This window comes from Panthera pardus, unplaced genomic scaffold (assembly GCF_024362965.1).
Source record: "Panthera pardus isolate Hobbes unplaced genomic scaffold, ASM2436296v1 HiC_scaffold_24, whole genome shotgun sequence".
NCBI lineage: Eukaryota > Metazoa > Chordata > Mammalia > Carnivora > Felidae > Panthera > Panthera pardus.
Window position 1 is genome coordinate 85,710,996 of NW_026526810.1, and position 288,358 is coordinate 85,999,353.

Consider the following 288,358-nt stretch of genomic DNA (forward strand, 5'->3'; position numbering starts at 1 on the left):
ACCATGTGCCCATTTCATTTCTTTGGTTCTGCTCTTTCCTGAACAATGCCTTAATCTTCACAGAAGAGTTCTGACAAGGCTATGAATTCAACTGACATTGTAATTTGGCAATCTGTGGGCTCAGACTTTGAGTGTATTTGGCTCTTTTAGGCCCATGGCTGCAAAGAATAAATTCTTTTGTTACTATCAGAGGAAGTCCTTGATTTTTGGTTCCTACTTTAAGCTAAGAATTTAGAAATCTGATCTTATCACTGTCTTTAAGCTGTCCAGTGTTAGTATAAATAACCACCCCACCCTTCACTTTCTGCCAAAAGTTTTGCCTTCCATGGGCATGTCATTCTAGATGGCTGCAGTTTTATGCCATATGTGTACTGTATGCGTTGAGAATCCCAAGCAGGCTCCACAAAGTCAGTGTGGAGCCCAATGTGGGGCTTGAATTCATGAACCGTGAGATCACGACCTGAACAGAAATGAAGGGTTGGATGCTTAATCAACTGAGCCACCCAGGAGCCCCTGTAGATGCCTAATTCAAACAGAAGAGAGTTCATAAAAAGCATCTGGTATTATAGTTTTTTATGAGGCTGGGTAGCTAGTAAGAATGTCCAAATTGCATTACAGAGCTGGTCTGGGGAAAACACTACTGCCAGTATTATAGAGGAGAGGTACCACATCACCCACCGATACCACACACTCCCACACTGAATCCTGGCCTTAAGAGTCATGTGTGCGGGGCGCCTGGGTGGCTCAGTCAGTTAAGCGGCCAACTTCAGCTCAGGTCATGATCTCACGGTCCGTGAGTTCGAGCCCCGCGTCGGGCTCTGGGCTGGCAGCTCAGAGCTTGGAGCCTGTTTCAGATTCTGTGTCTCCCTCTCTCTCTGACCCTCCCCTGCTCATGCTCTGTCTCTCTCTGTCTCAAAAATAAATAAACGTTAAAAAAAAAAAATTAAAAAAAAAAGTCATGTGTGCATATCTGTGTGTGTGTGTGTGTGCGCGCGCGCGCGCGCGCGCGCGCGCGCCTGCATGTATGTAGGGGGACTAGGAAAGTAAGTGTCTGGTAGTTTTGGCTCCTACAGTGGAATGTAGGCTCTCTGCTTCAGAGAGAGGTGATGTTCCAAACAGAGCGAGGATTTTGTATGCTAAAACAAAAAATGTCCACTGCATGAGTCACTGACATATGGAAGGTAATGTAATCAATTAGGAGAAAACACATTGCATTTAAATTTCACATTTATGTGAGGTTTCGTGTTAGTCTGGGTCTTCCAAAAAGCAGATGCCATAATGGCAAGAGATTTATCGGGGAAAAAAAACCAGTGGAGATTTTAAAGCAGGAGAGTGAGAGCAAGAGCACTGACTGGTTGGAAAGGTAAGAAGTAGAAAACTAGATAATGAATGTATGTATGTGATATGAATGAATGTACAGTGAATAAAGAATAAGTAGATAGATTTTTACAAAATGGCTATTGGAGGGGAATGCTATCTCAGAGCTAATCTTATTTACTGATGAAGAATTTGTAATAAGTTTAGGAAAGATTGGAAGAACCAGAAAAGGAGTGATGGCTTGGCACTCAGAAACACTGAATGACAGTGCTGGGGCAAATTCTGCCAGTCTTTCCAATATATTACTCCCTTAACTGTTCCTTCCCATAGTCAACATCTAAAGTTGCTGGTTAAAACCAGTAAAAAGTGTAGCTGCACTGAGAATCCAAAAGTTAGCTTGAATATTAAAAGTGCCAATGGAAAGGGAAAGGGAAAGTTGCAACACAGTTTTATGAAAGTGAAAGGTAGACATAAGAAGACTGATTTTTTAAAGTTTATTTTTGTATTTAAGTAATCTGTATCCCTAATGGGGGGCTTGAATTCAGCACCCGGAGACAGAGTCCCATGCTCCTCTGACTGAGACAGCCAGGTGCCACTGCTTTTCATATTTGGAAGCAAAGTTAGTATCAAGGGGATTTACGATTAACAGGGTTGTGCACAGGAAATGCCATCTTGCAAAGAAATATTTCTGGAATCAGATTCCAAAGGAGGAACTTGCAGTGCAATTATGGTACTGCTGAACCTTGAACAAGAGATTGCATGGTAGGTGGTGTGTGAACTCAGGAACCTTGTAACAGAAACAGGATAGAGGCCGGATTGGAAGAAAAATAAAAAAAAACCACCATTTTTTAAAGTGAGGATGGGAGTGTAATTCAAGAGGACTGCTAAGATTGTCAAGGCAAGAAGCCTTCATATTCGTCCAGAGGATAATCTTACACATCCTTTTAATGATCAGTTCCTCAAGCCCCTAACTTGTTTCCACCAGTTTCCTCTTTTTTTTTTTTTTTTCCTGTTTCCTCGTGAGGAGACCTGAGAGGACCCTGAATCCGTATCATCCTGAAGTATGGAGATTTAAGACTGAATTTCTGTTGATGTCTAGGGAGAGTGGTAAATTGTTGGGAAAAATCTTATACTTGTCCCAAAAGACAACATTTTTCTACAATATTTTTCTTTCCGGGGTGGGGCGGGGCGGTATCTGTGCTTAAGATCAAGAATTTAAAAGACCCTACACACCGTCTTCTAGCTTAGAAAGTCTCCACAGAGGGAAGAAAACAGCAGGAACAGCTGCCCGGTCTTCGGTGACGGCGGGGCGTACACCAGGCGGAGACCGGGCGGGGCCGGGGCCCTAGGATCCCGCTGAGGGCGAGGCCTGCGCGCAGCACAACCACGTGACTCCTTCGCCCCTTGGGACACCGACGCATGCGCGCCGCGCTCTCGACGAGGCGGCTTTGGTGTTGGTGGCGGCTGCCGCGGTGGCTGTGGGACGGAGACGGTGGAAGTGCCATCCTCGGCTCGGTTGGCCCAGACTGCGGCTCATGGCCTTGAGTGGCATCCGTCATCAGGTCAGCTGGGGCGGGCGTCTTGGAATTGGCCTGGGGGGTGGGGTTGGTGATTCGAGGGACTGGAAGGGGCCTGCCTTGTTTCAGGCCGCACTGGGGTTGCGGCCTCCCTCTCCCGCCGTGTTTGAGGCCAGGCTTGGCCTGGCCTCGGCTCCCAGCTGTCCATTCCTTTCTCCTTCCCACCTGTTGGGTGGAGCAGTGGAAGGTTTCTTTTCTTAGTTAGACCAAACGCTTCTCTGACGAGTGCTTACGGAGCGCGGGGAAATGTGGGCCTCCACCTTGATATAGGAAGCGTTTTGGGGGTGAGTCTGAAGCCCTTGCTTCCTCAAGAGATGCAAACCAGTGTGCCGGGACAACTGGGAATGGAAGGGACTCAGTAGTAGCCGCTAGAGAATTGGGAGAATTCAAATTCTGTTAATTAAAGCTTGTAGGCGCCTTGTAGGGGCGCGCGCTGCGTGTTCTGACTACACTAGTCACACTTTTAGGACCCTGAGTCACAGCACCTCAAATACCGGCCAGAGGTTTGGCGGCACAGGATAGAAGCAGGAAAAGCAGCCATTGAAGATCTTAATAGGATCTCTTAAAGAAATCTATTTAAAAATAATGTTTACCTTTTGTAGGCAGAGACCAACAGTGTGTTTTTCTCGCTTTGAAATTTAGTAAGTAGTACTGCTCTTTTTATCGATGATATTATAATACCATATTATTTTATGCCTATTTTTTAGTTTGGTGTTCATGTTGCCTTCTCTTTAAGGACTTCTTGTTATTTGGCAACTGATCCAATCTGTTCAGAAATACTTTAAACTTTTTTACAGCTGGAAAGGTTGAAGCTTACAGGGAAGCATGAAGCTCGTGTTGGAACTTAAGTGTTTTGTCTCTGGGAGCTTTAGTGGATTGAAAAAAAACAAACAACTGTCAGGTACCCCCCCCCCCCCCTTCCTCCCATTTATAACCTCATTCTAGAGTTGCAAAAGTTGGAACTTTCCACTGTTCAGCTTCTGGTAGGGATAAAGTGAACTAAAGGACTTCTACTAAAGAATACAGTTCTTAGACTCTGAACTCTGGAATAATTAGGTGTTGACCAAAGATGGCTAATTAGTAGGTGGTATGAGATATTTGAAATGAGAATTGAAAAGCAGAATTTTTTTTTTTTTTTTTAGTGTCAGAGTATTTGGTAATATTTTTACTTGCTTACCTATAGTTGAGTAAGAAAAAGAATTTTATAAATCAAATGATAAAAGTGTGTGTGTGTGTGCACACGCCCGTGTTTTAATGATAAAGAACAGGGATACCTGGCTGGCTCAGTCAGTAGAGCATGGGACTATTGATGTCAGGGTTACGAGTTCGAGCTCCATGTTGGGTGTGGAGATTACTTAAAAATAAAATCTTAAAAACTAAATAAATAGAACAGAACCTTCTGTGGTATGTTAGTAAGTAATTCCACATAGAACATAGGATTTTCTGTGTATGCGAAAAATAGTCAAAGGAGATAGGAAGTAGTAGTAGTTCCAGTCAAATGGTGATTTTTTTTTTTCAAAGACCTGAAGGTGACGCAGACATTTATGTAAATATGTGTATATAAAGTTGAGTTTTTGGAACATACTAAGTGTTTAATATGTGGAAACTTAAAAAAGGTCTATCTGTGAACATTCTGTTTAGCCTCTGAAAGTCGTTGCCAAAACCAGTGGTTAGTCTCTTTTCTTAACAGCATTTGTTTTCAAATTGGCTTATCTGTGTTTGAGGAACAGAGTATCTGATTGTAAAGCTTGTTGATTTGCAGTACGCAAACTACTGACTTTTTAGTCCTTAGATTTTTTTTGTGTGTTGCTCTGTTTATGAAAAGAATAATAAACAGTGTGATCTTGAGTGCCTATAGAGTTAAAAGAGAAGATATTAAATTAGACTTCCCATTCTTAGTTAAGTATGGGTTAAGTGATCCGCCAAAAAGACCTTTTAAATTTTAAGATGGCATGCTGAATTGTTAGTGAAATGTTTAATGTATGTTATAACTGAACTAAAAGTTCAATGTATGATAAAGAACTGTATTTATTTAATATACTACACTGTCAGTTTATAATTTATCATGTTTTCTTTCGTGCTTATGAACTTTAGGTCTATCTAATAAGATTTTATAAGAAAGTGCAATGCAGTAAAAAGGCATTGATTGGTTTGGTGAGTTGAGAAAAGGAGGAAAGTTTTGTTAGGCTCAGAAAACAGGGTGAGCCAAGGCTCAGACATGAAAAATATATTGGGCTTTGTAAATGGCAATGAGGAGGAATATTGTAGGATTCGTATGTTTGAAAAGTTATGTCACTCACTTTTTCAACAGACATTTAATGTGCTGTTACATACCAGACACTGTTTTAGGTTCTAGGAACTCAGTACTGAACAAAACCAAGATCTCTGTTCTGCTGAATTTAACATTACAGTAATATTAATTTATCCGTAGCCTTAGTGTAGCAGTGTTTTTCAATTTTTTGTGACTGAGACCTGTAATAATTTGTACATGTAATAGTGAATCCCAAAAAACAGTAGTTGCATTCTGTATGTGTTTCGACAATAGGCCCTCAATATGTGCCTGAACTCTGATACTTTGTTTTCAATTCTATATTTTTCTATTAAAAAACAAACGAGAAGCTGATTTACGAGAAGCTGATTTGAAAAGCTGATTTGAAGCGGTCTAAAGTTTGATAAACATTACTTAAGAGGGGAGATAAAATAGGAGCACCTGGCTAGCTCAGTCAGTAAAGCATGCAACTCTTGATCTCCGGGTTGTGAGTTTGAGCCCCATGTTGGGTGTAGTGATTGCTTAAATAAACAAACTTTGGGGTGCCTGGGTGGCTCAGTTGGTTAAGCATCCGACTTTAGCTTAGGTCATGACCTCACGGTTTGGTTCGTGAGTTCTAGCCCTGTGTCGGGCTTTGAGCTGATAGCTCAGAGACTGGAGCCTGCTGAGAGAGGGAGACACAGAATCTGAAGCAGGCTCCAGGCTCTGAGCTGTCAGCACAGATCCTGATGTGGGGCCCGAACTCACAAACTGCGAGATCATGACCTGAGCCGAAGTCAGACGCTTAACCAACTGAGCCACCCAGGCACCCCCAAAATTTTTCCTATTTTATTTTTCATTTGCAAAAAAGAACAAGCTGGTCTGAAGCAGTCTACAGTTTGAAAAATGTTGGTCTATTGAGGGAGATAACGATTACTTAAACTATAGCAATACTACTGTGAGTAAAAAGAAGGGGATGGTTAATTCTTATGTTAGGGTATACCAAATAAGTAAATTATTTACCATGTTATAGTGTAATACTATGAATAAAGGAAAAAAAAAATAGGGGCACCTGGGTGGCTCAGTAGGTTCAGGTCACGATCTTATGGTTTGTGAGTTCAAACCCCATATCAGGCTCTCTGCTGTCAGCCTGTCAGTGCAGAGACTACTTCAGATCCTCTGTCCCCCCCCCCCCCCCCCCCCCGCTTGCACTGTCTCAAATATAAATAAATATTAAAAAAAAAAGATTGAGGAAGGTAAAGGGAATCATGTGTGCTGGGGATGGGAGCAAGTTACAATTTTAAATAGGGTTGTCCAGGTAGGTCTTATTGAGAAAGTGACCTTTCAACAAAGGAGGAGATAAGGAAGTTATCCATATGAGTATCTGGGAGAAGATAATGCTGGTAGAGGAAACAGCCACCTAAAAGGCTCTAAGGCTGGAGAATGTGGTCTGTTTCAGAGAAAACAAGATGTCATTTTGACTGGGGCTGAGTGAGGCCAAGGGTAGGAGAAGATGAGATCAAAAGGACAGTGAGTCATGGCAAGGGCAGTGACTTTTACTCTGTGAAAGCAGTGGAGTGACATGGTCTTATTTATGTTTTAAAAAGAATACTATCTGCTGTATTGAGAATGGACTGGGGATTGGGAGCTGGTGGAATGCAGCAAAAGGGAAGAAGCGGGAGACCTGTAGAAGGTTATGGAAGACTGTCATAGTATTGTAGATGAGAGATGAGTGGTTTGAATGAAAATTATAAGAAGTGTGATGCTGAATATAAAAGATTCCGTAAAAAATTGGTTGGGTGTGAGGGAAAGAAGAGTCAAGCAAGGACGAGTCCCCGAGATTTTTGGCCTGAGCAACTGAAAGGAGGGATTTTCTGTCAGATGGAGAAGGAAATGGATAGAGCAGGTTTTGGGGGAGAGATCAGAAGTTCTTTTAAGGACATTTTATAATTTGAAATGACTGGATGGGAATTTGGGAGTTGGCACATAATTAGTATTTAAAACCATGTGAGATTGGGGAGTTAATGGATGTCGGAGTAGATGACCAAGGATTGAGTCCCGGGGCACTCTAAAAGATCACATAGAGGGGTGCCTGGGTGGCTCAGTCGGTCGAGTGTCCGACTTTGGCTAAGGTCATGATCTCGTGTTTCGTGACTGTGAGCCCCGCATTGAGCTGTGGGCAGACAGCTTGGAGCCTGGAGCCTGCTTCGGATTCTGTGTCTCCCTCTCTCTCTGCCCCTCCCCTGCTTGCACTCTGTCTCTCTCTCAAAAAAAAAAAAAAAATCACATAGAAGAGGAATACCCAATTTGCCTCAGGAGACTGTCACTCAGGTGAGAGAGTGATAGATAGTGAGGTAGGAAGAAGAGATGATGTGACTTGGAAGCCAAGTGAGAAAATATATCAGATGGGAGAGAACATTATCAGCCCAAGGAGAGTGTTGGTTGAGAAAAACAGCTGAGGACAACATCTTGGGAGCTACCAATTCTTTTTTTTTTTTTTTTTTTAATTTTTTTAAATGTTTATTTATTTTTGAGACAATGTGAGAGACAGTGCAAGCAGTGGAGGGGCGGACAGAGAGAGACACAGGATCCGAAGCAGGCTCCAGGCTCTGAGCTGTCAGCACAGAGCCCGATGTGGGGCTCGAACTCACGAACTGTGAGATCATGACCTGAGCCAATGTTGGATGCTTAACTGATGTTGGACGCTTAACCGACTGAGCACTCAGGCGCCCCGGGTGCTACCAATTCTGATAGACTGTGAGAAGAAAAAATTTCTTCCAAATGGTAAGGGAGCAATCCAAGAAGGTAGGAGGAAAGCTAGGTAAATGCGATATGTCAGAAAAGGCAAGGAAAGAGAACCTTTCAAGTAGAAAGTCATCATTACTGTTGGATGCTGTGAAGAGTGAATCAGAGAAAAACAAAACAAAAAAAAAACAAGAGTAGATCAGAAAGATGAATTAGGAAGCATTCAAATGGATTTATACACAAGAAGATTGTGACCTTGGCAAATTTCAGAGTGGTAAGGAAACCAAATTACCAAGTGAATGGAAGTTACAGAAGTAGAGATAACAAGCTTAGACAACTTAGTTGACTTTGTCCTTAGAATAAAATCCAAATTTTAACATAGCTTATGCTTGATTACCCTTTGCTTTTTTTTTTTTTTTTTTTTTTTTAGGTTTATTTAATTATTTTGAGAAGGAGAGGCAGAGAGAGAGGGAGAGAGAGAGAGAGAATATCCAAACAGTCACAGAGCCTGACATGGGGCTCGATCTCAGGAACCATGACATAATGACCTAAGCTGAAAGCAAGAGTCAGATGTCCCACAGACTGAAACACACCCAGGTGCCCCTACCCTTTGCTTGTTTTTAAGTTAAGCTACATTGTAGTATATATGTTATAAATTATTATATAAAAGAAGAAAAACATTTACACATGTTGAATGCTAGTGGAATAGATTTAGTACACTGAGAGAAACTGATGAAGAGTAAAGATAATTTAAGAAGCAACATTCTTGAGAAGATGGGTGGGAGAAATGATCAGATCATGAGTTGTTCAGGGTATGACCTTTGGTAGGAGCAGAGATACTTAATCAGTTATGACCAAGGCAAGGAGGAGGACCAGTAATGATGGATTTCAGCCATTATAGGAGTGCTATAAAACAAATACTTTGAGAGGGGAAAAGAGGCAAGATTATAAATGAGGTGAGGGGGTCGGGAGGTTGGTATCATAATATATTTCTTGGAGGTGTAAAGAATTTTAAGAAGGAAATGGAGGATTAATGGAGATCTAATAGGATAAAGACTGACCACTGGTTGTGGCAAATAGCTCACTATGAGAAATTAGTATTTTTATTGGAGTGATATGGGCTGGACTGCATAGTGTACTAACAGATGGTTAAATTATTTCTAACTATAGAAATGTCACTTATTTTTAGGTATCTCTTTTATTGACTTTGTTAGTCTAAAACTTACAGGATTTATCATTATTTCTTTAAGAGAAAATTCTACAAGTGTTAGTGTTAGGTTAAAATATGCTTAATTTTAAGGTTTATGCTATATGTTGGCATATTGAAATTTTAGAATATAATCCCAAAGAAATAGCTATTCAAAAATAAGTATTTACATGAGATTCACTGTGACATACTTAGTAAGTATTAGGAAGGACTCAAACCAGATTGAGGGATATTTAAGCAAATATGGACATAGGGTCCTTCTTGCTTAGCGGTCTTCTCTGAACATGCTAAATAAACACTTGTCTCAGAACGTGGCTCTTTCTGCTGCCTGGAATTTTCTTGCGTTGCATATCTGTATAATTGACTTTCCTACTACCTCATCTTCTCCTTTGTTTTGTTCTTAGTACTTAATGCCATGTACATACTGTAAACTTACTTTTTTTTTTTTTTTAAAGAGATGTCTGTATTATTCAACTAAGATGTCAGCTCCTTGTAAGGACTTTGTTTTGTTCAGTTAAATTTCCAGTACTAGAACAGTAGTATCTGACACACAGATGTTGCTTACTAAATTTTGAATGAATATTATTACACAGGGAAGTGATACTGGTTAGAAATTTTTTAAAAGTCCTAAATGGAGGGGATTCAGCATAATTTGTACACCTAATTTCAGTAAAATAAAAAAATAACATAAAAAAAGAAATAAAATTGTGTAAACCCTAAAGGACAAAGAACAGAAGAGCAAATCAGCATGAGAATTAACATCTTGGAAGAAACAGATGGACAGGATTTAACTGATGAGCTTAGGTTTTCATTTTTCTGCGTTTAGTTCTGTACTTGCACAAAGGGAAGTTAATAAAAAAAAGTAAGATGGATCCTCCCACAAAATTCCAGAGAGGCTCAGGAATTCCGGGTACCAAGCGCCTCTGAAGATGAGAGTGCTGAATGGAGCTAAAAATTCGAGGGTTGGTTGAAAGTCTGGAGTAGGTTAGACCATAGATTTTCCTTCTCCATGTAGTATAGACAGCAAAAAAACTGAATGCTAATTATTTGAAGAGGGTGGAACCAGAGAAGTGTTGACACAGGTGGTGGGAGGTGGGGCAAGGGTAAAGGGTCTTGATGCAAATGGGAAATGAATGAAAGCTTACATACTGAATGGTGACATCACTAGCCCTGTTTATTTTCTTTGCTCCCAGAATGCGTGTTGCCTTCTTATAGATTTTTAAGTTGAAACATTCTTCTTTGGGAAAACTTAACACAAGGGAAGTGATGTAAAGCACTGACATTTAGTGAGCTCCCCCTCAATAGAATGCCATCCTGTGTGGAGCCTCACCAGTTTCCAAACTTGTATCTAGCTTCTGATTTTTTGTGATGCCTCACACTCCTTCAACAGCAGTTTGAAGACCACTCCACTTGGGAGAACAAAGCAAATATTCAAAAGACACTCAGAAGAGATAGTGCTGAGAACAGAAGAAAATTTAAAAGTGACATAGAGAGAGAGAGCAGGAGATACTGCACTAGTGAAACAGGAATAGGAAACTACAAAATAGATTATTCAGAGAATTAAAAAATGGAATTAAAATAAAAATCTAGTAAAAGTGATCTGAGGAGAATGGGGATGGGGATGAGGTAAATGAAGGAAAAGGTAAGAAAAGTAGAGAATCAGTCCAGGAGGTCTAACACCTGAGTAATGTGAGTTCAAAAAAAAGATAAAAGATAAAACCAAGTGGAGAAAATATCACTGAAATGATACATGTGGAACATAAGAATTGAATGATGTAAATATCTAGATTAAAGTAGGCCTCCGAAATAAATGCCAGCAGAATAAGTAGAAAAGAGTCACCTTAAGGCACATATCATTCTGGAATTTCGGAACACCTGGGATGAAGAGAGATGTTAAACACTGCCTTGGAGAAAAAACCAGGTCTCATATAGAGGAATTTTCTCAATAGGAGTACACTATGCTAGGAAACAATGGAAAGATTCCTTCAAAACTCCTTTTTTTTAATGTTTATTTTTGAGGTGGGGGGAGGGAGGGAGGGAGAGAGAGAGAACGTGATCAGGAGAGGGGCAGAGAGAGACTGAGACACGGAATCCAAAGCAGGTTCCAGGCTCTGAGCTGTCAGCGCAGAACCTGATGCAAGGCTCAGACTCACAAACTGAGATCATGACCTGAGCCAAAGTCGGACGCTCAACCAACTGTGCCACCCAGACAGGCGCCCCCTTATCTATCTATCTATCTATCTATCTATCTATCTAATCTTTATGCCCAGCATGGGGCTCAAACTCACGACCCCAACATCAAGAGTTGCCTCTTCTGACTGAGCCAGCCAAGCACCCCCCTTCAAAACTCTTTAAGAAACAATTATTTTCATTCTAGAATTTTATATTTAGACAATCTATCATTCAATTGTGAGAATTTTAGAATTGAAAAGTCTTAATTTTTTTACACCACATACCCTTTTTGAGAAAGTTATAGAAATAATTCTCTAAAAGAGGGAATAAGTCAAGAAAGAAAAAGGCTGTTATAAATGAGAAATAAGTGAAAGGAATTCCTTGGATCAAAATGAACAGACAAAACCTAGACCAGACAAGCTATTCTAGATTGCTGCAGATTAGATAGTTTTGGAAAGGATGTCTCCTGAAGGGAAAATGGACTTGATACTATAAGTATCAGGTTTTTTGTTTTGTTTTGTTTTGTTTTGTTTTGTTTTTTAAGTAAACTGTGCCACACATGGGGCTCAATCAGACTCATGTCCCTGAGATCAAGAGTCGTATGCTCTACCAACTGAGCCAGCCAGGCATCCCAAATGTCATTTTTTTTTTTTTTTGAAGGACTTTTATAAGGCCTCTACAGGAGTTTGGAGTCATTTTTCAAAGACAGCCAAACTTGAAAATAATAAGGAAAGATTTAAAGAGGTAGAAGCAAGGAAATGTAATTATAGTATATAAGGTAGCTTGAAAAAAATGTTTACAGAGGCATGCTAATGTAAACCTGAATGTTGATTTAACTCCAAACTGATAGAAATTAGAGCATATGAGAGGGAAATTGTGAAGGTATGTTTGGTACAATAGTTAAACCCTAATCTTCTGTAAGATGGTAAAAAATGTCTAAAATTGAAAAATCAAGAAATAAGATAGATCTCCAGATAAACTCTATGTTGACTACTAGTTTTAATGAAGTCAAAGTCAACAGCTCTTTCCCTCCTAATACTTATGCAAAAAAATTTAAGTGCATTGTGAAGTTCTTTTTTCTTTTCTGTTATTTAAGAAAAATTTTTTGTATGTTTATTTTTGAAGGAGAGTCAGACAGAGAGTGAGCAGGGGAGGAGCAGAGAGAAAGGGAGACAATCCAAAGTGGGCTCCAGGCTTTGAGCTGTCAGCACAGAGTCCAACTCGGGGCTTGAAATTCACAAACCGTGAGATCATGACCTGAGCCGAAGTCGGAGGTTAGGAAGGAAGGTTAGGATGCTTAACCGGCTGAGCCACCCAGGTGCCCCTCCTTTGTTATTTTAAAGTATAACATCTTAGGTTTAGATAAAACTTTCTAAGGAACTTGTTTGCCGTGATACTTTTCATTTATGTGAATTTATAGACCTCCACATGCTTTTATCTCATCTGATCTTAACAGCCCTGTGCAAGTAGTATAAAGTGTTTTAGAAGTGAGGAAAGTAAGAATGACCTAGGATCACATGCTTATATTAAGGGAGAGAAGTAGGACTTACTCCCCCTACTCTGTTTATTCTGATATTTACCATTTTATATCTTCTTATGATGAAAGAAAGATCTGGAAATTCTAATTCCTACTAGTCTTTTGTACTTTGTATTTCCTAATTTAGTTATAATTAAACTGTTGTCTTACCTTTTATTTAAAATTGTGATAAAAACCACATAACATAAAATTTACCTTAACTATTCTTAAGTGTATAGTTCAGTAGTGTTAAATATATTCACATGGTTATAAGCAAATTACTAGAACTTTTCATCTTAATCTGAAACTACACTCATTAAACAACTCCCCTTTCTCCCTCACTCCATTCCCTGGTAACTGCATTCTACTTTCTGTTTCTATGAATTTGGTTTGTGACTGGCTTACTTCACTTAGCATAATGTCCTCAAGGTTCATCCATATAGAATATGAAAGGATTTCCTCCATTTTAAAGGCTGAATAATATTTCATTGTATCTACCACATATTATTTATCTGTCAATGGACATTTGGTTTGCTTCCTTCTTTTGGCTGTTGCATATAGTGCTGCTAATGAACATGGATGTGCATATAGCTCTTTGGGTCCCTGCTTTTAGTTGGATATATACCAAGTGGGATTCTTAGGTCATATATAGTAGTTTTGTTATTACTTTTCTCAGGAAACTCCATACTATTTTTTATAGCAGTTGCATCATTTTACAATTCCACTAACAGTGTATGAGGATTCCAGTTTCTCCTCATCTTTACCAACACTTGTTATTTTCTGTTTTTTTTTTTAAGTTTATTTATTTAGTTTGAGAGTGAGAGTGTGCAGGAGGGGCAGAGAGAGAGGGAGAGAGAGAGAGAGAATCCCACACCCCATGAGATCATGACCTGAGCCAAAATGAAGAGTTGGACACCTAACCGACTGAGCCACCCAGGCACCCCTCTGTTTTTTTGATAGTAGTTATCATAACAGATGTGAGGTAATACCTCATTGTGATTTTGTTTTGCATTTTTCTGATGATTTGTGATATTGAGCATCTTTTCTTATGCTTCCTGGCCATTTGCACATCATCTGTGGAGAAATGTCTATTGAAGTCCTTTGCCCTTTTTTTTTCTTAGAAAAATTTTTTTAATGTTTATTTTTGAGAGAGAGAGAGACAGACAGACAGACATACACACACCAAGGAGGGGAGGGGCAGAGAGAGAGAGAGGGAGATACAGACTCCGAAGCAGGCTCCAAGCTGTCAGCACAGAGCCTGATGTGGGGCTCGAACTCACGAACTGCGATCATGACCTGAGCTGTAGTCAGATGCTCAACCGACTGAGCCACCCAGGTGCCCTGTCCTTTGCCCATTTTTAAATCAAGTTATTTTTTTTTTTGCTGTTGTTACTGAGTTGTAGTTCTTTACATATCCTGGATATTAACCCCAATTGGATATAAGATTTGCAAATATTTCCTCCTATTTCTGTAGGTTGCCATTTCACTCTGTTGATTGTGTTCTTTGATCCACAAAAGTTGTAAAGTTTGCTGTAGCCTATTTGTCTGTTTTTACTTTTGTTCTCTTTGTTTTTGGTGTCATTTCCAAGAAATCATTGCCAAATTCAATGTAATGAAGATTCCCATACGTTTTATTTTAGAAGTTTTATATTTCTAGGTTTTACATTCAGGTTTTTAATCCATTTTGAGTTAATTTTTGTATATGGTATAAAGTAATGATCCAATTCCATTCTTTTGCATGTGAATATCCAGTTTTCCCAGCACCACATGTTAAAGATACTGCCCTTTCTTCATGGAGTGATCTTAGTAGCCTTGTTGAATAAAACCACCCTGTGACCCAGCAATTGCACCATGAGGTATTTATCCAAAAGATACAAAAATACAGATCCGAAGGGGCACATGAACCCCGATGTTTTTAGCAGCATTATCAACAACAGCCAAATTATGGAAAGAGCCCAAATGTCCATTGACTGATGAATGGTTAAAGAGTTGGTGTGTGTGTGTGTGTGTGTGTGTAAACATACATACATATGTACATGTGTATAATGGAATATTACTCAGCCGTCAAAAATAATGAAATCTTGCCATTTGCAACGACATGGATGGAGCTAGAGTATATTATGTTAAGCAAAATAAGTCAGAGAAAAACAAATACCATATGACTGCACTCATATGTAGAACTTAAGAAAGAAAACAGATGCACATAGGGTAAGTTGGGGGAGGGTGGAGAGAGGGAGGCAAACCATAAGAGACTCTTAAATACAGAGAACAAAGACAGGGTTGTGGGAGGGGTGGTGGGTGGGGGATGGGCTAAAATGGGTGATGGGTATTAAGTGCTGGATGAGCTGATGAGCGCTGGATGTTACAGGTAAGTGATGAATCACTGAATTCTCTTGAAGCCAATATACTATATGTTAACTAACTAGAATTTAAATAAAAACTTAAAAAGAAAATCATTTATATATGCAAAAGTTTCTTTCTGGGCTCTTTGTTCTATTGGTGCGTTTGTTTTTATGCTAAAACCATGCTGTTGTCTTCTTCCTTTTGTTATTTTTTACCCCTTTGCGGTTTTGCTAATTGGAAGTTATTGTTGTTAAGAATAAAGTGAGACCAGTTAATTGCCACATTATGAAGAATGTGTTGGAATAACTTACTGAAAAATAACTTTAGTGTATTCTTTTGGCTATGTGATTTTTGGAGTAATCAGAAAAAATGATCTCCCTAAGGGTAAGGATGATGTTCTTAATTCTTCTTACAACACTTTAATTGCAGGGTGTGGAGTAATTGATAATGTCTGAAGATGCAGGGGTGTGGTAAATTTGCTGATTCCAGAAGAAACCATTTTGTTCCACTTTTTTTTTTTTTTTTTTAAATTTTTTTTTTCAACGTTTTTTATTTATTTTTGGGACAGAGAGAGACAGAGCATGAACGGGGGAGGGGCAGAGAGAGGGAGACACAGAATCGGAAACAGGCTCCAGGCTCCGAGCCATCAGCCCAGAGCCTGACGCGGGGCTCGAACTCACGGACCGTGAGATCGTGACCTGGCTGAAGTCGGACGCTTAACCGACTGCGCCACCCAGGCGCCCCCATTTTGTTCCACTTAAGTGTGCTATTAGAGTAGGGCTGGTAGTAAATGACTCAATGTATCAGCCAACATTCTTTGTTTTTTTGAGTGGCTTTGAAATAAAAGGACACAAGTCAGTGACTGATTTACATATTAATCTTCAAATGTGTCTTTAAAGAAGGGGGGAAAAAGGAAAAAATAAATTGAGAACATCTTTGCCTTTTTCTAGGCTTTCAAATGGTTTAAGCCTGGCAGAGCTTAGGACATTAAGCGGTAACTTATTTTTTCTGGTAGTGTAATACTGTACTTTGAATTCTCCTATACTATATACTGGTGAGATTGCTGATTGTTTTATTTCTTCTCAGAATCCTCTGTAGACTTCATCTCTGTCTTTTCTTCTCAAATCCCTCTGGCTCTACCCTGCTTACCTGCTGCTTACCTTCCACTTTCCCCATAAAACCCTGTTCATTCTGGTCAGTTTCTCTTGTCTCTGAATCAGTCCTAAATTCTACCCGTTTGTCTGTCAAGAAAGATTATTCTATCAAGTCAAGTGGACTTTTCTTCTATTCTGGAGTAATTATTTTCCTATTATTCTAAAACTTACAGCTTTTCAAAGTTAAGACCACGTTCTGTATTTCATGAGGCTCTTCTAGATGGCTGTAATTTTCAGTTGATTTCTCTAAACTTTGTTTCATTTGAAATTCTCTCTGTTTTGCCTGGTTTTTTGATCTCTCTCCCACTGAATTGATAAGAACTTTATCTTATACTTAGGTATGCTCTACCAGCAATGTAATATAGTACTGGATATACATCAGGCATTAAAAACTTTTTGTTTCCATCTGAATTCCCCCCTCATCTTTTTTTATTTTTTTCTTCTCTCTACTCTTCCCATCCCTTCCCACTTCTTTTTTAACATTCCTTAGATTTAGCTGATTATAGTTAATTCTTCCAGTGGCATTCAGCCTCAAAAAGTCTCCTGATTTAATATGTTAAATTTCTTTTTTGGGAAAAAATTTGCTTCATACTGTATTTTTAAATAATGTTTTAAACATGTATTAAAGTTTGGATTTCATATCTGTTTGACAATTGACCTTCTATACACATAAGCTAGTAAGAAGGCAAACTCACAGAAAATGTTTTACAATGAAGATCATATTTCCTTAGTTTACAAAGAACTTATATAAGCCAATAAGAATAAAAATTAGTAATGCAATAGAAAATGTGAATATAGGTTGTGAAAAGGCATTTAAGAAAAAAAGAAAAAAATAGAAATTGGGCTTTTTCATAGTTAAATGCAAATCACAATGAGGTACTACTTTTTTTTTTTAATCAGATAAACAAAAATTAAGTTTTATGGTACTTACAGCTGACAAGGGGAAATGGAGAAATGGCCATTCTAATGCATTGTTAGTGGGACTTCATTTGTCTGCAAATAATAGAAAACCTGTCTATTGATAGTAGTTTAAACTAATAGGGACTTACTTTCTCATACTGTGTGAAGTTGACATTGTGTTATTAGTAGCTTGATGATGTTAGGGCTGGCATTTGAGATTTTTTTTAAATTAAAATATTTATTTTGAGAGAGAGAGCAGAGGAGGGGCAGAGAGAGAGGAAGGGAGAGAATCCACACTATCAGCACAGAGCCTGACGTGGGGCTCGATACTCTGAACCATGAGATCATAACCTGAGCCAAAAATCAAGAGCTGGACACCTAACTGACTGAGCCACCCCGGTACCCTTGGCATGTTTGAAAAAAAAAATGTTTATTTAAGTAATCTCTATACCCAATGTGGGGCTCAAACTAAGAGTTGCACGCTCTTCCTACTGAGCCAGCAGGTGCCCCAGGGCTGGCTCTCTTAATTTTCCTGGCCAACCCCTAATTGACTGCTTCACGGACATAGGTTGTTTTAGATACGATAATGTTCAAGGTGAGAAGAAATTGGTAGAACCTACACTATTTGTGACTGTTCCGTTTAATCAGAAAAGCAGAATCTTTCCCAGGGCTCTGTAGCAGATGTCTTTTTCAGTCTCATGATTCCTTCCTTATATGGGATTAGGTATATTGCTACTTTGACCAAGAACAGTGTTTTATTAGGAAGATGGTGAGAGGGGATATTGGATTAGGCAACTAACAGTGTCTTGCCACATGGCTAATGCAATTTTTCTAGAGGTGAAATGTCAGCATCTTCTCAGATTTAATATACACGTATTCTTTGATCCAGTGGTTCCATTGTTCAGAGTTTACCCATGAGTAAGTTTCTGTTCTTCTGAGTTACTTAGAGAACTTGGTAGAAGTACAACTTTCTGGGGCTGAGTCTGCATCTCAGAATCATTGGAGTTGGGACCAAGGAATCTGTATTTTAAAAAAATGGCCTACTAGGTGACTATTGCATGGAGCTGCATTTGAGAATTTCTGTATAGACTGTAAGGAAACTCAGTTGTTTTTTTTAAGGTTTCATTTTAAATGTTTATTTATTTTTGAGAGAGAGAGAGTGTGTATGTATGTGTGCACATGAACTCAGGAGGAGCAGACAGAGAGATAGAGGATCCTAAGTGGGCTCTGTGCTGACGGCAGAGAGCCCAGTGCGGGGCTTGAATTCCACAAACCCTGAGATCATGACCTGAGCCGAAGTTGTACCTTAACCGACTGACTGAGCTACCCAGGCACCCCCGGGAAACCCAGCTTTTTAAAGTAGACATTAAAAAAAAAGGCAGCCAGGCAGCCATTGGCATGCATAGCTAGCTTTTCTTAGAACAAAACAAAATGCCTCCTTTTTTCCTTTGCTTGAGCCAAATTATTGCAGATAAGCCAAAAGAAGTAATCATCAGCCCAGTTATATAGGGAGAACAGGTGTTAATATCAAATATTTTTACTGTGTTTCATTTTATTTGGTATAAATACCTGTGTGTCTCTGTGTTTTCATGTATATAGTATATACATAATGAACATCTTTCTATATCAATACAAATGTATGTATTTCCTTTTTAATTATTATTTTGTATAAATATGCCATTTACTAAAGCAATTCTGTTAGTACTTCCTTCTCTGGTTGCTGTTATACAGTGTTGTAATGAATGCTTTTGAACAAATAAATGTTTTTGTGTGATTATTTCTATAACATGAAATACACACAATTTCCATTTGGTACATTTTACTTGACTGTCCACCCAAGAGATATCTTTCTAATTGTTGCCAAGTTAATATCTCATTTTAATTTACATCCTTATTAGTAAAGATATGATGCTTTCATGTTTATTGGTCACTTTCATTTCTTTTTTTGAATTACTTAGAGTCTTAGTCATCTTTTTAATTATATTGTACTATATTAAGTAATTGTGTATTCTGAGCATATTTTAAGAGTAAATCAGTTTTATGGTCTGTTTAGTTTTGAGAATAATCCCTCACTTTAATAAATAAGACACATTTTATGATTTAATGATTCAGTTTCTATTTTAACTGTTAGTGAAAGGGATGAAGCCAGCTGTTAAAATCTATTGTGTTAATATTTTATAGGATAGGGGTGCCTGGGTCGCTCAGTTGGTTATGGGTCTGACTTTTGATACTGGCTCAGGTCATGAGATACCCCTGCGTCAGGCTCGGCGCAGAGTTTGGAGCCTGCTTTGGGATTCTCTCTGCGCCCCTTCCCAACTCGCTTGTGCATGTAAGCTCTCTCCTTCTCTTTCTCTCAAAATAAACATTAAAAAAATTTTATAGGATAAAAGAATAATCTCTTACTATTTTGTGCTCTTAATGAGATGATTAATTTATTATATTTCAAAAATGTTTATTTATGGGGGGGTAGAGCATGAGCACGGGAGGTACAGACAGATGGGGGAGAGAGAATCCCAAACAGGCTCCATTTCTCAGCATGGAACCCATGCAGGGCTGGATATCACAAAACATGAGATCATGACCTGAGCCGAAATCAAAAGTTGGATGCTTAACTGAGACACCCAGGCACCCCTGAGATGATTTAATTTAAAAGACTTTATGCAGTTGCTATCCAGATTGTCAAACTTTCATAAATGTATTTTTAATAACTTTATTCATTAAAAAAATCACTTTAATTTTTTTAAATCTTATTTTGTATCTTCTGTAATAAAATCAAACCTAAGGGTACCTGGGTAGCTCAGCTGGTTAAGCATCTGATTCTTGGTTTCAGCTCAAGTTATGATCTCATAGTTTGTGGGATTGAGCCTTGTGTCGGGCTTTGCTCTGACAGCATGAAGTCTGCTTGAGATTCTCTCTTTCTACCTCTCACTGTGCTCCTCCCCTGCTCTTATGCATGCTCGTGTGCGTGCTTTCTCTCTCTCAAAATAAATTAAAAAAGTTAAACCTAGTTGCTAGCAGTTTTAAATTTATAAGTATGTGTGTTTTCTTTCTCCTTTCTAAAACTTTATCCTCAGCTAAGTAATGAACCTCTCTCTGAAACATTTATATCCAAGACCAGAATATGTTTTGTTAATTTTATTTTTTTTTTAATTTTTTTTTTTAACGTTTATTTATTTTTGAGACAGAGAGAGACAGAGCATGAACAGGGGAGGGGCAGAGAGAGAGGGAGACACAGAATCAGAAGCAGGCTCCAGGCTCTGAGCCATCAGCCCAGAGCCCGACGCGGGGCTCGAACCCACGGACCGTGAGATCGTGACCTGAGCTGAAGTTGGACGCTTAACCGACTGAGCCACCCAGGCGCCCCTGTTAATTTTATTTTTATCCTACAGAACAAATATTAAAGATATTTTGGTTTCCCAGGATTAATAGCAAGATAAATTTAGACATTGGGTTTTTTATTTTTAGCTAGCTAGGAAACATTGAATTCTAGATATGATTATTTTGAGGGAGCAGGCATAACACTCAATTATTGAAGAATGAATTAAATCCATCTTTACTTCACTTTTACTCAAGCACTCAGCAATAAAATAGCAAATTTTGGGGAAATTTAGATGTTATAGAAATTCATTTATAATATAGAAACTAGCCTGGAGCCTGCTTCAGATCCTGTGTTTCCCTCTCTCTCTGCCCCTCACCTACTTGCATTCTCTCTCAAAAATAGATAAACATTAATTTTTTATTTAATTTTTTATTTTTTTATATGTACAGAAACTAATAGGGCACCTGGGTCACTCATTTAAGCGTCTGACTCTTTCTTTCAGCTCAGGTCATGATCTCACGGTTTCAAGCCCCACATTGGACTCTGCGCCGGCAGCTGGGAGCCTGCTTGAGATTCTCTCTTCCTCTCTCTTTCTGCCCTTCCTCCACTTGTGCTGGCTCTGTCTCTCTCAAAATAAATAAATAAACTTAAAAAAATTTAAATACAGAAACTAATAAACTTGCTAATAATAACTTACAGGAGAGATCAGAATGAAATTACTATATTGCTTTAGTAACTAAATTACTATTGCTTTGGTAACTGCGGCTTTTAAAAGGTGATTTCGATGATGACAAATAAACATTTAGAAGATGTTCCTCTTTGTGTTTCCACAGATCATTAACTGAAGACAAAATAAGCAACTATGCAAAATTCTCACATGGAAGAGTACAGAAATTCTACTAATGGCAGCACAGGCAACAGTTCAGAGGTAGTGGTAGAACAGTCTGCTGATTTCAGTACTGAGATTATGAATGTTACGGAAATGGAACAGTCCCCTGATGGATCTCCTAATGTGAATACATCTACAGAAGAAAATGAAATAACAAATGTTGTGGACCTTCCAGTGACAGAAACGGAAGCAAATTTCCCTCCTGAATATGAAAAATTCTGGAAAACTGTAGAAAACAATCCTCAGGATTTTACAGGCTGGGTATATTTGCTTCAGTATGTAGAACAGGAGGTTAGTAACTATTTAAATGGGACTAGAGGGACAGGTTAATCAAGTAATACCTGATGAGGCTTTATTGTTTTGTAATTAAAGTTGCATCTTTTATAATTTTCAGATTAAGTTGAATAACATTGGATATGTACATTTTGGCTTCAAAGGATAACTTTCATAGCATTTGTATGTTATGGAAAGACAATATTAATAGACTCAAAGTCTGACATTTGTAAAAATTGGTGTGTGTGTGCATGCATGCATGTGTAGAATCACTGAATTAAAAGGTTACCTTTGAATACCTTGCTATTCAACAGAATTATGTCCTTTTGTTTCAAAGGATTAAGATTGTATATGCAGGAAAAAGAGATGTTGTGTGTGTGGTTTTTAAACCTGTCATTTATTTTGAGATATTACATTTGGAAGAAAATATTTTCTGACAGAAACCTCCAAGGTTTTTAAACACCTTGTTTTATTTTCATCAGAATCACTTGATGGCTGCCAGGAAAGCGTTTGACAAATTTTTCATACACTATCCGTATTGCTATGGTTACTGGAAAAAGTATGCAGACCTTGAAAAGCGGCATGACAACATTAAACAATCAGATGAGGTGCGTACATTACTGAATAAAATTGTCTCCATTAGGTACTGTAAGCCAAATAATAACAGAACAAAGACTTTTTTTTTTGGCTGGCAGTACCTACGATTTATGGTCAAACAATTTTATAGGGTATTTTATTTGCATTTGTCACTCTTGTGGCATTTGTAGCTAATATTTTCTCTCTTTGTTGGCAGGTGCGTTAAACCTCTACAGTTTGTCAAGCTTTGCAGTGCAAGCCTCTGTATTACACTGCAGCTTAACAAGTAGGGCAGGGCTTTTCTCTCACTTACATTTATTTCTCATTTTCCAAACAATATAGTTGGTTTGCTAGTCACATTTGCTACGTCTTATTGCATTTTTGGTCAGACGCTGTCATTGATGCTCTAATGGGTCTGTGCCCTATGGTCTGTAACCCAAAGCCTGCCCACACAACCCGGTCAGAATGCAGGGACTGCTGCGCTTTGAAGATCAAGACTCTGCACGTGGGGATCAGAACATTGCCATGTTCTATCCAACCTCCACCCAAATGGTAATGGTAGATTATTTAAACAAAATTCCAGTAATTAGTATTTCTAAGGTTCACCGGATAACACAGTGTTGCCTCTCTGTTAAGAAATAATTAAATATTTGAAGTACAGTTTGTTGTTTTCTTCTTAGGTGTATCGGCGGGGGCTTCAGGCAATACCTCTTAGTGTTGACCTATGGATACATTATATAAACTTCTTAAAAGAAACATTGGACCCTGGTGATCCTGAGACAAACAGCACAATAAGAGGGTATGGGAAACATTGATATTCAAATGTATTCAAAGTAGGAATAAGTATTCTGATGTTGATAATAGAACTACTTATGAATGGTAAACTGAATGTTTAACATGTATTTCTTTTTCACTATTTAAAAAAATGATACATGTAATAAACTTAATGCATGAATATAAAAATTGCAAATAAAAATATCCTCCTTCATTTGACACCTCTGTTCCTTATGTCCCCATTCCCATTTCTTTTGTGGTTTATGAATTGTGTGTTCTTTAATACATACATAGATGTACATACATGTGTGCATTTTGTACATATATGATTTTTTAAAAAATATAACAGAATGCTTTGGAATCTCTCCCTACTGTATATTTTTAACCATTGCATAAGTATTTTGTAATGTCAAAGGTACTATCTTTTATTTGACCAAATCCTTATTCATAGGAAATAATCAGTGCTGTAGTAAACATGTCTGTACAAAGTCATTATTTATGTAGAGCATGCTAGAAATGGAATTTCTGTCAAAGAGAATCCAGGGCTAAGTTTTATCAAGTGTTATTTCAAAAGTGGTATCATTTTTAAATTCCCACAGTATACATGAGTAGTCTTATTTCCCAAAGCTGTCCATGCCACTTCCAGTGGTAGCTCGTTATTTTAGTTTGTGTATCTCTAGACTGTTCATCCTAGTTTGTTGTTTTTTTCATATACTCGTATAAGCCATTTACTCATTGCCTGTTCATATCATTTGCTCATTTTACTTTTGGATTGTCTTTTTCTTACTGATTATAGGCATTTTAAAATGTGTTTTCTTTTTTTATCAAAGTATGTGCATATAGTTTAAAAAGTCAGTGTTAAACTGCTTAAGTGTTAAACCCCTGTTGAACTATTTTAGCTGTTTTTTCTGACATTTTCCCACATGTTTATAATAGCAATTCTTTACTGCTCTTTTCTGTCTCTTCAGTTCTTAAGATTCTGTGATGGTAGAGGAGAACTTTAGCTAATGTATACTCTGTTTTCCCTTTACTTATTTTCCACAATGGATAGGTTTCAAAGCCTTCTATTTTTCTTGGAGTTAATTACCCTTTCTTACATCTCCCTCTTTTTTCCCATTTGCTTAGTTTTTCTTTGAACATTTAAAATTTCCCACTCCCTCCCAACAGCTAATTTCAGTAGTCAGTACTAATACAGACTTTCCACGATGTACGAATGCTTTGTTAAGTCATTTTTTGAAGCTAAAAAAGTGTATATATCTAGTGTTATTCTACTTAATCTGAAAACTGTTAAAGTTATACTCAGAAATATAGAAATTCCATTTTTTACCCTTCCTCTTGGCGGGGTATTCTTCTTGGAACCTTCTTTTCTGTAGTCTGGATTAGTCTCTGTTTCTATCTATCGTACAGCAGTTATTTTGGAATTTCCTTCTTCTCCTAATTCTAGCATATGTCTTTACTTCTTTCCTGGGTTTCAGGCTCTATTTTTGAGAGTTTATTAGATGCTACTTTTTCTTGATTGATGTGTGCCTTTAGAGGAGTGTAACTTCTTGATAAAGGATGCTTGGGATGAAAAAAAAATTAAGATTTTGTATGCCTGAAACACTTAGTTGATGGTCCAATGGGGTATAGAACTTTGAGTTGGAAGTAATTTTTCCTTAGGGCTTTGAAGGCATCTCTCCATTCTCATATTGCTTCTGGTGTTGTTATTCAGAAGTATGATAATGCTCTTCTGGATTCCCTTTATATGACTTGTTTTTCCTCATGGAAGCTTATAAAATGATTTATCTTTGATAAAAATGCAGTTTTGTTTGTTTTTTTGTTTAAAGAGTAGATCTTTGTTTATTTACTTATTTTGAGAGAGTGTGAGCAGGGGAGGGGCAGAGTGAGAGGAAGAGAGATAATCCCAAGCAGGCTCTGTGCTACTAACACAGACATGGGCTTGATCTCATGAGCTGTGAGGTCATAACCTGAGCTGAAGTCAAGAGTCAGATGCTTAACCAACTGAGCCACCCAGGCGCCCCCAAAATACAGTTTTCTAATGATATGCTTTGGCGTGGGTTTTCTTTTTCTAATTCATTGTGTTTTACTTAGTGGGTCTTTTCAATCTAGGGTGCTCATGTCTTTCTGTTCTGAGAAATGTTATTATTAGGGTACCTGGCTGGCTTAGTCCATAGAACATGCAGCTCTCGATCTTGGGGTTGTGAGTTTAAGCTACATGTTGGGTGTAGAGTGTACTTAATAAAATTAAAATAAAACAAAATAATTAGTATTGTATTTATTTTTGTGTTGCTAATTTCCTTTCTATGTTTTTCTCTGTTTTAGTTGTTGGACATTGGATCTTGTTTTAGTCATTTAATTTTCTTATCTTTTACTTTTTTTCATGTCGGATATTGTTTGACTTTTTGAGGTATTTCTGTGACCCTTGTATTGGATTTTTAATATCTGCCATCAGTTTTTTAACGTCCAAGAATCTTTCTTGTTCGTTGTTCCGTTTTTTTTTTTTTTTTAAGTTTATTTTTGTGAGACAGCATGTGTATGTGAGCAGAGGAGGTACAGAGAGAGAAGGAGAGAGAATCTCAAGCAGGCCCCATGCTGACAGTGTGGGGCTCAATCCCATGAGGCATGAGATCATGACCTGAACCAAAATCAAGAGTCGGTTGCTTAACTGACTGAGCCACCCACGTGTCCCTCATTGTTCCTGTTCTTATAGTCTCCTATTCTTGTTATGTGGGTTAATGTATTTTTATTATTTTTTAAAAGGTATTAAGAAATGTTGATGTTTTCCTCTACTCCCAGCACTGTTTCCTCTAAAGTGTTTCTGTTTACTTGTTTTTGTCTCTTGACTTGTCTGATATCTGGATTTGTGTTCATGTGAAAGTGTGATTTTAATAAATGGAATGTAAGCTCTGTGGGTCTTATTTGTGGGCTATTAGTTGGCCTGGCAGGCTCACAGTAGCGTGATCAAGTGGCCACTCAGGTTTTTGTTGGGGGAATCCCAGTGTTGGTATTCTTATATCATACTCCTGTGTCAGGTGGTTTCTCATTTAAGGATCATCTGATCGGCCTGGAGAATGTATACCTAGCTCCTGAAATCCCATAGCTGGGCAGAAAAGAAGAGGGTTTAAGGTTTCTTACCATTCATTAAACAAATCTTGTAACATCCTGTCTTTAGTTCATTACCTTCTTATCATACTTCCTCTCCCAACTCCCCAACTTTTCTTAGTGTCTGGTGTGTTAATTTCCTGAATCATTTTGGGATTCTGCAGGGGCAGTAACATGTGTTTTACTGTCTTAAAAAGGTTAGATATAAACATACACATGTGCATGTACACACATACACACTCAATCCTTTATTACCTATCTTAACATGTTCCCTCCAGTTTTAGCACATAACACATTCTTTAAAGTTTGTTTAGGATGTTTCTTTATCGTGTCTTTTTATCATTTTTTTCTTAATGTGGCTCAGTCTTTAATCTTTTGTTGGTGTCTGAGTTTTGTGCCTATCTTGTCAAGAATATATAAATCTGGTGTTTTCTTCTAATTTCTTAATAGTTTTTTGTTACCATTTATTCATCTAGCATTTAAATTTGTTATCTTTTTTAAGACACAAATTAACCTTTTATTTTGTCAGGCTTTTCTATGTTGGTTTAAAATAACTTCTTTATCATATACTATTAATTATACTAATCTTTCACATGTACATTGATCTATTTTGTTTTCTTGAAACTATTTTGTGATCCATTTTTATGTTACCTGGCTAGTGCCATACTTTTAATTACTATAGCTTCCTAATTTCTTTTGATGTCTTTCAGGAAAATGCCACTGCATTGCCCTTTTTGTATGTTAGCTCAGTGTTAGAATTTGTTTTACCTGACCCACTCAAAATTTGTTAGAGCTTTGATTGGGATTGTATTAAAGTTGTAGGTTAATCTAGGCAGGGTACTTTTATACTGTTAAAAACCCCTGTTGATTATAAGATACTTATTTTGAAAATGTGTATCTAAAAGTTTTATCCCATCGGGATGTCAAATCCAGTGATTAAAATTGCTTACAAAAATCTCTTTGAAATGAGTTAGGTAGTTTAAAAATACATGTGTTTTTTTTGTTTGTTTTTTAGTTATTTTTTAGTTAGCTGGAGATGTAGCAGGAGAGACTTTTGAAAGTTTTAAAATATATGTCTACTTCTCATTCCGTTACAAGGCAGCTGGGTCCCTTCTTGGAGTTATTTTTCCAGAAAATTATTCCTTAAATTGAGATAAAATTAGTTTCTGTCTTCTGCCCTAAATGTATCTATTCAACATTTCAAGTTTAACAAATATTTAAGTGTCTGCATTGACACTCTATATGTTTGCAGTGTGTATGTTTTGCATTATAATTCTGTATAAGATAAAATTCTATAAACATACATATATTCCCTTTTTGTTTCCTTACTCTTTTTTAATAATTAGTTATTGTATACTTTTGTTATTCCTTCTGCTTTTTGCTCCCTGCTTATATGAGAAGCAGTTGAATGTAATTTTGAATTTAGCATAATCTTCTGAAATTTAGAAATAATGTTTTAATTTTTAAAAATTTTTTGAAATTGAGGTATAATTGACATAATAGTTTTAGGCGTACAACTTAAGGATTTGATATCTGTATATATTGCAGGGTGTAGAAATAATATTTTTAAAGTGATTTTATCTTGGAAAGATAACTTAGAAGTAATTTAATTTTTCAGAACTTTCGAGCATGCTGTTTTAGCTGCAGGAACAGATTTCCGATCTGACAGACTATGGGAAATGTATATAAACTGGGAAAATGAACAGGGAAACCTGAGAGAAGTTACAGCTATATATGATCGCATTCTTGGTATTCCAACACAGCTTTACAGTCATCATTTTCAGAGGTGGGTGGAAAAGTCCGATCATTAAGATATATTATGATTAATCAGGTAATTCTTAATATTGAGGATTGTAATTCTCTTGAAATGTCATGTAAGATTCTTTCAGATACAAACAGGAATAAAGTTTCTTGCTTGATAATCACAATTTACACACTTTTGAATTTTGATATTTTTCCACATACCTTATGAAATGTTTAGGAATTTTAACCATATTTAAACAGAAGTTTCTCTATACCCCTTTTATAGATGAAGAATAATGGGACTCCTAAGATATTTCAGAGTGGTGAAGAATGAGAAAATAGAATCAAATTTTAATTATTTTTTGTGGTACTAAATTAACAGTGTACATGGCACATAAAGATGCTTATTTAGAACTTAATGATTTACTTAGGATGCCTTGGTTGGCTTAGTCAGTGGAGCATATGACTCAGTCTCAGGGTTTTAAGTTTGAGCCCCACTTTGGGTGTAGAGATTACTTAAGAAAAAAAAGTTAAAAAAAAACAACTTAATGATGTACTAAAGGTACATTTTTGTGATTCATATAATACCTTATGTTCAAAACTGTGAAAGATCTATTATTTATGTAGTAAATCTAGATCTGTTTATATCAAAATCAAAATCAAAAATAATTTCATTTAAATTTTCCACTATGAATTTGTCCTGACTGGTATCATTTCATTTTTATGAGTACTGTTAAAACAACTAATTCTGTGTGATACGATTTCCACATTCTGTTTTCTGATGTACTCAAAGTGTCCCACTGATATGGACTCAAAGTCTTTCTGAACAAGAAAGTATGTAAGTATTTACTATGTTGATAAATACTTGCTTTTTTAGCTACCATATTTTCTATAGTTATGTTACAATTTTTATAAGTAGTATTGTGTTAAAGGCTGTAAGTTAGGTACTTTTTGAAGGATTTTCTAAATTTTTCTTTACTGAAAAAGTAGAAGACTTAATGAAGCATCTGAAAAGTACTGTGGATCAATTTGCTAAAGACAGAAGTTATGCTGATCCAGTTTAGGAATAGGAATGATGTAGATCTGAATATACTGTCTTTGTTTTTTTATGGAGTATAGGAGATGCACAGGTTTCTAGGCAGAAACTTGCTAAAAGACATTATTAACACAAGACTTCCCATATGCAAATGCTTGGTGAATGTTTGAAAGAATGAATGAATACAAAGTTTTTAAAAATCCTTATGAGAACAAGAGGGTGCCTTTTCACATGCCAATTTTTCTAGGATCTATCGTATAGATACAAAGTCTGTGACAATAAGAACTTTATTGTTGGTAAGAAAGATAAATTAGGAAACACTTGTCATATACCATTTGCCATGTACGAGATGCTGTTCTGAATCCCATATAGTTAATTTAATCCTCACATGAAGCCAGTGAGGTATAGGTACTATTATTATCCCCATTTTATGGAAGTAGAGGCACAGATAGATTAAAATACTTGCATGATGTCACAGAGTTAGTTAGTTGGAAGCTGTTTGGAACGTAGACAGTGTGGCTCCAAAGTTCTTGGTATAGTTTCCTCCACATCTTTTTTTTTTGTTATTAAATGAATATCCCACTAGATTTTTAAAAATGTATAGATGCTTATAATAGACATTAGTGGATTGCATTACAAATATTGCTCTTTAATCTGCTCTTGTTCTTTTAATATTTTGACATTTTCCTTATCAGTGTATATAGCAAACTCACAAGTAGTGTTTGTGTAAGTAAATCTTATGACATGACTAACTGCTTTGAGAACTAGGGGAATGTTTTCTTTTGCCTAATACACTCCTCCTACTTAGTTGTTTATTTAGCACTAGCTATGTAAAAGATTATATACCATTTAAGTTGTAGAAATAAAGGCTCAAACAAGTTATGTGTGAATGGTGTTGGCCGTCAATCTTGCTGAAAGTGTAGAAGAGGAAGCGCATATTTTTTTAAAAAGTGTTCTAAGTCCTGTAATAGTTTTTCTGTCGTGTAGGTTTGTATACTGGATATACACTGATGACATCTCTAAGAAAGTATCTAATTTAAAATATTGTTAGCATGTGGACTTTGTTGATGTGATCTGACTTCTCAGACCCATGCCCTCGTAGTTCCTAAGCTCCAGAAATAATATCTAAATACTGATAATTTCCCAAAGGGCAGTATTTTTTACTTCTATGGCTGTGATACCTTTTCTGCTTCCCCATTTGTCTGGTTGCTCATATGACTCAAAACCAGATAGCTTAATGTTTTCTATATGAAACTTTCTCTAGTTTAGCAAAATAGAAAGTATTTCTGTCATTTGTGCCAGCACTCTGCCTATTTATTTACATTGTCTTAACGCTAATAACACCACTTTAAATTTATGTCTCTTGTATATAGTTCTTGCACATTGGTCAGTTTCTGAGACTTACTAATACTTTTTATCCTTAATACCTAGGAATAGGGCTCAGTATATTAGATACTCAGCCATTCTTTATTGAATAAATTAGTTTTCAGTAGAAAAAAGGCTGATGAAAAATTACTGCTTAGTATTCCTATTTTATCACCATTGAAAGAATTTCCTATATAACATAGCAGTTATTTTAAGTTTGTGCTCTGTAAGTAGTTAAAAGTTTTTTTATTTGTATCCTAACAATTTTAATATTATATGAATATTAAATCTGTTCATTTTCTTACTATACTTTTGAGTTCTTCATTAAAAAAATTTTTTAATAAGGAAGTCTGTATTTTTTGTCTCCCAGTGGTGAAACGGATCCAAGTTAAGCCTCTGTATCCATTGACTATGCAAAATTTAGATTAGTTTCCAATGTTATTTACATACATGAGTGACAGCCTTAAAATCCATAAAATTCAGGTGTCAGTAGCCTAAATCAGTTTTAAGAAACTTGGGAAAATATCCATAAGATTGGAACATAAGATTAAATATACAACTATGTGTAATAATTTGATTGGAGAGGTTGGTTTGGATCAGCATAAAGACTTTATCTAAGGAGATTGGATTTTAGCCTGAATGCAGGGTAAATGTACTGAAGTTATTTTGACATGGGCTGGGGGGGGGGGGGGGCGGAGAGATATGATCATGTTTACTATTTTGTTTTTCATGTTTACTTTTTAATATTTTTATAGCAATATTGGGGTTGAGATGGGAATAGTGAGACTAGAGTCTGGAAGAGCAGTTTATATTTATCCAGGTGAAAAATGAGGACATGAAGACATATTTAGAAGGTGAAATCAATAGGACCTGGTACCCAGTGGAAAGTAAATGATAAAAGCAAAATAGAAGAGATGTAGAAACTGAGTGGTTGGCAGTACCATTAATCAAAATTAGAAATGCCGAGGGTGTTGATTGTGGATGAAATGACACAATTAGTTCAAGATGTTGCATAAAATTTCCAAATTTAGATAGTGTAGCTATTTTAGGTCTTTAGCTTGGTGTTTTTTATTAAAATTTGCATATATATAAACTAGTGTGCATGGATAAAATGAAATGACTTTTTTTCCAAAACACTTTTTGCTTAAAATTAACCTATTTCTTTGTGCAGAGTTTTGGCAATTGGATAGAAAAGTATGGGCTTGAGTTATAGTTTTTAGAGTCACCATAGGATGCTTATTATTTCTGTATTAATAAGATTGGGCATGAATTAAATGAAAATAGATGAGAACAAAATGTCAGATGGAGTCCTTGGCAATCCTAACATTTAGGGACTGATAGGAAGGGACAACCCTCAGAGGAGATCAAGGATCAGTCAGAGACTTGGAAGAAAACCAAGAACGCAGTAACTCTGAGCCAAGGGCAAAGAAGGTTCTAAAAGGAAAGTGTGGTTAAAGGGCTTAAGTAGTGAAGACTTAAGTGATAGTGATAACGTTTAGGATAGAGGCTGTACTGTGAAACAAGTGTCCATTTAATTTTGCATGTAAAAGGCACTTGGTGGCTTTAATTAGGGCAGTTTCATTGAAGTTTTTGGCACAGACACAGATTCAGGAGTAACTGAGAAGTGGGAAGGAGCTACAAATGTTTGTTGATCATTTATAAATGATCATTTATAATTTAAATAGGGATTACTATTATTTCATTTTAAAGTAATTTTGCAGAAAGAAAGAAAGAAAACTTTGCAAAATAGCATTGTGCCATTTTACAGATGAGAAAGCCAAGACATAAGGGAAAACTTCCCATAAGTCAAATAACTAATAATGGACAGAACTAGGATTTGGATTTATGCCTCTCCATGCTTTTTCCATTCCATTGCCAAGGCATGAAGAAAATTAAGTTGTCTGTAGACCATTTAATCAAGTGGTAGCTTTCACCATAGACAAGGAAAGGGTTTGGTTTTAAATCAGAATTTTTTTGGAAGAGTAATGTGTAGTAGTAATTGAAAATGGGATCTAAAATTACGCTTCGTATATAGAGCATTTATTTTCATTGGCTTCTTTTAGATTTAAAGAACATGTACAGAATAACTTGCCTAGAGATCTGTTAACTGGTGAACAGTTTATTCAGCTGCGAAGGGAATTAGCTTCTGTAAATGGACATAGTGGTGATGATGGTCCTCCTGGTGATGATCTACCATCGGGAATTGAAGACATAACAGATCCAGCAAAGGTAACTAAACTTAGGGAAAAAATCCTTGAATGCATGAGAAACTAGACTTTATATCCCTTTACTTCATGTGTTGTATCACTTGTAGCTCATATAAAATTAATTTCTGATTGAGGCAGGTGGGAATTCTTTAGCTGTGGTGTAGTTTAAATACAGATTTAACGTGGAGAATCTATTTTACTATGAGACACCTGGAAATAGCTTAGAAGGGGCATTTTGCCTGTGTTGTGATCTACTAGCCCCTTTTAAATACACACATGAGAAAGTGGGTTTTTTAAAGGAGATTTTTAGCTAACTTTTAGTATTGTTAATTGTACTTTACACATAATTGATAACAGCTTAAAACTTATCACAATTATAAGATTAAAGTAGGTGTGAATAATACTTAAATGTAAGCAGTAATATTAAAAAATTTCATTATCTAACTTGTGTGATTTAAATTTTTTCTTTTTCTTCCCAAGCTAATTACAGAAATAGAAAACATGAGACATAGAATCATTGAAATTCATCAAGAAATGTTTAATTATAATGAGCATGAAGTTAGTAAAAGGTGGACATTTGAAGAAGGTGTAAGTGTTTTTGTTTTGTAATAGGCTTCAAAATATAAAGATAGGAATAATGTATTTTTCCGTTTTGAGTAATGTCTTTACTATTTTGTTTATTTAAGTAATAAGACATTTGTCCCACTTATCTCTACCATTATCAGTTTTCTGTTATTAATTTTAGAATCTTATAGAATGAATTCAGATTTACTTGATTTGCAAGATATGTCTACTCTGAACCATTTTATTATAGTTCTGTTTTTAGAATCAAATTTGAGTTCATACTTTACGTATTACAAAATACACCCATTTTAGATGTGTAGTAAAATGAAGGTTTTCCCCTCACAGATTCTAATTATTTTTGTTTTTGAAATAGCTTTATCGAGATATAATTCACTTACCATATAGTTTACCCATTTAAAGTATATAATTCAGTAGTTCTTAGTGTATTCACAGATACATGCAGCAATCACCATAGTGCATTTTGGAACATTTTCATCACCTCACAAATTCCTTACCCTTGGGGCGCCTGGGTCACTGAGTTGCTTAAGCATCCGACTTTTTTTTTTTTTTTTTTTTTAAGACGTTTATTTATTATTGAGGGAGAGAGAGACACACACAGAGCATGAGCAGGGGAGGGCAGAGAGAGGGGAAGACAGAATTCGAAGCAGGCTCCAGGCTTTGAGCTGTCAGCACAGAGCCCGACGCGGGGCTCGAACTCACAAACTGCGAGATCATGACCTGAGCTGAAGTTGGTCGCTCAACCAACTGAGCCATCCAGGTGCCCCAGCATCCAACTCTTGATTTTGGCTCAGGTCATGATCTCCTGGTTTGTGAGAGAGAGCACCACATCAGGCTCTGTGCTAACAGCATGGAGTCTGCTTGGGATTCTCTCTTCCTCTCTCTGCCCCTCTCCTGCTCGTGTGCACATGCACATTAAAAAAACAAAACAAACCTTGCTTTTTAGCTGTCACCCCTCTACTACCTCACCTGCCTGCTCTAGCCCTAAGGTACCGCTAATCTCCTTGATGTTTCTATAGATTTACCTATTCTGGCCTTTCATATGAGAGTGGAACCATACAGTATTTGGTTTTTTGTGACTGGCTAGTAAATTCAGTTTTGGCATGTATAATGTACATTATGGTATGGCACACTACAGCAATTAGGACATAGAACTAGTCTGTCATCCCAGAAAGTTCCCTTGGCCCCATTTCATTCAGTAACCTGTATCCCACTCCTAGCCCCAGTTACCTACTGATCTGCTTTCTGTTATATAGCATAATTGTTCAATTTTAAATTACTCAATAAAGAAATAAATTTGCTGAAAATAAAAAAAATTATGTAGTGCCATTAAAATGACTAAATAAATAAAGAATACATTCTGTTTCTTCAATTTTTAAAGCCTAAGAAATTTAAGGGGTTTTAGTTGTAAGTTTTTTTTATCATGAAATATGGTGATGAAAATTTTCTTGGTTCACCATCATTAATTATGTACATAGTTTAGATAGTTTGTATTGTTCCTATAGTCTAGTGTTTTCTTTCGTTGCAATGTCCTACTTTTTTTTTCCTGTTATACTTTTGTTACAGATTAAAAGACCTTATTTTCATGTGAAACCATTGGAGAAGGCACAACTAAAAAACTGGAAAGAATACTTAGAATTTGAAATAGAAAACGGGACTCATGAACGAGTTGTGGTTCTCTTTGAAAGATGTGTCATATCATGTGCCCTCTATGAGGAGTTTTGGATTAAGGTAAGAAAATTATATGCTCTGAAACTTGCACATATTATAAACATTGATCTAGTGACTAACCTTTTTTGTACTTCTGTTGAATGTTGTTCATATAACTATATCTGTTGCATTAGGAGATGGTCTGCTTGCAACCAGATTTGACTGCTGCATATGCCAACCTCGTTGCCTCTCTTCGTCCTTCCTTACAGAAACTAGTCTAGTGGTTCAATAAAGGTGCTGAATGGGTTTAAAAATAGAATTTTATCGTTCTGTCACATATTTAATGGCTTGTTCAACTGTAAATTATTCAGTATTTCCTCTGTTTCTGTACGTAGTATGCCAAGTACATGGAAAACCATAGCATTGAAGGAGTGAGGCATGTCTTCAGCAGAGCTTGCACTATTCATCTCCCAAAGAAACCCATGGTGCATATGCTTTGGGCAGCTTTTGAGGAACAGCAGGGTAAGAATGAGGAAATTCAGTTGATATTTTTGGGATTTTTAGTTAACTTCAAGATAAAGTTCTAGGAATTGAGTCTTGAGGGATGGTATAGAGCAGAGGTCAGTCTTGTTTTTTGTTTTTGCTTTTCTTCCTTCAGGGGGTAAACTTTTTTTCTATTAAAGGCCAGATAGTGAATATTTTAGGCTTTGAAGGCCATATGGTCTCTTTCCTGACAACCCTGCCATTGTAGCCCACCCAAAAGCATCTGTAGACCATAGATAAACAAATGAGCACGGTTATTTTCAATTAAAAAAAACAACCAGGCAAAGGGCTAGATTTAGCCTGTGGACTGTTATTTGCCAATACCTGGCATAAAGGATATTTCAGAAGTTTAAATCAAAGCATAAACATTTAATTAACATTTCTAGGTAATATTAATGAAGCCAGGAATATCTTGAGAACATTTGAAGAATGTGTTCTAGGATTGGCAATGGTTCGATTGAGAAGAGTAAGTTTAGAACGACGGCATGGAAATATGGAAGAAGCTGAACATTTGCTTCAGGATGCCATTAAGAATGCTAAATCAAATAATGAATCATCGTTTTATGCTATCAAACTAGCCCGACATCTTTTCAAAATACAAAAAAACCTTCCAAAATCAAGAAAGGTGCTTTTGGAAGCAATCGAAAGAGACAAAGTATGTATTTGTATTTTAGAATATCTTCCATAAAAAAAAAAAAATAAATGGTCGTTTTTGTTTTTTTTCTTTCCCATTTTGGCAACTATGATGAAAGATTTGGTCTGTATGTAATATATTTTATTACTAAATGAAGACAACAGTCCCTCTAAACTGATGTTGCCATCTTTAACAATTGTTTAAATTATTAGGTATTAAAAGGTTGAGAAAATTAAGATTATTGGGTTAAAAAGTGTTGCAGACATTGTGACACTTTGTATTTCCCTCACATTTAGAAATTTCACAACAAATTTACTGATAGTTTTAAGTAGAGGACCTGGGAGAGTACTTTATAAACAAAAACATGGCAGATGTCTACGTTTTAGCAACTGTAACAGTGAGATTCTTTTTTAAAGTATTTCGTTTTACATATCGGTTGGCAAAAGGCAGTGTATAGGAAATTTCTTACTTTTTAGATTTTAAGCTAATGACAGGTCTGTGGAACTGTGGAAACCATTTTTTAATGTTTTGTATTTGTCATGGTAGGTCAAGCCACAGTAAACCTAAGATAAGATACAGGGTCTTAACTTATTGGCATTTAATAATTTTAATAGTTGGGGAGATACCAGGATGATGTCATTACTTATCAGTATGCTAATTAGTTTTTTCACCTGTTATGTGTATGCTGAAAATATTTGAGTTACATTTTAATGACTTTCAATATTTTTCAAATTTAGACATAAAAATTAAGACATTTTAAATATCTGTGTTCTAATCAAAACATTTTAGAAATATTATTAATTGATACTGCTTTTTACACAGGAGAATACAAAGTTATACCTCAATTTACTTGAAATGGAATATAGTGGTGACCTCAAACAAAATGAAGAAAATATCCTAAATTGTTTTGACAAAGCTATACATGGTTCATTACCTATTAAAATGAGAATTACATTTTCTCAGAGAAAAGTGGAGTTTCTTGAAGATTTTGGTTCAGATGTTAATAAGTAAGATCTTAATTATATATTATTTGAATAATAAATGAGCATTAATAATTTTGTATGAGTTTAATGATTAGTAGAAGTTAACATATTTCTTTTTCCTCATATATATGGGGGTAAATTCAGTTTTGCAAATGTGTATGTGTAACAGGATATATGGTTTGTCTTTCCTTCAAATTGTTTTCAAAATTTTGGCATTGTAATGTAAACAATGAGAAGGCAAGAAACAGCAAATCCTTTGAAAAAGTAAATGAGTCAAGGCTTGAACCTTGAAACACAGAAACAGTATATACACCACAAAAGGTGGATGTGGTTAATCTAGAATAGGGATGCCATTTTATCTCTGATTGGAGGAAACAGTATGGTTGCACAGATGATGCCTAGTGGCCTCATTTCATGCATTGTAAAAAGCTGAAAGTTGAGGGTGGTGGAAGGGGGTGTACTCTAGGGGATTTGGGAAAAGGACAAGTTTGCAACTTATATTTACAAAATAGAAGAGAAGTATTGATTAGAGCATTGCTGCTGTTCCATTCTTAACTGATTGTAGTAGGGAACTATCACAGTTCTTATAAGGCATGTCCCTTCTCTAATTACCCTAATTTAGAGTGATTTCTATTGAAACAGCTGTTGATAAAATGAGGATTATTTGTCTCTGTTTGTGTATGTGTGTATACATTTTTGATGGTTGAGTAAAATTAAAAAAACATTTAACAGAAGTTAAATTTTAATACAGTTGTATATATGTGCTTTACATCATAGTAAATGTTTTCCATGAATTGTCTAATGTAAAATACCTAACAGTCTAATGAGGCTGTAGGTACTGTTCTTATTTTTTTGTTGCTACTGTTGTTCTTTTAATAGATGAAGAGAGGCTTAAAGAGATTAGGAAGTTTTTCCAAGGTCAGTTAGCTATTATTACATTGTGCAACTGGGATTAGAACTTGCTTCAAAGTCTATGCTGCTAACCACCTGTGCTGTATATTTAGTGTCTTCTGTTTGTTTTGCACTGAAGAAAGTGCACAAAAGAAATGGGATATGTAATTCTAGCTTCTAGTCTAGTTGGATGGTTTAATCAGAGGAAATAGGTAAGTATATGAGGTGGCACAGAACTGTTAAGAAGGCTGTGCTTTCTATGGATCAGAATGGATTTGTCATCCTTCACAGAGGAGATGGGGCTTCATTTGGGTACTATGGGATTCTGGTAAGGAAAGAATAAAATTGTGGAAGAAAGTTAAAGTTCATGTGAAAGTAACATCTGCTTGATGGGAGGATTTTTGAAGTAGAAGGTGTGATGTTGATTGTGCTGTGCTTGGTTCAGAGCACACGCAGTGCCATGATTGACAGTAGGAAGCTATTAAGAATTTTGACTGGGATTAAATGACATATTTGAAATTGGCAGTAATATGTGGACAGATCAGAGGCTTAACACAAAGATAACCGGTCCTTGCAAATAAAATTATAGAGGGTCTGGATATCAGGTCTAAGATTGTTGTAGTTGAAATTTAAAAAGGGTTTGACTGAAAAATAGATGAGCTTAGAAATTAGAAACTTAGGAATTTAGGTAGTATGTATTGGTAAGAACTGATTTTTTATTTCTTTTTAATTTTAGTTAGCCAACATACAGTGCAGTATTGGTTTCAGGAGTTGAATTCAGTGATTCATCACTTACATACAACACCCAGTGGCCACCACAAGTGCCCCCCTTAGTACTCATGAGTTGATGTTTAATTCAGCTAAATATATGCTTAAATCCTAGCAGTGTCACTTAACTATTTGTGTATTCCTCACTTTTCAGATTTTCTCATGTATAGATTGAGTCTCTTACCACCTAATCCATAGGTGGATTCCTTAAGCCTTAAGGAAATTAGTCCATTTAAAGTGCTTGGTGTTGAGGAACAACCAGAGCACTGGGATTAACAATTTCATAGCCTCTTGAACATTTTGGGGCCAGAGTTATTTGTTGTTATCATTGGATGTGTATATATGCAGATTGCTCAGGGATGTTGTATATGCATGTAAATTATCAAGGTCATTTCTACAGAAATGTTAACTATCTGTGTTAGTAGGGTTAATGATTACTTTAAAAAATAAGGCCATGTTTGTTTTTAAAAAAATATTTCAGAAAATGGTAAAAGGAAAACAGAATCTTTAGGATTTTTCTGTCAGTTTGGCTTCAAGTGACATTGTTTTTGAAGTTCTGAGTTCCAGGTGAGACTTAATACACGTATTATGTCGGAATTTTTTTATTAAAAAAAATCTTCATCAGTGATAAAAATTATATTGTACTTTTATATTAGTTCTAATTCAGTTTATCACATGGTCAAAGTTTAAATACACTTGATCCTAACTGGTGTCAAGTGTCTTTAATAAGCATGGTTAGATTTCAAAAATGTAGAAATTACAGAACGGTCAGGACTTATTTGCACTGGACAAAAACACATCCTCAAGGCCACTGTCTTAGTTGTAGAATAACTTCTTAGGCAGGCTCTCCCCGTGTGTTAGAAAGGATAATAAAAGGTAGCTCTTGACCAATATCCCATCAGCTCAGTCAACTGTAGTAGTGAGAACAGGCACTTTTCTAGTAGCTCAAAAATCCTGGGAGTTATTAAACATCTTGGTTTGGGTCAAATGTTCACTCTAAACCAATTATTGGTCAGGGGTATATAGTGCTGTGGTTGGCCAGTTCTGAATCCCTGAAGCCCCATTTGAATCACATGGACTGAGAAGGAAAGTGTAGAGCAGTGGTTTCCCAAGAGGAAATAAATTGGAAAAGGTGGCTGGGAGGAGGTTTGCTTGCACATTCGTTTAAAAAAAAAAAAAAAAAAAATTATGTTTATTGCAACATATTTTTGTTACCAAGTGAAAGTAAGTCCAAACTTTAAAACTTTAACAGTTTGGCTTTTGTATATTCCATAGGATGTTATTTTTCCTTCCCTCTCAGGCTTCTGAATGCTTATGATGAACATCAAACACTCCTAAAAGAACAGGATTCTTTAAAAAGGAAAGCAGAAAATGGGTATGTAACTTCTTGCTCAGAATGATTCATGATGCTTAAAAAAAAAGACATTTCATTGCTAAAATGCCTTTAAAGATAAATATTAAAAAAAAAAATTTAATGTTTATTGTTTAGGGGGCGGGTTGTGGGGGGGGGGAGCGTGCGTGAGTAGGGGAGGGGCAGAGAGAGAGGGAGGGAAACAGAATCTGAAGCAGGCTCCAGGCTCTGCTCTGTTAGCACAGAGCTGAACCCAGGGTTCATACACACAAACTGAACTGTAAATCATAACCTGAGTTGAAGTCGGACGCTCAGCGCCCCTAAAGATACATACTTTTAAATGTTGCCTTCAGGTTGTGGTAATTTAGATACTTTACATTCATGATTTGAAAAAAAACTGTACAAAACTTGAGTAGTTGAGAACTTTACTAAAACAAATGTACACAGGTACAAATGTAAACATGCATACATTTGTTTTAAAAGTACTTACCTGTGGGAATTTAAAGTTTTTTCCCTTGTATTTAGGTCAGAAGAACCAGAGGAAAAGAAAGCTCACACAGAAGACACAACTTCATCATCTACACAGATGATTGATGGTGATTTACAGGCAAATCAAGCGGCATATAATTATAGTGCCTGGTATCAAGTGAGTTCACCTAATTGAATTTTTTGCTTGTAGATGTTATTCAAAAATGAAAATAAAAATAATTTAATAATAATTTTTTATTTAATAATTAGGATAATTTATTTAATAATAAAATTAAAAATAAATTAGGATAGTCTTTTTTTTTTTATAACAACTACTTCTATTCCAGACTGTATAATAAATTGTCTTTTGTGGTTAAGTCTTGGAATTTTAGCACTGAACACATGCCTGGTTTCTTAAATGTATATGCTTTAATTATACTTTCATAAATGGAACCGAGCCAGTTTTAGCATGCTAACATGTGCTTTTTCCTTTCAGTACAATTATCAGAATCCGTGGAATTATGGACAGTATTACCCTCCCCCTCCAACCTGATGGGAAAATATATCAGATGGAATGTATTAAAAGTATGAAATTATTTTTTTTTAATGAGGGATGTAAACATAGCATAAGCTTGTTGTATTTGATAACTTGTCTTCCTGTTTTCTGTGTAACATGATTTGTTTAGTAATAGGGGAAAATGTCACTTAGTAGCTTACCACAGATACTATTTCCTACCATTTATAAAATTTACTTTTTATTGGAGAACTATTTTTTTGATTTTTTGCATTAAGTGGTCTAGAATTCTTTTGCAATGGATTTGCAACAGAAATCCTTTGTAGCCTTAAGGGGTAGGAAAAAAACTGACTGGAAATCATGTCAGTGTAGTTCAAGATACTGAAAATATATAAGGGCTGGTTATTAAGGATTTACCTCCTCTGTAAAAAAAAAAAATGGATTTTTAACCTTTAATGACAAGGTTTTGTCTGTTTCAATTATCCTTGTGAATTTGGATTTAATTGCAGAAAAGATACACTATTAAATACTATGTCTTGGGATAGAGATTATAAATGAAAAAATGGAGTGTTTGCATCCCTTTTAAAAAATGAAAATCATATCAAAAGTATGTTGTTTCAGGAGACTTTGTATTTAGAATATTCATGTAAAACTTGTGAGCAAGCTTTCATTTTGATCAAACTGATCATCTTCATTTTTGTAATAAAACTTAAGACTCCTTAACTAATTGTTATGAATTTATTTGGGGGCAGGTTCACCTAACAATATTAACTTTCTCATTATTAGTGGACCATTGGTTTTGAAGTATACTTTTCTTGAATTTAGCTAAAATCACACCATTTATAGCTTTTTGCTCCCTCTGTTTCTCTGCTTGTCTTCTCACTATACAGGAACATTTATTTAAAGAGGAGTGTGCCTCTGAAAAAGCTGTCTGGACAGTTTTACTATAACTCCCTGTTTTGATTAAATGTTAGTCCTGGTTAACCTAATCAGAACAATTATCTATTAACAACAAATCAATCAAGACACTGAATACATTTTATTGAGCCTTTCAGTTTACAACATGAGGTAAAAGGAAAGTCAGTTCTCTTTAACCAATATTTTACACAGCTGTAGTAAAATATTTCAAACTTTAGGGAATTATAATGGATTACATATATTAAAAGTTGCGGATCGGGTAAACAGTATCTGCATTCTTGAATTTTCCAGTTGACTCTTCCGTTACAATAGTAACCAGCTCTAATTAGTTACATAAGTTTCTTCAAGGCCATGTTTTATTGTTGCTGATGTCTTTACATCTGAAGCATTGCTATTTCAGTCAATATCCACTAATTCCACTTCAAAAATGAGTTTTGCATTTGGTGGAATTCTGTTGCAGAAGTCAAGGTAAACTTGATAAAAATTGCTTCTTCTTTCACTCCCAATATCCTCAGTCTAAAATTAGCATTATATCTAATGGATATTTGGTATTAACCTCAAAGAGAAGGGCTTTATGAATGACTAAGAGGCTAACACATACTAGCCTAGTGGTTCCCAAAGTATCTTTGTGAATGGTGATCATAATCTACTAGTATAGGCTGACAAGACAAGTTGAGTTTGGACTAGGATCTTCCTTACCTGGATGCCTCACCAGTACTCCCAAATTAGCCACCACCTAATGAAGATGGTTACTCAGTGCTTTAAAAAAAACGAAACAAAAACAAGGACGTGATTTCAATCTAGCTGGGTGTATAGGTTATGTTAAATCAAATTTCGTATGAGGTAGTGCCTTATATTTGCTGTGATTTTTAAGATGCCAAGTTCAGAAAAGTGTTATTTTTATCTGATTGGTTTTGAGATGCTTCACATGAGAGAGAGGCAGCTGTCGTTGGGCCATCTAATTTTGATAGGCTTAGAAGAGGGCTATATTCCTAAATAATTTTAACTGATACAAGTGGAGAGAACTTCCAAGTTTTTTAAAAGTTACTTTAATCCAACTAGTACAATGGGAATGGAACCAACAAAAGAAAAAACAACTTCTCAGTTATTGGATTGTTCTGATCATAATGGTCAGGAGCCATGTTTATTTTTTTGTTTATTTATTTATTTTTTTAATTTTCACAAACTGGGCCTATCAGAAAAGTACTGTCATTAGTAGTAATCACAGATGCTTACACTATGGTGGACCCATGGTCCCCTTAAATTTCACAACCAGTAATCCCTAACATATGTTCCATTTCTAAGCTTTGAGTACCCATTTAAATGCCTGAAATTATACTGCAGCATAAAATTACCATGAGCCATACTTATATCCTATAATTTGCTATAGTTGTTTGTACTGGACATCTTAACTCCTTTAAGTAAATCCTTCAAATAGTAACAACTGCCTTTCAAAGATGAAAACGTAAACCTCACAATTTAGCTCTTAAAAATCAAGAACTGATTTCAAGAGGACAAAAATGTAAATTCTATTCTAGCTCAGGTTTGGATACTTTGTACTACTAAGACATGTTAACTCCTGTCTCTATTGGAGGTGTCTACACAGAAGCATCTAAGTATTAGGAATACTGGTCTGGACATGATTCCTGATCTGGAAATTAACCTAGATAGTGTCTTTTATACCTTCAGGTGGTCTTCATGTTTTTGTTTGTTTTTACTCACAAAGGAGAAAAGGATACTTGGCATCAGGCTGTCCTTTCTTTCCATAAGCCCATTCTGGTTCAATCTCTAGTCGAGCCTTTTCTCCTTTACTCATGGTCAAGAGTGCTTCATCCCACTAAAGGCAAGAACATGAAATAAATACTAATGATAATTTGCAAAAACTACATGTAAACCTAGAAAACAGTATATACCAAAAAGCATTCCACTACTGAATTTCATTATATTCTAAGGTAATGTCCTTGGGTGAATCTTGGTCCTTTATTTCCTCATTGCAAAAAAAAAAAAAAAAAAAAAAAAAAAGATGTATTAATTTTAACTAAACTCTACCCCCAATATAGGGGTAGAGATCTTCATAACTCCAAGATAAAGAGTTGCATGCTTTACCAGCCAAGGCAGCCAGGCACCTTGGGTCTTAAAGTCAGTTACCAAAACCAGTTAAATCAACAGGATGCAAAGATATGACTAATATCATATACTCTGTTGAAATGTCAGTCACATAAAGCTTAAGGGATAGAGATCTGTTACATAATGGCAACTAAGAATATGGTTCACTAGAAGAAATACACAAGCAAATTAGTCACAGGAATAGAAAAATTGATCAGTTTGGTATACAGTTAGTATCAACTAGGTACAATCAGGTAGCAGTTAAGGTTATTTTCAACTAAACCTTTAGTTTGAAGATGTTTTATATGCTATTTTAGGCTCTGGATACGATTGAGTTGTATTTTAGGACTTATCACAGTACAAAGAATAACATTGAGGATTCTCATAAATGCATGTGAATAGGTATGTCAGTTACAACGTTTGATGTTGTGAATAAAGACCATTTAATAATAAATGGGCCCTAGAATGACAGCTTCAGTGAAGCTGATAATCAGTGCTACTATCCATTACCTCCTTTTGTACACTGCAGTGGTCACTGCAGCTCAAGCCTATCTTCCCCTTTTCTCAAAGTCTCCTGTTACCTCTCACAAGAAGGGGTGGGTAAAAAAGGCATCCTTAGGTTTGAAAGATTTTTTGGTGTTTGAACCTCGATTGTGCAAGGTGAAAAAACTCAGAACAAACTCTTTCTTCTATGAGTAATTCAGTGAAACAGGTATTTTACCTTTCTCTACCATGTATAAGTAGTACAACTATGTAACATTTTGCAAGAATCTTAAAAAAAAATTTTTTTTAATGTTTATTCATTTTTGAGAGCGCAAGCAGGGCAGGGGCAGAGAGAGGGAGACAGAATCCGAAGCAGGCTCCAGGCTCTCAGCTTTCAGGACAGAACCTGACGTGGGGTTCGAACTCACGAACCAAGAAATCATGACCTGAGCTGAAGCTGGATGCTTAACCAACTGAGCCACCCAGGCACCCCTACAAGAATCTTAAAGATAAATTTATTTATTTATTTAAAAAAAATTTTTTTTTAATGTTTATTTATTTTTGACAGAGATAGAATGCAAGTGGGTTAGGGGCAGAGAGAGAGGGAGACACAGAATCTGAAACAGGCTCCAGGCTCTGAGCTTTCAGCACAGAGCCTGACGCGGGGCTCGAACTCACGAGCTGTGAGATCATGACCTGAGCCGAAGTCGGACACTCAATGGACTGAGCCACCCAGGTGCCCCAAAGATAAATTTAGAAAGCCAAACTTTCTGACAAAGAATTACTTTAAGAAGAAAAACAATATTAAAAGGGGCAGGCATTTAATAACATGAGTCTCTACTATATATTATGTGCTGCAGTTAAGCTCATTTGTTTAGCAACCTTGAGGAAGGTTGTACTGTCCATAACTGAGACCCAGAAAAATTGTGCCAGATCAGTTAGCAATGATAGCACTTGATTTGTTAGACTCCAAAGATTTTTTTATCATAGCCCCAATCCTAATTCTTTATGGCACCATACCACAAGTAGCATGTGCCAGAACATCTGTTGATTCATTGCCATTTTTTACTTACTCCTCTGATAACTTTGCCTATTCCAACCTTAAAACTTAAAGGCTTGGCGTTTTTCTTCTTCTTTGAACCTGTAAAACAAATTTTCCTTATAATGCATGATGAAATTAAGTTTCATTGGAAAAACAGTTGACTTAAGTCTTTAAATTGATTTTAGAACTTACCATGCATTTGAAAAGAAAATAAAAATTCAGGAAACTCAAAATTCTATCTTTACATATAGTTATGGTCTAAAAGGTAGAAGGGAGGGACCTATATTTACACCACTAAAACAGCACACTATTCTCCCTTTTACATTGAAATATGAAAGCCTCACTTTGGGACATTAACCAAGTTTAGACTAAGCTTCCCTATATTTTGCTTCCCAATTACCAAGAGATACTTATTCACCCAGCCAATAGTGAATTGAAGACCTCTTCCAAGTAAATCACAGGTGCAAAGACTTCTGGAAAAATTGACAGCCAAGAGAAAGGTACAGCCAACTGCTCATGTACCACACAAATATTTTGCAATGCCTTATAGCTAAAAAGGTAAGATTACATTTAGACTTACTCGTTTGAATATTAGTATCAAAAACAGTCCCATCCTGTAGTGTTCCTGTATACCAGCAGTGAACAACATCTCCCTTTTTGGGAAAGTTGGTTTTATCTCCTTTTTTAAGAACAGATTTTACATATTTTGGTGGACCCTAAAAACAGAAATAACACACAGAGTTATTAACTCACATCCTTCTTTTTGAGAAGGATGACCAAGAGAATTCTAATACTACCAACTGAGACCCAAGTCTGGTCACAGAGTTTCAAAGATTTGGCAACAAACTATTTTCCTTCTGGTTCACCTCTGAGTTAAAAAAAACCCACCAACTCATTGCAAGTCTGTGATGACAATGTTAGTAAATAGCCTCTCTCTAATTTCAAATAACTTCCAGCCTCTCTGGAAACCAATGTTCTTTTGACAAAATTCTGTTAATTAACAAATCATAAAATAAATCCTGTTATTTTCCAAGGTCAGAAATATCATTACTATTTAATTCCTATAAAATCATAAGGCATTAAATAAAACGCTGTGACTTTTTTTAAAAGATTTGAGTTGTTACCAATAACGAACATTATTGAGTATTTTATTATATCCAATTAGAATGAAATACAGTAATGCTCTATTGGTTTCTGAACTTGAAAATAAATTCACACAATGAATAGAATTATCTATAGAAATTACCATAACATGGGGTACCTGGGTGGCTCAGTCAGTTGAGTGTCTGACTTCAACTCAGTTCATGAACTCACAGTTCATGAGTTTGAGCCCTGCCATCAGGCTCACTGCTGTCTACAAAGAGCCTGCTTAGGATCCTCTGTCCCCTCTCCCCCTTCCCCTACTCGTGCTCTCTCAAAAATTAATAAAACATTAAAAAAAAATTACCATAATAGGCATATTATGCTAGAATAAAACAGGATCATCTGGGTCTTCTTTAAAAGTTAAATAAAGGCTTAACCTAATCAGCAGTGATTCCAAACATGTGAGAAAAGCAAGTTTTTATTACTGATAAACTGAAATGTAAATGGATGGTAAGTATGGTCAGTAAAGGAGCAAGAATTATTTGTGCCGGGGCTTTGTTATTGCCTTATAATTACTAACGTCAAATACTGTAGTAATTATGTGAATGAACTAGAATAATGCAAAAAAAAACCATTAAATTGGTGATTATGGCTCAGACTTCATGGTGAAGGTGCCAGTCTGCTCATGGATGGCATCCATTTCTGTGTTTCACAAAGTGTCTTTTACAGACCACTCATTGCTTAGTATTGTTACCACTGTTAGAAAAAAAGGGGTCTACCATAATTGTTTCGGAAACACCATGTTAAACAAAGTTAAATATGCCTCTATTCTGCATGATTTCTCACAATTGTCATCAGCTAACATGCACTGTGAATCTTCAAGGAGACAGAAAGCACAGGTTTTGATGATGCTAGAAAACAACCTGGACCTTCTGAACCTATATAACACACTTTAAGAAATGCTGTTCTAGTTATTTGATCTGATTTTGCGTTTCACTGCCAAGAACCTGATTGGTTTATGGTGAGAGGTCAGATCAGTCCCAAGGCTATACCTGAGTTATATGCTTGAATGGACCTGGCTTTAAGAAAATTTCTTAGCTTTGCAGCAATTTCTTTAGTTCAGAATTTTGAGAGTAAACATTACGGTTTCAGTTAACTGGATAACATCATAGCCTCTAAACATGAAAGTATGTTACATAATTATTACTATTATCCTTTCAAGAAATATTTGAACATGTTCTATGTGTTAGAAATTGGAGATACATAGGGTGCTGACAGGGTCTTGACCCTCAGTCTAGAAGAGAATATAGTCATGTGTGTAATTACGTGGGTTATGAGACCTAAACAGGAAGCACAGGGTGCTAAGATGCGAAGTTTATAACAGAGAAGAGCATTTTCACAGCAGGGAACAGCATGAAAATAGTATAGTCTGCAAGGGAGTAATGAAGGAGACAATGGGATGAGATGAGGATGGAAAGATAGGTAGCATAAGTTAAGAAACTGTTTTGTTTTAAATCTTCAGGTCACTGAACAGCCAACTAAGAGTTTTAAAAACAGAAGTTATAGAATCAGATTTGTTTTTTTTGTTTTTTTTTTTAATTTGAGAGAGAGAGAGAGAGAGCGCAAGCAAGAAGCGCAGAGGGCGACAGAGGATCCCAAGCAGGCTCCTTGCATAGGGCTCAATCCCATGAACCTGGGATCATGACCTGAGCCAAAATCAAGAGTCCAACACTCTACCAACTGAGATACCCAGGCACCCCAACAGATCACTGTGACCTAGTAAGGAATGGATATGAAATCAAAGTGGAAGTGGGGAGACCTGTTAGGAAGAGGTTAGTATAGTAGTCTGGATCTACACTAGATATAGTTTTGAGATACATGTACTGCAAAATCAACAGAATTTGGTGATGATTAGATGCAGAGGAACTGTACAGGATGAATCTCAATTTTTAGCTGAAGTATTTTTAGCCATTTCTGACTGCTGAGCCTGAATTCCTGCACCATCTTGTATTTTCTCCCATCCAATATTCATTCCTACTTGAAAACTTTAACATTAAATACATAAAAGAAAATAAATATATTAACGAGGACTGATTTATTTAAAGTCCAGTAAGAGCTATTAGACACGGTTCTTTACATTAAAATAAATAAGGTAGAGACAAATAATATAGATACCATGTGCTACAGGAATTTATGCAGTTAAGTGTAAAGTCTGGGATGGTGAAAACTTCAGAGGAAGTGATGAGCCCATGACCTGGTTCTTAAAAGTGACATTGAATTGACAAATAGGGAGTTAAAGAGAAAGACACATTAAATAAGAAATAAAAGTATGAGAGTGGGAAAGGGCAGTTTAATAGGCAATGAGCAGACATTTGCGGTTAAAGAAGAACGTTTCTACCGAAGTAGTAAATATGGAGCTGGGCAGACACTGGAAAACTTTGAATGCCAATAATACTGTCCAACAGAAATACAATGAGGACCACAATTATGATTTTACGTTGTCTGGCTGCCACATAAAACCAACACACTCAAAATAATATGTCAGTATTTAATCAATATAAAAGATAGATTATAAATTCTTTTGTAAAAAAAAACCATACCAAGCTTCTGAAACAGAGTGCGTATTTTACACTGAAAGCACATTTTAATTTGGAGTTGCCATAAAGTGCTCAGTAGCCACATAAGGCTAGGGACTGCTGTATCGGAACAGCACAGTTCTAGACAGTACAGAATTACTAAAGACTTCTGAGCAGGGTATGGTTTGCAAAATACTATTTTACTTAAGTAAAACTTATGCATTTTACTAGAATAAATATTTTAGGGCTAAATGGAGGAAGAAAGAGAATGAAGGCAGATCAATGATTTTTCCAATACTTCAGGTCTGAGGACTTGGAATGCCTGAGAATCAAAAAGGAATGAAGATATGAAAAAAAGATTAAGAAAGATTTAAAAGGTTTGAAAAGATGTTTGAGAGCATTAGTCCTGAGGGAGACATGAGAAGGAAAACATTAAAGATTCAGGAATCTTTAATTCTAAGGTAGGAAGAAGAAAATGGTTACAACTATGTTAACATTTTGGTAAAATAGGAGTATAAAATGATACAATGGTGAAGGAGTATGAGGACTGAGAACTTGTGGGAGAAGGGTCCAGTAGTTTATGTGGGCAATGTGATGGGGAATGCAGCAAGAGATAATATAAAAGTTGCTGAGTAACAGTGAAATTAGAAATCATGCTTGGCTGATATGAAGCATGAATTTATGCCAAACCCAATAAACAGACTATGATTATTTTTCTTCACAGTGTTCACTCTGCAGCTCCAAAGCACACAGAAAGTAGACAGCAGGAATCAGCCGAGTATTAGCTATGGAATCCAGGTGCTAGAAAGACAGTCAGAGTACATAACTGGCTTCAGGCCTGCCAGTTAAATAAAATGAAGAGGTTTTTAAAAAAGGGATATGGTTTAGGATCCTCACAAGATCTCTTTGAGAGTGTCTCCAGCCCTTACAACCTTTTATTTGTAACTCTCTTTTCCTTAAGCTCTTAATGATATACTATCTGCTGCCTTATCCCTCCTTTATTCTAATTTTCTGGAAGGCAAACTATTTTGCTAATTGCTTTTGTAATCCTTTTAGTAATTATTATACCTTTATTTACTTTAGTAGCTGCTCAGTGTTTGCCCAGTACAATATTTGTCAAATCTTGGGGTGCCTGGGTGGCTCAGTCGGTTGGGCGTCCGACTTCGGCTCAGGTCATAATCTCGCAGTCCGTGAGTTTGAGCCCCGCATCGGGCTCCGTGCTCAGAGCCTGGAGCCTGTTTCAGATTCTGTGTCTCCCTCTCTCTCTGACCCTCCCCCGTTCATGCTCTGTCTCTCTCTGTCTCAAAAATAAATAAACGTAAAAAAAAAATTAAAAAAAAATATTTGTCAAATCATATTGGATGTGATAAACCTCAAAACTGCTTTAGTGTGAATACATATCCACAAATATTAATTTGTGCTTTTCAATCAACAGGAAAATACCACGTAAATTAACTAGCTTTAGTTGTATAAACTTCTGTAATTCTGTACCTGAACTTATACTCTGTCCACAAATATCCAAATGCTATACACCTTCATCATTAGGTCACACCTCTTTATAAGACCTGAGGAATATTATTATTACTATTGGATTATTACCACTGATACTAAGTGCTAGGAATGAGTGAGCTTAGTTAGCAAGGTATTATCAGAAGTGTTACGATTGTAATTATTCAGCTCTACTGTGGCTGTTCTCAGTACTGTCCTTGGCTCTACTGAGGCTCTCCATTTGCAGAAATGGTTTAATATGGCTCTTCAAACATTTGTACCAAAATGTAAAAATCTATGTTGGGAAAGATGAGACAGATGACTCCATACCCTGCAGCCAAGCCTGGACTATATCTATTGCCAAGGATAGCGTGTACATTAGAAAAAGCTAAAAATAGTCACAGTGAAGTATCTTTCACTCAGTCCAACTTGGCTATACAATCATGACCTTAAAATGGCTTTGGAAGCTCAGAAGTTCTGGTCAGACATAGAGGAAATATAAAATACAAAGCTAGAGGTTTTATAGGAAAGCCTTATACTGTAAAGTACTGGTTCTTAGGTGTTTTTTATGATTTAGTACACCTAAGGGAGAGAACACACTCCAAATCAGTGTTTGGTTCACTGAAAAGTGCCCATACTCCACCACTCCTTACTAGGAGAAATCAGTGCTGTAAGCAAATACTTTTATCAAATTCACATTAGAAATAAAATAATATTCTACACAAACCTCATCCAGAGTCTCTTCAGACTTGGTTTCTTTGGGTTTATCTTCATTAAGCTTCACATTTTTCACCTGCTCAGACACTTTACTTATACTTTCAGTACCCTTGAAACGCTGTAAGGAAAATGTTCACCATATTCAGGACAGGTTAAAAGCTAGAAGGGACATCTAGATTTTCAACATTTTAATTGAATGAACATCTGCGCCATGAATATAGGCTACATTATTCAAATGTAGATAAATGGAAACCGCCTAGGAAAAATCTTCATTTTAATCAACAAATATGACCCTGAAAGTATTTTACAAGATAAATTCTGAAATGAAATCTTTAGAAAAGGCAACTCAGACTCATATATGAATACCATTCACAAAACTCCTTAATAATGACTCTTTGCTTTGTCATTTCAGAATGAACAAATACTGGAGAATTTAAAATTTGTTTTTCTAAAGGCTCAGCCTCAGTCTGAGATTTTAAATTCATTGGCTTAATCTGGAAATAGAACTTACTTTGGATTTTAACTTTTCAGTGTGCTTATTTGTCTTAAACTATAGGGAATTATTTTTAAGAATTTGGTTCCTTTTAAAATATCAAAACATCCTCCCATACTACAGATGAGCTTTGCTAGATTTGACAGCTAGTCCACTTATGACTAGAGTTAAGAAAAACTGCAGGTGGAAAAACTTAAAAACATATTTTGGGAATAAGTTTAAACCTTCTTTTTGCAAATAAAATATTTAAAATAATATTTTGGTAATAAAATGTAACAATACTCACCTTACTTTCAAAAAGATGGTTATAGGCTGTAACCAAATGGTCCTTGTTAGCTGTCTTAGCCACATTTTTAATGTTTCCTAATAACTTATGTTCTGCAAGAAACTACAAAAAAAAAAAAAAAAAAAGCTGGTTAGAATAATCTCCCTCACGTAATAAGGGTCTAAATGTTAGAAAATTCCCTTTTATGTTAGCAATTATGCCTTCAATAGAACTACTAATGACAGAAGAAATGAAATAAACATATTTATATCCTACTTCATAACAAAAAGATTTATGGAAGATTAAAAATATTACTTATAAAAATTGACAAGAGTGGAACTGTAATATGTAGAAGATCACACTGTTGCATACTAACCCTTTTCCTTCCCATTATGGAACTCACAGAACATTTATACAGCAAGTACACTCTGGTGACTGGACAATGCTGCTACCGGTAGGCCATGGCCCTGGGAGCCTCAAACCATTGGGCATAGCTGTCTTGACAAATCTGTAACCCATTCTTAGCAGACCAGGAAGCATTATTAGCTAATGCTGGATATACGGTGGTTAAGTATATGGGCTGAGGAGTCAGATCATCTGGGTTAAAATCTTAGCTATCTGATCTTAGACAAGGGAGTAAGCTTTCCTAAAGACTCCGTTTCTGTATCAGAGTGGAAGATTAGTAACAGCATCTATGTCAGAAGGTTGTTCTAAGGACAAATGCAACAATCCACTTAATGCCTTTTATGTACAGCCTGTCACATGGTCAGAACTCAGTATTAGCTATTGGGACTAATAACATAATGTACTTAATAATTCAAAGTAATATAACTCCATTTATCTCAAATAAAAGACTAAATTGGCAGATGGACAACAAAATACTACTATTGAATATTGAGTCATCAAATTGTAACTTCAACTCAAAATCATGTCTTTGTTTTCCTTATTTTATTCTGCTTCCTTTTCTGCCTTCTGGCCCTTGAATCATCATTTTTGTTACTTTCTCAAAGTTCTTCTGGCATCTTCTTTTGATAAGGCAGCTTTTCTAATACTATCACTATTGTATTTTTTTCTCCTCTGCTTTTTCCTCTTCCCCTCTTAGAGAAATGTTCTAAATGATAAAGGTGGCTGGGGAAAGGTTATTTTGATTAAATGGAAGTAATAAGTTGTTTTAGCACTCTTGTGATTTCTTTAGCAAGATTCCAAAAAGAAATCCAAAATATAAACATCTCCTTGATATCTTATGATCAATAGAACAGTGATTGTCAAATATAGGTTTAAGTATGTGAATTAATACTGGAGAATATGCACTCAAAAGGTTAATGCATTAAAAAATACTCTGAAAATTCCAGTCTCTTGAAATTGTCCCATGTAGGCTAGTTTGAGGTTAGATTCCACATTGGGATGATTTGCTCTGTAACAATTTGATGAAGTACAGTACTGAGGCATTAAATGTTATCAAATGATATGCCTAGTTTATTCTGTTGTTCCAGTTGAAATATGAACTGACTTAAGAGAAAATAATTCCACTAGAATGGCATGGTCTTTCTTTTTATCCTGTATCCCCAAACACTAAGCGTAGTTCTTGCTATCGATGTATAAATATTTGCTGATGTCAGGATACTTATTATGGGTGTATGGAACCGGAAGCTAGAGAGTAACTATATCTCCTCCTCTTCAAGACACTTCAAAATGAAAATAAAGTACAATCCTCACAGAAGCCAAAAAAATTTTTTTAAATCCAAGTTTAGAACTTAAATTAAAAATTGTAGAGAAATCATACTGCTGCTTCTATTTCCCGTAAGTGGGGGGGATGCAGCGAGCACAAATTATACAGTGGTTCAGCAGTTTAAGAGAGGCATGGTCTTAATTTCCAAAGGGCAGAGTCTGACAAAAAAAACAACAACCCAAAAAGCAAAAAAACAAACACTTATGACCACAGTCAGTTAAGATGGAGACTATATTGAAAAATGCAGCGCGTACAGTATAAAGAATGCCAAATACATTTCTTAAGTTTGTTTATAACAATGGGAGACACTACCCTAAATGCGCATGTAACTCTCCTAAGTATAAAGGGTGAAAAGGTCATGTGAAGAGTCGAAATTTTAAAAAGTTAACCCGCAATCTACAGATTTTTAAAAATTACACGCACTAGCGTTCAGTATTTAGTAACTGATGAGAAAAGCAAATTGAACATACCGTTCCAACAAAAATATTCACAATCCTTCTCATTTCCCTAATGGCCTACTCCCCTGTAAGGGTCTCATCCAGGTCCCCAGTCCTCAGGCACTAGTCCCAACCCCCAGTATCTCCTGTTTGTTTTGTTTTCTTTTTTTCATGGTTTCCACCCTCACTCAACGCGCCCAAGGAGGTTCTAATTATGCAATTGCTGCCTGCCTGCCCCAAGAAATAAAGCCATTCCCTCCGCCCAAACGAGGCAGCCCGGGAAGGCGGGAGCATGGCTCCGCGGCGCACGCGAGGCCTCTCCGGCCTTCCAGGCCACAGGCCGCGGGAGGACGAGGGCGGGGGCACGGAGGAATACGGAATGTACGGGCATCTCCGGGGGGGTGAGGCGTCCCTCAGCAGCACCAGCCCGGCCGCCCCGCCGCCTCTGGTACCGAATCTGAACCGTGGTCCTGTAGAAACTTGATAATGTCCTTCTTGGGGAGCTGCTCGCTGCGCAGCTGCTCCACGGTCCAGGCCCGCTGTGGAACAGCCGCCGCCATCTTCCCCCGCTGCCTCTGCTTTACTGAGCCAGCCCGCCTTGCTTCAGCATCGCCCCGCCCCTGGGGCGTGGCGTGGTCTCCGCCTAGAGCTCGGGGAGGCGGGGTCACGGCGCTACCCGTCGGGATTGGGGCCGGTCCTTGAGTGACGTCAAGGCTGTGCTTTGAGGGCTTCTTTGTTGAGTCCGGGAATAAACCAGTTGATGGAGTCCTTGTGGCAGACAAAGCGGATGACCTAAAACTGTCATCTGCTCTTAATTGGAACCATTGTGAGGTGATCACAGTTGGTAGTGATTTTTATTTACTAGCCATTACTCCCATTTGTGTATTACCGACGGGCTTCTATGCCTTTAAGGCCTGTATATTACCTGGTTCAAGAAAACAACAGCAGTCAGAATCTAATTTCATTCTATCTAGTTTTAGCCTAAAAATTCACACCTAAATTGGCTTGTCCATCAGAACAACATATGCCCCACCATCTCCCTTTTAAAAGTCACACAAATTAAACTAAAATACAACTTTTCACTTTCCCTGCCCAAGAAATAAAAACACACGAGAAAGTTTGTCTAAAAGCAAGTTCAAGAAACTTGAGCAAATAAAACGATGTAAAGAAGCACGCTTGCTGATGAGGGTGACGTTATCAATGTTCAAAACAACCTCAGGTGAATGTACTTTTTCTCAATACACGAGGAAACAAATTTAGAGAGGTTACTCCAAGTTGCCAAGGTTTAGAGTGGAGAAGTCGGGAATCATATCCAAGTCTGACGTAGAAAGCTATTGCTAGAATAGAATAATGCCACACTGACGCTTACTGCTCTGTATCATTTATGAAGATGTAATGGTGGAGTATCAGGAAAACCTCTAACTTTTTTCTTTTGGATTTCCCGATAAATACAGTAGGACCAAGCCATTCACTCTTAACGATAAAACTATTAACATAACGGGTTGACTCTCCAAATACTGTGAAAAAGAGACATTTTTTTTCCTCAGTTTGGATAAAGAAATAAGACTAGATATTTAATTCTACCTAAATCCTTTTCACCTCATCTTCTGATTTAAAAACACAGCCAATAAGGAATGTTAGACGCTCAAAAACGTTAAATTCACAAAAATATGGGTATCTGTTGTTCCTAGTATCTCAAGGTTATTTATTTTTATCTTTTTAAGCAGTATCACTTGAGCGATGAGGCCCGGACACACACAGTCCTTGGGAACGGAACTTAGATTTAGAGTCTGTAAAGAAATTAACTACGGACCACATTTAGGCTAACTCCTTAACAATGCGCATGCGTCTCCGGGAGGCCGCGAGAGTTTCCGGGAAGCCAGCCAATTATATTTCCAACGCAAACTCAGTGGCGGTATTTTCAACTAGATGAACCGGCTGCAGTCCCGCCTTCACGTTCCACTGTTGTGTGCGAAGGTAACCGATGTGGAGCCGAATGGCGGTTGAGCTGCTGCAACTGCTAGTGTCCGAGAGAAGCGTTTGGTGGTTGTCGGCCTAATGAGCGGACGGCAAAAAACGCTTTTCCAGACGTGGGGCTCAAGTTTTTCTCGATCCGTAGGGGCTCCGGCTTGCAACTCTGGACCTGAGCGGCCTCAGAGCCCTGGCATCTCCAGGGCACGTTGTCCTCCAGCGGTAGAGGTTGCCGAGGTTCCGCCGGATTCGGACGATGATGTATTGTTGGTTGCAGTGTACGAGGCAGAGCGGCAGCTGAGTCTAGAGAATGGCGGTTTCTGCACCTCAGCGGGCGCCCTGTGGATTTACCCAACTAATTGCCCAGTGCGGGACTACCAGCTACACATTGCCCGGACCTCTCTGTTTTGCAACACGCTGGTGTGTCTGCCGACTGGATTGGGAAAGACCTTTATTGCCGCCGTGGTCATGTACAATTTCTACCGCTGGTTTCCTTCCGGCAAGGTGGTCTTCATGGCCCCCACGAAACCTTTGGTGACACAGCAGATAGAGGCTTGCTACCGAGTGATGGGTATCCCGCAGTCCCACATGGCCGAAATGACAGGTATTTTAGAAAGAATGGGCTAATTTGAAATTAAGAGCACGCATTCTGGTGGAAATGGAAGTAAAGGAATTCCTGACCCATGTGGAATAGTACCCAGATCTCAATATCCGTATTTTACATCTTCTCCCTTAAGGCATTATCTACTTATAGCAAGTCTGGCCCTAACGAAAAGGGCTGATTTATTCAATTTTCAGAGACTCCCCGTAGTTTGAGCATTTTGAAGCGATTGATTATGTGTGTATACCCCATTGGTAAGTGAACATGAGGTTTTCTGACTTTCTTCCCCAGAAAGATTTCCCAGTTGAAGAAGGTACTTCTCTGCAGCTATTATGCCATTTTGGTAGGAATTCTCTAAAGACAGGCTAGTTTTGTTGTTTTTAGCCAGCGTTGACATTTGGGTCACAGCAGAGTTTAAAACGTAACATTTCCGTGATTTGTTAAATTGTTCTTGTCTGAAGGCAGATTACCAAGCAGGGCTGCATTCTGAAATTAGGCCAGATTGTTTATAAATATTTTAAAGATAATAGCCTTGGTGTTTAGAATGTAGGATGTCACTTTTGTTTACAGGATCTACTCAAGCTTTAACCAGGAAGGAAATATGGCGCAGTAAGAGAGTCCTTTTTCTTACACCTCAAGTCATGGTAAATGATCTTTCTAGAGGAGCTTGTCCGGCTGCTGAAATAAAGTGTCTAGTTATTGATGAAGCTCATAAAGCTCTTGGAAACTATGCTTATTGCCAGGTAATATTTTATTTAAAAGTATTTTGTACTGTGAATATATTGTTAACGAGTATTTTGGTGACTACTTCTTGATGGAAGTTATTGATGTATTATCATTATGAAACAGCCTCTTATTTCCGAATAGATGATGATAGGAACTACTTCATTCAAATCAGTGTCTGTGCTGTCTTTTTTTTTTTTTTTAATCCTTGACAAGACCATTAGTGTCAGGTGTAGATGATGAAAGCCTAGTCCTGATTGAGGCAGTGATCCAAAATAAGGTTATGGGTGAGTTTTGGAAGTAAGATAATAATCCAAAGATTGGTAGTGTATATGCAGTATCATTCCTTGGCAGCTAGGTAAAAATCATACTTAACTGTCAAGAGTTGTTACCAAGAATGATTGACATAATGTATGGGACATACCTAACACAGAGCCTTCTGTTGAAGGCACATGAATATGAACTACAGAGGTGAAGAGGTGGGATATGGCTGGAGAGGTACTTGAAGTCCAGGTCATGGAGGCATTTGTATTTTATGCTTAGCAGTTTGAATGTTGTTTGTAGGACACTGGGGATGTAGGTAGTGGAGACTCATTGAAAAGTGTTTACTGGGGTGATACTTAAGATTTAAAAGAGATTAGAAGAGAGAAGACTAAAAGTAGAGTGTACGATGAGAGAGAGGAGCAATTTAGGATGACTTCCAATTGTCTGACTTGGAAGATTGTGCTTCTAGTCGAGATGGACAGTTCTGGAGACACAGAAGATTTGGGTACTGTGGAAAGATGAGTGCAGTTTAGATTGTTGAGTTTGAAGTGTCTGTGAGGAATCTAGCTATCAAGGCCCAGTGGGCAGTGGGAGACAACTTTCAATCTCAGTGGGGAGTTCTGAGCTGGAGATACAGATTTGGAAATTACCAGCATATAGGTGGTAGGTAGTTAAAACTATAAGCTGGTGATATCAGGGAGAAGGTATAGAGTAAGAATACAAGTGAAAATTGATTTTATTTAGTGCAAAGAGATGAATTTTACTGCCAGTTTGTGCATTTGTAGTTTCCTTGGGGACTTTACGTGTTATTGTATTATATCTCTTTGTTGTCTTCTGAAGAGAATAGTCCTCTTTCTTAGAGTTGATTTTAAGAAGGAAATGGATATATATATATATATATATACACACACACATATATATATATCTGTGTGTGTGTGTATATATATATACACACACATATATATGTGTGTGTATATGTATATGTATATATACATGTATATGTATATATATGTATATATATGGGTATATATATGTACATGTATATATGTATATGTATATATACATGTATATGTATATATATGTATATATATGGGTATATATATGTACATGTATATATACATGTATATGTGTATATATGTATATATGTATATATATGTGTATATACATGTATGTGTATATATATGTATATACATGTATATATATATGTATATATATACACACACACACACATATATATCTGTGTGTGTGTATATGTATATATTATTAATATCTTTCCAAGTTAATATCCAGTGTGTTAATGTTTCTGCTTGAGAGGGGCATTTAAAAATTTTAAGTCTGTGAATTTACTTTGTAGATTTACTAATACTCAGCAACTTTAACTCATTTATTTTATTTGCAAAAAATTTCTAGCATTGTTAATTTTTTTTAATTACAATATTGATGCTTTTATTGAGTACAAAGAGACATACACTGACTTCATTAATATCCAAATACCCCTTAGTGTTTACGCTGTATTGAATATTATAGAGTCCAACAGGCACACCAAGTCCATGAAGAATGTAGCTTCCTGGGTTACAAACACAGCATCATTTCCTCTTCTACAAAATGCTTGAGAATCCCGCTTTCATAAGAATAGTGTATTAGGGACATTTTGTCTTGCATCAGTTTTTAGAACAATTCTACATTAAGTATGATATTTTATCTTTGTATTCTCTATTATATTAAAAAAAAATAATGTTTTTTGAGATTAGTCCAAATTCAGTATCTCATTGAATTCATCCTTGACATAGGTTGAAATAAGAGCAGTTTTTAGATAATCTGATTTAACTGTTTCCTATATCTAAGGTGGAAATCTGGGGTACTGAGAGCTGTTCCTGCAGTTGAGTTTACTTAGGGGTCCTTTTGCCTATATAAGGACCACATGTATCTGGTGAAATATCCAATATTAATCATACCAGAAGGGGTGGGTTGAAATCATACTGCAAAGTCTAGAATGATGCTTTGGTGCCACTGAGAAAATGTGTTAGAATTTAAAAGGAGAGGTGGGTTTTTAAAGTCTTTTCCTAAAACATTTTGTTTTTTTCCATTTCAAATCTAAATTCATACTGGTATTTTTTTTCCATTTTTATGTTATGACTTATCTTAATCTGATAAGTGTGTATACGGATATAGCTGTAAAGCTAAACTGTGGCCCAGACCACAGAGAGTAGACTCTCCTTCTTTCATTTGCCCTTGAATTCTCATTATTTCGATTTGCATCTAATTAGGCCTTGACATTGTAGCTTTATGTATATAAGAATCCCTAAAGTGTTTTTGATTGGTGTAGAGTATGAACTTGAATTATTTGCTTTTCAGGTAATGTGACTAATGATAGTTCCATCCCTTAGCCCATCAATACTCTGAATAAGGAATAATGATAATAGAACATTGGAACAATATAATAGCTTGTTTAACACAATCACTGATATTTTTGTATTGGATAGATGAAATTAAAAAAAAATTTTTTTTTTTTAAGGTTGTGAGAGAACTAGTCAAATACACAGATCATTTTAGAATCTTGGCTCTTAGTGCCACACCAGGTAGTGATATAAAGGTAAGTAAAATGTCTTTCCATTTATTAACAGTTGAGAATATAAGAACTTTTGTATGGGGCCAGATCAGTTTGCCATTCTAGTATTTAGTTTGACATCAAGACTGCATTTCGTAAACATGCCTACCTTGGTTGGAGGAGTTTTTTTCTACATTAGTAGTTTTCAGATGTGAGTGTACATAAGAAACCTAAAGTAGTTTGTTAAAAGTACTAAATTCGTACATAGTATAAGTGGTTTTTAAATTGTTTATATTTTCAGGGTTCTTTTAAAGTTTTATTTTGAGGGGCACCTGGGTGCCTCAGTTGGTTAAACATCTGACTTTGGCTCAGGTCATGATCTCACATTTCGAGTTTGAGTCCCATGTTGGGCTTTGTGCTGACAGCTCAGAGCTGGTCACCTGCTTCAGATACTATGTTTCTCTCTTCCTCTGATCCTCTCCTGCTTGTGCTCTCTTTCTCAAAAATAAACGAACATTAAAAAAAAATTTTTTTTTAAATAAAGTCTGAGATAACTTAGATTTACAGGAAGTTTGCAAAAATTGTAATCTCTATCCTTTGCTCAGCTTCCCTTAATGTTAACATAGAACCATAATAAAATTGATAAAACCAGAAAATTAACATTGGTACGATACTAGTAACTACTCTGTAGACCTTGCTTGAATTTGTCACTTTACCCACCACTGTTCTTTTCAGTTCCAGGGTCTGTCTGGTCCAGGATCTCATATTGCATTTAGTTGTCATGTGTCAGTCCTTCCTATCTGTGGTAGCTCCTCAGTATTTTCTTGTCTTCCATGACCTTGATGCTTTTAAGAGTAAATGCCAGGGGCACCTGGGTGACTCAGTTGGTTAGGCATCTGACTCTTGATTTCTGACTTAGGTCATAATCTCATGGTTCATGGGATCAAACCCCTCGTAGGGCTCCATACTAAGCATTGAGTCTGTTTGGGATTCTCTCTCTCTCTCTGTCTCTCTCTTTCTTTCTTTCCCTTTCTCCCCCTCTTCCCCACTTGCATGCTCTCTCTAAAAAAAAAAAAAAAAAAGACCTAAACATTAAAAAAAAAAAAAAAGTAGCTGCCAGTTATTTTGTAGAATATTCCTCAGTTTGGGTGTGTCTGATGTTTTCTAATGAAAACATTGGAGTGAGGTTATGCCTTTTTGGCAAGAATACTTCAGAAGTGATACCGTACCTTTCTTAGGGCATGGTATCAGAGAATACATGATGTTGATTTGTGTTACGGCTATTGCTGTTAATTTTGACTTGGTTAAAGTGATGTCTTCCCAGTTTCTGCATTTTAGAATTACTGTTATCCTCTCTGTTTTCCAATGATGGTTCTTGCTTGCAATAGCAATTTCTGTGGTATTTTCCTAATCATTGTTTCCTTTCTCTCATTTCTTTTACATTTGTTAATGTGAATTCTTTTGTAGTGAAAAGCTATTTCTTCTCTCCAATTTATTCAATTCTTTGTATCAATATGGACTAATAGATATTTATTTTAGTGAAAAGCTATTTCTTCTCTCCAATTTATTCAATTCTTTGTATCAATATGGACTAATAGATGTTTATTTTTATCTATGGGCTGCATTCCAGTGTTATCATTATTAATTTTTTGTTCAGATTATTCCATCTTTGGCCATTGGGAGCTCTTTTAAGATGGCACCTATGTTCTTTTGGACATGCACTTTTTTTTTTCCTTGTGAACACTTTCCATCTTGCATCACAGGATATTTTATGCTCATTTAATATTTTTCATGTCCCAGCCATGGAATCATTTCTCCAGGGAGCTCTGGTTTCCTTTATTAAAGGAGGATAAAAGTGCAGATTTTGAACCCCATCTCATGACACTCTAATTTAGTAGCTCTGAATGGTCTACTGTATTGAGTTTTGAAGACTTTCTATGTTAAGTTTCAATCCTGTCAAGTTGTAAGACTTTTTTCTTCTGTTCATAGCCTTGATATTTTTTCAGAAATTTCTGTACTGTCTCTGATCTTACCCCAATCTCTTTAAACATGCTTGATGGTTTTTATTTATTTTTTATTATTTTTTAAGTTTATTTATTTATTTTGGGAAAGAAAAAGAGAACCGGTGGGGGCGGGGGGGTGGGCAGGGGGAAGGGCAGAGAGAGGGAAACAGAAGATCTGAAGCAGGCTCTCTGCTGACAGCAGAGAAGAGAACCTGATGCAGGGCTTGAACTCATGAACTGAGAAATCATGACCTGAGCTGAAGTTGGACTCTTAACTGACTGAGCCACCCAGGTGCCCCCATGCTTGATGGTTTTTGTCATCTTTCAAGTCTTTGCTGAAATGTTACACTTCATAAAGTTTCACTCTAAGCTATCAAAAGTTAGCTCTCCCTATGTTGTGATTTCCTCTTGTGTGTGTGTGTTTTTGTTCTTAATCATAATATGTCATTCTTTTACTTATTCATTTATTTGTTGTCTTTTTCCCCCGTGAAAATAGTAGCTATATGATTATAGAGATTATGTCTATCTTGGTCATAGCTGTATTATCAACCCAATGCCTGGCCTGTGGGAATCATTCAAATATTTATTGAATGATTAAAAATATTAATGTCTTGGGGCGCCTGGGTGGCTCAGTCGGTTGAGTGTCCGACTTTGGCTCAGGTCATGATCTTGCGGTCCAGGAGTTCGAGCCCCGCATTGGGCTCTGTGCTGACAGCTGAGAGCCTGGAGCCTGCTTCGGATTCTGTGTCTCCCTCTCTCTCTCTGCCCCTCCCCTGCTCATGCTCTGTCTCTCTCACTCTCAAAAATGAATAAATGTTAAAATATTAATGTCTTACTCAGTTTTATAAAATGGTCATAATTCTACTGCAGATTATGTGGACCCTCAGTAACTGTAGTGTACTATGTTATGTATTGTACCACATGTTGCGAATACAAAGATGATTAAGATATGATTCTTGTTCTAGAGTATTTTTTATTTGAAATTCTATTTATATAATTTGATAATATATAAATTTGTTAAATTGATTTTATATGATTTGTTAAATTGATATTATATAAATTTATATAATACATTTATATAAATATAATTTGAAATTATATTTAGTTTGGGGCACCTGGCTGGCTCAGTCAGTAATGCGTATGACTCATGATCTCAGGATTGTAAGCTCAAGGCCCACATTGGGGGTAGACCTTACTTAAAAACTAATATATACATGCAATTATATTTTGTTTGTTTTTTTGAAAACTTATGAGGCTTTTCTAGCTTTAAAAAAAAAAGCTCTTGGGACGCCCAGGTGGCTCAGTCAGTAAAGCATCTGACTTTGGCTCAGGTCATGATCTCATGGTTCATGAATTCGAGCTCCGCATCAAACTCTCTGCTATCAGCTTGGAGTCCACTTCAGATCTTCTGTCTCCCTCTGTATCTCTCCCCTCTCCCACTGTCTCTCTTGCTCTGTCTCAAGAATAAATAAACATTAAAATAAAAATAAAGCTCTTAATTTCTAGACACTTTCAGATTCTCCCCCCTGCCCCCCACCCCCACATTTGTTCATTTATTCTTTCTTTCAATTCTTTTTTAAAAAAAAATTATCATTGAGGTATAGTTGACATGTTATGTTAGTTTCAGGTGTCCCACATTAGTGACTTGACAATTCTATACATTACTCAGTGCTCACCACAATAATTAAAGTCACAATTTGTCACTGTATAACATTATTACAGTATTATTGACTATATTCCCTATGCTGTGCTTGTCATCTCTGTAACTTATTTTATGACTGGAAGTTTGTACTTCACTTATTTTGCCTATTCCTCCACCCACCTCTTCTCTGGCAACCACCAGTTCATTTTCTATATTTAAGAGTCTTGTTTGTTTGTTTTGATTTTTAGATTCCACATATAAGTGAAATAATATGGCATTTGTTTTTCTCTGACTTATTTCACTTAGTATATCCATGTCCATCTATGTTGTCACAAATGGCATGATTCCATCTATGTTGTCACAAATGGCATGATTTCATTTTTTATGGCTGCATAATCAGTGTGTATGTGTGTGAGTGTAACATACACACTATATATATATGTGTATATATATATCACATGTATGTGAGGTATCTCACATATTTATTGAGGTACAATTGGGTTGCTTTCATATCTTGGCTATTGTATTTTTTTTTTTTTTTTTAATTTTTTTCAACGTTTATTTATTTTTGGGACAGAGAGAGACAGAGCATGAATGGGGGAGGGACAGAGAGAGAGGGAGACACAGAATCGGAAACAGGCTCCAGGCTCTGAGCCATCAGCCCAGAGCCTGACGCGGGGCTCGAACTCACCGACCGTGAGATCGTGACCTGGCTGAAGTCGGACGCTTAACCGACTGCGCCACCCAGGCGCCCCTTGGCTATTGTAAATAATGCTGCAATAGGTCTTTCACCTCTTTGGTTACATTTATTTCTAGGTATTTTATTCTTTTGGGTGCGGTTGTAAATTGATTTTCTTCATTTCTCTCTCTACTTCTTTGTTACTAGTCTATAGAAATGCAACAGATTTCTGTATAATAATTTTGTATCCTGCAACTTTATTGAATTCATTTATTCTAAGTTTTTCGGTGGAGTCTTTAAGTTTCTTTGAACTTTAAAAAAAAAAATTTTATTTATTTTGAGATGGAGATAGAGAGTGTGCGTGCGTGAGCACTACCAGGGGAGGGGCAGGGAAAGGGGGAGAGAGAATCCTAGGCAGGCTCTGTGCTGTGCTAGGGCTCGATGTCACTAACTGTGAGATCATGACCTGAGCTGAAATCAAGATTCTCTTAACCGACTGAGGCACACAGGTGCCCCTTTCTTTCAACTTTGATCACACTGTCAGTATTTGAATTTATGTTTTTGCTCCAGTTCCCTGAAATTACAATTCAACTTTTGTATAAGCTTTCAGTGAAGAAAATTTAGAAGTACAGTATATCCAGAAATATATTCACATTATATATACTGGAAAATATTCTAATTTATCAATAATTAATTTAGTGTAGCATATACCCTATCTCCTCAATTTCTTAACAAGTCAATTTGTAAAGTGCTTCTAAGATATGTTTGTGTCATTTAACAGTAACAAGACTTCTCTGTTCTGCACACACACACACACACACACACACACACCATTGGACAAAAGTGTTTGCCAGAAAACAAGGAAATCTGGGTTGTAGTTCTGGCTCTAAAATTGACTATGTTACATAATGTTTTGGTGATTTATTTGCTAATCTAAAGCTTCTGTTTTGTCTGAGTCTTCATAAGATGTAGATGAAGGAATATATCACTCCCATTGAAAGGTGCAAAATATGTTTGAGGAACTTATTGGATGTTTACTAATATTCTTATTTTTTAGATGCTTGGCTGGAAAGGCTGCATGAAAGATGTTTCAAAGCCTTATCCTCCTATTGTACCACTATTATAGTTTAAAAAAGGTTTAATATGAATTTTACCACTATTTTATTTTTGTTGGTAGCCTAAACTAAAAATTTAACATGTAATATAATTATAATCATACTTGATTTTGTGTAGGCTGTTCAACAGGTTATTACTAACCTACGAATTGGGCAGATAGAACTTCGTTCTGAAGATTCTCCAGATATTTTGCCGTACTCTCATGAAAGACGAGTTGAAAAGCTAGTTGTTCCCCTTGGTGAAGAACTTGTAGCCATCCAAAAGGCATATATCCAGGTAAGACATATTTGTATCACAATTCAGGGTTTTGATGAATGAACTGATAATGTATTTTATTTTGTAGAATCTGGTGTGAGCATATTACATATTTATATCATTTTATATCATTAGTATTTGAAATATTCTTTGAAATTAATATTTTTGGAATGAGTACCCTGTTTTGTTAGTTACTATTAGTTAAAGAGGAAATATAAAATGATGGACCATTTCTACAAGCCAATAACAACCTTATTTTTTATTTTTTATTTATTAAAAAAAAAATTTTTTTTAATTGTTTATTTATTTTTGAGAGAGACAGAGACAATGTGAGTGGGTTAGGGGCAGAGAGAGAGGGAGACACAGAAGCAGAAGCAGGCTCCAGGCTCTGAGCTGTCAGCACAGCACCCGACGCAGGGCTCGAACTCACGAGCTGTGAGATCATGACCTGAGCCGAAGTCGGACGCTCAACTGACTGAGCCACCCAGGCGCCCCCAACCTTATTTTTTAAAATACACCTATTAAAACACACACACATGCGTATAAATAGCAGAGCATAGAAAACCTAAGTGTATAGCTCACTGAATTTTCATGTAGTGAACACACTTAGAATACATGTCCAGATGTAAACAGAAGCTTCTTTATTTTATTTATTTATTTTTTTTAACGTTTATTTATTTTTGAGACAGAGAGAGACAGAGCATGAACGGGGGAGGGTCAGAGAGAGGGAGACACAGAATCTGAAACAGGCTCCAGGCTCTGAGCTGTCAGCACAGAGCCCGACGCGGGGCTCGAACTCACGGACCGCGAGATCATGACCTGAGCCGAAGTCGGCCGCTTAACCGACTGAGCCACCCAGGCGCCCCCAGAAGCTTCTTTATAAGAAAATATATTTTCAGTATTTTCTTCCTGGGTCTCTTATACAGCAATGATTCTCAACTGGAGGCAGTTTTGCCCACCTGGTAACATTTGGCAGTCTTGACACAGTTTTGGTTGTCATAACTGGAAAGGGTACAGTTGCTAGTAGAACCCAATATGTAGAGACTAAGAATGCTGCTTAATTCATCTGTAATGAACAGGATAGACCTCCAACCACAAAGAATTATCTGGGCCAATTGTCAGTATTACAGTGATTGAGAAATTGCTTAGACAGTCATCACATCCAATGGGAAAAATTTGAGGTAACACATTCTTTTTCTATAGTTCATAATTAGTATCATGCTAAGAGAACATTTTGTTTTCATATCTTCATTGTTATGGATTAAAGATGCCTGCAGATTTTTCACACTCCTCCCATGGAGAGAGAAGATGCATTTTCTTTTCCCTCCAATCTAGACTGTCTCTGTGACTCACTTTCACCAGCAGAATGTGATAAACCCTAAGTAAGCCATGATGAAACTCAGCTAAGCCATGTTCAGGAGAAATGAGGAAACAGTAGATAGCTAGAATCGAAGGCATAGACATATGACCCCAGTCGAGGTATGTTAACCCTTAACCTCCAGCTATTTGAGGCTCTAGACATCAAAGAGCAGAGATTAGCTGTCCCTGCAGTGCCCTGACAGAATTTTTGACTTTTGACATTTTATTTTACAGTAGTTTTAGATTTTCAGGAAATATGCACAAATAGTATAGAGATTTCCATTGGGGAGATACTGTGAGACTACTTGAAAGTCCTATTTCTCAACATACTTTGGCCTATTTTATTTTATTTATATAATTTTTTTTTTTTATTTTTTAATATTTGCATCCAAATTAGTTAGCATATAGTGAAACAGTGATTTCAGGAGTAGATTCCTTAATGTCCCTTACCCATTTAGCCCATACCCCCTCCCACAACCCCTCTAGCAACCCTCACTTTGTTCTCCATATTTATGATTCTCTTCTGTTTTGTCCCCCTCTCTGTTTTTATATTATTTTTGTTTCCCTTCCCTTATGTTCATCTGTTATGTCTCTTAAAAATCCTCATATGAGTGAAGTCATATGATTTTTGTCTTTCTCTGACTGATTTCACTTAGCATAATACCCTCCAGTTCCATCCACGTAGTTGCAAATGGCAAGATTTCATTCTTTTTGATTGCCGAGTAATACTCCATTGTATATATATATACCACATCTTCTTTATCCATTCATCCATTGATGGGGCATTTGGGTTCTTTCCATACTTTGGCTGTTGTTGATAGTGCTGCTATAAACATGGGGGTGCATGTGTCCCTTTGAAACAGCACACTTGTATCCCGTGGATGAATGCCTAGTAGTGCATTTGCTAAGTCATAGGGTAGTTCTATTTTTAGGTTTTTGAGGAACCTCCATACTGTTTTCCAGAGTGGCTGCACCAGCTTGCATTGCCACCAACAATGCAAAAGAGATCCTCTTTCTCCGCATACTTGCCAGCATCTGTTGTTGCCTGAGTTGTTAATGTTAGCCATTCTGACAGGTGTAAGGTGGTATCTCATTGTGGTTTTGATTTGTATTTCCCTGATGATGAGTGATGTTGAGCATTTTTCATGTGTCGGTTGGCCATCTGGATGTCTTCCTTGGAGAAGTGTCTATTCATGTCTTTCGCCCATTTCTTCACTGGATTATTATTCTTCACTGGTTTTTTGGATGTTGAATTTGATAATTTCTTTATAGATTTTGGATACTAACCCTTTGTCTGATATGTCATTTGCAAATATCTTCTCCCATTCTTCCATTTGCCTTTTAGTTTTGCTGATTGTTTCCTTTGCTGTGCAAAAGCTTTTTATTTTGATGAGGTCCCAGTAGTTCATTTTTGCTTTTGTTTCCCTTGCCTCCGGAGATATGTTGAGTAAGAAGTTGCTGTGGCCAAGATCAAAGAGGTTTTTGCCTGTGCCCTCCAATTTTAGCATGCAATAATGGTTCTTGCCTGCTACAGTTATTTCTGTTTGCATAATTACGGTTTCTCCTTTTCCTCAATTCTTTCATATTGTCAACTTGAATTCTTATATAATGAAGACCTGTTTCTTCTTCATTTACTAATTCAGTTCTTTGTATCAATATAGACTAATAGGTATTTATTTTTCTCTGTGCACTACAATCTAATACTGTCATTATTAATTTTGTTGCTCATATTGCTTCAGCTTTGGCCATTTAGAGCTCCTTGTGGTTTTTGGGCTTGTGCCTTTTTGTTTTTTTTAATGCTTAACTTTCTGGCATCACAAGATGTTTCATTCTCATTAAGTTTTTCTTGTGTCCCAGCCATGGAATGGACCATTTCTCCAGGAAATTCTTGTTCCTTTTATGGGAGATTGGTATTTTCAAACCAAGATCTGTGTGTTAGGTGTGCTCATTGTTACTGTGGTGTCTGGACCTGAGCCCTTAGTGAATTCTTTTTTATTTTTTTTTAAGTTTTATTTATTTATTTGATGAGGGCCCGGGGGGGTGGGGGAGAGAATCCCAAGGAAGCTCCTCACCACCAGAATAGAGCCCGACATGGGGCTCTATCCCATGAACTGTGAGATCATGACCTGAGCCAAAATCAAGAGTTGGAAGCTTAACTGACCACTAACTTAGCATTACTGCTTGAATTCTTATCTGAAGAATTAGAATCATGAGTAAATGTTTTTTTAATTGAGTTTATTTAATTTTTAATTTATTTATTTTGAGAGAAAGCATGCATGTACATAAGCTGAGGAGAGACAGAGAGGGAGAGAGAGAATCCCAAGCAGGCTCCACACTGTCAGCACAGAGCTCAACACAAGGCTTGAACTCATGAAATGTGAGGTCATGACTTGAGCTGAAACCAAAAATCAGACGCTTAACCAACTGAGCCACTCATGTGCCCCAGTTGTTTTAATTTCTTATGTTTTGAAGTACTTTGTAATGCAGAAATAGATAACCAAAATATTCATTTATCATTTAACCTTTAATAAGTCTTTTTAAAGAAAAGTTCTATAGGATTATGGTTAATATTTTTAAATTGTAACAAATTTGAAGCATTACTAATTTAAGATACGGCAAAGAATTTCAAGTAATCATCTCTTTTTTTAAATTTTAACTTAAAAAAAAATATTTATTTATTTTTGAGGGTGGGGAAGATCAGAGAGAGAGACAGAAAACCAAGCAGGGTATTCGAACTAACAACTGTGAGATCATGACCTGAGCCAAAATTCAGAATCCAGCACTTAACTGACTAAGCCACTCAGGTGTCCCTCATCTCCTTTTTAATTAAAAAAAAAATTTATTTAAATATAGTTGTCATGAAATGTTGCAGTAGTTTCAGGTGTACAAAATAGTGATTTGTCAAGTTTATATGTTTTGCTATGCTCATCACAATTGTAACTACCATCTGTCACCATGCGATGTTACTATATCATTGACTATGGTTTCCTTTGCAATGCCTATTTATTTATTTATTTATTTATTTAATTTATTAATTTTTTTTTATTTAACTCTTTTTACATTTATTTATTTTTGATAGAGACAGAGCACAAGTGGGGGAGGGGCAGAGAGAGAAGGAGGCACACAATCTGAAGCAGGCTTCAGGCTCCGAGCTGTCAGCACAGAGTCCACCGTGGGGCTCAAACTCAGAAACTGCGAGATCATGACCTGAGCCGAAGTCGGATGCTTAACTGACTGAGCCACCCATGTGTCCCAATTTATTTTTTTAAAGTAAACTCTTCACCCAACATGTGGCTTGAACTCACTACCCCAAGATCAAGAGTTGCATGCTATACCAACTGAGCCAGCCAGGAGCTCCTGGAAGCTTTTTATTTTGATGTAATAATCACTTCCTTAATACTAATACATTTTCTCATGATTAAAATCATTGCATTTATAAGGATCTAAAAATTATAATTTTTATAAACACATATAGTAGGCATTTAATTTTAGTGATATTTTTAGAGTACTTCTGTAGGTATTATGATCAGCAAAACTGGAAGGGAGGAAAAATAAAACTCTACTAAATTGCCCTATTTTAGGAAATATGAATCAGGCAAAAGTTTAAACTTTTATACAACTGTATTGTTGTAGTAGGTCTTCATCGGGAAGTCTCTGTTTTCCTTCCCTCTGCCATCAAACTCATTCCTGCATCAGGACCTTTCGAATGCTGTTTCCTCTGGCTCTTTCCTCAAAACCTGTCAGCATTCACATGTCGGTTCCAATAGTACCTCTTCAGAGAGACTATCTTTGTTTACCTTTCCCTCAAAAACTATAGTATTACTGTGTTTTAGGTTCTTGTACATTTATCTCTTTGTTCACTCTTTGTTCTTTGCTTCCCTTCATCGGATATACGTTTTTATGAAAGTAGTGACTTCATTTGTCTCAGCTACAAATTCTCAGCCGTTAGGACAATGCTTGACATATACTAGGTGCTTAATAAATATTTCTTGAAAGAATGAATCAACAAATCACATTGAATGTACTCAAGGCATTTTGATTTAGTCAGCCAGACTGCAAATATTTACCTATATGCCAGACTTTGTTCTTCATATTGAGATGCATCAGTGAGAAATTAAAAGTCTTCCATTAATTGTGCTTAGATTATAGTGTGTGTGGGTTGGGGAGGAAAGGGACTTAAGAAATACACAGATAAACATGTATGTCTTGTTATTTAAAAAAATTTTTTTTAATGTTTATTTTTGAGAGAAGGAGAAAGCAAGAGAGGGGCAGAGAGAGAGGGAGACACAGAATCTGAAGCAGGCTCCAGGTTCTGAGCTGTCAGCACAGAGCCTGACATGGGGTTGAACTCACAGACTGTGACATCATGACCTGAGCTGAAGTCGGACACTCAACCGACTGAGCCACCTAGGCACCCCAACATATATGTTCTTAAATTATAGTTGGATCTAGTAATTGGTTATGCTGACTTTCATATGGATGTTTTCTGGGGATAAATGTTAAGTATTCTTAAGTTTTGTTATTTTGCTGTGTTTACTTCAAAACGTAAGACAAACTTCATTTAATATATGACTTCTATTTTAATGTGTGAGGAAATGATTATATTTGAGAAAAGACTTTATTTTTTTAATGTTTATTTCTGAGAGAGACAGAGCACATGAGCAGGGGAGGAGCAGAGAGAATGGGAGACACAGAATCCGAAGCAAGCTCCAAGCTGTCAGCACAGAGCCTGATGTGGGGCTCGAACCCACCCGTGAGCTCATGACCTGAGCTGAAGTCAAATGCTTAACTAACTGAGCCACCCAGGCGCCCCTTGAAAAAGGACTTTAAATTAAGCTTAAACTAAATTTCATTGAAATTTGCAGGTTTTGGAAGCATTTGCCAGTTCTTTGATTCAGAGGAATGTTTTGATGAGAAGGGATATCCCTAATCTAACAAAATACCAGTTAATTTTGGCAAGAGATCAGTTTAGGAAAAACCCATCTCCAAATATTGTGGTAGGTATTTTTAAATTAATTTTGAAGAGATTAAGTTTTAGTGCTATGATAAAATGTAAATAATGGTTGTTTTCTTGGTATATATTAGCTCATCAAGAATTCAGATATGATTTATGTATATGTAGTTCATAAAAGCATGAAAAAATCTAGCAAGAATGCACCTTAATGCTTTGAATTAAGTTAATTTTATCTTCTAACTTTTAATAAAGACTTGGTATTTTAGTTCATTTCTGTGTTGCAAAATCAAAGTGCTATGGGAGGGTAGATTCTAACTAACTTTTCACCTAGAGCATCATAGTAAGTTTCTTATTTCTAATCTTCTTAGGAAAAAATTAGATGGATAGGAACATACCCATCAAGCTAGGTCCAAAGTTAGAAGAGATGCTCACAAGTACAAAAAGGCACTGAGTCATTCTTTGAACTGAGAGGTAATGCATGTGCAAAAGAACAGAGGCATTGAATGATGGTATGAAGGAGTCAGTGAACTAGCCATTGTGGCTGAGGTAAAAGATCGAGGAAGTCAGATATGATAGTCTAGGTTGTGTGCACACAAGAATGGTTTTAAATATTACACCGAGAAATACTGATTTTTATCTCATAGTATCTGGGGGAACCACTAAGGGAAACTTTTCTGTAAAATTACATTATATTATACTAAACTTTAATAGGATGTGTTTAAATTTCTGCTAGGAGTTAAAGGTTCATTTAAATTTTAAGTACTAAATCTGAACCTGTTGAACTTGGATCTCACTAATGAGAGTTTATATTTTGTAGAGACAGGGTTTTACCCTTTCAGGTAATTGGGGTGCCATTTTAGGGCATTTATCACTATGCTGTGAACATTTAAAATGGCTATTGCTATTTATTGATCTTAAATGCTACTAGGAATGTAAGGTCCAGAATAATAGTTATCTTGAATAAAGGAAAATAATAAAAATCTATTTTCAGTGGTCTCTCTTACCTTATTACATAGTTACACCTGCTGTATGTTCTCATTAAAGGAATACATATTTCACTTTTCCTTGAGAGTAGTGGTTAAAAGCACAAGTACCCTGAGCCAGAGTTTGTGGATTCAAATACTGGCTCTACAGTTTCCTCATCTATAAAATGGGCATAACCATAGTACCTACCTCCCAGGTGTTGAGATTAAGTGAGTTTGTGTAAGTGATGTGCTTAAAACAGTGTCTGGTGCTAAGACAGTGTCACATGTTACTATGGTATGTATGTGTGGTGTGAAATGTTAGTGTTAAACTGTCTGATTAAATTCTGTTCTGGTGCCAGTAACATTTATGAGGACAGGCCAGTATGTGACTTATTTTCCATTATATCCCAAATATCTATCTCCATGCTTGATATGTTAAATAGTTTTGAAAGAACAAATGAATATACATACTGCTAATAATTTACCTATAATGAGAAACAGTATATGATACATATTTCTCTCCTTCACTTATTCTCTTTAAAGTGTAAGTTTCGTATTGAATTAAAAAAAATAAAGGCACAGATTTTATATGGAAAATACACTGGCCCCTTTCCAAAGCAAGGTCCTATGATATTCTATAGGTAGACCTTCAATAGAGCAGTAAATTCTACACAGAACATGTATCTTTATTTCTTCCTTTGGTTAAATTTGGTCTGTGCTTGTTTTTCTAGGGAATACAACAAGGCATTATCGAGGGAGAGTTTGCTATTTGTATTAGTTTATATCATGGTTATGAATTATTGCAGCAAATGGGAATGAGATCATTATATTTCTTTCTTTGTGGAATTATGGATGGAACTAAAGGTAAATTATATTAAATTATTTAAAGGAATAATGACATGTTATTATTTTGGTTAAAGATATATTGAACACTTGGGTTACTTAAAAATGCTTTATTTTAGGGGTGCCTGGGTAGCTCAGTTGGTTGAGCATCTGACTTTAGCTCAGGTCATGATCTCCCATCTCGTGAGTTCGAGCCCCACATCGGGCTCTGTGCTGACAGCCTGGAGCCTGCTTTGGATTCTGTGTCTCCCACTCTCTCTGCCCCTCTCCCACTCACACTCTGTCTCTCTCAAAAATAAAATTAAAAAAAATTTTTAAATGCTTTATTTATTTACTTAAAATGTTTATTTATTTATTTGAGAGAGAGGGAGTATGAGCAGGGGAGGGACAGAAGAGAGGAGAGAGAGAATCCCAAGCAGGCTTCATGCTCAGTGCAGAGCTCAATATGGGTCTCAATCTCACAAACTGTGAGCTCATGACCTGAGCTGAAGTCGGGAGTTGGATGCTTAACCCACTGAGCCACCTAGGTGCATCCAAAATGCTTTATTTTAAAAAGCAATAAAATAGGGGTGCCTGGCTGACTCAGTAGAATATGCAGCTCTTGATCTTGGGGTCAAGAATTCGAACCCTACTTTGGGCGTAGAGATTATTTAACAAAACAAAACAAACAAAAAGCAATGTAATAGTTATGTAACAAATGACTGTTTTTTTGTTTTTGATAAATTGGTAGTAAAAAGCAAGCCATTTAATACATATGTGACTGTGGAACTGAAAACAGTTGCTGGTTTTTATGTTTAAATTAGAAAAATTTGTATTCATTGCTAAAGTTTAATTTCTTTTAATTTTTATTTTATTATTTTTTAAAGCTGTATTTATTTATTTTCAGAGAGAGGGGCTGGGGAGAGGCAGAGAGAGAGGGAGAGAGAATCCTAAGCAGGCTCTGCACCTTCAGTGTCGAGCCCGATGTGGGGCTTGAACTCACGAACCATGAGATCATGACATGAGCCGAAATTAAGAGTTTGATGCTCAACTGACTGAGCCACCCAGGCGCCCCTAATTTCTTTTTAATGAATAATAAATTTGATTAACTTATTTGTTAATTTGGAAAATCTTTACTTAATTTCTGAAGGAATGACTCGGGCAAAAAATGAACTTAGCCGAAATGAAGACTTCATGAAACTCTATAATCATCTAGAGTGCATGTTTGCACATACACGTGGTACTTCAGCAAGTGGCTCTTCTATCCAAAAAGGTCTGGTTTTTCTTTTAAAACTTTATATTATTTCTTTATCAGATTAATTTTGAAATTAGACTTCATTGATCCAAATTATCTATAATCACTTTTATTTCTGTGGCAACGGATCTGTTAAATGCTTAAAGATTTTATTCTTTAAGTTAGGATAAGTATATATTCAAGGTTATAAACTTTAAATAGATGCTAGTAGTTGTTACTGTTAGTGAAAATTCTTTGAACTACCAAAAACTGATTTAAAGCTTAATTCAAAACCTATTTTTCCCATCTACTTTGCTTCTGATTTCATCTGGATTCTCTTTCAGAATGAAATTATAATAAAAATTCAAAGTTTATTTTATAGTAGGGCTTATGTGCTACCCAGATGCTACTTAGTATTTAAATGAACAGAAAAAAAGTAAGATTTAACAAATCTATTTTGAAAAGGATAATTAAAATACATTAATTGAATATAGAAAATATAGAATGATTTTTTGGTTTTTGTTTTACAGGAGATAAAGATAAAAATTTTGTCTATAGTCATCCAAAGTTAAAGAAATTAGAAGAAGTTGTAGTTGAACATTTCAAGTCATGGAATAGTAAGTCATGTTTAGTAGCTTCAAGGCAAGACAAAGTTACTGAAAGAGCTAAAACTCTGACTTTATGGGGAAGATGGGCTTTTAATTACCCTGGATAATAAATGTAAAAAAGAAGATTTCGAGAAGTTTTGGGAGGGTGGGACAAGGGACATGGTGGGAATGTTAAGAATAAGGTATTATATGAAAAAGAAAAGTCAATCTGGGGCAATAGAAGGCAAGCAGACAGTAAAACAATATATAATAGTGGGGAGAAGTAAGGCAGGTAAGGAAATAGTCGTGGAGGAGTGCTGTTTTATATAGAGTGTTAGAGAAAGCCTATCTCTAGGGTGATGTTTGAGTCATTACCTGACGGAAGTGAGGTAGTAAGCCTTGTGTATTTCTGGGGGATGATCATATCAGGCAGAGAGAATAGTAGATTCAAAGTCCCTGAATCAATAGGGTATTTGGTATGATTGAGGATCAGTAAACAAACCAATGTGCTGGAGTAGTGTAAGAGTGGTATAGGCCTGGTGCCTGGGTGGCTCAGTTGATTGAGCATCTGACTTCAGCTCAGGTCATGATCTCATGGTTGGTGAGTTCAAGCCCTGCATTTTGGTGTCAGCGCAGAGCTTGCTTTGGATCCTCTGTGCCCCCTCTCTCTCTGCCCCTCCCCTGTTCATGTTCTCTCTCTCTCTCTCTCTCAAAAATAAAGAAACATTAAGGAAAACAAAAGAGTGGTATAGGCAAAGATTGGAGAGGTAGCTTATAGGCCAAGTCAAGGCTTTGGTTTTTATTTTACAAATGTTTGTGCTTTGTGAAACTGTTAGAGGGACCTTTAGAGCAGGAGAGTGATGTGTTCTGACTTACATTTTATTTATGTATTTAATTTTTAAAGACATTCTTTTTTAATGTTTATTTTGAGAGAAAGCACACAAGTGTGAGAGGGGCAGAGAGAGAGGGACAGAGGTTTCATAGCAGGCTCCACGCTGACAGCAGGGAACCTGATGTCGGGCTTGAACTCACGAACACAAGATCATGACCTGAGCCGAAGTCTGATACTTATTTGACTGAGCCACCCAGGTGCCTCTAATTTTTTTTTTTTTTTTTTTTTTTAATATTTATGTATTAGAGTGAGAGACAGAGCATGAGTGCGGGATGGCAGAGAGAGGGAGACACAGAATCTAAAGCAGGCTTCAGGCTCTGAGCTGTCAGCACAGAGCCTGACACGGGGCTCGAACTCACGAACTGCAAGATCATGACCTGAGCTGAAGTCAGATGCTTAACCAGCTGAGCCACCCAGACACCCCTGACTTACATTTTTAAAAGATCACTGTGGTAGCTTTTGCAGAGTGTAAACATTAGCATCTTAGGAGACTATCGTCATGTTTAAGAAGATGCCAGATGATGGTGGCTGGTGCCAAGATGGTAGTAGTGGAGGTGCTGAGTGGTTATCGATTCTACATATACTTTGAATTTGGAGCCAACAGTATTTGCTGGTAGATTGGACATAGGATATAAGAAAAATAAAAGGAATCCTTTGTGTGTGTGTGTGTGTAATTGTATGAACAAAAAAAATTAGGAACAGCATACAGAAGAAAGAACATGCACTTTTAGATGGTTTTGAGATATGTAGGTAGAGATATGTAAGTACTGACTAAGTGAAACAGGATCTCAGAAGAATGATCTGGGCTATTTTTATAGAATATGTATATTCTCTACATGTATATGAATAAATTTTGGAGTCTTCAGCATAAAGGTAATATTTAAAGTTTCAGAAATGGTTATCATCACATTACCGGGAATACAGTTTAGAGACCAGAGAAGGCCTAGAATGTAGTCCTTTTAAAGTTGGGGGGGATGTCTGGCTGGCTCAGTTGGTGGATCATGTGACTCTTGATCTCAGGGTAGTGAGTTTGAGCCCCATGTTGGGTGTAGAGATTACTTAAAGATAAAATCCTAAAAAAAAAAAATCAGAGCAAAAAACCACCACAAAGGAGGTTAAGAAAGAAACTGAACAAGTGAATGGCAGAGAAGCTGAGGGAAGAGACTATTTCAGTGAGAAGTAGTGGACTGTGTTAGATGCTGCTGAGAGGTTGGTAAAATGAACTAAAAAGTGACCATTGGGGGCGCCTGGGTGGCTCAGTCAAACATCTGACTTTGGTTCAGGTCATGATCTCATGGCTTGTGGGTTCAAGCTCCACGTCGGGCTCTGTGCTGATAGCTCTGAGCCTGGTGCTTGCTTTGCATTCTGTGTCTCCCTCTCTCTCTGCCCCTCCCCCGCTCACACTCTGTCTCTCTCTTAAGATAAATAAAGGTAATAAATTTAAAAAAAGTGGCCATTGAATTTGGCAATATGTAAGTTATTGATGTCTTTTGTAGAGGGTCTTCAGTGGAATGAAGGTAGAACTTTGGCTGCATAGCCTGTTGAAGCTGATAGGGTTTGCATTGAGAGTAGCAGTTGGTCAGAAGTTGGTCAGATGTAGAGGCTTGATGCTATGGTAATTCAAAGAAGGTTTATCTAGAATAATTTTCTTTGCAACAGCTGTTGCTTTTTCCTTAGGTATTGTGAATTAACTTTATATATATTAAATCATTTAATTCTTAGAGTTTTTATGAAGACTAAATGAGTTAATATATAAAATGCTTAGTGTATGGCACACACATAAAGATTAACATAAATCCTAAGAAAGAAAAGGATTGTCAAAGTCCTAAGCAAGCTTAAAAGTAAATAACAAAAAAACCTCATACAACATTCAATTATTAACCAGTTACTTTGTGCAAGTCTATGTACTTTATATTCAATTCATTTTAGATATGAAGAAATTAAAGCTTAAAAAGATGAACTGTCACGGTTTCAGATAACCCAGAAAATTAAGTGGCCCACCCTCAAAGATCATGTAATTATTCTGTGTATTCTACTACCTCCCAAGCACAGAGATACTGGGATCAGCTTTGTGATTGACTATAGGGTATATTCTATAGTTAGACTTGGAGAATTAAAAAAAAATTTTTTTTTAACATTTATTTATTTTAGGGAGAGACCACAAACAGGGGAAAGGCAGAGAGAGAAAGAGGGACAGAGGATCCAAATTGGGCTCTGCACTGACAGCAGAGAGCCCGATGCAGGGCTTGAACTCACAAACTGTGAGATCCTAACCTGAGCCCAAGTCAGACATCTAACAGACTGAGCCCCCAGATGCCCCTAACCTTGGAGAATTTACAAGTATCTTAGATTCAGGGACAGAATGCTATGGCCCGGATTAAGGAAGTACCTTTAGTGAACAAAAAGAAAAGGAAATATTTATGAAATCAGTGGGAGCTCTAAAATTCTGTGATTCTGACTTAGAAAGTAAAGGCGAATAACAGGCATCATGCATGAATTGAAGTACTGGTTAAAAGGGATTCAGGTAATGTTTATTTGATTTGTTTAGGATTTTTATTTGATTTGTTTAGGATTATTATGACAGCCAATGATTTGTTTAGGATTATTATGATAGCCAATGAGAGGTAGGGAGCCAAGAACATTAAAATTACTAGAGAAGGTAGGAGGAAACCAGCAAAGGTTTAAGACATCTTAAATTACTTTTTTGAAAGAATTATCATTCATTAGTATATAGTTTCAGGGTTGTCTTTTGAAATACTTTTTGTATATTGCTTTTAAAAAAAATTGTAATGAGAGTGTTTTTTTGTTACGTAGCTCAAAATGCCTCTGAAAAGAAATGTGGTGAGACCAGAGTTATGATCTTCTCTTCATTTCGAGATAGTGTTCAAGAAATTGCGGAAATGCTTTTAAAGCATCAGCCAGTTATTAGAGTGATGACTTTCGTTGGCCATGCCTCAGGGAAAAGCATGAAAGGGTTTACCCAGAAGGAACAACTGGAGGTAATTACTTTTGGAGGTGATGAATATTAAAATAATATTGATTAGCTTGTATTTATGCCTCTTTTGTTTTAATTTGTTGGTTAGCTACTTTGTTTTTAAGTTTATTTATTTTAAGAGAGAGACGGAGAGGGAGTGCACGTGAATTGGGGAGAGAGAATCCCAAGCAGGCTCCACGCTGTCCGTGCAGAACCCAGTACAGAGCTCGATCCCATGAACTGTGAGATCATGACCTGAGCCGAAATCAAGAGTTGGGCACTCAACCGACTGAGCCACCCAGGCACCCCTCAATCAGCTACTTCTTAAAGATAATTTTATAGTTAACATGTAAATAAACAGAGGCATATTTTGAAAGATCAGAAAAGTGTTTTTTGTGATTTTGAGACTTTATTCAAGTAAGGTAATGTGTAGTGGTTAAGCAGAAAGGCTCTGAAATCATATTACCGAGGTTGGAATCCTGGCCCTACCACTTAGTTCCTCTACTTCTTGTGCCGCAGTTTTCCTTACCTGTAAACATAGTTGATAGAGTTGTCGCAAGCATTAAGTGAAATCATACTGTAGAGCCTTCAGTAAATGTTTACTATTTATTTATTTTAAGTCACTTTAGTTATATATTCTGAACAAATAATGAGCTTATTTCTTTTTTCTGTTATTTAAAAATCTTTTTTTTCCCTTAGATTTTATTTTTAAGAAATCCCTACACCCAAGTGTGGGGCTTAAACTCACAACCCTGAGATCAGGAGTCACACGTTGCACTGACTGAGCCAGCCAGGCACCCCAAAGATGCATTTTTTAAAAAATTTTTTCTTTTTTTTTATTAAAAAAAATTTTTTAATGTTTATTATTTTTGAGAGAGAGAGAGAGAGAGCGAGCAAGCAGAGAAGGGGCAGAGAGAGAGGAAGACACAGAATCGGAAGCAGGCTTCAGACTCTGAGCTGTCAGCACACAGCCTGACACGGGAATCGAACTCACAGACTGTGAGATTATGACCTGAGCTGAAGTCTGCCGCTTAACTGACTGAGCCACCTGGGAGCCCCAATTTTTATTTATTTAAGTGATTTCTACACCCAATATGGGGCTCAACTCACAACCCCCAGATCAAATGTCACATGCTCAACAGACTGAGCCAGTCAGGTGCCCTATTATTTAAAAATCTTAATTTAAAAATACAGTCAGATGAAACCATTTATGCTCTGAATAAGAGGTCATAAGTTTTCTAAGTGCTATGTATGTATTTTTGGGATGTTTTAGACTATTGATTTTTATAAATTGTATACAGGTTTCTGTAGATTAACTATAGGTCTTCATTTGAGTAGTCATTGACAATTAGGTGTGTCTTTAATGTCTAATTAATTTTGACAGATCTTTTCTTCAGTTTGTAAACATTAGTTACAAGAGGAATACTATTCTTTAAATACCTTTTATACCAGTCCTCACTGCATTCCGCAGAGTTTGTTTAAGCTGACTGGATCTGTGGGGACAGTCTAAGAGGTTTCCCTGAATCTGAAACAGAATAACTTTACCTTTCTCAAGTCTGATTATATGTATTTTTTTTTTTTTTAATTTTTTTTTTTTCAACGTTTTTTATTTATTTTTGGGACAGAGAGAGACAGAGCATGAACGGGGGAGGGGCAGAGAGAGAGGGAGACACAGAATCGGAAACAGGCTCCAGGCTCCGAGCCATCAGCCCAGAGCCTGACGCGGGGCTCGAACTCACAGACCGGGAGATCGTGACCTGGCTGAAGTCGGACGCTTAACCGACTGCGCCACCCAGGCGCCCCTGATTATATGTATTTTAAAAGATTCAGATATCTAGCAGGTTATTATTACTACTCTTACATTTATATATGAATGAAAAATGAAGTAGCTTTTTGTCTAAGGAGTTAAGCATTTTGAAATACTGATAGTACCAACCTAATCTCTGGCCAGTTTTATTATTACCTAAAATCATTATTTCCTGAGTTTGTCCGTTACCATAAGAAACCTTATTGATTTTATATTAGCTTTGTCCTTTCCTCACTTATGTCAGTAATATTTTTATATAGGCTAGAGTAGCAACCCTTTTTCTTATTCCTGCAATAATTGCTTTCCTGCAGTTGTATTCTAAAATAAGCTTTTGTGCAAATAGTTTTAAGTAAATTTTTTCATTTCTTTAAAAACAGGAGATAAAGTGAGAGAGGAAGTAGGAGACCAGATCCTTTAGGACTTTTTAGGTCATTTCCATTTTTTTTAAGTTAAAAAAATTTTTTTTAATGTTTTTATTTATTTTTGAGAGAGAGAGAGACAAAGAGTGAGAGGGGGTGGGGCACAGAGAGAGGGAGACATAGAACCCGAAGCAGGCTCCAGGTTCCAAGCTGTCAGCACAGAGCCTGATGTGGAGCCCAAACTCATGAACCGTGGGATCATGACCTGAGCTGAAGTCGGATGCTTAACCAACTGAGCCACCCAGGCACCCCAATTTTGTTTTAAGTTTTTATTTGAATTTCAGTTAATTAACATACAGTATAATATTAGTTTCAGATGTATGATACAGTGAGTCACACTTCCATACAACAAATGGAGCTCATCACATAAGTGTACTCCTTAATCCCCATCACTTATTTTAGCCATTTTCCTACCCACCTCCCCTCTGATAACCGTCAGTTTGTTCTGTTTCCAGGTTTGTCTCCCTCTCTCTTCTTTCTTTTCCTTTGCTCATTTGTTTTGTTTTTTAAATTCCATATGAGTGAAATCATATGTGATTTGTCTTTCTTTGACTGACTTATTTTACTTAGCATAATACTGTCTAGCTCCATCCATTTCACTGCAAATGGCAAGATTTCATTCTCTTTTATGGCTGAGTAATATTCCATTTTATACATATATACATACACACACACACACACACACTATATCTTCTTTATCCATTCATTAGTCGATAGATAGATACTTGGGCTGTTTCCATAATTTGACTACTTTAAATAATGCTGCAATAAACATAGGGATCATATATCCCTTGGAATTAGTATATTTGTCTTCTTTGGGTAAATACCTAGCAGTGCAATTGCTCGATCATATGGTAGTTCTATTTTTAACTTTTTGAGGAATCTCCATACAGTTTTCCAGAGTGGCTGCACCAGTTTGCATTCCCACCACCAGCATAAGAGGGTTCCCCTGTCTCCACATCCTTGTCAACACCTGCTGTCTCTTGTGTTGTTCAGTTCAGCCATTCTGACTAGTGTGAGGTGATCTCTCATTATAGTTTTGATTTGTATTTCCTTGATAGTGATGTTGAGCATCTTGTCATGTATCTGTTAGCCATCTGGATGTCTTCTTTGGAAGAATGTTAATTTATGTCCATTTTTAAATTGGATTCTTTCTCTGTTGGGTGTTGAGTTTTTTTTTAAAAATATTTTTTAATGTTTATTAATTTTTGAGAGAGAGAGAGAGAGAGAGAGAGAGAGAGAGAGAGGGAAGGGGAGGGGCAGAGAGAGAGGGAGACACAGAATCCAAAGCAGGCTCCAGGCTCTGAGCTGTCAGCACAGAGTCCCATGTGGGGCTCGAACCCACGAACTGTGAGATCATGACCTGAGCTGAAGTTGGATGCTTAACCGACTGAGCCACCCAGGCACCCTGGGTGTTGAGTTTTATAAATTCTTTAGATATTTTGGATACTAACCTTTTCTCGGCTATGTCATTTGCAAATGTCTTCTTCCATTCCATAGGTTGCCTTTTAGTTTTATTGATTGTTTCCCTCATTGTGCACAAGTTTTTTATTTTGATGTAGTCCCAGTAGTTTATCTTTGCTTTTGTTTCCCTTCCCTCAGGATAAGTTGCTACAGCTGATGTCAAGAGGTTACTACCTTTATTCTACTCTAGAATTTTGATGGTTTCAAGTCTCACATTTAGGTCTTCAATCCATTTTGAATTTATTTTTTTGTATGGTGTAAAAAAAGTGGTCCAGTTTCATTCTTCTGTACGTTGCTGTCAAGTTTTCCCAACACCATTAATTTGAAGAGACTGTCTTTTCCCATTGGATATTCTTTCTTGCTTTGTGGAAGATTAATTGACCATACAGTTGTGGATCCATTTTCAGATTTTCTATTCTGTTCTGTTGATCTATGTGTCTATTTTTGTGCCACTACCATATTATTTTGATCACTATAGCTTTGTAATGTAACTTGAAGTCCAGAATTTTGATGCCTCCAGCTTTACGTTTCTTTTTTAAGGTTGCTTTGGCTATTTGGGGTCTTTTGGAGTTCCATACAAATATTGGGATTGTTTGTTCTAGCTCTGTGAAAAATGCTGGTGGTATTTTGAAAGAGATTGATTAAATGTGTAAATTGCTTTGGGTAGTATAGACAGTTTAACAATATTTGTTCTGCCAATCCATGAGCATGGAATGTTTTTCCATTTCTTTGTATCATCAGTTTCTTTCATCAGTGTTTTATAATTTTCAGAGTACAGGTCTTTCACCTCTTTGTTTCGGTTTATCCCTATGTATCTTATGGTTTTTGCTGCAGTTGTAAATGGGATCGATTCCATAATTTCTCTTTGGGCTACTTCATTATTGGTGTATAGAAATGCAACAGATTTCTGTACATTGATTTTTTTTATTTAAAAAAAAATTTTTTTTTTTTAACATTTATTTATTTTTGAGACAGAGAGCATGAACAGGGGAGGGTCAGAGAAAGAGGGAGACACAGAATCTGAAACAGGCTTCAGGCTCTGAGCTGTCAGCACAGAGCCCGATGCGAGGCTCGAACCCATGGACCGTGAGATCATGACCTGAGCCGAAGTCGCATGCTCAACTGACTGAGCCACCCAGGGGCCCCTGTACATTGATTTTTGTATGCTGCAACTTTACTGAATTTATCAGTTGTAGCAGTTTTTGGTGGAGTCTTTGGGTTTTCTGCATACAGTATCATGTTATTTGCAAATAGTGAATGTTTGACTTCTTCCTTGCTGATTTGGATGCCTTTTATTTCTTTGTGTTGTCTGATTGGTATAGCTAGACTTCCAGTACTATGTTAAATAACACAGGTGAGAATAGATATCCTTCTCTTGTTTCTGAACATAGAGAAAAGCTCTTACTTTTTCCCCATTGAGGATGATACTAGCTGTGGGTTTTGCATCTATGGCCTTTATTATGTTGTGGTATATTCCCTGTAAACTTACCTTGTTGAGGGTTTTTATCATGAATGGATGTTGTACTTTTGCAAATGTCTTCTCTGCATCTATTGAAAAGATCATATGGTTCTTATCCTTTCTTTTATTACTGTGGTGCATTACATCGATTGATTTGCAAATGTTGAACCACCCTTGGAGCCTAGGAATAAATCCCACTTGATGATTCTTTTAATGTATTTTTTTATTTGGTTTGCTGGTATTTTGTTGAGAATTTTTGCATTCATGTTCATCAGGGATATTGGCCTATAGTTCTCTTTTTTAGTGCTGTCTTTTTCTGCTTTTGGTGTCAGGGTAATGCTGGCCTCATAGAATGAATTGGGAAGTTTTCCTTCCTTTTCTGGTTTTTTTTTTTTTTTTTGGGAATAGTTTGAGAAGAATAGGTTTTAACTCTCCTTTTTAAAAAAAATTTTTTTTAATGTTTTATTTATTTTTGAGAGAGAGAGAGGGAGGGAGGGAGAGGCAGAAAGAGAGGGAGACACAGAATCTGAAGCAGGCTCCTGGCTCTTAGCTGTCAGCAGAGAGAGCCTGATGCGGGGCTTGAACTCGTGAACTATGAGATCATGACCTGAACCGACGTTGGAAGCTTAACCACCTGAGCCACCCAGGCGCCCCGGTATTAACTCTTCTTTAAATGTTTGGTAGAATTTGCCTGTGAAGCCATCTGGCCCTGGAGTTTTGTGTCTTGGGAGATTTTTGAATACTGATTCAGTTTCTTTGCTGCATATCAGTCTGTTCAAGTTTTCTATTTCTTCCTGTTTCCATTTGGTGGTTAATATGTTCCTAGGAATTTATCCATTTCTTCCCGGTTGTCTTATAATTGTACTTTTGTGGTGTTCTTATTTCTCCTCTATGATTTGCGATTTTTTAAAATTTGGGCCCTCTTTTCTTTTTGATAAATCTGGCTAGAGTTTTATCAACTTTATTGATTTTTTTTTTTTTTCCAAAGAACCAGCTCCTGGTTTCATTGACCCATTCTATTGTTTTGTTTTTGTTTCTTTTTTTAGTTTCCATATCATTTATTTCTGCTCTAATATTTATTATTTCCTTCCTTCTCCTGACTTTAGGCTTCCTTTTTTTTTTTTTTTTTTTTTTCTTTTTCTAGTCACTTTCGGTATAAGGTTAGGTTGTTTGAGATTTTTCTTGCTTCCTGAAGTTGGACTGTATTGCTGTATACTTCCCTCTTATGGCCACTTTTGCTGCATCCTAAAGATTTTCGACTGTTTAATTTTCATTTGTTTTACTGTATTTTGTTTTTATTTCTTTGATTTCTTGGTTGACCCATTCATGTTTTTAGTAGGATGTTCTTTAACCTCTATGTATTTGTGGTCTTTCTAAATTTTTCATGTGGTTGACTTTTAGTTTCATAACATTGTGGTCAGATAAGATACATGGTATGCTCTCAATCTTTGTGAATTTCTTGGGGCCTGTTTTGTGATCTAATATGTGATCTTTTCTGGAGAATATTCCATGTGCACTTGAAAAGAATGGGTATTCTGATATAGGATGGAATGTTCTGAATATATTTGTTAAGTCCATCTGGTCCAGTGTGTCATTCAAAGCCACTGTTTGCTTATTTATTGTCAATTTAGATGCTCTGTGCAGTGGTGTAAGTGGAGTGTATCCATTTCAGTAACTTTGGCTTTTACTGTGAGGGAGATGGGAAAAGAAGAAGCCCTTTTAGAGAGTTTGAAATAGGCGAGGGTTACAGCCTGGTTTATATTTTAAAAGAATCACACTGGTTGCTATCTTCAGAATAAAGTATAGGGTACTAAGGGTAGAAACAGGAAACCCAATTGGAAGACTTATTATGATACCAAGCTAAAGATGATGGTAGCTTAGACTATAGTGGTAGCATGGAAGGTTGTGAGAACTGGTTGGATTCTGGATATATTTTAAGGTCAAGCTGATGGGATTTATTGACAAATTAAAGTGGAGTGTGAGATTGAGGAGGGTGAAGGGTGACTCCAATGATGATTCCAGGAATTTGGCTTGAGCAACTGAAAAGAGCTGCTATTAACGAAGATGGATAAGACTGTAGGAAGAGCAAGTTTTGGAGAGAAATATCAGTAACTTGGTTCTGGATGAGTTAACTTTGGCATACCTATGAGATTAGTGTTTTTTGGAGTATCAAAGTTGATGGAGGACTAGTTGATGGAGGACTAGTTTATTTCCTCTTAGTATGTCACAGATACAGTTGAATAAAAATGAATTACTAAAAAAATAAAATTAATGAAAACAATATTCATGGCCAGATTTTTTATTATTAAAGCCAACAAACATAGTATTACTCTGTCAAATTTCTAAACACCTGAACCTCAACAGTAATAAACAGTTCACGAACTACACTTTGAGTTGCATTGTTTTAAATGTCAAATAGAGATGTTGAATAAACAGTTGAATATATGAATCTTAAGTTCATGAGTTCACAGGTCTGTGGAAATATATATTTGGGAATCATCATCATCATATACGTGAGACTGGATGAAATTACCAAGTGATGGAATAGAGATAGACAAGATGTCCAAAGACTGAGCCAAGGGTTTCATTGTTATTAGTATAGGCAGTGATTATGATTTCCTTGGGAATAAGAGTAAGTAGCTAGTAATAGTAGAAAAACCAGGAGAGTGTGATACCTGTGGGCCAAATGAGCAGGAGGAACTGTTTAAGTGCTGCTAGTCGCAGACCTACTGCTAGTAGGTCATGAGATGAAAAATGGGAATTGACCTTTGGATTAAGAGATCAGAAGGCAGGTGACCTTGAAAAGGACAGTTTCATTGGAATTGTGGGGATAAGACTGATTGAGGTATTTTCAAGAGAGAACAGGAAGAGGAGACCTAGAGATAGCAAGTATACAAGTCTTTCAAGAATTTTTGCTGTAAAGGAGAGCAGAGATGGAAGTATTGTTTCTTTGAAATTAGGAGATCTAACAATATGCTTGTATACTGATAGGAATGATCAACTGAGAAAGAAAAATTGTTAATAGAGCAGAGACAAGAGTATAGCTAGTATGATCTTTGAGTAGATGAGGAAACCGATGGGATCTAGTATACAAAACTATAGGAGCTGATCTCAGTTAAAAACGCAGTTTATCCAAAACAGCAGGAGGGAAGGTGAACTATTTAGGCACAGATACAGGTGAGTAAGTAGACGTGACAGTGATATCCTGTGGGAGGTCTTTTTTGATTGCTCAATTTTTGTCCTGTCATCAGCCAAGAATGAGGATGGGAGGAAATGTTGGATGGAAGTTTGATCAAAGAGGAGAGAAGAGGATATAGTTTTCTAGAAGAATGGGGAAAGTGAATGGATTAGGGAATATGAAATGATTTTCAGATAGCACTAAAGGCCCTCTCAAGTGAGGGATTATGAGTTTAAAGTGAAACCAATAAGAATGGTTGGTATTTTCTTCCATTCACCTATGTCGGTACGGGCTTAGATTTGGTTGGAAAGTGGGATATATTCAGTGGTGGAGTTTAGTCAGAGGACTATGATATGAGAGTGGAGTGAGGATAAAGTGTAAGCAATGAAAAAATGATAGGATCAGTGGATTACAAATCCTGGTAGAATTTGTTTAATTAATCACATATCCCTTTCTATGATTGATTATTTTTCAAAGTCCCGGCAAATTAGTCAGTGTTAGGCAAATAAATAATAGTTTCATTTATACATGTTACCTAAAAAGTATGTCAACTATCTTTTATTCATCTGTTAACTATTTATATTAAAGAATTATTTTTCTTTTACATTTCTAAGACTGTGACCCATTTTTTGGTGGGGTGGGGGAGCAAAGAGGACATGTGTTTTAAGTTATATACAGGTAATATTAGGTTAGTCTTTCCTTGGCTTAATGTGATTCCAGATTCCAAAGAGAAATGATTAATCTTAACTTTTAATCATGATCACTGGTTATCCCTGTACTCTGAGGTTTCTCATATTCAAAGAAAACTCTCTTACTAAGCTACTGGAAAAGTTTACAAGAGGATTTAATATAAGTTTAAATTTATAATCATGCTTTTGAGGTTGTTGTTGTCAATAATAGAGCTAGTTTAAGGATAGGTGCTCAGTTGGTTGAAGTCCTGAGTCTTGATTTCGGCTCAGGTCATGATCCCAGGATTGTGGAATGGAGCCCTGTGTTGGGTATTCTGATATTTTAATAGGCATTTATAGAGGCTTTACTCAAGTGCATGACTGATTTCTCTGGAATACTATCATTCTACTTTTGTTTCTATTCTTTATCTATCTGTTGAATATTATCTTATTACTACCTCTGTCTGCCACATACAAAACTGCAACTTTGGTGTTATGTAGAGAAACTGAGGCTCAGAGCAGTTCAGAATAAGTTTTTAAGGCTCAAGGAAGTTTTTCAAAATGTTTCGTTGACTTTTTATTAATTCTTAGGCTACTGCAGTTTTATTAAAGTGATAGAAATCTTGGTATAGAAGAGGAAAAATAATTATTCCTTTTTGGCTGTTAGTTGAGCCCCCAGTAATAAAAGGCAGCTTAACAAGAGAAAAACAAATAAGTTTATTAACATATATATCTTATGTTATACATGGGAGATACTCAGGGAAAATCAGTAACTCCCTAAGGTGGCTTAGAATTCAGACTTAAATACCATCTTTAAAAAATTTTTTTTTTTTTAATGTTCGTTTATTTTTGAAAGAGAGAGAGAGGGTGCAAGTGCAAGTGGGGACGGGGTGGCAGAGAGAGAGGGAGACACAGAATCCAAAGCAGGCTTCGGGCTCTGAGCTGTCAGCACAGAGCCCGACACTGGCTCCAACCCATGAACCAGGAGATCATGACCTGAGTGGAAGTCAGATGCTCAACCGACTGAGCCACCCAGCTGCCCCTTAAATACCATCTTAAAAGAGAAAGGAGAGGAGGGACATAGGCTCCTAAGTAGAAATTAATTGATTTTTAGGAAAGATAAATGGGCCCTTAGAAGAAAAATGGGAGGTGTGATAATTTGTAATCAAGTTTGTCTAAGTGCAGGAATAACTTTTAGTTGCCTCTCCTTGTGATGAGTCAGTTTTTTCTGGTTGATGAAAATCTCAGGGGAGGGGATTTATGACAGTTGAGTTCCTTTTGGAGAATCTGTTTTTGGACAGATAAGGGGAGAGGAAGCCTTTCCCTGCTTTTGCTGTTTTTCAAGTGTCTACAGTTCAATATTGTCAATAGGTCAAAGCAACATATTTCGGGGCAGTATGTCCTAGACTCCCACAGTCATATTTTGGGGTGGCGTATTCTGCTACCCTTCATTAGAATGGCAGTATAAAAGGTAAGATAGGAGTTTTAGGAGTAATAAAAGTTTTTACTTTAGATACACCAAAAAATAAATATAAGTCTAGGATATGATTAAGCAGCAGTAATTGCTCTGGGCCATTTACCTGCCCATGGCTCTTTTAGTGATGCTAAATAATATCAGGGATTTCTTATTTATGTGTAAATGATTAGCAAACACTTTTGCCATCACAACCGTTATGTAACCAAAGCATTAGGACTGCTCTTTGCATTTTACCACAATCTGTTTTGGTTTATATTGCCATTTTGCCACTTCTTATTCCATGGTATTCTGGATTCTGATTTATAATCCAATTTCACCATTTTGGGGTGAGTGGAAAAGTATGTTTTGACCTACAAGTCTCTTATGTTTGTATCTGGTTATTTTTAAATCATTCTTATTTTAGGTTGTGAAACAGTTTCGTAGTGGTGGTTATAATACATTGGTTTCTACTTGTGTTGGTGAAGAAGGTTTGGATATAGGAGAAGTTGATCTTATAATATGTTTTGATGCCCAGAAGAGCCCAATTCGTCTTATACAACGAATGGGTAGAACTGGCCGCAAACGTCAAGGCAGAATTGTTGTTATCCTTGCTGAAGGACGAGAAGAACGTGTAAGTAGACTTTCAGAAACGAGATTTGATACTTGAAATTTGAGAAATAAAGCCTAAGACAAATATCAATCTGTTAACATTCAAAGTGGAAACAATCTGTAGGAAATTGTGGTTGATTTTTGCCCCCCACTTTGTAGTAGATTCTGACTATTTATTTTCTTGTAATTGGGAGAATTCTTAACTGGATTCAGTCTCTAATTTTTATCCATATTGAAGAAACACATTTTTTGTACTTCAGTACCAACTTAGAGACACCAAAAAAAAAATCACTATTTTTGTATTATTTTGTTTTACTATTTCCCTGTGCTTCTAAGGCTTGTTTTTTATTTTTAGTTTTTTCTTTTAAAGTGATAAGAGACTTGAATTACATCACTCAAGATTATAGTAAAGTATGAATGTATCTTGCTATAATGTTGAGTAACTTTTGTAACTCAATGGGATTATTTCCTTGGCCCAATATGTCGTTTCATATAGATTTTTCGTTAATTATAGTAGTTTTAAAAAAGTGATTTAAAATGTTTAATAGACCCTTTAAAATTCATCCTGAAAAATGAATTTCTCCCCAGATACTTTTCATGTGATTATAGCATGTTATGTAACATTCTTTTGATCTATAAAATGATCTCAATAAATGAAATATCTGGCAGCTTATAAAATCTGTGTACTATCAATAAATGGATTAGGTTATAATTATGTTACCTCAGGCAAACCACTTAACTTCTGTGTTCAGTTGTTAGTTTTCTTATCTGTAAACTAGTCATAATTGCCCATGTTTAATGAGCACTTGCTCTCCTGGACACTCTTCTAAGTGCTTCAGATACATTTTCTCATTTAAATGATACACAGTGTACAGTAAAGAAAGTTGAGGTGTAGAAAGATGAAGTAACAAGCTGGAATAAGGGAATAGTATTTTTAAAAAAAGCAATTTACACTTACATATAAATATTCGCCTTATTCAAAAATGGCAAGATCCTAAATAATAGATTTCCTTTTTGCAATATAGTTATGAAGGTAGGCTTTTACAATACTAGATTTTGAACTGATTTTTTGAAAAATTTTTTTAATGTTTATTTATTTTTGACAGAGAGAGAGAGAGAGAGAGCGCAAGCATGAGTGGGGGAGGGGCAGAGAGAGAGGGAGACACAAATTCCAAAGCAGGCTCCAGGCTCTGAGCTGTCAGCACAGAGCCTGACACGGGGCTTGAACTCACAGACTGCGAAATCATGACCTGAGCCAAAGTCAGATGCTCAACCGACTGAGCCACCCAGGCGCCCCTGAACTGATTTTCAAGAGTTAATTGAACTGGCCTCAAATTCAAGATAGATATTCTCAGTATTTAAGTGGATCAGAGTTTAATTTACTGTTTATAACAAATCCAAACTTCTTGTCATGGCTAGATGATTATTATAGAAATAATGTAATTTGACATTTGTCTTTGCAGACTTATAATCAAAGTCAGTGCAACAAAAGAAGTATTTATAAAGCTATTTCAGGTAACAAGCAAGTTCTTCATTTTTACCAAGGAAGTCCACGAATGGTGCCTGATGGAATCAATCCAGAATTACATAAAATGTTCATCACATGTGGTGTCTATGAACCAGAGAAGCCTTCTCGGAACTTGCAGCGGAAGTCCTCTATCTTTTCCTATAAGAATGGTGAGTAAAAAACTTTGCATTTGAACCATGCATTTTTTCCCCCTGTTGTTAGTTAACAGGCCATATGTTGATATATTTTCTTTTTGAGAAACTCTGTATATTTTAGGATGTTATGAGTGTTGAAGAGGATAAGAGATTATTCACGTGACAAAGGGAAGGAGACAGTGACAGAATAGTGATAGAAACTCAGTGTTGGGAAGATTAAAAATGGCCTATCAACTCAGAGAATCATCTTTACAAAATATAGAAAAGGAAGGAAACAGTTTTATTATTGAATAGAGATTGAATCAGATTTTAGTGTGCATTCGTAGACAATCCACTAAGGTAATACAAAACAGAAATTCTACCCTATACATCCCTTCAGGTAGTTACAATTGTTTACATACATATTCTCAAGATTAATTGTAATTTATCCTCACATAAGAGGATAGCACCTTTTTCTATATATTCTTTCATAGTTCATCTTCAATTCACCTGGTAATTAAGGTAGCCATTTGTGGTAGCTTTAGTGCCTTTATTCAAAGAAATAAGACTTCTTTTATCTGTGCAAATAGATAGTGAAGGGAATGGTGCCTAGGGCTAAACTTCCCTGGTAACTAGGAGAGAGAGTCACTATCTTCCTTGATGTTTCAGAGAGAGTTCCGACATCCTTAGGGAAACCTCTATGGTTGAAATGCTAACTAGAGGCTTGCTCAGACTTTACAGAGATTCACATAAAATACCAAAGAGTTAAAAGATTTATAAACATTAGGGATCTCTGGAATTATTTTAAGAAAAGGAAGGGGAAGGGGGGCTCCTGACTGGCTTAGTGGGTAGAGCACCTGACTCTACATCTTAGGGTTGTGAGTTCAAACTCCACATTGGGCAAGGAACCTATTTAAAAAAAGAAAGTTAAAAAAATAAATAAAAGATAAGGAAGGGAAATGGTTTCTTTCCCTTTCTGCAAAAGAGATTTTTTTTTTTTTTTTTTAAATTTACTCTTATATGAGATAGTGGCCAAGTTAGACCAAGTTCCTGGTGATACTGAGTCAGTGAGAAACAAATACTTTGGTGCCAGGGAGCATATCTAGTAATGAGAGTTGGTAGTTTAAGAACTGCAGAGATTTTGGTGATATCAAGAAAATATCTTGAAATGTTAACACTATGAAGAAGAGAAACTGAAAATTTTTTGTTTTAAATTTTGCTTAATCTTTAACTAGAGCTTTTAAAGAATCATAAAATCATATAGTTATATTTTAACATTTGGAAGGAACCTTGGGGATCATCTGGTTAAATTACCTATCAAGATAGGAGGTATTTCTGCAGCTATTTTTAAAAAATATTTTAAGAAGGAGGTCATATTAGCTTTAGGCACTATGTTATATAGCAGATCTATAAAATGTATTCATCTTATACAACTGGAACTTTAGATGTTTTGAGCAAGAACTCCCAATTTTTCCCTCCACCCAGCCCCTGGCAACACCATTCTGTTCTCTGATTGTGTTATTTTAGATAATATTATATCGATAGTCTAATCATGCGGTACCTGTGCTTCGGTGATTGGCTTATTTCTCTTACCATAATTTCCTATAGGTTCATTCATGTTGTAGCAAATGGTAGGATTTTTTTTTTTTTTTTTTTTGAGGGTTGTACAGGGGCAGAGGGAGAGAATCTTAAGCTCCACACCCAGCTCAGAGCCCAATATGGGGCTTGATCTCATGATCATGAGATTATGACCTGAGCCGAAATCAGGAGTTGGATACTTAACTGACTGAGCCACCCAGGTGCCCCAGTTAGGATTTCTTTTTTAAGGTTAAATAATATTCCATTGTTTGTACATACCACATTTTCTCCATTCATCTGTCAGTGGACATTTGGATTGCTTACATCTCTTACATATAGTGAATACTGCTACAGTGTACATGGGGTGCATGTATCTCTTTGATTTCAGTTCTTTTGAGTATGTACCCAGAAGTGGAATTGCTGGATCCTATGGTAGTTCTATTTTTAATTTTTTGAGGAACCTCCATGCTGTTTTCTCTAACAGCTGTACCACTCTATGACGCCACTAACAGTATACTGGGATTCAAATTTCTCCATATCCTCACCAACACTTGTTATGTTTCAACTTTCTGATTGTAGCCCTCCTAACAGCTGGGAGATGATGTTTCTTTGTGGTTTTGATCTGCATTCAGTATTCTTGTTAAATGCATATTCAGTCTCAGCTTGAATATCTTTTAATCTAGAAATTCTATTTCTTTATAAAGGTTCTTCCCTATGTAGAAGCCCTATACAGAAGAAGTTTCTTTCATATGTTGAAAAATGTCTTTGTACCTTCTTCTCATTGATTTAGTGTTATTTCTAGATACAAGGAATGGTTTTGATCCTTTGTGTACTTAAGTAGCAGTTCTTTATATATTTGAAGACGATACCTCTCAAATTTAACTGTCAGTTCCACTGATTTTCATACCATGAAGTTTCAAGATCCTTTCCACCCTAGTCCGTTGCTTTGGATTCACTTTATTAATGTTCTTTCCATTAATTCAGAGCTGTTAACCAGTGTTATTGCTAATTATTAGTAACAGCTAATAATCAGCTGTTATTGGATATGCTTATTAAATCTCAGACAGATCTACTTAATAGGAATATACCTGTCATTCACAATACTTTGCCAGACCTTTGGCTAAAGAAAAAAGATAGTATGTATAGTTGATCCATGAACAACACTGGTCTAACTGTAGTTTTTTTTAGTAAATATAGGTCAGTACTGTAAATGTATTTTCTCTTATGGTTTTCTTAATATTTTTCTACATTTATTATAAGAATATAGTAAATAATACATAAAACATAGAAAGCATATATGTTAATCGACTATTTATGTTATCAGTAAGGCTTCCAAACAACAGTAGGCTATTAGTAGTTAAGTTTTAGGGGAGCCAAAAGTTAAGTGCCCGTTTTTAGCTGGGGCATAACCTAACCCCTGAATTATTTAGGAGTCAATGGTATTTTGGATTCTTTTGAATTTATTTAACTAATAATAGCATCAAAACTTGATTAACTTGGCATTAATTATTCTCAGTGATAATTGTATTTTTGTAAATGTTAAAATAAACCATATGTTTAATAATTGGCTCTAAAATGTAACTAGACATGGATGACAAATTTCTTTTGTAAAATTCTAGAACCTTTTTTTTAGAACCTATTTTTAAAAATATTAGCTCATGTTCATGTTTCTATGCTTTTTTTCCCCATCCTCCCTGATTTTTCTTTTTAAAAAAAAATTTTTTTTTTAATGTTTATTTATTTCTGAGACAGAGCATGAGTGGGGGAGGGGTAGAGAGCGAGGGAGACACAGAATCAGAAGCAGGCTCCAGGCTCTGAGCTGTCAGCACAGAGCCAGATGCGGGCTCGAACTCACAAATTGTGAGATCATGACCTGAGCCAAAGTCGGACGCTCAACCGACTGAACCACCCAGGTGCCCCTTCCTGATTTTTCAAGTGTCACTGATTCATCTTGCTAAGATTGTATGTATAAATGTAATCTTCTCTATATTAGTATATAATTCATCTGGGCTTAGAGATCTGAACTTATTTAAAGTGACTAAAAGATAGGAATGCCTTCCAATTTTAAGAGTCTGAGAGCCTCAAATTGTTAGATCTCAAAGGGACCTGAAAATTTAAACCTGTTATTTAACAAAAGCTTTTTTTTTTTTTTTAAAGTTTGTAATTTGTTTATTTTGAGAGAGAGAGAAAGCATGAGTTGGGGAGGGGCAGAGAAAGAGACAGAATTCCACGTAAGTTCTGTGCTGCCAGCACAGAGCCTAACACGGGCTCAAACCCATGAACCATGTGATCCTGACCCCAGCCAAAGTGGGACGCTTAACCAACTGAACCACCCAGGTGCCTTCAAAAGCTTGTTATACAGTATTTGGGAATAGCTAAGACAGAAGTTGTCTGATTCCTAATTCAGTAGACTTTCTGATTGTTTTCTGTCCTCAGTGGTATTGGACCAGAGTTTGTTCTTTATACTGTTTATCCCTTCCAGTTTGCTGATTATTTTCCTTTGTAGAGGTTATGGAAGTCAGAAAGGGTTAATTTAGTATACCTTCAAAAAAAATTTTTTTTTAGTTTATTTTGAGAGAGACAGCGAGCAAGCGCATGCACAGGCAGGGGAGGGGCAGAGACAAAAAGAATGACCCAAGCAGGCTCTGCGCTATCAGTGCAGAGCCCCATGCAGAGCTTGAACTCATGAACCCTGAGATGATGACCTGAGCCAAGATCAAGAGTTGGACGCTTAACCGACTGTGCCACCTAGGTGCCCTAATTTGGTACACTTTTTAAAAAAAGTGTATTATTTCACTTTCTGAAGCAGGTCTTTTCTGTTTACCTCCACGTCCCCCCCTCATTTAAGACTTAAAGCTAAAAATGCTTTTTAGACTTGACATCTTCCCCTACTCCCAACCAAATGTCAGATAATCTTTCAGATGACAATGATAGAGTCATACCAGTTTTCACTGGTAAGTTTTTTGACTCTTTTGTGCCAGATCTTAGACAACAACATGGAGAGAGTCCAAAACGAACCAAGATTGAGAGCCTAGCTGCCTGGCTCTGTTACATTAACAAAGTCATTATGGAAGGTTAGCTTCTGGGACAGGAGGCTGTACTAGTACTTTCAAAGAGGTGAGAGAAAGTTAGAAGATCTATAGAAGCAGGAAGTGACAACCAAATGATTATGTGAAGAATACTGGTTTTGAGGAAGAGAATCAGTCATTTAGCAAATATAAATAGATATAAACAGAGAGTTTGAGCTGATGTTGTGTATTTTGTGTTTGCCTAGCAGATTTTTAAAAACTTCTTTTCAATTCTTTTTTCAACTTGTAGGAATGAAGCAAAGTAATTCAAAGAAAGATTGGTACCTATCAGCAGAAGAATTTAAATTATGGAACAAACTTTATAGGTTAAGAGACAGTGATGAAATTAAGGAAATAACATTGCCTCAAGTTCAGTTTTTATCTTTAGAAAATGAGGAAGACAGACCAGTAAGTTGGACATGTTTTCAGATGCTCTTTAGAGTGATAATGCAATAGCTTTGGGAGTGGAGAGGAATGTGTATGTTTAGAATGTCAGCTTACTTAAAAAATTAAGAATGTAAACAGTTTAAAAAGAATATTAAAGTCTAAGTTTGTAGAACTAATTTCTTTATATTCTTTATTGTGTATATATTTTTATTTCACTGTAGTGTATTTACATAATGTCTGCATTTTTCCAATTACTTTCTACTATATGAGCATTTCCATAGGCATAATTTCCATGGTTGTTATGTTACTCTGTAGTATACCATAGTTTGCTTCACTACTTATTTTCCTGTTGTGTTTTTGGAATTCTTTTTAATATGTTACTAACAAAATCATGCTGTCATGAGTATCCTTGTACACTTTTTTGAAACTGTGTAAAACTTTTTTTTTTTTTAAGTTATTTTGAGAGAGAGAGAGAGAAATAGTATGGGAGTGAGGGAGGCACAGAGAGAGAGGGGGAGGCAGGGGGCAGAGAGGAGAAGGAGAGAATTCCAAGCAGGCTATGTGCTGTCAGTCGGAGCCTGGTGCAGGGCTCAAACTCATGAACTGTTATTTTATTTTTCTTTATTCTCCTGAGTTTTTAGTTCAAAATACCCAAATCAATTGATTATTTATAGTAGGCTGATTATACTGTTTTTTAAATAAGTTTATGAAATCTGAGTATGTATATTTATCATTTTTGCTATTTTTTAAATCATTATTCAAGACTCAAGACCCAGCCACTGGAATTCATCAACTCTCTCTATCTGATTGGAGAGTATGGCAGGATCATCCTTTTCCTACGTATCAAGTGGACCATTCAGATCGTTGCCACCATTTTATAAGCATTATGCAAATGATAGAAGGAATGAGACATGAAGAGGTAGAGTTTTGTTGTAACTTTTCCTTACTGATATGATGGTGAAACTAGAATACTTGATATTTATTCTTCTTAATTTGAAGTTACAAGAAACAAGTGTTTAATATAAATAATGATAGTTAGAATATTTTGGTTTCTTATAAAGTTCCTTGTGATCTTAATAGGGAACCAGTTTTCTGCCTTAGGTGAGTTAGTAGACTTAATTAGAAGAATATCATCTAAAATACAGATAAACCAGAGTAAAAATTTAATATACTAATGATTTATATAAACTGTTAGTAAAGCTAGTTTAGGATTCTTGTTAGAATGGGATTTATTGAAATATTCTCCATCACATAGGTCATTTGGTGTATGTCTCTTTGATCCTGGTAGTAGTTTAGAGGATTATTGATTACTTGAGCAGTTTCTTGATTTTCTTCCTTGAGAGAATCAGAATGATGAACCTACTATAAGTATGAAATCCAAAATGTCTGGGTTAGAATTCTAACTCTACATCTTACTAATCATGTATCTATAAATTACTTAACCTCTCTGGACCTCAGTTTCATCTGTAAAATGGGGATAACGATAATACTTTCTTCATAGGGTTGTGAGGATTAAATGAGTTAATGTGTGTAAAGCACTTAGAATAGTAACTGGCAGACTCAATAGATTGTAGCTGCTATTTGTATTATTAGCTAGTGTTCATGAATACATATAGAAAGTAATTATTTGTGGATCCCATAAAATCTGCACTTATATGTGTCCACCTCTATCCTAGGCCCAGTTATACATCATTTGGCTAAATGAAATACTCTGTCTGTGGGAAGCATAGACACCAGCAGGGAGACAAACATTCTCAAATGAATACTTAGTGTACTTATTATACAAAAAAATTAGTTAATTGCTCAGTCCCTGAATAGTAGAGGAATCCTGACTAAAGTAGCCACTCAGGAGGAAGAGGGAAGTGTGGGTCAGAAATGGGGGGGGGGAGGGGGGGGAGGGGGACTATTGTTTTAGATTTAGAGATAAGTAAGACAAATTCACTCTAAGAGTTCTTGATTGGGAAATTTGTTAAAAATAGTATATTCCAGCCTACAGCCTAATAGATGTACCGGTACATCTATTTCAGATGCTCTAAAAGCTGTTCTTAGTTTACCTTTATCAAGAGAGTAAATATAACATACATATATGTGGTTTGCATTTATATACATTAATTACTTAAATATCGGTTTTTTTAGGAAATTAGAATAGTTGCTCAACTAAATGTTAGAAGTGAAAAACTTAGTGTTTATAATCTTATGTGTTTATTAAGTTTGTTCTTTCTGCAAACAGTTATTGTGGGTCTTCCATGTATTAAATTTTGAGGATGCAAAAATATTGACTGATTAAATATAATTTATAATTATACAGTAGTGTCATTTATAATTTTGTTTGATTTATTAGAATAATTTTTAAGTTATAAGAGAAAATTATTTGAATAATGTAATACTGTTTGGAAAATAACATAAAGTAAACTCGTTTAATATTGGCTCTTTTGTTTTCTTGTGACTTTTTCATTTTCCGATTTCCTAGGGAAAATGCAGCTATGAATCAGAAATTATATCTTATTTACAAATGGAAGATGTTAGTTCAACATTTCGTGCTTCCAAGAATGGATACAATCCTCTTGCCAATGGCACCTTTACTAGTAACAAGAAATCATCATTTTCAAGGAATATAAGTCAAGACAGTTCATTCTCAGTGGCAGAATCTGATGAAGAATGTGCTGAAATTTTTAAACAAACTCAAATCAAACCTATTAAAATTGCTTCTTTAAAGAAAAAATCTTCTAAAGAATTGAAAAAAGATCAGCCTAAAAAAGAAAATAATGATGTTGTTATGGATTCTTTAGATACTGATGGCGGTGCTACTGTTGAAAATATTTTTCAGGTAGACGTACTAAATGATAAAAGGGCCTCAGATATAGATGAAGTTGCTGCTGCCGTATGTGCTGTCAGTGAAAATGTTGTTCATCAGCCACGTGGATTGATGGAAGGTCAATTCATAAATAAATCTAGTTCATTTGTAGGAAATTTTTTAGATTCTGGTTATAACAGTTTCATTGATGAGAAATATGTTTCATCTAGCTTATTTCTTCCATTTGAGGAAGAACTTTGTATAACTAGAATAGATGACAGATTTTATAATTGTCATTCATTAACGGAAGAGGTACTAGTTAATGTAGAGAGATTTTTGTCTCATTCTCCTCCACCTCTCATTGGACTCTCAAATTTGGAATATGAAATTGCTAAGGGTTCTGAACTTGATAATTTGCCTTTCCTACCCTGCACTGAGTATTTACAGAATGATAAATCTACCCGTATGATGTCATATTCACCTGTAAATTCTCAACAGGATTTAGAATTGAATTCGCTTAAATCTATTAATCATTCTTTTGAAAAAAGTTGCTTTTATAGTGCAACTAATGATAAAATTTCTGATGACCCAAGCTTCAATGACTATGTTGATGAAGTACATAAAGATAATATAAATGAAAATTTAGTATCCAGCAGTCATATTCAAATAAACATAGGCCCTCCAAAGTATTTAGTTGAAAAGAAAAATTATAGGGATAGCAATGGCCTCCCAATACTGCTCACTGATCAGGATGAGAGTTTACCACTATTCAAAGATGTTAATACAGAGTTTAATGATGTGAGCCTTTCTCCCTCAAACAATAAATATAAATTTTCTTGTGTGCCAGACAAACCTGCTGTAAGTGAAATGGCACCTGTCTCTCAGTTCTTAATTTCTGATGACCTTTTGTTAGACAATGATTCTGAACCCCAAGATCAAATTATCTGTGATACTAATAGTTGGAAATCTCATCAAGATTTGAGAGGTGTGCATGAGGAAAACCTGAAGAGTGATGAATATGTTTTTGACTGCTCTAAGGATTTATTCTCTGTTACTTTTGATTTAGGATTTTGTAGTCCAGATTCTGATGATGAAATATTAGAACATGCATCAGATATAAATAATAAGTTTTTAGATCTATCTGAAAGGTGTTTAGATATTAAGGAGATAAGTGATGCAAATTATGCTTCAAATCAAGCAGTAATACCACGAAATCATGTTGCTAGTTCTACGAGTAGAACCATTACTATCCCATCAAGTGAAGATAAGTGGAGTCCAAATTTTGCACAATTTCCACTGAGTGCAGCAAAAAATAAAGAATTTATGTCTCCTGGTTATTCTCAATTTTCTTTGCCAGTAGGAGAAAAAGTTGTGAGTACACCACTTTCTGAATCAAACACATTGAACTCATTTTCTAAGAGAAAGGAAAAGCCTAGGACACCAGATTCTAATAAGGGAAAAGTAGATCTACAAAGTTTCAAAGAAATATTGAATTCAACTTTTGATGATTCAGGACTTTTTGTAGAAAAGGCTAAAAGCAGGGAGCAAATCAGTCTTCGTCAATCCCGTCATCTTGCTGAAGGTAAGATTCCATCTTAATAAAGCACATAAATCTTGCTAGAATAATTTACATAAGCTTCTGTAATTTTTCAAAATGTAATTTTTCAATATTTGGTGTATTGAATGAGATCACTGATGTATATGTATTTCTTAAGTTGATGCTTACTAATAAAAGATGTATTTTATCTGCATATATTTATGGCATGCATGTCATGGGAAAGGTATTCCTGCCCTTTGGCTCCTGCCCCTTGGCTGGAAAACCCAAACAATTGTGTGACATATACATTTGAAAAGATCATAGTAAATTGTGGAAATAACTACCAAATAAATAATAAGATAGTGGATATTTAGGAGGTTCAGAAGATGACAGAATTGTGGACTGGGTTAGATTGGTAATGTAGATTTCTTAATGTAGATTTTCATTTTGACTCTTCAGGAATATTTACAATTTGAATATGTTGAAAATAATAGGGAATTTGGTTATAAAATGAAAACAAAGGGAAAAGGAAGTGTAAGATTTGGAGGGAACAGTATAAAGTAGATGATTCATATAGCAAACTAGTTGAAAAAAGTTGAGAAACAAGACTGTATTTGGAGGACTGAGATAAGACCACAGAAGTTCCAGAGAAATCTCTGGCTTTCTGTGATCTAATTCTAAACACTTGTAGAACACTAGAAAATATAGTGATAGATGTTTGGTACTAAAATGACTTAGTAGTATTTAAGTACTGTGATAGAACTCAATTCTAGCTTATGTATAGATTATTGTAGCAGGCTGTAGGGTAAAATGAGTTTGCTCTGAAAATTTTTTTTACTTTCCATGTTTATTTTCTTTCTTTCTTTCTTTCTTTCTTTCTTTCTTTCTTTCTTTCTTTCTTTCTTTCTTTCTTCTTTTCCTTATTTTCATACAAATCATTATTATGATTTCAGGAGTAGAATTTAGTGATTCATCCACTTATATATAACACTGGGTGCTCATCCCAGCAAGTGTCCTCCTTAATGCCCATCGTCCATTTAGCCCATCCCCCCCCCCCCCCACTCAACACCCCACCAGCAATCTTTAGTTTGTTCTGTGTATTTAAGAGTCTCCTATGGTTTGTCTCCCTCTCTGTTTTTATCTAATTTTTGCTTCCCTTCCCTATGTTCATCTGTTTTGTTTCTTAAATTTCACATGAGTGAAATCATATGATATTTGTCTTTCACTGACTTATTTTGCTTAGCATAATACACTCTCATTCCATCCACATTATTGCAAATGAAAGATTTCATTCTTTTTGATCACTGAATAATATTCCATTGTGTATATATGTATATATTATATATATACATACATACATGTACACACACCACATCATTATCCATTCATCAGTCAATGGACATTTGGGCTCTTGCCAGACTTTGGCTATTGTCCATTGTGCTGCTGTAAACATTGGGGTGCATGTGCCCCTTCAAATCAACACTGCTGTATCCTTTGGATAAATACCTAGTAATGTAATTGCTGAGTCTTAGGGTAGTTTTAGTTTTAATTTTTTGAGGAACCTCCATACTATTTTCCAGAGTGACTGCACCAGTTTGCATTCCCACCAGCAATGCAAAAGGGTTCTTCTTTCTCCTCATCCTCGCCAACATCTGTTGCTGTCTGAGTTGTTAATTTTAGCCATTCTGACAAGCGTGAGGTGGTATCTCCTTATGGTTTTGATTTGTATTTCCATGATAATGAGTGATGTTGAGCATCTTTTCGTGTGTCTGTTAGCCATCTGGATGTCTTCTTTGGAAAAGTGTCTATTCATGTCTTTTGCCCATTTCTTCACTGGATTATTTGTCTTTTGGGTGTTGAGTTTGGTAAGTTCTTAATAGATTTTGGATACTAACCCTTTATTTGATATGTCATTTGCAAATATATTCTCCCATTCTGTCAGTTGCCTTTTAGTTTTGCTGATTGTTTCCTTCTCTTTGCAGAAGATTTTTATCTTGATGAAGTCCCAGTAGTTCATTTTTGCTTTTATTTCCCTTGCCTCCAGAGACATGTCAAGTAAGAAGTTGCTGTGGCCGAGGTCAAAGAGGTTTTTGCCTGCTTTCTCTAGGATTTTGATGGCTTCCTGTCTTATGTTTAGGTCTTTCATCCATTTTTAGTTTATTTTTGTGTATGGTGTAAGAAAGTGCTCCAGGTTCATTCTGCTGCATATCACTGTCCAGTTTTCCCAACAGCCATTTGCTGAAGAAACTTTTTCCCTTGAATATTCTTTCCTACTGTGACAAAGATCAGATGGCCATACGTTTGTGAGTCCATTTCTGGGTTCTCTATTCTGTTCCATTGATCTGAGTGTCTGTTTTTGTGCCAGGACCATACTGGCTTGATGATTACAGTTTTGTAATACAGCTTGAAATCCAGAATTGTGATGGTTCCAGCTTTGATTTTCTTTTTCAGGATTGCTTTGGGCATTTGGGGTCTTTTCTGGTTCCATACAAATTTCGGGATTGTTGGGGCGCCTGGGTGGCGCAGTCAGTTAAGCGTCCGACTTCAGCCAGGTCACGATCTCGCGGTCCGTGAGTTCGAGCCCCGCGTCAGGCTCTGGGCTGATGGCTCGGAGCCTGGAGCCTGTTTCCGATTCTGTGTCTCCCTCTCTCTCTGCCCCTCCCCTGTTCATGCTCTGTCTCTCTCTGTCCCAAAAATAAATAAAAAAGTTGAAAAAAAAAAAATTAAAAAAAAACACAAAAAACAAATTTCGGGATTGTTTGTTCTAGCTCTGTATAGAATGCTGGTGTTCTTTAGACAGGTGATTGCATTGAATGTGTAGATTGCTTTGGGTAGTATTGACATTTTAACAATATTTGTTATTCCAATCTATGGACATGGATTGTTTTTCCATTTTTTTTTTTATGTCTTCTTGAATTTCTTTCATAAGTTTTCTAATAGTTTTCAGTATAGATTTTTCACCTCTTTGGTTAGGTTTATTCCTAGGTATTATATGTTTATTGGTGCATCTGTAAATGGGATTGGTTCCTTGATTTCTCTCTCTGCTGCTTTATTATTAGTGTTTAGAAATGCACCCAATTTCTGTACATTGATTTTATATCCTGTGACTTTGCTGAACTCATGGATCAGTTCTAGTAGTTTTTTGGTATAGTCTTTGGGGTTTTCCAGTATCATGTCATCTGTGAAGAGTGAAAGTTTGACTTCCTCCTTGCCGGTTTGGATGCCTTTTATTTCTTTGTGTTGTCTGATTGCTGAGGCTAGGACTTCCAACACTGTGTTGAATAACAGAGGTGAGAGTGGACACCCTTGTCATGTTCCTTATCTTAGGGGGAAAGCTCTCAGCTTTTCTCCATTGAGGATGATATTAGCTGTGGGTTTTTCTTTGGTATATGGCCTTTATGATCTTGAGGTATGTTCCTTCTATTCTGGCTTTCTTGAGGGTTTTTATCAAGAAACGATGCTGTATTTTGTCAAATGTTTTTTCTGCATCTATTGAGATGTAAATCTTTTATTATGTTATTCTCATTGGCATCAAGGACATGATTTATGAATGTTTCATTTAAGATGAAAACTTATTTAAGGTCTGGAAATATGTTTAATTTTTAAAAATTAACTCTTTTGCATAGTTTTGGATATACTCTAACATTTATATTTTTACCAAGTTTATGTTACCTTTGAGCTTCCAGTATTTGCTTTTAACACTTTAATATTAAGTCTCTTAATGGGTGAGATCATTTTTCCTATCTTTATGTCAGATTTTCATTAAAACTTTTTCTAGCATTATATTTAACTACCAACTATGGGCAATATAAACGTATTTATACAAATGTTATTTTAGTTAAATATGTGGTTATTAGCAAAAGTTATCCTCTTAATTTCCTCACTGGCTCTGTTTTATTTTTCTGTCTCCTGCTGATTTTTTTGGCCAAACTTCTGAAAAACTCTTTTTAAATAATGCATCCATCAGGGGCACCTGGCTGGCTTAGTCAATTAAGTGTCTGACTCTTGATTTCAGCTTAGGTCATGATCTCATAGTTCATAAGATCAAACCCCACATCGGGGTCTTTGCTGCATTGCATGGAACCTACTTGGGATTCTCTCTCCCTCTCTCTCTGTCCCTCCCCTGCTTGCATGCTGTCTCTCAAAATAAACATTAAAAAAAAACCAAAAAACTAACATTAAATAATGTACCCAATCAATAAAATAGTTGTGAATGAACTTAAATCTATTGACCAGATTCATTTTTTAATAAATTTTAGATGAACAATTAACAAGCAGTGAAAGTGAAGATGATGAGATTTTCCGAAGAAAAAGTAAAAAAACAAAAGGAAATGTTTTAGAATCCCCACAGGTGAGTCAGTAATGACAACAATGTGATTATATAAAGGCTTTTTCCTCCCTATCTGCCCCACCCCCACTTAAGTCTTTTTTTAAAACTTTTTATCTATTTATCTACTTTATCCAGGATGAGAAAAATGGGGAAGTTGCTTCCCCACTTCATGCTGTGAAAAAGCGCAGAGTTCCTCTAAACAGAGTAAGTAGATAATAGATAATGCATAGTAGTTCAAATTATTTTAGAGTAAATATTACAAGAAAAATATTTGTGTAGGTGAATGTAGGTGTATTTGATCTAATAGGTATATGGTTAACACAAGAATAGTAATTCCTATGTGATTGGAATTTCTGTTTCAAATTTATACTTCTTTAAAAACTATTCTTACTTTAGTCAGTACACTTCAGTTCACTAAATATCTGCTCTCTATCTACTGTGTAAGATGCTCAGGGTACTACTATAAGTATGATATCCTGGAATTGTCTAAAGTCACCTACAGTCTTAACAGGAGAGACAGATAAGTAAACAGATAATTTCAATATAATTCTTTAATAAGTGATAAAAAATTATAAGCCTTTAGCTTAGTCCTTAGGAGTTCTGGAATGTTTCTTGAAGATATAAATACCTTAGAGCATATATGGTAGTAAGCCAATGGAAAGGCTTGCCAAGAAAGCTAGCAGCTTAATGAATGATGCAAAGCAGGAAAATAGCATCTCTTTATTACTGGATTGTAAAGACAAAGAGTGCCAGGAAGTAAAATTGCAGAAAAATTTGGGTCAGTTTTGGAAGGCCTTATTCTTTCATTTGCTTACTGAATGGGTTTGAAAGAAGGAAAGAAAGGAGTTCAAGATGAGTCCCTGGTTTTTGGCTAGGGCTGTTTGGAATATGTTTCACAAATTTAGAGAAGGCAAAAAGATGATAAATTCAGTGTTGAGCATGTTTGAGTTTGAGGATTTTGTGGAATAGTGATGTGACAGTGTCTGGCAGGCATTGTCTGGCAGGACTGAATCTGCAGTTTAGGTAGAGGGCAAGTCTGAAGGCTAATGATGTTCATTTGTTATCAGTTTATAACTGATAACTGATAACTGATAACTATTTGATAACTAAAAGTTGAGATTAGGTAATATTGTGTATTTTAATTCTCTAATGCAATTTAGGAGAAACTGCAAAATTATTAAAAATGTTATCAGCTCATGTTTATTTTGTATATACTCCTATAACACTTCACTAGAAAAATTGCTTTAGCTTGCTACCTTAACTGGAATGTCTGACTGCCTCATCATAAATGAATTAAAATATTGACAATGCTGGTGATCAATCCATTTTAAAGTAAAGTTTTTCCTGTTACTTGAAATTATTTTGGTAAACTTTTGATTGTTTTGATTGGTTTTATGTTGTTCTGAAGAGATATAGTGATAGGCCTCATTGTCAAAATTTGTCATGGTTTTAGTCATTTCTTGGTTGGAAAGGGCTGTACGTTGATGACTGATTCTGAGAGTTGTATTTATAGTCTTCATTAATTTTTGTACAGCCCTTTAGGATCTTCTAGAGGAGATAAATGAAAACTATAAGTATTCATCATATGCATTTTATGTATACTAAATTGAATGAAGACTATAGTAGTACCTAATTTAGTGTTTTAGTACTTAGCATCACTTAACTTTTAAATTCTTAAGTATTATGTATTTTTAACATGGCTTTGAGTTGTGAGAGTATTTTATTTTTCTAACAAAAAATGTTAGGTCAACTATTTAAAAAGAAAAAGAAAATAAAAGCAAAAACCTGTGAGAAATACATTAAAATACAATTCAATTATATTTTCTTATGCAAGATATTTTTTGAATTATTACAGTTAGAATTTTCATCTAGTGATGAGAGTGACAATTTTCACAAACAACATCCACAGTTAGAAGACTTCAGGGGTCATAACAGGAATGCAAACAGAGGCATCAAAGTCCAAAAGAAACAGAGTCACCTTAAGGTAAACTTTTTTCATTTTCATATATATATATGTATTTAAATATATATATACACACCCATATATCATATGTATTAATAATAAAAATTAGGTTTTACATTAGTAGATTTCTTGTTAAAATTTCTTTATAGGAAAAAATCCAAAAATTAAAAATATTTTCACTCTAATTTTACTTGTTTTACTGGAATTAAAATCTCAAGGTGTGATAGTTTAGTTTCTTTTTATGTTTTGAAATTATCTTTCAGTGCTTTGTTATTTTGAATGACTGAATGAAGAAACTTTAGTGAAAATTTAAGATTCAAACTGAAAAAATACAGAGACAGAAATCTGAGTTTTAGATTATTTGTTTTTACAGTCAGTACATCATTTTTCTTATGTCTATGCGATACTCAAATCCTTGGAAAAGAATCCTCAGCACCTTTTTTTTTTTCCTTTTATGTTTATGAGAGGGAGAGAAGAGAGGGCAAGGGTGAGGGCAGGGGAGGGGCAGAGAGAGGGAGACACAGAATCTGAAGCAGGTTCCAGGCTCTGAGCGGTCAGCACAGACCCTGATGCGGGACTCGAATTCACGAACCACGAGATCACGACCTGAGCCAAAGTCAGACGCTTAACCGACTGAGCCACCCAGGCACCCCTACACCTTTTCTTTTCGTAATCAACCTTTTTGTGGTGCAGTATTTTTCCTGGCAAAAATTAGCCAGAAGACTTGGGAAACTCTCTGCTTATTAAGAAACATCGAGCAAGCTGACATGCTGAGTTGTACTGTATTTTACTTACAGTAGAGTTATCAGAGGAAAATTTAAATAGGTGTGCTACTTTGGCATTTCTTCTTGAAGTTTTCTTTTTCTTTAAAGCATTGGCAAGAAATCCATTTTACAAAACTATTTCCAGTTATGTAAGAAAGTAAATTATTTTCTTAAGTGTGTTTCCTTGTTTTCTAATTTGTCACAGCTTGCAGCTAGAAAGTTTTTAGATGACGAAGCAGAACTTTCCCAAGGAGAGGCAGAGTATGTTTCATCAGATGAAAATGATCAGTCAGAAAATGAACAAGATTCCTCATTACTTGACTTCTTAAATGATGCAACTCAACTCTCACAGGATATAAATGGTAAATGATATAATGATGCTTCTTTTTCTTCTAGTTTTCAGTGATTTAACGTGATTATGTTTAAATATTTTAGTTTTTAAAGATCTTTGAGTTATAAAGGAAGAAAATTTGGTATGTCTGAAATATTTGGTCACTTTCAAATTCTGTAATGTTTGCTTTATTTTAGACTCGGTTGCTTATAGGCTTCTGCTAATTTGATCAGATCTTACCAGAATGACCTGGTTGGGTCAGTGTCATATGTTCATTGTACAAGTAGTTAGTGACTGTGTGCTGGTACTGTGTAAAGTTCTTGAAAAAGCTGTATCAGTGGACAAAAATCCTTGCCCTTATGAAGCTTCCATGTGAATGGAAAGAGATAAACAGTATACACAACAGTTTACATAAAAATGAAAAAAAGAGTAAGATGAGGATTTGGAGTGGGAGGAGCTAGCAGTATTAACCATGGACATGGTATAACTTTAAATAAGGTAATTAGGGGTAGGCTTCATTGAGAAGATGATATTTGATCAAAGATTAGAAGGAGATGAGGACTTGAGCAATGTTGAATGTTAAAAACAGGTGAGATACAAACCTAAATTTATTAAATTTGCCAAGTAAGAGAGATCTGCTTTTGGAAAACAGTCTCTCCAAACAATGCTTGAGCAGATCTTATATATATTAATTACAGATGAGTCTGATTGGCTGTAATAGAAATAGGAAAGATTCTGGTGAGATTTTGTGTTCTAATCTTTCACAAATCTTGCCATTTATTTTGCTCCTGTACTCTCTGATATGTTGTAAGACAGCAAATTTTCCCAAGCTCTACTTGAGAGAAAAAAAGGTTTTAGGGGCACCTGGGCGGCTCAGTTGGTTAAGCATCCAGCTTTAGCTCAGGTCATGATCTTGTACTCTCAAGTTTGAGACCCGTATTGGGCTCTGCGCTGACAGCTCAGAGCCTGGAGCATGCTTCAGATTCTGTGTCTCCTTCTGTCTCTGCCCCTCCCCTGCTCACGCTCTCTCTCAAAAACTAAAAAAAAAAAAAACATTAAAAATTAAAAAAAAAAAGGTTTTAGAGACTTAAGTTCTCAGTACTATGCCCTTGATACTGATATGACTTGCAGAATAAGGTTTCTTAGTATTATGCCCTTAATGTTCAGTAACAGCGACTTTTGAAGTTTTGCAGTATTAATCTGGCGGGGAATATTGATGCAAAGGCAACAAGCAATGTCCAACTCATGGTCTGACTTATTTTAGTAGTATCACTCTAGCTTCACTGTTGAGAATGGTCTTCAGGGGAGCAAAGGTGGGAGAAGAGACCAATTACAAGTTCATTGCAGTAATCTAAGGAATGATACAGTCTTTTACCAATGTGGTAGCAGTGCCAGGGTCAGAAAGATTGGATTGTGGATACTTAGAGCTGCCAGGTTTTCCTGATGGATTTGAGAGAAAAAAAGGAGTCAGTGTGTTTGGGCAACAGGAAGGACATAGTTGTTGCTGTCTTATATTAGGCAGGCTACAGGTGGAGCCCTTAGGATAGGGAGTAAGGAGATCTGAAACTCCATTTTAATTTTTTTAATTTTTCAAAAGTTATTTTTTTAATAATCTCTACACTGAGTATGGGGCTTGAACTCACGACCCCTAGATCAAGAGTTAAATGCTCTTGTGACTGAGTCAGCCAGACATCCCTGAAACTCCATTTAGACATAGTGCATTTAAAATATGTAGGATTTCAGGGATGCCTGGGTGGCTCAGTTGGTTAAGCGTTCGACTTCGGCTCAGGTCATGATCATATGGTTTGTGAGTTTGAGCCTCGCATTGGGCTCTGTGCTGACAGCTTGGAGCCTGGAGCCTGCTTCTGATTCTGTGTCTCCTCTCTCTGCCCCTTCCCTGTTCATGCTCTGTGTCTCACTCTCTCTAAAAATAAACATTAAAAAAAATTTTTTTTTAATATGTAGGATTTCAAAGTTTTTTTTTTTTTTTTTCCATTTGTATGACATTTGGGAAAAGGTAAAAACAGCAGGGACAGCAAATAGATTATTGTTTGTCATATGATGCATTTGTCAAGACAGAATTGTATCCTGAAGGAGGATGCATTTTATTGTATATACATTCTACCAAAAAAAAAAAATCTAGGGGCGCCTGGGTGGCTCAGTCGGTTAAGCATCCGACTTCGGCTCAGGTCACGATCTCACTGTCCGTGAGTTCGAGCCCCGCGTCGGGCTCTGTGCTTACTGCTCAGAACCTGGAGCCTGTTTCAGATTCTGTGTCTCCCTCTCTCTCTGACCCTCCCCCGTTCATGCTCTGTCTCTCCCTGTCTCAAAAATAAATAAAACGTTAAAAAAAATTAAAAAAAATAATCTATAAAACAAAAAAAGTCTCTGAAAGCTCCTAGATCCTGAGTCCTTCTAAATAAGAAACTAGAAGTAAAGTCTCACTAAGTTTATAGGGATTTAGCATGAGTAAGGAGTGGATAGGTAATCAGGAGGATACCTAGTAGTTGATAGCTATGCTATGGAATGGAGGGAAGGGGAATATTATTCAAAGAAAAAATTATACATCTTGTTCCAAGCAGTGCGGTCATTAAATTAGTGTTAGCCTTGAAAATAACCTAAGTTGATTAATTTAATCACTCCAAAAAATGTAATGGAAAATGAGAGACAAAAATAAAATTGCTCTCTGATTATAACCCTGAAAGTACACATAAATAGAAACTCATGAGTTTCCCAGTTTTTGCTTGACAGCAAGTTATGAAACGACCTTACCTCCTAGCTGTGTCTTTTGATGTCTTTAAGCATATGTTTTCTTTTTTGCCTGGATGTCTTATGTTTTATTTAGTACTTTCTGTAAGTCAAGTACAGTCCTCAGATTTTCATACACATTTATTTTTCATGAAAAGACACTACCTTAATACTCATTTTCAGAGCTAAGGCAGAGAGCTTAAATGAATTGTCACAATCATGCAACCAGATGGTCTGATTTTGAAGGCAAAACTAACTTTACAGTTTTTAATAATTGTTTTTAAACTTGTTTCGATATACATTAAATATCTTTTGTATAAAATAATTCTGCAGGTTTGAATTATGTGAATTTGGAATAGGTCAAAGTTAAATACTCTACTGGTTTTCATTTAAATAATTCTGCTACTTGAAATTCTTACTATCTTTACACAGATTCTGAAATGAGAGCTATTTACATGAAGTCTTTGCGTAGTCCACTGATGAACAATCGGTATAAAATGGTCCGTAAGAAGCATAACAACATAAATATTTTCTCACAGGTATGAACTATAGAAATACAGTGGAGAATTTCCTGATGGTAATGTTGAGATATGTTCCTGTTAATGAAGTCTCCATTTTGTTTCTAGTACTGGACTGTCAGAGCTATTTGGGATAATTTCTGCTCTGACTCAGAAAGGTGGACTAGATGAATTCTCAGAATCCCTTTTAGTCCTAATTTGATCAAATTACCCTATCTTTAATTTGAGCTAATTAGAATATACTGTTGAATTGGTTTCCAATTAGGAGAATATTTAAAAGAAGTGAATGGAATTTAATCATGAGTTACATTTTTATTTCTTATTTTTTCTTTTATTCTTTTATTTGTCTTGAAAATTATTTTTTATAAAGATGTTATTTTCTAAAATTATAGATTATTTTTGATTTATGGACAACATTTTCACATTAGTCTTCTTTGTTAATAAATTGCCAGTATTAAGCTTGGTGTAATGTTCGTATCTCTGTACTTCCATTGTGTTTGTTATGTAGCCCTTATCACATTGTTTATAAATTGTTTATTTTTCTGGCTACCTACAAGAGACTGTACATTTCTAGAGAGTAAATCATTCTTTTTATAACCCCAGTCTCCCCATTTTTTTCCATAAAGCATATAGTCAGTATTATGGTAGTTGAGCACAAGTGACTGAATTAATGAAGTAAGTGAAATAATCATAAAGATTTCATGTACTTAAAAGAATGTTAAATACATACTGATTTTATGAAAGAAATTTATAATATGCTAATTTGTATTTTTACTGTAGATTCCTGAGCAAGACGAAACCTATTTAGAAGACAGTTTTTGTGTTGATGAAGATGAGTCTTATAAAAGTAAATCAAGTGAAGAAGAAGTGTGTGTTGATTTTAACATAATAACTGAAGATTGCCTTGCAAGTGGGAGCAAAAACTATAGAACCAGACGTGCAGTTAAGCTAAAACAAATGGAGATGAGACAAAATTGTGCACGTTCAAAAAAAAAATTATCCAGAATTATTTTACCCGGTGACTCGAGTGAGGAAGAAAACAATGTAAATGATAAAAGAGAATCCAGTCTTGTGGTTAACCCAAGCACTGTTAATAAGAGCAAACAGCAGGACCATTGTGTCAATAGAGTGCCTTTTGGGTCTTCATTGCAGTCCAAGGACCATTCTGATCCAACTGTTAATCAGTCACCAAAGCAGAGAGGACAGATACCTCTCACTTTAAAAGATGCAGTTTCTGATGTCTCAGACCTCAAACCTCGGAGCTGTAATAAAATTGAACGTACTTCACCACCATTCCCTACTGTTGATTCACAGAAAGACTGTAGAAAATTTCCAATTCATTTGAAGGTATGAATCAAATTAGAGAAAAAGCCTTATGTTTACCGAAAGGGTTTTTTTTGTCGTTTTGCCTTTTTAAGTTTATTTATTTGTTTAAAGTAATCTCTGCATCCAATGTGGGGCTTGAACTCACAACCCCAAGGTCCAGAGTCACATGCTCTTCTGACTGAGCCAGCCAGGAGCCCCTGTTGTTTTGCTTTCTTTTGTGTTTTGTATTAAATAACTAGGTCAAACAAAAATTAGCAAGTGGTGAAATTCTTCAAACAAGAAAATAGCACGCTAAATTATATTGATAATTTGTATAAGGATGCGTAGGTTTTAATTTTTTTAATGTTTATTTATTTATTTTTGAGAGAAAGAGGGTGGGGGAGGGGCAGAGAGAGGGAGACAGAATCCCAAGGAGGCTTCACACTGTCAGCATAGTGCCCACTGTCAGTGTAGTGCCCTATGTGAGGCTTGAACCCACAAACCGTGAGATCATGATCTGAGCGGACATGAAGAGTCAGAGGCTTAACCAACTGAGCCACTCAGGTGCGCCTTTAGGTTTTAATTTTTTAAGTGTGATCACAGTTTTCTTAGTAAAACTCTGTAAGGAAACTTGCTAGTTTTATGAAAAGGAGATAGGAAAATAGTCTTCCTACAAGATAAAATTAACAGAAATTACATGCTCAGAACTAATTCCCCACAGATTAACTTTTCTTTTCCCCACTGAAGGCTTCAGATATGTAACTGTCTTTATTGAGGAGAAGAGTTAGGGACACTACCTGATTTCCTTCGTTTACATTTCTCTTTTTAGAATGGCTAAGTATTCCAGTTTCCTGCTTCTCCTTGTCTTATTATTGCTGAAATAATCCATCCCTAAAACCACTTTTAGTTTTTAAGAGTTTATAGTTCTAGGGGCTTATAGTTTAATAAGTTTATAGTTATAGTAGTTAAATAGGGGTTAATTAAAAGTTTAGTAACAGGAATCCCTTACCTGTATATAACTGATTCCTTTCCTTGATTGTCATCTTGGAGTGAGACCCAGACCTAACCTTCTATTTCTCTGTAGTATTCGGGTGTTTCAGGCCATTGTGCTGTAGCAACATGCTTCAGTGTTGACCCAGGGGCACTTAAATTGAAGTTTACAGTTTTAAATTGTCCCCAGGCTTTTTTGCACAAAGTTATTTCTTCAAGACATACTTAGGATAAGGTTGACTAGGTTAAGTCTTGTAATAGATTGGGGAAATAGAGGCTACTTCATTTCTCTGAGCCTCAGTATCCTCAACTGTAGTATAAAGATAGTAATCCCAAGGGTCAAGGTAGGTAATATGGTCCCAGATTCATGATGGTTCAACTTACAATTCTTTGACATTATGATGGTGTGAAAGCAATATGCATTCTGTAGAAACCATACTTCAAATATTGAATTTTGATCTTCTCCTGAGCTAGCAACTTGCGGTATGATACCCATCATGTTGGCAGCCACAGTTCCCAGTCACATGGTTACAAGGGCAAACAGCTGATACACTTAGAACTTTTATGTACCCATACAGCCATCCTGTTTTTCACTTTCAGTACAGTATTCAGGAAATTACCTGAGATATTCAACACTTTCTTATAAAATAGGCTTTATATCAGATGATTGCCCAGCTATAGGCCAGTATAAGTGTTCTGAGCACAATTAAGGCAGGCTAGGCTTTGCTAAGCTATGATGTTTGGTAGGTTACTTTAAATGCATTTTCTACTTATGATCTTTTGACTTATGATGGGTTTATTGGGAGGTAATCTTATTATAAGTTGAGAAAGATCTGTCTATGAACAGTACTTTGAAAACCACTAAGCACTAGCTACATTTCTACGTTGGCATGCTCTAGCTAAAAACTGGATTCAGGCTAGTAATACTTTGGGGACTGTGAAAAAAGACACATATATTTTTACAGAAATGTGTTTTAAATTTTCTTCTGTTACCCTATGATTCCATGTAGTATGATTCTTCTCACTTGAAATTAGGAGGGGAAGAATTTGAGGTAGTTTTGAGAAGACAGAAAATAGACTATCTTGTAGAAAACTGTTAGATATATAAAAAAAAGTTAACATCTATTTTGTCATGTATATTGCAAACAGTATTCCATGTCAGTCATTTGCCTTTTTGTTTATTTATGGTGGTTTGTGCCATAGGAAAAGGTAACTTTTTTTTTCAGTCTCAATTTTTTCTTTACGGTTCCTGAACTTCAGTGTCATGTTTAGGAAGCCATTTTCTACTTCAGAATAACTAAGTAGTTCCAGTACTTTTGTTTTGATCTTTAGTACCATTTTTTCCTTTACTACATTTATTTTTTGCTTTTTGGAATTGAATACTGAATTATTTTAAAGATTATTTTCTGAATGATTAGGATTTCTATCTTTAGCTTAGGATATAGAAAATTGGAAAGAGCGCTCTTCCATCCTAGTAACAACAAAAAAAGCCGGATAGTTTCCAGAATCATGGTTTTATCTGAAACTATTATGGAGCTGAGGGTGTAGGACAACCAATTGGTCTCATTTCTAAGGAAAGACAAGTGTCCCCAAAGAGAGACTTATTGATTTGGGACATTCCCTGGGCTCTGTATAATTTGGTAAGAGGAATTGAGCTAAACCTTTTAATAAATTGCAAAAGGCAGTGAACCAGCATGAGAGTTTAGAACCCCTGGGAATTGCAGACAAAAGGGGAGTTCATAACCTTTTGAGGGCTCTTCTCCATAGACTCATTGGGTGTTCACAGGAAAGATTGAGAATCAGAGAAAGCCTCCCTTGCTGATGCCACGGCTTGGGGGAAGTGACCAGCAATTATTGTGGAAAGGCAACAAACCCCATCATCCTTCTATCGTATTTCCCCTATAGAACAAAAAGCTTTAAGCTGCTGGGGATTACCAGCAGACCTTATAGCTATTCCTCAGGGCCTAGGTGAAGAAGACCCTTTACAGATGGAGGAAGGCAAGAATTAAAAAATGTTCTGTACCTGAGACAGGGGCATGAAAACATCTTGGGCCTAGATCATTAGCTATCTCCAGCCCTGGGAAGGGAGGGCAGGATCACTGTAAAGGTCCTGTTTTGGGAACTGACGGACACAAGTCCTGCTCAGGCTGAAGTAGAATAGAACTTACCCTCTCCTCCTGCCCTGCCACCATGCCACCCCATGCACCTAGCATTCCCTCCAACTAGGCTAGCAAGCACTTAGTAACATAAAAGCAGTCAACTGCTGAGAGGAAGACAAGAGTATGAGGAAAGAACCTCTCTAAGGTACAAGGAAACAGAGAAGATCGAAAGCTGAGAGAACATTTGGAAAAATCATCTGACAAACCTTGTCCCACCCTAAATCCAAATAACACTATGGGAGTTTGAAGCCTCTGGTTGTACCTAGGGTAATCATAGCAATAAACCCAAACTCATCTCAACCTTTGACTAGACCATGATCCCTGGGATCATGACCTGAGCTGAAAGCAAGAGTTGGACGCTCAACCACCTGAGCCACCCAGGCGCCCCAGATGAAGAATATCTTTAATGAGCCCATCAATAGACTTAATACAGCCACAGAAAGAACCAAGAAACTTAAAGCTAGGCCTGTAGAAATGACGCAGTATGAAACACAAAGAGTGAAAAACAGAATGGAGCATCCAAGAGCTGTAGGATTGTATCCTATAGTCTAAGATACATGTAATTGGAATTAAGAAGTGAGGAAAGGATAGAAAGTGTATTTAAACAGTCAATGGCTGAGAATTTTCCAAAGTTAATGAACACTGGCAAATGAGTATGTGAGTCTGTTTTGAGGTCTTTTTGGTATATACCTAGGAATGGAATTTCTGGGTCATACAGTAATTCTCTTTAACTTTTGAGGAATCGCCAGTTTTCCACAGCGGCTGCACTATTTTACATTCCCACCAGATATGTATGTTCCAGTTTTTTTCACATTCTAACAACGTTTATTTTACTGTTTTATTTTGTTTTTAATTTTAGCCATTCTACTAGGTGTGAAGTGGTAGCTTGGTCCTTCATGTATATAGTCACTTCGGTCATACTGAAGGAAGAAAAAAAGAGTTAAAAAAAAAGGAAATAATATTATCAGTAAGAAAAAATCAACTTCAGGTGTTAGAAGTTTTTGGCACTAATATATATTTAACCTGATACCAATATTTTCCACCTTTGCAGGTTGGTAGTGCCCTGGAGGATTCTAGCACGTCAATGGCATACTGTTCCAACTCAAGACCACATTTGTCTGGCACACATGCTTCTCTTAGACTTCCACAGGAAGGCCAAAAAACTTGTATTCTTGTAGATAGTTGTGAAATCACTTCTGGTTCTGAAGTAATTTCTTCCTTAAGAGCAGTTCATGGCATTCACGTAGAGGTCTGTCCTCTAAATGGCTGTGATTACATTGTGAGTAACCGCATGGTGGTAGAAAGGAGGTCTCAGTCTGAGATGTTAAATAGTATCAATAAGAACAAACTCATTGACCAGATCCGGTACCTACAGAGCATGTTTGAAAGAATATGTGTGATTGTGGAAAAGGACAGAGAAAAAACAGGTTTGTGTTTTTAAATGTTTTTGTTTATAAGGCTATAAAGGAACTCAGCTATTATTTAGTTCACTCTTCTACTGTCAGGATGTGGAAAACTCTTAAAATATAAATACCTGACTCATAAATGTTACTTCATACTTATACAAAGCCATGCTTTTCATTAGTCATTGTGTTTATGTTTTTGTTTTTGTTTCATAAATAGGTTTCTTTCTGTATTTTTTTACTCATTGTGTTTAAATGAGTTTGAGAGTTGAAGGGTGAGAAACTGAAGGCAAGTGAACCAGTATGTCTTTTTTTAGGAGCCCCAGAAAGGATTAGCACCTTTCAGGCAGCAGTGGGAAAAGGGACAAGGATTCAGGGGGTTTAGGAGGTAGGATTAGCAGTAGTTGGTGAAAGGAGGCAAGAATTACTTTTTTTTTTTTTTAGGTTTATTTATTTTGAGACAGCGTGAGAGCTCCAGTGTGTACATGCACACACGAATGGGGAAGGTGCAGAGAGGGAGAGAACCCCAAGTAGGTTCCACGCTACCAGCATGGAATCTGAAGCAGACCTCAATCCCACAAACCATGAGATCATGACCTGAGTTGAAATCAAGAGTCTGACGCTTAACTGACTGGGCCACCCAGGCATTCCAAGAATTACTCTTTTGTGTTGACCAGTTTCTTGGTCACTGGGCAGTTAGGTAGTGGTGCTCTTTATTGAAATTATGAATATTAGAGAAGAGCAGATTTGAGGCACAAGGGGTGTTCAGTTGAACACACTAAGTTCTTATTTGGTAGCTCAAATAGGTGCATAGGAGCTTCAGTTAGGGGATTTCTATGGCTCATATTTAATTATAGGTGGAGCCCTAAGGATGGTGTAAAGGTCATGGAATATGGAATCAGAAGACACTGAGTTCTGGTGTCACTACAGCTATGTGATGTTGCATTGACAAATCACTCCCTCTGAGGGATTAATAATATACTTGTCCTATTCATCTTTCGATGTTATGAGGATTATGTGAAATCATATAGGCAAATGCCACTATGGAAGAGTTCAAGAATTATACAGTCATAACAGGATATAGTAAAAGAAGATAGCATAGTTTATGTAAAACATTGGTTTGGTAATTGAGCATTGTACCTTTTTATCCCCATGCTGTCACTGGTAAACTGTGGCCTTGGATAAGTCACACTTTCAGTAACCAAGTTTTTTTCTTAGTTTTATTTTATTTGACAAGTGAGGGCTTTATATTCAGTGATCTCTTGGGTTCTCTTAGTGCTAAAATTCTATAATTTCTTCTTCACCAACATATCCTTTATAAAGGAAATAAATTTGGAATAAAGAGAAAAGTAACATTGCAAAAGTTACGGGGGGGGGGGGGGGGAGAAAGTTATGTAAAAAGTTTTGTTTTTCCATAATGAAAAGTGCCCCTAAAATGATAGAGGGTAGAATATGGAAAGAAATGAATGGGAAAGGTAAGGAAGTAAATTAAGAGGCAAGAGTTAAAGCTGACATTAAAATGGGTATGCAGGGTTTTGAGTTATTCTTAGAATAAATACGTAAGATTTTGTATCAAGCCAATACTTGAGTTATTTATCAGTTGTAGCATTATGAGGAATTGTAGAGATAAGTAATATGGTCTTGGTCTTCATGAATGAATTATCTAGGAATATAAGCTCTCCTCTGCCTACTCATCTTACTATTTGATACCAACTGAAGACACTTATAAAGATAGTTCTTATTTTAACTCCCAGGTATTTGAGAGTCACTTTAAATCTTTACTAGTAGGGTTTCTCATTAGCATAATGTGGCACTAATTTGCTTAATGGTCGTAGATCTTGGGATTTTAATATATAGTATTAATGATTCTACTTAATGTAAGTTACTCACGTTTGCATTTTCCTAAATATGAAATATTTAGGAGACACATCCAAGATGTTTAGGAGAACAAAGAGCTATGACAACTTGCTGACTACCTTAATTGGGGCCGGAATCCGAGTTCTTTTCAGTTCCTGCCAAGAAGAAACTGCAGATTTGCTAAAGGAACTGTCTTTAGTAGAACAAAGAAAGAATGTTGGTATTCATGTTCCAATAGTGGTGAACAGAAATAAATGCGAAGCACTTCAGTTTTATCTAAGTATTCCCAATGTAAGTTATGTAACTGCATTAAATATGTGTCACTGGTTTTCTTCTGTGAGAAAGATGACTAACAGGTATGTGAGTCTTAATATTTTTAAACGGTTACTGTAAAATGATTCTTAGAACTACTTCATAGAAATTTTATTTAAAAAACTAAACATGTATAGTGCGTATTAGAGTATCTCATTCAGTAAAGACTTTTTGCTTCCCAATGTTACAGTCACTGCATGAAGTTGAGGATGTTAATGGAGGGAAAAGATAGGCACCGCCTTTGGGGAGCTTAGAGTCCTCTGAGAGCTAGACAGCGCTTGTATTTGATCTTGCATTCTAACATTTCTGGGCTGTTTAGTTCTAGAAGTAGAAAAATATCACAGTATAGATTTTACTAGTTTTTGATTATTGCTTGAAAAGGAAAATTTTAGAAAATGGGTTATTTTAAATTAAAGGCCCAGGTAAGATGTTGAAATTGTTATAAGTGACTTTGAATATAGGGAATAAGTATGTTTTCTTTAAACCATGCTAAGGACATATTAACTAGATGTAAAATGCTTAGAAGAAATGCTTTTCTTAAAGGCTTATGTTTGGTGTTCTTTAAGCAAGTAAGAATATTGTGTTAAGTCAAAAAGTTCTAATTTATTTTTCAGCTCACCTCAAGAAATCTCCACATGTGCACAAGTAACTCATCAGAAGGCTGAGGAGATCTATAGATATCTTCACTACATATTTGACATGCAAATGTTACCAAATGGTCTTAACCAAGGGAGACTACAATCTGATGCATAATGATACTGCTCAAGGTGCGGTTATGAAAGAACTCTCACAATACTACATGCATTTCAATAATCATTGCTGTGGTCTGTGATAATCAGTTTAAAATATGTAAAATAATATTCCCACATCTGTTTTATGTGGTGTACATTTTTATTTATATAGATTATAAATTATTTTAAAAGAAAACCTGACGTTCCAGTAATCATTTTCATTAACTAGATTATGAAACTCATTCTTTTACTGAAAAAAAAAAAAAAAGGTTTACTGAAGGAGCTATTAAGAAAGTAAAAGCGGGCGCCTGGGTGGCTCAGTCGGTTAAGCATCCAACTCTTGGTTTGGCTCAGGTCATGATCTTGCGGTTTGTGAGTTCGAGCCCCACATTGGAGCCTACTTGGGATTCTTTCTCTCTGCCCCTCCCCTGCTTGTGCTCTCTCTCTCTCAAAATAAATAAATAAACTTAGAAGTAATAGAGTTAGAGACATATTTTAGAATTTTTCCAAAGATTATAGTACTGTGGTTGCCATTTGTTAGCATTAATAGGTTGAGGTGTCTGCCACCAACTTAGTGGTCGTAATTTTTCCTATATATAAATCATAATATCTAGAATATTTTCAATGTCCTGAATCTACCTATATATTGGATAAGGACAGTGTGTGTATATATGTGTGTGTGTGTGTGTGTGTGTGTGTGTATAGGGCAGTAGCTGTATTGTGAGATAAATGCTCTAGTAATTAGTAGAGTTGGAAATTTAACTGAGTATGTTCATCTTACCAAAAGTGTCTCAATCAAGTACAGTCAGATCCTGTTATTATGAACTTCACCTTACACTTTTTTTTGTTGAAATACCATATTCAAAGAAGTGGGATATTGGCTTAGATTTGGGAAATTTAGTATAGATGAGCTGTTGAATAGGGACGTCGTTGTGCCCGTAACAGTGTATCTGTGATATTATTAATATTTTAAGACAGACATCTCCACGTTTATATCTGCAACATCTGAGGCCCTTCTTTCTAGTCAGTCTAGTGCTAATGCAGCCTTTAACTATGGATTCCCACCCCCACCGACACCCCCATTTAGAGTTTATTCTGTTTGTCTTATTTTTTCTTGCTACACTGTAGGGTAGGTGAACCAACATCACAGCGGAGAGGTCTCCTTGCCTTAGACTTGGCAGGGGCTTCAGAGTTCATCTAAATCAAATTGCTTTTTTTCTTATCAGGTGATTGAAGTGAGGCCCACAAACAAGTGACTTACTCAAGTTTACTGGGAAATCCAGAACCAGAACCCAGGAACTAGATACAATTATTTTTCACTAAAAAGTTATTCTAATTGTAAACATAGCTTCCTTGGGGTAGTATAAATTCTTAATTTTTCTGAGACTAGCAGATTTCATAGTTTTGCTATTCAATAATTCTGTCAAAGCCAGAGAGAAAAGAAGTTCTAGAAGTTGTTGGCTGATGTGCAGCTATTGATTTATTTCTCAGGCTTAAATTTACCCTTTAGTATCTTGCTTTGCTATAATGGACTGGACTTTTTGAATATTTCTACCTACAGTGAGCATGATTTAAGCTTTGTCAGTAGAAGGAAGAAAGGGGCTTCTTTCTTGTTCCAGTATGTTGTTTTGCTGCTTCTTGTTCCTCTTACATGGGGTTAGCGGTGCATGTGGGTGGGGACATTTGGTGGTTCTCTGCCTTACCTCAGCAAATTCACATTGACTTGGGCAGATGACCACCTTGCAGCATCTCCCATGCAGACAACAGTGTGCTCAAATTCTTTGTGTCCACCCATCAGACAAAATATAAGTTAACATGGTATGAGGGACATAACCTAGAGGATTTCACTTACTTATGCTTGCTGTGTACAGAGATTTATCCATATTTAAGCTGCAATAGCCTTCATACTCTTACTGGTAGCACTGAACTTTCAGCCCTGCTGATGATTAATCTTTAAGCGCGCTTTCAAGTGTCCTTTGGAGGTTACTTCAACCCTTCCTAGCATAACTTATGTTCTGATGGGACTAACCAGGTACCTGGCAGGTGGGATACAATAAAACTGACTAGGAAGGACATTGAAGCAGTTCCAATAGGACACAGGGAATTTGGGGGAGGAGGGCCACACTCTTTGGTTTGTATTAAGTCTGTGCTGCATCAAAATTATCCCTTTGTTTCTCAGTATAACTACCTTCTAACTCCTTAAAAGGAGTTAACGTTAACATTATCCATTAACATTAATAAGCAGCATGGTATTATACCAAATACTGGCAACTTAAGTTCTACAACAGTATTTCACTCTGAAATAATCCCTCATTTGTTCCATCCATCCACAAAGACATCTAAAAGTCTTTGTGGCAGAAACAATTATGATCTCAGTCTAACTGTAATATTCTTGTAAAATCTTATGTTTCTATAAATCCTATAGTTTTATAAACTGACTAAATTCTTAAAAAAAATATGTTTTACTAAAAGTTCTGGCATTTTTTTGAAGAAACAAGCTGAACCAATAACAAAATGCCTGTTTAATTTTAATGATCCAGCAAAATACAAATCCAAATGTTCTAAAAGCAAAATTTATTTGAACAATCTAACTGGAGAGAAAGGGTAAGTGAATATATACTGTAACCAGGGGAGAAATATTCTGTCAAATTTTAAAACAGAATGACAGAATAAGCTAAAGTTTATTTCCAAAGGAGCTGTCTGAAAGGAGGAAAATAATGTTTTATTAAGACATGGCATATTAACTTGACTCTTTATAATGGTAGATCAATTACGTGAACGTCTAATCCAGTCTTTTTAATACTAAGGCCAAATGTAAACTATGAATGTCTGCATATGTAAATAAGGCTTAATGTGACAAAATTTATTCTCTGATTCTACCTAGTAAAAGTACTAAATTTACATAGGTTTCATAGCTGTGCCAAAGATAAGTTTTAAGGAAAAAATCAAGTGGTAACAAATGCTAATACAGTTGTCATGAATTTGTAGCCAGCAATACAGTCTACTTTTTATTTCCCCTCCCCTACCCCTTAAGGGTAGCAACATTTTCTTGGGAGCTTTTTAAAAAAATCTGTTTAGGACATGATTTTCTTAAACAGATGCTTAAGAGAGACTTATCTAGAATATTTTAATGTTCAAAAAACAGAAATATACAAGTATGTATACAAGCAAAACAATTTTCCTTATATTTTAGTAACCTATATCAATGAACAGCATTCTACAGAAGGATGTTTTACTCTGAATACAAACACCTAAAACCTTTGAGAAGGAATCCACAATTTCATATGAAGGCACATTATAAGGAAAATAATATGTATTCCAAAAAAAGATATAAATACACTGTCTGCTTCTTGACAAAAATCCTGGAAATATTTTCTCATTTATACTATGCAGAATCAGAGTTTGAAAAATAATAATCTTTCTCTTCTTCATCTAAAGACTCCATAGCATTGGTGAAAAGTTTTCCAATACCAGAGTGTTCTCCTAATTCTGTAAAGAGAAATTTAATAAAAAAGATTAATATACTTCTAAAAGTAATTTCAATGAAATTGAAAATAATGAGAAACTGAATAGGTGTGCCCACTTGCAAGCAGCTAATTTTAGTACCATGTGAATACAGAGACTATCTTACAATAGAACTGAGCTACCAAAGAAAGATACAAATAAATTACCTTTGTTATACAGAGTTTTTTTCCTTGATGTTGGAGTTGAAAACTCAGTTTCAACCTGTAAGAGAGTTCATGTTAATAGCTAAATAGTACCTCCTGTGAATTCTGCCTCAAACATAAACAGGATAAGCTTGCTTCATCCCCTGAGTACCTCGAACACATGCCTATAACAATACCTAATCACATAAGTATCTGTGAAACATCTAATTCTCCTTTAAGTTGAATTTATCCAGAGAAAGAATACTTCTTCAATGTTATTTCCCACTGCTGGCAAACTATAAGAAAATATTACAAACTAATGCTAATGCTATAGAGGTTACAAGATAGTCTATGGGCCTCTGACAGTTGCCAAAATCTAGGTACTCATTCCATTCCATGACACTAGCAAAACTTAAATTGTTGATAGACAAGTTTTAAGAGTATGATTGAGACTTACTACATCAGTGCTTTTAAACTATTGGCCATGGCTGGCTATCTTTAAAAATGAAAAGGAATAGAATAGAAAATATGACAGGGCATATTCACTGTATTAAGAGTAAATATTGTTGAAACTTTCAAGATACACTCGTGTTCAGATTGTGACGTAAATGTACTTTGAAATGAGTTAAAACACTATTATATCATTTAGCTCTCAAGATCATTCAGTGACATTAAATCAGTATGATTCCCACACTGATGGTACATTTTACTCATATATGAACAAAACGAGATTAGAAAGTTCAAGTAGCTTATTATAAAGCTGTATGGTCAGTCAGATGTTGAAATAAAAATTTTTTGACACTAAATCCTTTGCTCTTTCTATCCTCATGCATTGACTAAAATATGAGTCAATGAAAAAATAGGACTAAATCACAAAGATACCATAGTTTGGTAGGCTACTCAAATTATGACCCATTAAGAAAAACAAAGGCCCAGTAGTGCTTAGGATGATGTCAGAAATGCAGAGAAATAAAAATTATTAATAGGAATAGTCCTTATAGATCTATCCATATGAACTTTTCATCATTATGCAGACAGAACAGACTGAATGGATTAGGATCTTGCTACCACTCAGTATGGTCCATGGATCAGCAACACAGACACCTGGATTTGGTGAGAAATGCAGAAATCTCAAATCTGCTGGATCAGAATCTGGTGTTTAACAAGATCCATAAGGGACTTCTATGCACATTAAAGCTTGTGAAAAAACTGTCAAAGCAGCCTAACTTCACACTGGCAAAATAGGAACTAGAAGCCAAACAAGTCTTTCTTACTATGTTGATTCCAGGTCCTCTGCAACAAACCAAAATTTCATTCTCATAAGGAATGTGAGACTGGAAAAAGAGAATCTAAGAAACATGGAATCTGTCTACACCTTCAATTTTAGAGATTTCTTTTGAAGAATTTAGTTTCCAGGATGATTTTAAACCAAACTGCCCAGAAGTGTCTACCATTTCCTATGGACAAATGAAACCCATAAAGATTGGATGTGATTATGTAATGCCAATGTTTAGTTTAGAAACTCTGAGAAGAATTATACTGCATGCATGCTACAGTAACAGTATTTCAACATGGGCGAGGGAGGAAGAAATTGCCATAACCTGATCAGAAGGAATATACAATCAGGAGAAAAGGTGGTCTTCAACATTTTTACCTCCATAAATTGTATTTCTCTAAGATTAACTACTTTGAGAGCAAGGACTTACATAACTTAAAACTCCACAATTTGCCATCTATCAATATATCAACAGATGTGGTGAATAAATGAATACTTACTGTTTTTTTCTTGATATTGCCCCAGACAATGCCACCTTTACTTTTATGTTCTTTTTGCATACGAAAAACATATTTATCACAGTCATCCCTGTTTGAATACAAAATAGTTTTGTCAACATTATCATATTTCTATTCACAGGTTGAACAGCAGTTGACCAAATTAAAATGTGTTCCAAGCTTTATTTAAAAAAATTTTTTTAGCATTTATTCACTTTCGAGAGACAGAAACAGAGCATGAGTGGGGGAGGGGGCAGAGAGAGGGAGACACAGAATCTGAAATAGGCTCCTGGTTCCGCGCTGTCAGCACAGAGCCCAATGTGGGGCTCGAACTCTTGAACTGCAAGATCATGACCTGAGCCAAAGTCGGACGCTTAACTGACTGAACCACCCAGGCACCCCTCCAAGCTTTTCTAAAAAGTGTATTTTCTGGGAAACAAAAGCAAAAATAAACTATTGGGACTATATCAAAGTAAATAGCTTACCCCTCCCCGCCCCCCCCGCCCCCGGCAAAGTAGATAGCTTTTGTACAGCAAAGGAAACCATCAACAAAACTAAAAGGCAACCTATGGAATTGGAGAAGATATTTGCAAATGACATATCCAACAAAGGTTTAGTATCCAAAATATATAAAGAACTTATAAAACTCAACACCCAAAAAACAATCCAATTGAAAAATGGGCAAAAGAAATAGACATTTTTTCCAAAGAAGACATCCAGATAGCCAACAGACACATGAAAAGCTGCTCAACATCACTCATCCAGGAAATACAAATCAAAACTACAATGAGACAGCATCTTACACCTGTCAGGCTAAAATCAGGGGTGTCTGGGTGGCTCAGTCAGGTGTCTGACTTTGGCTCAGGTCATGATCTCGTGCTTCATGAGTTCAAGCCCTGAGTTGGGCTCTGTGCTGACAGCCCGGAGCCTGAGATTTTCTCTCTCCATCTCTGCCCTTGTCCTCATCTCTCCCTCAAAATAAATACACTTTAAAAAAAGAAAAAGAAAATGGCTAAAATCAGCAACACATGAAACAACAGGTGTTAGGATGTAGAAAGGGGGGAATCTTGCACTTTTAGTGGGAATGCAAATTGGTGCAGCCATTCTCGAAAACAAGAGCCTCCTCAAAAAGTTAAAACTTGAACCATCCTATGATCCAGCAATTGCACTACTAGCTATTTAACCAAAGAACACAAAAACACTAATTCAAAGGGATACATGTACCCCGATGTTAAGAGCAGCACTATCTACAATAGCCAAATTATGGAAACAGCCCAAGTGTCCATCAACTGATGAATGGATAAAGATGTGGTATACATATACAATGGAATATTACTCAGCCATCAAAAGGAATGAAATCTTACAATGACATGGATGGAGCTAGAGAGTATAATGTTAAGCAAAATAGGTCAGAGAAAGACAAATACCATATGATTTAATTCATATGTGGAATTTAAGAAACGAACAAAGGGAAACAAAAAGAGGCAAGCCAAGAAACAGACTCTCAACTATAAAGAACTGATGGTTACCAGAGGAGAGGTAGGGGGATGGGTGAAACAGGTGGTGGGTTTTAAGGAGGGCACTTGCTGTGATGAGCACTGATAATACAGAAGTGCTGAATCACTATATCATACACCTGAAACTAGTATTACTTTATGTTAACTGGAATTTAAATAAAAACTACAACAAAAAGGTATATTTTTCTTTTCCATTTTTAAAAAGACCATGGTGTACTGATAGAAATGGACAAAATGCTTCAACCAAACATTTTAAAGGAAACACTGAATATGAGCATTCTAGGAAATTATGGTTTTGCTTACTGTTCATTGTCCCATTTGTGCCCTTTCCAACCACTATCTTGCTGCCTCTCTTTTCCAGAATCCAGAAACTTCTTGTCCCTGGACTCCCTTTTATTAGACCTCTCACTCCTTTCTCCTGTTCACTTTCTTCCCCATCACACTGAATCTCACAGGTAACCATTTTAAGGATATACCTGGTGATGAAAACTCTCAATTCAGTCTTTAATTCAGTCCGCAAGTCTTTTATTTCTACATAGTTACATCTTGTTTATATTCTCCACACCAACTATGAAATTTTTTTTCATTTCTTTTTACTTTCTTTCCCCTCTCATTCTTAGCAAACAGGCTTGACTCAAGTAGAGTTACAAACTGAAGCCAAACAGAATGGCTATTTCATTTCTCCCTGCAATTTCTAGTGCTGCTTATGACAGTAAATCTCAGTTGAACAACACTTCTGATTCTCTTGGCTCCAAGATCCTTTTTGATCAATGATCTTTTCCTTTATGACTATTTAGGAGCAACCTTAAAGGTATGACACGTAGAAATTTCTAAATGTGTGATTGTATTAAGATATTAATGTGAACCACAAACAATGCTGCGTAGCTAGTAAGAAGCCTAGCCAGCTGTTCAGGATCAGTACCTCATGACTCTGTTGTCAGAAGAAGTCACTTCTGAAGTGATAAAAATTGTTTCATTATTGAAAATTGTTATAAAAAGGAAGTAATCTATTCAAGCTGGTGAGTCAAGAGATAGTGTAGAGGCCTAGGAGACATTTTTTAAAATAAAAAAGTTTTAGGAAATATATTCATGATATAAATGAATCTATGTATACTATGTAGTCTATAAGAAAAAAGAATGTATTCCTGTAATTGTAAAAGTGATACACCAAAACTCACTTAAATGTAATTCAATAACCTAGATAACAGCTGGTGATGTTTTTAGTCAAGAAATTTCCTTTCTGAATACATGCTGTTGTGAATTGGAATCATATTGTATATAATTTAACTTCTTAGCTTTTAAAAACTATTGTCTACTGAACACTATTCTTTGTCATTAAAAATTCTTGAAGGCATGGTTTTTAATTATTACTTATTCTATTATGTGGATAAATCCTAATTTCTTAACTTATTGGACATTTAGGTCATTTTTATATTTTTAGTATTATGTTTCATGATGAACATCTTTGTTCATACAAATTTACATACATACTTGCCCAAATATATTTCCTCAGAATTGACTCACAAAACCCAAGAGCCAAAGAGATGAGTATTTTAAAGCTTTTCATGATTTGGCCAACGTGCTTACCAAAAGCTTTGTCCAAAATTATACTCTGAATACTTTCACCTGCAATGAATACTAAATAAAAAATAAACAAAAATAATTTGTGGATTGCTGGGGAAAAAATATGTTTTTAATAAATAAATGCAAATTAAAATTTCACCAAGCTTCAGGAGACGAATGAATACTTTTTTCACAGTCATTATTATTGGCTTTTGCCTCATACCCCATGGAAATTACTCTTACTAAAAACAGCATTGTCCTGCTTGATTGCCAGATAGAATGGCTTATTTTCAGGCCTCATTTTTATTACTTTCCATTTTTTCTCTGTGTCATTCAATTGCTGGCCACCCCTGATTTTTCTTAATTTTATTTATATTTTAAGTGCTTCTATATTCACATAGTTCAAAATTCAAAAAGCTTCCCTCTTATTCTACTCTCCAAGCTATCTTAGTTTCTCTTTGTAGGGATCACCCGTTTTCAATTTATGTATTCTATAAGAGATATTTCATCAAAGGAAAGCAATTCTGTATATATACACATATATATGCAAGTATATACATATACATACATAAATACACAGCTCCTATTTACACAAATGATAACACGTAATTCACTGTATCTACCTTTTTTCATTTAATCGTGAACATTTTTCCGTAATAATAATTTCCTCATTAATTTCTATGGCTATATAATATACCAATTTTTGTGATTAGTCCCAGTGGTGAGGATTCGAATTGTTTCTAGACTTTTGCTATTATAAACAATACCCTAAAAAGCTGTACATTCACTATTCTAAAAGCAGGATGGATAGGTTAAAGACTGTGTGTATTTACAATTTTGATAGATATTTACAAATTGCTGTCTGCAGAGACTGTACTAATTTACCTTCTCCTCACTAGTAATGCATGAGAATGGCTTTCTTTTCCTCTTAATTTGTAGGAGTGCTGTATTAGGAATACTAGCCTTTTCCTTTGATGGGTTCCATATATTCTTTTCTCAGATTACTGTTGACCTTTTGATTGCTTAGGGTGGTTGGTATGGGGTAAAACTTTTTATTTGGTTGACTTTACCATTTGTTTTGTTAGTGTTTTCTGAGTCTTGCATCATAGTTAGAAAAGACTTTCACTAATCTACAATCATAAGATAATCCTCCAAGGTTTCTTTAGGTATATTTTATAGTTAAATTTGTTACATGCAAAACTTTGATCCATTTGGAATTATCCTGAGGTAAAGTGTGAGCTGTGTGTCCCTACACTACTGAACAACACCCCTACTTGTTGAAACTGTCCAACCTTTACTTCTAGAAACTATCCTTTCTTGATTTCCTTTTTAATGATGCCTCTTCTCATTATTGACATCTGCTCTCTTCAACTCATGAAATGCCAAATGCTGATGCAGAGATTACAGTATCATATGCATATTTACCTATTTATAGAGGCTAGCATGCCAGGACTGACATGCTGACACTGAGGAGTTTTTGCCAATGGAAAGACAACTGATGATGGAGTTGTTGGATTTTTGTCCATACTGGGCAGAATATCATCCTCTTCTGCACTGTCCTGGAGACTTGGCAACTAAAAAACAAATATTTCTTACTAGCCAGCAGGCTCCCCTAAGAATGGGATTTCTCATTATCACTAAATATTTTTGGGTGGGATAGAACAGAACCTTAACCTCTAAAAAAACCTTATTTTCTATTGTGTTAAATGGAGACAATGACAAAGTTGTGAAAAGACCAGTGTCAGCAAATGTTTTCTGTAATGAGTTAGTATATATTTTAAGCTTTGTGGTGCATACAGTCTCTGTCCCAAATATTAAACTCTACTGTTGTAGCATGAAATCAGACATAGCTATGTAAACAGTGAGCATGTCTATGTGCCAATAAAATTTTGTTTATAGAAAGTGTGGTCTACCGGATTTGATCCATGGGTCATGGTTTGCTTACCTTTGTGTAATCAGAACAAAACAGAATTAATTCACTGAATATTATAGGAACTCAAGCAAGTATTAAACTTTTGTGTATATATCTAGTAAACAGCAATTCAATCATTAACATTTTATCTAAGTTTACATCAAAACATTAGAAAAAGTGGATTTATCCCACAGAAAATGAACTTACTTCACTGCTTTCTACGTTTTATTATTTTTGTTTTTAAAATGTCGCTACTATTGCATTTAAGCCAAAACATATATAAAACCTGAAATGATGGTAGAATTATATAAAGGATATAACCTCTAAAGGACCATGGTTGTTATGCAGGGAACACAGTAAGAGACTCAGCTGGCTCCTTTAGAGATCTCCCTTTACAACCTCTGTAGGCAAATGGAGCCTAGATAATGATGTTACTAAATTCTTAAAGCATTTGTGTAGCCTTTTAATATTGGAGATAATGTAACAATATTAAGAAATGAGGGGCACCTGGGTGGCTCAGTTCATTAAGCATCCAATCCTTAATTTCAGCTCAGGTCATAATCTAACAGTTTGTGGGATCAAGTCCTTGCATTGGGCTTCACCTGCCAGCACAGAGCCTGCTTGGGATTCTCTCTCTCTGCCCCTCCCTTGCCCCTGTGTGCTTGCTTGCTCTCTCTCTCTCTCTCAAAATAAATAAAGTTAAAAAAATACATTAACTGAGTAAATTAAAAAATTATCCCTGATGGTTAGCTCACTAAAAGATTTTATACTTCTATCAGTTGTCTATATCTATCCATTTTTGCATTAACCTTAATATTCTTAACATTTATATTCTAGAAAGAGTCTCAAATTTGTACTTTATATTGTATTTGACCATTTATGAAGAACATCCTTATTGGATATAGATTGCTTCCAGTTTTTTGCTGTAAAGATAAACCTGCAATGAAGGTCTTTGTGGAGACTTTTGGCTTCTTTTGAATTTCTTAGGATAAATTTCCATGAACAGAATTAATCTTATGGCTCTCAAATATTGCCATGATGCTTTCCAAAAGGTATGATTCACTTATACATCCACTGATGTATGACTATTTCAAAGTTTCCACTGCTTTTTGTTATGGAAATGTTAACTTTTTTGTAAAAGATTCTGTAATTTGGAATATATACATATGATTTACTTTGTTTTCCTCCAATTGCTAGCCAGTATAACTAACCACTTTTCCAAGCATTCAGCCTTTAAAATATTTTCTTGCCCACTTTTCCCCTGTGATCTTGACAATTTTTAGTATTCCAGTAACATCTGAATGAGTTCTTCATATTATAAGCATTGTCTTTATTTGTTGTAAATATTTTTCCCCAATTGAAGTTTTTAGTTTTTTTCATACTACAAAAAATATTTTATACATTCAAATGTCAACTTCGTGCTGTCATCTAATCCTTCCATTGAATTTACTATAGAGTAGGTAATAATCTTTTCTTACCACCTTTTTTTTTTGTTTTTAAGTAGGCTTCATGCCCAGTGCCAAGCCCAATGTGGAGCTTGAAATCATGACCCTGAGATCAAGACCTGAGCTGAGATCAAGGGTCAGATGCTTAACTGACTGAGCCACCCAGGTGCCCCATCACCTTTTTAAGTTTGCCTCATTACATACGAAATTTTAAATATAGAGGTTTAGCCTATTTCTGGGTTTTCAATTTGGCTCTACGACCATTACACTGATGAGAACAGCATGTACTGGCAGACTGCTTCCTAGAGTACATTTTGGGTGATGTCTGTATAGGCTATCAATCCTTGGCCTAAATACTAGGGATGAACACTAACCATATATAAAAATGAAAGATGTAAAAGTCAATATAAAGAGAGCAATGATTTCATGCATTTAAGACTCTTACCACTACTCTCTGGTTCTGCAAAGGTGTTGTACTGAAAAAATCATCATGATCATCTTTTGGCAACTGTTCCAGAAAATTCCTCATTTGCTGCTTCCTTTTAAGAGTTCCCACTTTGGCAGTTATCTTAATCATTTGCTTCTTATCGGCATCACCTATTTTGCCTTAAGAGTTAGCAAACATTTTGATAAGGATTTGTTTATAGTAAGTGCTTTAAAGTTAACAGATTTTACAAAACCTAAACTGTTTATCTGTATTAAGTATACTCACCTACTATTAGTAAATCTCCAATATAGCAAATGATTTTTTCTATACTGGGATCTATGCAGTATGACTAGCCCACAAGATACTCATGAAGAAACTACATAAGATTAGCCAGTGTGAGGTGAAAAAGTTCTATACCCTGTGAGAAAGGTTACCTCCCATATTCCCCTTGCTGAATGCCTAATTTATTGATTTTGCAAAAATATAAACCTTACTGGATTAGGGTAGGGATAGGATATGCTCTAAAGCTTAGTACAAGCCCTGTCATAAACCCTGAGCAGGAATGCGTACTCCTGGGGAGTACAAAAACTAAATTTATTTTTAATTTTATTATGAATTTCTAGAGGGTCTTTCCCAAGTGGCCTCAGATTACAATAGACTCTCTGAACAATAATCCAGATATTGGAATCTTTGGATCTAACTGCATATCTAACTAACTGCATCTAGTTTCCTAGAACAAACTCAAAGCACAAGGCTGCTAAGGCTACTATTGATAGAAGTAACTGTCTAGATAAGACCTAAAAATTAAATAATGACCTTTATAGTTCTTTCTAGCTTTAACATTTTGAGAAAACACCTATAAGATGATACATAAATATCAAATACATCTAGTGACTAATCCGAAATCAATACTGAGAACTAGGCAAAAACAATTTATAAAGATTACCATTTTGGCCTTTGGGATTAACTGGTTTTTTCTTAGTGACAGGTTTCTGGGATTCTTTTCCTCTGGGGTCTTCCATGTACTTCCTCTGGCATTCTTCAGCAGATCGAGAACCTACAGCCATTGCTACATCTGACCAGAAACCAGGTTTGTGCTTTGGAAAAGATGCAAAAGCACTATGGAAGACCAAAACCAGTTGAAGAACCAGAAATTCAAATCAATAAAAACAACATCCTGAATGCATACCACTAAATCAATGAGATTTATTGAGCTAAAGGAATCATTCTAGATAACTGTTTGAAAAGAAGATACCATTATTTCCATTCAGTAACTTACTTGAGTGCTTAAAATATAAAGGTGTAATTTTACATATCGAGTAGATACCTTCTATTTTGTTGTATTCTATGAAACCTGAACAATCATCCCAGGTCTTTCTTTCAACATCTTTTTCCTAAGTCCACCTATCAGTGATTTGATCTTCTGGGGGACTTTAGCATGACTAACTTTTCAACAATGTTGCTCAAACCTTGCTGGTGCTAAGTATATTGGAAAATGAGCTCTTAGTTCCTATATACTCTAGGTTATAAATTCTTATTAAAAAGTGTTATTCTTGGGGCACCTGGATGGCTCAGTTGGTTAAGCGTCCAACTCAGTTTCAGCTCAGGTCATGGTCTCACAATTCATGGGATCAAGCCCCATGTAGAGCTCTATGCTGTCAGCTTAGGATCCTCTCACATCCTATCTGCCCTCCCCCACTAGTGCACACGGGCTCTCTCAAAACAAACTTTTTTTTAAAAGTATTATTCTTGCTTTCACTCTATTATAATTTACAGAATGTGATGTTTTCTATATAATTGAGGGAAATGAAAACTGAAAGAGAAAAAAACTGTTAGTCAATATAAGGTTGTCATCTAATTTAACAAATGAGTTACATTCTAAAGTTTATTTGTAAATATTCAGAAACTGGTACATGTATTTCTGCTCCCCTCCCTCCCAAATATATTTTACGTATTGCAGTTAAGCTGGCAGTTCAGCCAGAAAAGATCTAATTAACCTATGCAGCGTTATTATGCTGGTAAATTTTTAAAATCAGCTCTCACTGAAATAGTCCTTAGTTGTAGTGTTTGCCAATTTCCATATTGTAAGTAACTATTGTGGCTGATTTCAAGCTACCAACATGATGTCTCTGAATGTGGAATAAGAAATGTGTGATGGGACACAATTATACAGAATTTCCACCATACAGACACAAATGATGTGAAGAACTTAAGGCATATATAACAATAATAAAATTTAGTAAAATAATTAGGAAGTGATGAGTTAGGGTATTAATAAATTTACTTGTAAATCTGTGTGAATCTGATCTTGTGAATGGGTACCAGGTGACTACAGAATACCACTCATTCCATGTACAAAAGGAAGACAAATACTTATTGTTAATGAATGCTCTACTCTTTTGCACATAATCATTCTACAGGTGTTCTAAAGTAGAGAACTAAAAGGATATGGAGGCTCAAGCTTCCATTTGTGTACATTGTTTTCCATTTGTGTACATCATTAATTTGCAAGTGTAGAACTGCTAGGACTATTTTTCATGATAAAAATACTTAATGCGGGGCACCTGGGTGGCTCAGTCGGTTAAGCGTCCTACTTCGGCTCAGGTCATGATCTCACAGTTCGTGGGTTCAAGCCCTGTGTTGGACTCTGTGCTGACAGCTCAGAGCCTGGAACCTGTTTCAGATTCTGTGTCTCCCTCTCTATCTGCCCCTCCCCTGTTCACACTGTCTCTGTCTCATGAATAAATAAGCATTAAGAAAATAAAAAAATAAAAATACTTAATGCATTTAATGAGAAATTAGTCTGTAATTAACACATCTCTAGTTTATCCTAGATAATTTTTAAAGGCAAATATAGTCATGTCACTCCAATTCTACTTAAAACTTGCTTTCATAGGTGACAGAGGAAGAAAAAAGCAACTTGCTTTTATAATTCCCTAGCATGAAAACCAAAGCATTTAATATGACTTTCATTGTTCTGGTCTCTCTAGTCTCATCCCGTACTGTTCGTCCCTCATTTTCTGTACTCCACTTATTTTGGCCTTCTTTTAGGATTTCTAAATGTGTTTTCCTCCTATCCACTTTTACATATGCTGTTTTATTTCAAATGAACTTATCATGGAAATTTGGCTTAAATAATTCTTATTTGTCCTTCAGATCTTAGTTCAAGTATCTGCTTAAGCTAAGTCAGATTTCCCTGATCTATATTCTCCTAAACTTAAGAGTGATTATTTGCTAACTAGGTTATAAGCATGATGAGTACAAAACTGGGCTGCAACTCAGAGACATTGGAGTTTAGATCAGAAGTACAAGCAAGCAGGGCACCTGGGTGGTTCAGTCAAGGTTAAGTGTCCAACTCCAGCTCAGGTCATGATCTTGTGGTCCCTGAGTTCGAGCCCCACATCGGGCTCTGTGTGAACAGCTTGGAGCCTGGAGCCTGCTTCAGATTCTGTGTCTCTATCTCTGTCCCTCCCTTGCTCACACTTAGTCTCTCTCTCTCAAAACTAAATGAACATTAAAAAAAAAAGTACAAGCAAGCAAATAAGGCAGTAAAACAAGTAAACAGATTCATAAAGTCAGCCCCTTAAGATTTCAATTTAGTAGGTTTGCATTGGCAACACTTCACATTTTTCAGAAGTTCCTCAGGTGATTGTTCTGCTGTGCAGTCAGGATTAGAATTACTTTATGTTAAAAAAGGAGCATTATATCCCAATTGAGTGGGTAGCAGGAATACGTGATGACAAAGAAAGGTTACAGGGAAGAGGTGACTGATATGTGAGGGAAAATTTGAAGGATGGATAAAATAGAACAGTTGAAAATGAGGCAACAGTATTGACAAAGAAATGAAGATGAGGAGACAGGACATAAGGTTAGGGAATAGACAGTAGTTCGTATTTATAGTATGGTAAATTTCAAAGGAACGGCTGCAGATTAGAGCTTTGAAAAAACTAGAGAGTCCAAACCCAAGCTTGCCATATCTAAATATTTTAGTAGTATGCAGTCTAGGCACCTTAACATATTTTTTTTTTAAGTTAACATACAGTAAATGGCCTTTTTGCATATGGTTCTATGAATCTTAATGGATAAACAGATTTGTAGAACCATGATCACAGTTAGGATACAGAAATGTTCCATTACACTGAAAAAAATTCCTAGTGCATCCTCTTTGTTGTTGTCCACCACTATAATCACCAGCAACTGCTGATCTCTTTTCTTAGTTTTTTCTTTCCAGAATGTGATATAAATGGAATCATACAGTATGTAACCATTTGATCTGGCTTTTTTCACTTGGCATAATGCCTTTAAAACTCATTCAAGTTGTTACACACACCGATAGTTCTTTTTATTACACAGTCGCCCATTCATTTAAGAGTGTACCATGGTTTATGTAGAAAGTTCTATGGAAACCAACAGAACTGAGCTCTATAAAACCACCATATAAAGTTGTTTGTGAACTTCTGTGCTCACACCACAAATTATGATATATTTTCATTTCTGTTCAGCATTTTTTTTTCTCTTGAGACTTTGTCTTTTTTGACCCATGGATTATTCACAAATACGTTATTTAACTTTCAACTGCTTGGAAATGTTCCTTTGATTTTTCTTTTATTGATTTGTAGTTTAATTCAACTGTGATGAGAGAACACCCTCTGTATGACTTCAGTTATTTTAAATTTGTTAAGGTTTGTTTTGTGACCTAGTCAATGTTCTATCTGGTGAATGATCCATCTACCCTTGGGGAAAAAAATGTATTTCTTTCCCTATTGTTGAATGGAATGTTACACAAATGTTGATTAGATAGTTGGTTGATGGTGGTGTTCAGTTCTTGCATCCTTGCTAGTTTTGTCTACTAGTCAACCATTACAAGAGAAAAGCATTGAAGTTTCCAACTATAAATGTAGTTTTAACTTTTCAGTTCAGTTGTTTCCTTTTAGTTATGTCAGACCTTGATTCATGTATTTTGAGGGTTTGGTGCATATACATTTAGGATTGCTCTCTTCCTGGTGAACTCACAGTTCTATCATTTTGTAATGTTCTTTATCCTTGATAATTTTCTTTGTACTGAAATCTTTGATAGGGTACAGCCACTCCAGCTATGAGTGTGCGTATTTTTCTACCTTTCTACTTGTAACTTATCTATTCATATTTGAAGTGAGTTTCTTTTACATGGTAATAAAATGGAATGTTTTTAAATTCATTCCGACAATCTGTTTTTTAAATGGTGCATTTAGATCTCTAACATAATGTTTGGATTTAGGTCACCCATTTTATTTGCTTTCTGTTTTGTTTCCTATTTCTCTATTTCTTTTCTGTATTTTTTTTTTTTTAGTATTTTATCTATTGTATATAAAAAAAAATCTTTGTAGTTTTTAGTAGTTGCTCTAGTGATTACTACAAACATACTTAACAGTATTTTACTGTATTTTAGTAGTTGCTCTAGTGATTACTACATACTTAAGTTTTTTACTGCTCAAGTGGAATGTAAAAATTTACCATCTTCTCCATTCTTCTTTATATTGCTTTGTATTAAATTTACATATATTGAAAACCCCACCATACAATGTTAATATTTGCTTTCAGCCATTAAACATTTTAAAGAACTCAAGAGAACAATTTATTATTTATCCAGATACCATTTCTCTTGCTATTCCTTCATACCTGATACTGACTGCCTCCTTCCTCTGTCCTCTCCATTCTGTTATTGAGCCTATCTAGTAAGTTTTACATTTTGATTATCCTATTTTTCCAGTTCTAAAATTTCCATTTGATCCTTCTTTTTATCTTCTATTTCTCTCTGAGATTTTCTAAATTTCTGTTCTTTTCAAGAATGTATGCTCTTAGTTCCTGGAGTTTTCTTTTTTCTTTTTTTGAGTAGAGAAATCTGTCTTTATTGGCTAAACAGGCTACTTGGGAGAGATGAAACAGGAGGAGTAGGTGGCCCAGATGCTGGGCCTGTCCTGCTTCAAAGGCTTGTAGGTGGTGAAGAACTTGCCCACGTAGTGGTCAATCACCTTGGGCTTAATTTCCACCTGGTTGAAGGTCTTGGCATTGTAGACAGCCAACACACTGCCCACCACCTCGGGCAGGACGATCATGTTCCACAGGTGCTTCTTAACCACCTCGGACTTCTCCATGGGGAGAGCATCCTTCTGAGGCTTCCTCTGCAAACTTCCGTTCAGCTGCCACCACTGCACAGCCCCATACAGCTGCATCAACGGCTTGTAAGATGCGTCCAGCAGCTGGTCTAAATCCACACTGTGGTATGAGAACTTATGGGAAGGTGTGCTTCTTCTTCTGCTCTACTTCTGCCATCTTGTCGGCCTTTTTTTCTGAAGCAATTTTATATACCTGCTTCAGAATCTTGTCAGATAATTTCAACATCTGTGTCATCCTAGCAATGGCATCTGTTCTTTTTTTTCCTATGAGAGTTAAAAATTTTCCTGGTTCTTCATATACTAATTTTGGATTATTTCCTAGGCATTTAAAAATACTGTAAAACTCTGGGTCATGTTTGTATCCTATGGAGAATGTTAATATTTTTGTTTTAGCAGGCAATCAACCTGGTTGTAACCTGAACTATAAATTCTAGTCAGTCTTTTGCAGTTGCAGTTTCAGTATCAGTTCCATTTTTAAAGTTCTGCAGTGATATTAAAATATTCTGTGTAGGAGACACTGAGTGGCTGGCTTGGAAACTGGGGGCCAGTCTACCTCTTAGTTCAGTTGTCAGTCTTGGGTATGCTGTTTAGGATCAAATCCTTAAATGCTCAACTCAGGAGTGAGATCTAAAATTCATAAACGGGGCGCCTGGGTGGCTCAGTCGGTTGAGCCTCTGACTTCGGCTCAGGTCATGATCTCACTGCTTGTGAGTTCGAGCCCCACGTCGGGCTCTGTGCTGACAGCTCAGAGCCTGGAGGCTGCTTTAGATTCTGTCTCCCTTTCTGCCCATCCCTGGCTTGCACTCTGTCTCTCAAAAATAAATAAACATTAAAAAAAATTTAAAAAAAAAATAAATAAAATTCATAAACAACTTTATATAAGGTTGTTTTCCCTAGATCTTCCCTTTGCAACTTTTAGTTCCCCAGGATTCCTGTTTTTGGTTCTTTGGCAGAAAGCTAGGGCTTTAGTTACCCAACTCTGGAGTACATATCACACAACCGCATCTTTCTGCAGTGTGAAGCACAAAAGACAGAAAAAGAAACATGTAACACAAGTTGCCCTACACTTTCTGAGTCCTATATTCCAGAAGAGAAGGTTTCCTACTTTCAGGATTTTAGGTGCATATGGGCTCCATATGCTGCTGTGATTTTTACCCCTGCAGGACTGTACGCAGACTGGGCCATAAGAGAAAGGAGAAAAGAAAAAGAGAACTGGGGATTTCTTTCACTGTTTCTGAGTGTTAGTAGTCCCCTTCCCTCTTCCTCAAGCCAAAAATATAAGGCTTTTCTTTGAACTCTCTTAGTCCTGCCTCAGCAACAATTTTTAATTTTTAAGTGGCCTTAATCTAGGTTAAGGAACACCAGAGGAAAACTGGAAATCTGCCCCCACTTCAGTGTTACTTAAAATTCTAGTCTTTCTGGGAATGCCTGGGTGGCTCAGTCATTTTCCTGATTTCCTCATCTTACTGGGAACTGGAATCTTTGCAGTTCAGGTATTAAAATAATCTTCTTAGATGATATGGATATACAGTAAACGTTGAGAACCTTTACTATAACGAAACAACAGGAGAGATAGCTGGAAAGATAATTAAGGTAAAGTATGATATGCTGTCAATTTAAGGCAGAATGATCTCCATATAATTTGAAAATGAGTAAGAATGCAGTGAAGGTTTCTGATGTTAGAATCACAACTATACATTAAAACTAACCTGGGGGCGCCTGGGTGGCTCGGTTAAGTGTCTGACTTTGGCTCAGGTCATGGTCTCGCGGTCCATGGGTTCGAGCCCCGTGTCAGGCTCTGTGCTGACAGCTAGGAGCCTGGAGCCTATTTCAGATTCTGTGTTTCCCTCTCTCTCTGACTCTCCCCCATTCATGCTCTGTCTCTCTCTGTCTCAAAAATAAATAAACGTTAAAAAAAAAAACACAAAAATTAATCTGGAGAGGGGCGCCTGGGTGGCTCAGTCTGTTAAGCGTCTGACTTCAGCTCAGGTCATGATCTCACAGTCTGTGAGTTAGAGCCCCACATCGAGCTCTGTGCTGACAGCTCAGAGCCTGGAGAGTACTTCAGATTCTGTGTCTCCCTCTCTCTCTGCCTCTCCCCAACTCATGCTCTCTCTCTCAAAAATAAATAAAACTTGAAAAAAAATTTAAAGAAACACAAATCTGAAGATATATAAAACAGATCACCAGATGAAAAAAACAAAGTACAAATACAAGGCTACTTCCATTAAAGTAGGCAGGCATTAAAAGTCTGAAAAAAAGTAGTGTCAAGAAAGGGTGCAGATGGAATGGTCCTGTGGGAAAATCTATAGTTCCTTGGGAACTAATTAGATTTTTTAATTTTTACTTTTCATTTTATTTATTATTTTTTATTTTTTTACAAAGTTACACAGGAATAAAAAACACTGGGAAGGGGTAACCCCCTCATCCCCAGGAGTGGGCCAGGGGGACAGAGGCTACCTGAGGTATCAATAATGATCAAGGAGTTTAAACCTAGTTGACTGAAAGAATTCCATTTTCAGAATCAGGAATGTCAGACAAAGTAGATAGGCAGGGGAAAAATGTTTGGTTTTTGACATATTAAGTGAGAATCTCTGTAAATGAGATTTATAGAGAGATGTCCAACAGGCAAAGGGAAATAAAAATCTAAATATAAGAATTTAGAACTAGAGATACAGACTTGGGAATCCCTGTCCAAAGAGTAAAGTTAGAACTATAGAAGGAAAAGACCATTGAAGACTACATTATAATAGGAAGAAAGCATCCAAAAACAAGAACTATGGAGAAGAAGGAAAATTATCTTAACTACCTGAAGATAAGACAGAGAAAGAACACTTAAGAAATTAAAAAAGGAGCGTAGTGGCACAGAGATGCCTGAGGAATAGTGTTTCAAGAAGGTAGATCTGAAAATAAATTCCAAATATTATAAGGTTAGGGAGTACTCAAGCAAGTGAATCACTGAATGTAGTATGTTTCTATGCTCTTCACTCTGATCAATCACATCTTCCTTTCTACTAGATCATTTCCATCAACACACCACCATACTCTGGCATGAGTCCTCTTACAAACAAGCAATCAAACATATGTCTTCCCTTATCTTCACATTCTTCTATTACCTATCCATTTTGTTGTCCCCTATCACTGCCAATTTCTTGTGTTGTCCACCTAGGTTGTTTTTACTCTTTCACTCACTCTTCATTGCTCAGCTATGTTTTAGCTTCCAGTGCTACTGCACTACTCAAACTGCTTGTCAAGGCTATGTAGCCAAATCCAATTCTTGTCATACTTGGTTTATTACTAGCACTAACCATGAAACCTTGGATGGATCACCTAATTTTTGAGGCTATTTCTATTCTATAAATGCAGGGAAAAGAGCATCTTAAATAATCTGCAGGTCTGAATTCAGCTTTAAGGTTTTAAAACAGAAAAAATAACAATAAAATATTTCTTAAAATATGAAGATCTGAGAGAGCAGCATTTGTCTATGTTAAAATATTTTCCCACACCCTGAGGTATAAGTGGCAAATAAATTATACTGTATACAGTGTACATGGGATCACTTTATATACATTTCATGGGGAAATGATCACCACAATCAAGATAAATGACACATCCATCCCCCACACAGTTACCCTTTTCCTGAGGGGGAGGGTAGCTGTCTTGAAATATTAAATGGAAAGAAAAGAAGGTTAACTTTTCCTTTGCTCATGTGCAAGTTGTAGAGATGGCCACAAGGTACCTAGTTAGAAGTTTTATCTGTATTTTCCCTATATTCTTTGTATAAATTGTTATTTCTCTCCATGTGTTTTTGGATATTTTCCATTTTAATGATTAGAGGTCACTAAATCAGCCCTTTATTGGAATTTTTACGTCTTCGACTGTTGTGTGGCCACTCTAGATATTTCAGAGTCAAATCTAACTACTTACCAATGAAGTTTCTGTAATTCCTTCTCATTCCATTCCTCATCCTGAATTAAACCAGGAAAACATTCAAAGGGATGCCTGTTTGTCTCATCAGATCTGATCGCCTCAATAACTGGAAACTCATTCCTAATACCAGACTTCTGAAGATTTTCTTTAGCAGAACATCTAGCTTTCTTTTGTTTGATATAAAATTCACTTTCACTTTCTTCAGTTTCAGATTCAGAAATCACTGGGATTTTCCTTGTGGTGTTTCTTGTGCTTTTCCTCAGGTGAACCACTGTTTCTTCAGGATTTCTTGCTGTATTTTTCTTAGCAACTGCAGCTTTCCTTCTAATTCCCTTTTCTGTTTCACTCTCTTCACTAGACAAATCTGATGAGGACTGCTGCTTGTAAAATGACATAGACACATTTTTTATTTTCTTCGATTTTGGTAACAACCTTGCATTTTTCTTAAAGTCAGAGGTGACCATTTGTCCTTTTTTAGGACTAGATATTTTGATTTTCTGGTTGACAGTGAGTAAATCACATTCACTGCAGTCTTCCTTGTTTTTACTTTCATGGCCCTCACTAAACTCAAATGCATTTTTGAAGGTTTTTGTGGGCTTACTGATCAAACTGGTAGTTTCACTGAAGTCTGATTTACTTTCTTTTTGATGCTTTGGCACTGCAAAATCTGTAACTGCTTTAATAGTGCTATAAGACAGATTATACTTCATGCATTTTTGTTCTATCACTTTTTTAGATTTAAGTGGTGTCATTAAAATATAAGCTTTCTTCGGATTAAGAGCCATACATTTTCTTTCTTCGTCCAAGAAAAACGGTTGCCTTAAGGTCAGAATGTCAATGGATACATTCGATTCTTCAGTTCTCTCTTTAATTTCATAAGACAAAACCAAAGATCAAAATCTCAAATTAGCTACAAACAAAGCACAGATTTTTTTTTTCTAAAATAAAATATATATTTTTTTTCTCCATAAACTCCATTGTACACACTACTGTCATTATTAGTTTTTCAGAAGCACCGGTTGATTCAGATTACTGCCCCTTCAATTGTAAACATATTTTTTATACCAACCGGTCCTTGACTTCTTAAAGTCTGCTTAGTGTACATATAAGTTCCTCTGTCTGGCCTTCAATGTAGTTCTAATCTCTCACTGTACTCAAATGTGAGCCAAATTCTATGTCTACTACACCACGGTTTTCCTGATTCTCAACTTTTCACTAATATCATTCTACATGGAAAGTTTTCTTCACTCAAAAACCAAATCACTACCTGCTTCAATTCCATTCTATAACCCACCTAATCCACAAACTTTATCCTGATTCTCTCATTTGAATGAAAACTCTCCTTCAAATTTCCAGAATACTTTTAAATAATGCCATGTTTGACAATGTGCCTTGCATTATACTTAACAAATTTGTCTTTGAAGTAGACTGAAAAAAAAAATCCTTAATGGTATGAATTTTGTTTTCGCTTTTGGAATCTTTTTTTCTTTCTTTTTTTTTTTTTTTTGCAGTTAGTACAGAGTCTTTCACATGTACAGTAAATGATAAATCAGTATTTGTTAAATCTTATTTAGGTGACATAAGAAAACCAGTAAGGTTGCAAAACCTTACTAGGTATTTAATATACGGAATGGAAGCTATCCTAATTAGGGGAATATGGAACTCAAAAGGTATGGATGGCCCTATTCTCATTCCCAGTGGTGGCCGTGGAAAGACATTTCTGCTGATTCACCCAAACTCCATGAAGTATCATGGATAACAAGCAAACCAGAAATTGAGAATCTTTATTATACTGTGTCACTAAAGAAAGCAAATTAAAATGAGAGAAATTCTCTAATTTGAAACTTAAGAAACCAGAAGCCAAACTAATTTAATTTCTAATTGTAAATTATCCAATTGCAATTATAAATATATACAAATTATAAACTGTCACATCCTAGTTAAATACTTCAATGACCTACACATGTTACGTACCACTTTACAAGATGAATGATAAAATTAAAGACTGATGAGTAATGTTGAATGCTGGGGAGAAAAGAAGCCACTAAATTATAATTCATGGAAAAGTGGTACTGATAAAAGGTAATCAAAGTTTCTATAAGATTTCTCAATGGAATTATCTATCTTTGTGAAGGAAGTGTTTTCTTTTAATTCCTCATATAAATCTGACTCAAATGTTTAACGGGAAATTTGAAAATTTTGAAATTTCTAATTTTGAACAAATCACTTTTAAAATATTTTTATTCATTTTATTAAATAATTTGAATGAAGATTCAAGCTATTCTGGATACTTTAACCTAAGTTACATGATCCTGATAGTCTAAACAGTATTGCCTTCCTCTCTACTTCTTTTAAACACTTATAAATGTTCTTCACTTTCACTACTTTCCACTTATAAGAAGAAATACAAAAAAATGCTACTAAGCTGATGGATTTAACTCAATATGAAATTTCAAACTTGCTAATGTGTCAAGAAAAGTTTCTTTAAATCTGTTATATAGGATTTCAATGAAATCATACTGGAAATCCACACTCACACATAGCTAAACTATGGCATTAATTTAATAAAGAGATTCATAGCCTTTAAACATTCCAAAAAGCATATTTAAAATGATATACAATTCTGTTTTTAACAAAAAGATTAGGGAAGCCTGGCTGGCTCAGTTGGTAGAGCATGTGACTCTTGATCTTGGGGTTGTGAGTTTAAGCCCATGTTGGACATACAGTTTAAATAATTAAATAGATAAATAAATAAATAATAAAAATTATTTAGTGCCAAGATAAAGGGAGGCAAACCTACAAGTAAATATGTATGGTATGTAATGTAATGGATTTTGTTACTAATGTAATGGATTTTACAGCAAATCATGCTGTATAGAAAAGCAAAACCCTATTGTACATCTGAAACTAGTAACACTATGTTAATTATGCTTTAAAGAAAAAAAAAGTAATTCTAAAAAAAAACCAACAAAACAATAAAAAATCCCCAGACATTTATAATGACTGTAATACTTAGTTTGCCATTTTTAGATTTGGAAATTTAAGACATCACTTTTATTATATTAAAAACATTTCAAATAAGAGCTGTATGCTTATTATAAAACCAATAAAGATATATCACCTTGCTTCTGACTTTTAATTATCCTTTCATTTGTTCTTTCGCAATTTTCAAGTTTCTTTGAAGACAACTTTTCGTATGCTTTCTTTCCAATTATTTCCTTCAAAACAAAAAGTTAGCTTTTTAACAACTACTATCTATAAACATGACCTCAAGCATTTTCACATTATGTATCAAGCATACAAGTATCTAGGTACTTGCCGTTCTACAAATTTCATTAGTGGAGGTATTTAGAAACTCATTTGCCAGAGCCTGAGCTTTGGAAGCACCATGTGGGCATCCACTATCTTAGATATTTCTTTTATAAATTTAATACATGTGATTTGTTAGGTGCAAACACACACACACACTTTAACCCTAACTCTAAGAGCTAACCTTTCTGTTATTACTGATTACACTTTCCCAATGAGACACTGAGAAAATAAGTATCAAGCAAGACATTGCCAAACTGATTGTTAAGCTGATACTTAACAGATACTTAACAAACAAAATGATTTCTGATTTGGTCCCAAAACTTTTTAGTAGCATCACACCATCACTCTTCGTATCATAGGGTATAGTAAAAGTTTACCTGATCAGTTAAGTCATTTTCTCCTCCATTTTGACAAGTATTATGCCTTTGGTCATCTGAGAGCCTTAATCGTGGTTTATTTTGGCAATTATCATGGCACACGTTTAATTCTGGGGCTGCTGGCAACCTCCTGCGCTTACCATTCTTCAGTTCTATGAGTACAAAGATGGAGATTTCAATAAATTATTATATATAAGCTGCCTTTCCATATTAAAGAATTCACTTTCGAAATATTATCTAGCAAGGGCTGTAGGTTAATGTTCATACTTTTTTCCAGCAGGGAGGGTGCGATGGGATGTTAGTCAGATTATAGTTTTGGCAAAGAGTGAACACAAAAAAGTTCTGCCAGCTACCTTTATAGTAATGGACATTCAAAAAAAAAAAAAAAGAAAAATCCAGGCGCCTGGGGTGGGCTCAGTTGGTTGAGCGTTCAACCCTTGATTTCAGCTCAGGTCATGATCTCATGGTTTGTGGGACCAAGACCTGTGTTGGGCTTTGTGCTGAGCATGGAGCGTGCTTACGATTTTCTCTCTCCCTCACTCTGCCCCTCTCCCCAGTTCAGGCACATGTGTTCTCTCCTTCTCTTTAAAAAAAAAAAAAAAAAAAAAAAGCTGAATGCTATGAGCAGACTGCACTACAGTTTTTTAAGTATTAAAAAATAATTTCAAGGCAGTACAAGTCAAAAACTCAATACAATATAAACTATAAACAGATAAATATGGAGCTCATGTAAGAATTTACCACTATATCAGCAGAAAAGAAGAGACATACCCAAATGACAACAATCAATGTCGTAAGTGGTGCTGGCTCTTTGCAGAACATCTGTTTGGTTTTCTCTTGCATTATTTTTCGCTGATTTTTGTACGTTAGGGACAAATTTTCCAGTTTTCTGTTTTTGTCTGGCCTTTCTCTCTTTCTTTTCACAAGCCCTAAAACACAAGTGTAATATTTTTCCTTTAATTTTTATCTCAAAAAACTAAAACAAAAAAACTAAATTTAAATAAAGTCCCTCAGATAAAGTTTTATGCGCCCAGCAAAGATTACCTTTAATCTTACATTATTTAAGTCTTCATGATTCTACCCTTTCCCCCACAAAGAACTTAGGTATAAGGTCTTAAGTCAAAAGAATCAAATAAAACTCAAGTGCTTCCTACTCTATGCACTCTTACATCTCTACTTAAGCTAATCCTGTAAAAAAATTACAGGACAAATCCTGCCATTACCTATTTTTGGAAATAAATTTTATTTATTTCACCACATTCATCCACACCACCACATTCATTCAACTACTGTCTATGGCTGCTCTTCTGCTACAAAGGCAGAGTTGAACAGTTGCAATAGAGGCAGCATGCCCATAAAAACACTTCCTATCTGGCTCTTTACAGGAAAAAACTGTCCCCCCCATTCGAAGTTATTATATTGTACTATGATTAATTAACTTATATCACAGTATCCCCTATGAGTTCCTTAAGGGCAAGAATTAATCAAATTTTCTTTGCTTTCCCTGTGCCAATACAGTGTGTGCTAAACAACTGATATTAACTTCTGAAGGAATGAATGAAAGAAAAAGGACCAAGAACTTTACACTCATGTTTAATAGGTACACCCTCTCAAAGGGTGGGTGAATGAGGATGCTTCCTGAAATGTCAACACTGTTATTTTCCTTTTACATTTATTTCATATGACAGAAATTCTAGTAAACTATTGCTTTCTAAAGATCCAAGATCAAGAGAACTACTTCAAAACTGTCATTTGCAGAAAAAAAAAAAGAAAACCAATTTACATTGGTTACATGAAAAGATACATTTGTAAAACCTCCAATTTTATACCCAAAACGGGCACATTTTATCAAATGCAAATTATACCTCAATAAAGTTAGTTTTTAAAAAGTTAAGGAGTACTTTACCTTAATTGTTCCAGAAAATTATCAATATGCTCTTTCCACTTTTCTGGAAAGCCAAACATAAACTTCCTTATGAGATAATTTGGATATCCTATTCAACAAAAAACAAACAAAAAATTACCTAAAAGCCAAAAATTTTAAAGGCATGTAATTGGTTCACTAAGTCATTAAAAACATATACACTTATTGCTAACTGTGGGCCAGGCACAGCCACAAATACTAAGGATTCATCAGTCAACAAAATGAAACAAAAATCCCTGCCTTCATGGAACCTGCCTTTTCATGTCAAACAGAAAGCAAACCAATAAACATACATTTTTTTTTTTGTTAGATGGTCATCAATGCTATGGAGAAAAATTATGCACTTAATGGGTCAAGGAGTATTAGTGTATTTATGCTGAGGGAGGAATGGGAAGCAGATTGCACTTTTAAAAGACAGAGAGGTTCTTACTGAAATAGCATCATTTGAGTAAAGCTCTGAAGGACATGAGGTAGTGAGTTTAATAGGGGATTAAAACACTGGAAGCAAAAGGGACAAAGCAAAAAGCTATGGTGTGTGTGTGCCTGGCCTGTCTGTAAAAATTAGTGCAGATGGAGCAGAGTGAAGAAAGGCTAGCACTAGGAGGCTCTTCAGAAGGGAGTAGGAACAGTGGAGGAACATGAAAGATTATAAGGCCTTGTGGTCACTTCATGACCTAGTCTTTGACTGTGGGTGAAATGGGAAGCTATATGAAGATTGTGAGCAGAGGAGCCACAGGATTTGACTCACTTTAACAGGACTGTATTAGCTGCTATTTTGAGAAGTCTGTGGAAGTAAAAGTGAAGAAATAACGAGACCAGTTAGGATTTTGTAATCATTCAGACAAAAGATAAGGGAGATGTATATACCATAGAGGTCAGGAGAGGCCTGGGTTCTGGATATATTTTTGGAGATAATGCCAATAGGATGTACCTACCCACTAGATGTGGGTGTGAGAGAAAAAGGATTTAAGATCTCTCCAAGGATTCTGGCTAGCCACTGGAAACAAAGAAAGGGGGAAGACCATTAAACAGATTTCAGAGAAATCAGGTTTTAGACACATGAAGTTTGAGATGCCTGTAGATATCCTAGTGGAGATGTCAAATGGGCAGATGGAAAATGAGTTGGGTGGCTTGAGGAGTATTTTTGGTAAGAGACATAAATTTGGCATTTGTCATCATATAGATTAAAGCCTAAAAGAAATCAACACAGCACTGAGTGTGGAAAGAGCTCTAGTCTATCCTATTATTCAGAGGCAAAGAAGAAAGAGCAAAATAAGCAAATAAACTAAGAAGGAACAGGAAGTGAGGTGGCATGAAAATTGGAATATGGTGTTCCAGAAGGCAAATAAGGAATTAAAAGGAAGTAAGTGTGATTAAGTGCAGTAAACATATATTGGATTTAACAATGTGGGGGCCACTGGTAACTGTGATAAGGGCTGTTTGGTAAAGATTTGGGGTTTAAGGCATGATTAAAGAGAATTTTTTAAAAGTGGGAAAGAATTCAAGGAATTAGATATAACAAATCTTCTGAGTTGTTTTGCTGTAACTAAGAGCAAACAGTGGCTGAAATAAGTGGAGTTAAAAGACTTTTTTGTTTGTTTTTGTTTTGACAGGAGAAGGGAGAATTACTAGAGCGATATCCTTGAGTAAGAGAAAAAATGAGAAATAGAGTACAAATGGAGAGGCTGACAAAGACAACATGAACAGTTCATTCATAACAAAAACAGATATAGATGCAAGCAGGTCAGTTAGGTGATGGTGAAGTTCTCTTCTGATTGTTTCTATTGCTAAGGTGCTCCCCTCCCTGCCACCTCCCCTGTGAGTGGGAGAAAGGAGGAATTGAAAATTTGTAAAAATATGCAATAGTCACTAAGGAGGATGGGAGAGTGAATGCATTAGGGAAATGTGGTAGGATACCAAATGGCACTAAGAGACCACAATTTTTGCTGGTAATCACCATCTTAAAGTAGAATGCTCAGGTGTGTTTTTCTTCAGCCACATTACCGTGTTCAAGGCATAGACAGAAAATTAGATTATACCAGGAATGGGGTTGTACTGGGCAGGTTCAATAAACTAGTTAAATTATAGCCTTATAATATCTCACATGAACTTTTTAAAATCACTAGACCGACTCAAACTGTCAATAAGGGTGATTAAATTAGGGAAAAATGACCAACACATATAATAGTTTTACATAATGTGGTCAATTCTGTTTTAAAACTTAGTTTTGATTGATTCATCATTTTAAAACACCTAATTAAGAGTAAAAACATATATATCAGTTAGAAATATGGTTAACTGCTTCACTGAAAGTAATTTATCAACTAATAATGTCAGTCATTACCTGCTTCTTTCATGGAAATCCGGTCTATCATCCCTTTTAATATATAAATGTTGCCTGATAAAGTCTTAAGTTTGTTGTGCTTAATCCGTTCTATAATTACATTACTGTGCCAATATATGTTAGTGATGTCTCTAGGAGAAAATAGCGTAGTTAAGGCCAAAATATTCACATTTTACCAATAATCACAATGTACATATATAAGCATACAAATTATACTAAAAAGTAATAAATTTGCACTCCAGCTACATTCGCAGTGTTATTCATCTAATTACAAAACATCTGAGGGCCAAACATTGCAGAACTCAACTGCCTTGCTAATGTGATCCTCAGAATATGTGCCAAACTGTACTGTGGCCAAACCAAACCACTAATATAAAATTTATCCTCATCAAGGAAGCAGGGGCCTTCTCTAAATAACTGATGCTGACAATGCCTGCAACTTCATCTTAACTGATGCCAACTTTCCAAAGAATGATTTTCCTGTCCCTCTCCTCAGAGCCTATACTGTGTTAGATTTCATGCAGTTATATAGTTTGGATCCCTCTAATCTTGCGGGTTTTTTTTTTTTTTTTTAATTAATTTATTTTTTTTTTTTAATTTTTTTTTTTTCAACATTTTTTATTTATTTTTGGGACAGAGAGAGACAGAGCATGAACGGGGGAGGGGCAGAGAAAGAGAGGGAGACACAGAATCGGAAACAGGCTCCAGGCTCCGAGCCATCAGCCCAGAGCCTGACGCGGGGCTCGAACTCACAGACCGCGAGATCGTGACCTGGCTGAAGTCGGACGCTTAACCGACTGCGCCACCCAGGCGCCCCTCTTGCGGGTTTTTTTTACCCTCACTACACAGCCAAGTGTTTTTACCTTCCTCTTTAAAAAGTACCAAAAAGAGGTTCCAGTTGGGAAAAAAACAAACTGTAGAATCAAATCACTAACCCATAAATCTACTCTTCTTATTTCCTTAAATGATGCTAAGAATATAAAACAGAAAGAACAAAACTTTAAGATGTATTAGATAGATGTTGAACACTCCCAATTCATCAGATAAACATACTAAATACAAGCATAATATGACAGTGAAGTTCCTTTCATTTGGTCAAATGGGATTAAACTCCTACTATTTTAATACAGTGATCTTGTTCCTTTTTATTTTATTTAACTAACATTTAAATAGCACTCTAAAAGCACTGTCTTCAAGTCTTACAAATATTAATTTAATACTCAAAATAACGCAAGAATGGGTAATGTTATTATCACCACTGCACAGAGAAAGAGACTGAAACTGAAAAAGGATAAGTAACTTGTCCAGGTCATATAGCTTGGAAGATAGCAGCAAAAGGGATTCCAACAAAGGCAACATAGACTGTCTCTTTGATATTAAGGAAATGGGCACAAGACAAGCAGAAATAGAGTGGGAAAGGCAGATTTTAAATAATCAACTTACAAACTTCTAGGTAAGTACCCTGACCAGTAATATCCTGTATTATTTTATTACAACCTTTTATTACAAACATTGTACCACTAAGAAATTGGTTTCGAAAAAAAGGAAATGGTGGTAAGAGAGTAGCAGAATTAGGCAAAGCCCACTTACCTGATGATACTTTTGCTTTAGGGAGAACCAGAAAGTGCCAATGATTACCTAATATGTAGCTGTATGGCAAAGTTTTAAATAATTCTGATTCCTTTTCTGGATCAGTAATTTAAATCTGGTTGTCCCAATTTACATGTGAGAATCTGAACTGAAATGCATGTAGTAAATATTAGCTAACTATATGTAATTAAGCAGAGAATACCAGTCCACTTATTAGAACCTCTGAAAAAAAAATAAAGCACTGTGTATATAAATTTGAGCTGTTACTATTCTAAAAGTAACTTAACAGGCAAAACCAAGAAAGCTGTTCACAATCAACATGGTCAGGTACTGCATAGTCATTTTACTTTCCTGTCTTCAGTCTGTAAACTTGTTAGACAGTCTTTTGTTTTGTAGGAGGATGCTATTTTCCATCAATCTCCTTTAAGCTCTTATACATGAGTATCTTATTTTGTTATACATTTTATAAAATATTGAAATGTTATACTTACGTCAATTTTCCTTCTACACATATAGCAGTATTATTATTGATGACTTTAATCATCCATTCCTGTAGTTGGACCACCTAATCAGCATAAAATGAAGTATATATTCCCTGTATTACTTGTAGCATAAATATTACAAAATCAATTTACATTAAATTAAAAGAAAAACTCATATAAGTAATGCAAATGATTCCTTAGTGCTCATCTATATAAGAATCACATTCTATTTCAAATAGTAATAAGGCATGGGGTGCCTGGGTGGCTAAGTCGGTTAAGTGTCCAACCACAGCCTGGGTCATGATCTCACAGTTTGTGAGTTCGAGCCCCGCATCAGGCTCTGTGCTGACAGCTCAGAGCTTGGAGCCTGCTTCGGATTCTGTATCTCCCTCTCTCTGCCCTTCCCCTGCTCACATTCTCTGTCTCCCTCTCAAAAATAAATAAACATTAAAAAAATTTTTTTTAATAGTAATAAGGTAAAAACTCTTATATATAATGAAACAGAAAAGAGGGAGAATGAATGGGGGTTATACTGCATAATTTGCTCTCCAATCCAAAATCAATTATACTTCAAATATTATGTCAAATATTTCCACCACTGGAGAAAAAAAATTACCTAAAATTCTAAGGTATCCATTAAAGACAAAAGACCTAACTTAGAAAAAAGAATCAGTTATATAGTATACACTTCACCGTTACTCTTATCCCCTAAAAAACACAGCATTTTGTTTTTGCAAGGTTGATTTTGAGTTGCATTCAGTTTTTTCTAAACTATGAAGGTGATTGCTAATAATCTGTATTTAACAGCAATCTATCCCAAAGCAAACATCTAAACAGCTCAGAAAATTCTTTATTTTAGGACAAAATACAATTGTAGAGGAAAATTTCTATGAATGTCTGTATTAAGGAATTGCTTTTATTGACTAACAATTTAACACTGAACTATTTCTGATGAGAAATTCAGCAAAAGTCATAAAATAATTTGAGTAGCCATTTACTTTACATATAAAAAATTACAAATTTATAAAGATAAATTCTTCAGTGGTAGTTTTATGCTAAGCCAGAAAAATGTGCTAAAATGGAAGGTGCTCTTAATTATTGCACTTCTCAATTATGTTCATTTTAATTTTTATTTTTTTTCCTCAGTTATGTTCATTTTTAAAGTTACAGGTAGAACTTGGGGAACAGGCAATGAAATTCCTTTTTTCTTTTTAACACTTCCACATCTGGAACTACCTAAAATAGATCAAAGAACTGACAGATGTAGATGATATTAAAAATAAAAACCACTAGGCAGTGCTCCAAGCACCTTAGATTCAATGACTCATGTTAACCTTGTAACACTAGGAGGCAGGTAATATTATCCTCATTTTATAAAGAAAAACTACAAAGTCTAGTTAAATACCTTGTCCATGTCACATGCAGCTAGTGAGGGGCACAGTGGGGTTACAAATTTGGGAATTCTGGCTCTAGTATCTTGTGCCATCCTGCTTACATAAAATATCAAAATGTTTATTCATAGTCATTCAGCAAATATTTCTTGAGCTCTACTATGTGCCAGGCACTGTTTTAGGCAGTGGGTTTTGGCAAGAAACAAAATAAAACGGCTGCCCTATTAGAGCAAATGTGTAATGTGTGTGTGCATGCACGTATAAGCACAGGGGTTGAGGGGGGAGAGGATGTGTGGAAGCAAGTCGACTGGTGGTGGTTATATCCAAACAAATGGACAAATAATGTTTGCCAGTGATAATTATCAAAAATAAGTACAAGGGGAGACGTAGGGGGATCCATACTTCCCGTGTCTCTCAAAGAAAGAAGTGCAGAAGCCAGAGGACTTTGAACCCCAGAGCCTGGGAGGAAAAGAGACTGAATCTACCAGGAAGAAAACAGGAAAACTGGAGAAAAGATAGGTGGGTGACTGCGAACTGGGGGAGATAAAAAGGGCTGTGTGGGCACGGAGGTGAGAGACTCCCTTCCGCAGAAAAACAAAGGAAACAGAAAAAGCGGCTAGGGAAGTGCAGGACCATATCTGGCCAGGAGAAAGACCTCAGACTGAGACTGAGAGGGATCCTATCTCTAACTGAGGGGCTTTCTTTGCACTGGGGTCGGCTGCCTGTCCACGCACCTGGGTAGGTCAGGGGAGCAGTCCGCAGTTGGAGAAAGTGATTCCCTCCCTGGGGGGCTGCGCGATAGTACAAAGCCTGCCTGCGTCTGCCATCCCCGGGCTCAGTGGCTGGGCTGAGGACACAGGCCGCAGTAGGAGAAGGAGGCCCCCTCCCTGGAGTGCTGTGGGAAAAGACAAAGCCTGCCTGTGTCTGCCACCCCAAGGGGCTCCCCAGCAAGGTAGGTCGGCTGGCTGCGCATTCTACAATAGGAGAAAGTGGCCCCCTCCCTGGAGTGCTATGGGAAAAGACAAAGCCTGCCTGTGTCCGCCTGCGTTCACCACCCCTGGCAGCAAGTACTGCGGTGCAGTCTGCAGTAGGAGAAGGCAATCTTCCCTGAAGTGCGGAGGCACAGACATATCCAGCCGGGACCACACATCGGGCTGCATTGAGAGAAGCTTCCCCAGTGCCAGAGTGCACGGAACGGGACTTTGAGTCCTAGCCAAGCACAGGGTCAGGGGAGTTGGCAGAGAGAGAAGGAATGCCCCGTCTGCAGCCATGGCACAGTGAGGATGACTCAAACTGAGTCCACCGGGTCCAGCTCTGTGGAGAAGAGACTAGGGAATCACCATCTCCCCGCTGCCGCCACCACCACCACCACCACCACCAAGGCAGGGCCTCAGGGATCACTCAAGGGGCCCACAGTGGAGGTGGGTCCAGACTACACCAAACCATGCCCCTTTGCACTGGGTAACTAACTGCCTATCTACCAGAGCGGGACAGACCCTGCGGACAGCTCCTCCAAACAAGTGCAGCAGCGTTGCCTGGATTAACTCTAGGTCAATTCTGGATATATAGATATATTCTACCCACCCCATTTCTCCTCCTTATCTCTTCCTTCCCCTAGGCTGGTTACTCTGGTTATTGGTCTAAACAGACATATTCAATCCATTGTCTTGATACATGTTCTACACCTCCTTCTTAACACTCCCTTCTCTCTCTCTGAAATAATCAAGCCATATAGTTTCTCTGTCTAGGTAACTTTATCTTTGTTTCATTTTCTCCGCCTCCTTCTTTATTTTCCTTTCTCTCTCTCTGGATTAAGCCTTTTAGTCTCTCTGCCTCGTCAATGTTTATTTTTTCTCCCCCCCAACCCCCGCCTCCTGTCATTTCTCTCTTTGTATGTGCTCCTCCTTCAGCACTGCCTCCACCCTCTTCATTACTTATAGTTGGTGTTTTGGGGTTTCTTGTTTTTAGTCTTTAGATTTTTGTTTTTGTTTATTTGTTTGTTTGTGTTGTTTGTGTGTTTGCATGTTTTTGTCTCCTGTTTGTCTATCTGTTCTTCTTTACAGGGCTAATCCAAAGAACAAATCAAAGCACACCTGGTGGGGGGTCCAAAATATCACTAAGAGTAGAGTAATAAATAACCAAAGTCACAACAACAGAGAGCAAGTAACAATCTTCGAAAAAACACCTCCTGAAGGGCCAGGCTGTGGACAGTGTATGACCCTCCTTTAATATAGCAGTGCTCGCAGGTGCAGAGCACACAACAAGCTTTTAAAACACATAAGGGACAGAAAACTAGCCAAAATGATGAAACGGAAGAATTCTCCTCAAAAGAAATTCCAGTAAGTAGCAACAGCTAATGAACTAATCAAACCAATTTAAGTGATATAAGTGAACAAGAATTTAGAATAATAGTCATAAAATTAATTGCTGGGCTTGAAAAAAGCACAGAGGACAGCAGAGAATCTACTGCTACAGAGATCAAGGGACTCAAAAACAGTCATGATGAATGAAAAAATGCTATAAATGAAGTGCAAAATAAAACTGAGGTGGCCACAGTGTGGACTGAAGAGGCAGAGGGGAGAATAGGTGAATGAGAAGATAAAATTATGGAAAAAGAGGAAGCTGAGAAAAAGATTAAAAAATCCAGGAATACGAGGGGAGGATTAGAGAACTAAGGGGTGCAATCAAATGGAAGAATATCTGTATCATAGAAATTCCAGAAGATGAAAAGAGAAAGAAAAGGGCTGAAGATGTACTTGAACAATTCATAGCTGAGAACTTCCCCAATCTGGGGAAGGAAACAGGCAGTGAAATCCAAGATGCACAGAGTACTCCCATCAGATGAAACTTGAATCGATCTGCTGCATGACATATCATAGTGAAAGTGGCAAAATACAAGAATAAGGAGAGAATTCTGAAAGCAGCTAGGGATAAACAGGCCTTAACATACAAAGGTAGACATATAAGGGTAGTAGCAGACTTATGTACTGAAACTTGGCAGGCCAGAAAGGAATGCCAGGAAATCTTCAATGTGATGAACAGGAAAAATATGTAGCCAAGAATCCTTTATCCAGCAAGCCTGTAATTCAGAATAGGAAAGATAAAGGTTTTCCCAAACAAACAAAAACTGAAGGAATTCATCACCACTAAACCAGCCCTACAAGAGATCCTAAGGGGAACTCTGCGAGTGAAATGTTGCAAGGACCACAAAGTACCAGAGACATCACTACAAGCATGAAACCTACAGACATCACAATGACTCTAAACCCATATCTGTCAATAATAACACTGAATGTAAATGGACTAAATACTCCAACCAAAAGACAGAGGGTATCAGAATGGACAAAAAAAGACCCATCTCTCTGCTGTCTACAAGAGACTCATTTTAGACCTGAGGACACCTTCAGATTGAAAGTGAGGGGATGGAGAACTGTCATGTTACTGGAAGTCAAAAGAAAGCTGGAGTAGCCATACTTACATCAAACAAACTCGACTTTAAATTAAAGGCTGTAACAAGAGATGAAGAAGGGCATTATATAATAATTACAGGGTCTATCCATCAGGAAAAGCAAACAATTATAAATGTCTATGCACCGAATTCGGCAACACCCAAATATATAAAACAATCACAAACATGAGCAATCTTACTGATAAGAATGTGGTAACTACAGGGGACATTAATACTCTACTTACAACAATGGACAGATCATCTAGACAGAGAATCAATAAAGAAACAAGAACCCTGAATGATACATTGGACCGGATAGACTTGACAGATATATTTAGAACTCTGCATTCCAAAGCAACAAAATATACTTTCTTCTTGAGTGCACATGGAAATTCTCTAAGATAGATCACATACTGGGCCACAAAACAGCCTTTAATAAGTATAAAATAACTGAGATCATACCATGCACACTTTCAGATCACAATGCTATGAAGTTTGAAATCAACCACAGGAAAAAGTCTGGAAAACCTCCAAAAGCATGGAGGTTAAAGAACATCCTACTAAAGAATGAATGGGTCAACCAGGCAATTAGAGAAGAAATTAAAAAATATATGGAAACAAAATGAAAATACAACAATTCAAACGCTTTGGGATGCAGCGAAGGCAGTCCTGAGAGGAAAATGCATTGCAATCCAGGCCTATCTCAAGAAACAAGAAAAATCCCAAATACAAAATCGAATAGCACACCTAAAGAAACTAGAAGCAAAACTGCAAAGACACCTCAAACCCAGCAGAAAAAGAGAAATAATAAAGATCAGAGCAGAAATAAACAATACAGAATCCAAAAAAAAACAGTAGATCAGATCAATGAAACCAAGAGTTGGTTTTTTGAAAAAATAAGCAAAATTGATAAACCTCTAGCCAGGCTTCTCAAAAAGAAAAGAGAGAGGACCCAAATAGATAAAATCACAAATGAAAATGAAATTATTACAATCAATCCCTGAGAAATTTTCAGGGAATACTATGAAAAATTATATGCCAACAAACTGGACAACCTGGAAGAAACGGACAAATTCCTAAGCACCCACACAGTTCCAAAACTCAAATGGGAAGAAATAGAAAATTTGAACAGGCCCATAAATAGGGAAGATATTAAATCAGTTATCAAAAATCTCCCAAATGGGGCACCTGGATGGGGCTCAGTCAGTTGAGCGTCCGACTTTGGCTCAGGTCATGATCTCACGGTCTGTGAGTTCGAGCCCCATGTCAGGCTCTGTGCTGACACCTCAAAGCCTGGAGCTTGCTTTGGATTTTGTGTCTCCCTCTCTCTCTGCCCCTCCCCCACTCATGCTCTGTCTCTCTCTCTCTGTCAAAAATAAATAAACATTAAAAAATAAAAATAAAAATCTCCCAACAAATAAAACTCCAGGACCAGATGGCTTCCCTGGAATTCTACCGGACATTTAAGCAGAGATAATACCTATCTTTCTCAAGCTGTTCCAAAAAACAGAAAGGGAAGGAAAACTTCCAGACTTATTCTATGAAGCCACCATTACTTTGATTTCCAAACCAGAGAAACCCAGCAAAAAACAAGAACTACAGGCCAATATCCCTGATGAATATGGATGCAAAAATTCTCAACAAGATACTAGCAAATTGAATTCAACAGCATATAAAAAGAATTATTCACCATGATCAAGTGGGATTCATTCCTGGGTTGCAGGGCTGGTTCAATATTTGCAAATCAATCAATGTGATACATCATATTAATAAAAGATAAGAACCATATGATCCTGTCACTAGATGTAGAAAAAGCATTTGACAAAATACAGCATCCTTTCTTAATAAAAGCCCTCCAGAAAGTTGGGATACAAGGAACATACTTAAACATCATAAGAGTCACTTATGAAAAGCCCACAGTGAATATCCTCAATGCGGAAAAACTGAGAACTTTCCGCCTGAGATCAGCAACACAACAGGGATGTCCACTCCCACCACTGTCGTTTAACATAGAATTGGAAGTCCTAGCATCAGCAATCAGACAACAAAAGGAAATCAAAGGCATCAAAATTGGCAAAGATGAAGTCAAACTTTCACTTTTCACAGACAACATGATACTCTACATGGAAAACCTCACAGACTCCAAAAGTCTGCTGGAACTGATACATGAATTCAGCAAAGTCACAGGGTACCAAATCAATGTACAGAAATTGGTTGCATTTTTATACACCAATAATGAAGCAACAGAAAGGGAAATAAAGAAACTGATCCCATTCACAGTTGCACCCAGAACCACAAAATATCTAGAAATAAACCTAACCAAAGAGGTAAAAGATCTGTATGCTGAAAACTATAGGAAGCTTATGAAGGAAACTGAAGAAGATACAAAGAAATGGAAAAACATTCCATGCTCATGGATTCGAAGAATAAATATTGTTAAAACGTTAATACTACCCAAAACAATCTACACATTCAATGCAATTCCAATCAAAACTGCACTGGCATTCTTCTCAAAACTAGAACAAACAATTCTAAAATTTGTATGGAACCACAAAAGACCCCAAATAGCCAAGGTAATACTGAAGAAAACCAAAGTGGGAGGCATCACAATCCCAGACTTTTAGCCTCTACTACAAAGCTATAATCATCAAGACAGCATGGTATTGGCACAAAAACAGACACATAGACCAATGGAATAGAAAAGAGACTCCAGAATTGGACCCACAAAAGTATGGCCAACTAATCTCTGACAAAGCAGGAAAGAATATCCAATGGAAAAAAGACAGTCTCTTTAACAAATGGTGCTGGGAGAACTGGACAGCAACATGCAGAAGGAGAATAAAACTAGACCACTTTCTTACACCATTCACAAAAATAAACTCAAAATGGATGAAGGACCTGAATGTGAGACAGGAAACCATCAAACCCTAGAGGAGAAAGCAGGAAAAAACCTCTCTGACCTCAGCCACAGCAATTTCTTACTCGATACATCTCCAAAGGCAAGGGAATTAAAAGCAAACATGAACTATTGGGACTTCATCAAGATAAAAAGCTTCTGCAATGCAAAGGAAACAATCAACAAAACTAAAAGGCAACTGACAGAATGGGAAAAGATATTTGCAAATGGCATATCGGATAAAGGGCTAGTATCCAAAATCTATGAAGAACTCACCAAACTCCACACCCGAAAAACAAATAATCTAGTGAAGAAATGGGCAGAAGACAAGAATAGACATTTTTCTAAAGAAGACATCCAGACGGCCAACAGGCATATGAAAAGATGCTCAATGTTATTCCTCATCAGGGAAATACAAATCAAAACCACACTGAGATACCACCTCGTGCCTGTCAGAGTGACTAAAATGAACAAATCAGGAGACTATTGATGCTGGAGAGGATGTGGGGAAATGGGAACCTTCTTGCACTGTTGGTGGGAATGCAAACTAATGCAGCCGCTCTGGAAGACAGTGTGAAAGTTCCTCAAAAAATTAAAAATAGATCTACCCTATGACCAGCAATAGCACTGCTAGGAATTTACCCAAGGGATACAGGAGTGGTGATGCGTAGGGGCCCTTGTACTGCAATGTTTATAGCAGCACTTTCAACATAGCCAAATTATGGAAAGAGCCTAAATGTCCATCAACTGATGAATGGATAAAGAAATTGTGGTTTATGTATACAATGGAATACTACTTGGCAATGACAAAGAATGAAATCTGGCCATTTGTAGCAACGGGGATGGAACTGGAGAGTATTATGGTAAGTGAAGTAAGTCAGGCAGAGAAAGAAAGGTATCGTATGTTTTCACTCCTACGTGGATCCTGAGAAACTTAACAGAAGTCCATGGGGGAGGTGAAGGGGGGAAAAACGTTACAGAGAGGGAAGGAGGCAAATCATAATAGACTCTTACATACTGAGAACAAACTGAGGGTTGATGGGGGTTGGGGGAGAGGGGAAATGGGTGATGGGCATTGAGGAGGGCACCTGTTGGGATGAGCGCTGGATGTTGTATGGAAACCAATTTCACAATAAATTATACTTAATATAAAAAATAAAAATAAAAATTCTCCCTGTTCATGTTCAAAATAAAAAAAATAGTAAGTATAAGGAATACTTACTTAGTAATGGAAGGTCTTGGAACAGAGAAATGAATAAAGTGAGGAATAAGCCATATGGGTATCTCGGAGTAGAGTCTTCCAGGCAAAGGGAACACGTACAAAGGCCCTTAGCAGATAGCACAGAGGGCAAAGTAGCTTGAAAGGAGTAATCAAGAGAGCAAGGGGTAGGCATGTCCAGGACGAAATTATGTAGAGTCTTGTAAACTATGGTAAAGGCTTAGGGTTTTCTCTTGAAGACAGAAAATTTAGAGGATTTGGAGCAGAGTAATGAGATGATTTATTATTTTAAGGGGCTACTAGGTAGAAATTGGACTATATAAAAAATCTGGCTTCTTTCTGGAGAGGGAGGCAACAGAGGAAGCAGGGAGACCATTAGTGTATATATATAATGCAAGAAATTATAGTGCTCTGGACCACTAAGCAGTGATTGAATAGTGAGAAGTGGCCAAATTCAGGACAGCAGAATCAACAGGATTTCCTCAAGGTTTGGATGTGGTGTATAAGAGAAAAACAAGAGTCTCAAGTAAATCTAAAAATTTTTAACCTAAGTATTTGGGGAAATGGTATTACTATGTACTAATATTGAAACAAAACAGAGAAGTTTTGGGGGGGAACAAATCATATTAAATCTAAAATTCCTATTAGATCTCAATGAAGAAGTCATACAGACAACTGAATATGTGAGTGTGGGATTCAGGAGAATGTTCTGGACTGGAGACATGTATTTGGGAACTATCAGCAGAGAAATGGAATTTAAAGCTATAGCACTGGATATACAGTCTTGTAAGTGTGAATAGATACTAGAGAGTCAGTTTCTAGGACTGATTTGGGGGAATTCCAACATTACGGGTTGTGACAAGAGGAAGCAGCAAAGGGGAATGAGAAAAATGGCCAGTGAGATAATAGAAAATCAAGAGTGAAATATCCTGAATTAAAAAAAAAAAAAAGTGATACATTTTAAGAAGGATGTTTTGATTCACTGTGTTAAACCTTTGTAAGCAATGTAACAGTAAGAAATAATAACCATTGGGCTTGGTGATAAGGAGATTACTGGTGAGTCTAAAAAGGACAACTTTAATGGAGGGGTGATTATAAATGTCCAAAGTGGAACATATTTAAGAGGGAATGAGAAGAAATGAAAACTGTGAATACATATAACTCTTTCAAGGTGTTTTGCAGTTAAGTAGAAACAAACAAAAATTGGATGGTAGATGAAATGGGATAGGGAGTAAAAGGAAGGTGGGCTTAGTTTTGTTTTTTGTTTTTTTTTTTTAAATGCAGGCTCTGCCCCTCCCCTGCTTGTGCTCTCTCTCTCAAAATAGATAAATAAACTTAAAAAAAAAAATGGGGCACCTGGGTGGCTCAGTCAATTAAGCATCCTTTGGTCTCAGCTCAGGTCATGATCCTATGGTTTGTGGGTTCAAGCCCCATGCCGGGGTTGGCACTGACAGTGAGGACCCTGTTTGGGATTCTTTCTCTACCCCTTCCCTGCTTGTGCTCTCTTTCTCTCTTAAAATAAACTTAAAAAAATAAAATAAAATGCAAGCCACGTTTCAACACGTTTCTATGCTAATGGAATGATCCAAAAGAGAGGAAACAAGGGGATAATGAGAGGGACAAAATCTTTTAGGTGGTAAGAGGAAATGAACTGGCCTTGAAAAGGGAGCACAAGGGGCGCCTGGGTGGCTCAGTCAGTTGAGCGTCTGAATTTGGCTCAGGTCATGACCTCAAGGTTCCTGAGTTCAAGCCCTGCATCAGGCTCTGTGCTGACAGTTCAAAGCCTGGAGCCTGTTTTAGATTCTGTGTCTTCCTCTCTCTCTGTTCTTCCCCTGCTTGTACTCTCTCTCTCTCTTAAAAATAAATCAGCATTAAAAAAAATTAAAAAAATAAAAGAAACGGGAGCACAAATTGTTCATATAACAGAAGGGAAAGCAGAATATGTAGATGAAGCAGTAAGTAGATTGGCAGATTTAATAATGGGAATATAAGGCTCTCAATAAGTTGAGAATGAGGAGGAGAGAGATTTGGAGATCTTAAGAGAGAAAGAGCATGAAATATTATTCTATGAAAGTCAGAGTGTAGGGTGGATTGACAAGTGAAGTGTAGCAGGACTGATATGCAATATTGAGAGTCCACTTGAGGTTTGTTGTCAAATTTAAAATGAGACCAGTCAGTATGGTTGTGCATTTTGTTCCAGCTGCTGCTTCTTAGATATAGGTATATAGCAAAAGAAGAGATAATTTTAACTAAGGTCACAACTTTGTTAAAAGGGGACAGAAGGAAAAGCAATAGAGAACTAAAAGTTAAATCAAAAGAATGGTTATAATAATAAGGCCATGGAATTTGTGTCAGGTAAAGAGGGAAATGAGGATGAGAGAGTTGATGGACTAAAGATTGCCTTAGGTAGAGTATTGATAATGGGGGAAGAAGAGTGGTAGGGGTAGAATTGTCTAGAAAGATAGGAGTTGGTGAGAGCAGGATGCTTGAAACTGAAAATCTGGTGCAGGTACTGGCAAAGACAAGGTATGATGTGACTAGAATAGTGGATAAGGGAAAGGTCGCTTAAGATCAAGAATTTAAGGAGGCCGGGGGCACCTGGGTGGCTCAGTCAATTGGGTGTCCAACTCTTGGCTTCAGCTCAGGTCATGATTTCACAGTTCATGAGTTCGAGCCCTGTGTCAGGCTCCACGCTGACAGGGCAGGGCCTGCTTAGAATTCTCTCTCTCCCCTTCTCTGCCCCTCTCCTGTTCACTCTATCCATATAAATAAACTTTAAAAATATAAAAAAAAAAAATAATAATTCAAGGAGGCTGGATGGATTATCAATATGGATGTTGGTGTCACCAGAGTTGATGACAGAAGTAGTAACAGAGGAAAAAGTAACAGGTATTAAACACTTCAATAGTCATGCAACATGACTATATTGTATTTTATGTGACCACAAAAAGAGGAACAGGATCAATAAAGTTTTACAGCACATACATCAAAGAAGCTGGGGCAGGGGAGGGTTTCTGTTAAAGACAAAGAAGGAAAATGGCCTGAAACCGTAATGAGGAACAAAAGAGGCATATTATATCATCTCTAGGTCCAACAATGTGGGATATGGGAGAAAAAAGAACCACCATTTAAGAAGTCATATTCTGGTTATAGCAAAGTTAAGAAAAGTTCACAGAAGACTGAGAATATAAGATTTTGCTAATGACATACCTTGAGTTCAAGAGGGTACAATGTAATGTTTGGATAACTGGAGATGAGTGAGAGCTAGTGTCAGAATTAGGGGATGTATAGAACTGTATAGAGATAAGAGTCTTGGGAGGCTTAGTCTTCTCGTAGTAAGATAAACAGCACTGTAGCAATGATAGTATTAGTGCTGTGGGATCTCCCATTACAGTTGTCCTCAAACTTTTTTTGCTCAACCCATCTCACATGTTTTTAAAGCAAAATCTAAAAATTTTCATTGTAAGTCTAAATATTTGTGAATAATGCAACTTCTAAGAATACACTGAAATATAAAACTATGTTACATCACACTTTCAATTTAGATAGGATTTATTTTTTTTTAAGATTTTATTTTATTTTATTTATTTATTTTTTAAAGATTTTATTTTAAAGTAATCTCTAAGGGGCCAAGATGGTAGAACAGCACAGAAGTTTTTTTGCATCTCTCATCCCTGAAATGCAGCCAGATCAACACTAAACCATCTTGTACATGTAGGAAACTGATTTGAGGATTAACACAACAATTGTACAACCTAAACCACAGAACTCGGCAAGCACACTGCAGCATGGAGAGGTGATCTCGGGGAGAGAGAAGCCGCAGAGGCCAGGGAGCTGTTTTTGCTTGTGGAGAAAAGACGGAGACAGGGAGAGAGTACAGGAAAAGCACCCCCCACCCTGAAAGCACCTGGAGAGTAACTGGAAGAGTGGAAACAGCCACAAGGGACTGAACAAAAAAAGGAAGAAAGCAGAAAGAAGAAGGTTTAAATTCCATTAAGACTCTATAAACAGGGGGAGCACAGAGTCTGAACTCTGCAGCTCAATACCTGGCAGTGGTCTGGTGGGAAGGGCAAATCCCCAGGAACAGAGAGCAAGGTCCAAGGGCTCCTCGGGCCACATAAAGAGTGGCAGTTCCCCTCTGGGAGAACATCTGGTAGATGCTGTAGGCAAAGGTCCCAGGGGACCCTGGAGAACAAGCACATCTGCTGGTGTTGGAAGAAGGATGTTAAGGGGGAAGTCCGGTACCAAATGTATGTTGTGATTTGCCATAATCCCTGAAATGCTGCTGCTACATGATCACATGAACTTTTTCTGGGGCAAGCTGGCACCCAGCCACAGTCTCTGGGCATTGGCAGCAGCATAGTCTCATGAATGAAACTCGGGGCAGGCCTGCACCCAGTCATTGCTCAGTAAGACCCTCCCCCAGGGGGTCTGAGAGGGAGGTCAAAGCTGCAGTCCCTCAGAAGTGAGGGGGGGTTGAGAAATACAGCCCCACTTATGATAAAACTTAGGAGGAGGTGCCTCCTGGTAGCCTGATGGCATGGTCACGGACACTGTAGAAGCGAGGAATGGATGGAAACTGGAGGCAAAGGAAGGATGCTTGATTACCGGTAGGGGAGAGCACAGAATTCTGATACTAGAGACTGGGTAGCTGGGTGATGCCATTTTCAGCCCTCCCATGCATGCACATACATGCCTACATCTTCCATAACAATCCACCCCAGTAAGCTAAGCAGCACCATCTGGTAGAGAACAGAGCCATTACACTAAGTCCCGCCCAACTAGGCCAACCTCGTTCTTGAAGAACACAAGTCTCTCCTTCTGCTTAGTTTACAGACTATTAAGTGCTTCATAGTTTGACTTCTAGGGGAAACAGGATGTAATTTCAATCGTATTTCATTATATTTATGGTCCATCTATTCAATTTTTTTTCTTTTTTTCTTATTCTTTAACACAGAAAGAGAAAAAATTTACTTTTAATTTCCGTTTTTATTTAAAAGATTTTTCTTAAATTTTTTCTACTATATTTTTTATTTTTTTGTAAATTTTTTACATTCTATTTTACTTCCATCACTTCATTTTATTCTAGTTTACTGTTTTCCTTTTTTAAAATTTTCAAACATTTTCCATTTTCCTTTTCTTTCCCTTTTTTCTCTGTCAAGCTTCTTTCTCAACCAGACCAAATCACACCTAGGATCTAGCATCATTTATTTGATTTTTTTGTGCTGTTTTTTATTAATTTTTTTTTTTACTTTATTAATTCCTTTTTTCCCTTCAAAATGACAAAATGAAGGAATTCACCCCAAAAGGAAGAACAGAAAGAAATGACAGCCAGGGACTAAATCAACACAGATACAAGCAAGATGTCTGAACCAGAATTTAGAATCATGATAATAAGAATACTAGCTGGTGTTGAAAATAGCATAGAATCCCATTCTGTGGAGTTAAAACAAGTCAAAGTCAGGATGAAATAAAAATGCTATAACTGAGCTGCATTTTTAAATGGATGCCATGGTGGCAAGGATGGAGGAAGTAGAGGAGCAAGTCAGTGATACAGAGGACAAACTTATAGAGAATAATGAAACAGAACAAAGGAGGGAGACTAAGGCAAAATAGCATGATATAAGAATTAGAGAACTCAGTGACTCATTAAAAAGGAATAACGTCAAAATCACAGGGGTTCCAGAAGATGGAGAGAGAGAGAGAAAGGGGTAAAAGGGTTATGTGAGCACATGATAGCAGAAAATTTTCCTAACCTGGGGAAACACAAGACATTAAAATCCAGGAAGCAAAGAGAATTCCCATTAGATCCAACAAAAACTGACCATCAACAAGGCATATCATAGTCAAATTCACAAAATACTCAGGCAAGGAAAGAATAATGAAAGCAGCAAGGGAAACAAAGTCCTTAACCTACAAGGAAGACAGATCAGGTTCAGAGCAGACCTATCCACAGAACCTTAGCAGGCAGAAAGGAGTGGCAGGATATATTCAATGTGCTGATTCGGAAAAAATATGCAGCCAAGAATTCTTTACCCACTAAGGCTGTCATTCAGAATAGAAGGAGAGATTAAAAGTTTCCCAGACCAAAAACAAAGGAGTTCATGACCACTAAACCAGCCCTGCAAGAAATTTTAAGGGGGACTCTCTGAGGGGAGAAGAGATGAAACAAAACAAAACAAAAAAACCAAAAGCCCAAAAGCAACAAAAACTAGAAAGACCAGAGAACACCACCAGAAACTCCCAACTCTACAGACAACATAATGGTAATGAATTCATATCTTTTAGTCCCCACTCAAACGTCAATGGACTAAATGCTCCAATCAAAAGACACACGGTAACAGAATGGATAAGAAAACAAGATCCATCTATATGCTGTTTCCAAAAGACCCACTTTAGACCTAAAGACACCTTCAGATTGAAAGTAAGGAGATGGAAAACCACCTATCATGCTAATGGTCATCAAAAGAAAGCTGGAGTAGCCATACTTATATCAGACAATCTACATTTTAAAATAAAGACTGTAACAGAGAGATGAAGAAAGGCATTATATCACAATTAAGGGGTCTATCCACCAAGAAGGTCTAACAATTGTAAACATTTATGCTCCAAACATGAAAGCACCCAAATATATAAATAAATTAATTACAAACATAAAGAAACTCATTGATAGTAATACCATAATAGTAGGGAACTTTAACACCTTACTTACAGCAATGGACAGATCATCTAAACAGAAAATCAATAAGGAAACAATGGCTTTGAATGACATATTGCACTGGATGGACTTAACAGATATATTCAGAACATTTCATCCTAAAGCAGCAGAATACACATCTTCTCGAGTTCACATGGAACATTCTCCAGAATAGATGACATACTGGGTCACAAATCAGCTCTCAACAAATACAAAAATTTCAAGATCATACTGTGCTTATTTTCAGACCACAACACTACAAAACTCAAAATCGAAAATCGACCACAAGAAAAAATTTGGAAAGATAACAAATACTTGGACACTAAAGAACATCCTACTAAAGAATGAAGGGCTAACCAAGAAGTTAAAGAGGAAATTAAAAAGTACGTGGAAGCCAATGAAAATGATAACACCACAGCCTAAAAACTCTGGGACGCAGCAAAGGCGGTCATAAGAGGAAAGTATATAGCAATCCATGCCTTCCTAAAGAAGAAAGAAAGGTCTCAGATACACAACCTAAACTTACACCTTAAGGAGGTATAAGAACAGCAAATAAAACCCAAAACCAGCAGCGGACAGGAAATAGTAAAGATTACAGCAGAAATCAATGCTATTCAAACAAACAAAAAACCCAGTACAACAGTGAAACCAGGAACTAGTTCTTTGAAAGAATTAACAAAATTGATAAACCCCTAGCCAGTCTGATCAAAAGAAAAAAGAAAGGACCCAAATAAATAAAATCAAAAGAAAAAAGAAAGGACCCAAATAAATAAAATCAAGAATGAAAGAAGAGAGATCATAACCAACACAGCAGAAATACAAACAATATTAAGAGAATATTATGAGCAATTATATGCCAATATTTTGGGTAATCTGGAAGAAATGGACAAATTCCTGGAAACATATAAACTCCCAAAACTGAAACAGGAAGAAATAGAAAATTTGAACAGACCCATAACCAGTAAAGAAGTCAAATTAGTAATAAAAAATCTCCCAAAAAACAAGAGTCCAGGGCCAGATGGCTTTCCAGGGGAATTCTACCAAACATTTAAAGGAGAGTTGGCATCTATTCTCTTGAAGCTGTTCCACAAAGAAATGGAAGGAAAATTTCCAAACTCTTTCTAGGAAGCCAGCATTACCTTGATTCCAAAACAAGACAAAGACCCCACTAAAAAAGAGAACAATAGACCAATTTCCCTGATTAACATGGATGCAAAAATCCTCAACCAGATAGTAGCCAACAGGATCCAACAATACATTAAAAGAATTATTCACCACGATTAATGGGTTTATACCTGAGATGCAGGGCTGGTTCAATATCCATAAAACAATCAATTTGATACATCACATCAATAGAAGAAAGGACAAGAACCACATGATCCTCTCAATAGATGCAGAGAAAGCATTTGAGAAAATACAGCACCCTTTCTTGATAAAAATCCTCAAGAAAGTAGGTATAGGATCATACCTTAAGATCATAAAAGCCATATATGAAAGACCCACCTCTAATATCATCCTCAATGGGGAAAAACTGAGAGCTTTCCCCCTAAGGTCAGGAACATGACAGGGATGTCCACTATCACCACTGTTATTCAACGTAGTACTTGAAGTCTTAGCCTCGGCAATCAGACAACACAAAGGAATAAAAGGTATCCAAATCAGCCAGGAGGAAGTCAAACTTTTCACTCTTCACAGGTGACATGATACTCTATATGGAAAACCCAAAAGATTCCACCAAAACCCTGCTAGATTGATCCATGAATTCAGGAAAGTTGCAGGATATAAAATCAATACACAGAAATCGGTTGCATTCCTACACACCAACAATGAAGCAACAATGAAGAAAGAGAAATCAAGGAATCGATCCCATTTACAATTGCACCAAAAACCATAAAATACTTAGGAATAAACTTAACCAAAGAGGTGAAAAATTTATACTAAAAACTATAGAAAGTTTATGAAAGAAACTGAAGACACAAAAGAATGGAAAAATATTCCACGCTCCTGGATAAGAAGAACAAACATTGTTAAAATGTTGATACTACCAAAAGCAATCTACATATTCAGCATGATCCCTATGAAAGTAATACGAACATTCTTCACAGAGCTAAAACAAACAATCCTGAAATTTGTATGGAACCAGAAAACACCCCGAATAGCCAAAGAAATCTTGAAAAAGAAAACCAAAGCAGGAGGCATCACAATCCCGTACTTCAAGTGATGTTACAAAGCTGTAATCATCATGACAGTATGGTACTGGCACAAAAACAGACACTCAGATCAATGGAACAGAATCCAGAATCTAGAAATAGAACCACAAATGTACACTGAATCTTTCTCCTTGAACTTGGATTTCCATTCCACTTCATTCAGAGAATTTATCCTAATATAACATAGTGTGATGGCCTAAAGTGTTTTAATGATCATTCTATATTACTTTACAGGAAAAATTCTCAAATATTCAGATGCTATAATTCTTTTCTTTAAAAAAAAAATTAATGTTTATTTTTTTGAAGGAGAGAGAGACAGAGTGTGAGGCAGGGAAGGGCAGACACAGATTCTGAAACGGGCTCCAGGCATGGGGCTTGAACTCACAAACCGCAAGATCATGACCTGAGCCAAAGTTGGACACTTAACCAACTAAGCCACCCAGGCACCTCTAATACCTTTCTCTTTTAATAGCTGTTAATAGTACCCAAGAATCAGGAAAACAACAACAACAAATAAACAAAAAATAAGAAATGAACTCAGTGTTCATCCCCAAAGGGAATAAGTAAACCGTTGAAGATGATACAACTGATAATAGAGCAAAGTTAAAACTTAACACTTGGATTCTCTTACTTTCAACCCACTGCACTTTTCACTAGAGCACCCTGCCTCTACACTAAATAATAATGAAACATGAAACTGTTAATGAGAGAGCTTAGAAGCTCAAGCTCTTGAAGAATGAGGGTAAAAACACAAATGTACATTGGCCTTCAGTTTTCCTACCTTAATTTCTTTAACTTCATTTGAAAGAGTTTGAGGTGTACTTGGAAGAGAACGATTTGAAGCATTTCTTTTTGATTTCTGAGGTATTGTTATATGAAATCTTGGAGTTGCAAGCACGATTTTACATGTATCATTCATGGAACCCAGAAGATCGGTCTCTCTGGGCACTGAGTTCTCATTTCCTTCCTTAATTTCCTGTTGTGAAGTCCTTTTTGTTGCCACTTTACTATCAGAAACCATTAACTGATCATCATTTTTAACAGGAACACAGTTAGTATTTAGAGTCTCAACAGTAGTATTTTGGGATTTTTCAATGATAGAATCAACACCTTCTAAAACAAAGGTGTCCTTTTTAGACTTAGTGGTTACAAATGTATTCTCCTTTGAGTGAAGAATTTGTTTATCCAACTGAGTTCTAGGTAATGTCTTGTTTGAGAATCCTGCAGCTGAAACATTTTCATGTTCTTGGTTCAGAAATGGAATCTCTGCAAAAAAAATACAAAGCCAAACAAAATTTAGAGAAGAATCAAATGAAATTAAAAGAGAGAAATAGAATAATATAAAACCGTTTATATATGAAAGAAGTCTTCAGGTTAGGAATGCTCCACCCTTCTGCCCAGTGTTTCTCTGAAATGGATTGCCTACGCCGGAGAATAATTATCCAGAACATTTAACTATACATTGAACAAAACAAAAAGCACTTTACCATAAGTTAAATTATGCAGAGGTGCTTTCTTTTCCTGCTGACATTGAATCTTTTGCTTTATCGGAAGGAAAGTACTATTTGATGATTCTAGAGGAACTTCTTGCACTGAGGTTGAGTTTTTTTTTTTTTAAAGAAAGAGGAAATTGAATTATATTAGTCATTGAGAAGAAAAAAAGCCTTCTTAAAGTCTTAAAGAGTTACATTCAATAATGATCAGATCAATATAGTACACTTCTGTAACATAGGAGTTCCATTTCTCATTCTGTTTTTTCATGCCTTCATCACATTCTATCTACATTACACCAAGAAAGAACTTTTTCTAAACTCTACATGTTATAACTTGCCAGCTCTAGACAAAAGTATATTACTGGACTTAGAAGCTTAGAGATCTGGAATACAATTCTGGTGCTGCAACAAATCAGATAGGTATATCTTAAGATTATATATGAAGTACCATCCAGTCTTGAATATTCTGATTCTGCTTCTGGTTGCTGTAAATTTCTCAAATGTTGAAAGAACGGCCGAAGAGTTGTGGCTTATATGTTAAAAGTTGAAATGTTGTGACTCAATAGCAGACACAACCATAATTTATACCCCTCTGACATCTCTTTAGTAAGGCTTCAAAGGCAAAAATCTGGTAGGCTTATCAACTAGACAAGTACGGACTAATTGTATTGCTTACATTTTATTCTACTTTGCATCCTAGATGGTTTAAGTTTTATTTCTTGATGGTTGAGTTTCTTTTACATAAAGAGGGGAAGGTAATAGACTTAAAACTGGAGGAAAAAATCAATTATTTTATTTTATATGTTTAATTTCAAATATTATGATTGAAAAAAATTGGTGGTGACTTTGCTTAAGTATGTAGCTTTAGTCTTAGAAATCTTAATATGAAGATTTTTATCATAATGATGTGTGTCATAAAAGGATAAGTTTCTATTTCTTTAGCTCATTCTATTAGAAATGGCAAGGCAATGTAGTAAAGACAAACAGGTAATTCAATCAGATATAACAGGCTATAGAATCTGGGTCATTTATTTTAGAGTACAAAGTTCATGTAGACTATTTAAAAAGTCTCTGAAATTACATACGAAATTTGTGTTTGTATATACGTGCATTTTCTGGGGAAAGAGTCATCAGATTCTCAAAGCAATGAGTTGTTTCTTCCTCTCTAGTTCCACCTGACAAATAAAATATGTTTTAATGTGCATTATTTCATTTGCTACTCCCTTTTCTCCAAGACTGTATGAATCAGATTTTGTGTATTCCCCTACCTCTATCTTAAGCTCCCTTAGAAAACTCTTTTTGTGTTAAAATATAACACTGTCTTTGAAATACAACAGTATATCCACAATCTATTGTGCAGTAAAGAGCATGGGCTTTCAAATACACACCTGTATTAATTCTTAGCCCATTGCTTATCATATGTCATACATAGAGCAGACATAACCTTTTTGTAAGCCCCATTTCCTAGACTATTAAATGAGCATCTACCCATAGTGTCTGCTGAAAGGATTATGAGATAAATCCATATAAAACATATTTATCAATTACTGTAACTCATTAAAAATCTCAACTTCAAATGTCTCAGATTCTGACCACTTCCTATCTTCCCAGATTATTCTCTCAAATCCAACGACTATCCTAACAACACCCTACACTTCTTCATACTTCCTCATTTCCTTCAGGTCCTCTTTATATAACTAACTTAAATTTCATGGTGCCCTTACATACCACCTTTGTCCTCTTCATCCTATCTGATAAAGTTACAATCCTGATAAAATCCAACTCTCTGCCTGCTCCTGAGCAGCATCTGTGCAGCTAAATAGGGCTGGAGGAAAACTCATAACCATATTTATTGCTCTCATTTAAATTCATGCTCACAAGTTTCAAGCAGGTCCTTAATGTTACCCAAGAAATCAAATTTAGGCCTAGACTCTTCCATTCTCCTGCATTATTCAAACCTCCACCTCCTCAAACTTTAATACCTGCTTCCCATGCTTACTCTCAGCTGATGACTTTACTGTGTACTTCAGATTATTTCTCCATACAACACTGCCTATCTTCTTGTTTGATTTATGGTCTGTTTATGTTTCTTGCTAAGGCCAAAATCTCCACTTTTAGATTCAGTTCCCTTTCAACTACTCAAGGGTATCATACTACCAATTTTAGTTTTTCCTTCCCTACTGGATCATTTCCAATAGCATACAAAAATGTTCTTTCATCATACATTAAAAACAATATTTTAAAACCATATTGCCCATATTTCTCTGCTGTCTTCTAAGAGTTATCTATATTCACCACTGTCAATTTCTCTCCCTCACATTCTCTCTTGAACCCTCTTGAATCATGTTTTTGCTCCTATCACTTCACCAAACTCCCCTTATTAAAGCCACCAATGACCCTCATGTTGCTAAATCCAGCATTCAAATCTCAGCCTTTATCTTACTTCACTCATTAGCAGCATTAGATACAGCCAAAGACTCCTTCCTTCAAGCATTTTGTTCCTTTGGCTTCCAAAGTATCACTCTTGGTTTTTCTTCTTCCTCATCTTCTTCTCGTGGTCTTCACTACTATCTTTTATTTGAAATTCCAAATTTTGGGGTGCTCCAGGATTCATCACTGAATGTTTCTCTTTTTACACTTACTCCTTGATGATCTCCTTTAATCTCTTTAAATACCATTTAGGTGCTAATAATTCCCAAGTGTATTTTTCTCACCTGAACCACTTCTCTAAATTCCAACGAATTTTTTCAGAAGTGTTAATTCACATCTACACTTCAATTTTTAATAGATATAGCAAAATTAACATACCAAAAATGTAATTACAGAGCCCCCTGCCCTGTCTATTCCATTTCAGTTAAACCACTCTATCCTTCCAGTTACTCGGGCAAAAACCAAACAAACAAACAAAAAAACAAAAAGCCAAAAAACCAAAAAACAACCCAGAACCAACCAAACAACATAAAACACCCTACAGCCACCCTTTATATCTTTTATGTTCCACATCCTATGAGCTCTTCCTTCAAAATACACCCAGAATCCAAGCACGTATTATTTTCACTGCTACCACCTAAACCAAACTAACACCATCTCTCACCTAGATTACTACAGTAACTATTTCAAATCGACAGTGAGTGGTATTTTTAAAATGAATCAGATCTTGTCACTTATCAGCTTGGAACCCTCCACTGATTTCTTACTTTGCTCACGTAATAGCCCAAACTCTTACATTCATCTATAACACTCTACATTATCTGACCCCTAATTAGCCCCCCTTCCCCACCTCTATGCACTCACTCTATGATTTACTAATCTCATAACTGGTCCTTGAATTTGAGGAATGCTCCTATTTCAGGGCATTTGTACCAGCTGTTACTTTGTCTGGATCATCCTTCCCAATTCCTCCAAGATACCCATCTGTATCTATCTATCACCTACTTCAATGTTTTGGTTCAAATGTCATCTTCTCATTGAACCATACCCTGATCACCATATGGAAAATTACAACCTACTCCAACTGTCCCCATCATCCTTGCTCTGCTTTTCTTTCCATAGCACTTCTCTTCTATTGTACCATAAAAACTACTAATTTAAATTTGTCTCTCCCACAACCTGAATGTGAGCGTGTTAGGGCTGGGATTTTTGTCCACTTTGTTCACTCTTATATCTTGAGTACCCACAACAGTATAAAACATAATAAAAATAACACATTATAGCTTTTCAACCAACACATAATAAAACTAACCTCTTGGTGAAATGTTATCTGATTGGAGTGATATGTTGTTTTCCTTTTCTTCACAGACGCAGGTATTCTGCAATACTCTTTTCTCATCTCCTTTGGGAGTGAAAATTTTCTTTTCACTTTTCACTGGTTCCAACAAACTACTGTTGCCTGACGCTTGTTCTTGCTTGTCACGCAGTACTTTTTCTTTCATTCTTTGAAATATTTTTCCTGGTGATTCATAGTTTGCTTTATTTTTTAATCTATCCTTGTTGGGCTTTATAACACTGATATCAAGAGAGCTGTTAGAGGAGGTAGTCTCTGCTAGCATGGTAGAATGAAATATTTTTTTATTATTAAAATTTGTCATTTCTAGGAAATGAGTTTTTTCATGGTCATTCAATTTTAAAGAGGGGTTCTGATATTTTGCCAAATCTTTTACAGGAGTAAGTGTGCCTGCAGGAATGCTGTCAAAAAAGACTGCATGCATAGGCATATTTCTTCTTTGAGAAGATGTCTCTGAAGACAAATGAATTCCTGGATGTTTCAAAGGTGTTGCAATCATCTTGATAAACAGTAGCAATAAGTTTTCTCTAACAGATAATTCACTTAACCACAGTTTTCAGGATAGGAGACTTTCAGCAGGGGCCCAGAGGAACCTGTAGTTCAATGTGAAATCAACCTTTATCATGCTTTGATGCAAAAAAGATTATTTGCTTTCCATAATTATATTATACTAAGGCTTAAGTGGTTCATAACAACACTGGATAATCTATAGCTCACAAATCTAAGGTTTCATATTTTTGTTAAAGACTCATTTTATTATTATTTTAGATGAGCAGTTTGGTCTTTAAATTTACTTCTCTAAAAAAAGCAGCATTCATCAAATCATCTACTTAAGAACACTAAGAACTGAATATTGAGTACCTGGTTTTTAAAGATACTTGAACCTCAAGTCCTGGAGATTCCAATCTAATATTTACATCAAAAAGCATTAAATTACATCTGCATATGGTACTATATTAGACTATAAAGGATTAAATTTCACAAACATAACTTTTCCCTTTAGGCACTTAAATTTAAGGCAGCAACTATGATGATATGTCTTAATGAAAGCTGAAAAATTCATTCAATTTTTTAGTTAAATCATCCCCAGTCTTGATTTTGTTATGCTGCAGAACATTTTAACTATGAGGTTTTAGTTGAAACACCCTCAAATCAAAAGTAAATTATACTCATTATTTTTAAAAGTTAATTCTATTTACAATTTTTAGAGGCAATCATGTACTTGAGCATACATGGTCTTAGACTTGTTTTAGCTTGCTTTTATAAACACATTTTATTTCCCACACCTAGAAATTAAGATTCTAGGTGATGAACCATACACTTGCATTCTGTAATACTTAGTAAATAAAACATTTCCACGCAAGGTGCTTGGAACTTACTAATTTCACCTTACTGCATCTCCTATTGCTGAATTTACAACTATTCTAACCAGTCTTTGACATCATATAAACATAAAAAGCCTACCACAGAAAATATTAATGTAGTCATATCAAAGACTCAAATATCTTTACTTAAGTAACTTCTGTGAGAAATATGCAAGATAAAAATTCATATACAAATAGCATTTTATCCAATAGTTTTTAAGAGAAAAAAGAAATAATCCTCAATAACAAGAACTGACAAAGCAGGCTATCTTGGGTCTAGCCCTGTGACACAAAAATCACTGAACTCTTCCACAAAATGTTAATCCAGTAAATATGTACTAATGCATAGATTTATGTGTTTGGCAATGTGTGAGTGATAAGAATCCTGTTCTGGGAGTTAAAATACTCACTAGCAGTTCACTTTAAACTCTCAAAATCGAAAGTGAATAAATTGAGCCAAGTGCACAAAAAAAAAAAAAAAAAAAAAAAAAAAGGCAAAGTATGTGCAGGTTTATAAAATCTCAATTCTTCACAACCTAAGGAAATGCTCAACAGAATTACAAAATACAAATAAATTAGTGGAACTGAAAACAGGACCAATCTGTAGTAGACGTACACATTAGTTTTTTCATCTAAAGGCAGATAACTACGGTCCTACTGAAAGGCTTAAAGAACCAGCATATAACTCCTCTTGCATGTTGCCCAACCTCTTCCCTCCCAATTCAAGCATGTTATAGCATGGAGATGAGCAGTCAAGATTCTGAAAAACCTCAAATTCCACCCCCGTCTCCAAAAAAGACACAGAAGATTCCTAGGAGCCCCTATTTCCCATTATGTTATAAACAGCAACTCAGCAGAAGTCCAAAGAGTTGGCAACAGTTGTCTGTGGTTTCAGTGTGGCTGGTAAAAGAGAGGATGTAGAGGGAAAAAAATTACCTAGAATTTTCTGACCTATAGCTTTGCAGAACAGATACAGAAGAAAACAAGAAATCACTTGTTAGAGGCCAAACACTCAAAGCCCCATTCTCCTCCTGGTTAAAAAAGAGCAAAACAGAGAAAACAGATTATGATGCTCAGACTCTGATAGAAGAGACACATGCTAGAGGATGCGGATTCAAGTGACAGGCATTCCTAGGTTGAGGAAAACAGTATCCTGAAGGCCAAACATACTTGACCTAACAAAAGATTGCTGGCAAGAAACTGTTAGTTCCTTTTTGGACTAGAGAAGGGAAGGTGAATTCTAAAACGTTATGCTTGTGCTTCACTAAGTGCTTAAAACTATTTGAAAAATCTGATCTTTGTCATTTACTCTGAATGTTGGCAAATGCTGATGTACAAATTAAAATTTGTTATTTATTAAAATAAAGACAAGCATGGAAAATCATTAAATGAAAAATCTAGCTATGAGCACTTACAGCATATGTAAATATATAAGTAAGGCTAAACAACTGTTATTATCATGGATATGAATGATTCTGAATGTAACTGTTACTCTTTTTCCCAAAATTACATGAAAAGTTTTTCTAGGAATTTACTGTCATGGTAGCAGCAGTAATTGAATTATTACTATAATGGAAAGAGTCAAAAATCCCAAAGAACACCAACCAAAACTGGGAGGTGGAGGTGGGAAAAATGAAACTAATTTTAAGTTAACTGGCAAATGATAACACTTGGGGTGGAGGTGGGGGGACCCAGCACTTGACATATAATATAAATAACATTCAAAGAGACCAATGAATCAATTTTAAAAATGATCAACAGAGAAAATGGCCAAAAGGCACGAAAGGCAATTACTAAAGAATACAAAAGGCCACCTAGGGAGTCAAATGACACTTCACTTCACTAATAAGTGAAACTAAACAAACTAAACAGTGGAAGTTCTTAAGTTTAGCAGATTGGTAAAGATTAATTTCAAAATACAGGTGTGCATGCTGTTGTTCAAGAAATTGCACTTCTAAATTTTTTCCTTACAGAAACTACTACATAAGAATTCAAATATATGTAAGTAGCAATAACAGTGGATATTTACTGCATATATGTCAGACACTACATAACCTTACAGCAAATAATCTTAAGAGTTCTGAAGATGAGGAAACTAAGGCACAGGTGCCCAAGGTTCCACTGACAACGATTCAGAGCAGGACCTAAGTCTGACTGCCAAGCCCAAGTTCTTAAACAAGCACTATACAGGGATATTCACTGACTTACCGGAGAAATTATAAATAATCTAGATCTTCACCACTATGGGATGAAATTCTGCTACATCCATACAACCGAATTCTGTATATTCAATAAAAAGATATATGCCTGTATATGTACTGACAAAGAATATAGTTAGGATATATTAAAAAGGAAGCAGAACAGGACGTACAATTGCATTTCAGTAAACACACACGAGCAAAAAGCATAGGGGGAAATATCTGGAATCATACCAAATTGTAAACAGTGTTTAACTTTGAAGAGGAGGATGAAGGGCCCTCCATTTTCTAAATAATTTTATTAATATCCACATGTGTTTGCAACCAATGTGAAATTTAACCAGAAAAAAACATGAGCTCGATGGATCAACGGTTTCTATAGCACTGTGGATCTTGGGGTCCCAGGGCAGTGACGCACACAAATCATTCTAACGTAAAGCTTTTTTTCTTGCTAGAAGTGATTTTAGAACAAAGGCCTACAGCGTTCACTTACAAAACGAATCTGAACGAATAGTGGTCTACTCTCTTGATAACTGCAGTAGACACACAACAAATATGTATACAACGGATGAGTGAGTAGTCGTGAAACTCCTACCAAAGCTAAAAACTTACAGAAGTCTACGCGGACCGAGAATGTTGATGGGCTGGGACCCTCAGCGCCAGAGGCGGACCGATGGCAGGGGGCGAGGGAAGCAGAGCAAGGAGTTCATACCTTGGGTGAAGGGCCTGATAGAGCTAGAAGGCGGCAGTCCGGGCTTGGCTTCGCACGGGGGTGGGCCGGGCGCCCCAGGGCTCGCGCCTCTGGCCTAAGTCGGCTCCAGCCCCCCGTAGCCCGGCCACAGGTGACCCTCACTTCCTCAGCGAGGCTCTCTGACACAAGTTTCGGAATTCAAATTTGAAGAGCCCGCCCTCCAGCCAGCCCTGATTGGCGCGCTCCGGAATGGCGTCACCGTGCGACTCAAGAAAACTGGCGGGGGGAGGGGGGGCGGCCCGTACTGCGTGCGCAGTGCTGTTTCCACAACAGGTGGGTAACCCCAAGCTGCCACGAGAACCGAGAGCACCGCTCTAGTCTTCCGCAGAATTCTTTTCGTTTACAGAGGGCGCGCGCCAGCAGCGCGTTCCGCCGCTCCTCCCGTTATGCTCTGCGACAGGAAGGCTTACGTCAGACGTCGGCTGCGTTCTTCGGCGCTACTGCGGTTTTTTAAGTTTGGCCTTTCTCGGCCACTCTTCTACCCTACTGGTTTGGTAGCCCGTGGTGTATCGTCGCTGTTGCTTACCTGTGTGAAGGAACAGCTTGCCGAGTTCGTCGGAGAGCTTTTAGCCCTCCCTGGCTGCCAGATATTTGAGAACGAGAAAGAACGTTTTGTTCTTGACAGAATAATATACTGAATGCAAAGTTAAACTTGCCATGGGATGTTTAGTCTGAACTATTTCCTCAAGAAGTGTGATGTTTTTTGAACCTCATCTTATCGAATCCTAAAAGTTTTAATCTTGACGACTGAGGTTGCAAAGCAGTTTGTGACAGTGTCACTTAGACTGAGCCTGCCTTAGATTGATTGCACCCAGTGATTCTGTACTCTTAACAACCGCGGAGTGTTGTGCATCTTCCGTCTCAGCGCCCTGGCAAGAAACATTCGCTGGCTGGAAGCATCGTACAGGGCGCCTTGTTTCAGTGTTGGGGGCGGAGAAGTAGGAGCCAGAGGAGTAATGAATGTTTTCAGTCCTAAACCCCTTACAGCTCCGATCCTGCATCTTCTCTCCATTAACTCCGCCCCGCTCCCCAACAAGTCAGAACGGGACAGGAGAGTTTATGCCTCATCCAAGAAAATTCCTTAGCATCCTAGAACCATATATCGCATTTCTCCGTTAACACGGGACTGAAATGGTTATAAAGGATTGATTTTTTAAAGTGACTTTCGCAATCCCCTCGTCTGAATCTTGTAACCACTAAGTCTTGTACACACAATATTCAGAATCCGAAATAAAAATTTAAAACGTGCAAATGAATGCAAGTAAGGAGAAGAAACCAGTTTCGGCGAGGAGAGGAAAGCAAATCTACATAGATAAAATGAAGTTTCTGTCTGTGCAGCATAATGAGAAAATGGCTGGACGTGAATTTGTACCAGATTTCTGGGAAAAGCTACACTTAAGATACCTGTTAAATGACATGTATGAAAGTGTATGAAATGCATTTTGTGTGACAGAGAGACTTTGAGAGGATAGGCATTCATATTCCAAAGCATCAGAAATAGAAGTATAAAAGGTTTTTATGCCTGATATGGAGATGGCCATGTCTCACACATTCAGCCAGAATAGGAACCTTGAAATATTAAGAGTAGACTCTCAGAAATATACACTTTCATTTTTTTAATTAGTCATTTTTCTTTTGAGGAGTAGCTAGTGCGTACCAGACTCCAGGGTGAACAGCAACAGGGATTTATGTAAGCATGACTAATGATTTTACAAACAAAACTGGAGAAAACAGTTTGTGGATAACAAAGTGTGATGACAAGGCATACAGGCCAAGGGACAATGTTCATCTGTCCACTGGGACATCAACATACTGCCCTGGTTGGGCCCTCCTTTAAGTTTCTGTCAAGAGGGGAGAGCTTCTCCAAGTCACAGCCAGCCACCTGGGACAATCTGTCCAGGCTTAAGTCTGTTATTCATGGAAACAAATGCAGACCCACTTAGGGTCCAAGGGACAGACACACAAGGAAGGGAATGAAAACCACACACTGTGTGGGAGCTGCTGCCAAAACATCTGGGTCTGCTTAGCCTGAAAGAATATTCCCAGGACCATGGTAAGTTCCAGCAGGGAACAATCAGTATAATTAACCATATGGCATTTTGGGGATAATTGGAAAAAAGATGCTCTTTCTTTAAGGCTGAATATTCTCAACCAGGGGTGATTTTGCATACCCCCCCCCCCACCTCGGGGGGGGGGGACATTTGGCAATGTCTGGAGACATGTAAATCATAAATGTCACAATTGAGAGGAGTGCTACTGGCATCTAGTGAGTAGAGGACAGGAATGCTACTAAACATCCTACGATGTGCAGGACAGCCCCTCCACTACAAAGAATTATCTAGTTTAAAATGTTGATAGTGCCAAGGGTTGAGAAATCCTACACTTGTAAGATATAGCCCTATCCTACACTTGTAAGAAGTTTAGACTCTTCTCACTCTCTCAGCTGTGTTCCCTTTTGTAAGGTGCAACTATAGAATCACTACTGCTATGTCGGGGCCTGGAGGAGAGATGAGGATGCAGTCAAAAGAGAGGTTATCCAGGCTGTGCGAGGGGAGGACCCTTCAGTGGAAAAAACTTCCAGAGATTGCTATGTGATAGAGTCAATATTACAAACATATCATTAAAAAATTGTAATAAGTGCTGTCGAGATATATCAGGACAGATCCTGCAAGAGGCTGATGGTACGATGGATTTAGGAGTACATGAGATTTATTGGGAGATAATACCTGTGAAGGTTTAAGGGAGAGTGAGAAGGATTGGCCCTGATAAATCTTCAGACTTTGATGCAGATGTGACATTTGTGAAAGAAAAAGGGAGAAGAAAGCAGAATTGGACAGAGGGAGGCTAAGCTTGCGATGCATATTTGACAAAGTATTGGCTAACCCAATAGGGAGACTTGGGGTAACCCATCAGAGGTGTCTTGAAATGGGCAGATCCTGGAATCCAATATTGTGGAGGCTGCCTGGGAAAAAGATGGCCTTGACTCAAAGGCTTAATAAACATTTTTTTAGGGGTACCTGGCTGGCTCAGTTGGTAAAGCTTGCCACTCTTGAGCTCAGGGTTGTGAATGCAAGCCACTTTGGGTGTAGTGATTACTCTAAAATCTTAAAAAAAAATTTGATTAATTTTTTTGGTTTGAGATATAATTGATATATAGCATTATATTAGTGTCAGATGTACAACATAATGATTTGATATATGTATATATTGCAAAATGATCACAATATGTCTGGTTAACATCCATCAGTACACAGTTGCATTTTTTTCTTGTCATGAGAAATTTTAAGATCTACTCTATTACCAACTTTCAAATATAGAATAAGTATTATTAACTATAGTCACCATGATGTACATTCCATCCTTAGGACTTATTTATCTTATAACTGGAAGTTTGTACCTTTTGACCACCTTTGCCCATTTTACACATCCCCACCCCTGCCTCTGGTAACCACCAATATTTTCTCCATACCTATGAGTTTGTTTTTATTTTGTTTTGTTTTTAAATTTCATATTAAAATAAAATCATATAGTTTTTGTGTTTCTTTGCCTGGCTTATTTTACTTAGCATAATGCCCTCAAGGTCCATCCATGTTGCTGCAAATGATAGGATTTTCCTCTTTTCAGTTGGTCAATTGTCCAACTTCAGGTCATATACCTACCACATCTTCTTATTTTGTTTTGTTTTTAAATTTCATATTAAAATAAAATCATAAAGTTTTTGTCTTTCTCTGCCTGGCCATTTTTACTTACCATAATGCCCTCAAGGTCCATCCATGTTGTTGCAAATGGCAGGATTTTCTTCTTTTATGGCTGAATATTATCATATATATTATTTATATATTATATATATTATTTATATATAATATAACATATATGTGTATATATATTACATATATATGCCACATCTTTTATCCATTCATTCGTCAGTGGACACTTAGGTTGTTACCATCTTGGCTATTGTTAATAATGCTGCAGTGAACATGGGAGTGCATATATCTTTTTGAGATAGTGATTTCATTTCCTTCAGATATATACCCAGTGGTACAATTGCTGGATCATATAGTAGTTCTATTTTAATTTTTGGAGCAATCTCTGTATTATTATTATTTTTTTTAGTGACTGCACCAGTTTACAATCTCAACAGCAGTACACAAATATTCCCCTTTCTTCACACCCTTGCCAACACTTGTTATCTCTTGTCTTTAAACAATTTTTTAAGTTTATTTGAGAGAGAGAGAGAGAGAGCGTGCGCGCGCACGCACAACTGGGGGAGAGGCAGAGAGAGAGAGGAGAGAGAGAATACCAAGCAGGCTCCGCACTGTCAATGCTGAGGCTGATGCAGGGCTCGAACTCACAAACCATGAGATCATGACCTGAACCAAGATCAAGAGTTGGATGCCTAACTGTCTGAACCACCCAGGTTCCCCTCTTGTCTTTTTGATGATAGCCATTCTGACAGGTGTGAGGTGATATCGCATTGTGGTTTTGATTTGCATTTCCTTGAGGATTAGTGATGTTAAATCTCTTTTCATGTACCTGTTGGCCATTTCTATGTCTTTTTGGAAAAAATGTCTATTCAGTCCCTTTGCCCATTTTTAAATCAGATTATGGGGTTTTGCTTTGCTTTTGAGTTGTGTGAATTCTTCATATATTTTGGATATTAATCCTTTATGAGGTTTATGATTCACAAATATTTTCTCCCATTCTGTAGGTTGCTTTTTCGTTTCATGGATGGCTTTCTTTGCTGTGCAGAAGCTTTTTAGTTTGATGTAGTCTCACTTGTTTATTTTTGCTTTTGTTGCCTTTGCTTGTGGTGTCAAAGTTTCTAACTATTTCTTGAAATATTCTTTCTTCACCATTCTTTCTTCTCTCCTTCAGGGCCTCCCATAATGAATATGTGGATGTACTTGATGGTTCCTGTAGATATCTTAGGTTCTGTTTATTTTTCTTCATTCTTTTTTCTTTATGTTCTTCAAACTGGATACTTTCAATTGGTGAATGTTCAGATTCACCCATTCTTTCTTCTGCCTGCATAAATCTGCTATTGAAAACCTCTAGTGAATTTTTCATTTCAGTTGTTATGCTTTTCAGCTTCACAACTTATTTTTGGTTCCTTTTCATAATTTCTGTCTCTTTACTGATATTTTCTGTTTGTTGAGAGGTTATTCTGCTGGTTTCCTTTCACTTTTTGTCTATGGTTTTCTTAAGCAATTTGAACAGTTGACTTAAAATTTTTGTCTAGTAAGTCCAATGTCTGTGTCTCCTCAGGGATAATTTCTGTTAATTTCTCTTGTGAATGGGCCATAATTTCTTGTTTCTTTACATGCTTTGTCATTTTTTTGTTAGAAACTCGACATTTGAATATTAAAATGTACTATCTCTGGGGGTGCCTAGGTGGCTCAGTTGGTTAATTTGTCCGACTTAGGCTCAGGTCATGATCTCACAGTTTGTAAGTTTGAGCCCTGAATCAGGCTCCATGCTGACAGTGTAAAGGCTGCTTTAGATTTTCTCTCTCTCCCTCTCTCTTTCTGCCCCTCCCTTGTGCATGCTCTCTCTCTCTCTCTAAATATAAATAAATAAACTTTAAAAAATGTGCTAACTCTGATAACAGATTCTTTTCCCTCATCAGGATTTGTTTTTGTTTCTGTAGCTGTTTGCTTTGGGCTGTAGCCGTTTGCTTGTTTAGAGATTTTTTTGGACACTATTTTTGTAAAGTTCATATTCTTTGTTATGTGTGATATCTGAAGTATCTGTTTCTTTAGCTTGTGTTTGTCTAGTGTTTGACAGAGATTTCCATGATCACCAGGAACTAGAATAGAATGAAAAATAAGTGTTAAATAAAATAAAATAAAATTTCATCAGAGGTGAAAGCTCAAGGTCTTCTCAGGTCATTTCTGCACATGCATTCTGCCCTAGGACTGTGTGTGTCTTTCTAAATTACCCAGTATATGCAGGCATTTTTGAATGTCCCAATTTTCCAAAGAAACTCTTTTCCCAGCTTTTCCTTCCATTCTTTCAGTGCACCTACTATTTGCCTCAACGGTAATCTTTTGCTCCAGGCAATGGTATGTTGTTCATTTTTTCTGACAATTTTTTGAGGAATGTGTGGCCATTTTTCTGTGCTGACTGACTTCCAACTTAAGCAAATCAAAAGCAGGCCCCTTGCATCATTTTTTCAAGTAGCACCCAGACAGGTGGGAACAGACAAACACAATTCTTTGAGAATGAAGTCTGTTCTGCTCTCTCTGGAGCAAGAGACTGGGGTCCCATTCTTGGAATGTGGGATTCTGTCTTCAAGACTGCTACCTAGCCAGGAAGGAGAATTTAGGAATGGCAATTAAAAATGCTTCTCATAAAATTTTGCTACTACTTTTAAGTTGCCTCCTTTTTAATTTGACATTTTCTTGGTTGCTATAAACTTTTGACTATTTTCCAGAGTACTGACAAAGCTGATTCTAACAATTTGATTGTTTAATGTAAAAAAAAAAAAAAAAAATGGACTCTTGGAATTACCTGTTTTGCCATTTTTGGTTGATCAGGCTTTTTGAGTAAAGAAAATTGTCTTCTAATAAAGATGAAGAATGTCTTCTTCTACCAGATCCATTTGTTCCTCACATTTTAAAGGAATGAAATACAGAGGCATCTGTTTCTGTTCCACATGATTTGTTTACCTTAGGGAGATAAAGTTTTTTCTTCTCTCAGGAGATGAGGGTGTAGCAGTGTTGCAGTTGTTATATAAGCTCTCAGATTCATAATTTCAGGGATATTAAGAACCCTGTTTGTATAGGTGCAGAAATAACCATCTGGCTGTTATCACATCACTTCATACAGGGAAAATGGATCTTGGGACACTAATGTGGTTATTGCTCTAAGTAGTAATAGTAAGTCCTAATCTAGAAATCTCACGTTTGCTATTAAGACAAGAAAATAAATACAGGATTAAAACCTTATATACCACTAAAATAATTTCATATCCCACAGCAGTAGGAAAACCATACTCTAGGTCGTTTTATTATGTTAATGGATCAAGATAGCCTTCCATGAGGCAATATTATTTAAGCTGACGCCTAAAGAATGTTAGGAGTTAACTAGAAGGAGGGGAAAAATTCCTGGCAGAAGGATCATCTAGGATGATGACACTGAGACGGAAAGAATGTAATGGTTTGTTTAAAGACTTAAAGGATAAAAGCTCCAGAAGAGTGGTGGTGGATAAAGTTAAAGAGGGAGTTAAGAGTCTGATCATTTTGAAGGAGCCTGTTAAGAACTCTAAGGGAAAAGTGAAGACACTGAATGTTTTTTTTTTTTTCAACGTTTTTTATTTATTTTTGGGACAGAGAGAGACAGAGCATGAACTGGGGAGGGGCAGAGAGAGAGGGAGACACAGAATCGGAAACAGGCTCCAGGCTCCGAGCCATCAGCCCAGAGCCTGACGCGGGGCTTGAACTCACGGACCGCGAGATCGTGACCTGGCTGAAGTCGGATGCTTAACCGACTGCGCCACCCAGTCGCCCCCTGAATGGTTTTAAGTAAGAGAATGACAAGGTCAGATTGTTTTAAAGAGATCCCCTTGGCTGCAATGTGAAGATGATCATTTTCTAATGCAGGAAATAAAAAACTAAACAAATATTGATGCAGATAGAAGAAGCATGACTCAATGAAGTCTTCTGGCAAATAACAGAAAAGAGATCAACTTTAAAAAGATACGATGGCTCAGGTATATTCTGCCTATAAGTGGGGACAAATTAGATATTTTAATCACCTTATTTTCTTTTTCTACAACTTATTGAAAGCTTAAACTGCTATTTTAGTTTACTGTTAGCTTTTCATTTAAAAGTAACTAGAGATTTATAGGACGTTGCAAAGGTAGCCAGAGAGTCCCTGAGTACCCTTTGTATATTTTCCTCCAGTGGTTACATCTTATATAATTATAAGCATAGTACAATACCCAAATGGAAATTTGACAGTGATATAGATGCATATAGCTTTATGTCAATTTATCCTATCTGTAGATTTGTGTAACAACCACTACAATCAAGAAAAAACTGAAGGGGAACCAGGGTGACTCAGTTGGTTGAGCTTCTTCTGCCTTTTGATTTCAGCTCAGGTCATGATCTCACAGGTTGTGAGATCATGCCCCACATCAGGCTCTGCACTGTCAGCCTAGACCCTGCCTGGGACTCTCTCTCTCTCCCTCTCTCTCTGCTCCTCCCCTACTGTTGTGCTTGCTCTACCTCTCCCTCTCTCTCTCTCTCAAAATAAATAAACATTAAAAAAAAGAAACAAAACTATTTCATTACCAGGAAGATCACCCTCATTCTAATCTGTATAGTTACACCCATACCTGCCCCCACCACCTCCCTGCCCAACAATTCCAAACCCTGACACCACTGATAGGTTTTCTGTTTCAGTAATTTTGTCATTTCAAGAGTGTATATAAACAGACTCATTATAGAACATGTTCTGAGGTTTTGAGATCGACTCTTTTTTCCCACCCAACATAATGCCTTGAGATCTATTCAAGCTGTATCAATAGTTTGTTCATTTTTATTTTTATATATATACCTACAGTTTGTTTACCTATTCATATATTTATGGAGATTTTAGTTATTTCCAGTTTTTTGGCATTACAAAGAAACTGTTATAAACAATCATTTACATATTTTGAGGGATTTATTTTCATTTTTCTGGGACAAATCCCCACGAGTGTAATATCTAGATCATATGGTAAGTGTGAGTGTATGTTTAGTTTTTTTAAGAAACTGCAAATTATTTTCCAGAGTGGCTGTAGCATTTTACAGTTCCACCAGCAATGTATGAGTGATTGAGTTTCTAAACATTCTTACTAGCATTTGGATTTTAGAATGACACTTTGGCTCTATATGGAGAACTGATTAGAATGGTATGACATTGTAGAAGGGAAAAACCATTTCAGAAGATTTTGTAGCAGTCAAGGTAAGACATGATAAGAGCCTAAACCCAAACTTTGACAGTGAGGATGGACAGATAGAAGAGAGATTAAAGGAGTGCAGTTGACAGAATTAAATGGCCAGTTTTATGTGGGACCTGGGAGATGTAAAGTTTTGTTTTGTTTTATTTTATTTTATTTTATTTATTTTATTTTATTTTATTTTGTTTTATTTTGTTTTATTTTGTTTTATTTTGTTTTATTTTGTTTTATTTTGTTTTATTTTGTTTTATTTTATTTATTTTATTTATTTTGTTTTATTTTATTTTATTTTATTTTATTTTGTTTTGTTTTGTTTTGTTTTGTTTTATTTTGCTTATTTTATTTTATTTTATTTTATTTTATTTTATTTTATTTTATTTTATTTTATTTTGAGAGACAGAGCATAAGCAGGGGAGGGGTGGAGAGACCAGGAGATACAGAATCCAAAGCGGGCTCCAGGCTCTGAGCTGTCAGCACAGTGCCCTATGCGGGGCTCAAACTCATGACCTGAGCCGAAGTCAGACGCTTAACTGACTGAGCCACCCAGGCACCCAAGGAGATGGAAAATTTTAAAACAAAACTTTCTTATTTCTGGTTTGGCAATTTGATGGATAATGGCACCATTTATAGAAGTAAATAGTATCAGAAAAAGTATTGGTCTCGGGCTCAAAAGATATGTTTGGTTTTGGACATAGTGATTTTGAAGTTCCTGTGTAGCATCCATGTGGGATTGGCCAGTAGGCAGCTCGTTATATACATCTGAAAATAGCATACTCATTAAGAGAATGGATTTTGGATTCAGAGAAACCTTGATAGCAATCCCAGTTCTTTCTTTTACTCTTTATTCATCCTCTGGCAAGTTACTTTACCTCCATTTTCTCATTTATGAGACATAATTGTTGTGACAATTAAATAGGGTAATATGTATAAAACAGATAGGGGCTGGCATATATTAAGTACTCAGTAAATGGTAGTTGCTACTATTATTATAGATTCACAATTTGAATAATGTTCTCTCTATTGTCAAATGCTGCCCCAAAGACAAATGTGATAAGGGCTAGCTAAAGTACAGTCTTTGGATTTAGCAACAACGAGGCCTTGGGGGACCACACGTCTTCAGTAGGGCAGAAACTCAGTTACAGTAGGTTAGGGAACATTTGGGTGGAAATGCATGGAGATAGTCACAGAGACTCCTTCCCTCTTCTGTACTCAAGAAATGTCTAAAGAAAGGAAAGAGAGAGCAAGAAGAACTTCTAGGGCTAAAGAAATGTTTTCCCCCCAAGGTTGGAAAGACTTGACTTTGACTTAAGTAGGATTTTTTTTCTTAGGGCAAATGCTGATGAATTATTAAGCTGATACAAATGGAGGGACATTTCTTTTAGAATAAGTAGCTGTAAGGAAGGACGGAGTGGTTGGTAGAGATGCATGAGGATTTTTAGGTAAGGAATAGCCTTAAAGTTGAAATCTTCTCATGGTTTATATTTTTGGCTATGATATAAGAGAGAGATCATGTGTTAAGGGTGAGCTAGGAGTATTGAAATATTTAATCTTCACTATAATTCCTCTGTGAGAAGAGTGATTACATTTTGGAATAGCATTAATAGAAGACATGAAGGTTGACTTGGGAGAGAAACAGAATGATTGTTGGAGCATATTGAACATCAGGCTAAAGCTGGAATCAAGATTTGCTGTAGCACCAATTTGTAGGACTGGCAATTTTTGTTTCTGATAAATTTTATAAGAATAAAAGAAGCTACATAAAGCTACCTAGAAGCTGCACTGAAGCCAACCTGAAGTCAAAGATTTGAGATGGAGCCAGTTTACAAAAGAGTCTCAAATTATTAGGAAATAAACAGGAAATGGTTTGATTTTCCAAATCTCTGTTTCCAATTGTGGTCTGTCAAATACCTGTTTCTCTAAATAGTTACCACCCTGAAAATATCTTGACCTAATTCTGCCACCTGAAGATCCCTGTCACTCAAAAGCATAATATTCTCCTTCCCCTCCAGGAGGTGGGAATGCCTAAAATTTCACTGTAGTCCTGCTGCCTCCATCTCCTCCCTGTGCTGAGATGATTCCTAGGAACTAAGTTGGGAATGAAGGAATGAGATGCTAAGACAGATTTGGTTTCTTTTTTGCTAACTCATCTGAATCCACAGTGAGTGACCGCACTGCAGTGTTTGCAGTGGCATTTATTAAGGGCCAAGATGGCATGATGCCCAGATGTAATATTTAGCCTGGGGGTACCTGAGACTCTTCAAAGATCAACTGGAGTGAAGCCTGGAGTCCTGCTTGGTGATGCATAGACTGGTTATTGTCTTCATTCTTGTTTCTGACTGTTATGCCAATTGACCTAACTTCTTGACCAGCTTTTAAAACTTGTAGTTCATCTTCAAGGCTCAGACCCACTATCTCATAGCCCCTAAGGTCCAATGTAAACAGACATCTGACTCTTGAGTCCCTTCAGTTGTCTGCTCATCACACACTATCTTCTTGGCTCCTAAACCATACTGGCACCTATATAATTTGTTTTAGAATGTTCTCAATGGTTGTTTTCAGCCATATTTGCCAGCAAGTAGCTCTTCTTTGCTAAAAAACAAAATCTACAGATGGCATAAGTGATGGCTTCGTTGCATTGGAGGAGGTTCTGACTAAGGCTCTCCTGTAGTTTAACTCTGACTCCACCTTGTGGTTAAATAGGTGACTGCACTGGGAACCTTTTATTCTGGTCTTGCCTACTGCCTACTGCTCTCTTAAATTGGTTAAAAGCAATTTAGCTTAGCTTTTTTTCTGTGGATCTAGATCTGGTTTACACTGACTAGATGAGTTCAGTGAGTTGAAGGAAAGCTCTTTCCCTGTGCCTCAAGGAAGATTTCACCTTGATTTCCCATAGGTATTCCAAATCAACATCTTCAGAATAGAACTTTGCATTATGCAGCCTACTGTCTCCCTTATACACCCCCTCCTTGCCCTCACCCCCTTCTCTTCAGTGAATGCCACTCTGAAACTCTCTTCTCCTCTGCTCTTTATCTCAGTGAAAGACAGTTCATCCACTGCTAAAAATTAGAGGCTTAAGAGCAATTCTGATTCTTTTTCTTTTCTCCCCTTCATTCCTTTATTCTGCCTCAAAATTCCAAATGACATCTCATTTTCAGTCTCTTTCCTCCGTTCTTCTGCTACTGTCCAAGTTATGACAAGTACTCTTTGAGTTGGCGTTTGGCTACTTCTGAGCCTCCTCTCCACTCTTCACCTCACACATCTAGTAACACTTATTGTTCCTGGAATACAGGGAGCTGTTCCCTTTTGTTTAGGAACAAACACCTGTAGATCTTTCTCTCCAGCTTGTTCCGGTTCCCTAGAGGCATGCTACAAAACTTCCACAAGTATGTATCTGTTTGGGCCTGAAGGAAGCAGTTGAATCACACTGAAGAGATAATGGAAGGGCACCTAGAGGAGAATTTAATGAGGGGAATATTTACAAACAGGGTCCTTCAAGGATGGTAAAATACCTAAAGACTAAAAACAGTTGGAAGCCTTTATCTCTTGTAGGCCTAAAGATGCAAGGGGAAAGGACTGTGTTACTGGAACCTGGAAAGATCTGTAACTGTATATGGGAGTACACTGAACAGTTACTGTGTTTGAAAGCAGAGGAACATAGCTACTGTCAAAAGTGTGTGGTGGTTGTTGGGGGCTGAGGTAGGATACAGAGTCCAACCCCCCTCTCCTTCTACCCTTTGTTATTCTGCTGGTGTCTCACTGGCTGATTTCAAATGATAGCAAAGGCAAAGGAATCCTGGGTGATGTAGTCCATGGAGGTATCCTCCCAGAGTAGGGCAGAGAATGGTGGAGAGCTAAACAAAGAACAGTCAGCACAGAACATAGACTTGTCTGCTAGTGTTCCATGAGGGGAACATGGGGAGAGGGCTGGGATGTCACCTTTCAATATGAAGACTTTCAATTAGTCTGTTTTCAGATGGCAACTTAACCCTCAGCTTTAAATAGGTGTCCCCAAATCTAGGCTGAAGAAAAAGGTCATGGAAACTTTTTTTTCTTTTTAATGTAGACTCTCAACCATTTCTCCTATTTTCACCTCAGTTCCACACTCTGCCTTCAGATATACCTGGAGCATAATTACAATTCCTGAAATTTTCTGGCATTTGTGATATAAATCAGCTTGTTTCTTGCTGGTTTCCTTACCCCTGCAGGTTAGGTCTCTGATATATCTTGTCCACTGGGTCAGTTTTCACTGAAACATTTCACTAAAGACGTTAGCTTTACTATTTCTGGTATTTACTATTTCAGAAAGATCAGGAAAATACTAGAGAAATATCAATAGACTTCACAAGGTCATTTGATAAGGACTTCTTAAATTTTAGAGCTTGGGATGATATATGTATTTCTGAAATGACTGGCTGAACGATGCCCACTAGTGGTTGCTTTGATGGTTCTATCTGCCCCAAACTGTGAGACTTAACATTAAAAAAAATTTCCCCAGTTTTATTGAGAAATAATTGGCATAACATCACTGTATAAATTTAATGTGTACAACATGATGATTTGATTTACATGTGTTGTAAAAATGATTACACGATAGGTTCAGCTAATATCCATCATCTCATATAGATACAGTAAAAAGAAAACAAAAAGAAAAAATTTTTTCCTTGTGATGAGAACTCTTAGAATTAACTCTCAGCAATTTTTCAACATATCATACAGCAATGTAAATATAGTCACTATGTTGTTCATTACATCCCTGATACTTACTTATTTTAGTTATTTATTAAAAAATTTTTTAATGTTTATTTATTTTGGAGAGAGAGAGAGAGAGAGAGAGCGCGCGCGAGCATGTGGGGGAGGGGCAGAGAGAGAGGGAGACACAGAATCTGAAGCAGGATCCAGGCTCTGAGCTGTCAACACAGAGCCTGATGTGGGGCTTGAACCCATGAACTGCAAGATCATGACCTAAGCCAAAGTCAGATATTTAACTGACTGAGCCACCCAGGTGTCCCAACGTACTCATTTTATAACTGGAAGTTTGTACCTTTTGACCATCTTCCTCCAATTCCCTCTTCCCCCAACTCCACATGAAGTAACCACAAGTCTGATCTCTCTTTTATGAGTTTAAGCGTTTCTTTGTTTTATATTACACTTATTAGTAAGATTGTACAGTTTTGTCTTTCTCTGTCTGACTTATTTCACTTAGCGTAATACCTTCAAGGTTCATCCATATTGTTGCCAATGGTAGGATTTCAGTCATAAAAATGAGGAAATCCTACCATTGGCAACTATATATATATATATATATATATATATATATATATATCCCAACTTCATTATCCATTCATTATTCAACTGACACTTAAGTTTCCCCATGTCTTGGCTCTTGTAAATAATGCTGCTATGAACATGGGGGTGCAGATATCTTTCCAAGTTAGTGTTTTCATTTCTTTTGGATGTAGTCCCAACAGTGGAATTACTGGATCATGTAGTAGTTCTATTTTTAATTTTTTGAGGACCTTTCATACTGTTTTATATACTGGCTGTACCAATTTACAATCCTTGTAACAGTACACAAGTGTTCCCTTTTGTCCACATCCATGCCAGCATTTGTTATCTCTTGTCTTTTTGATGATGGCCGTGCTTACAGACACGAGGTGATATCTCATTATGGTTTAAATTTACACTTCCATAATGACTAGTGATGTTGAACATCTTTTCATGTACCTGTTAGCCTTTCATATACGTTTTTTGGAAAGTATCTATTTAGGTCCTTTGCCCATTTTTAATTGGGTTATTTGTGTTTTTTCTATTAAGTTGTATGAGTTTTTCTTAAAATATATTTTGCATATTAACCCCTTATCAGATGTATCATTGCAAATATTTTTTCCTGTTCTGTAGGTGGTCTTTTCACTTTGTTGAGGGTTTCTTTTGCTGTACAGAAAGAAGCTTTTTAGTTTGAGGTAGTCCCACTTGTTTATTTTGATTTGATTGCTTGTGTTTTAGGTCTCATATCCCCAAAATAATTACCAAAACATTTATCCAAAATATTTATCCAAAAAATAATTACCAAGACCCATGTCAAGGCTTTACTTCTTTGTTTTTTCTAGGAATTTTATGACTTAAGGTCTTCCATTTAAGTTTTTAATCCATTTGGAGTTAATTTTTGTGAGTGGTGTAAGATAGATGTCCAGTTTCATTCTTTTATGTCCAAATATCCAGTGAAACTAGCACAATTTATTGAAGAGATTGTCTTTTCTCCTTTGAGTATTCTTGGTTCCCTTGTCATAGTTGGCCAACATTTTAATTAAGGATTTTGATGAGGATGATAAAGAAAGGCAAATCAAATGTGCCACCATTGTAACTCTAGGGTAGAGAGCAAATGTATGGTAAAATCAGGATACAAAATATCTTCAAAAGGCTTGATGGGCTAAATAAACTCAATAGAATTTAATTGGGGAGTGAAAAAGGTCTTATTGGGGTGGAAATAAGTGGGTTCCTCAAAACCATAACCAATACAGAAATGTAATGTAGAGAAGTGGCAAGGAAGTAACATGTGCATCCTAAATATTATGAAAATTTATAGCTTTATGGGGTTACCTTTTCTTTTAACAGTCAAGTACAATAAGTCCATACTCTTTCTTATGTAACTTTGGGAAATCCAAGGATTTAGGCATGGCAGGGAGATGGTGGTTGTGGAGTTTATGTTCTCTCAGTGTCTCTTGGAGAGACCATCTTCATGGTCTTAACTACTACTTTTCACTCATTTTTTTTTCCCAGTGAATTCTCAGTCTTTTCTGTTTCTTTTTCTCTCTTTCTCACTTTCAGGAGAGGGAAGGGATAAAAAATCCTGACTGAGATACCATGTTCTCTACATTCTTTCTGGTCTCTGACGTGGAGTAGCTGGTTAGTTTTGCTCATTGGACTGGTGACTACTGAGATAAGATTCATTCTGTCTGCCTTTCAGGGTGCTAATGTATGCTGCTGGAGTGCATGGTCTTACATACTTTAAGGTGTCTTGAAGTATCCCCACACCATGGCCTCTCTTTTCTTCCCAAGGATCTCAGACTTGCATATCCCTTCACTGGAGGCATATGTGGGTCTAGTGCATAAAAGGACTACACATAGGGAACCAGGGTTGCTGCCTCCATCTTATCCATCCACAGCTGCCTGAAGTTGCTACTGCTCTGTCCCTTTGCCATGTTGGAAGTGGTCACTGTGTGCAGAGCTTTTCCTTGGATATAGAGATAGAAATGTATCCCAATATAATTGTTTTGGGAATACAAGCATTTCATTTGATGAATGTTAAAACATTATTTTGATAAGGGATCCATAAGCCTCACCAGACTTCCAATGAGATACATTTGGAGATAGGACAGTTAAGGAAATAATTAAGGTTAGATGAGGACATTAGAATGGGGCACTAATCCAAAAGAACTTGTGTCCATATAAGAAAGGGAAAAAACACCAGAGTCTTTTCTCTCCATGCACCGTAGAGGAACAACCATGTAAGGATGCAACAAGAAGGAGGCCATCTGCAAGCCAGGAAGACAGCTCTCCCCAGAAACCAAATTGGCCGGCATGTTGATCTAGGACATCTAGCCTCCAGAATTGTGAGAAAATTCTGTCATTTAAGTTACCCAGTCTGTGATATTTTGTTGTGGCAGCCTGAGCAGACTAAGGATTGGGAGGGAAGAGGAAGAGGAGAAACATTATAAAGGCGTGTGCAAAAAATGTGGGGGTGATGGATATATGTTTATTATTTTGATTCCATTCAATCTGTATACCAACTTGGGGAGAATTGCGTGTTAACAATATTGCTTCCAGTAGATGAACATCATGCATACCTACTTATTTAGATCCTCTTTAATTCTTAATTCTTTTTTTTCAATATATGAAATTTATTGTCAAATTGGTTTCCATACAACACCCAGTGCTCATCCCAAAAGGAGCCCTCCTCAATACCCATCACCCACCCTCCCCTCCCTCCCACCCCCCATCAACCCTCAGTTTGTTCTCAGTTTTTAAGAGTCTCTTATGCTTTGGCTCTCTCCCACTCTAACCTCTTTTTTTTTTTTTTTCCTTGCTGTTAAGTTTCTCAGGATCCATCTAAGAGTGAAAACATATAGTATCTGTCTTTCTCTGTATGGCTTATTTCACTTAGCATCACACTCTCCAGTTCCATCCACGTTGCTACAAAGGGCCAGATTTCATTCTTTCTTATTGCCACACAGTACTCCATTGTGTATATAAACCACAATTTCTTTATCCATTCATCAGTTGATGGACATTTAGGCTCTTTCCATAATTTGGCTATTGTTGAGAGTGCTGCTATAAACATTGGGGTACAAGTGCCCCTTTGCATCAGTACTCCTGTATCCCTTGGATAAATTCCTAGCAGTGCTATTGCTGTGTCATAGGGTAGGTCTATTTTTAATTTTTTGAGGAACCTTCACACTGTTTTCCAGAGTGGCTGCACCAGTTTGCATTCCCAGCAACAGTGCAAGAGGGTTCCCGTTTCTCCACATCCTCGCCAGCATCTATAGTCTCCTGATTTGTTCATTTTGGCCACTCTGACTGGCGTGAGGTGATATCTGAGTGTGGTTTTGATTTGTATTTCCCTGATGAGGAGCGACGTTGAACATCTTTTCATGTGCCTGTTGACCATCCAGATGTCTTCTTTAGAGAAGTGTCTATTCATGTTTTCTGCCCATTTCTTCACTGGGTTATTTGTTTTTCAGGTGTGGAGTTTGGTGAGCTCTTTATAGATTTTGGATACTAGCCCTTTGTCCGATATGTCATTTGCAAATATCTTTTCCCATTCCGTTGGTTGCCTTTTAGTTTTGTTGGTTGTTTCCTTTGCTGTGCAGAACCTTTGTATCTTCATAAGGTCCCAGTAGTTCATTTTTGCTTTTAATTCCCTTGCCTTTGAGGATGTGTCATGTAAGAAATTGCTACGGCTGAGGTCAGAGAGGTCTTTTCCTGCTTTCTCCTCTAGGGTTTTGATGGTTTCCTGTCTCACATTCAGGTCCTTTATCCATTTTGGGTTTATTTTTGTGAATGGTGTGAGAAAGTGGTCTAGTTTCAATCTTCTGCATGTTGCTGTCCAGTTCTCCCAGCACCATTTGTTAAAGAGACTGTCTTTTTTCCATTGGATGTTCTTTCCTGCTTTGTCAAAGATGAGTTGGCCATACGTTTGTGGGTCTAGTTCTGGGGTTTTTTTCTATTCCATTGGTCTATGTGTCTGTTTTTGTGCCAATACCATGCTGTCTTGATAATGACAGCTTTGTAGTAGAGGCTAAAGTCTGGGATTGTGATGCCTCCTGCTTTGGTCTTCTTCTTCAAAATTACTTTGGCCATTCGGGGCCTTTTGTGGTTCCATATGAATTTTAGGATTGCTTGTTCTAGTTTCGAGAAGAATGCTGGTGCAATTTTGATTGGGATTGCATTGAATGTGTAGATAGCTTTGGGTAGTATTGACATTTTGACAATATTTATTCTTCCAATCCATGAGCAGGGAATGTCTTTCCATTTCTTTATATCTTCTTCAATTACCTTCATAAGCTTTCTATAGTTTTCAGCATACAGATCTTCTACATCTTTGGTTAGATTTATCGCTAGGTATTTTATGCTTCTTGGTGCAATTGTGAATGGGATCAGTTTCTTTATTTGTCTTTCTGTTGCTTCATTATTAGTGTATAAGAATGCAACTGATTTCTGTACATTGATTTTGTATCCTGCGACTTTGCTAAATTCATGTATGAGTTCTAGCAGACTTTTGGTGGAGTCTATCGGATTTTCCATGTATAATATCATGTCATCTGCAAAAAGTGAAAGCTTGACTTCATCTTTGCCAATTTTGATGCCTTTGATTTCCTTTTGTTGTCTGATTGCTGATGCTAGCACTTCCGACACTATGTTAAACAACAGTGGTGAGAGTGGACATCCCTGTCGTGTTCCTGATCTCAGGGAAAAAGCTCTCAGTTTTTCCCCATTGAGGATGATGTTAGCTGTGGGCTTTTCATAAATGGCTTTTATGATCTTTAAGTATGTTCCTTCTATCCCAACTTTCTCGAGGGTTTTTATTAAGAAAGGTTGTTGAATTTTGTCAAATGCCATTTCTGCATTGATTGACAGGATCATATGGTTCTTATCTTTTCTTTTATTAATGTGATGTGTCACATTGTTTGATTTGTGAATGTTGAACCAGCCCTGCATCCCAGGAATGAATCCCACTTGATCATGGTGAAGAATTCTTTTTATATGCTGTTGAATTCGATTTGCTAGTATCTTATTGAGAATTTTTGCATCCATATTCATCAGGGATATTGGCCTGTAGTTCTCTTTTTTTACTGGGTCTCTGTCTGGTTTAGGAATCAAAGTAATACTGGCTTCATAGAATGAGTCTGGAAGTTTTCCTTCCCTTTCTATTTTTTGGAATAGCTTGAGAAGGATAGGTATTATCTCTGCTTTAAACGTCTGGTAGAACTCCCCTGGGAAGCCATCTGGTCCTGGACTCTTATTTGTTGGGAGATTTTTGATGACTGATTCAATTTCTTCGCTGGTTACGGGCTTGTTCAAGCTTCTATTTCCTCCTGATTGAGTTTTCGAAGCATGTGGGTGTTTAGGAATTTGTCCATTTCTTCCAGGTTGTTCAGTTTGTTGGCATATAATTTTTCATAGTATTCCCTGATAATTGCTTGTATCTCTGAGGGATTGGTTGTAATAATTCCATTTTCATTCATGATTTTATCTATTTGGGTCATCTCCCTTTTCTTTTTGAGAAGCCTGGCTAGAGGTTTATCAATTTTGTTTATTTTTTCAAAAAACCAACTCTTGGTTTCGTTGGTCTGCCCTACAGTTTTTTTTAGATTCTATATTGTTTATTTCTGCTCTGATCTTTATTATTTCTCTTCTTCTGCTGGATTTAGGCTGTCTTTGCTGTTCTGCATCTATTTCCTTTAGGTGTGCTGTTAGATTTTGTATTTGGGATTTTTCTTGTTTCTTGAGATAAGCCTGGATTGCAATGTATTTTCCTCTCAGGACTGCCTTTGCTGCATCCCAAAACGTTTGGATTGTTGTATTTTCATTTTTGTTTGTTTCCATATATTTTTTAATTTCTTCTAATTGCCTGGTTGACCCACTCCTTCTTTAGTAGGGTGTTCTTTAACCTCCATGCTTTTGAGGTTTTCCAGACATTTTCCTGTGGTTGATTTCAAGCTCCTTAGAATTGTGGTCTGAAAGTATGCATGGTATGATTTCACTTCTTGTACACATATGAAGGGCTGTTTTGTGATCCAGTATGTGATCTATCTTGGAGAATGTTCCATGTGCATTCGAGAAGAAAGTATATTCTGTTGCTTTGGGATGCAGAGTTCTAAATCTATCTGTCAAGTCCATCTGATCCAATGTGTCATTCAGGGCCCTTGTTTCTTTATTGACCATGTGTCTAGATGATCTATCCATTTCTGTAAGTGGAGTGTTAAAGTCCCCTGCAATTACCACATTCTTATCAATAAGGTTGCTTATGTTTGTGAGTAATTGTTTTATATATTTGGGGGCTCCTGTATTCGGCGCATAGACATTTATAATTGTTAGTTCTTCCTGAGGGATAGACCCTGTTATATAGACCCTATATATCCTGATGGATAGACCCTATTATATAATGCCCTTCTTCATCTCTTGTTACAGCCTTTAATTTAAAGTCTAGTTTGTCTGATATAAGTATGGCTACTCCAGCTTTCTTTTGACTTCCAGTGGCATGATAAATAGTTCTCCTTCCCCTCACTCTCAATCTAAAGGTGTCCTCAGGTCTAAAATGAGTCTCTTGTAGACAGCAAATAGATGGGTCTTGTTTTTTTATCCATTCTGATACCCTATGTCTTTTGGTTGGTGCATTTAGTCCATTTACATTCAGTGTTATTATAGAAAGATATGGGTTTAGAGTCATTATGATGTCCGTAGGTTTCATGCTTGTAGTGATGTCTCTGGTACTTTGTCTCACAGGATCCCCCTTAGGATCTCTTATAGGGCTGGTTCAGTGGTGTCGAATTCCTTCAGTTTTTGCTTGTTTGGGAAGACCTTTATCTCTCCTTCTATTCTAAATGACAGACTTGCTGGATAAAGGATTCTCAGGGAAAAATTTTTTCTGTTAATCACATTGAAGATCTCCTGCCATTCCTTTCTGGCCTGCCAAGTTTCAGTAGAGAGATCAGTCACGAGTCTTATAGGTCTCCCTTTATATGTTAGAGCATGTTTATCCCTAGCTGCTTTCAGAATTTTCTCTTTATCCTTGTATTTTGCCAGTTTCACTACAATATGTCGTGCAGAAGATCGATTCAAGTTATGTCTGAAGGAAGTTCTCTGTGCCTCTTGGATTTCAATGCCTTTTTCCTTCCCCAGATCAGGGAAGTTCTCAGCTATCATTTCTTCAAGTACACCTTCAGCACCTTTCCCTCTCTCTTCCTCCTCTGGAATACCAATTATGCGTAGATTATTTCTCTTTAGTGCATCACTTAGTTCTCTAATTTTCCCCTCATACTCCTGGATTTTTTTATCTCTCTTTTTCTCAGCTTCTTCTTTTTCCATAATTTTATCTTCTAGTTCACCTATTCTCTCCTCTGCCTCTTCAATCCGAGCCATAGTTGTCTCCATTTTATTTTGCAGATCATAAATATCATTTTTTAGCTCCTCCTGGCTGTTCCTTAGTCCCTTGATCTCTATAGCAATAGATTCTCTGCTGTCCTTTATACTGTTTTCAAGCCCAGCGATTAACTTTATGACTATTATTCTAAATTCACTTTCTGTTGTATTGTTTAAATCGTTTTTGATCAGTTGAGGGGAATTTTTCCATTTCGTAATTTTGGATAGTCCCTGTAGTGGTGCGGAACTGCGGGGCATTTCCCCTGTGCTGTCTTGAATAACTTGCATTGGTGGGTGGGGCCACAGTCAGACCTGATGTCTGCCCCCAGCCCACCGATGGGGCCACAGTCAGACTGGTGTGTGCCTTTTCTTCCCCTTCTCTTCCCACAGGGGCGGGATTCACTGTGGGTTGGCATGGCCTGTCTGGGCTACTTGCACACTGCCAGGCTTGTGGTGCTAGGGATATGGCGTATCAGCTGGGGTGGATCGGCAAGGTGCACAGGGGCGGGAGGGGCAGGCTCAGTTCGCTTTTCCTTCGGAGATCCGCTTCCGGAGGGGCCCTGCGGCACCGGGAGGGAGTCAGACCCGCTGGAGGGATGGATCCGCAGAAGCACAGCCTTCAGTGTTTGCACAGTGCAAGCAAGTTCCCTGGCAGGAACTGGTTCCCTTTGGGATTTTGGCTGGGGGATGGGTGAGGGAGATGGTGTTGGCAAGTGCCTTTGTTCCCCGCCAAGCTGAGCTCTGTCATCCGGGGCTCAGCAACTCTCCCTCCCATTGTCCTCCAGCCCTCCCGTTCTCTGAGCAGAGCTGTTAACTTATAACCTTCCAGATGTTAAGTCCCGCTTGCTGTCAGAACACACTCCGTACAGCCCCTCCACTTTTGCCAGCCAGACTCGGGGCCTCCTCTTGGCCGGCAGGCTGCCCCTCTGCCCCAGCTCCCTCCTGCCAGTCCGTGTAGCGTGCACCACCTCTCCGCCCTTCCTACCCTCTTCCGTGGACCTCTCATCTATGCTTGCCTCCAATAATCCGTTCTGCTAGTCTTCTGGTGATTTTCTGGGTTATTTAGGCAGGTGTGGGTGGAATCTAAGTGATCCGCAGGACGCAGTGAGCTCACCGTCCTCCTATGCCGTCATCTTCCCAGAAGCCCCGCTTCTTTAATTCTTAATTCCTAATTAGGCCTGCGTGTCATTATATATGTGTTCTCTACTCCTACCAAAAGTAACCTGAAGAGAAGGTAGAAGATATAGTCTTCTTTCCAGAAAGAATCAGTGATCATGGACTTAATTTATTTGTGAAAAAGATCAGGGTTTTGGTTGGCAGTTCATTTAGTTAATAATAAACGTGACTATCTGTAGGAGTTATTTGTTGATTGCCTCTCTAGCTTCCTTTCACCCTTCTTTTGGTAACAATATCTAGAATCTGGTCTTATTTCTAGAATTTAGTCTTTTCCCATTCTCAATACTATATAGTTCTAAATGGTACTTCACCTTTGGCCCTAGTGATAGAATAGGTGACCAAGGCTTTAATCAATCAGTATATTGTACTGCCTGATCAGTGTTTGGGTCAGGGTAGACAAATGATCTAGGTCACTCATAGTAAATCTTAGGAGATTTGTTACTAGGAATGTTACTGAATCCCAAGTTTGGCTGCCTGTTGATTGAAAAGACAAGACTCAAAAGGTGAGTGTTGATTGGAAAGGAATATGAGCTTTATTCAGGAGGCCAACCAACCACCTGAGGAGAAGATGTACTTTTGTTCAAAAGCCGACTCTGCAGTTTCTGTCTAGCCAAGAAGATTTTAAAAGGACTGGGGGTCATTAATCAGTGAGAGAGTGCAGTGGCCTATAACATTTCCTGATTCTGTGTAGATTTAGTGGTGCCTATTTACAGTTTTCAGTGCTTGAAGATTGTGGAAGAGGTCTAATTTCTGTTCTGTGATGTGTGAGGTCTTTCTATTCATCTTCTAGAAAGGAATGTAAGATTTATAGACATACAAGAAAGGTTAGCAAATCAATCATATGAACTTAAAGACACCTATTTAAGATCACCATGCTAGTTATGAAGATCAAGGTGGCCTCAGGAAAGTACAATTTCTTGTTTCTCATGGACTTAAATCAGAGATGATGTGAGCAGTTTCTGTGGTTATCTTGACACCATATGTGAAGAGTTTTGCCTGAGAAAAGAATAAATACAGAACAAGCAGAGCCAAGATATGGAGAGAGCAGAGCTAGGCTGTGGATCAAGGTACATTTCAACCCAGCAATAGCCCTTGGCGTCTTAATTACATGAACGAATTTTCCCTTTATTCCTTAAGCCAGTTTGAATCAACTTTTGTCACTTGTCTTAACTCATGTGTAACTAAAAAAGTGTATGTAATATATGACAGCATTACCATAAGTATTTGGAATAAATGCAGTGATTAATATTCCTGCCCTGTTCTGGACCCAATATATCAGTCCTGGAGTGTTATGTTTGTTATAGGATGTCATTCTCAAAGAAAGAGGTGGAGGAAGAAGAGGAGGAGGAAAAAAAGGAGAAGAGAAAGAAGTATAATTGTGAATGGCCAAAGTGAAAAGATGCTCAATCTTTCTTCTAGTTAGATATCCAAAAATAAAAACAGCAATGAGACAGCACATTTGACAACTATATTGGTAAAGATTAAACTGTGATTATACTCAGTCCTGGTGAGGGCACTTGCCCACACAGTTGCTAGAAATAGAAATGTTTACAACTTTCTAGATGGAAATTTGACAAAAGCTATCAAAGTTTTAAATGTATGTATTCTTTTAGCCAACAATTTTGCTTTTAGAAGTTTATTCAAAATAATTAACTGCATAAGTATCTGAAAATATATGTACAAGGATAAGTGAAATATTATTTATACGAATGAAATGAAAAATTATCTAAATATTTTCCATAGGTAATTGGTTAAATAAGAAATGGTACCTTAACTGAGGGCTCATGGAGGGTGGGAGGGAGGGGAGTGTGGGTGATGGGTATTGAAGAGGGCATCTTTTGGGATGAGCACTAGGTGTTGTATGGAAACCAATTTGACAATAAATTTCATATATTTAAAAAAAAAGAGGGGCGCCTGGGTGGCTCAGTCGGTTAAGTGTCCGACTTCGGCTCAGGTCACGATCTTGCGGTCCGTGAGTTCGAGCCCTGCGTTGGGCTCTGGGCTGATGGCTCAGAGCCTGGAGCCTGCTTCCGATTCTGTGTCTCCCTCTCTCTCTGCCCCTCCCCTGTTCATGATCTGTCTCTCTCTCTGTCTCAAAAATAATAAAATAAACATTAAAAAAAAAAAAAAGAAATGGTACCTTATACAAATTAATGCTTAAAACTTATGAGAGAGCCTTTAAAACTGATGAGAGATGTATAGGTTTTGCCACAGAAATGCCATGATTTTTTTTAAAAGATTAAAAAAATTTTTAGAGTAATCTCTACACTTGAATTGGGGCCTGAACTTACAACCCTGAGATCAAGAATTGCATGCTTCACCAACTGAGCCAGCCAGGTGCCCCTGCCATGATTAAAAAATATATTTATTTATTTATTTATTTATTTTGAGAGGGAGAGAGAGAGAGAGAGAGAGCACGTGCACAAGTGTGAGCAGGGGAGGCCAGAGAGAGGGAGAGAGAGAATCCTAAGAAGGCTCCAAGCTCAGCATGGAGCCTGATGTGGGGCTAGATTTCAGGAACTGAGATCATGACCTGAGCTGAAATCAAGAGTCAGGTGTTTAACTGACTGAGCCACCCAGGCACCCCGCCATGATTATTTTTAAGTTAAGATGCAAAACAAGTTAAATAATAGTAATTACACTATAATCCCACTTATTTGAACATATTTTGATGCATTTAAAAAATTTGAAAAGATATTCTTTGAATTAGCCAGTAACTCCTAGGGTTCCAAATTCAACTCAAATTAGTTTATACAGAAAAGGAGATTTGTTGAAGGGACTGAGTAGTTCACACTAAAAGAAATTACGTGGCACCTGGGTGGCTCAGTTAGTTAAGTGACTGACTCTTGATTTCAGCTCAGGCCATGGTCTCTTTGTTGTGGATCAAGCCTGGTGTAGGGCTCCTTACTGGTTATGGTACAGATACAGATACGCATTGTATAATTCTAAAACAAGAATGGGAGAAAAGATTTCTCTCTTTTAGCTTCCCAGTATGAAAATCTCAGGGCAGGATTTTGATTAGCCTTGTATTATATGTCCACATTTTTGACCAATTAGTGTTACAATGAGGGTTAGAGTCTACAATTTGCCAGCTTGTTGTCATGGTTGAGGACTGCTTCCATAAGCACGAATATGGCCCCTGAGGTATAGCTGTGGACTGGAAAAGCCATCCCAGCTGTGTCTATTTTATACATTAAAATATTAACTGTGGTTGTTTTGAAGAGGTGGGATTAGGAGTGAGGCTTTTACATTACATTTTATATACACCTCTATTAAAAATTATTTATAGTGAGAATATATTTCTTTCATGTGGAGTAAAACAAAGTTATTCCAATTTTGAAACAAAAAGATAAATGATAAGAACTTAGTATTGAACTCTAGTTTCAACTATAGTATTGAAAAGAAGACTCAGGGGAACATGATAGTTCTGTTTAAATATTTATTGGTTACCTTGTAAAAAAGTATTTGTATAGTCCCAAGGCTATGATGCATGGCCCTATGAGTTAGAAAGAGGGGATGGAGGCCATGAAGAGGTGTTGGCTACACATAAGAATTTTCAAAGTTAGAATTTTCTAAGAATGGATTGCATTGCCTCAAGAAATACTAAGTTCTAACATAGGTTCAAATATAGGCTAGATGATCACTTGGAAAAGGTAATACCATGGAGATAAATTATTAGAAGTGTATGTGAACCAAGTAACCTTGAGTTCCTTTTCTCAAGGGTAAATCTGTTTTTTAGGTTCATTTTGTTCATGCTCGATAAAAATAGTTTTGGCTTTTTTGGGCCATAAAATCTCCTTCACCTAAAATATACATGAAATTAAGAGAAAAACATTCTTGTTTTAAACTTAGTATTTTACTCTTCCTTTTTACATGTCTAAGCACCAAGTAAGGAGGAGATTTTAGAAGATGGCATAATAGGAGGACCCGAGGTTTGTCTTGTCCCTTGAACACAACTAGATAACTATCAAATCCTAATGAATATCCAAGAAATAGACGCGAGGACTGATAGAACAAACTGCGCAACCACAGGGAGAGAAGAGGCCACCTTGAGGAAGGTAGGAGGCATGGAGACATGGTTTGGGGGAGAAATGGATTTTGGGTGCAGCAGAGGGGAGGAAACCCTGGTCTCAGAGAAAGGTGAGAGAGAGCAGAGTGCACAGAGATATGTGCAAGGAGAATACTCTCCCAAAGCCATTGGCTGGAAAAACAAGAGTGGCTGATTTTGTGAGTTTTTGTAACCAGCAGGGCTCGAACACTGGAGTTTTACATGTTTGTGGGTTTGGCTGTGATAGAGCCCTGAGGGTGCTGCCCTACTCCTAAAGAGAAGGCACACAAGCAACCCGGCATAGAATGCGTGACCTGAGGATCACCTAAGGCACAGTAGTAGAGACTGTTGGCTCTTCTTGGAGCACATCTGTGAGAGATGGTATTCACAGAGATGCTTCTCCAGGGACAAAAGAGCCACTGGGTTCCATTTCCCACTCCCCCCCCCCCCCCAACCCTTGGCATAGGTACAAAGACATCTGCTGAGGGTGGCTAACCTGGACACCATCTGTTTAGCCTGCTTGCTCCAGATACCACACCCCTGTACTCTGGTGCGACTGCCCTTGGTCAAACCTGCATCTGTCTCAGTGCAGTGAGACTTTCCCCCAGAAGACCAGAACAGGTCCCCACCATACCAGGTCCCTAAAGTTTGGAGTTTTAAAAGTCAGCAGGCTTGGCTGGAATAGAAGCCAATGTACACTGTGCTGCTCCAGGCAGGCAAGCAACCTTGAGACAGACAGCATGAAAACAGTGATCTGAAAATGTCTGGGATGCACAAGAGGAAATTATCTGCTCTTTTGGGAGTGCTTCTGAGAGTGGCAAGCACGGACCCCCCTCTCTGGGGACAAAGGAGCTGGCTAGTGCCATTTCCCTCCCCTGCCCCTAAGCATAAACCAACTTCAGTAAACAGCACAGTGCAAACACTGGCTGCTTAACCTGCTTCCCCAAGTCCCACCCTCCTGTGTTCTGCTGGTACTGGTTTTCTTGGGTAAGTGTGCCTAAGGACAAGCTCAGTGGGCCCCTTCCCCAGAAGACCAGCAGAACCCCCTGCACACACAGCATTTACTGACCAGAGAGTTCTGTAAGGCTTCAGTTCCAGTGGAAGTAGCATCAGGTCTCATTTAACAAGCAGACCAGAGCACACCTAATTAAAACTCATCACACTCTGGTCAAGGTCCAAACACTGCCCATTGCAGGCAAGGAGAGCCTCTACAGATAACTGACCTGAAGGATGAATCAGTCAAAACACAGCAGCAGAGTGCATACAACACACACCAGAGACACTTCCTGAAACGCCATACCATGGACACTGTTATGACCTTTCCTTCATAAAGCCATTACTCTCAGGAGCAGGAAACAACAGGCTTTTCTAACACATGGAAGAAGACAGAGACTTAGGTAAAATGCCAAGACAGAGGAATTCATCCCAAAAGAAAGAACAAGAAAAGGTCACAGCCAGAGATCTAATTGAAATAGACATAAGTAATATGCCTGATGGAGAATTTAAAGTAATAATCATAAGGATACTTGCTGGACTTAAGAAAAGCATGGAAGACATCAGGGAGAACCTTACTGCAGAAATAAGAGTTAAAAACAACCTGTCAGAACTGAAGAATATAATAACTGAGATTTGAAACAGACTGGATGTAATGACCTTAAGGATGAAGGAACCAGAGTAATGAATAAATGATATAGAAGATAGAATAATGAAAAATAATGAAGCTGAACAAAAGAGAGAATTATGGGTCACAAGAATAGACTTAGGGAACTCAGAGACGCCATCAAATGTAATAACATTCACATCATAGGGAGTACCAGAAGATGAGAGAGAAAAAAGGGAAGAAGGTTTATTTGAGGATATAAAAGCTGAAAAATTCCCTAATCTGGGAAAGGAAACAGACATCCAAATCCAGGACACACAGAAAACTCCTATCAAAATCAACAAAGCAAGCCAACACCAAGACATATTGTAGTTAAATTTGCAAAATATAGTGATAAAGAAAAAATCTTAAAAGCAGTAGTACAAGAGAAGTCCCTAATTTACAAGGGAAGACCCATAAGGATAGCTACAGATCTCACCAGAGAAACTTGGCAGGCCAGAAGGGAGTGGCATGATATATTCAACGTGCTAAATGGGAAAAATCTGCAGCCAAGAATACTCTATCCAGCAAGGTTATCATTCAGAATAGAAAGAGAGATAAAGAATTTCCCAGACAAACAAAAACTAAGGGGGTTTGTGACCATTAAACCAGCCCTGCAAGAAATATTAAAGGGGACACTTTGAGTGGGAAAGAAAGACCAGAAAGGAACAAAGAAAGTGACAAAGACTAGAAAGGAACAGAAAAAATCTTCATAAACAATGACAAAACAAGTAATAAAATGGCACTAAACACATATCTATCAATGACTATTCTGAATGTAAATGGACTAAATGCTCCAATCAAAAGACATAGAGTGTCAGAATGCATAAAAAAAAAAAACAAGAGTCCTCTATATGCTGCCTACAAAATACTAATTTTAGACCTAAAGTCACCTTCAGATTGAAAGTAAGGGGATGGAGAAACATTTACCAGGCAAATGGAAGTCAAAAGGAAGCCAGAGTAGCAATACTTATATCAGACAAACTCAATTTTAAATCAAAGATTGTAATAAGGTATGGAAAAAGACATTATATCATCATAAAGGAGTCTATCCAACAAGATCTAACATTGGTTAATATTTATGTCCCCAAACATGGAAACACCCAAATATATGAAACAATTAATAACAAACATAAAGGAACTCATTGATAATAATACAATAATAGTAGGGGACTTTATTTTTATTTATTTATTTATTTTGAGAGGAGAGAGAGTGCATGTGCTTGCAAGTGGGTAAGGGGCAGAGAGAGAGAGAGAGAGAGAGAGAGAGAGAGAGAGAGAGAGAGAATCCTGAGCAGGCTCTGTGCTGTCAGAGGTGGTATATTATATATGTGCTCAGCCATGAAAAATAATGAAATCTTGCCATTTGCAGCAATGTGGATGGAACTAGAAAGCATTATGGAAAGCAAAATAAGTCAGTCAGAAAAGACAAAAACCAAGTAATTTTACTCATGTGGAATTTAATAAACAAAACAAATGAACATATTGGGGAATAAAGAAAGATAAGCCAGGAAACGGACTCTTAACTACAGAGAACAAACAGGGTTAATGGAGCGGAGTTGGGTGGGGGGATGGATTAAATAGGTGATGGGTTCTGAGGAGGGCACTGGGTGTTGTATATAAGTGATGAATCACTAAATTCTACATGTGAAGCTAATATTACACTGTATGTTAACTAACTGGAATTTAAATAAACATTTGAATAAAGAAAAAAAAAGAGTGGGGATTTTAGATTAGACTGTGACATTTTCTAGATCTAGCCAGTTATTAGTTAAACTAAGGTATCTTCTCTTCAGAGTTAATAAGTACATATGCAGTCTCAATATCTACCTAAATAAAGTCATTCATTTCCAATAAAACAAAACAAAACAAAATAAAACAAACTTAAAACAATAAATACTAAATAAGCAAACTTTCAGTCAACTCTTTATAAAGTCATCATCAATATATTCTTGAGAGCTATTTTTTGTGGTCTACCAGTCTTTCTAATTAGAGAAAGTGGATTTCACAGTCTGAATCCTTGAATCAGGGAATTAGAACTCCAGATTTTTTTCAGAGCAGCAATACACCCAACTAAAGGATTATATTTTCCAATCTTATTTTCAGGTAGATGTGACCAACTGACTGAGTTCAATGGTAGTGTTGTGTGGGACTTCTGGGAAGGTTCTTACTGGGAGTGGGTTTGGTTGGAAGAGGATTAATTTGCCTTTTCTGCTATTTTGGAATGTGAATGTGTTAGCTAGAGCTCAGCAGTCATCCTGGTTCATGAGGCAACTTTGAACATGAAAACTATTCACAGAAAACGGAGGAGATAGAATGATTCAGGGTCCTTGATGCTTTTCGTGGAGCCACCCTATCACCTCTGTATTCTTAGAGAAGAGAACAAGATTTTTTTTTTTTGCTTTACGCTTTTTTTTAATGACTATTTATTGCAGCCCAACTGCAGTTCCTGATACGATGAATATTTCTTAGTCATACTTGTGCTCTCCTTTGAAACCAATGATTATATTGAGAGTAGGATAATTTGTAGAGTAAAAGAATGAGAGTGTAGCACAAAGAGATCCTGTTTCCTCGTAATTGCTTAACATGCTTTTAAGGAGTAATCTTAGGCATGAGGAAGAGGATAACTACCATAACAAGAGCTAGTATGTATTGTGTATTTACTTATTCAAGACACTGTTGAAAGCACTGCACATGAATTGACTCCTTTAATCTTCACAACCTTCCATGAGGCAGTTACTCACCCATTTTATAGATGAAGAAATCAATGCACAGAGAAGTTAAATATACTTGCCTGAGGACACACAGTTGGCAGAGCTGGTCATCCATCTCCAGGGCTCATGCTATACTTTCTGCAAACAGGGATCTTATAGGGAGCCTTCTGAGAGCAAGTAATAGTATAATGCACTTGTCCTAAGACCTAAATCCAACAGATACTTCATACATGGAAAATTAGTGATAGTTTGAGTTGCTAATATGTCAACAAAAGCATGGTACAGGATATACAATTTCTGTGATATGATGAGTAAAACAATTCAAATGTGTGATGTAGCTTAAATGGCAGTGACTTTACATTTTTGTGCCATTTTTTTGTATATGAAAGAAAATGCCCATTATTTTATATAATGTATATTCTTAATTATGTTTATTTGACTTATTTTTCTATCAAATAGCGATTTCACTTTTCCTTTGTTCTTTTGTTTCAGTTGACATGTTTGTATGTGGGCAAAATGATTTTTAGCAAATGATTTTTTTTTTTTTAAAGAGAACTGATTTTATTTTAAATTCATACTATTATTTTTGTAGTATTTAGATATATCTATCTCTGGTTAATATATGTCCCATGTGAGTTGGATTTCGTTAGCATCCTAAAATATTTAATTCGTCTTTCCAAAAACTGTTATAACTACTTTTTCATAAAGTATTATGGCTCACAACAAAGTATCTAGTTAAAACCTGATATTCAAAGTAATTGAAGGAATTCAGAGATAAGTTTTGGCGCCTTGTTCCTTGAATGAAGCAGAGTAGGTAGGGCAATTCTGATAGTTAACTAAAATGATATAAAGATATTAGAATGCTCCATTAGAGACAGCTTATTTCTGCTCCGATGAGAGGTGGCTACTCAGTCTTGAGACGTGTGCTTCATGGACTCTTGGAGATGACACTCCTTAGGGATGACCCTAGAAGACTCTTAGAGGAACAGGACATGGGTTGTTTTATACTTGCTATTAGTCATCAGTAGGTAAAATACCTGAGTGCTGATTATTTTCTGTTTCCCCCACTCCTCTTCCCCAGATTTATTTTCCACCCTTCTCTGCCCTACTTTTTGCTACTGGAGGTGGATCCTGATAAACTGCATTATGTAGACTCTTGTCCTCTGGCTTCCAATAAAGTAACAGCAAGAGGTTATAGGCAGTGGGAGGCACGAGCAAGAGGTTGTAGGGTGTGAGGAGGGAGAGAGAACAGATGAAGGTGTTTCTTCCTTCTCTCTGTTCCTGCCTTATAGCTGTGTTCTGGCTGTGGTTGAATGCTACACACTATAGGCTTCCATTTTCCTAACTCCTCGGTCACTCCAGCTCCAGCTTGTCCTTTAGGCCTAGAAGTGGTAACAGTCCCATAGTGCTCAACATTGCTGTTGCGTATCTTAACTCTTTTCATACATCTGTGGATAGTCTCTTTATTAAAATATCTGCAAACCTCAGCTGAGTGTCTTCTGTTTCCTACTGAGACCTATACTTTGGGAGCTGACTAAGGCAGGTTAGTATACCCTTTTGTAGTGACAGAAATAGTCACCTGCATTATAAAAGAAGATTCCTGAGGCACCTGGGTGCTTAGTCGGCTAAGCGTCCCTCTTGATTTAGGCTCAGGTCATGGTCTCATGGTTCATGAGTTCAAGCCCTGCACTGGGCTCTGTGCTGACAGTGCTGAGCCTACTTGGGATTCTCTCTCTCCCTCTCTTTCTCTGCCCCTTCCCTACTCATGTGCACTCTCTTACTCTCTCAAAATAAATAAACTTAAAAAAAAACCAGAAAAGATTCCTGACAGATGATGTGAAGTATCCAAGTTTTTTTCTTTGGAAGTCTTTGCAAAATAAGAGGAATCTTCTCTTTGGAACAGTTTATGTCTGTTTAATAGATGAGATTAGAATATCAATAACTATCATACTTTTGCGTACCCAAATGGTTGTTCAACAGTTGCACTCAGCCATTTCAGAGGTATTGTGCAGTTTAAAAATATACAAAAATGTCTTTTGCTGTTTCAGTTTTTAAAGCGTCTTCTCCCCACTCCTTTTTGCAAATCTGAGTCAGTTAAAAAAAAGTCTTATAGAGGTATTTTCTTAGGTTTTATGATTATCTAAACTTGGGGGGGTGAACATAGAACAAATGTAAAATTTATTTCAGCTGGGTTCTGAGGATTTTCTTCTGCAGATGTTTTTTTATTCCTTTGGAAAATAGAAGCCAAGGCTATCCTAATGTCCAAGGTTCAAATAGTGAGTATGCTTTGGTTCCGAGTGTATTATAAATATAAAGATAATTTCATTCATATCCACATAATCCAGAGATGAATGTACTGATGTATTAAACTGGTAGTGGAACCAATAGAAGTTTTCTGTCATATTTCTGCCTCTGTCTTAGGAGAAAATATGCAATAAAAGATAACCCCTCTGTTCCTCATGAAATAGTCCTGAAAATCACCACCCTCTCTCTCTCTGGCCCAGTCCTGAATTAGGTGATGAGCAATAAAAAGCTCAAAACTCTTATCACAGTCTGAGGTTACTGTAGTGAACCTTGCATCTATTCTATTAAGATGACTTCTCCAGAGCTAAACTTACTTTTCTGATTCTCCTAAGGATGGGAAGGATGGGAACAAGCACAGTAAGCCATGTCCTTTCATATGTCACATCCAAAGGAACAAATGCCAAGAACATAAGCATTTGCTAACTTGGGGGCAGTAGTTTTTGTCTCTCTTCTAGTTTTACTTTTGCCCACTGTTACTGAACTGAGCCTGGTGGGAGTATGGGTAGGGGAGGAGACATGGAAGTTTACCAGAGGAAGAGGAATCAAAGAGAGTCTGAAGGGGTTCATGGAGGAGGGAGGGAGAGGAGCAACTTTGGAATTGAGCATTATGCATTAGTTCATCTCAACAAAACAGTGTCTCATTAAACATGATCCAATATCTATGATTCTCAGTTGAGTTTTACTTTTTGGGCCAATATACCCTAAATATATAGGGCATGGTAGAATAAGAACCTGGAGGAACTCCATCCATGTATTTGTATTATTGCAGTCTTGTAGAATATGCCATTCCCGTGATTACAGAAGTCATTGGGAGCTGTTTCCTGGTTTGGTGTTACATGAAGCATAAAACCAAGAACCTTTAGATTATCTAATGAATGGGTGATATTTCTGGATATCAACCCATCTTTGTGTTCTATGATGTAATACCTTAGAATCTAGTGTCTAAGCCGGCATCATTTGGGGTTCCTGATGTTTAAGTCTTGAGGCTTCTAAGACCAACATTATCTTCTATCTCTAAATGATTCGTAGTGCTCCCTACCCATGAATGGTAGACTGTGATTTTGATCCATCATGACTTACAGAGTGTATTTAATCTCATGAAATCATATTTTCTGCCTGCTTCCTTTTCTTTGTTACAATAAAGTGGTTTCTAGGGTGCAGGTGTTGTAGTGAAGCTTATATACCTCCTGTAAGACCCATAGACTGAGATTAAATGACTTTACTAGTGTGGTAGGCAGGGACATACACCAAGCACATTTGTGGCAGTATTAGTTTTCTATGGCTGCTGTAACAAATTATTGATTTAAAGCCACACGGATTTGTTTGTTTGTTTTTTTTTTTTTACACAGTTCTGAAGGTCAGAAGTCCAAAATCAGTGTCACTGGACTAAAGGCAAGCTATAGGCAGAGGTAGTTCATTCTGGGAGCTCTGAGCTCTGAAGGGAGAATCTGTTGCCCTACCTTATTCAGTTTCTAGTGGTCATTTGTATTTCTTGGCTTGTGCCCCCTCCCCCATCTTCAAAGTGTATAACTATAATTTTTGCTTCCATCATTATGTTGCCTTCTCCTTTAACTCTGACTACTCCTGCATCTGTTTTCAAAGAACCACCATGATTACACCACCTCTTCAGCGGCTCCCTTCTTCCTCCTCCCAATAGTCTAAGATATTCTCTGTTCTCAAGACCCTTAACTTAATCACATATGCAAAGTCCCTTTTACCGTATAGGGTAACATTCACAGGTTCCATTAGAACATGGATACATTTGGAACCATTATTCAGCCCACCACAGCTGTTAAGTCTCTTTCTAGTGTCTGCCTTTGATGCAGAGAACCACTTTCCCTGAAGTCACATCCTGTCTGCTCAGCTTGTATCGGGTGACTGAGTGAAACAGCAGTTTAAATGCCTGGCCATTTTGGCCCAGCCTAGGATAGTTTGATAGGCAATACTAGCTTCAGGGCTCCATGCCAAATTGATTGAGGCTTTATTGGATGTTTGTTATAGTTTAATTTCTGTCTTTCCTCAGTCCTGTTTTCTCCTCTTTCCTTTCATTGGTGTTGATCATTAATCAACATCTTGTACCTCAAACTCTGATCCATCTGCTTGTAGAGAACTTCAGTTGCTGGCTGTTGGACTGGGAGTAGGCTAAAAAGAAAACATTGATAAGGTGGGATTTTAGAGTTGGATTACTCACTTCCTGGCAGCCAATGAAGAACCTAAATAGTTCCTGACAATAGTGGTGGTTCATTGTTAAGCTTTTACCCTTAGCGAACTGGGAGGGTAAACTGGTATATGGGAATATACTAATGGGTGAATATATTAGGTATTGGAGATTTATGGAGGAAAAGTCCATATATGCATATATACAGATAACAAAATTGGATGGCTGTTACTAAGTATGTGACCTGATACCTGTTTTTGTAAATAGAATTTAATTGTAATACAGCTATACTGACTTATTTATATTTTGTCTATGGCTACTTTTGCACTACAATGGCAGAGCTGAATAGTAGCCGCAGAGATAGTATGACCCACAGACTCATACACAGAATTATTTACAACTTTGCCTTTTACAGAAAAAGTTTGTCAGCTCCCAGTTGGATGCTGGAGTGGTAGTACCTATCACATCTCCATTTAATTTACCTGGCATCTGCAGAATCCAGCATATCTTAAAGAATGACTGTAGACTAACACAGCCTCATCTAATCACTGTGGATTAGTTTGGCCTTAGGTATGTGGTGAGTGGCCACTGAGTTGGAAAATGCTTTCTTTTTTATTTCAGGTAGAAAAGAGAATAAGAAACAGTTAATAGTCATATGAAATGGATAATGATATGTATTTATAGGCTTGTCCCAGGGCTGTTTTAAGTCTCCTACCTTCTGTCAAAATATAATCTGAGTAGATATGGACCATCTTGTCATTCTGCACTTTATTACTTTAATGACATTATATTGATTGAGTTGGATTTGCAAGAGATAGCTAGCACAGTGGAGGCATTGGTAAGATATGTACTCTAGAGTGTAGGAGACAAATCCTATGAAGATTCAAGTGCCTACCACATCCATAAATATTATAGAGGCCTATTGATCAGTGATGTGCCTGGATATATCTTTCAAAGTAAAATACAAATTACTGCATCATATATCTCTTATTAAAAAGGAAGCACAATACCTGGTGAGCCCTTGAGTTCTGAAGGCAGCATAATTCCATTCCTAGGGATACTTCCCTGGGTCATAAGTAAGAGGCTGCCAATTTTAAATGGGATCTAGAGTAGAAAAGAGCTCAGTGACAGGTTCAAGCTGTGGTGTAGGTAGCTTTGCCATTTGGGCCATACAGTTTGGCAGAACCTATTATGTTAAAGGTGTTGGTGAGAAAACATGTTACATGGAGATTGTCACAAGCCCCAGTGGGAAAAGCCTAATGGAAGCCCCTTAAGTTCTGAAGCAAGGCCATGATTTTCAGTGGAGAATTATATGCCTTTTCATGTGCCTCTATTTCCTGGTGGAGACACAATGCCTGGCCATGGAGCATCTAGTGGCCATCTATTTAGAAATTTCTATGATGGGCTGAATCCTGTCAGACTCCCCAAATAATAAGGTCAGATAGGATCAGCAACAGTACACTGCAAGATGGAAGTGGTACATTTGGGAGTAAGTACAAGCATTACCAGATGGTACAAACAAGCTTCATGAGCAAATATCACAGACCCTCATGGCGGAGTTATATCAGTGCCGTTCCCTCAGCTCATGCCTCTGATTATGTATGGATATTCTGTATGGTATTCTGTATGGACTATCTGAAGGGTAAAAAGAAAACACAACCTTAATTTATGGATGAGTCAGCTTAGTATGTAGATGAAAATCAAAAATAGCCCTACTCAATGGTAGCCTTAAAAGACAGAAGGTCCTGGAAATCATTGTCTACTATATCCTTTGCACACAGGCTTTTATCCTATCTTACTGGCACATTTTTTTCCTGTTACTCATAGTTCCTGTGTCATTATATTTTAAAGCCATTAACCTTTCAAATAATTTTATGGTATCTACTTACTTGCCTCTTTTAAGAATTATCACCCATAACTTTGTCAGGTTCCCTCATTTTCAAAGAAAAGGAACCTTATTCAACATGCAGATTGGTTACCCTTTGACCCAAGAACTGTACATCAATGCCAAAACTCATGGCCCTACCAGTGTAATTTGTTTCTTGAAATATGAGTTAGTTTCTTAAGACTTAGCTACTTTAGGGTTTTATCTCTATGGTGATTACAGGAGTAAAATTAAACTCAAATCAAGAAGTGCTTATAAAACATGGTAATCTATTAAGGGAAAAGAAAATATGTTTAGGTAGTTTTTTAATAGTAAAAGGAAATGGTTTCTTGAAAGACAGAATAGGTTGGAATTTTGTGATCAGACTTTGATCCAAAAAAAAAAAAATGCAGAGAAAAAGAAAGGAGAGTAATTATAGAGAAACTGGACATTAAAATCAGATAGAAAACAGATAGAAATCTGAGAGCATGAACCTACTTATAGTCGTGGCCCTTCTGCATGGGCACTGTGGAAGAAATTCTGAAATTTCCTTAAATGAGTGTGTGTCTTTTGTACTGTTGATTATTCTCTGGAATTTTCTTTCAGGCTTCATTTGAAAATACTGTTACAAAGCATAAGAGACTCTTAAAAACTGAGAACAAACTGAGGGTTGATGGGGGTGGGATGGTGGGGAGGGTGGGTGATGGATATTGAGGAGGGCATCTTTTGGGATGAGCACTGGGTGTTGTATGGAAACCAACTTGACAATAAATTTCATATTAAAAAACAAAACAAAACAAAAATGAAAATACTGTTACACATATATTATCTGGTAAAACAGATCCTGTTTGATCAGAGGTTAATTCAAGGCTGCTGCTGCTGAAGATGATGATGATGATTTTGCTCTACTGCAGAGCTTTTTCTCCCTATAAATGTGTACGAAAAATTATGTGAAGGAAGTTTCTCACAAAAGATATTACAAAATGAATAATTCACTTGATTCTAAAAACTTGCCAAAATGCAGAAGCAGTGCTGGAATTTAACGGGTTTCCACTAGATGGCAAGCATCCTCTTTCAATTTCTCCATGGCATCAAGCTAAAAAATTGCAGCTATTTCAAACTTACATGTTTTCATGAGACAGCTGCACTTGTATCAAAAAATGATAAAGGCCTGATTCTCAAGCTTAGTCAGATTTAGAATCAAGTTATTCAAACTGAAACTGCAAATATATTATGGTGTTCAAAAGTTTTATCCAGAGAATATATATTCATTCGTTCATGTGACAAACACTGTGTACCTCTTATGTGTTTTCCATACTTTGTTTCACTTACTCCCCTCCCAACAATGATATCAGATGCTTTAATTAGTCCATTTTTTGGGACTGAAATGGCATTTTATCTAAGAATGAAAAGTTGGTTTAATGTCAGCAAACTCAAACAATATAATACACAACATTAAGAGAATAAAAGAGACTAATGATACAATCATCTTAATAGATGCAGCAAAAGCATTTGATGAAATTCAACACTCCTTCGCATAAAAATTCTCATAAAACTAGGAATAGAAGACCACGTCTTTAAACTGATAAAATAGATCTATATAAAACTTACAGCAATATCATAGTAATGATGAAACATGAAAATCTTTTCCCCTAAGATTGGAAAAATGGCAAGGATGTCCACTTGCACCACATCAATTCAACATACATATGAAGTGCTCAGGACAAGGCCTGGCACATAGGTGTTCATTCAGTAAATGTTACTAGCTTCTGGGTCACACGAGGTACATGTTCAGCTTCGATAGATATTGCCAGATAGTTTCCCAAAGAGGTTGGTGAGGACCCTTTTTAAAATGATAATCTTTTTGTATTTTTTAAAATTAAAAGAAAATATAAAAAATAGTCCTTTTATAATAACCATTGTTAATGTTTTTGTACATTATCTTTCAGTCTTTTTATTGCATGTTTATTAATTAGCTAAGATTGTGCCTTTTTTCCAGCTTTGTGTCTCGCTTTTTAAACTTAATATTAAAAGAAACATTTTCCCATGCTTCAGAAAATGTAAAGGCTTCTACATATGTGATTTTAATAAATCAGGAAGCTTACTTTGTTCTTATTTACAAATTCTGAAAAAATATTTTTTGTCAAATAATTCCAATAATTATATTACTTAACATAATATCCTCTAGGTTCATCCATGTTGTCACAAATAACATGGTTTCCCTTTTTTATGACTCAATAATATTCCAGTGTATACATACACACATTTTCTTTATCCATTAATCCAGTGACGGACATGTAGGTTGTTTCCACATCTTGGCTATTGTGAACAATGCTTTCCCAAAGTGCTAGGATTTGAATGCCATAATACAAATTGATTCATTTTTTTCCATTAATGGTCTGTGGATTTCTTTAAATGAGGTCCATGTTAGAGTCCATAGATGTCAGGGTTCTGCAAAACTGCCTAGGATCCAAGTTTCCAGGATCTATTAGTCTTACTTTAGAGATTGGGAAATGGAAGCTTTGAGAGATTAAATAATATATTAGCTGAAGATAAACTGTCTAGGTTCAAGCCTAGATAGTTTGATCCATAGCCTATTCTCCTAACCATTACTTTTTAAGTGTTTTTTCAAAAACATAGTAAATTAAAGTATTTAGCACAGTGTTTGACACATAGTTGTGTTTAAAATATTAGTTATTATTTTCTTGTCTCTTGTAGACATTCTAGCATGACCTTTGTGAAAGACTGTGTAAAGAAATAAGAATGATTGCAAAACACTATACTAGAGCAAATAATGTCTGGACAATGTTACCTATTTAAGTATGTACAAGATGAAAAGAAATGACATAAAACTGTATAAATTTACCGTAGAGAAAGACAGAGATATATCTATATCTGTCTGTCTATCTATCTATCTATCTATATGTATCAGATGAGGAAATTGTCTGAAATAAATCATAACTTCATTAACAGAAACTGTTTCCTTATAAATGCTTCTTGCTGTAGAAGAATTTTATATGAATACAAATTCAATAAAATGAAAGTTTAAACAGAAGAATATAAAACAACAGAATGAAATAAAAAGGCAAGTGCATAGGGAAACTCACTGAGATAACATTTTAAATCTAATAAATGTGTTAAAAGAGTAAGGAACAGAAATGATAAAATTCATGTTAATGTAACAGAAGAAAGGCATAAGATTACAGTGAATGGAAAGCAGGTAGAGATGAAAGCAATTAAGAAGAGGAAGACAGACATGGATGAATGACAAAGATAACTGGTATCTCTGAAGTAGACAACAGATGGTGAAAAAAGTATTCAGAGATACAGTAATAGAAAATTTCTTTAATCAGGAAGTGTACACATCTAACAGGAAAATCTGATATTGAATATCAACATTGAGACATGTCCTGGTTGTTATTGAGCCTCAAGGACTAAAAAAAGAAAGAATTCTTTTTTTAAATTGTTTTTAAAGTTTACAGATTTATTTTGAGAGAGAGCGAGGGTGAGGGAGGGGCAGAGAGAGAGAGAGATGGAGAGAGAGAATCCCAAGCAGATTCTGTGCTGTCAGCACAGAACTCAATGCGGGGCTTCAACTCACGAACCGTGAGATCATGACCTGAGCTGAGATCAAGAGTCAGACACTTAAAGCAACTGAGCCATGCAGAAGCCCCAGGAAAGAGCTCTTTAGATATCAAGCAGTAAGAGCAAGTTACTTACAAAGGGGAAAATTCAAGCTGGTGTCAGACTGTTGCAGAAACACTTAATGCTAAAAGATACAGATATGCCTACCACATTCTTTGACAAAGGAATATTTGTCTAAATATTCAAAATATTATGTCCACACATGTTATCATTCAAATATGAAGGATTCAGAGAATGAGTATTGAAGATCTTAAAAAGAAAAAGAAAGAAATCAGCACCAGGTCTCATCAAATGGAGTCCAGCTAATCAAGAAATTACTAAAAAATAGAGAATCCAGGAATGGAGACACACATCTAGTGCTCTCTAGTGTACTAGGTACTGGGGTTAAAAGATGAGTAAGGAGGGGTGCCTGGGTGGCTTAGGCGGTTGGGCGTCCGACTGCAGCTCAGGTCATGATCTTGTGGTTCATGGGTTCAAGCCCCGCATCTGGTTCTGTGCTGACAGCTCAGAGCCTGGAGCCTGCTTTGTGGATCCTGTCTCCCTCTCTCTCTGCCCCTGCCCAGCTCATACTCTCTCTCTCTCTCTCAAAAATAAATAAAACATTAAAAAAATTAAAAAAAAGATGAGTAAGGAATTTCTGTTCTTAAGGAACTTAGCTTAGTGGAAGAGAAAGAGATGTCAATAAATTTTTTTGTGTTTTATTTATTTATTTTGAGAAAGAGAGAGAGAGAAAAAAAAAAAAATCCCAAGCAGGCTTCATGCTATCAGCACAGAGCCTGATGTAGGAATTGAACTCATGAACTGAAAGATGACCTGAGGCAGAATCAAGAGTTGACTGCTTAACTGACTGAGCCACCCAGGTACCCTGAGATGTCAATAAATTTGAATAGAGCATATTAAGTGCTACTACATTGGTAGAACAGAGGGAAGACTAATTCTACTGAAACCTGAGACTTGAAGGATATGTACCCAGGAGATAAGGGGAAAGCACCAGAGAGGACCATTTTAGGAAGAAGGAACAAAGGTCAAAGACTTGAATGCTTGAGTTGGCAGTGTGAGATGGCTGTATGGTGGGGCATGTGGAAGTAGCAGGATGTGAGCCTGGAAAGTCATAAGCAGCTCATGAAAGGATCTGTGTATTTGTTAAGGGGGTTGGACCACTGAAGGATTCAATCTGGAAAATAATTTTTTGTTTGCATTAAAAAATCACTCTGGTAAAAATATAGGGAGGAATTAAAGATGTTTGTTTAAAAATCCTGGAGTGATCACTTGCGTGAAGTTGTTTAGGAGCAGTTTTGCCCAGAGATGAGGACACAGGGTTCTCTCCATAACACCTCCGTGGGGCAGGGTGGGGCAGAGAGACAAAGGGGAGGATTTAATAAGATCTACGTCATGACTCTCTGTAACTGTCATTTTCACAACAATCTGCACAAAAATTCAATTTCCTATTTCAAATACAACCTCACATTTGGTATTATAATTTTCTTCTTGCCTTTGTCTTTGATGTTCTTTCATTTCAGTATAGCTACTTCATTTGATCTTACTTAGTAGCATCCTTTGCACCTTTACAAGCACTAAGCATACTGAATGTGTTATCATATCCACCAGATTTGTTTTCCCTGCTTAAGTACAATTTTCCTGTAACTTTCATTCTTGCCACCACAATCAGTTATTTATTCATTATTTGACAAGTTCATACAAATTTTTATTCCAGTTAATTTAAAAGGAATGCGGGACTCAACAATATATGTATTATTCACGTGCTTTAGTTATTTAAATGGGAGTACAGGGTCCTGACTGTGGAAGATCAAAGCTAGAAGAGAGTTTTAAAGTCTACATTTCTCAAATTTCAGCGTGCATAGGTATCACCTGGGATCTCTTTAAAGTGAAGATTATAAATTGGAAGTAAGGGGTGGGGCCAGAGATTCTGCATTTTTAAAAAGCTCATAGCTGAGGCCAATGTTACTGATCTATAAACCACACTTTGAGTCAGAAGGTACTAGGGTACAAGTAAAAATACCCATATATCTGATTCCTGTAATTGTGTAATAAATATTTATAACTGGAAAATTTTCTATTTGACCATATCTTGTAGATGGGCCATGAATCCGTTGGGAAGTTCAGGAAATGCTACGGATAGAGAATGCCATTTAAATAAAAAATGGACCATTTCCTTCTGAGTACTTGTTTGCTTTATATGTAAAGTTAATTCTACTGAATAAATCATGTTTTTTATCTCACAACGTCTTGAGGTGATGTCACTTTGACAGCTGGGGCTTTCTTTTTGGACGTTAGACCTCATTACCAATTAAGCCTATGTAGTAACATACTTTTCCAAGGTAAAGAAAAAGCACTATTTTTATTGAGCGATAGTCATCTCAGTGTATTGTAAAAATAAAGCCTGATAGTATGTGATTTCATTGATATAAGCTCATTTAGAAGAAAAAAATCACTTGAATTGTGTAGTAATATTTTAAGCTCAGATTTAATTTGTATTCATTTCCAATAGCAGTCTGCATTAACTATAAAAATTTCTAAAGCAAAAGAAGGGAGAAAAATTAGAATTAATTATTGGCAAACATTTTATTACTCAAGGGAGTAGCTATGACTGTTTAAAAATAGCTTTAGAGTTGTGTTTGGAACCTGTTTTCTGACATGCTTTAATTTAGCATAATGTTAGCACAGTTTTCTTATCTCTGGTAAAAGGGTTTGTTTTGGCTGTAAAGGAGTCACTCCTGGTTTTCTTTTCCTCCATGCATCTCACACACAGCCTGTGAGTAATAGAAATGAAATTGTGTGGTAGACTACTCACCTGGCTCATAAATGTGTTATTTTTCCTTTGCCATTTGTGCCTTTTGTCACACTGAAAAAGGTATCAGAAAAGGGCAGAGAGAAAATAGTTTCTCCTAAAAGTGTCACACAGCCCCCTCTCTCTTGACATGTATTAAGATTCAGACAACAGGAAACACTCGCTTTATGGCGCAAAGGAGTGTTATGTTGGCCTTACAAGGTTTTTGCTTTTTTTTTTTTTTTTTTGTTTCTGAACATCTGCAACTCCCTCAGGATTGTGCTGCACACTAAAAATAAAACAAGTATAGCTTGTGATTCACCTCGTTTTCACTGAGTCAGGGCTGTAGATTCTAGGGAAGATTCAGTGACATAAGAGAGTTATAAAAATGGAAGTAAAATTGCTGAATCCAAAATGAATTTAGAAGATGATCATAGTAACTTATGTATGCCAAAAATCAAGCCTAATATCTGGATGTTCTGACTTTCTTCAGATTTTACATAAGGAAATCATTTTAATATTGTATTGTTACAGCCCTCATGATTACCTGGAACCCTTAGAGATTCTTTATGTGGAGCTGCTCACCACAGATATTAGTATGAGAGATAATATGCATTAGAGTTTATGTTTAAAAGAAATCAGCTGATCATATCTCCCTCAGATCAGTCTCACTCAAGGCAATACTTTTAATAAATTCTCAGCACAATTCAACTACTATTGTGAAGAGAAGGAATTAAAAACCTAGGCAAGGATGCTGTTAGCTAGTGTAGGCTTATGAATAGACAGACAACTACAATAGAACTCTCCTGGCAGAACTTTTTCTCCCACAACTCTTAAGTTTCATGGTTAGAAATTAATTTCTATTGGCCTTGCAGGTTTTGGTCTTTTAAAGGTTTCATACTAAAATATAAACATGCTTGTAAGGCATAGTACATGAAAAACACAGAAATTGGATTTTTAACTTGTTTGAAGGCTGTGCTCAAATAGTGCCTAAAATAGATCTCTAGTAATGGGTCTTTTGAAATGTTGGGGTCAACATTTAAAAATCATTTTATTAAAATGACATACTCATTAACCTGGGAAATGATGAAGCTGGGAGACATAGCTTATATGTCAAATGATTGAATTAAAATATAAGTGATCCTAATTAGCTGGAATGGGAGATCAAAAGTTAAATCTAAGAAAATGAAATTTCCTAAAACTGAATACAAAGTGCTTCACTTAGGTGGGGGGAAAAAGACAACCAAAAACCCCGTGCAAACTTTAGTACATGTGAAAACATCTTAAGGATATCGTTGACTGTAAAGTTAAAATAAGTTGACAGTGTGATATAGTTGCCAGGGAAAAAGAAAAAAGCAGTAATCCAGTCATTGGTCCTATCACAGGGAAATAACACCTTCCCTTCCCTGTAAAATACATTTGGTAGATTGTGTTTAGTTCTGGGTATCATATTTTGAAAATGACTTTGACCAACTAGAGTGTATCCAGAGAAGAGTGAGCTGAAGCCACATCATATAAGGTATAGTTGAGAGAATGTATACAATGGAGGAGAGAATAATTCCTGCCCATTGGAGCTCATATTTTGACAGAAGAGATAGATATGTAGACAAATAATTCACAACACAACGTGGTAAGTGCTTTGGCAGTAAATGACAGGCAGTTCACTAAGGATTGACATGTGGTCAGTGAGTTTACAAACATGTAACAAGCAATTCAGATAACTCAAATTGGCAATAAGAAAACCATGATTATGCCATACCAATTTATTGTCAGCTAAAGCATGTACTCAGGAAAGTCTATTCTTGGGTCAATCTATGGGAAATACATCCTAAGAGGAGCTTCCTTAACAATATTCTATGAAAAACACCTGGGGATTTTATTTGCTGCCAAGCTCAATTGTGAGTTCAGTATCCAAAAAAGCCTATGCTATTTTTTAAAATATAATAATGAATATATAGTATGCAGAATAATGAGAATAATTTAAGTAGCATAAGAGTGTTTCTGGTAAAGTACCATTATTTAAAATTAAAAAAAAAAATATTTATTTATTTTGAGAGAGAGAGCATGAGCAAGTGGGGGAGGGGCTTGAGAGAGGGAGAGAGAATCCCAAGCAGGCTGGGTGCAGAGCTCAATGCGGGGCTTGATGTGGGGTTGGAACCCACCAATAATGAGATCATGACCTGAACTGAAACCAAGAGTCAGAAGCTTAACTGACTGAGCCATCCAGGTGCCCCTAAAGTATCATGATTTAAAGGGAATGTTGACAGTATAAGCCAGATCATTTTCCAGATATGAAGTACAAAAGAAGGAACTGAGTTTTTTTTTTAAGCTGGCAAAAGATGATTTATGACAAGCCTAATCAAATATTTTAATGCTACTTAATGTCATTTGGAAGAATGATTAGAGTTATGCAGTTATAGCTCCAGAGAATTAACTAAGAACAAATCAGAGAAGTTAAAGAGAGGGAAGTTTTGGCTCAGCCCCAGTACCTGACAATTGCATAGGACTGACTTTTGATGTAATAAACTCCCTGTGTATAATGGCAGTGATGGTCTAACTTATCACCAACCACTCTCTGTATCCATGTCTTTTGTCAAGTAACTTAGCAGAGCCTCCCACTATGGGCAGTTTGAGCTGTTCTACCCCTTAACGCTGGGCTGAACCATGTGACTTGTTTGGTCAATGGGATGTTAGCAGATGTGATACAAGCGGAGGATTGATGTAGGCTTGCACGATGGGGTTTGTTTTCTCCTATATCTTTGTGGGGACCATAGGAACATGCTTGGCCTAGATTTTTGGAGAATGAGATGCACATGAGTCATCTTGGTCTTTCCAGTTGAGGCGTTTATAAATCAGCTGAAGGCCAGCTGGCCCCCAGACATACAAGTTGAATACAACTAAGTCCGGAACTGCCCAGGCAAGCCCACTTTAAATTGCTGATCCATTTGTTTATTATAAATTGAAAAAAATGGTTATAGTTTTAAGTCACTGTGTTTTTAGGTGGTTTGTTATGCAGATTATTGTGCCAATAGGTAGCTGACACATTCTCTGTTGGTTAGTCATGTTCAAGAAGGAGATGACTGGCTATCAGTCAAGACTGTTATAGAAAAAAATACTTGGGTGAATACTTAGACTAGAAGAGTTCAAAGATGGTTTCCTTCTCATGGAATACAATGGTAATATTAACATAATAATTTTTTTAATTAAAAAATTTTCTTATTTGAGAGAGAGAGTGCATGCGCACATGTGCAAGCAGGAGAAGGGCAGAGAGATAGGGACACAGAGGGAGAGAATCCCAAGCAGGCTCCATGCACAGCATAGAGCCTGGTGTGGGGCTCAATCCCATGACCTTGGGATCATGACCTAAGCTGACACCAAGAGTTGGTCCTTCAACCAACTGAGCCACTGAGGTGCCCCCATAATTAATAGTTAATGAGCAATTACTATCTGCCAGGCATTGTTTTACACATGTTAGTATTTACTCCTATGAGGTAGTTACTAAAGAAACAAGCAAAGATAATGCAAATAGTAAGTGGTGGATCTAGGATTGAACCTAGGCATCTGGTTCTGGATATCACACCCTTTACCAGCACGATGTGCTCACACTGGTGCATGAGCCATTCCTAAAGCCCATTGGAAAGTGGGCATAGCTCCATATATTCATTAAGAGTAGGAAAAATAATCGCTTCTCTAAATGCATTTTTTTTTGATATAGAGAATTTTTAAAACATGAATTATATTAGATAGCATTTAAAAGGATTTTTTTCCTGGTAAAATCATTGGCAATTACTGCTTTCAACAGTCTTCCAACTTTAAGATTCCGTGATTCTTAGACACAATCTATTCTAGTTTTAATATACAAGGGTTTTCTTTTCTTCAAAATAATAATCTAGTGAAAAGCATTACATGCAAATTTTCTTAGAGCACTCAGTTTATACTAAGTAGTTCATAGGACCATTTATGAAGAAAATATAAATTTGCAGGTGATAGTAGAAATGTTCTGCTTATCTACCAAAAAAAAAGATGTATTACAACATAAAAAAATTAAAAACAAAATGCTCGTTAGTCAAACTATGAGTGATAGCATTGTATTTTAATAAAACCCCTTTATTTCAACTGATTATGCAAGTAGAATTAGCAGTAACTTTCAGTTGGTAAGTTAAACATGCTGTGTCAGTGTTTGGTTATGTAGATATTTGGGGAAGATGGCTTAATCTTTCATGTCTTGCTGGATGCTATAATTAACTATACTACTTTCATGGCAACAAAATCTGTATTTTGATACATTATCTGCAGCAGAAGATAAATATTGAATAGGATTCAATGGGAACTGTTGAAACACATCTTTTGTAAACCTAATGAACTTATATGAGTTTAGCAGATGAGCTCTGTTTTTAAAGTTGTTTTAAAAATTATATTCTCTTCTGCATTGCTTGCTTTTCTAACATCAAGGCAGTATGGTACTGGCACAAAAATAGACACATAGATCAATGGAACAGAATAGAAAACCTGGAAATGAACCCACAAATGTATGGTCAATTAGTCTTTGACAAAGCGGGAAAGAATATCCATGGAAAAAAGTCTTTGAAACAAATGGTGTTGGGAAAACTGGACAGCAGCATGCAAAAGAATGAAACTGGACCACTTTCTTACACCATACACAAAAATAAATTCAAAATGGATGAAAGATCTAAATGTGAGACAGGAAACCATTAAAATCATACCTATTTTTAAACTAAGGAACTTGGCAGCAGGGTGGTAGGATCTTTTTTGAATGTTTGTTTCTTGAAAAAAATCACCACTATTAAAAAACTACTTTAATGCAAGTGATCTCCAGCTTTCTTCACACTTTTCAAAAAGGAATAAACATATTTTTTTTAATATGTAAAAATATTTGACCTAATGTTTATACATATGTATTTATGTAAAAAATAAACATTATTTTAAATAATGTCAGTCAGTTGAACCTTCTTGGCAGTGCTGCATTGGCAGTTTGAATTGGGATATTCTGGACCAAAGCTATTTTAGTAATTTTCTCTAGATCTGTTCACAGTCTTTCTTTCACACATGTGAATGGATTTTCTTATTCACACTAAAGCAAACTAAGTGAAAAGCAAAAAAATTTCATCAGCAGGAAAATGAATTATATGACAACAAATACATAGCTATACTAGGGATAGAAACATGGCTATTTCCCCATTCTGGGCTCATAGTAGAGAGCAATAATTGATAATTCTTTTCTGCTGAGTCCAAACTCAGATTGATTGTGAAATTATGTAAGAAGTTGTTATAACAAATATATTAAAAATCCGCCCCTCTTTTATTAAGCAAATATAATCTTTCCTTGGTTTGAAGCGATGCTTCATTGACTATTCTTAACACAATGCTCCAAGTAACTGCTGCCAATTGGTTGCAGCTATAGATAAGTTCAAAATCTGTTTATTATTCTGGAGTTATACTGAATTTAGAAATGTCCAGATGATTAATCAGAGTCTTAATGTAATAAAAGTAAAATATCTACTGATCATTCTCTAGGGACCAAGCACTGGGTTCAGTGTTACACCTGCATTGTCTCCTAATTCTCACAGGAGCCCTATGATGGTGGTATTATCATTATTTCCATTTTACAGATGAGAAAACTGAGACTTAAAGGGATTAAGTAATTTGCTCCCAGTCATAGAACTAATAAGTTGGTGGCCAATATTTAGATCTGCTCCCTCTGACTTTCTGACTTCACAGCTCAGACTCTTAACCATTATTTGGTATCAGTTCTTTTCATCTAAGTTTTGGTGGTGTGTAACAATACTGTTTTAGGCTACCTGCATACTGTGCTGATTACACTTTTATGCAGAGCTGGCTTGTTTTCTGGAAGTGGGGTGGAGAACTTGTTGCTCTCTTTGTGAAGGAAAGAAATGAGCCAGAAAGCACATTATGGGATTAATTTCTTATAGCATAGTGTTAGGAATTTGGAACATCTTGATTTTGAAATTATGGAAGACGTTGTCCTGGTATATTAAAAAATACCCCACCCCTTTTATTTTATTTTATTTTATTTTATTTTATTTTTTATTTTTATTATTTTTTATTTTTTTAATATATGAAATTTACTGTCAAATTGGTTTCCATACAACACCCAGTGCTCATCCCAAAAGGTGCCCTCCTCAATACCCATCACCCACCCTGCCCTCCCTCCCACCCCCATCAACCCTGTTTGTTCTCAGTTTTTAACAGTCTCTTATGCTTTGGCTCTCTCCCACTCTGACCTCTTTTTTTTTTTTTCCTTCCCCTCCCCCATGGGTTTCTGTTACGTTTCTCAGGATCCACATAAGAGTGAAACCATATTACCCCACCCCTTTTAAATTAAACAAGTATGTTTCCTTGTTTTGAAGTGATGCTTCATTGGTTATGAAAGGTGGCTTAGTCAGAATTAAACATGACCCTTTAACATGGGTTGAGAAATGAAACCAAAACCTTAAATAGTGCCCTGAAGTGCTATTATAGAACTGGCAGTGTATGCAGGCCTGGAAAATATTAATTCATAAAGAATAATAGATGTTAATGCTCTGCTTAGCATTTCAATGTCACAATTAAAAATTCTACAGGAGAGTTAATTGAATATTTTATGCTTCTAGAAAGGGCCTTGATCTTCAGAATTGCATACTAATTCTCAAATTTCTTTTGTATAATGCAGAATCCCTTTAAGGAATTAAAAATTCATTTATATTTCAGATGAGGACATTATATATTTACCAATTTTTTTATAAAGGAAATATCTAGAATTAATATATTAACTAAAAATTTTGTAAGTCAGACTTTTGAAGCTTAAGCTATGCACACAAATTATCATAATTCTCCCATGTAATGGAGCTCCCTTTATATGAGCAATAATTATTATTTCTAATTGTAATGTCATTGAGTTGTCAGATGAGGATGCAAAACATTACATGCCCCAATTTTCACTTATTAATAATCTTATTTGGCCCTTTCCCTTTTCCACTTTGTGAGTTTTGAGCTTTTCAGCCTAGTCTTTATTTTTCTCTTGATGCTAATTAATGAAATTCTGGTACTAGCAATAAAACTGTGGGGACTTCTAACTGCTGATGAAAATCTCAGCAAGATAAGAAGGATAAAGTATTCCCTCTTCCTTTATATTTGCAGAAACACACACACACAATTTTATTTTTTGTCATAAAAACATCCTTGAAAATTTTGTTTCTAGCAAAGGGTCTTGTAAGATGCTTGGATTTTATACATCGTTGCTATGTTCTGGGAAAGAAACCTGTAACCCCTAAAAACTCTACGTTGCTCATCTTACATGATAATTTGTTGTTCTGAAAGTAATATTTAGAGCAACATTTCTGTGTTCTGAAAGGTAAAAATATTCAAAAGTTGAAAACCTTAAAAAGGTTAAGTCAGAAGGGAATTATTGTTACTTCTTTTATTTTTCATATGCCAAGAGGGAAAAGATGAAAGCTGTTGGATTCCTTATTTGAACAAAATTTTTGAAAGTCTAATCTATTTGACTAGAACTGTTTGTTAAATTTATGATTGTGTCTTACTGAAAGGAGAGCTTGAAAGGCTCTTAAGAAATTTTTGTAATGTATGCCACGCCATGCCGGACTTTCCTTATTTGAAGAAGTGGGACGGATGCTTAGTAAAACATCAGCCCAGCTCAGTTCAGGTAGGAAGACAAATGGCTGTGGCACTGAGTCAGTCAGGCACAAGTCAGGGCTCAGGCTCCCCATGCAGAGGGGCTCCAGGTTGTTGCTTCATTGCTGGCCAAGTAGGCTTTGCATGCGACACAGCCTTGAGAAGAGCTGGACAATTGGAGTATTCGCCTTTGGAATTAGGGCTTCCTTTTCTCTCTTCTGTTCCTAAATTAGGATGAATTTATATTAGTTTGACCTTGACCTTAAGAGGTAGGAAGCCTCTTAAGGAATTTTGAATTTTCCCATCTTCTCATGAAATGCCCCCTCTTGCTTTGATGTATAGCTTCTTTCTCTAACTTTTCCCCTAAGCCACTGGGAAAGCAGAATATAAAGCATAAAAATCAGCCTCTCTCTAGACCACTGAGGACCTTCCCTAAGGGAGAAATTGATAAGCAATTCCCCTTTCCTTCTATTGTTTTTCATTTTCTCCCTGGAACGAACCAGGAAAGAAAGTGAGTGGCTGTTTTCTTTTCTTTTCTGTTTTTTTTTTGAGACTTTTAATAAGGTATGGATAGGTTAGAATCTTATTTTACCTAAGCCTGATGAGAGTAACTTTCTCAGCTGAGCCTTCTAAATCAGAGAAACTAGCATGCACATCATTATGGCATGTGCTGTTCTAGAAATGCTAAGCAATTTTCAGTATGTGTAAATCTCAGTCTCAGTTCACTTATGGTAACATTGTGTTATTGAATGATAGATTGAGGTCAGAAAGAAAGAGTGGTATCTCAGACCATTAGGTTGTACCTTTTCATACCAACTTAGGTTGTCAGTTTTTATTTTCTTATGAGGAATACTATCTATAAGAACCAGACACTACAGTTGTTGAAGTCCTTGTTGCATCTGTAATGCATTTACTGAATCCCTTGTAGTGAACAATAATGAGATTGATCAAGACAGTTATGTGGTGTTTTCAGCCGTTTTGAAATGAAATGTTGATGGACATACATTCAGCCCTATTTGTAGTATTACATTTGGTTGTGAATATGGAACTTCAAAACAACCTACCCCAGTTAGGAGCACAGTCAACATGAAATCCAATGTATGAAATTTCAACTTTATGCATTGCTACAAATATTCACTTTAACAAAAAGGTTTACCACAGATTAAGTATTGTGTTTCTAATTCATTTGAAATGATTAAAATAGAAGATTCATTTTGAATGCACAATAAAAGCTTTTCAAACAATAGCAGTACTTCTGTCTGTTAAAAACTAAACAGTATTACAGGATGAATAATCAGGAATATGGTAAAAATATTCTAAGAAAGAAATACGGTAAGGAATAAAATATGAGGCCTCTGTTAATTACAATGAACCTATCTGAGGTCTCTGGTAGTTTTCTATCTGATGTCCCCTTTTGGATTTGATTATTTTGAATTTGGATGTGGATTAGGGTGTGTGTGTGTGTGTGTGTGTGTGTGTGTGTGTGTGTTACTAAACTCTATAGTTTGATTATTTTGAATTTGGGTGTGGATTAGGGTGTGTGTGTGTTTGTGTGTGTGTGTGTGTGTGTGTGTGTGTTACTAAACTCTATAGTTCAGAGATCTAGTTCTAAAAAAAACTAAATAAGAACCACAAAAGCAAGCAAGCAAACAAAAATCAAAGCAAGCAAACAAACAAAAAACCTTTCCCAAAATGAAACAACTGAACCCTTTGTTGATATTACCTATTAAGTCAGGGCAAGAGGTGATTCAGAGTTGTTCTTTCTGCAACACTATGTGGATATGAGTGGTCCTAATTAGGAACTTTTAGTTCTGAGTTATATTTATAGCTTATTGCTTTGTGGAAGAAAGAAAGGGAAGAATAAGGAGACTGTTAAGACAAGATATCAAATAAAAATTATTGTCCATTTTCCAGGGGCCTGAACCACAAGGTCTCTAAAGCTCTACCACTATTACTAATTTTGTGGTAGTTGTGGCAGATACAGGCTTGCACGTTAGAGATGTTTACTAAACTCTTTTTAGATACAATGCTATATCTATCAAAGTGATTTTTTACTTTCAATAGCTTAATATCTCTTCTTTTAAAAAGTTTTTACTTAAATTCCAGTTAGTTAACAACAGTGTAATATTAGTTTCAGGTGTACAATATAGTGATTCAACACTTTCATACTTCCCTTGATGAATAGCTTAATATCTTTTCCATCACTTTCTTGGACATGAGACTGAGAAAGACTGAGTTGCTGGAGAAGCTGTTTCTTTTCAGATTTACACTAATTTTCCTAGCAAACACACCCATGTAAGTGGGTGAACGTCCTGGGAGGACCTTAACTTGGGTTCTTTGGTTACCCTGTATTTATGTTAAAAAATTTTTTTTAAGTTTATTTATTTTTGACAGAGACAGAGTGAGAGCATGAGCTGGGGAGGGGCAGAGAGAGAGGGAGACACAGAATCCGAAGAGGGCTCCAGGCTCCAAGCTGTCAGCACAGAGCCCGACGCGGGGCTTGAACTCACAAACTGTGAGATCATGACCTGGGCCGAAGTCGGACGCTTAACCGACTGAGCCACCCAGGCGACCCCCCTGTATTTGTGTTTTATATGTATAATAAGCATGACAAAATTTCCTGATTTTGACCCTAAATTTTAGCATAATATGTTTGATTCAGATACAGAAATTGTTTGCTCTGAGAGAATGGGGACAAGTAGAGTGTTTGCTTTGTTCTAGACAGTTATCACTGCTGCTTTGGATGACTATGGAACATGATAATTAGTAGCAGTTAGAGACTGATGACCAGAGCAAATAGAGGCCTTTTCAATATTGTATATGGATTGAGATGATATACCACCCTACAAATTAAAGAAAAAAATTTTTTTAAGGTTTTTAACTCATCCCTTTTGAATAAGCCTCACGCATCTTGAGTCAATAGAGAAGCAGTGTGATAGATGGAAGGATCAGATGATGGACTCTGTTTGAATCTTGACTTTGTTTTTACCCTTCCATGCCTCCATGACTTATTTGAAAAATGAAGATGAATAATATTGTCTACAGCATCTAAATGTAGTCTGGATTAAGTGTTATAATGTATATGTAAGTGCTTTTGTAAAATTGCTAAGAGCTATGACAATGGCATTTAATAGTACTCCCACCCAGCCTCTACTCCCTCATGCATTTCTTTCTCCTATTTATGTCAGTTCCAGGTAGTGTAATGACCATATTTGGGGATAAAGAGGTGAGACTAGAGTGAAATTGATTTATTCTGCTCTGTGGGAAGTTCTGTATGCTTCCTTTAGACTTTCCATTTCTTTTAGATTTAGAGTTTGTGCAGATGAAAAATGTGTGGATGAGAAAATGATTTTCTTTATGAACATATTGTTCGAACAGCTTTTTATACACAGCCCGGCAGTGTAGCAAACAACCAATTTTATGAATTTGTCAGTTAACACATATAGCATATAGCACATAATGCACATCATCTAAAAAAAGAAGATAAAGAGAGATGATAAAAATAATGAGCAGTAATGGTGATGAAGGCAACTGCTCCACCTAGGCCTGGATTCATATTCAGGGCAGTTTTGGCATCAGTGGGGCTGAGCTTTCCAGGGATACATAGGCAGGAAACAGCAGGATAGGAAGAAACAAGGAAGCCATTTCACACATGGAATGTTCTATGTTTCTTGTCAGCTGTCCTATTGGCCACCTGACTGCAGACATCTACTCAATGCTTACAGACAGCTTATCATGACTTGCAGTTCGATTCTTTAGGGCATTCTCCTCCACACCCTCTGAGGTAATTGCCCATGCTACATGTGTTCTATCAGATGAAGTCTCTTAAACAAACTTTATTATGGACAGGTCCATATAAAATATTTCCCATTTTAACAATAAATACCACTTTACACTTACATATTTTGTACATAGACACATAAACTCTTCAGCACCCATAGGCATATATACCTTTATTTATAGACCTTGGGAAATGACAACCATTATATACTAAATACTGGGGGAGAATGAACTCAACATGTAAGTTTGGAGTCCTCTCCAGATCCTTCTATGAGAGGAGATAAGTTGAACTATCATATTAATAATCGACACTGTTCTGATATTATAAGGAGATCTGGCAGATCAGGTGACCTTTACTCTCCCCTCATCTGCTGAAAATTATGTCAATATAGCATTGTATAGCTAGGTGTCAATATGGTGTATTTCCTGGTTCGACTCATTCCCTGTTAATAGATTAGGCCAGTGTTTCACAACTATTTTGACTTGTGACCCTGACTAAGAAAGCATTTTATATCATGAGCCAGTACATGTGAACCTAAATAAAATATATAACATAATTTTGAAAAATGGATTTCATGATCTTTTTTTTTTTTGGAAATAGTTGCAAAGCATAGTTTGAAAGCTTCACTAATTGAAAACCAGTTAGCTGAGGTATGGAGGCTAATTTTCTAATGATCAGTTATGGCTCCCTCTGAAAACAAGGCTAAGGTGGGAATGGTAAAGACTGATTTCCTTCATTTATTCCCTTATACATTTAAGATCTGTGAGGCTGGTCTTGAGGGATAAAGGAGTCTCATCATGACCTATTTGAAAGATCAAAAAGTAAGTAAAGCCATTGAACCAGATAGGTTTAGAAACCTCTTAGGAAAAAGCAAGCTTTCTTTCCTGACATGACACCTGCTCCTCGTCCTTCTCTTCCCCTCTCCATGTTACATGGATGTAGGCAATATGATGACAGAAGGGAGAATTTGAAGCTAGAAAGGTTACTGTAATGTGGGGACTTAGAAAATTTTCATGAAATCTTCTGTGTCAGGCTGAGACCATATCTTTGATCTCTGTAGTTGCCAATAAAATCTTACATTCTGCCAATCAAATTATCTCTGATTTAATTATGTTACCCCAGGACCTTTGGAGTTATTGATACTGGGAAGTGTTGTGTGCAGCAAGAGATGGGTTCCTGTAGCCTCAGTAAAGTAGATGATTTGTCCCTTCTATCTCTAAACTTCTATGGCCTTACTGTTTATTTCAGATACTTTAGTTTTTTGCTATATGCTGTTTGATACAGTCTCTAATTATTTCATGATTATGAATTGTGTTTCTTCTAGGGAATTTCTTGATAACACTATTTATTTATTTATTTATTTATTTATTTATTTATTATTTATTTGCTTATTTATTTATATCCTTTGCATAGCTCTAGGTAGGTACTATACTGCCCAAATGCTTCTTATTAGTTCATTTAGTCAAAGGGAAAGAAGGAGTCCTAGGCACTGCTGTTCCACTTTTAAACTAGGCTCTTGTCTTTGCTCTATGACTGTGAGCAAAATATTTTGGACCTTACAGTATATTATTTCTTCTTTTTATCTTTTACAAACCTACTACTTCATGTTCTCCCAAATCTCCACTCCTGATTCCTCGTGTTTTTTTTTTCCCTCAAATCTTCCCTCAGATCTTTTATTTAGACTTTAGTATAAACAACCGATCCTAAGTTACAGAGTTATCCCCAGAGGCATTTATACTTTTTTAAACTAAGGGAAGAATTTTAGTTATCTGGCAGGAATAGTAGCTAAGATTTATTAAGGATTTACTATGTTTCATGTGCTACTCACCGCTGCATGTAGATTAATTCATTTAATTTTTACAGTAGCACTATCAGGTAGGTGCTATTATTATATTTGCCTTATAGATCAGGAACTAAATCGCAAAGAAGTTAGGAATTTCCTGAAATAAGTAGGCCTATAAATGGTGGAGCTGGGAGTTGAAACTGGGTGATCTGTTTTCAGCACTCTCATGCTGCCAACCACAACATTATGCTGCCTATATCCTTTCTGAGTTATTTCTTTGGAAAATTGATTATTCTAGGTCCATGTAGTCATATATTGACTAAAAAAATACCAGGCAGGCTCTGCTTTCAACTCAAGACAAGCCATTTCACTACATTAAAATCTATGGTAGGCTCTGCTTTTTTTTTTTTTTTTAATTTTTTTTTTCAACGTTTTTTACTTATTTTTGGGACAGAGAGAGACAGAGCATGAACGGGGGAGGGGCAGAGAGAGAGGGAGACACAGAATCGGAAACAGGCAACAGGCTCCAGGCTCCGAGCCATCAGCCCAGAGCCCGACACGGGGCTCGAACTCACAGACCGCGAGATCGTGACCTGGCTGAAGTCAGACGCTTAACCGACTGCACCACCCAGGCGCCCCAAGGTAGGCTCTCCTTTTGCTCTATGCCTTCTTCTAGCTGGGAGTTGGGGCTTTGCGAACTTTGCCAGAATTTATCTTTAGAAACAATTTGATTATAAGGAAAGCAATTAAGACATAGTCTTCCTAGTGAAAGTTCTGTTTTTTAATTTAAAAAAAATTATTTGTTTTTTGAGAGAGAGAGGGCGCAAGTGATCTAGGGGCAGAGAGAGAAGAGAATCCCAGGAGGGGCAGAGACAGAGAGAGAGAGAGAGACAGAGACAGAGACAGAGACAGACAGACAGAGAGAGAGAGAGAGAGAGAAGCGGGGTTCACCAGAAGCAGGGCGGGTGCTCACAGGGCTGGTGCTCACTCTAAGTGGAGCTTGAGCTTACCCAATGTGGGACTCAAACTCACCAACAGTGAAATCATGACCTGAGCCTAAGTCAGACACTTAATGACTAAGCCACCCAGGCTCCCCCTAGTGAAAGCTTTAATTAATTGGTGTACTAATTATTTAGTCATTTTTTTTTTAATGTTTATTTTTGAGAGAGAGACAGAGTGTGAGTGGGGGAGGAGCAGAGAGAGAGAGAGAGAGAGAGAGAGAGAGAGACACAGAATCCGAAGCAGGTTCCAGGCTCTGAGCTGTCAGCACAGAGCCCGATGCGGGGCTTGAACCCACCAACCTTGAGATCATGACCTGAGCTAAAGTCGGACGCTTACCAACTGAGCCACCCAGGCGCCCCATAGCCATTGTATTTCAGTTGCAATTGACGCTCTATTGCCCCAGCATTGCAACTTTATCAGGGTATTGAGAATATTATCTTGGGCACAAAATTTAAGGAGGCTAGCCTTGCTCTTGCAGTCGATAAGAGAGTGCCTTCTTAAATTTTGTGCCTGGGCACCTCACTTGCTTTACCCTAGTCCCTGCCCTGAAAACTACTACTAATGTCTCATTAGTCTTTTCACAAAATGCACTTTTTATGTAGTTTTTAATCACATTGTTGAACAACTGTGTATTTTTCTCTGTTCATTTGACATTACAACATAAGCATTCTCTCATGTTATTAATAATCTTTTAATGAATATCTTTAATAGCTCTCTTAGAATCTATCATGTAAATATTTGTATAATAATCATTTTAAGCACTATCACACACATCATCTCATTTCAATTCTCATAATCTTATGAGGTTAGTGGACAGATGTTATTAATTTTTACAGATAGAAAAACTGAAGTTTTGATAGGCTAAACATCTTGCTTGGGATCATAAAATTACTGCATAGCAAAATCAACTTTTAATAACTGCTAATTGTTATTGCTATTAATAATGATAACGACCAGTAGTATTCATTGAGGGTCTGCTAGAGTGTCAGAGATGAATTCTTATTTCTTCTTAAGGACTATGCTTTTCATTATACCATTTTGATTAATTAAATCAGGACATGTTGGAATCTTGTGGCATAGACTTTTCTTTATAGGAATTCAGAGGAAAGGAATGTGCAGGGAGGACTTTCTGAAGGTCAGACTTGAATTAAACCTGAAATGATGAATGGGAATTGGGAGGAAAAGAGGAAGAGACAGTAGGGAAGAAGTGAGAAAAGAACAGAGTAGAGGCATGAGTGGAGACAAGTGTGGGAGGGATGGGAGGAACGGGAAGTCCATCGTAGACAAAGGAACCTTCACAAGCAAAAACATGGAAGAATAAATATATTGTAAGAAACTGCAAAGCCCGACTACTTTAGTGTGATTGATGCCTGTTAGGAAGTGAGGCCAAGTTAGATTATTGAGGTTGTTTTTATGGCCCTTATAACTGGAATGATCTTTTAGAAAATTTACTTGCACATGTTTTTCATATCTTTCTGTAGCTGTGGTGGAAACTGAGAGCAACTCCTTCTGTTGAATTTAATTTCTCTTTTGAGTTTTCAGTTTACTCAAAGATATACATTTGCCCTTTCCTCATTCTCTGTATTTAGAAATTATCACCCTGAAACAGACCAGGATTCTTATAGAGTAGGGTGAAATCCCTCAGTAATTCTCTTGATCACACGTGTAGTACTATTCCTTGGGGGAAAAAATCTCATTTCAATCCCAGCTAGAAGTCAGCTTATTCATTAAATCCTCAGGATTGAGACCCTTTGTATAATTTTAACAAGAAAATATATCGTAAGAAACTCATGCCTTGACAAAGGGACAAATCAGACAGACCTCTTCCATCTTTTACTTTCATAAAATTCTTTCCACAGGGACAGACTGCCATGTAAAGTTTTATTTCTAGGATGCCTTTTGTGTTTAACATTTCAAAAAAATCACTCGTGAATAGTCAAATAAAAAACTTGATAAATCAAATAGGAAATACTTGCTGCGTATACTGTGTGCTCAGAGTAGACTATTGTGTGTAATTTTTAAATGGTATATATGGCTGAACTCTTCACTTGTTTGCTATTCTTTTTTCAATTCTGTTTTTTTTTAAATCATCTTAAATCAATGTAACTATATGCTTATTTAAAATTACATAGTAGATGGCCTCCACAAATAGATAATTAAATGTATCAAATAGGGTTCTTTGGGCTGCAAGTAACAGAAGCCTTGACTTAACCTAAACAGTAAGGTCATTTATTGTCTCAAATAAAAGGAAATTCAGAAGTAGAGTAGGCGATAAATGTAACTGCGTTAGTGATACACTAATGGCATTGGGACCTAGGCTCTTTTTTCCCCCCATTATGCTGTCAGTAGTACTGGGTTTCAAACCAAGGCTAGTTGCCTTGTGATTTTTCACTGGCTGCCGTCTTGTCTGCATGGTTGCATGTTTTCTTATTCATTTCCAGCTATAGAAAGACACCAGTTTTTTGTTTGTTTGTTTGTTTTTGCCACTGCCTTAGAAGGAAAGCATAATACTTCTAAAAGCTCGCATTTCTCTTCTCATGTCTAATTGATAATAATTGTGCCACATACTCATTCCTGAACCAATCACTGGCAAATTTGCACTTAAATAAATTTCTGAAGCCACAATTTATATTACTCAGTGGAAGAATGGGAGAGTAACTATCGGGTATCTGTTATAAGCATCACCACAATGACTTTATTAACTGGTTCTGGGTTATTCCCTATACTTTATGACTTACATTATAATCTTTCATATTGTATTATTATTATACAAAGCACAATATAGTACAAAGCATCTGCTACAGAGAGTTTTATTAGATATAAAATGTCTTTCTTTCATGTTTTGAATGGTTACAATAGCCTGCTTGAATAAATTTCATATATTGGAATCCAAAAGTTAAAATGCTTCTCTCCCACACTGCTCTCCTAAGTCAGAAAGGATTCCTGAGGGAGGGAACAGAGGACTAATCCTCGATTCTTGAATATAGTGCCAAAATTCCATAGAACAGAGGTTGAATCAAGCAATAGGGATAAAATACAAAATAAAATGTGGTAAGCATGAAGCTGGCAGCAACTACAGATTATTCTCTTCCAGAATCTTCCATGGTATCTACTATAAACCTCTTTTTATTGTGTATAGTCTTGAGTCTGTTTTGAGGAGAGATATAGGCTTAAGTGTGCATGTGTTCATACATGTGTATTGGGAGACAGAGAGAATCTGTTCCTTTACCATAGGATTTCTATAGAAAAGGATAGCCAGTTGGTTATTCAGAATGCCAGTCCTAAGCCCATCTACACTGAGTAATAGAAAAGCATATTCTAATAACTTGACAAGAAAACCAATGCTAAGATATTTGTTGCTGAATGTTATAATTTCTCTTATCTTTAGCTTCTGTCAGTAACTTAGGGCTTTGGCTGTTTCAAAACTTTGCTATATCAGTTATTGTGTGAAAGAAGAAACAGACTTGGGACTGATACTGTGTTCCTCAATTGGAATGGGTTCATTTGTTTATTCAATGCACATTTATTTAAATACTTTAATGGGCCAGGCACTATGCTAGGTGCTGAGGATATACTGGTGAACAAAACAGACTTCTCTCTTCCTTCATGATTCTTATAATCTAGTAGAGTATGGTTGGAAGATAGGAGATGGATTTGCTGGTGATGTAGATTGCTGAACACAAAGAATGGAAGGAACCTCATAGTTATTTGGGTCCATACTTTAATGTGATAGAATAAGAGACAAAAGTCTAGACAAGTTTAATTATATGGCTGGGGCCAAATCAAGTCAATGGCAGATCCAGGAATAGAACTAATGTCTCAGCTCACTTAACACCCAGGATCCTTTTTGGTGAAACTATATTTTTTTCATGCTGGTGAAGTGTTGGACCACGAATGTAACACAATGCCTCTGAGAGTCACAGACTGTTCCATTTTACTCTTGGATCTCTACTTCACCCCTAAATCAAGTCTTGATTGTAAGGTAGATACTCCTTGGACATTACTTCATTTTTAAACTCCAAAAAGGTACATTTGCATCACATTATCCTACAAAAACAAACATTTAGAATGCAAAGTAGCCATGAGATGATGATTATTTTTTAAATAAATGAGCTAGTTTAATAGATAAGGCATACCCCCCAACAGTACAGATGATACATCTTTGTAATCATTCTGCATTGTTTCAGTTGGCTGTGAGAGAACTGCCAAAGAAGCTGGAAGAATTAGGTTCCATGAATTATTCATTGGATTCAGTTTAACACTCTCATTATTTATAGTGCTTCAGGTTTGTCTGACTATTTGCCTTAATAAGGATGGGAATAATGACTTGGCAGTGTATCTGTTTGCATTAGTATGTGTTATTGTTTGCTGAAATAAAGCCCAAGGTATTTTCAGAAATACACCTCTTTAAAAATAGTCATGGCTAAGAAATACTGCATTTCATACCTTGGGGCCTAAAAACTTTTATTTGTATGAAATATTTTATCCCTTAATGAATATGATTAATACAAGGAGCTGCATTCATATTTAGGATATCATTGCTTATTGTTCAGTTAATGCATGGTGGGATCGTATAAATCTTTCTACGCCTGGTTTATTTTGGAATTAAAAAAAAAGTATCTAAAGAGGCAAACTAGAACTAGTTGATTGAAGTTGGTATGTATACTACAGCTCTGCTTTTTGGAATCCAATGATAAGTATTTATTTTAGAGGGGAAAGTTTGCTTTGTAGATTAGACCATAGCAATTATTTCCCCAATTATTTATTAGATTAAGTTTATGTATATGTTGTGTTCAAAGTGTAAAACATACCTGATAGGTAAATTATTCCCCCCACCTCAGGTTTTTATTTAAATTCATTTAATTGACATACAGTGTAATATTAGTTTCAGGTGTAGAATCTAATGCTTCATCACTTACATACAACTCAGCAAATGTGATGAACCAATTCTGAAGAATGCAGTTTATTACACAGAAGCATGGAGGGAGGTAATTTTTGTTTTTGAGACAGTTCTATTAGACTCCATTGATAATTGCCTATTAAAGGAATAAGAGAGACGAGAAGAGAAGGGAAAGGTATTTAGATGGAAAAGCAAGAAATAATAAATCATTAATAATGCCCAGAAAATATTTCTAATAATTTCCTATACTATTAGATTGATTGAATTTTTAAAACAGCTAGCTACCTAGCTAAGGCTCTACAGTGGGTGGAGGATTAGTTTGAATTTCCTTGGCCATACGGTTTTCCATCTTTTTGTAACGTAAAGCACTGTGCTTCTCTTCAGTAGGACTTGCCATCTTTAATCCTCAAGCTGTGATTAGACCACAGTACAGGCAACTTTGTCTTAATTTGAAGTATGATCCAAAGTCTGCTTTGTGAGACTTTGCCAACAGGTACTCCTGTAGCTCACCTCTACTTTGTAGAAAATTCACAGATTGGTTACATAAAAAATTCATGATCTCTGACATCAACTGGGCTCTCAATGCTACCGAAATATCCTTCTGTATTTTCCTGGTCACCTCTTTCCTATACTCCACAGTAGCTATGTAAAATTTCTTTTTAACATTTTAAAAATATATTGTTTTTATTTTTTTGAAGATTTTATTGAAATTCTAGTTAGTTAACATGCAGTGTGATGTTGGTTTTAGGTGTACAATATAGTGATTCAACATTTCCATACAACACCCGATGCTCATCACAAGTGCCCTCCTTAATCTCCATCCTATTCATTTTTTAAAAACGTTTATTTATTTGAGAGAGAGAGAGAGAGAGAGAGAGAGAGAGAGAGAGGAACAGGAGATCCCAAGCGGGTTCCACGCTGACAGCAGTGAGCCTGATATGTGGCTCAAACTCACAAACCATGAGATCATGACCTGAGCCAAAGTCAGATGCTCAGCTGAATGAGCCACTGTTCCCCCCTTCAGACGTGAAACTTCTCCCACCTCTTTCATCACTCATAACAGATGACTCCACTTTCTACTGACAGAGAAAACAAGACTATCAAATGCAAACTTCGTTACTCCCTGCCACTGACCAACAGCTTTGACCTCAAACCATCATCTTTTTATTTTCCTCCTGTGAAATGAATGACACACTCTTTTTTGATCTGAAGTTGATCATCTCACTTAGAGAACACTCTTTTTCTACCTGCCCAGACACCTTGCGTATCAATTATTTCCTTCTTTTGTACTTTTAACTTCTCCCTTTTAACACTATAACCTTTTGTATTAGTTATCTATTGCTGCATAACAGTTTACCATCGTAAAACAACACATGTTTATTATCTCACAATTTTTGTAGATCAGGAATGTGGGAGATTTTGGCTCAGAGTCTCTCATGAGGTTGCAGTCAAGATGTCAGCCTCAGGGGACAGTCATCTGAATGCTTGATTGGGGTTGGGAAATCTGTTTCAAGATGGCTCACTTACATGGCTATTGGCAGGGAGCCTCAGTTTCTTGCTAGCTGTGAGCGGAATGAGTGTTCTGTGCCACATGGACCTCTCCATAGGGCTGCTTGAGTGTCTTCACAAGATGACAGCTGGCTTCCTCCAGAGCTAGTGATTCAAGAGAGCAAGGCAGAAGTCACAATGTCTTTTATCATTTACCTCAAGAATCACACACCATTATTTTTACACTTTCCCATTCCTTGCACAGATCTGTACTATTCAATGTGGTAGGGGGTAGGCAGGACGCTACATGAATACCAGGAGGCAGGGATTATTAAGGTTGTCTCTGTGGCTGGCTGCCATAGTTTCTCATAGACTTTGAAACATATTTAATGTTCGCCTATCTTAAAAACAAACAAATGCAAACAACTAACCAAACAACTAACCAAAGAAACAGTTACACCAAATAATCTTGTAGTGTACAACCTCTTCTAAATTTTGCCTTATTTTTCTCCTTTTTTTTCTTTTCTTTACATTTGAAATTCTTGAAACTGTTGTCTATATTCTTTGCTACTGTTCTCTCCCTTGCATTCATTTCTCAATCTTTTGCCATATAGACTCCTTTCATTTCACTAAACTACTTCTGTCAAGGTCCTGACTTCATCGTTCTGAGTGCAATGGATATTTTTCAGCTTTTTATTTTTACTTGACCTATCAGTAATATTTGACACCATTGACCTGGTGTCACACTCAACTCCTTTCTGAAAAATCTCTCCTTCTCTAGTTGCTCTGATACATCACCTTCTCTCTTGCTTCTTCTTATCTCCTTTGACCAATATTTACCATTCTTTAAGTAATCCTCAAAGTATTGTCATTCATCTTTTCTCACTGTATACATTCTTTTGGGTACTATTCAGCACTATCGTGACTTTAAGAATTAGTTATGTGTTGCTGACTCCCTGAATCTACATTTCCAGACCACAATTCTCTCTGAACTCAAACCCAACAGACACTTTATCTCTGCTTGTGTATCATACAGTTGTCTTACACTAAAACTATCTCAAAACCCAACTTAATATTTTACTTCCAAACTTTCTACTCCTGTTATGTTTCTAAGCTCTGGGAATGACACTGTATCCACTAGGTGGCAAATTTAGGAAGCCCAGCACCATTCTCACTTCCTTCCTCTCTCTTACCTCTAACATTTCATCAACTTGCAAGTTATGGTGATTCTCATTTTTAAGATATTTCTTGGATTTGTACATTTATCTCCATTCCCTCTGCCATTTCCATTATTTAGTCCTCTGTCACTTCCTCTTTGGATTACCTCTTTGGGGCTTAAAAAGTTTTATTCCACTCTTGCCCTCTTTTAATCCACTTTCCACATTCTCTTTCAAAATGCAAATCTGATTGTTATTCCTCTGCTTAAAACTATTTTGTTCAGTTTATCTGTCTGTAAATGTCACATTTTAACGTTTATGGTTTTATAATATGTTTTCATATTTATAACATCATTTTTTCCTTTTGAACAACTTTAGCTATTCTTAGATCTGTCAAAATGGATATTTCTGTGGAAATAAACCAGTGTACCAAATATCCAATCCATCTTTTCATTACCACCTCTCAGGAGAAATATATCCATAGGGACAATACCAGAAAAAGCAATATTATTTTTTTCTAGCCTAAGCTTTGACTCAAAACCTAGTGGAATCCTTAGTGCTGGTGAGTTAGGTTATTTTTGAGTACTTCTTTTTCTTTTAAAGTTTATTTATTTTGAAGGAGAGAGAGTGAGAGAGGGAGAGGGGCAGAGAGAAAATCTCAAGCAGGCTCCACTGTCAATGAAGAACCTAATGTGGGTCTCAAACTCTTGAGCCATGAGATCATGACCTGAGCCAAAATCAAGAGTCAGACACTCAACCTACTGAGCCACCTCCACCACCAGGTACTCCTCCCTTTTTTATTTTTAAGTTTATTCACTTATTCTGATAGGGAGAGAGAGAATCCCAAGCAGGCTCTGTGCTGTCAGCACAGAGCCCAACATGGGCTCAATCTCACAAACTGTGAAATCTTGACCTGAGCTGAAATCAAGAGTCAGTTGAATAACTGACTGAACCACCCAGACACCCCTGAATACTTCTTTTTCTTAGAATAGGCAGACCAAAGTACATGTCTTTTCCCTCAGGCTTATTCTGGTTTCCCAGTTGGCTTTTTAAGAGGGTAGAAGGCAATGAGATATGGGTGAGGAGATTACTTCTTTCCAAGGAAGTGAAACACCTGGGCCCCACTTCATATCTCCAGCATCACTGAAGTTAGACATTCCCAAAAGACAATGCTGTAACCCAAAGATCATTTTGGAATTTGACCAGTCCATGGAAAGCTTCTTCCATCTTAGGGATGCAGTGAGTAGAGCCTCTTTAATTTTCTAAACTTGATAGTGTTTTGTGTGTTTTACTACTTTTCTTTGAAGAAACTAGCTTTGGATCTGAGCAAACATCAAATTAAAAAAATACATTTCTCTGTGGGACTTCATATAGAGTACACTGATTATTGAAGAAGACAATATCATTAACAATATGTATACTGGAAATTCAGGAGTGATTTCTTATGTCTATTTCCAGCTTTTTATAAAAGCCAGAGGCTTAATACGAAGAGCAACTCAGTGGAGGTGATTCCAGGACCACTGCTTTATATAACTCTATTCAAATAGACTATAAAGTATATGCAAGGGGAGTTGGGGGAAGAGTGTGCTTTTCACACAGAATTCTAAGTACATAGTGCCCCTGGAGTTTTCAGATGTAGTGGCTTCAGGTGAACCTTTGAGGGACTAAAATGGTATGTCCAAATATGTCGACTTTTTAGTGGTTCAACTTGATTCTTCTTTTTATACTTTTAGAGTAATATGAAGCTATTTTCCTCTTAGACTTTTTTAAAAGATAGTTCAGAGCATGTAAAGGAAAAGGCATATTGCTTTTTCCTAGGGCAATTTGTCTTAAATTCTCTTGGCTAAGATTCTACAGAAAGAGGAGAACAGACAATTTGAGGTTGTAGTTTCTGACAATGGCATTGAATGCTTGCACTTCCTGTTAAGCCACTGCATAGCATGAAAACAGATAAGAAGGTGACATAGATAACATCCTATATTGAGAGTTCAGGAGCCTAATCAGTGTCTTGGTTTCAACATTAAAGACTGGGCCACTTTCATAATCATTCATTATTTCATTCAACAAATATTTATTCATTAATATTATATGTACTATAAAGAACACAACAAATATTGTCCTGATGAAGTTATGAATTTAGTATGGGGTAGAGACAAGAAAATGGGCAATTGATAAAGTGTAACAAATACAGTCCTGTTGAGGATCCTTTTTCAGATTGCAGACTGCTGACTTCTCATTATATCCTCACATGGTGGAAAGAAGAGAGGGAAAGCAAGCACCCTCATAACCCTTTTAAGGGCATAAATCTCATTCATGAGGGCTCCACTCTGATGAGCTCACCTAATCCTAATTACCTCCCAATGGTCCCAACTTCTAATATCATCACACTGGGGAGTAGGGCTCCAATATGGGGGGGCGGGGCACAAGTGTTCAGTCCATAATAAATGCTATGCAAGATAAAATGGAGGAGGTTCCTAGACCTAGATTTGGAGCCCTGGTAGCACAGAAGACTACCTAGAAGAAGTGGTATTCAAGCTGAGATGTGAAGGATGTATTGGAATTAGTAAATCAAAGAGGATATAGATGAATGCTCCTAGAGCAATAGTGGAGAGATATTGAACTCAACTCCACTGAAACAAAAGGCAGAAGGTTTTTTTAACGTATTGAGGTGACGTAGTGGAAAAATACTGGAGAACATAGGGGTAGGAGTTGGTCAGTGTGATTAGGCCATCTGCCTTTACTAATTGGCACTTATAGAAGTTAGGCTCCTACCCTCACAGAGAAACTAGGAGTTAGAGGTACTGTCTTTCTCCATGATTACATTTCAAAAGGATAGCTCTTAAATCCTTGAGAAAGACATTCCTTGGCTATAAGACTAGCAAGAGGCTGGGAGATAATTTACCCTCTAAGAGGGGCAGAGAAAGAATTATAATTTGAAATTTTCTAAAATAAATGCTCTATGAAAAAGGGAGGTCAGGGGGCTAACTTCAGGAAGAAACCCAAGTTTTCGTCAAGCTGAAGGGAATGTCAGGACTGTCTTGGTCACACTAAGAATAAAATTAGATATTAACTGTTGCTAATTTTGAGACTAACTTTTTAATCTTTACAGAGCTGGATTTGCTGGATTTGTGTAACAAATTATTTCTATTGCAAGAAAGAGTATTTTAAATTTTTAAATAGTCAGCTTAGGTGTAATTTCTTTTTATTTTTGTGGTAATATGAAAGTGTCTTCTATTTTAGGAGTTATTGTTTTTAGGCTTTATGGAAAGTTTTTAGCCTTTCAGGTTAATCTTCCCTATCACTGCTGAGGTAATTTTTCTAAATAAGAAATTTGATGTCACAAATTTTCTTATGATCCTTTCTCTTCAATTTTAGGATAAAATGAAAACTCTGCAGAGTGAAATATGCAAAGTCTCTCTCTCTCTCTTTAACAATAAGTCCTACTTGCTTTTCCAGACTTTACTTTCCTCCTTTCAGTTTCTTCAGCCCTTTAATTTTCAAAGATTTATGAAGTTTTTTTTTTTTCAGCCTAAATTGTCCTTGTCTCCTTTTTTAAGGTCACTCTTTCTTTTCTTTCAACTGGCATGACTGAAATCTGTCTTGGCATCTATCAAGTTGTATGAATTTTCTTTCTCCTTCCCTAGACTCTGAGCTCCTTGAAGGCAGGGACTATAATTTTCATCTTTTTCCCCAAGTTGAGTGCCTGACAAGTGTTTAATACAAACTTTGTTGTACAAATGAATAAATGAAGGTGGGCAGTTAATTCCTTTGTGACCATGACAATTAGCTGTTGGATGACTTATTGAGTTATTGCTAATGGAATAAAGGAATTTTTCTGCTAACTATTTACTAGTAATTTCATAACTTTGTTCTTCCTGTTCATCTAAAAAGAGAAGGCATAAAAGCACTTAAACACCCATAGTTAAATTAACACATTAATCATTGTTTTTCTGGAGAGAGCATCTGGTTTTAAATGGGTTAAGGAAGAAAATATATTGGCAAATCAGGATCTCTACTTTTAGTTAAGGAGTGAATATGAGGTATAATTCCTGAATTTTTTAATAGATAAGCAGCTCTGTGGATAGAAAAACTTTAGAAAGATTGGAGAGTGTCCAATTCCAATGAAGTAATGTTCCGTCTGTTTAATTAAAAAAACAGATGGATTATCTGGCCTGCTGATGGCTAGAAGTTTGGTGAAGATGATACTTATTTTTACTCAGAAGGAAATGGAAGAGGAAACTCTTATTGAATAGGTTTTGTGTTTTTATCAGTCTCCTTATAGTCTGTTTTCAGCATTTTTAAAAGCTGAAAATAGGAATCAGAGAGGGTAGGCCACCTAAAAGATGGTAAAAATCTGCCACATTGCTTAGATGGCATAAAATCAAGTGTCCCATTTCAGAGCTCACTTCCAATTATATCTTATTTTATTTGTGTGTTTTCTTGTGTTTTGTATATTGACATTACTTCAGGACAACTTATCCATCAACAATTGATCCATCATGATCGATTGTGTTCATGGCATTGAGGAGCCAATTTTTCTGGAATTGTTGCTGCGTAAGTAAAAATTACTGTTGTTCTCTAAGGCCTTTACAGAATTCTTGCAGATTTCAGTAAGCATGCTATTTATTTATGAATTAAACAAGTACATATTAATGTATAGTTTCTGTTCACATTGAACTTATAGTATAGAAGATAGACTTTAGTCAAATAATCTTATAAATGAATTTAAAATTGCAATCATGATCGATGCCACAAAAGATATATGCATTAATGTCCTGAAGGCACACATCTGAAGGATGGAAAGAAATTAATTAGGCAAATGTGAAAATGGTGATAGAAGTGGTGGAAAGTACTGGAAGAGTGTTCAAAGCTGCAGGAGCATTATGTGCAAAGGGCCAGTGGTGGAGAGCATATATAAAGTTAAAATTACTGGAAGAAGGCCGTTGTGGCTGGAGGACAGCAATGGCTCCATGTAAGGTGAGGGTGGGGGCCATGATGGAGATGATGCCTAGACCTGACCCTGCAGAGGATTGAAGACCATGTTAATGATAATCAGTTTTTATCTTAAGAGAAATGGGAAGTCACTACAATATTATAAGTAGGAAGTTTGACACAGTAGGATCTGCATTATGAGATCACTGTGGCTGCCAATAGAGAATGCAAGGGAAAGAGTCATCCCTAGTTAGGAGATGGTAGGAATTTGTACTAAGGTGGAGCGGGCTGCCCCATACAGTTGTATGGAAAATGCACTGCACAAAAGCTCTGTGCTCCACTTGCCCATAGATTTTTATCTACTCACAGGGAGTGACAGTTGGTGATAGATGAGAAATGTGGATTACGAGACATGGAAAGGTCAACAATGACTCCTGAGTTATTGACTAAGCTACTGGATAGATGGTGATGTCATTCAGGAAATATGCTTGGATTTATGACTGAGAATATTTTTCTATAGATTGATGTATAAGGCTTTATGCCATCTTTAACCAAATAAACTCTCTAGCCCTATCACTTGGCATTTATCTGGATTACAGTACAGCCTAGCCATAGTAAGGACACCGAGTTCCTGAAAGTACTTCCATGCTCCCATGCCTTTGCTAACGCTATTTTCCCTGGCTAGACTTGAATATCTTTTCCCTATTATTCTGACTGGAAAACCACTAAAAACTTAAAAACAACTTAAAACCACTTAAAAACTTTAGGTTCTAACCAAAGAAGACCTAATCTGTAGCTTCTTACCTATTCCTTCTGCCCAAAGAAGAATGAATGTACCTCCTTAGTTTCACCCAGAACATTTGTACATGCTTCTAATGCTACTTAACCAATTACCATTTGATGTCTTCCATTGAATTGTGGACACCTTGAGAGTAACTGCCTTTTCTTTCTTTGTAAAGATTAGTTTTCTTCTTGTTTTTGATCACATGGCTTAAAAAGTCAAAAGTAAACCAAGGCTTGTTTCAAAAAGGAGCAGACTCCCCTGTCTTGCTTTCCAGCCACTTTCATAGGCAACCATTTTCAACAATTTATACATTGTCTTTTGATCATTTATTGCCATATAAGCAATATGCTATTCTTAATTTTTTAGTTTGAGGCATTATCTATTGACTCCCTCCTTTGAAAAATGGTAGCTTTTTATTTTTGCAGTGTTGGTTCTTATCTCTCCTCTTCCATTCTTGATTTTATATTTGGGTCCTTTCCTTTTTCTTTTTGATCATTATGGCTAGGGGTTTATCAGTTTTGTTAATTCTTTCAAAGAACCAGCTCCTGGTTTCATTGATCTGTTCTACTGTGCGTGCGTGTGTGTGTGTGTGTGTGTGTGTGTGTTTGGTTTCAATATCATTAATTTCTACTCTAATCTTTATTATTTCATGTCTTCTGCTAGTTTTGGGTTTTATTTGCTGTTATTTTTCCAGCTCTTCTAAGGTGTAAGGTTAAGTTGTGTATCTGAGATCATTCTTCCTTCTTTGGGAAGGCCTGGATTGCTATATACTTCCCTCTTATGACTGCCTTTGCTGCTTCCCAGAGATTTTGGGCTGCGGTGTTATCATTTTCATTGGCTTCCATGTACTTTTTAATTTCCTCTTTAACTTCTTGGTTAACCCATTCATTCTTTAGAGGGATGTTCTTTGATCTCCAATTATTCATGGTTTTTCCAAATTTTTTCTTGTGGTTGATTTCAAGTTTCATAGTGTTGTAGTCTGAAAATATGCATAGTATGATCTAGATCTTTTTGTACTTGCTAAGGGCTGATTTGTGACCCAGTATGTGATCTATTCTGGAGGATGTTCCATGTGCACTCGGGAAGATGTGTATTCTGCTGCTTTAGGATGAAATGTTCTGAATATATCTGTTAAGTCCATCTGGTCCAGTGTGTCATTCAAAGCCGTTGTTTCCTTGTTGATTTTCTGCTCACATGATCATCTTTCCATTGCTGTAAGTGGTATGATGAAGTCCCCTACTATTATGGTATTATTATCAATGAGTTTCTTTATGTTTGTGATTAATTGATTTATATATTTGTGTGCTTTCACACTGGGGACATAAATGTTTACAATTGTTAGATCATCTTGGTAGATAGATTATGATATCTAATTATTATCCTTAATTAATGATATAATGCCCTTCATCTCTCTGTTACAGTCTATTTTAAAATTTAGATTGTCTGATATAAGTATGGCTACTCCAGCTTTCTTTTGGCGACCATTAGCATGATAGATGGTTCTCCATCCCCTTACATTCAATTTGAAGGTGACTTTAGATCTCAAATGGGTCTCTTGTAAACAGCATATAGACGTATCTTGTTTTCTTATCCATTCTGATACCCTATGTCTTTTGATTGGAGAATTTAGTCCATTGACATTTAGTGAGTACTGAAAGATATGAATTTACTATTATTGTGTTTCTTGTAGAGTTAGAGTTTCTGGTGGTCTCTGGTCCTTTCTAGTCTTTGTTGCTTTTGGTCTTTTTGTTGTTGTTGTTGTTGTTTCATCTTTTCTCCCCTCAGAGAGTCCCCCTTAAAATATTTTGCAGGGCTGGTTTTGTGGTCATGAACTCATTTAGTTTTGTTTGGGAAACTCTTTACCTCTCTCCTTCTATTCTGAATGTCAGCATTGCTGGATAAACAATTCTTGGCTGCATATTTTTCTGATTCAGCACATTGAATATATTCTGCTTCTCCTTTCTGGCCTGCCAAGTTTCTGTGGACAGGTCTGCTGTGAACCTGATCTGTCCTCCCCTATAGGTTAAGGACTTTTTCCCCTTGCTGCTTTCATAATTCTTTCACTGTCTTTTTGTGAATTTGACTATGATATGCCTTGTTGATGGTCGGTTTTTGTTGAATCTGATGGGAGTTCTCTGTGCTTCTTGGATTTTCATGTCTGTGTCTTTCCCCAAGTTAGGAAAGTTTTCTACCCTGATTTGCTCACATAAACCTTCTACCCTTTTTTCTCTCTCTTCATCTTCTGGGACTCCTATGATTCAGATGTTATTCCTTTTTAATGAGTCACAGAGTTCTCTAATTTTTATATTGTGCTGTTTTGCCTTAGTTTCTCTCTTGCTGCTCTGCTTCATCCATCCTTGCCACTGTGGCATCCATTAAAAATTGCATCTCAGTTATAGCATTTTTAATTTCATCCTGACTAGATTTTACTTCTTTTATCTCCACAGAAAGGGGTTCTATGCTATTTTCAAAACAAGCTAGTATTCTTATCATTATGATTCTAAATTCTAGTTCAGACATCTTGCTTATATATGTGTTGATTAAATCCCTGGCTATCATATCTTCCTATTCTTTCTTTTGGGGTGAATTCCTTCATTTCATCATTTTGGAGGAAAAAAATATTAATAAAATAAAAAGTTAAAATTAAAAAATTAAAAACAACACAAAAAATCAAATAAAGGAAGCTAGATCCTAACTGTGTTTTATCTGGATGTTGAAAGAAGCTTGATAGAACAGAGAAAAAGGGAAAGAAAAAAAAAAAGAAAAAAAGGTAAGAAAATGTTAAAAAATTAAAAAGTGTATACAATAAAATAGAATAAGATGAAATGAAGAGAGTAAAATAGAATAAAAAAGATTTACAAAAATATAATAAAAAATTAAACATTTAAAATAAAAACAGAAAATAAAATTAAATTTTTTCTCTTTCTATATCCAAGAATAAGAAAAGAAAAAGAAAAAACATGACTAGGTGGACCAGCGAACAGAATTAAATCTGAATGAAATTACATCCAGTTTCCCTTAGAAGTCAAACTCTGAAGCACTTTATAGTCCATACACTAAGTAGGTGGAGAGTTGTGGTTGTCCTCTAGGACTTGGTTGGCACAGTTGGACAGGGCTTAGTGTAATGGCCCTGTTCTACACCAGGTGGCATTGCTTAGCTTAATGGCATGGATTGTTGTGGCATGTGTATGCATGTATGTGCATGAGCAGGAGAGGTGAAAATGGCATCACCCAGCTTTCCAGTCTCTAGCACCAGAGCTCCGTGCTCTCACCGACCAGCAATCAAGCACCCCTCTTTTGTCTCTGGCATCCATCCACTCCCCACTTCTATGCTGTCTGCGACCAAGCCGTCAGCCTGCCAGGCAACACCTCCATCCAGAATTTTATCTCAGATGGGGCTATGTTTCCAAACCCCTCACTTTTGAGGCCCTGTGGCTTAGACCCACTTTGACCCTATGGGGGAGGGTCTTGCTGAGCAGTGACTGGGTGCTGGCTTGCCCCCAGGAACATTCCTGCAATTGCACTGCTGCAGAGGCTTGGAGATTGTGGCTGGGTGCCTGCTTGCCACAGAAAAAGTTTGTGTGATCATGTAGCAGCAGTGGTTCAGGGATTATGGTAAATCACAACACACAACCAGCACCAGGTTTCATCATACCCTAGCAACTTTATTCCAAAGCCAGCAAACGTGGCTGTAATCTGGGGTCCGCTGGGACCTTTGCCTGAGTGGAGGCCATATGGTCTCCACCAAATGCCCTCCTAGCAGGGGAGCCACTTCTCCCTGGGTAGCCCATGGACTCCTTAAACTTTGCTTCCTGCTTCTGGGGATTTGCTCTTCCCACCAGAGCACTGCCAGGTATCGAGCTACGGAATTTCCAACTCTGCTTTCCCCTGTTTATAGAGTCCTAAAGGCATTGAAACCCTCTCCTTTTTCCTTTGTCCCTTTCTTGTTTAGTCACTTGTGGGTGTTTCCACTCTTTCTCTTTCTCTCCAGCTACTTCTGGGGGAGTGCTTTTCCGGCACTCTCCCCCATTCCTCTGTCCTCTCTCCACAAAAACAGCTCCCTACCCTCCACAGCTTCTGTCCCTCTCTCAGTTCACCTCTCTGTGCCGTGTACCTGCCAAGGTCTGTAGCTCAAGTCATACAGATTGTTGTGTTAATCCTCAGATCAATTCTCTAGGTGTACAAAATGGTTTGGTGCTGATCTAGCTGCATTTCAGGGATGAGAAAAGCAGAGCACTTCCATGCTGCTCTGCCATCTTGGTCCCTCCTCCAAAAGATGATAGCTTAAAGATTTTTTTAATGTTTATTTTTGAGAGAGAGAGTATGAGCAGGGGAGGGTCAGAGAGATAGAGGGAGGAATAGAATCTGAAGCAGGCTCCAGGTTCTGAGCTGTCAGCACAGAGCCCAATGCATAGATTGAACCCACAGACCATGAGATCATGACCATGATTTGGTTGCTTAGCCAACTGAGCCACCCAGGCTCCCCAAGATGATAGCTTTTTAAATGAAGGATTTAGTGTTTTTTTTTTTTCACACCCCACCTTAAGCACACACATTCCCTAGTATGTATGTATACTAGTGTGTCCCTTCTTGTCCCTTATCCTGTCAATAGAGCTATATTGCAATTTTGGTTAGTTAAAAGTTTGGTGTTTACATTGCTGTTACTTTGTGTATGCTGTTAAAAGCTGAACCATACAGTAGACATGTATATACAACTTTTTGCTTTCCTTGAGGTTATAATTTTCATTTTTTGCTTTGTTTTGTTTTCTACATACTTTTTAATTTGTCTCCTCTCAATATGCTCAAACATATCAGGTAGTCCATTAATTTCATCTTCTTAAGAAGATGAATAAAAAGGGTTGAAAATGTATTCTACCTTCATATCTAACTGATAGTTTGGCTGTTAATAGAATTCTAGCAAATAATTTTAGGAAATAATAAATAAGTTTTAGGAAATAATTTGAAAGTATTTTGTTACCGACCTTTAACATCAGTGTGACACTTGACAAATTTGACTCTAATCTGATTCTTGATTTTTTTTTTTTGTATAAAACTTCTACTCTTGGGAGCCTCATAAAAGATGAGCCTGCAATAGTCAGAGACGCTCTTGTATTACATTTCAATATACAGAGAGGCATGGTGACATTCTGGAGAGGGTGTGAATTAGACAAACTTCGTTCAAATCCTGGCCCTGTCCATTACTGACTGAACCACAGAAATAAGTCCCTTCGTGTCCCTGAGCCTAAGTTTCCTAAGCTGAAGATAGAGGGCATGATACCACCATTTGGGGTTGAGTGAGGATCAGAAAATGAGACCTATAGTAGATATCTTACCAATTATCATCAGTATTATTCTTTGTGGATTATCACAAAAAAGATGACCAGTATCTATTCCTCAAAACATTATTTTGCTGAATTTTGAGTGTCAGCACAGAGATAAATCATGAACTTTCAACCAGGAAGGATTTTGTCTTTGTTTTCTAGCAGATTTTTTGCTTTTATAAATTTGAGTGTTTCTCAAAAGTCCTTAGAGTTAAAATTTAAATATCTTGATTTTTTTTTCCTATTAGTAAAAGTAAACCATGCTCATTGCAAAATACCTAACCATTATGGAAGCAAAAGGAATTAGGAACTCAGCTGTTAATTTATTGACTTACTCCTACTTAGGGTTGATACATAAGAAGAGAGAAGATGACCTGGAAGGTAAACAGCTGCATATGCCTATCATGAATAGGACTTCTATTTCATGTCCTATGGATTAAAATTCTAGTATATTGAACTCTTGGTTAATACATTGCATAAAAACATGAGAGGATATATTTGGATAGAGCCAAATTACTTTGAGGAGGAAGGTACTGAGCTGCATATAAAAGGAGAAAGAAAAATACTTAGATAAACTAATGAGAACAGTGGCTAATGATGATACCATATATGACTTGGAGCAAAGAGTGAAGGAGTTCTTCATAAGATGATATACCACTTAGGAAGAGGTCAGTAATGCTGCTTATGCCCTCAAATTTCTCCTTAGTGTTATACTAAGTAACCAAGAAAGTGAGCTTAGGAAACATTGGTGGTTTGAAGCTCAGGACTGAAATGTAGTCAGGCAACAGCATATGCTATTCAGAATAGACATGTTAGAAGTGGAGGAAGAATATTGCTGTGAGCAATTACAAATATGCCCATGAGAAAACCCATGGAGAGAAAAGAAAGAGAAAAGAAACAATATTATAGTGGAATTTCACTATTGGTCACATTGTAAGTTTGTATGATCAGATCACAAGAACTTCCATGAGGGCAAGCTTTGGTGGAGATGGGCATTTTAAGCTATCTAGAACATTCTAAACCTCTAATTTGGCATGTTCTTGACCTGTTTTACTGATAATTTCGTCTAACTAGTTAAAAGATCTGCTGCTTGGAACTTAATTCTGACCAGAAAGAGAAATATTCTGGTTATGAAAAAGGGAGCATATTTATCAGGCAACATGGCAGTCACTTTTTATAGAGTATATTTTTTCACTTAGTAAATTATGAAGTAAGTATTAGAATACTAGCCTCATTTTTCAAAGGGTGAAATTTGGGCTCAGAGAAGTTATATAAGCCATCTCCCTGGTTGAGTAATGAACAAAATATGGGATTACAATCCAGGCTTTGTGACTCTAAGCCTCTTGTCTGTGACTCCATGACTGCATACTCCATGACAACCAGTGAGAAGAAGACTGGGCATAATAAACAGCCTAGATTTTAGGAAGGCAGATTTTACAAAGTTGAGAAGAAAAAAATAGGCATAATTATATGGCATGAGTCCCTGAAAGAGAAATGAGCTAAAGGTTTAGAATATTATCAAAGAGGCCATTCTTGCCACATGATTACAAATGAGGGAGAAGAGGAAGAAGGACCCAAAGAAATCAGCATGAGCACACTGAGGATTCCTAACGAGCTCAGATGTTAAAAGCCATGACCAAAGATAGAAAGAAGAGCACATGACAGAGGATGAAGTGAGACTGTCATAGACTTTTAAGAATAGAATCAGAAGTTGAGTCTTATAAAAAGTATGATGCAGTTAACAAAATTAAAAAAAATTTAGAGTATAAGAAAGTTAAAAAAGTATATGTTCAGCTTAGGACTGATGGAAAAGCCACTGGGTGAAAAAAGGAAGAAATGAATCAAATCCAATTTTGCTTCTATCTTCTCTGTGGAAAAAAAATCTTAAAATTGATAAGGATAAAACAAAGATTTGAAGGAGGCATATAAGGCTATAAAAGTGAAGAGATTTTAAGAGGACATCTACTGTCTTCAAATGAATAGAGTCTCCAAAATAACCTCTGAGGAGATAAAGAACCGAACTGCTCCTGGTGTCTTGGTATCTTGATTCACTAGTGCCTGTTATAACATGGAGCCAGGAGGACTGATTTGAAAGTGAAAGTGGAGGTACCACTCAGTAGAAACAGTCAGATGGATTGGGTTTTGAGCTAAGGTTGGATAGTTGATAGATTTAGTCAGACGCATCAAGCAAAAGACAACAACAAAAAATGTAAGAGGAAGAGAGGCTAGGAAAGACATTTGACCCAGCAGTGGTGACAATCATGGGTGCATAGTATCAGTCTTGTAAATAACTGCACCAGTGACAAGTTTGTTTTCGTGAACTCGCAGGCAGGATGGTGAATGGAAAAACAAGGTTACCTTGAAGAGAGTTAGTAGACACTGAGATATACTGAAAATTACCTAGAAAGAGACCTGGAAAACACCTAAAGTTGTCAAGCCTCACAGAGATTGGAACATTGGAGCTAATGTGGGGCTGATTCAAACAATTCTCTAGGATTGAAGGGCTGATCCTTCTCGACCAAGTGGCAACTTTTAAAAGTGTGCTCACAACTTTGAGCACAGTTTAAAAATCTATTTGAAATTTACCATTTTATAATGTTTATTATTAGAATAAATAATGCCATAAGCAAAATCTCTTTAAAGCATACATTTCAAGTCTCAAAGATCTTAAACTGAGATTTTCTATAGCTAAATGTAAGCAATTTTCCTCCGAAGTCCATATTAAAAAGAGAATATTTGTCAAAAATAATTAAGTGATACTGTTAAATGAAAACATTTGAAGTGATGTCTTGTTTTTCCCTGTTTTAGAGATTCCTGTGATATGGATTCCTAGATTGTCATAATGAATTTAATGTATAGCAATATCAAATTATACTTTAATTTCTTTAGATGTTTCTTATCCATACAATAAGAGGCATAGACTTGATGAATTCTCTTTCTGTCTCTCTGTGTCTATTTCTCTGTCTCTTTCTTCAGCCATCACATTCTGTAGTTTTCTTGGTAGCCCAGAAATCAAGGCATTTTATCAAAACAAATGAAATAAATGTAAATCAAATAGGCAAAGGAAGTCTATTTACCCGGGGACATCTTAAAGTCACTTGCTGGCAGTTGACAGCCCCCAGGTGAGATTGCAAGACTAAAAGAAATGTCACGTCACAAAGGAAGAAACCAGTGCCCATGGGTTAGACAAAGAGTGAGGTTCAAAGAGAAGAGGTCACAAATGTGTCTGGAGATTAATGGGTCCAATTTATCTCAGCTTTTACTAAGTTCAAGGTCTTACTATTTATTTCTTTCCTTTTATGAGCTACTGATTTTTTTCCTTTGTCAGCTAATTGCAATATATGCTATATTAGTTCTTAGCTCTCCAGCTCATAAGGTTAAATTACTATGTTGCTCCTTAAGCCCTGAAGTCTCCATTTCCTTTTCTTTCTTCATTTTTGAAACATTTCATTCTAGCATCCTGGAAATAGTTCCAAGAGCATCTTGTCACCATCATTCAATACTAAATTTTCTTGAAACAATAACAACAATAACAATTCCAACTTATCTCCAGGGGAATACAAGAGAACACCCAAATACAATATGCCTGGTATCAAGAACTATGAAGTTGTCTAGGATTTCACCCTGTCTACAACCTCACAAGTTAGCCTGCGTGATTTCACCAGTGCTGGCAGAAGACACAGGATTTCTGAGTTAGATACAAAGGACATTGTTACTCAGCACAGCTGTCAGCATGAGCTTCATGTTCCCCTCAGTTCCCAGTAATCCCCAAGTCCTACAGGGTTATACATAGCAGGCCCAGGTAGATGCCTCACAGACAGTGGTTTGCATCGGAGCTGAGTTCCTGCACAATGAATAAAGATAATAATGAAAGGCAAAATAAGACAAACATTGGCTTTCAAGTTTGTTTAATGTCTTTTCCCAGTTTTTTTCCCATTTGTACTCCATATTTGAATTTATTTTCTTTAGAAAATATATGTGTCTTATATATATGCATAATTTTAAACTAATATCATATCCTCAATTTTATATTCTGTGGTCATTGCATGGTCATCAGTGGAAAAGCAGAAAATAATATTAAAGGATTAATTTCCATAAAAGAGTCAAGTATAACAATGTTCTTATTCCATTTTAAGTTTGGAGCAAAGGGCAAAAAAGTTCTAGCAGTAAAGAAGTTTGCTTTCTCATTTCTATGACATCTTTTATTTTTAGTTTATATTAAAATATTTAAAAAAAATTTAAGTTTATTTATTTATTTTGAGAGAGAAAGCGAGTGAGGGAAGGGCAGAGAGAGAGAGAGAGAGAGAGAGAAAGGATCTCAAGCAGGCTCTGCTCTGTCAGCACAGAGCCCAGGGCAGGGCTTGAAAGCACAAACCATGGGATCATGACCTGAGCTGAAACCAAGAGTTGGATGCTTAACCAACTGAGCCACCCAGGTGCCCCTATATTAAAAGCTTTTAATGCTAAAATGTTCCAAGTGGAAAACCTTTGTAAGCCTCTTCAACAAATCACTGTGTATTAGAGAAGGGCTATGGAGGTGATGGTGTTGCACTCAGAAGTCACGGCCTCATGCCAATGTTCCAAAATGATAAAACAGAATAAAAACATATAGTTCAAAAGCCTTAGTTTCTGGGAAGAACATTTTGATACCCCTGTTTCTACTGTTTCTAGGCATATTACTGTCAAATTATACCCTCTCTTATCTCTTTCTACTGGGTATAATTCAGGCCCCAGTAAAAATTTTTCCATGAATTAGAGATGTTAGTAATTTAAAACACACGTGTTTATGCCAAATATTTAGTTTAATTTTCTTAAGACCATTGCAATTCAGTATACAAGGGAATGTGGACCGCCCTGGAAATGATTAAATGTAGAGGCTTTCACTGTCCTTCACACCTAGACCAAATATGTAACTGATCCATTTGATCAGGCTGTATACACCACATCTACCTATTCCAAGCAGAATTTCAAAAGTTTGTTTTTAATTTTATGAAAGGGAATATACATTTATACATATACATAAAATATACACATATATTCCCAACAAAACAAATTCTGGAACCTCTGGACACATGTACACCAACTGGTTTTCAGTATGATTTCAGAGATTTGAGAAAGGTTTAGTGCCTTCATTGTAATATAGAGTTACTCATAGATAAAACATTAACTCGGAAACTTTGTTCATGCTTAGCCACCTCTTCAGAAAAGGCCAGTAAAATAGCTTAGCTTTAGTTGTGCTCCCTCCACCATTCGAAACTTTTGGCATTTATTCAGTGCACCTCTGGGGTCTCTGTATCTCTAATGCTTACAGAAATTTCTCCCACTTGTCTCTGAGGGAAGTGTTACTTTGAAGAAGATCAGGAAATTTCCCTTGCCATGACTAGCCTCCCTCTTCTCCTATTCCTCCTTGATTCCTCCTTGGACACAGAACTTGGGAATCAGCCTTCAAGTATTCAGCCTTAAGTTCCTGACTTGCTTTCTAACAGGAGTGACATCACTTTTTCCTGGCATGGTGATTAAACAACCCTGGGCCCCTGGCCAGCTGTGTACTTGGAAGCCCTTGGGGACCTCATCTGGAGCTCTGCTCCAATCATCCCAGTGCCTGTACTGTTCTTAGTCACCCTCTCCCATGAGCAGAAAGAGGAAGGGAAGCTCCTTTTCATTTTGTCCTTCCTGGTCTCCTTGGGGTTTGGCACAGTTCCTCCTTCAGCAGGTAGTTGTTGCTTTTTCAGTCCTGCTGTCAAATTGGTGTGGGTCAAGATGCACAGGGATTATCTGTCCCAGCTTCATTTCTTCCTACATTCATTCGAATTCTCCAGATATCCTGGCTCATACCATGGCCGAACATTTAGAAGGACTGATTCTCTGTCTTGCAAGCCTCTATGTTTTTTGCTAGCACCATGGGCAAGCTTTGCAAAAGGAACTTTGTGCCTTGGATACCTGGATGCCTGGCCTTTCTTCTTTCCTTGCCCTGAGGAAAACTCTTCCAGTTTCTTCATTTGAACTTCTTCCCCATGAGTTCCCTTGGGAACCTGAGAAGATTCTCCCTTCCATCTCCGCACCCCCTTCCTTACCTCTACTGATTTTTCAAATTGATCAGATACATACAAGCCTGTATTTAGCATCATCTTTTTGGGAAACTCCATCCCAGAGAATATGCCAAGCACTGTTCCAGTCCTTTGCCATCCTCTTCAGTGCTGGTCAGTGAGCTGTGGTTGGTATCACAGAGAGTGACTCACCCACTTATCCTCCCTAGAGGGGATTGGAGGATGGAAGGAGAGGCTGAACAATCCAAGCATTTACCTGCCCAGACGCAGAATCTTTACACAGATGTAAGCCAGTCAGCAGTCATCTTCCCCTGGGCCAGGATTCCAGGTACTTGGTGCTTTCTTTTCTTTCTTTCTTTTTCTTTCTTTCTTTCTTTCTTTCTTTCTTTCTTTCTTTCTTTCTTTCTTTCTTTCTTTCTTTCTTTCTTTCTTTCTATGCAGTAATGCCAACAGGGGGACTAAGAAAGACAATCTTGGCTCTAGTTACATGATTTACTACTCAACTTTGGCTTGTCCAGAGTTAGAAGAAGAAGGGTCATCAGTAGAATTTATAGATCCTATGTGAGAATAGAAAAAGTCTCCTTTTTCCTAGGCTGATGCTGGCCTTATGCAGCTCTGTACTCAGCCTGGCAAGTGGACTTCAGCTCCCACATAGGCACTTGGCTACACATGCCTGGGCAGGGCCCAATTTAAGCTATAAGAATGTAGAGACTCAGTTAATTTTGTGTCACATTATTACAGTAATGACATGATGTAATGTAGTGGTGAGTTTATTTTAGAGGCAGAATTTATTTTAATAGTTTTACAAATGACTCCAGTCTCATATTTATGGAATCATTAAACATCTGAAGTAATCACCTAAATTTTTCAGTTGTACCTCATTGATTTTTATGAAGGAGATGATATGCTTTAGTATATTCACAAATTTGGGATTCATGAGGGCTCAGACACATCTTTGGGTATAACAAAAGCCTATATTTTCAAACCATTTGGATAACTCTATATTCTTTTTCCTTCATTCCAAGGCTACTTTACACAACATAGGTTGGGTCTATTTTAATATTACTTTATTTTAAACATTACGTATCTTCTTTTTCTATCTGAAATATTTTGAGAGACCTAATTTGTATGTATAGGAGGTTAAACCATTAGGTAAGCAAGATCATGAAAATTAAATGTGCAGTCATAAAACAAAATTGTTAATATAGTGGACACTTATATGATTAAGTGATATTATGACTTATTTTATACAAATATGAAAAACAACATGCTATTCCTTACATCAGATAATTGTTCAGTGAGGAAAATAAATCATACGGTGTTAAGGTACATGACTTCTGAACATTGTTGGGAAAATTTCCAAACATATTGGCTATCTAACATAAAGCTAAACTGTTTATTGAAGAAATCTGTTGATATACTTGACGATCTGTTTCAAGGAATTAAGTGTATACTGAAAACAACAACAACCAAAAAGAAAGCAATTATCCTGAAGGTCATTTGGCCTCTTTAAACAATATACATGGTAATAATTGAATAATTAAGGAATTTAATGCAGGTGAGTTGTAAACTAATTTAGCTATGAGCACTAACATCTTGTACCACAACTATGGGAAATGCTTTTTAAATTAAGCACTTTTTGATAGCTCCAACTGCCTTTGTAATTCATTATTCTTCACTCTCTTCATTTTTTTTAATCTTTAAAAGCAGACTGCATGCTGAGATGCCATAAAACTTCATTTTTAATTAGTCTATAATGGTAAGGGTCACATTTCAATATCTGCAGTATAAAAGCAGTGTACTTCAGGAGCCTGGGTTTAATGTTTTACCAGCATAGCATGGGGTAGCAGTTAATGTTTTTATTTTAAATAAAGGATAAGAATTAACTTTTTAAAAAAGTGCTATATTCTTGGCTATGAATATATACTAATTGATGAGGTGAGAGAGAGTGCTTCATTGTAATTAAGAGCTAGAGATGAAGCCAGCTCAAATTAGTTTTTTGAATAGTTCAGGTATATGCATAGCTGTGATCAATAATGAACAAAAATATGATGGGAGGCATTATTCTTGTTCTGGCCGCTGTGTCTCAGCTGCCACTGTATTCTTAACAATGGAAGGTATTATTAGCAGGAGGGCACATGGCACGGGCAAGGGGAGGGGCAAAGGTTGTGACATAACAACTTCACTCTAAGTGTTGAAGGAGGGTGTGAGAAGCATCTAGGTGCAATGGTACAAAAAGGCAAAGCAACAAAAGAGAAATAGTCTGGGAAGGGTAGCAGCCTAGGGCGTATGTTTACCATTTCATTATTTATTTACCCAGACATATGCAGGATTGCTATTTGCTAGGAGAAGTATTAGTAATAGGAATTTCTTTCAGTGATTCAAAGGTGAATAAATCTTTTCTTTTTGCTGAGCTATAGTGGTTAGCACTCTGATATGCACGGGGCTGATGAACTACCCTCTTCTCATCTATTTACTTTATGGAAGATATAAGGCTTTTAAAAATCAACTTAAGGTCTAACATCAGAGATGAGCAATTCTGGAAGATTTTTCTTTTCTTTTTAGCTTTTTGGGATGTAATCAAGTCTATCTTAAGAACTCATCAAGCCTTAAAAGGTAAATATTTACAAGCAGAAATAATTCTGACAAGTATCAACATTACTCAAAGTAAGAAGTGTTTATAGATCCCTGGAAAGAACTGAGAACCTGAGTGTCAAGAGACATGGAGAGTTCTGGGCGTGCCTCTGGCTGGCTGATGACTCTGGGCAAGTTGTACAGTACCTCTAACTTAAAGTTGTTTTTTTTTTTTTTTTTGTTTGTTTGTTTGTTTTTTGCTTTTTTACCTGAAAAATAAGGAGGTTGGCTATGTTCCTGGATTTAAAAGTATTCTGTGGAGCTCCAGGATTCTCAGAGGTGCCTCACTGTCCACTTTGGAGGCTGCATGTCAGGGCTGCTAGGTGAATGCCCTCTGCTGAGCTTTCTGCTAACCCAGATTTTCAGCTCTTATCAGTTGTATGTATTAAATGTGGCTAAAAATATTTGAAAAACACTGAGTTAAGATTAAAAATGAAATAAATTCAAAATTCCTGAAATGGTATTTCCCTGGAGATAAAGCACTTTGTCTCTTAATCTTTTTACTATCTAGCACATGCCAGGCACTCCGTATATATTTATTATATGAACACAGTAACTGTAATGTACAAGTGGGAAGGAAATGCAAAAACAAAAGGTATCATATTTTTATTTGATAAACCTGGGTGTCAATTCTCTGTAGCTTTTGATAACCAGTAGTGAAGAGCAATGTGGACTGTTTGATGTGCAACAGATAATTTTATTGGATTTGTGTACATAATGAGAAATTCATTCTAAGAACACAAGCTGTATTATTATAAAGTCTAGGAAACCTAGACAGAAAAACTGGGAAGTTTGGAACATACTAGAAAAGTAACTCAGTTTAATTAGAAAACACAATCTAAAGAATGAAGCTAGTTTGCAGTTTCTTTCAAATAGGATTGAATACTCTTTTCCTTTATGCAGTTTATAAATACACAAAACATTTTCTTTGCATGAAAATATATATTTTATGATTTCTTCTAAACAGAGAGAAGGTTTACAATTTAGCTTCTCCAATAAATAATGTTTTGTTTGTGTGTTGCAAAAACAAAAAAGAAGCAAGAATAACTCTAGCAGATGCTTAAAGGTTTAAGATTAAAAACATAGGAAAATGTGATTCATGGCTGTTGTTATATGGACCTGAATGAATACTCCCAAATCACAGCTAGAAAAATTTTAGAGCAAGCTGACTTAACTTAGGGTAATCTCTAACTGGAATGGAATAGATGAACAAGAAAAAAATATAGTTGACAGGACTCCACTAAAGAAAACAACATTTAAGTGAATAATGAGATATTCTACTGCCTAGAGGAATTACCCAGCCTATGGTAAGGTGAAGTCAACTTCAATTGGCAAGAGGTTTGTTTTAAAAGTGAAATAAGAAAAAAGTCTTGGCTTACAAATGATATGGGAAGATATGTTATCAACAGGGGAAAATTTAGAAAATGCAGCCAACTTATTTCTGCAACACAACTGAAAGGAGGAAGAAAGAAAGCAATATAATGTACTCTGGTTAAGCAGTTACTTTGCTTTATCCTTACTAACAGGGCTTATCAAGATGGTTCTGGAAATTGAATGAATGTAAAAATGAATCATGACAGACATTGGTGAAATACCTTATTTCTGTTTCTCTTGGTTCATTGTTTCTTGCTTGATTTTCATGGGGAGTTTAGAGTCATTTTCATTCTTTAGATAGGTAGGTCCTGACTTCCCTAGTCATGAGTTTGGATAAATAATTACAGGAGGAAGGAGGCGGTAAAGTTTCTGCTTCTTCTTTCTCTCTCAATCTCAATCTCTTTCTCTCCCTTCAGCATATCAACATATCAGTGTCAATGAATCATGAATGGACTCTCTGGTTTTAAGCTTGATTCTTAAATTACCAGTCTGACTATGATGTGATGATGCTTATTGCTATATTTGAGACAGCCACACTTTGTGCAGCTTTAATGAGCTCATGTCTAAGATGGTCTTATATCATATTAACAGGGTAAAAAAATAATAGTTTGAGTTCCTCCCAAACAACTCTAATCTTGACAATTCTTTATTTTTATTACCTTTAACAGTTATTAGAAGGAGAATATTGTTTTTCTGACTTGATTGGATTACTTAACTCTGTTCCAATGAATAATAATACAGTATCATTCATGAATTTTTATTTTTTGCCCTATTTCAGGGCATAGATAGATCTGCTTGATATCTAGCATTATATCCCAGAAAAAAAGGAGAATTGATGAAACTAATAACCAAACTCCATAATCTAGACATGTTGCTTATGCTTTAGTTCTTGTTCTAAACACTAAGAAGGTGAGTTGGAGTTGACTTTAGCACCAGAGCCAAATTCACAAGGAACTTATTAAGATGGCATAGAGGTCAAGTTAACTATTGAAGGAAAACGCCCAGTATAGGAAGTACCAATAGTTATTAGCAAATCCTGTTCAGAATTCAGTGTTTTCTTCTTCCAGTAAACTGATCTGTCTTGGCAAATATCATGGTTGTAATTTCAGGGTTAGGCTTATCAAAACCTATTTAAATTGTAAAGTACTTTATTTTCAATATTATTAGTGTTTTACAAGGTTACTGACATTCTTATCATTTATGAAAGTCCCAGACTGCTGCAGAGACATATATGGATATTTGAGGACCTAGGTGAAACTGTGAGGGACACAGGGAAACAATCCAGTATTTTCAGTAGCAGAGAAGAGAGACCTGTTTGAAAAGCCACTGGTTTTTGACTGCTGGTAGCTTCCACAGCAATGTCATGAGAGGGATTTTGTGGGACTGAGGAGGACAAGGTTATGGCAGTTATTCATATTATGGATTTTCAGGCACTTAGTCATAGACGTAAATAATTTTATAGATAGGAAATTACTGCCTGATGGGATAAATATAAATCAAGACATAGAGTATAAGTGATAAACCTTGATTTGTCAGCGACTGTCCTCACTTATGCCTGATGTCGTGGCTTAATTATAATAAGATCCTCCACGATGATACCCAATGATCCCTGCTTGCCAGTGTTCACACTCTACCACATTACACCAGGGTTGGTCTGTTTGACCAGTAGAATAAAGCAAAAGTGATTATATGTCGTTTCTGAGATTACATTATAAAAGGCACTGTGATTCAAACTCTCTTTTCTCTCTTTCTCTCTCTCTCTTTCTGGTCATTCAGAAAGCCTGGTACCTTGCCAGGAGCAGCCTTCATGGAAAGGCCTTGGAGAAGCCTGATACCTTGCTGGGAACAGCCTTCATGGAAAGGCTTATGTGAGGAACTGATCCATCCCAGTCAAGCCTTCAGATCACTATAGTCTGGGCCTATATCTTGACTGCAACTTCATAAGAAACTCTGACATAGAACCACCCAGTTAGACCTCTCTTGAATTTATGACCCTGGGAAAGTGGGTGAGATAACGAGTATTTGTTATGCTGCTAAATTTGGGGATAATTTGTTATGCAGCAAAATATAGTAAATAGAGTACCCCCTCTACTTCCAAAAGTGTTTTTATTTGGATGAAAAATTATAAAGTCACCTTACATAAAGCTGATATGTTAACACAAGTCTAATTCATGAATTTATTAGGGATTTTTATTTTCTATTGACAGCTGGAGATTTCACTATGACATTAATATGCAGATACTTATGAAGGTTATTAGAATAAAAAAATTTGTTAGTGCCAGAAGTCTAAATCTGTAGATTCAGAATCATGAAAGAACAGTATAGCAGAATAGACTGGAATATTAGATTTGGAATCAAATTTTCCTGGATTTGAATTCTGACTGTATAATTTACTGGCTTTGAAAACTTATTTAACTTTTCTCTGCCTCAGCTTTACATTAAAAAAAATGAGGATAGTGGGGTGCCTGGGTGGCTCAGTCAGTTAAGTGACCGACTCTTGATTTTTGATCAGGCCAGGTCATGATTTCATGGTTTCATGGGTTTGAACCCTGCATTGGGCTCTGTGAGGACCGTGAATGGAGTCGGCTTGGAATTCTCCCTCTCTCTCAGCCCCTTCCCTGCTTGCACTCTCTCTGTCTCTCTCAAAATAAATAAACTTAAAAAGTGATGATAGTAATAGTACCTCTCATAAGATTTTATTTTGAGGGATTAAATATGTGTAAAAATCTTACAATGATGGTTGGCACATATAACTATTCAATAAGTTACATATTATTTTTGCAGTAAGGAATTAAGTTGATGTTTTTCCTCTGTTCTATTTATGCCCCAAAAGATGTTCCCTTTCCAATAGTGTTCTTTATGATACATTTCTTAAATAGTTGTATGTTCTTACTGTGTGCTACAGGCATTAAATAGAAATATGTTATCCTTTAAGAACTTACAAAGTAGTTGAGAAATTTTCCATATGCCTTCAAACATATTATTTATGTTATATAATGTATCATTAAATGTGCATATATGTTACAAATAGATTATATATGTGTATATTAGCTACAAAAATTATTCAACTCAAGGACTAGATGATAAGGTACAGGTTGTATACAACAGAAAATGAGAATGAATTAAAAAAAGAAAAACTGAGATGGAGAACCAGAATGGGATACCTTTATGGATATGGTAAAGTCCTTTGAAAGAAATGTAGGAACTGGAAGATCTCAGTGAAGGGGGGCTTCAAACTTGATGAGGTGTCTATCTTATTGATTTTATTAATCTTGTTGACTACCATATCCCTAGCCTCTCAGATGTGCCTGGCAAGTGGTGACTATTCAGCAAATATTTGTCAAATGAATTTGAGAAAAACTATTAAAGAGTAGAAAAACTCTTAAAACAGTAAAGAGCAATGAGAATTGGCACAGTTGGAAAGGACAGCAAAGGACTGGCTGCTGGCTAATTTGGTGGGAAGAATTTAAGAGAGGAAGACATGTTTTGGTGACATGGGTTTGAAGCTTAGTTACAGTCAATGTAGGAGTCTTCAATATCGTGGTGATGGTTTAAGCCATGATGAGACAGGTGATCTCTCCATGAAAGTGAATTTGGAGAGAAATTCTCCACCAAAGAGGTGCAAAGGTGCTGAGGTCTGCATGGGTGTGGGGTAGAGAGTGCGGTGTACAGGCATATAAGTGAGGGGAAAGAGAAGTTAGAAGAGCCAGTTTAAGAACCATTAGAGGAGGTTAGAGGTCTGTGGAAGATAGTGTTAGAAAAGAGATGATGGCCAACAATAGCAAATACTGCAGAGAGATTTCTGTTTGAGAGTTAAAAATGGATCTTAGATGCCAGTTTCAGACTCTAGAAGGAAGATTTTAAGGAACTTGGGGACACTGAAGAAATGAAGATGGCATTTATAATCAACAATTTGAAGAGTTTGTGAAATGAACAAAATAAATAGAATCATAGTTAGAAAAAAGCAGCAGAGCCAGTCTTAAAAATTGAGACTCTGAGTGTTGGAAAATGAAAAAAAAAAAAAAAAAGAACTGTTAAAAGACATTTGTTGAATACTATATAAATATACTGCCAGACTTTATTATGAAGATTGTCCCTTACATTTTGTATTGTATGGGGATTATATTGCCTGTAATTTGCTTTAAAATATTTCAGTACAAACAGTGTGAGGTACATGGTGTATTTAAGTTAATTTTCTGTTATAGCTAAGGGGCTGTTAGTGAACATTAGAGGGGCCCTAATCAGAATTTACATTCCAGGGGTTGTTGGTTACTCTCTGAAGTAACTTAATGAGGAATATACACTCCAAAGGTTGCTATAGCAAACAACTCAAATATCACCATCTAAGTAAGTACCAAAATGTCCATTAGTTAACAAAAGGGATCTTAGAAATAATTATCCCCTGCTGAAATGAGTGGTGCTCAGGAAATGCTGAGGACTAGAACTGTACATTCATTGCATCTCTTGAGAAAAACAAGGGGTAAAAATTTGGGAAGAAAATAACTTATACAAAATAGTGCTGGCAGTGACCTAGATCTGGAGTTCCAAGAACTCCAAGAACTCTACAGAGTTGGCTGGTGTTGCTTTCAGGATATTATTGTGTCCACGTAATTTAAAAAAATTTTTTTCATGTTTATTTATTTTTGAGAGAGAGAGAGAGAGAGAGAGAGAGAGAGCAGGGGAGGAGCAGAAAGAGAGGGAGACACAGAATCTGAAGCAGGCTCCAGACTCTGAGCTGTCAATCTGAGCTGAAGTCGGACACTTAACCGACTGAGCCACTCAGGCGCTCCTTATTGTGTCCACTTGGAATTGAACCTTTTAAGTATTGAGGTCATCAAGATGCCTTACAGGACAGGGAGGTATGAACTTTACCAAGCTTACAAAATAATCTTATATAACTATTTGAGTCATGATGGCTAATGAGTGTTTTTATATATAGCAGAATTTGTTTTGAAGCTTACTTTCACTGTAACATACTACCTGGAAGTCAGGTTGTGGAGGAGTAATCATAGCACTTACCCCTATCTATAGTGTGGTACGACCAGGGGATATACATGTACAGACAAATAAGGCTGGTGTAGCTGTTAAGAATAAGGCAAAAAAGAAATTTTCCTAATTTCTGGCATTTTCTAAAAGTTTGCTAGTTTGCTTTGTAGTTTCCATATTAATCCTATTTATTGCCCATGTCTCTTCTCAATTATGTGGTAGAGTGCTTTAATGACCCCCATTCTTTACCTCTCTTTGTTAACCACACCATTTTCCAGGTAAGTTTACCACTCCTTCCATATTTTCCTTTCTATTGAATCTGTGATTGGACATATTGCTTGCTTCTGTTGATGGAACACTAGAAATCATGATATAAGCAAAACTTGAAAAAGTGCTTATGTGATTTCTGCTGTTCTCTAGTAATTCTGCTACCAGCACAAGAAAGACATGGAACATGTCCAGCCTAGCCTTCTAGTTTTAGGAGGAGGATGAGACACACTTGGAGTGGAGGTGCCCTAGTTAAGCTGCTCTAGATGAAGTCATCCTAGAGCGGAGTCCCTGGACAACTTCCAGTGCATGAATAATGCACAGTAGGTACATGGGTGAGTCCATTTGAGTTAAGCTGACCTCTAGCTGACTCACAGACATGTGAACTATAATAACAAATAACTTGTTTTAAGCCATTGAGTTATGTTGTGGTTTGTTACGCAGAAATAGCTAACTGATACAAGCATGATAATGTCCATTTATGTCCTTTACTATCTAATAAAATATATAAATTAACTTTCCCTTATAGCATGTATTATATGGGAATTATTTTATTAACATAAGCTATTTTGTTATGTAGGTTTTTGCACAAAAGGGGAGACATTTATTTAGTTATTTTCTTCAAAATGATACTTCTTTACAAGAGAGATAATCCAATGAATAAACCTCTCAAGGTCATCTACTCACAAGGCTCCACTTGTGAACATTTTCCCTTTATGTACAGGACAGAAATTCAGTCCCTAGAGGTTTAACTATAAAAATTTTCAGAGGTATAAGTTGTGCATTTTATTAACAAGGGCAGAAATAGAATGGATTTTTCAACTGTCATAGACCTTGTGCTAAAAAAACATGTTGCAGATTTTTACTGGGTACTGTACTGTTTTAACCTTCCTAGAATGATTAATGACCACCTATCAACACCTATAGATCATGTGTCTGTGTATTCATTTCTTATCCTAGTTAACTAATTTGTGTCTTTTTTATTGACATAAAAAATTTTTACATTACTAAGAGCTGAACTACCTCATCAATTAAGCTTAACATGGAAAAGAAATGTAAGGGGAAAAAAATCTAATGGCCAGCCAATGTATTCTCTGAGACAATTTTATTTTCTATGAATAAAGCCCTCCTTTGGTATTCTTTTTAAAGCTATCTTAAACACATATCAACCACATAAAATTAAACTCATTATTTCTCTCTGCAAGAAGAAAAAATAATTCAAATGATGAATTCCGTATCTATAATGAAATACGTAGACTTTAGAGAAGAGGTAATTTGTATTTAAATTACTTGACTCATCAAAATTATATATAATTTATAAGTGATTCACTAGCTAGAGTTATTTAAGTTTATTAAGGGGATGAGTTTGGTGGAATGAGGATTTTATTTCCTTGTAAAGTTTCCCTTTATCTTTGTGTTTCAATGTTGATAACTTCTGAAGGTTTCATATGATCATCTGATATATACATCATGCCAATTTTGTCCTAAGTTTGGCATACTTCCTTCTCTCTAAAGTTAGGGTATGTTTTTGGAGCAATCCTTTAAGGCAGTAGTATTAGTAGGGTAATGCTTTGGTCCCTGACTAGTTTTGGTTGCTTGTGATGATGTGACTTTATCCTAAAGCGAGGGGAAAATAAGTAAGTCCAAGGGTTAGAATTGCATATTGCTGACACACTTATGGAGAGCCTGGGGGCATGAGGCATGCCTCCTTTTCTGAGTGCTTGTGGACCTGAAATAAATTGGCTTGAGGGTAAATAAGACTGATAAGAAATCTGAGTAGTCCATCACAGTGCCATCACTGGCATCTGTTTGAAGATCATACAGGGGTTTGAAGAAAGGTTTTGGTTCTCATTCTCTCTATCCTGCAGAAACTGAGATACATCAGTACAACTTATGTGTCAGTTTTATAAGTTTTGTGGCAAGTGATTGTGATTGATCCTACTTTTGATTCCAAAGATGGAAATCAGTGTCCTATCCACTTTAGATAATAGCAGCACACCAAATTTTACGTAATTTTCACTGGATATTGGAACTCGAACTTTATTATCTTTAAAAATATGCAGAGTTTTGACATTCCAAATGCATTCATATTCATTTCTTCTATTTCATATTTTCTAGTTATTAGCAGTTAAGAAATAAAGAGATTTTTAAATCATATGACTTAAATCTGAATTTGACAAAAATGAGTCATTAATGGGTTTTCTAAGAGCACAGTCACTTGTGGAAACAGGAGGAATCGAGTGTCATTGTTGATGGAAGAAAAATTATCTCTGTGATAAGATATGTATTTTGGGTAAGAAATTGATATCACTATTTAAATGAATAAGGACTCTCAACTGGAAATGTCTTTTATATTATGTGACATAATGCATAATTGCCTATTACAGTTGTTGATGTAGTTTGTGTATAGGTTATGATGTTCATTTGAAGAACATCCCACTTATAAGGTTTATACAATACAACGTATAAGAAACTTGGTGCCCCAGAGTTTTAAAAATCATTAATCATAGTGAATTAAGACAGTTAATCAAGCCTTTAGACACTGACTAAAGATTGTCCCTGAGGATTTCTACCTTGAAAACCTTTAGAAAATGATGGTTTTTGCTTTCTACTTGACTGCCTCAGTAAGCCAATTCATTTTCTTCAGGAGCAGCTCAAGGTCAATGATATGACTATGTCAGCTTTAAGTGATGTTCTCCCTCACACATGTAAGCTGGAGTTTCATTGTTATGACTGATGCTGAGAGTGGTACTGTCAAGAAGAACCCATCAAATTGTCTAGGGGGAGATTAAATAAAAGGAAGGACCAGTAATATTGCACATTTCAATTTGTATTCAAGTGAAAATATTTAATTGAATATTTATACCTCTAGATGCAATTACATTTTTTTTACTGTAAATGGTATTACTCTATCATAAAAATATGCAAAGGAATTAGGCAAGGCCATGGTATATTACCCTGGGGAAAAAAATAAAAGAAAATATCTAATTGGGTTAATATCTCTAAATTTTATAATTTCTGTAATTAGTTTCAGATGGAATTTCTTAATCAGTTTTTTCTCCTTTGATTCTCTTGGGCTCTCCATGGTAGTAAATTATTTCAGTGCTGAGTCACGGAGATTGGATTCTTGAAGTCCTGGCAGAGGCAAATGTCTCATTAATGCTTATCTGAGAGACATCTGTGATGAGCTTGTATATCCCACCAATTTGCAGAGCTGATCTGAAGCTGAAGAGCAGTTCTGAAGTAAGGCAGACTGGGGACAAAGAATCCACCAGAATAAGGTGATCACATCTGTGTTTTCAGAAAATTACCTCATTACCCCCAAATTATATGTTGAATTTCTTAAGGCTTAACTATATAAACTCCTCCAATATATCATCCTCTACAATTTGAAAGTGAGTTGAAGCATTGAGTCAACTGTCAGGAGAATTCAAGCTCCTTAAATCCACTTTGCTTGGACATACTGGAACTTAGATAATCCTGAAATTTGTTCTAATTCTTTACTTAGTTTTGTAGAGACATTCTTGTCTCTGATGCAACAATGACACACACTTCTTTCCCAATATCTGTTTTTTTAAATAATTTTTTAAAGTTTATTTACTTATTTTGAGAGAGACAGAGACAGCACAAGCGGGGGAGGGGCAAAGAGAGAGGGAGAGAGAAACCCAAGCAGGCTCCATGCTGTCAGCTTAGAGCCCAATGTGGGCTGAGCTGACCTGAGTTGAAACTGAGCCAGATGCTCAAATGACTGAGCGACCCAGGCGCCCCCCCTCTTTTTTTTTAAAAGGAAAAAAGAATGCCTTGAATTTGTGGCAAAAAATCATCTTGAAAAAAATTTTAAATAGACGTTTTTTCGGGGCACCTGGGTGGCTCAGTTGGTTGAGCATTGGACTTTGGCTCAGGTCATGATCCTGCATTCATTGGTTGGAGCCCCGCATTGGGCTCTGTGCTGACAGCTCAGAGCCTGGATCCTGCTTCAGATTCTGTGTCTCCCTCTCTCTCTACCCCTCCCCTGCTCCCATCTGTCTCTCTCTGTCTCTCAAAAAATAAAATAAAACGTTAAAAAAATTTTTTTTAATGGCCAATTTTTTCCAGCAATGTATGTCAGGCCTAGAGTTTATTACCAGAATACATTCTATAGTGAATGGCAAAGTAATAAAGGGGAAAAAAAGATAGTAGGAAGTAGGTGACATTAAAATTAGTGATATGTTGCTTTCATGTCTCTTTTCTAAGAATTATGGTTAAAATTATGTCATTTTAAAAATGAGTTTTAAACATTAAGTTGAAAAATAAAAGCAAAGCATTGTTATAAAAACACCAAATGATACTGTTCTGAAGAATTAGAATTAACTATGAAGTACTTTTCAGCCATTAACTTGTATAATTTCCAAGGCATTTTTCTGTCTTTCTCACTATGCCTCACCATACCTTGGGCATAATACTAATGCTGAATTTTACTCATGTATCAGTGAGCAGGATAACAAGTGTTGAGAACTATTTTAAACAAATTAACAAACAGGTAATAGAAGGGCACCTGGGTGACTCGGTCAGTTAAATGTCCAACTCTTGATTTTGGCTCAGGTCATGATCTCACAGTTTGTGGGTTTAAGCTCTGCATTGCTTGAGATTCTTTGTCTTCCTCTCTCTCTGCCCCTCCCCTACTCTCTTTCTCTCAAAATAAATAAATAAACTTTATTAATATTTTTTATCAACATAGTTTTTCAAAAATTAAAAAAAAATTATTTAAATCCAAGTTAGTTAATATATAGTGTAATAATGGTTTCAGGAGTAGAATTTACATACATCACTTACATATAACACCCAGTGCCCATTCCAATAAGTGCCCTCCTTAATGCCCATCACTCATTTCACCCATCCTCCCACACGACGTCTCCAAAAACCCTCAGTTCTCTGTATTTAAGAGTCTTTTATGGTTTCCTTGCATATCTATTTTTATCTTATTTTTCCTTATCTTACCCTGTGTCCATCTGCTTAGTTTCTTAAATTCCACATATGAGTGAATGATATTTGTCTTTATTTGACTGACTTATTTCACTTAGCATAATACCTTCTGGTTTGATCCACTTATTGCAAATGGCAAGATTTCATTCTTTTTGATTGCTGAGTAATATTCCATTATCTATATCTATCTATATCTCTCTATGTATGTATGTATGTGTGTATGTATGTATCTATCTATAATTATATACACCACCTCTTCTTTATCCATTCATCAGTCAATGGATATTTGGGTTCTTTCCATAATTTGGCTATTGTTGATAGTGCTGCTCTAAACATTGGAGTGCATGTGCCCCTTTGAATCATTATTTTGTATCCTTTTAATAAATACCTAGTAGTGCAATTGCTGGGTTGTAGGGTAGCTCTCTTTTTAGTTTTTTTGAGGATCCTCCATAATGTTTTCCAGAGTGGCTGCACCAGCTTACATTACCACCAACAGTGCAAAAATGTTCCCCTTTCTCCACATCCTTGCCAACATCTGTTGTTTCCTGAGTTGTTGATTTTAGCCATTGTGACAGGTGTGAGGTGATATCTCACTGTGGTTTTGATTTGTATTTCCTTGCTGATGAGTGGTGTTGAGCATCTTTTCATTTGTCTATTAGCCATTTGGATATCTTCTTTGGAAAAGTGTTCATGTCTTTTGCCTATTTCTTCACTGGATTATTTGTTTTGTGGGTGTTGAGTTTGATAAATTATTTATAGTTTTTGTATACTAACCCTTTATCTGATATGTCATTTGCAAATATTCAGTTTGGAGGAATTCATCCCAAAAGAAAGAACAGGAAGAAGTGACCACCAGGGATTTAATCAACAGATATAATTAAGATGTATGAACTAGATTTTAAAACCACGATTATAAGAATACTAGCTGGGGTTGAAAAAAGCATAGAAGACCCCATAGAATCCCTTTATCTAGAGATAAAATAACTAAAAACTAGTCAGGCTGAAATTAAAAATTCTATAACTGATATTCAATCTCGAATGAAAGTTGTGATGGCAAGGATGAATGAAGCAGAGGAGCAAATCAATGATACAGAAGAAAAATTATGGAAAATAATGAATCAGAAAAAAAAGAGGAAAACAAGGCAAGAGATCACGATACAAGACTTAGGGAACTCAGTGACTTATTAAAGAGGAATAACATTCGTATCATAGGAGTCCCAGAAGATGAAGAGAGAGAAAAAGGGGCAGAAGATTTATGTAAACATATTCTAGATGAAAACTTTCCTAATCTGGGGAAGGACACAGACATCAAAATCCAAGAAACACAAAGAACTTCCATTAGATTCAACAAAATCCATCACCAAGGCATATCATAGTCAAATTTATAAAATATACAGACAGGGAAAGAATTCTGAGAGCAGCAAGAGAAAAAAAATTGCTTAACCTACAAGGGAAGCCAGATCAGGTTCACAGGAGATCTGTCCACAGAAACTTGGCAGGCCAGAAAGAAGTGGCAGGATATATTCAACATATTGAATTGCAATAATATGCAGCCAAGAATTCTTTATCCAGCAAGGCTGTCATTCAAAATAGAAGGAGAGATAAAGAGTTTCTCAGACAAACAAAAACTAAAGGAGTTAATGACCACTAAATCAGTTCTACAAGAAATTGTAAGTGGGACTTTCTGAGTGGAGAAAAAACAAAACAAAACAAAACAAAACAAGACCAAAAGCAACAAAGACTAGAAGGGACCAGAGAAACACTAACTCTACAGGTAGCACAATGGCACTAAACTCGTATTTTTCAATAATAACTCCAAATGTAAATGGACTAAATGGTCCAATCAAAAGACATAGCATATCAGAATGGATTAAAACAAACAAACAAACAAACAAACAAACAACCACCAAGACCCATCTATATGCTGCCTAGAAGAAGCTAATTTTAAATAGTTTTTAAAATATTTATTATTATTTTTGAAAGAAAGGATGCACATAAGTGGGGGAGGGGCAGAAAGAAATAGGGGAACAGAGGATCCAAATTGGGTTCCATGCTGACATCAGAGAGCCCAATAAGGGCCTTGGACCCACATGAGATCGTGACCTGAGCTGAAGTCAGATGCTCAACCAACTGAGACACCTGGGCACTCCAAGATTCATTTTAGACCTTAAGATACATGCAGATTGAAAGGGGATGGAGAACCATCTATCATCCTACTGGCCATCAAAAGAAAGCCAGAGTAGCCATACTTATATCAGACAAACTAGATTTTATTTTATTTTTTTATTTTATTTTATTTTATTTTATTTTTTTTTAATATATGAAATTTACTGTCAAATTGGTTTCCATACAACACCCAGTGCTCATCCCAAAAGGTGCCCTCCTCAATACCCATCACCCACCCTGCCCTCCCTCCCACCCCCCATCAACCCTCAGTTTGTTCTCACAAACTAGATTTTAAAATAAAGACTGTACCAAGAAAGGAAGAAGGGCATTATACCATAATTAAAAGTCCTATTCACCAACATCTAACAATCATAAATATTTATGCCCTCAACTTGGAAATGCCCAAATATATAAATCAATTAATCACAAACATAAACAAATGTATTGGTAATAATACCATTATTGTAGGGGATTTTAACACCCCACTTAGAGCAACGGACAAGTCATCTAAGCAGAAAATCAACAAGGAAACAATGGCTTTGAATGACACAATGGACTGGATGGACTTAACAGATATATTCAGAACATTTCATCTTAATCAACAGAATACACATTCCTCTCAAATGCACATGGAAAATTCTCCAAAATAGATCACATACTAGGTCACAAATCAGCCCTCAACAAGTATAAAAAGATCTAGATCATACTATGCATATTTTCAGACTACAACAGTATGAAACTTGAATCAACCACAAGAAAAAAATTTGGAAAAACCATGGATAATTGGAGATTCAAGAACATCCCTCTAAAGAATGAATGGATTAATGAAGAAATTAAAGAGGAAGTTAAAAAGTACATAGAAAGCCAATGGAAATGAAACATGACAGTCCAAAACCTTTGGGATTCAACAAAGGCATTTACAAGAGGGAAGTGTATAACATTCCAGGTTTTCCTAAAGAAGGAAGAAAGGTCTCAAATACACAACCTAACTTTACACCTAAAGGATCTGGATAAAGAACACCAAATAAAGCCCCAAACCAGCAGAAGAAGGGAAGTAATAAAGATCAGAGCAGAAATCAATGATATTGAAATAAATAAAAACAAAACAAAACAAAAAACGGTAGAACAGAGCAATGAAACTAGGAGCTGTTTCTTTGAAAGAATTAAAAAAAAAATTGATACCCCCGCTAGCCAGATTTATCAAAAATAAAAGAGAAAGGACCCAAATAAATAAAATCATGAATGAAAGAGAAAGATCATAACCCACACTACAGAAATACAAACAAAAGAGAACATAATGAGCAATTATATGTCAACAAATTGGGCAACCTGGAAGCACTGGATAAATTCCTAGAAACATATAAACTCCCAAAACTGAAACAGGAAGAAATATAAAATTTGAAAAGACCTATAACCATTAAGGAAATTGAATCAGTAATCAAAAAAGAAATAAGCTTAAAAAAGGTAAATATATAATGAAAGCTGATGTCCAATGAATAGCACAAATTAAAATGGCTAATAGGTTGATATTCTTCTTTTTAACTTTGAGATGTTAAAATTAATGTGTAGAGAAAGGAATAAAAAAATTTAATGTTTAGTTATCATCAGACAAGATCCAGAAGAAAAATAATTTAAAACAAGTAGTCATACAATCATGTGTTGAATTCTTTCTATTTTGAAAACTGAAGCAAGATAATTCATCTTACAAATTAGTAATATATTACAACAGTGGTAATTATGCTTATGCTGGTATAATTAAGTCATGGCATGATTGAGAGTCTGTCTGCCCTCCCAATTATAAATAAATATTTTAAGCCATTATCGTAGGATTCCATGCTGTTTTCAGGGATGAAATTTTCTTCATCAAATACAAGTCAAACCTTAAATTACATGAGCAAAATTTGCTATTTTCTGCAGGTTTCCTTGTAGTGATGTGTGGAAATTAAGACTAAGGTTCATAATCTTAATTTGCTTGTGTTAAGTGGAATGGAGAATAAAGCAATAAACATTTAAAATAATGATAAAAAAAAGAAAGCCTGGCAAGAAATAGCTTTTGGGACTAAAAGAGTTTACTATCAAGCTTTATTGTACTTCAGGTTAAGTTAGCTCTCCCAGCTTAGTTTTTGAAATTAGCTGTAAGGTAGAACTACAAATATAAACAAGAGCTTGTTCATAAAGGGTCTTGAAATCATGTGCTATAATACCCAATTTCTCCATATTGACCAAAATGAAATATCCTAACTGATCACTTAATTTATTTCTGTTCTAGGTGGCATCATTTGAATTCAATATGGAATTAATTTAATCTATTCCAAGCAACATTACAGACATAGCAAATCATCCATTTGACCTTATTGAATCATCAAGAAATATTTGCATGTCTGAGTTCATGACACTTTAATAGATAGTATTTCTTCTTTTAACTGTCATTTATTGGGTGCAAAATACCTGTATGCATATTGTTAGGTTCTGGGGGTAAAATGCAGAGCTCTGTTCTTATGAAGCTCATGGTTAGTGCAAGACTTGGGGAAACAGTCACTTGCTGTGTATGATATGTGCTGTGAGTGAGACAATATAAGGTGCTTTGAGAAAGGTGAAAAAGAAGAATATCATCTAAAACAAGAGGGATGGTGGGGAAGGAATCAGGGAAATACTGACCAATATGTGTTAAGTCCTTGCTAGATGGCAATTGACTCCTGGTTTCTTTTCATACATTTCCCTATTCAATGCTCACCAGAACTGGATGAAGTAGTGGTATTATCCTATTTTCTAAATGAGGAAACTGGAGTTTTAAGAGGCTAACTTGCCAAGGACAAACAACTAAGACACTGTTAAACTGAGGACTTAATTCTATATTTGCATGACTCTAAAGCCCATAATCTCAGTGTCTACTCTGATGCATAACATATTACAAGAACTGTGCATTGTTTGAATTAATTAATTAATTCATTCATTCATTCAACAGGCATTTACCTACCCAGGCATTGTGCTAGGGCCTAGGGATACAAAGCAAATTCAGAAATGGTCTCTTTCCAGAAGGAGCTTTTGGTTTAATAGTTTGGATATGGCCATGTAAGCAGTACCATAAATAGACAGTTTATTATAGGTGCTTTATTAAAAGCATATATGAGATTCAGTAGGGGGATAAAGTTTTGGTGGGTGTGGGGAGTCAGTATTTGGTTAAGAAAAGATTAACTGGGAAGATGATACTATCTGAGTCCTGAAAAATGGATAAAGGAAAAAGAAAGAATGGACATTCCACAAAATAAAACAAGCTGAGAAAAGCTATGGAGATATAAGGTATACTGGGTTTGGAGGTACTATCCAGCAATTCTGTATGACCAAACTATAGGAAGTGGCATGAGTAACTTTGATGCAGTAGAGAAAAAAACTGTTTTGGGAATAGAACAAATAGGATTTGGTGATCGGTAAATGTGGGAAATATACAATAATACCAAGACTTGTCTTCGTTGGTTGGGTAGCTGGTATTGCAACTTCCAAGAGAGTAAATATGAAAGAAAAAACAGGGTTGAAATTGGGTTGGGGAGAAATAATAAGGATAGTAAGTTTAGTCTTACATATGTTGAGTCAGGCAGACATCTCTGTTTTACAATTCTGTGAGAATGACCCATTCTTAGACAAATTACATTTTAATACCATAGATACCATAGAGTGATTTGCTTTTGAAATATTAATTTTATTTTCCAAAGCTGAGACATATCTTTGTAAGTCAAGGACACACAAAACTCCCAAGTTGTCTCTGAAGAGGCAATTGCAATTTTAATCAATTATAATAGTACTTGCTCAAAGCTATTAAAAGGAAGAAGTTAAACAAAATGTCTGTAGGTTATTTAAAGTGATACTGGAAGAAACTGTCCAGTGAGTGACTTTAGCAGGAATGTTGGAGAGACTTTAAAACAATGCCTTAGAATGACCTCTTTTAAAAATGACAAAACCCTTGGGAAGATTATTTAGATATTAAATAAAGATATTTGTAACTGGATTATAACTAAGAATTACTTGAGAAAAAGGAATTACAAATCAGATAATTTTAAGGGAAACTTGCAGAATTGGTGAGACTATCAGATGTTCTTCCATGAAGATATCGGTGCATTTTGGATGGTTCCCAAACTGTGAAATGACCCAGAGGAAACAATTCTTTAGCAAACAGCTAATGCACAGGAACCTCAATATTAATATTTCTCTAGGACCTGAGATAATATTTTTCTATTTGCTCTTCCTGGAAGAACCTATTATGATTCAACTTCCACAATCCTACCTGAGGATTTTTTTTATTAAAAAAATGTTTTTAAATGTTTATTTATTTTTGAGAGAGAGAAACAGAGTGTGAGTGGGGGAGGAGCAGAGAGAGAGGGAGACACAGAATCCGAAGCAGGCTCCAGGTTCTGAGCTGGCAGCACAGAGCCTGATGCAGGGCTTAAACTCATGAACCGTGAGATCATGACCTGAGCTGAAGTTGGACCCTTACCGACTGAGCCACTCAGGCACCCCCTACCTGAGGTGGTTTCATTCAGGAGATTTCAATTGCTAAAAGGAATGGGGCTATAAAATTCTTAATTTCCTGGTTAGGACATGCTAGCCTATTGGTTTTCTTGAAATCTTGCTCTACAGGGTAGCTTTTATTGGCATAGAAAGGCTAGTAAAGTATTCCTTGGGGTAGGAGTAGTGCCCAGGACTTAGGTTCTGTTTTTCCCGGTGACTTTGGTATTTCTAGCTGGGCTCAAACTCTCCCCATTTTGCTCCCATTTACACAAGTCCCCTACAGAAAACACCATGTCCTTTACTTCTACAACACTGTACAACATGAACATGTCCAGCTCTACTCTCTTACAATAATTGTAACCTTCAAGTCTTTGTATTGCTTGTAGCAGAGGATAGGGGGAGAGGCAGCATATCCTGCCCACCTGCCTAAACTCCTTGGTTTCTGTTCCCCATCCAAGCCAGACCTGAGCACCATGTCCTGTCATCTTTGGCTGTCTCAGCTGGAACTGAGCTGCTATTGCTGTTTTTCTGTCTTGCCGTGGCCAGTAGTCACAGGACAGCCAGGGTTGTGCCTTTGTCAGTCAGCAGCCATCCTCCCATTTGCCACACAGGAAATCTGAAGATCATCCTTGAAAGCTTCCTTCCTCTATCTTCCTCTCTGCCTTACTCACATCCAATAATCACAAAATCCTTTAAATTCCACTTTGTTAATATCTGAGATTTGTCTAATATCCTCTAGCCTCATTATATTTAACTTCACTTTCTCTTTCCTGTATTCTGGAAATTGCCTTATACTGCTTGACATCTTGCTCTCTTGACTAAAATCCCTTCGATAGCTCCCCATTTACCCAAAAATAATGTAGAAGACCCTTATGATGTGACCACAGTTTATTTCTCCAGTCTTCTCCATTGCCACTCTCCATTTTACACTCCAGGATACAGGTGTAGTGTATTCCTTGCAGTTATTGAACAAGCTGGACACTCAGGTAGGTGCCCTTCTCATCTGTTATAATGGCACCATGGCTTGCTATTGAAGATATTTGTCACCTGCTATGGCATGGGTGCCAAGCAAACAAAACAGAGAATAGTTCATTCAGAGTGAATAATGGTTATAAGCAGCCAGTTAAGTATCTGTCCAGAGGAGCCCCCATTCTTATCCATATAGCACTTACTACAATAAATTGCTATCTTGCCTTTTAGAGTAGAAGCCTCTTATTTCTGTTGTCTTGTTTCTGTTGTATTTCTAGTTGTAGAAATTCCAATGTTTCCGATTAATTTAGTGAATGAATTTGGCAACTAAATTCCTGCTCAAGGATCTATTTTTTAAAAAGTTTATTTAGGGGCACCTGGGTGGCTCAGTCAGTTAAGTCACCAACTTCAGCTCAGGTCATGGTCTCACAGTCAGTGGGTTCGAGCCCCACATTAGGCTCTGTGCTGACAGCTCAGAGCCTGGAGCCTGCTTCGGATTCTGTGTCTCCCTCTCTCTCTGTTCCTCCCCCGCTCACTCTCTGTCTCTCAAAAATGAATAAATGTTAAAAAAATTTTTTAAAGTTTATTTAGAGAGAAAGAGAGAGAGAGAGAACACATGCTTCTAGCTAATGGGCTGTGAAGGGAAGTGATATGGATCACTCTTCAGTGATGACCATGGAAGCAGTGTGTTGGCATGAAGCAACTAGCCTGAAAGCAGCCTCGGTGGCTGAGCCACCATGAGGAGCCCAGCTGCACTACAGATCACTTGACTTACAGTGGACACACAGCCCCAGAGTGTTGAGCCATGAAAACTTTGGGGTTATATGTTAGGCTTAGCCTCTTCTGACTAATGTAGATACTGGCAGTTGGAACTACTACCACAATGGTTGTTTGCCATCAGATTGTGCTCCATGAAGTCCCCTGGTGGACTATCTTTACCATGCATGCATGTTTTTTTGTTTTGTTTTGTTTTTTTAGTTTCTCACTTTCAAACATAAATGGACAGCAAAGAATCACTAGATATTTAAATAAATGTTCCTGTATTAAAGAGAGGGATCGTAACAAAGGAATACAAAAATATATCTCAGAGAAAACAGAAACAAAGCAGTGAGTAAAAGAACATTTAAAAGATAATGTGGTTTATATGAGTAGAGTAATGTGAGGAGGTATTTTTGTCCATGAAATAAAAACAGGTTGCTATTAAAAAAAGAGATCAAAAAGAAGCCTCTGGGAATAAAAATTAAAGTGCAATCATTGAAATTAAAGTTCAATAAAAAGGTTAGAAATAAAGTTAGAAAAACCTTCTAGAAAAAAATGGAAAACAGGAAAAAATAAGGATACAATCAGAGAGGTAGGTGAAGGACTGAGGTGTTCAAAAAGTGCAAAATAAAGTGTCAGTACTAATATCTAAACTTGCTTGAATAAGAACTATTCATATAAGTATATTCTTTAGAAATAAGGAGTAGCAAGATAAAATAAGGAAATGTTTGGAAAAATTGCAGAGGATCACTAATTTTCTTGAGAATTTTTATTAGTCCTGTTTAACTTGTAAAACTATGAGCATGTGTTAATTGGATAAAAACATTTTTTAAAAATAAAAATATTATTATTTCTCTTTTCCATGGTTTTCTCAACCATGGCACTATTGACACTTGGGGCCAGATAATCCCTTGTTATGGGAGCTGTCCTGCACATAGTAGGATTTTCAGCAGCATCCCTGGTCTCTACTCGCCAGATGCCAGTAACACCTTTCTCTCCTTCCCCCAACCATGAAAATCAAATTGTCTTCAGACATTGTCAAATATCCCCTAGGAGATAAAGATGACCCCCGCTGAAAACCACTGCTCTACACCTATGCAACACTAATCTTAAAAACAGACAAAAGATAAAGGCACATAAGCTCTCCAAATGTTGATCAACAACATGTCAAAACATTTAGAGTTTACCCTGAATTGTACAGTTTGTTGAGCATACATGGGCTTTGAGATGTAAGTTCTCAGCATCTGTGCATTTAAATTTGTGATGTGTTGTGTTGTATAGGTAATGCTGTTTGCCTAAAATTAATATCCTAATACCTACTGTGTACCTTGACCTTTTTTTTTTAGTATATGTGCTGCTGAAGTGAGCACAACCTTGACCTTTTTTTAGCCACAGTGAACTGATTAGTAAGTCTAACATGGGAGGGATCAAGAACTGTCTTGGCTCCCTGCTGGACTGTGTGCATACCCCTTTTGTTCGGAAGTTGATAAATAATAATCCACTGTTCCAAAGGAGAGACCTAAGGAGGGGATGTAATTAAAAATAACAAGCTGTGTCCGCTGGTTACTGCAGTGCCAAGTTTGGCTTTGTGTGCCTGTGCTGTTTGGAGGAAAATCCTGTAGTTTTAACAGAACTCCTCTTGTGTCCATATTAATCAATGCTCCTGTGGTCAATCAGAAGTTTGACTGATACTTTCATGCTGATAGAGTAACTCTGCCAGCTAAGAATAGAATAATAACACAGAGGAGGGATAATAATAGACACTTGCAGTTCTAATGGTCACAACCTTCAGTCTAGAGAGCTTGTCAACCTTGATGAGGAGTCAGCAGACTGATTTCTTTTTAATTCGGACATATGACAGCCAGGATTTTGC

At 36.6% G+C, this 288,358-nt stretch overlaps 4 protein-coding genes, 1 non-coding gene and 1 pseudogene across 16 annotated transcripts; 3 read left to right on the forward strand and 3 right to left on the reverse strand.

Annotated features, from left to right (window-relative positions):
* Nucleotides 1–2,737: 2,737 nt before the first annotated feature.
* Nucleotides 2,738–41,570, forward strand: PRPF39 (pre-mRNA processing factor 39). Of its 4 annotated transcripts, none has more exons than XM_019451918.2 (14): nucleotides 2,738–2,879; nucleotides 21,332–21,678; nucleotides 22,143–22,268; nucleotides 22,917–23,035; nucleotides 27,731–27,898; nucleotides 32,320–32,485; nucleotides 32,944–33,051; nucleotides 34,612–34,776; nucleotides 35,091–35,217; nucleotides 35,625–35,893; nucleotides 36,695–36,879; nucleotides 39,815–39,889; nucleotides 40,391–40,511; nucleotides 40,830–41,570. In XM_019451918.2, the coding sequence occupies exons 2-14, from the start codon at nucleotides 21,361–21,363 to the stop codon at nucleotides 40,884–40,886; spliced, it is 2,004 nt and encodes a 667-aa protein (XP_019307463.1). In that variant the 5' UTR covers nucleotides 2,738–2,879; nucleotides 21,332–21,360; the 3' UTR covers nucleotides 40,887–41,570. The 4 variants fall into 4 exon arrangements, with proteins under 4 accessions (XP_019307463.1, XP_019307465.1, XP_019307464.1 ...); XM_019451920.2 differs by lacking the exons at nucleotides 2,738–2,879; nucleotides 21,332–21,678 and adding exons at nucleotides 22,454–22,522; nucleotides 22,626–22,788 and having other exon boundaries at nucleotides 22,158–22,268; XM_019451919.2 differs by lacking the exons at nucleotides 2,738–2,879; nucleotides 21,332–21,678 and adding an exon at nucleotides 22,454–22,788 and having other exon boundaries at nucleotides 22,158–22,268.
* On the forward strand, nucleotides 35,973–36,058 carry LOC128773361 (small nucleolar RNA SNORD127). The gene has a single exon (XR_008417625.1). It is a non-coding gene; the product is annotated as a small nucleolar RNA SNORD127 (small nucleolar RNA).
* A 295-nt stretch (nucleotides 41,571–41,865) lies between the features above and the next one.
* Nucleotides 41,866–54,792, reverse strand: FKBP3 (FKBP prolyl isomerase 3). 2 transcript variants are annotated; one of them, XM_019451924.2, is made up of 7 exons: nucleotides 54,637–54,792; nucleotides 52,040–52,141; nucleotides 51,271–51,378; nucleotides 45,977–46,112; nucleotides 45,428–45,495; nucleotides 43,505–43,602; nucleotides 41,866–42,216 (listed from the first exon to the last, which is right to left on the reverse strand). In XM_019451924.2, the coding sequence occupies exons 1-7, from the start codon at nucleotides 54,742–54,744 to the stop codon at nucleotides 42,162–42,164; spliced, it is 675 nt and encodes a 224-aa protein (XP_019307469.1). In that variant the 5' UTR covers nucleotides 54,745–54,792; the 3' UTR covers nucleotides 41,866–42,161. The 2 variants fall into 2 exon arrangements, with proteins under 2 accessions (XP_019307469.1, XP_019307470.1); XM_019451925.2 differs by lacking the exon at nucleotides 54,637–54,792 and adding an exon at nucleotides 54,218–54,491.
* A 1,046-nt stretch (nucleotides 54,793–55,838) lies between these two features.
* Nucleotides 55,839–126,293, forward strand: FANCM (FA complementation group M). Of its 3 annotated transcripts, XM_019451908.2 has the most exons (24): nucleotides 55,842–56,759; nucleotides 57,327–57,499; nucleotides 60,259–60,336; nucleotides 65,849–66,007; nucleotides 72,211–72,342; nucleotides 73,996–74,128; nucleotides 75,237–75,359; nucleotides 75,851–75,937; nucleotides 79,614–79,798; nucleotides 90,649–90,855; nucleotides 92,297–92,510; nucleotides 97,371–97,528; nucleotides 98,271–98,426; nucleotides 99,978–101,883; nucleotides 106,098–106,189; nucleotides 106,304–106,372; nucleotides 108,024–108,152; nucleotides 109,101–109,257; nucleotides 112,407–112,513; nucleotides 113,273–113,839; nucleotides 117,998–118,373; nucleotides 120,271–120,562; nucleotides 121,133–121,285; nucleotides 126,185–126,293. In XM_019451908.2, exons 1-23 carry the CDS (start codon nucleotides 56,243–56,245, stop codon nucleotides 121,269–121,271), a joined length of 6,156 nt encoding a protein of 2,051 aa, XP_019307453.2. In that variant the 5' UTR covers nucleotides 55,842–56,242; the 3' UTR covers nucleotides 121,272–121,285; nucleotides 126,185–126,293. The 3 variants fall into 3 exon arrangements, with proteins under 3 accessions (XP_019307454.2, XP_019307453.2, XP_019307452.2); XM_019451909.2 differs by lacking the exon at nucleotides 126,185–126,293 and having other exon boundaries at nucleotides 55,839–56,759; nucleotides 108,078–108,152; nucleotides 121,133–121,445; XM_019451907.2 differs by lacking the exon at nucleotides 126,185–126,293 and having other exon boundaries at nucleotides 55,843–56,759; nucleotides 121,133–121,445.
* Nucleotides 123,805–181,495, reverse strand: MIS18BP1 (MIS18 binding protein 1). 6 transcript variants are annotated; one of them, XM_019451911.2, is made up of 17 exons: nucleotides 181,060–181,492; nucleotides 176,744–177,378; nucleotides 172,996–173,100; nucleotides 172,290–172,774; nucleotides 153,657–153,730; nucleotides 151,576–151,706; nucleotides 149,214–149,301; nucleotides 148,079–148,236; nucleotides 147,308–147,459; nucleotides 146,740–146,836; nucleotides 143,616–144,483; nucleotides 134,480–134,652; nucleotides 133,552–133,712; nucleotides 131,175–131,323; nucleotides 126,673–126,760; nucleotides 124,921–124,975; nucleotides 123,805–124,738 (listed from the first exon to the last, which is right to left on the reverse strand). In XM_019451911.2, the coding sequence occupies exons 2-17, from the start codon at nucleotides 177,282–177,284 to the stop codon at nucleotides 124,635–124,637; spliced, it is 3,429 nt and encodes a 1,142-aa protein (XP_019307456.2). In that variant the 5' UTR covers nucleotides 177,285–177,378; nucleotides 181,060–181,492; the 3' UTR covers nucleotides 123,805–124,634. The 6 variants fall into 6 exon arrangements, with proteins under 6 accessions (XP_019307456.2, XP_019307457.2, XP_019307458.2 ...); XM_019451912.2 differs by having other exon boundaries at nucleotides 180,960–181,492; XM_019451913.2 differs by lacking the exon at nucleotides 181,060–181,492 and adding an exon at nucleotides 180,358–180,889.
* On the reverse strand, nucleotides 138,962–140,324 carry LOC109268530 (40S ribosomal protein S15-like; annotated as a pseudogene).
* Nucleotides 181,496–288,358: the final 106,863 nt, after the last annotated feature.

Excerpts from the sequence above, each read along its gene's own strand:
- PRPF39 (XM_019451918.2), top strand. The coding sequence starts at position 21,361 with ATGCAAAATTCTCACATGGAAGAGTACAGAAATTCTACTAATGGCAGC. Across the intron at positions 23,036-27,730 it reads ACAAACAGCACAATAAGAGG|AACTTTCGAGCATGCTGTTT; the intron begins GTATGGGAAACA and ends TTAATTTTTCAG. Across the intron at positions 27,899-32,319 it reads TACAGTCATCATTTTCAGAG|ATTTAAAGAACATGTACAGA; the intron begins GTGGGTGGAAAA and ends GGCTTCTTTTAG.
- FKBP3 (XM_019451924.2), bottom strand. The coding sequence starts at position 54,744 with ATGGCGGCGGCTGTTCCACAGCGGGCCTGGACCGTGGAGCAGCTGCGC. Across the intron at positions 51,379-52,039 it reads ACCATCTTTTTGAAAGTAAG|CGTTTCAAGGGTACTGAAAG; the intron begins GTGAGTATTGTT and ends TTTTCCTTACAG. Across the intron at positions 45,496-45,976 it reads TGATACTAATATTCAAACGA|GTTCAAAGAAGAAGAAAAAC; the intron begins GTAAGTCTAAAT and ends TTTGTTTTACAG.
- FANCM (XM_019451908.2), top strand. The coding sequence starts at position 56,243 with ATGAGCGGACGGCAAAAAACGCTTTTCCAGACGTGGGGCTCAAGTTTT. Across the intron at positions 97,529-98,270 it reads AAAATGAGGAAGACAGACCA|ACTCAAGACCCAGCCACTGG; the intron begins GTAAGTTGGACA and ends TCATTATTCAAG. Across the intron at positions 112,514-113,272 it reads ACATAAATATTTTCTCACAG|ATTCCTGAGCAAGACGAAAC; the intron begins GTATGAACTATA and ends TTTTTACTGTAG.
- MIS18BP1 (XM_019451911.2), bottom strand. The coding sequence starts at position 177,284 with ATGATTGCAACACCTTTGAAACATCCAGGAATTCATTTGTCTTCAGAG. Across the intron at positions 126,761-131,174 it reads ATGCTAGCCTCTATAAATAG|GGATGACTGTGATAAATATG; the intron begins GTAAATATGCAT and ends GTATTCAAACAG. Across the intron at positions 124,976-126,672 it reads GCAATATCAAGAAAAAAACA|GTTGAAACTGAGTTTTCAAC; the intron begins GTAAGTATTCAT and ends ACTCTCTTACAG.